This window comes from Pipistrellus hanaki (genome assembly GCF_964339955.1).
Source record: "Pipistrellus hanaki genome assembly, chromosome: 2".
NCBI lineage: Eukaryota > Metazoa > Chordata > Mammalia > Chiroptera > Vespertilionidae > Pipistrellus > Pipistrellus hanaki.
The window spans coordinates 74491893-74742615 of NC_140504.1; the positions used below are offsets into that span (position 1 = coordinate 74491893).

At 39.9% G+C, this 250723-nt stretch overlaps 4 protein-coding genes and 1 pseudogene across 15 annotated transcripts; 2 read left to right on the plus strand and 3 right to left on the minus strand.

Annotated features, from left to right (window-relative positions):
• Positions 1 to 6478: 6478 nt before the first annotated feature.
• IMPG2 (interphotoreceptor matrix proteoglycan 2) lies at positions 6479 to 66595 on the minus strand (the record flags this gene model as incomplete). The annotated part of the gene is made up of 19 exons (XM_084870601.1): positions 6479 to 10005; positions 11745 to 11824; positions 12338 to 12536; positions 14070 to 14258; positions 15566 to 15776; positions 19470 to 19689; positions 21636 to 22927; positions 23895 to 24198; positions 33883 to 33968; positions 36349 to 36593; positions 40712 to 40732; positions 42706 to 42764; positions 47121 to 47282; positions 54557 to 54639; positions 55567 to 55616; positions 60828 to 60851; positions 60957 to 60988; positions 64379 to 64545; positions 66229 to 66595. The coding sequence occupies 19 exons, from the start codon at positions 66593 to 66595 to the stop codon at positions 9993 to 9995; spliced, it is 3804 nt and encodes a 1267-aa protein (XP_084726727.1). The 3' UTR covers positions 6479 to 9992.
• An 11717-nt stretch (positions 66596 to 78312) lies between these two features.
• SENP7 (SUMO specific peptidase 7) lies at positions 78313 to 221690 on the minus strand. 9 transcript variants are annotated; one of them, XM_084875443.1, is made up of 24 exons: positions 221537 to 221651; positions 215308 to 215360; positions 197748 to 197846; positions 193898 to 193995; positions 168144 to 168341; positions 151976 to 152170; positions 126309 to 126382; positions 117342 to 117523; positions 115592 to 115934; positions 114627 to 114778; positions 111107 to 111244; positions 107626 to 107659; positions 100071 to 100250; positions 98751 to 99013; positions 96137 to 96270; positions 93749 to 93865; positions 90113 to 90235; positions 87827 to 87919; positions 86638 to 86759; positions 85365 to 85417; positions 82964 to 83007; positions 82804 to 82872; positions 82026 to 82176; positions 78313 to 80184 (listed from the first exon to the last, which is right to left on the minus strand). In XM_084875443.1, exons 1-24 carry the CDS (start codon positions 221574 to 221576, stop codon positions 80047 to 80049), a joined length of 3093 nt encoding a protein of 1030 aa, XP_084731569.1. In that variant the 5' UTR covers positions 221577 to 221651; the 3' UTR covers positions 78313 to 80046. The 9 variants fall into 9 exon arrangements, with proteins under 9 accessions (XP_084731569.1, XP_084731568.1, XP_084731574.1 ...); XM_084875442.1 differs by having other exon boundaries at positions 114621 to 114778; XM_084875448.1 differs by lacking the exon at positions 221537 to 221651 and adding an exon at positions 221028 to 221445 and having other exon boundaries at positions 114621 to 114778.
• On the minus strand, positions 129831 to 146541 carry LOC311617390 (ER membrane protein complex subunit 5-like; annotated as a pseudogene). The gene is made up of 2 exons: positions 146411 to 146541; positions 129831 to 130841 (listed from the first exon to the last, which is right to left on the minus strand). The product of its transcript is annotated as an ER membrane protein complex subunit 5-like (transcript).
• Positions 221691 to 221935: 245 nt separating the features above from the next.
• On the plus strand, positions 221936 to 234338 carry LOC311618167 (putative protein ARB2BP; the record flags this gene model as incomplete). 3 transcript variants are annotated; one of them, XR_014794250.1, is made up of 3 exons in its annotated part: positions 221936 to 222260; positions 224253 to 224315; positions 233438 to 233526. XR_014794250.1 is itself a non-coding variant. In XM_084875488.1 (3 exons), one exon carries the CDS (start codon positions 232853 to 232855, stop codon positions 233936 to 233938), a length of 1086 nt encoding a protein of 361 aa, XP_084731614.1. In that variant the 3' UTR covers positions 233939 to 234338. The 3 variants fall into 3 exon arrangements, 2 of the variants coding, with proteins under 2 accessions (XP_084731614.1, XP_084731615.1); XM_084875488.1 differs by having other exon boundaries at positions 232844 to 234338; XM_084875489.1 differs by lacking the exons at positions 221936 to 222260; positions 224253 to 224315 and adding an exon at positions 224576 to 224665 and having other exon boundaries at positions 232844 to 234338.
• Positions 234339 to 245934: 11596 nt separating this feature from the next.
• TRMT10C (tRNA methyltransferase 10C, mitochondrial RNase P subunit) lies at positions 245935 to 249727 on the plus strand. Its single transcript, XM_084872276.1, has 2 exons — positions 245935 to 246075; positions 248259 to 249727. The coding sequence occupies exon 2, from the start codon at positions 248271 to 248273 to the stop codon at positions 249528 to 249530; it is 1260 nt and encodes a 419-aa protein (XP_084728402.1). The 5' UTR covers positions 245935 to 246075; positions 248259 to 248270; the 3' UTR covers positions 249531 to 249727.
• The last annotated feature ends 996 nt before the right edge of the window (positions 249728 to 250723 follow it).

Sequence of the window (250723 nt, forward strand, 5' to 3'; positions counted from 1 at the left end):
AAATTGAACAGCATTGAGGACAACAAAAGACAATTAAGTAAAAACCCTGGGTCAACTCAATTGCAAATTATCATGTTTGTCTCTGCAGGTTAGGTGGCCAGGTAACCCTCATCCTTCCCCAGTGATTCCTGAAACAGAGAGCATCCCAAGCAGGGGTCGCTATGAGAAAGGCCCTGGCGTAAGCGTGTACAGAGTCGCAGTGGATCTCAGGGCAGGGACGAGAAGAAATGCCTACACGCTGTCAGTCAGCGTGACTCCCGCCGGGGCACTGAAGAAATACCCTCAGAGCCAGCGTTTCACGGTCACTCACATGAACAGAGTCCTACTCTCTCCAACTCCGTCTAATAAACTGAGGAGAATCGCCTGATTGTAGAGAACTTTCTAAACTATCAATTTTGTATTTTAAGTCAAAATGAATGTCAGACTGTCCTCAAAAGAGAGTCATGTCTAAACCTGTCCATTAATGGAAAAACCTATTTAAGCTTGCAGCTCTGCAATTCCAAGTCAAATTCTGACTTTGAGGCATCGCTAGCCAATCTGAAAGTAAAACAAGAAAAAGTGAAGCAATGGAAAATCTCCCCTGGCTCGCGGCGGCGAACAGAAGGTATTTCCAATCCCCAACATGTGTTTTAGAGCTTTCTTTCCGAGGAAGAGGTCAGTCCACTACTGTCATGGAGAGCACTTCGGAAGGAAAAGAAACGTCTCTAGAAATAAGTTATCTTGGCATTTACATTTCTAAAAGAAGCTGGCAGGATGTTAATGGCCAATTCCAACCTAGCAGTCTCCTCATGTAAATACTTTGAAGTATCATCTGCCTTGGAAATAGATCTGAAAATCCATTTTCCCAGTAGCAACTGCAACATGAATTATTGATTAGTTATTTCTTTCACGTGAAATTGTCACTAAATGTTAGGAAGAGATCTAGATGCTCGTTGCCTCTGTAGCTTTCCAAATCCAAATAGTATTTTAAAAGAAAAGGTAAAGAATCAGGTTTTCTTCATTTAGATCAACTTCCTGGGCTTTTGTAGTAAATAAGGTATTGATATATCAGAAGGCATAAATTATTTGAAGAAAAACAATTATTTCACAAAAGCTTTCTGTGTACATTTTTTTGTTGTTGTTGTTAATTCTCACCTGATGATATTTTCCCATTGGTTTTTAGAGACAGTGGAACGGAGGGAGAAAGAGAGAGAGAAATATAGATGTGAGAGAGACACATCCATCGGTTGCCCCCGGCACACACCCCGACCTGGGGCTGAGGATCAAGCCTGCACCTGAAGTGCATGCCCGTGGCCCGAATCAAACCCCGGACCCTTCAGCCTGCAGGCCAATGCTCTGTCCACGGAGCCAAACCAACCAGGGCTGTATTCAGTTTTTTAAAGTAGAAAAGTGGTGTTTGTGCTAAAATTAGAAAAACAGAGAGAGGAGCATCTTAAACAATCATTGCTAATAGAACATTAGAAATCAAACCAATATGTTGTCAACTAACAACAATTTTATTTTTCCTCTAACTTGGAAAATTTTCTCATCTGGGAAAGCAATTTAAAATCTAAGTCCGAAATGGGTTTCCGTCACTCGTCACAGCAGAGAACGTGTTTAACATTTGTTTCTTTACCACACACACCTCTGATGGGCCCGTGGCAGTGGCAGCAGTGCCACCCTCATGGCCTGCGAGTTACCTGACACCACCCAAAGCGGGTCCGTTCCCAGGAGCGCGGGACCAGTGACGCTTCCGCGCACGGGAGGCCTCCTTCACTGCCCTTCGCTTTCCCACAGGTGCTGCGTGTTCTTACAGATGGGAGGTGAGGCCCTCCCCCAGCTAAAGGTCACACGTCACTTCATGGAGAGACTAGTTTATTGCAGGGTCCTGAAACCAGCCCGCGGGGCCTCTGAGGTGTGCCTGTGCCCGCATCGCGGTGAGGGGGGTCCGTGCGGAGGGCACTGCCTGCGTCCCTCTGCGGGCCCTTCCTTGGCAGCACGGGGGCCCCGGCCACTCTGCTGGGACCGAGTGACAAACATGTGGGGACAAGGGGGACTCCCCTGCGTGCTAACCCTTGGGAACTGAGGGGATTACTGACATCGGTCTCTGCTATGCACAGGACAAACATAATAAAAAAGACTTTTAGAAAAGATAAAGACGGAAACTTAAGTAAAGCTGGCAGGTTTCACCAATTACTCATCCTTCTTTTGGGTAGTTGTTTCTTCTTCTTCTTTTTAAGAAATGTAAGAACTGGCCAAAACCGGTTTGGCTCAGTGGATAGAGCTTCGGCCTGAGGACTGAAAGATCCCAGGTTTGATTCCGGTCAAGGGCATGTACCTTGGTTGCGGGCATATCCCTGGTGGGGGGTGTGCAAGAGGCAGCTGGTCGATGTGTCTCTCTCATCGATGTTTCTGACTTTCTATCCCTCTCCCTTCCTCTCTGTAAAAAAAAAAAAAATCAATAAAATATATTTTTTTTAAAAAGAAATGTAAGAACTGTATACATTTATTTTATTCTGCCCTGCTCAATAAATTAACAAGGAATAAAGTCACTGTTTGAAAACTGCTTTTGTACACTTACACAATGCCTACTATTGCATCATACTCCCAGCCCGATCAACAGAAAGTCACATTTTTGTCCTACAAACCCGTACTGTTCATGTTCTCCTCGCCTTCCTCTGTGGTTAAGAAACTCAAGTTATTACATCTGGCTGTAGCAGTCCATACTTTCTGACAGGTGTTGGTAAAATGCTTTCTACTTTATAATTCATGAATTACTCAATGAAATAAGATAGATATAAATGGACCGGGCCTCTTGAAACACGCAGGGCTATTTTTAAATCTTTGTCAACCACTTCTTTCTCAGTTTGGAAACCACTCATAGTGAGACAGGAAAACTTAGGTAGAGAGAGGCGGGACCACTGGAGGAGGAGGTGAAACCTGGAACCCAGCCAAGCGGAGTTACTAAGACACAAGACACCCCAGCTGGGCGGGGAGGGAAGGGTGCCTATGACAGGCATGAACTTCAAAATGTATGGATATTGCCAAGGCAGGCAGCTTGCAGGTAACCAATCGGGAACGAACAAGCATCTATACAAAAGAGAACGCACTTCCTCTCTCTCCCTTCTCCCTCAGGGGCTGTGCAGTGCACAATGGATGCCTGACAGGGGAACACACACCCATTGGCCCGGTGTAGAAATCCCCAACCCTGACCCTCGTCTTCTCGTATAAATGAATTTATATGAGAGACATAGGCTTTAATTAGCTTTGATACTAAACTACTCCCGACTGGAACATGGAAAGGAAGCTCTGGGCACTGGGCTGCTCCCCAGTCCCTGCTGCACCTTTGCCAGGACTGGCTTCTCCCAATAAACTTCGATTCCATTCATCACTTTTGTCCAGGATGTCATTCTTTGATTTTCACAAGACAAAGAACTGGAAGGCAAAACACCCACATTTTGTATTTCAATAGGTCCACCTAATTTCTTCCTGGATACAAAACAATCATTTGCTGAATTGTCATAAAATGAATATCTACATATGTTCCATTTTCTCAAGCCAATTGAGAAGCGACCATTATGACGGGTCGACCAAACGACCAGTCGACTGGTCGCAGTGACACTCTCTGAGCACCAGGAGGCAGACACTCAATGTAGGAGCTGTCCTCTGGTGGTCATTATGCTCCCACAGCCAACTCCCACCCAGCCAACCTCCCTCGGTCCCTGCCCCAATCAGGACTGGGCAAAATGGCCCCATTTGGCCCAGATCACCAGCCAGGCCAAGACACCCAACTCATGCACAAATTCGTGCACCAGGCCTCTAGTTAATAATAATTGTAGACAAATTCTGCATCAAGCATTCTTTAGTTTTATTATAGGCACCTCTCACCAACACCAGAGAGGTGTAACCAGACAGGACAGCCCCTGAGACAATGTAGAGGGCTGTCCCCAGCCTTGATCCTTGTCTTCTCATATAAATGAATTAATATGAGAGGTTTTGGTTTCGTTTCAAAAAGCAATTAAAGCATGCACCTTTATTGAAAAAGCAAAGCGAGCAACCCTATACATCTGGTGTTTGAAGCACAGACGGGCTCTCAGCTAATCTGAAGAGCGAGTTGGGTGGGGTCTGAGGTGTTATATACGCTCCTGTCTATAAGTCTCAAAATCCCCCTGCTAAATATTTTGGTGCAGATTAATTCTCAAGGTCCCTTTTTATTTTCATTTGTTGTGGCCTTCCCAGAATTCATGAGAAGCACCTGGCAACTTTATCTTGCCAGGCCTTGAGCTGCTGGCTTCTCTGCTTAGGGAGTAAAGCTGCCCTTTTTTTCCTTTCCCCTTTCCCCTCCCTCTCTGCATTCCCTCTTTAGGAGTTTTTTTAACCATTTTCTCTCTGGTCGTTGGCTGGGGAAGATAATGGTTTGTTAGTGACAAGCTGGTTGCAGATTGCCAACAATGTTTGGTCTTGTTTTAACCTCCCTGTCTCAGTTCCCCTCTTCCTTCTGCCCTGGAATCCTGTAATAGTTTCATGAATAAAGATGAGCAAGACATGGCCCCCAACATCAAAGAACTCAATTTAGTGGAAAGTAAGCGACATAAATAAGAAATTACATAAATGGTGAATAATGGAATGGAAGCATGTACATGATACAGAAAAAGCCATAAAAGAAGCAGTTTTTATGGGTTTCATGAGGTTCCTTCAAAGAACCACCTGCCAAAAATATGTATATTCTTCCCCAAAGCAGCCATGGTATATGCAATATTAACAATGAGAGCTATTCATTTGGAAAAATAAATTATTTTCAGAAATCCCACACACCATATTGGTGATACTTAGAAAAAAAATGTAATTTCTTAACAACTATTACTATATCAGCACAGTTTTATTTGTACTTTAAAAAATGGGACACAAAATATGTATATTTTGATGAGAAGATAATTTAAAAGTTAGTTCATGGGACACAGCCCATCAGGGACCAGCTGAGATGGGACATATGCAGAGGCAGCTTGCCAGGAGATCAGCATGGGGAGGGCATGAGCTAAGAGTGAGTGGGGCTTGTCCTGAACAAAATTATTCAAAACAGTGTTATTACTCACTATTTCTCCTAAACCTAGGTCACTAATTAATCAATCAACAGGTACTTATTAGACACATTTCTCCCACCTTGTGTTTTTATAATACAGTCTTGGAGACAAATCAAGACCACCCTCCTCTTTACTGATTCAGAATTTTCATACCCCCTGTTGCCAGCAAGACATCATACAAGTGCAGGAAGGGGAAAAAGTGAAAGCTGAAGTTCCTGGTGTTGATGCTCAGGTGGCAGCTGATTTTCCTTCTGCCCTCCCCAAGCAGGATTGCTTTAGGCTGCTCTGAGCATATTTGTCTCCTCTGTTCTCTCTGAACAGCTCACCACTTCCTTCTCTCATTCCAGGGCAGATGGTGCCCACTACCCCCTCATGTTCCTTTAATGAACTCCATCAGCTTTCTTTCCATCCCTGCCTTAAGCGAATGAGGGGGGAAATGGAAGTTTCTAAGAGTTTAAAAGAGTAAAGTTCAAGAGAGGCTAAATGATGACTGAATCATTAAATATCAACAAAATTCAAGGCAACAAGTGGGCTCTAGATTTGTCTCCAGTTCCCCTGCATCCTCACTACACAAAAAATAAGCAAAGCCAGATGGGAGGGGTTAGGTGAGAAAGGTGACGGGATTAGGAAGAATCACCAGTTATAAAAAGTCATGGGTTGGTTAAGTACAGCATAAGGAGCAGAGTCAATAATCCTATATAATAAAAGGCTAATATACAAATAGATCGAATGGCAGAATGACCAGTTGCTATGATACACACTGACCATCAGGGGGCAGACGCTCAACACAGGAGATGCCCTCTGGTGGTGAGTGTGCTCCACAGGGGGAGCATCGCTCAGCCAGAAGCTGGGCTCACAGCTGGCAAGCACAGCGACAGTGGCAGGAGCCTCTCCTACCTCCGAGGTAGTGCTAAGGACCCCTCAGGGGATGTCCACCTGCCAGCTTAGGCCCACACCCCAGGTGTCCATGTGGGGGAAGAGGGGAGCGGGTTTAAGCCAGCTGGCAGACATCCCCCAAGGGATCCTGGACTGCAAGAGGGCACAAGCCTGGCTGAAGGATTCCCCCCTGCCCCATGCATGAATTTTGTGCACCAGGCCTCTAGTATTGTAATAACTATTTATAGACCAGGTGGGTACTAGACTTATCAGAGTGATCACTTTATAAGTAACATGTCTAATCACTGTATTATACATTTGAAATTAATGTAATATTATATGTCAACTGTAATTTAATTTTTTATTTTTTAAAAGATTAATCAAAGAATGATTTTCATTTTTATACCATGCTCACATTGTATCTTTGAGTGGTGATTGCAACTCAACTGTTGCTACAATCTACAATTTTTTTTTCTAATTAACCAAAAAATGTAGGTGAGGTTCTTGAAAGAAAAGTTTATTAATAATGAAAATGGCACAATTATATACATGAGAAGGAAAGATCTTTTTACATACATAAAGACTTCTACATTTTTATTTATAATTAGCTAGCATTAAGACTAAAGCATTTCCAAACAACAGTACAGTAGCATGAACTTATCTGATCCATAGTTTAGATAAAATGTCATTATAAACAAGACAAAAGAGAAAGATCTTTCATTATATCCCATATTGAACATGATCACTTCGGAAACATCACACAGTCCTGATACATAAATAATTATACCTTTATTCTTTGATGTCATAGTTATTTTTTTCCTAATTATGCCCTTAATCTCTGAAAAAGTAATTAAATATTGCGGAGGGGAGAAAGCCAAGAAAAGGAATCATTGAGTCTAGTCTGTAGGGGTACACTGCGTGAGTGAGGGGAGCCACTTAACCTGTGTCTCATTAGCCACAGGAGTACTCTAAGGTGGAATAAAATGCACGCGGCCGAGGACCTTTCCAGGCAGATTCTCTACATCATCTATCACTCTGGGCTCCCTTCCTCCTCCCCACCTCCAGCCAGGACCCGCTGTGGAAAACAAAGCATTTAAATGATATGAGAATTGTGACCTTCACGTCTTTTTTCTGCATTTATTGTACAATTGGGAATAGAGTGAGCCAGGATCCTTGACTCTTGCAGCTGGATTGTAAATGAGGAAGGCTGGCCCCACCCATTCCTTCTGGTGATTGTTAAAAACATTTTTTTTTTATTTGACCCATATTTTTCTTGGCTAAAATGTCTCAATTTAATAAAGATGGGTTGTTCTCCTAAGTCAGTGATTTCCTTATGAAATAACTATGTTGCCTTCACTTCTCATATCAAAATGAAAACTCAACTCACAGGCTGATAGATGTCAAACTGTCCATTATAGAAAACATGAGAATGACAGCACGATACAGTACCAGCTGCTGAAAAATCATGAAGTAGAAGGCAAACTTATCAAACAAGCATCTAAATAATTCGATTAGGTATCGTATTTGAGCCAACATAGTTTTAGAGACTACAAAGAATATTTGCGCAATTTCCATCTTTTTTCAGAAGTAATATTAAGTTTGGATTGTTTAACTACATTACAATTCACCATGTGGTTTAAAAGGAGGTGAGGGAGTGGGAAGCTGCCAACACATAGTGACTAGACTGCAGAAGAAAGAAAGAAGAGGTGGAAATAAAATCGGGTAAAGTAAATGGAACTTTAGGACACATAAATGTGAACAAATACCCTTAAAACATCGCCATGATGGATATGGAATCCTATTTATCAAATAACTTCCCCTTTTCCCAGAGCCATGAAAATAAGAATCATGTATAGACCCTCAATTATAAAGGCTCTATGGGTTACAAGACTCCAAAGCACCTTATAAATTTCCTAAAAGTTTGAGTTACATACCATGCACTGTTAGTGCCAACTGCAATTTACTGTTTTCTAATAAGGTGATGGTCTTACTGAATATTTTATTGCTAGGTCAATGAGAATGTTCTAATAATCAGAACATTGTATTCCTCGATCACACAGCCTAAAAAGAGAGTTTAGCCTAATACTTTTAAGTGACTTTGTGCCATTAAATTACCTTGGGAGTTGCTGTTTTAAAAAGAAGCTCTCTTTCTATGAATCTGGGTTTTCAAATTTTGTTTGTTCATTTGTGGGATTTTTTTTTTTTTTTTTTAGACTCTACATATACGTGAAACCATATATCTGTCTTTCTTTGTCTGGATCATATCACTGAGCATAATACCTGCTGAAGGGGAATGCAGTAGATAACCTTGTGATAGGTTTACACGGTGACAGATGATGACCAGAATTAAAAATGTCGAATCACTGTATCGTAGACCTAAAACTAGTGTGACTAATGTAACCTCGTATATCAACTACACTTAAAGAGAAGCTCTTCCTGGGCAGTCTGGCCTGTCGGACGGAGAGCTCCTCTAGCCCTTCGCTTTGAGCATCAGTGGGCCTCCAGCGGGAAAACCGCTTCTCCCACCTGCCCGCCTGTGGTTCGGCTGCAGCCAGGGTGGGGCACCAGGCTTCTTCCCGGACTGTGTGGCCTCCGGTCTCTCCCTGGGAGGCTGGGACTTCCTTTATTCATCCATGTCATCCATGTGGCACAGCTATGCATGCAGAGCTGAGTCCTTTGCTCTCACATGGAAAGGGCAGACAAAAGAAAGTCAGAGACAGAGGCCTGGCAGAATTCTCAGAGGCCCACTTCCCGCCTGGCCTGTGGGACAGAATCCTCCGCTCGGGCTGCTCCCAGGACTCTACCAGCAAGCTGGCATTCCAGAGATACGTTTAAGGGGAAACTTTTTATAGCTAAACAGAAACCTTCGGAAGTTTTACAAATAAAATTAAGCATTTAAGACAAATGTCATTAACATGTATCAACAACCTTTCACATGGAGCCAGCAAAAAATGCCCCAGCAATGGCTTGTACCTACGCTGAAGTCACAGAGAATTCATTATGTAGATAGGGAATGAAAAGAAATGCTGAGATAAGGGAGCTGCTTTCACACACGTGCACACACACAGACACACACCCTGTTATCATGCGTCCTTTGCAAAATGCCTGGATATCTTCAAAGCTGTCAGCAGCTTTGCTGTGGCATGGACTCATGGGCGGTTAAAGGTGGCAGCGGAGTAAGTGGAAGCTCACAGACACACTCCCAGGACCAAACTGGAAAAAAATACCAGAAACTGGGGGAGATCCAGGACTTGGCTAGGACACCTTAAGATAACATAAGCAGGTCAGAGAGCCCATCAGTTCTGATTCTGTCCACCCATCCATCAGCACAGCCTACATTCTCAGTGCTGTGGCCTTGACCCAACCCTCATTCCCTCCCTGTCCCCAATTCATCTTTAGTCTAAGGGAGCCCTCTAAACTTTACACATATGTATTGTATTTGGCAGCTGAGGATACTGAGATACTTAACACAACAATAATGTGATCTTGGTTAATACGCTCAGGAAATTCAAAACTGGCAGAATAAAGTACAAGCCTCACTCTATACTGGAGCAAAAAGGTTGCTTTTTCTTCAGCAGTTCGGTTCCCCCCTCCCCCAACACTTTATATTTTATTTAGACAAATGTCTGGCTATAAACTATATTGAAACTACTTCAAAGGCTTCTCCTTCTGACAATCACAAGCATGCTACAAAATATTTGTTCAAAGCCCGCCTTCTCCTGGAATGGCCTCACCCTGCCCGCCTCCCGGGCCTCCTGAGCCACAGTGATTGACAGCTGCTCTGCCATGCACACCCAGGTCCAGCTGCTCTCTTCCAGATGCTTTCCAACTCACACGGTTTGAATTTCCTTAAATGCAGCTTACGTGTAAAAACTGTCGCATCTCTTACTCTATTCTAACATTTTAAAATGGGGATTTTGTGCCCAAATTGAATGTTTCTTAATAAAATACTCTTCTTCCAACAGAGTTCAAAATGCAGGTTAACTTTATGATACAGGTAGCAAGCGATCTCTCTCTTCTCTAGGCTTCTAATCCGTTCCACGATAGGAGTCCTGATTAAAGCTCTTCCCTGCCATGAAAAACAAAAGAAAAAGCACAATTAATTGAAAAGGCAAGAATGTGCATAGAAATGCATTTCCTAAAATCACCAATACTTTGTATTTTCTTTCTTTGCAGGAAAGTTATCCTGTACTTTGCTGTTTAAAAAATAATCCTTCTCCACAAAGACCATGTAATGCTTTTACTAAATCCTAAATCGAGTGCATTAACATTTTCTTGAACTACTGGTAGGAAAAAATGCTGAGATTAAGTGAAACTGAAAGTGCTGTATGGGTTATGTACCTCATACTTTTCCAATGTCATCTTCTCATCCCTCTTGGGATAAAAGTGTCTGTGTGAACTTCCTTTTGTTTCACTGTGGTCTTTTTTAAATCTTCTGTTACATGGATTTTTATATGTTGGTGCCAGACAGTTTACCAGCAGAGATTGAAACAATGTAGCCAATCTGTATCCCCTGAATCCTTTCTCCCTGTGTCTCAGCCTAGATAAGATGCATTTGTAATGTGTTCAGGAAGCACATTCGGACAGGTGGCTGCAGGGGGCTCATGAGAAGTCTTAGGGTGACAAAAACTTTAGTCATGTTCTTTCCGTTAGCTTCCCCTGGGAGGGAGCCAGGGCCATCTGCTGGCTGGAGATGCCAGGATGAGTGGGTGTGTGAGCTTCAAGGGCAGATCCGGGTAACATTGTTCTAACGGCACTCAGCAAGGTTGGCGGCAGCACCTTCCAGGGGTCAAGGCAGGTGCCCTGAGATTTTTTTTTTAATTCTCCATCAGGCACATGCAATTAGAAAAGTATCTCCCTCAATTTCCTTAAGTGTCAATGTGCCCCTTCCTGCCAGAGAGGAATCATGAGTGAGGGGCTTCCTGTCAGAAAAAAGGGGATTTGGAGCAAAGGGACAGAGGCCCCCGGTCAGGACACGGGGCCATCCAGACCCTTTGTGGATTTCTCCTACAAACTTGCACAAATTGCTCTGGTTTTTCTCTTTTCAAAGCCACGTGAAGATACCTGGCCTGGGGGGAACCCACCCATGAAGAAGCACCTTTGTGAGGGCAGCATTAGGAGCAAAAATAAAAGCCAAATTATAATTTCACCCACTACACTCAATTAATGTCCACAATAGTCTCTTTATAAGGTGGTTTATTTTAATAACCTAATTCTGGTTATGGATCCTGGGAAACAGAAGGAAAAAAAACTACAGATCCCTGCCCAAAATACATGCTGAGAAAAGCAAATGGAAAGACAGAATGAAATGTAAGGTAAACTTGATAGAAGCAAGAGATACCCTTTAATGAGATTTGTGTCATTGAAAGCATAGTGAAAAGTATCTACAGAGATACTTAAGTGTAAGGATTTATGGCTTCTCAAATGCTTTTCATAGAAACTATCTATGGAAAGTATTTTAGATCGTTAACTCTTGGGTGATACCTGTGGTAATAAGAGAGAAAATATGACAGCCCAGGAAGCTCTAGGCCAGAACCCACAGTGTCTTTGTTTTAAATTTTCTCTGCCGTTTGCTGTTACTATGATCTTGAGTAAGTCACTTTACCTCGCTTTTCCTCATTTATAAAACTTAAATAAAGACACATTCAGCCTACAAAGCCATCATGAGAAATAAACGAGGAAATGTGTGTGGGGACGTGTTAGCTCTGAGGAGCTCAGCGAACATTGGTTATCACAGGAGCAGGAACTGTGCGCTCCCGCTGGAGGCGCCACCCGAAGGCTGACAGAGGCGCTGTCGCTGATGCTTACATTTGATGTTCTCTCACAAAAGCTGCAAACTCAGGATCGTTGGCGTACAGTTCCAAAATCCTCATTCTTTCTTGAATTTCCTTTTTGAAAAGAAAAATAGGCCATGCGTGGCATTAGAAAAGCTTACACCATCTTTTAAAAGGAGTCCTAATTTTTTAAGGAAATGTGGCTGTCTGGGCTATCCAGGGGAGAGCGATAGGAAAGAACGGCCTTTTGAGAGAAGGGAAGGTTTGGATAGTACACGAGCTGCTCAGAGTAACTCTGGCATATTTCTAAGGCAGCGGGGAGGAGGGAGAGAGCAATGGCTAATGATGAAGAAAGAAACCGCTGGGTGGAGAAGAAGGTACAGCTCAGATTCGTATACCCTCTGCATACTACATCAACTGGGGGATATCATGAGGTAGGAACTAATCAGGAAATACTTCCCCGATTTTCTTGAAGCTTGTGTACACACACACACACACACACACACACACATACGCGCACATGCACATGCACACGCACACACACACACACGCACGCGCGCGCACACACACACACACACACACACACACACGAAGCAGCAGAGCCACAACAGGAAAGCAGTTTCCTACCTCTCTGGAAAGCCCACTGTTCTCATATATGTGTCTGATTTCTTCCCTGCTCAGACCACCAATCACCTCTCCTCGTGCTGCGCTGTGGAAGGGACCCTGAGGATAGGGTCCCCTGTGCTGTCCCATTCCCACCCCGTGGCGTTCATACATGGGGTTGTACTTTACGGCATCTTCAATGGACGAAAGGCTGGCAGGCTGTCTGCTGGAGCCACACAAAGAGAAGTGGGATTCATTCAGATTCAGATATATAACTTCTTGGAAGGCTATTGCCTGTAGTAAGATTTCTCTTGGAGAAGAAAAGGAAGTGAACTGATACAAATAGGGGAAGGTGACTGTGAAAAATACCCAGATCCATCTCAAAATTATTTATCAGGTGTTGTCATCACTATCTCCTCAACTACATGGCAAGTGCCCCGGGGAATTGTTCCATGTCTCATTCACAGGGCCTGGCACTCAATAAACACTGAGGGGAACCAAGCCTGCCAATAGATAGAATGTCATGAAATGCATATGGCACCATCATTCCCAGAGTAGACAAATAAAAAATCAATGTGTGGCACATAGAGAATCTGATAAAAAATATAAATATGGGAGTATTGGACCTCAGATTCAATTCAGGTCTATACATATTTACTGAACATTGGTTATGTGCCTAAGACAGTTCCAGATAGTAACAATATAAAGAATTGGTTGGAATCCCTCTCCAGAATAAGATTACCGTCTAATGAAAAGTCAGACTCAATAAAAAGCATATGAACAATGATGGAAGTATGTCCTGGGTGCTCTAAGAACCAGGAGAGGTGTCTCCTTAGCAAGCTGAGGGTGAGGGAAGGTAACCTAGACCTAAACCAGTGACTCTTATAGACTATGGAAACACAAAAGCAAAGTATTGATACAACCACTGACTATAATCACACTAGAGGCCCGGTGCATGAAATTAATGCAGGAGTAGGTGCCTAGTGGCTTCCGGCTACCAGTGGGCCTCCCTTCCCCCAGCCACCTGCCCCCTGGTCAAATGCCCGGTCAAACTCCAGGTTGAAGGGACAATTTGCATATTAGGCTTTTATTATATAGGATAACAACCCTAAGGGTCCTTGGATTGCTAGTCTAGCAAGTAAAACAGATTATATTTTCTTCATTAATGGAGCTACATTTTACTAAAAGAAAATCAGATATCATTTCTTGTCAGAGTCTTATCTACTAGCTTTAGAACCACAATGAGCCAAAGGGTAACAAACTAACTGATCTGGTCTTCAGACAAGGATCTCACCTTATCTCCATCACCCTTCCAACCCCTCCCCAACCATGAAACAGGCATCTGGGCCATCCTCAATGATGCCATTCCTTCAGTGTTCCTTGAGATTCATTCATGCAGTCCTAACTTTGCTCATGCTCATTCAACTAGCTAGAAAGTGTCCCACCCCACCCACAGTAGATCTCTACTCTTCTGTCCAGCTAACTATCATAACCATCTTTAAAACTTCCAATGCTCTCTCCCCCAGGCAAAACGAATTCATCCCTCCCCCAGCCCCCTTCACATCTTACTCATTCTGCTGCTTCCGTTTGCTTCCAATTGGACACCCTTCGAGGACAGGGCCCATGTTTTCATTCAGCTTTCTAGCTTTCGCCCCTTCACCCCAGATCCCTAGCCAATATTTGTCACATGGTCAGTACTAAATGAATAAATAAAAGGAACATTTTATTTCACCCAAGAGCAATGTTCTTTATTTACCTAAAGGGCCTCTCTCTTTCTCTCCTGGCATGCTGAGCTTGAAGAGTCTTGATTAGGAAGATGACGACAGCAGAAGAGACGAGGAGAAGGCCAGCCACGGCGGCGACGGTGATACCTATGACCAAGGGCTCGGACACAAACTCCTCGCAGTGCTCGCCTCGGTACCACCAGTTCTCACCCACCCGGCACCTGTAACGAGAAGAGACCGAGTCTCCAAGTGGAGTCACTTTGCTGAAAGTAATAATGAACAGCAGGAGCTTCAGCGGGACCTGGGAAAGGTAAAGAAATAAATACTGGCTACAGGAAGCTTCCGTAAAGAGGTAAATATGCAGGTTCAATGATCGTATGATTTAAGTCTGTGTGATGCAGGCACAGACCCCGGAGGTCCTCAATGACTATATTTAACTGATGGGATAAAAAAATCGGCAAGGCTTAAAGGAAGTGTTCTATTCAGGTTCCTTGGTCATGGATAACAAAACAGGCCAGAAGGAAAGTGACTGGTGTGAGGTCACACGCTAAGTCAGCAACAGAGCTGGGTCTGGAACCAGGTCCCCAGACTCCTCCTGTCCTTTCCCCACCCGGCAGTGGTCCTCCAAGCCCCGAGGCCACAGACCTGTGCAGAAAGGTCAAATCCCACAGCAACAAGGAAATCACCGCTTTTCCATAATTTTAATTTCTCTGGATATCAAGGGACTACCTTTCCCCTTAGTTTCCTAGCTAAACATTACACTTTTCCACAGAGAAGAATCTGAGTCATTTCTACCTAGTTCTTCTGTTTGTGGCATTATGCCAACATTTGACCGTTTTCACGTACACAAATTGTCCTCTCATTTATTCTCAGCATTCTCTCCTTTTACACCATGTGACCGTGGTGGGTGGTGGGAGGTTGATTTGCTCTGCTTTGTTTTAGGGGAATGGGCGGGATACCTGTATCTGCCCATCTGTCTGCTGCATTTTCATTGGTTCTACCTCTAAAAAATGGATCTCAGCTACGTAAATAAAATATATTTGTCATGACTTCAAAGACTTTAAATATTTGCTTTTCTTTTTCTCTGAATACTTGGTAAGACCAAGAGCAGCCCAAAGCCATTCAAAACATAATCCAAATAGAATAAAACTCCTTTGTTTTCACTCTCAGGTACAGGATGAAGTGTTGCCCTTATGCTGAAACCTAATTTAAGTGCCAATTGCTTTACCATCCCCCTCCAATAACCACAACACAGACTCCAACTACTCCCAGGACTCTCAGTGGGACACTAGACAATGTCTTTCTCACAGCTTCCTAAAAGGATAAAATTAAATAATCATTTGAACTATAATTCAGGCCTTTTAACTGACTTAGTCTTCACATGAACACTAAATGGTACCAATCTATTGTTTAGATATAACTTCCATAACAAATATTGCTGTGATTACCCTAAAATCATAGATGTAGATGCTTTCTCCTCAGAAGTATCCACAACCTCGTAAAGTCAAAATTCCTAACTACACCATACCTACAAATGGCCCCATGTCCGGGCATAATGTCACACTTCCCATCATTGAAGCAGAAGTCTGGCTGAAGGTCACAGAGACTCTGGCAAGGCAGCTCTTCCACACTCAGGTACCCAGGGTAGCATCTGCACTCTGCTTCTCCACTCCAGGGGTTGACCAAGCACTCAGAAAACTCATTGCATGCCTGAAACTTGCAAGGGTTGGCTTCATCACCTAAAAACATAAAACAAACCAAAAAATAAAGCTAGGAAAGTCAAAACACAGGAGTTGGAGTACATGAAGCTCCTCCACTAAGTCTCACTGTTCCAAAGTACCACGGGACAACCCCTTTCCTGAAGCATTAAACTACACCATCACCACCAACGCCACACAAAAATTCAGATTCATCCTAAACCCTTCAGAGGGAGCATGGCCCTGAAACACCTTAGTTAAATTTCTATCTTTCAGAACTATGAGAGAATGAATCTGGTTTTGTAAGCCATCCCATTTGTGTTCTTTTGTTACGGCATCATTAGGAAACTCATACAGGGGTGCTCATATAGCAAGGAAAGCATACAAAAGTTAGTAGATGGGCAGTTTCTACAAGGGGCCTACGCAGCCGGATTCCACTGTGTATTTCTTAAGTCTTCACAATCTTATTCTAGTATATTGGTACATATTGTGACTTTGTACTCAGAAAACAATATAATTCTGGCCTAACAGTGTATTTAGAGAATGAGGAGGATAATATTGCATGACTCCCTATGTTGATGGAAGTTGAAGACTAATACTATAATCATGTAAATAAAAGACTGTAGCTTTAGTCTTTTTCCAGTCCTCTGTGTAGGTTAAAGGTGGATGCCAGAATACATGGCCCTCTGCTTAAGAGTACCTTAATGACTTTATGGGAAAACAGATAGATCTGGAGCTTAATTTGGGATAAGAGACAAGGATCTAAATTATAAATGAATTATGTCTAGGGACAGGCTAAGAAAGGAATTGATGGGTCTAGAAAAATAAGAATGAAGAAAATATGGAAATGTTATAGAAAGACAACCAGAATAGCATGATAGTTGGCTTGGTCCAAAAAGTTGGCCAATAAGAAATGGTTTTGAAAGGATTGTTGAGAAAGTTTAGAATATTTATGCCCAACAATATTTTAAACCACCTGTGGTGGTATAACAAAGCCTTCTCTGTCACCCTCATAACATAAGAAAATAGCTGATAGAATCAACTACTTTGTAGAGGTGCCTAGGAAAAGTAAAAAATGGGACTGTGATCTGTATTGGGTTTTCAGAAAGAACAACTACAAGGATTGGGAATTCAGCAGAAGGAACTCAGAGCTGGAGGTGATTAAAAGATATTTAAGTTCCCTGTTCATTCCTAGAGATATTGGGGATGGGAGGGACTTGGATGCAGGTTTTACACTGCACATGGGAGGGGCTAATGCCAGTTCCTTTGAATATTAAAGAAAAAGGTGACCCAATAAACATGAAAGACTCAGCATGCAGCTCACATTGGTGAGTGACATAAAATATTGATGTAAATGCACTTATTTATTATACTTCCCTTTTTCAAAAAAGTGGGTTGACTTGTGCAAAAAGTTTTATAAATTATATCTGATTTTATGCATTTGTATGGTTAGTCAAATATAAATATAGGTTATTTGTTTAATACTTATACTAGCCCCATAAAATACATAGACCAGGTAATATTATCCCCATTTTAAATATTTTTTAAGTTTTCAATTAGAGTTGACATATAATATTATATTAGTTTCCTGTGTATAACATAATAATTAGACATTTATATAACTTATTTAGTAATCACCCCAAACATTATCCCCATTTAATATATGAGGGACTAAAGCTCAGAGATAATATGGATCATCTCTGGTCACACAAATGATAAATGGCAGAACAGAGGCAAAAAATCAGGCCTTCCAGCCCTGGTCGGTTTTCTCAGTGGTTAGAGCATTGGCCCGCACACCAAAGGGTCGCAGGTTCAATTCCTGCTCAAGAGCATGTACATTGGTTACAGGTCAATTATAGCCCCAGTTGGGGAGGCAGCCAGTTGATGTGTCTCTCTTACATCAATGTTTTTTCTCTCTCCTTTCTCTCTCTCTCTCTCTCTCTCTCTCTCTCTCTCTCTCTCTCTCTCTCTCTCTCTCTCTCTCTCTCTCTCCCCCACTCTTTTTCTTCCACTCCCTCTCTCTAAAGATTAATGGGAAAAAATATTCTCAGGTGAGGGTTTAAAAACAAAAGAAAAGATAAAGAAGTCAGGCCTTCCAAATTATAATTACTTGCTTTTTCCACTACACCTACATGGCAAAGAATGTGCAACTGGCCTTAGGGAATTCAAATGACAAGAAGTTTAAATATTGGAGGATTAACCAAATCATTTTCCTCACATTCAATGAATAAGGATTTCAAAGGAAAGAATGTGACTTTCTCAGTTAAAAAATAGAGTTGACTTTCAAACCAGTTTGAGAGTAACAGGCACTGGGGAAACATGAATTCAGGTATTCCCCCTTACACCTACCCAAAACCACTGTCCTCTGGTATGTAGAAGACGAAAAAGAACAAAGTCTGAGGATTCAAGAGTATTCACTGAATCCAAATCTTCCAAAGAAAAGCCATGATTCTTTTCACTCATTCACAGTATATTTTAGTATCTTTTATATGCAAGACACTATGGCTAATAAAACAGATAAAATATCATTTCTTGTGGATAGCTCAACTGAGAATAATGCCCATTAAGCAACTATGTGCATAAATAAGCATTATTACAATATTTATAAGCTCTATAGCAGGAAAAGAACATGATGTTGCAAGAAAAACTAACAGAAGAGACCCAATCTAGATTATGGATGAGTCAGTGAAAGTCTTGAGGAGGAGACATTTGAACTGAAGCATAAAGGGGGAGCAGAAGTCAGCCAAGAGGGAAAAGCATTCCAAGCAAAGGAGACAGTATGTGCAAAGGCTGTAAGGCAAGAAAAGTTGTTTGAATCTGAGGAACTAAAAACCAGCTAGTTTGACTTGGTAAACAAAGAAGTTAGTTTCATTTCATCAGGGAAGAAAATTGGGTCCTGGCCTTGTAGCTATTGAACCAGGCAGTCACTGAAGTAAAATAATCTGATTGATGTTTTTACAAAGAGCTGCTACCCAGGCTGCTATTGCAGAATGGAGAGGGGAAGGAACAAGAGAGGTAGTGAGGAAACTAGTTCAAATGAGAGATGACAATGGTTTGGCCTAGAGTAGTGGCAATGGTGGTAATAGAAACTGAGGTATCAGAATGACTTCCAAGTTTCTGGCTTAAGTAGCTGATTGGACACAGCTTCCATTTATCAGGATGGTGAAGCTGAGCAGAATAGATATAACTGAAATGTGGAGAGATGAAGAAAACAATATCTCACTCTTACACATCTCAAATTTGATATACATAGAATACATCCAAGTTGAGATCAAGTACATAGTTAGATACTGATTCTAGAGCTCAGAAGACAATCTAATCTGTATATAAAAATGTGGAGAGAAATTATATCTTTATTACACTTATAATAATGGCAATGGATAAAACAACATGGGAAAAATTATATAGAAGGAAGGGAGTCCAAATCTACCTGATTTGACAAATAGAGATGTACCAAAACCATATCCAGTGGAAAGGTAAAAGAGAGAGCCAGATAGAGTAGAAAAGGAAACGGGAGGTAAATAAGATAACATATTCGGACAACCCTTTTGAAAAGAGATTGATACTGATGTTTTTGGAAGAGATATACTAATTATCAAGATGTGGAAAATTTGCCTGACATGATACTCTTTTATCTACAAGTGTTGAATTCACCTTGACTTGGTATAGAAAAAAATACATAAGAATAATTACTGGATTCCACTAAGAAAGCAGCAGAGTAATCAATATCATTACCTGATTCCACATCAAGGGAGTATTTATCAATAGCCAAGTTCATGGTTTGGTAGGCAGTGGTGCAAAAGTCTTCCAGAATCATGTATACAGCATTGTTGACATTAGGAGGGACAGACTTGGAGAACTTCATTCTGCTGTTCACCACAATACTGCCATTTCTGAAGTTCAAGATTTCTAAATTCTGGAACCCTGTGAGATTTGACTGGAGATAGGGGACCAGCTGCAATACATGAAAAATGATCAGTTTATTGACAAGGTTTTACATTTTGTTAAACACATACCAAAAAAAAAAAAAAAAAAAAAAACTTAAACAAGGATGAACCCCTCCCCCTTTCCAAATTGCATGCTATTTACATTATTTAAACTGTTCATTAATTGTAACTACCAATCTATACTTCTCAATCCTTTCACCTTTTTCACCTAGTTTCCCCCTCCAATCCCTCTTGATAACCATCAGTATGCTCTCTGTATCTATGAGTCTGTTTCTGTTCTGTTTGTTCATTGATTTTGTTCTTTAGATTCGACTTATAAGTGAAATCATACATATAGTATTTCTCTTTCTCTGACTTATTTCACTTAGCATAATTCCCTCAAGGTCCACCCATGCCATTGCAAATGGTAATTAATAGTCATGGAGATGTAAAGTACAGCATAGGAAATCTATATACATAAAAGCCTAAGCAACTGTTATGACCAGACAACCAAGCAACTGTCTGGTAGCTATAATGTGCACTGACCACCAGGGGATAGATGCTCAATGCAGGAGCTGCCCCCTGGTGGTCAATGTGCTCCCACAGCCAATCTCCTATGGCTGACCAACCTCCCATGTTTCCTCCCCCCAGCTGGCCAGCCCGATTGGGACTGGGCAAGATGGCCCCAATGGGCCCTGATTGCCAGCCAGGCCTAGGGACATCACCCATGCAGAATTCATGCACTGGGTGTGTGTGTGTGTGTGTGTGTGTGTGTGTGTGTGTGTGTGTGTGTGTATATATATATATATATATATATATATATATATATATATATGCCTAATATGCAAAATCAAAATGTCCCCTCAGGAGTTCGACCAGGAGACCAGGAGTTCTATCACTAGCTATGACATGTGCTGATAACCAGGGGCCAGCGCAAGACAAAGGGAGGCCCTGGCAGGCAGCCTGCAGCCAAGGAAGGGAGGCCTGGCTGCCAGCCTGAAGGCCCTGATTGGCCCCAATCACTGAGGCCTAGAGACCCTACTTGTGCAGAAAATTCATGCACCCGGCCTTTAATATAGTCAATAATATTGTAATAAATATGTATGGTTCTAGTTGTGTACTGAAAATATTAGGGGCAATACTTTTAGAGTATATGATTATCTAGCCATTATGCTGTACACTTGAAGCTAATACAAAATAATATGAATATAAACTGTAAATGAAAAACAATTTTAAGAAAAAAGAATGTCAATTGTGAATATTTGAGAGTCATGAGATTTCAATAGTGTTATTTTGGAACCACATGGAACTTACAGACAGTTTTAGATACCAAAAGTTTATTTTCTGTTACTAAAATATCCCAACAGTGAAGGTGTCATAGATACCCACAAAACATTGGTCTCACAATAAACTGTGTAAAAAATCTTAAACTTGTTTTAGTCCCAGAATTCGTGAATACAATTTTCAGTATCTAAACTATCACATCACCTTCGTGCCACAATCTTTAGTATCTAAGTTACCACATCACCCTCATGTGATATCACATTTATATCCACCTGTCTTATTACTTTCCTAACAACTCTAGTCCATGACATTATCTGTAGTTGATATATATAAAAAATAAAAAAATAATAAAAAAGAGTGTCTACAGCAGACCACACTCTCCTTGGCTCAGATCTTATGTGTTGAGGCAGTGGTCAGCAAACTCATTAGTCAACAGAGCCAAATATCAACAGTACAACGATTGAAATTTATTTTGAGAGCTGAAAACCGACTTCTACGCATGGGCCCAAAGTTTCAATCGCACCATAAGTGCGCGCCCACACGTGGTTTTTTGTGGAAGAGCCACACTCAAGGGGCCAAAGAGCCACATGTGACTCGCTAGTTACAGTTTGCCGACCACTGTGTTGAGGAGAAAGAGGTGGGTTCATACATGACTGCTAACTAATGCCCATGGTTCACTTTTTATGCTTACCAATTCTAAGAACCTTTGCTCCAGGGCTTTATACTCCAACGAGTTTTTGTTAAACAGATCTTCTGAAAACATCATGTTAGTCACTCGAAGGCTGAAGAAAACCAGCAATGCTCCTGTGGCCTGGGTGTGATTCGAGTCACCTCTTTTTGTGGGGCGGGCCACAGTAGCCATCTTTGTCGAGCGAACCTTGGTAGACATTTCCACATAACTGTCAGCCTTGCCATTTTCTTCTGGGATTAGCTCAGGCTGATAGTAATCTGTGCCTATCCGGTCCAGTTCTAATGAAATATCCTGTACACCCATAATGACCTCATCCTCCAGCAGGGTGGGGCTTGTGGTTGGAGGCAATTCGGTAGACTGTGTCATGGAAGCTTTCAACCAGAACTTGTCAATACTCTCTGGTGCACTTGCCAATGTGTCTCCAGACAGTTTTCCTAGGGAAGAAGTTTTTGCCCAAACTACATCTGATTCTGGCAGTATGGTCCACAAAGATTGCATATCTGGCTTCTGTGTTGAAATCTTGCTATCAAACTGTTCATGATGAAATGGCTCTGTAGTTTGTTCCATATCATCCTTTAGAAATGGTTCTACTTGATCTGGTTTACGAGTAGAATCAGAGATTGCTGTAGATGTCAGTAGAGGAGGTGTGTTGGTAATTGAGTAATAATCAATGTCAGTTACCTCTGATGTGTGCTTGGAGAGAATTAGAGGTGCGGACTGAGTTGTGGTCTCTGCAGAGGTGGGCACAGTAGGTCCGTCAAGGGGCTCTTCCTCTGCTAAGTGTGTGGATCTATCAAAATGCCCATATTGTGAGTGCTCAATACTTCGCTCTGTGGAATCTATTTTGTCACCTACAACTAGTTTCTCGTCTACACTCTCAATTGGCAAAAGCAAATCCTCATCTCCCAGCCATGATTTGGTCAGTGGTTCAGTGCTCTTTTCTAATGAGGTATCGCTCCATGGCCAAGTAATCCCACTCACCTTTTCCCCAGACCCTGAACCTAAGCCACTCTCAAACATGAACCCTTTTTCCATGGATGTGTCTGGCATCAAAGTGCTCACTTCTAATTGGCCTCTAACTTTGGAGGCCAAAGGGTCCAAGCCAGAAGGTGTAGTTACTTCCTGACCAATATCTAATGTGACAGAGGAGATCAGATATGGTGAGGATGTCAAAGACACTGCAGAATCTTCCTCCGATGGTATTGTTTCTTCTGGTATAGGATGAGTTAATGTACTTGAGGGCAAACGATCACCTGAAAAAGAATCTTCTGACCCCTCAACTTTGGTTAATCCTGAAAACAAAGTTTTCCGTTAATTAATCTACAGTGTTACTAAGATATATTCCCAGTCCTCCAAATAAAACCAGCTTCCTGTTTCTTCCCATTAGATTGGTAAGGACAGTTGCTTACTTTTACTTTGCTAGATCCAGCAAATAACAGGACAGTATGATTATGTTTTGTGGTGTGGTACAATCACTCATGAATATACCTTTCCTTGAGAGCAACAAGATATAGGCTATTGAAATAATTCATCTTTAAGCACTTGATTTTGTTTTTACTCCATGAAAATAAAAAACTGCTGATAACCATGTTGACAATAAATACTGAATCTAGTGAAAACTTAGGGAGAGAATTTGCTAGGAAATGTTATCTTTCCATTTCCATTTCCATTTCCTTGTTATGTTTATTGTCCATCATCTTTCAGGTTCACTTAATGTTCAAAATCCTGGACTCATTGTTTATATCTTTGTTCATCTTCCTTTGTCTCAAGTATACTTCAGGCCTGAGTCACATTGATTTCTCCTTTCCTTCACAACATCTAAATCATCTACTTGATCTCATTCCTTAATCTCTCTATAATTTCCTTAGTTCAGTTTTTCCCTCCCAAATGAAACCTAATGCAAGCTAAAAATCTCTACAATTAGTCCTATTAAAAGCTACTGGGATAATCTTCTTTGCTGCTCTTTGTTTACCACCCCAATATTCAAATAAGTAAAGTAGTTATCTAATAGTAATTTAATTGTGTATTTTAATGGGACTTTCAAAATATCTATTAATTGATCCCTACCCCAGTCTACCAAGTTCATTTCCATTCCAACCAATTGAATCTGATTGTTCCCTTTTGTCACACAATTTTCCCAAGACATTTCCTCCTAATCCACACATGCTTTTCTATGAACCCCAGTCTCTTCCTCTCCTCAAAACCCTGTCATCTACACAATAAAGTCAAGAAATATGAACAGGAAATAGAAGTCCTTACCATCTTCTAATGAGTAAGATCCAGAAGTCCCTTCCTCAGAAGCCACAGGCAAGCCAGTGGGCAGCACTGCTGGGGTGACAGAATGAAGAGTCAAACTGCTAACCTCTAAACCCTCTGGGGAAGAATGGAGGCCCACCTCTGAGGGAAACTCTAATTTGGGTGTAGACACTAAATCACCCAAAGGTCTTGCCGACCAGAGTTCCCTGCCAGTGGCTGAGGGAGAACCAGAGCTGAAATCAGGCAGTGAGATACTGCTGGCGGTGGAGTCATCAGCTGAGGGCCATGCAGCTTGAAGGGTATTATCCTAAGGGGGAGAAAAAGGCTAAATCACATCATAGGTAAAAGGAAACACATAAAAATGATTCTAAATGCCACATATCTATCCGAACTCCCAGGCTTTCTAGGGATAAGAAGGCAATGTAACATTGGGGGGAAGGGAGACAAACAGGTCTGTAATCAAATCCCAATTCACCACTTACTAGTTGCAAAATCTAGAGAAAAACCATGTGTCTCTTGAATCTCACCTGAAAAGTGGGGATAGATAAGATAACATATTTAAAAGATCCCAAACAAAGTGTGTTTGTGTAAGAAAATACTATTTTTCCTGCTTTAGATAAGTCCTTTTCCTCTATGATAGCTTAAATACTTTAAATTCATAGAAGTTACTACTATCTGTAATTTGTTGACAAACACCTAACACATTTCCTACGGCAGAAAAGGACAATTAGCAATGTTATTCCTCATTCTGAGATATTTAATTAATTGTCTTTGTTTTGATGAGAAATGCCACCACATCAACATGAGATCAGGTTACTTCAAACAAATGGTAACATCTGTGACATGGGATCACAGTTAGAAAATATAATTTTTCTCTTCCCGGTGACTTTTTACTAATGTAATACTAATCTTATACTCAAATTCAGTTCCAGGAATAGAAAAGTGGACAGAAACACAATCCCTGTTTAATCAAGCAAACACACCCCAAGGGAATCCTCACCCTGATCTGGGACACCCTTCAGGGCAAACCAGCTGGCCCCCAACCATGCACCAGGCCTCTACCCTATCTAATAAAAGAGTAATATGCAGATTGACCATCACTCCAACACACAATATGGCTGCCCCCATGTGGTCAAAGATGGCTGCCCAACTGTGGATACAAGATGGCCAGCAGGGGAGGGCAGGTGGGAGGGACCAGGCCTGCAAGGGTGGGCAGTTAGGGGTGACCAGGCCAGCAGAGGAGGGAAGTTGGGGGCAAACAGGCTGGCAGGGGAACAGTTACACATCAATCTGGCATGGGAGTGGTTAGGGGGTGATCAGGAAGGCAGGCAGACGAGCAGTTGGGAGCCAGCAGTCCTGGATTATAAGAGGGATGTCCGACTGCCTGTTTATGCCCGATCCCACTGGGGTCCCAGATTGGAGAGGGTGCAGGCTGGGCTAAGGGACATCTCCCTCCCCCGCCCCTAGCCCCTGTGCACGAATTTTGTGCACCGGGCCTCTAATATTTCAATAATCAAACATGGTTCATGTATGTATACATGTTTGATTGTATATTATGTATAAGGCCAATGGAATCTGTAGCTAATTGTTCACTTGGTTCTTTAAAAAAATTCAAACATACAAAATTAACCTCTCTTTAAATACACAAATAGACCACATAAAATGCTCCCTGTTACGTAGATGCAAAAATAATATTAACTCCAGCGACATCATATGCAACTTTAGAAGGCATTTTTTATGATTATGACTCTGCCCTTGAAGTATCTGAATCTCCCCCCAATAGAATATACAATTCAAATGCATAGGATACAATGATTTCTTTAGGATTTAAAAGAAGTTTTCATTTTAAGGACAGAAATAAATAACATCCTAGAAGCCACAGCTAAGTTTTTTGTTTGTTTGCTTGTTTGTTTTTGTTTTTTGGTGGTTTTTTTTATTGATTATGGTCTCACATAATTGTCCTTATTCCCCCATTCCCATCCCAAACCCCTCCCTAGATATGCGTCCCCAACCCCCGTTGTCCATGGCCACTGGCTAGGCCCATATGTATGCACACAAGTCCTTTGGTTGATCTCTTCCCCTTACCCCCATCCTCCCTTACTTTCCCTCTGGAGTTTGAGAGTCTGATCCCTGGTTCTCTTTCTCTGGGTCTGTTTATGTTGTTCACTATTTCCTCTAGATGTGTGAGACAGCTAAGTTTTTAAGGGAGTTGTGGAAAGATAATGGGGGGGGGGGGGAAATACACAGGATATGTACTCAATATAAAGCTATTTGAAAATAATCATGTACGCTGAAACCGATTTGGCTCAGTGGATAGAGCGTTGGCCTGCAGACTGAGGGGTCCCGGATTCAATTCCGGTCAAAGTCATGTACTGTGGTTGTGGGCACGTCCCCGGTGGGGGGTATGCAGGAGGCAGCTGGTCGATGTTTCTCTCTCATCGATGTTTCTGACTGTCTATCCCTCCCTCTTCCTCTCTGTAAAAAATCAATAAGATATATATATATTTTTTAAATAATCATGTAAAAGCAATTACTTTCCATAAAAGTTGTATTTTTCTAATTACACTTCTGGCAAACATTTGCCACTGTGAAAAACATTTATTTTTATTCTTTATTTAAATTATAATGTATTTTTTCCTAAATAGCTATTAAGCTTTTTGGAAATTTTAATCTATTTAAACTACTTTAATAAATAAGAATTTTCTCTTTTGACCCTTCTAAACTGCCAAAAATATTCATTCTTAAGTGCACATGGAACATTTCTAGGATAGAACATATGTTAGGTCATAGCAAATTTTAAAGTCTAAGCAAATTTTAAAAAGTTGAAATCACACCAAGTATCTTCTCCAACTGCAATGGCATGAAACTAGAAATTAGTAACAGGAGGAAAACAGGAAAATTCACAAATATGTAGGAATTAAACAACACATTCTTGAACAACCAAGGAAGCAAAAAAGAAATCAAAGGGAATTTTAAACGTCCTGAAACAAACAGGAAAAAATAGAAACACAAGATAGTAAAACTTATAAGATGCATCAAAAGCAATTCTAGGAGAGAAGTATATTAATAAATGCCTACTAGAAGAAAAAAGGAAGATCTCAAATAAATAATTAACTTTATACCTTCAGGAACTAGAAAAAGAAGAACAAACTAAGCCCAAAGTTAGCAGAAAAATATAGATCAGAGCAAAAAAGTAACAGAAACAAACAGCCAGGTTTTTTTTTATAAATAAATAAAATAATTGAAAGATCTTAACTAGGCTCAAAAAGAAAAGAATCAAATTAATAAAATCAAAAATGGAAAAGGAGACATTACTACTGATAACCACAGTTATGCAGAGGATCATAACAGACTACTATAAACAAACATATGCCAATAAATTGGTGAACCCTTAAGAAACATAAATTTCTAGACACAAACAACCTATCAAGACTGAATTATAAAAAATTAGAAAATACAGCCCTAGCTGGTTTTGGCTTAGTGGATGGAGCATTGGCCTGCAGACTGAAGGGTTCCAGATTCTATAATATTCCAGGCAAGGGCACATACCTGGGTTGTGTGCTCGATCCCCAGTAGGGGTCCTGCAGGAGGCAACTAATCATTGATTCTTTCTCATCATTGATGTTTGTCTCTCTCTCACTCCCTCTATAAAATCAATATATATATATATATATATATATATATATATATATATATATATATATATATATTTAAAATTTTAATAAGTAAATAAGCAATTGGGCTCGTTTACTGCTGCAGGCAGGTCCTATATATATTTACAAAGGATATTATATTAGATTAGAAATTATTAACAGACCAACTACTAGTAAAGAGTTTAAATCAATGACAAAAACCCTCCAAGCAAAGGAAAGCCCAGAACCAGATGTTTCAGCAGTGAACTCTACCAAATATTTAAAGAAGAATTAATGTCAATCCTTCTTAAACTCTCACAAAAAAAAAAAAAAAAAAAAAAAAAAATGAACAGGAAACGATACTCCCAAACTCATTTTACAAAGTCAGCATTACCCTGATAAGAAAACCATACAAAGACACTACAAGAAAAGAAAACTATATGCCAATATACATAGAACAACAAAAATGTGTTAATCATGTATACTATCTATAATAATAAAAGCGTAATATGTTAGTTAGACCAGACAAAGCCATGGCTGCAGGGCCAAGGCAGGGGTGATCAGGCAGGCAGGCCAGCAGTTAGGGGCATCAGGCAGGCAGAGTGGATAGGGGTGTAGGGCAATCAGGCAGGCAGGCAGGTGAGTGGTTAGGAGCCAGCGGTCCGGGAGTGCAAGAGGGATGGGGGGGACATCCCCTGAGGAGTCTCAGATTGCGAGAGGGTGCAGGTTGTGCTGAGGGATCCTCCCCTCCCTCCCCCAACCTCATCCGGCACATATTTTGTGCCCCGGGCCTCTAGTACATTATAATAAAAGCTAGAGGCCCGGTGCACAAAACTCGTGCCCAGGGTGGGAGGGGGCGGTGGTGTCCCTCAGCCCAGTCTGCACTCTCTCCAATCTGGGACCCCCGAGGGATGTCCGACTGCCCAGGCAGTTGAACATCTCTCTCACAATCCAGGACGGCTGACTCCAAACTGCTCACCTGCCTGCCTTCCTGATTGCCCCTAACCGCTTCTGGCTGTTAGCCTGATCACCCCTAACCACTCCCATGCCATCCTGATTGATGTGTAACTGCTCCCTTGCCAGCCTGTTTGCCCACAACTTCCCTCCTCTGCTGGCCTGGTCACCCCTAATTGCCCTCCCTTGCAGGGTTGATCACCCCCAACTGCACTCCCTGGCAGGCCTGGTGCCTCCCAACTGCCCTCCCTTGCAGGCCTGGTGCCTCCCAACTGCCTTCCCCTGCTGGCCAACTTGTGGTGGCCATTTTGTGTCCACATAGGGGCAGGATCTTTGACCACATGGGGGCAGCCATATTGTGTGTTGGAGTGATGGTCAATCTGCATATTACTCTTTTATTAGATAGGGTAGAGGCCTGGTACATGGGTGGGCACCAGCTGGTTTGCCCTGAAGGGTGTCCCGGATCAGGGTGGGGTTCCCTTGGGGCATGGGGCAGCCTGTGGTGGTTTGCAGGTCAGCCACGCCCCCCAGAGACCCAAGGGGAGGCCCTGGTATCTGGAATTTATATGATGGAGGGGTAAACTAACCCTATTGTGGTAAGCATTTCACAATAAACATCATATCTTCACATTGTACACCTTAAATTTATACAATATCATGTATTGATTATATCTCAATAAAGCTGGTGGGTAGGAGGATGACCAGTTGGAGAGAGTAAGAATTCAATTTCTGATAAATAAAAAGACAACAAATTTAAGTTCACAATGTGGAAGAAAACAAAATACAATAGGTCCTTGGGTTGTGTTGGAGATTTGTTCCTATGGCACTACGTAATGTGATTTTCACCATAAGTCAGAATCCACCTACGTAAGCACCTACGTCACTCACAAGAAGCACATACACAGCAGTAATGAAGTGAAACAGTAAATAATTTAAAAGAAAGATAATAATTCCTGACCTTTACTTGAGGTAAATAAATAATAAAAAACATAAAACACATATGTACATACATCAAAATGACAGAACTTTATTTTTATAAATAAATGGGAGATGGCGATGTAACCACAAAATGATGTTTGTGGAGTCCGATGCAACCCGAGGACTGCCTGTAAGCAGCAATACCAGCTTTTCTCTGGCCAGAGGCTCAGGTACTTTATACTCTAGTAAGGCCATCCTTTGGTTTATAAACACCTTACTAGTGCGTTGGAAAAGGGGCCTGAGCATGTGCATATGCATGAACATAAAGTACCAAGTTTTATACCAGGAGGACTCTTAAGAATTACACACAGGCAGTCCTCGGTTACCTCCGACTCGACGTACATTGTTTTGTGGTTATGTTGCCATCTCCCATTTATTTATTAAAAAAAAAAAAAAAGGGTTCCATCATTTCGACGTATGTATGTATGTGCTTTATGTGTGTTTTTATTATTATTATTATTTACCACAAGTAAAGGTCAGGAATTGTTATATTTCTGTTATATTTTTTTACTGTTTCACTTCCTTACTGCTGTGTATGTGCTCCATGTCAGTGAGTAGGTGCTTACGTAGGTGGGTTCTGACTTGCAGCGAAAATCGAGTTACCTGTGCCATTGGAACGGATCTCCAATGTAACCCGAGGGCCTACGGTAGTCCATTCTTGCCTATTAAAGATAAGGAACTGAGCTTCACAAAAGTGAAACGCCTATAGTCACAAAAAATAGAGAAAAAAATCAGAACTAGACTGGCAGTTTCTAGAGGTCTCAACCCAATGCTTTGCTCACTGTTTCTGACCATTCACAGAGAGATATATACAAGTGCATCCACCCAGATGGCAAAAGGATTCCCAGAGGAGGAACTAGAACCAGCGGGCTGGGCAGTTCACTCTCATTTCAGCTGGCACATGCTGTGTAAGACACAGGTGACCACCGAGTGCGGAGAGACCATTTTTAATATTTAATTGTCTGCTATGTTGCACATGAAGACTGTTCATATAAAAGAAAAGTTTTTTCCTCCCCATTTCTTCTTCTGGGATCTAAAGCCATATATGCATTCAGGGAAAAGTAAAAAGGCCATTTGTTCAATACCAAGTTCTGTTTCTCAAAAAAAGTAGTTAAGATGATGAGAGTCATACCATACCAGGGAATTCACTTTTTCTCCTCTTAATCATCTAAAATCATATCTAGAGATGTGTTAAAGTCACTCATGCTTCCAGCAGAGTTAGGTATATTTAGATCTTTGCATATTCTAAATCTGCATTTTCAAAATTTCGAGTAAGATAAGCCCTTTAACCTGAACTCAAGAAAGTGAGTTTCATCAAACAGAGCCTATGACTGACACATGTTAGGAGAGCAGCTGAATTATCAATGAAAAATAAATCCTAAAGCAATATATAGATTCCTATAAGCAAAATGGCTTTTCATCTCATAAAAATTAAAAGTAAAACAATACATAACATCTTTAATAAAAAGCTGTCACAAGTAATAAAATGTGGAAGTAAACAACTCAACCTTTTAAATAAAGAAGAATGGCTATCTATTCCAAATAAGCACCCTTTCCCAAAAAAACAACAACATGGCATGGCAATTACTCTCTCATACATTTTGAAAGGTGAACACGTCCATGCCAGGAATAGCACTTCATTTATTTTTATGTGGATGAATGCCCCCGTAGTCACAAATTCAACTCATGAATTTGTCTTTTACTTCAATGTAGTATATTAACAACTTTAATATTATATTGGCCAGTCTCACTCCTGCTAATGCCAATTGAAAAGCCCGCTACTGCTATGGAAAGCATACTGTGCAGTGATTTTCCAGTTCAGGCTGCCAAACATATCAAATTCAATATCCCAACACTCTTACCTTTAAAATAATTTCTAAAAGTCAAATTTGGTAAAAATAAATAAATAAATAAATAAATAAATAAATAAATAAATGATTAAATTTAAAATTTCATTGACAGTTTGCCAGAGAAAACCAGAAAAAAAAAAAGAAGCAATAACCAGACATTTCTAATTAATTTTTTTCATGTTTTATTATCATCTATTAATACTTTTTCCTCAAATTGTTAATGAATAACCTACAATTATCACTATTCAAAAAACTAAGGGTTGCTGAAACCTTTGGCTCAGCGGATAGAGCGTCGGCCTGTGGACTGAAAGGTCCTGGGGTTCGATTCCGATCAAGGGCATGTACCTTGGTTGTGGGCACATCTCCAGTGAGCGGTGTGCAAGAGGCAGCTGATGGATGATTCTCTCTCATCAATGTTTCTAACTCTCTATCCCTCTCTCTTCCTCTCTGTAAAAAATCAATAAAATATATATTTTTTAAAAATATTAAGGGTTGATGTAAATGCAAACTGAGCCATATGCCAGGTAACCCAAATAAGCCCGGTAGTCAGTGCTGCCATCATTAAAGGGGCAGTCCCTTCCAGTCAACCTCTAGCCACTTTCTACTACAAGGAAATATGAAATTAACAATACCAGATATTCCTGGCCTTTAAAAAAAAAAAAAGTTAGACATCTGCATTTCTATGCAAAAATCTCCTGATTTTCTTAAATTTTGGGTGTGTGGTTTGCTTTTTAGTCTGTTTGTTTGTTTGTTTTGTCCCAAAGTGCATGCCTATATCTGAATCAAGCAGCTGGTCTCTGATTTGCAACCCCTGGCTTATATAGAAGTTCTTGTGTTTATACTATCCTATATAATAAAACCCTACTAATATGTAAATCGACTGAACGGTGGAACAACCCGTCGCTATGAAGCACACTGATCACCAGAGGGCAGATGCTCACCGCAGGAGCTGCCCCCTAGTGGTCAGTGTGCTCCCACAGCGGGGAGTGCCCCTCAGCCCGAAGCCAGGCTCACTGCTGGGGAGCACAGTGGCGTTAGTGGAAGCCTCTCCTGCCTCTGGGGCAGGTGAGTGGTAAGGAGCGAGGGGTCCCGGGCTGTGAGAGGGATCCCAGCAGGCGGACATCCTCTGAGGGTCCCGGACTACAAGAGGGTGCAGGCTGGGCTGAGGACCCCACCCCCCAGTACACGAATTTCATGCACCAGGCCTCTAGTCTGAAATATCACTGCAAATCTTCTGTGTTTAGAGAAGCTCAAGATGGATGTGATTAGCAGAAACAAAGGCTCATGTACCATGCTCACAGTGACTCACCACTCCCTGCCACTGCACCTGGAGGGACTTCCAGGATAACGTCACTTTATTTGTGTAGAAATCTCTCTACCTCTGCCAGACTGGAAACTTCCTGTAGGCAAGGCCACACCTTATTCATCTCAGTTTTCTCAGCACTTGGCACATTAAAAGCACAAAATAAACAAATTTGAAAGAATGAACAAATGAATAAATAAGCACCAAGTGAATGTAACATCTGATGCCAATGCCCAGGAAAGGGTGTCTCCCTCCTGTGTCTGTGTGATAACAGAAGATCATGACCTTACTCTGGCTGGTATGCCCAGTAGTTAGAGAGTCAGCCCATGCACCGAAGGGTGTTGGGTTCAAATCCGGGTCAAGGGCATGTGCCTGGGTTGAAGGTTTGATCTGGTCCCAGACAACCAATCAATGTATCTCTCTCACATCTATGTCCCCTCCCCCCTTCCTCTCTCTCTCCTCCTCCTTCCCTCCCTTCCACTCTAAAAATCCGTGAAAAAAATATCTGTGGATGAGGATTAACCAAAAGAGAAAAGACCCTGTGTTCATTTTAGACAGGTGAGTCCCTAGAGCGGTTGTGATTGGGCTGTTGTCATGGTTGTTTCCATTGCATCTGAGAAAGCCATTGCTTTTCTCCTGGATGCCTCCCTGTAAGTGGCAAGGGGAGCTTAGAGAGGGTAGAGGCATGCCCAGGGGCATTAAGTGGTAAGAACAAAAAGACACGTTCATTAGGTGCTATTTCTGCACAAATCCTGCTGCTGTTAGCCCACGTTAAAAGGAGGCCTGATTGAGAGTCCCTGTCACTTGTCAACTGGCCAATATTTTTACTCTTCCTTCTCTCCTTTCCATGCACATATTGCTCTATATGTTGTGGAGTCTAAACTATTTCTTCAATTCAACCCTTGGAACAAAATATCGATACTCTGTACCCATGTACATCACTTTATAGTCTTGACTATAAAAACTATTTCTGTGTAACTTTTAGAGAGCAACTCAGTGGGCATTAGAGCTTAATTATAGCCAAACAATATGAACCATAAGTAAGTTTTCATCCCAATGCCAAAGGTGTGGGTTTCACTTAAGCGCTGCAGAAAGTCTACATTCTCTAACCTAATACTTGGGACCCAGGAGCTGACAACTAAGAATAATGTCCCAGGGATGATGTAAGAGAATACTTGGGAAATCCGTGATGCCAAAGCAAGCAGGGGAGTGTGCAAAGGAGAGAGGAAGCTTGAGGGCCTGGTTCTAGGCCTATAATGCAGGAACACACTTACCAGGATGGACGGTGGGGTTGCCGGGAGACTTGCACTTTGGGGGTTCCACACCAGGTCTTCGGTGGGGGGGAGAAAGACTCCTCTCACTGGAGAAAAGCAATGGTCAAGAACATTTTTTATTTATTTCAGGGACAAAAATTTTAGAGACACTAATATACTTGAGGTTTAGGGACAACTGAACACCAAGTTCTTCCTTTCTACAGTTTAGATTTGGGCAGAACAGATAAGGGAGACTTTCTTAGAAAATGCTTGCTTCTTTATTCAGATATTTTACTTACATTAGCATCATCTGTCTGAATTATGAGACTCCAGCATAAAATAAATGTTCTTCCCATTATTACATTTAGGACACTCTTATATTATTTCCTTTTCTTTCTGAAGCATTTTTTACTCTTTTCAAAATTCCTATGTAGCAGTTGTTTTTAAAATTGATTTTTTTTCCCCCATTTTAATAAGAAAGTTGAACTGAAGCTCCAACTCATTAGATTGATGCTAGCAAAGAAGAAAATTATGCAAAACATTTCCTTTCTGGCAGAAAGTACCTTTGAAAAATGGACTAGGACACCAGACAGTTTATCACTATACCAATATTAAAGAGAGTAGATTGAATAATTTAATTCAACAAAAATTTACTGAATCCTTACTAGTTATTACAGACTTTGATGAAGTGAAGGCTATAAATATTAATAAAGCTAAGTTTCTCCTGTGGAAGTATTTTATATGTCAGGGATAAGTACATGAGGGACACACACACACACACACACACACACACACACACACACATGGCCTAGGTGGTAGCTGCCTAAAAATATAGAGGCTTCTTTTCCCCTCAGGTTATGTAGCAGTTGGAGAGGCTATAAGCATGCATCATCGTTAGTATGGCCATTCACTTGTGGATTTTCCTCCTTAGCAGGGGGTACTTCTCCTATGGGGTCGCCTCAGTAAAATATACTCTGGACATTTTAAAAGTTCAATGACCAAGTGAAGAAACTGTGGAGAAGTAAAATGAAGTAGCAAGTAAGTTAACAGGACACTGCATCCCTGATGAGTTAAACTCTGGACTCAGCAAGCTCTAGTCCTGGGTTGACTTGGTCACTCCTGAACTAGGTCACTCAAACTCAGAGTAGTCCACCCTAGCCAGTTTTTCAGAGGTCAGAGCACCAGCCCACAGACTGAAGGGTGACAGGTTCAATTCCAGTCATACCACGGCTGCAGACTTGATCCCTTGCCCAGACAGGGCATGTGTGGGAGGCAACCAATTGATGTCTCTCTCACATAGATGTTTCTCTCTCTGTCTCTCCCCCTTCCTTCCACTCTCTCTAAAAATCAATAGGGGAAAAAATATCCTCCAGGGAGGATTAAATCTACACTAATAAAAGAGTAATGTGCTAATTGACTGTAACTTCGCAATGCCCACCAGCCAATCAGAAGTGAGTATGCAAATTAACCTAACAAAGCTGGAGGGTTAATTTTATTTTCAGGCATTCCACACTACCCCAGCCACTCCAGGCCTCTGGGCAGCATGGGAAGGCGGAAAGGTGACTCTGGCCAGAGTGAAAGTGGTGCCAGCAGCCAGAGGAAGGAAGGCCCATTCTTGCAAGAATCTTCGTGCATCAGGCCTCTAGTAAATAAATAAACAAACAAACTCACAGTAGTCAGGCCCTTCTGGCTGACCCCAGATCCACCTGTTAATTTGGGGTCATAACTGGAGGTATACAGCCACCTGAACCCAAACTTAGTATTGGATTCTCTGGGATCCTGCCCAGCACCCAGTCTCGGTTCTTCTTTCCCAAGGTCTTCCAGCAGCTTCCCTGAGCTGCTTCTTCTATTCTGCTCTCTGGCTTTTAAGCCTTTCCAGCTGACCTGCCTCTGGAAAGTTGATGTCTTGGGTTGCCAGAGAAGCACTACAGCCTATTTCAATTCACACATCCAGGTACTTCTTGACTTTTTCTTGATAGTTTCTTCCATATCTCTAAACCATTTCTAAAAATCATCCTGTTGCCGAAACCGGTTTGTCTCAATGGATAGAGTGTCGGCTTGGAGACTGAAGGGTCCCGGGTTCCATTCCGGTCAAGGGCATGTACCTTGGTTGCGGGCATATCCCCAGTAGGGGGTGTGCAAGAGGCACCTGATCAATGACTCTCTCCCATCGATGTTTCTAACTATCTCTCTCCCTTCCTCTCTGTACAAAATCAATAAAATATTTTTTTAAATAAATAAATAAATAAAAATCATGCTGTTCTCCACAAAGAGTGGCTTTCCCATCTGCAAATACTCCACAGAGCCCTTGATTAATCTATCCCAAGTAGTGCATGGCTAACATTCCAATCAGCCCAGGATGGCTTCTGTCTCATTCAGTCTAGAGAATGCTCAGAACAATGTATACTTAGGGAAATTCATTTCACCAGAGCATACTAGAAAAGAAACTGAAACTATAGAGGACTTCATGATTGATAGCAAACTCACCATTGATAAGCTGAAGGGAGCCAGGATCCGGATTCAAAGAGGAGTTTCCCAGCAAAAAATTGTGATGCAGTGTCTCAGCAATATAATCCCTGAAGTTACTGATTGTATAAACAGCAGTGGGCTTATCATCCAATTCCACAAGACCATGGTTTTCCACCTTGTTGGAGTGAAGGCTGATTAGGTCCCAGGTGGTATTGCTGATGGCCTCTCCGCTGAAAGTAACTGCATAGCGAACATCTGTGCCACTATGAATGAAAAGAGAGAACAGATGAGGCCCTGCTAAGGAAGCACAAAGGAAAGACGATGAACCCGGGAGAATAAGCATTAGGCGAGAGGGAGAGTCTCAAGAAGCACGGTTTCCATCCCCAATCTGTAGGAGCAAAATGACTCCCAAATCAAAGCACAAAAATAAATTAAGTCCTTCCTCTTAACTTACTTATATATCCTTATATGTTCCTTGATTATAGCCTTTGTTGTTCTGTATAAAGATTTTGTTTACAGTGACTGCCTTTCAGTCTCTTCTTGAGTTTCTATCCCCAATGTTCAGCTTGGTGCCTAGGAAAGAGGGATACCCAGGGCCTACTAAATGAGCAGAAATCTATACTCAACCTATATAATAAAAGGCTAATATGCAAATAGACCGAACGGCGGAACGACCGATCACTATGATGCACACTGACCATCAGGGGACAGATGCTCAACACAGGAGCTTCCCCCTAGTGGTCACTGCACTCCCACAGGGGGAGCGCCACTCAACCAGAAGCCGGGCTCACAGCTGGCGAGAACAGTGGTGGTGGCAGTGGTGGGAGCCTCTCCCTCCTCCACTGCAGACAGGCGGTAAGGAGCAAGGGGTCCCAAACTGCAAGACCCCTGGACTGTGAGAGGGCATAGGCCAGGCTGAGGGACACCCCGCCCCCCCGTGCCAAAATCTCGTGCACTGGGCCTCTAGTCTGCATATAAAAAGAGAACTGCGTCCTAATCGAGGTATTCACATATCTAAAGAGAAAGTATCAACATAATGACAATGGTCTCATGAAGTCTAGGAAAAAGGGAATTAGTCAATTAACTTGTGTTACTATTGAGTGGAATTCTTCTCACCAGTGTATTGTGTCTTCCTCAGAAGACAGATCCCTCAGCTGCAGACAGCTACACGAGGCTGGCATGGCTTGATGATACTGGCCACTAAAATCACCAACTTCCTCTTTCTGATTACAAGTTTGCAAGGAAAACTTTTTATTATAACTGCCTGCATATGTTCCTTTAGGAAAAGAATGCATGAGCCAGCCAATGCAATAATAGGTCAATTGGCAGATATGTTCCTCACTTTCAATACATCCGCTGGCATCCTAGAGAACACAGTGTGTTTTGTGGTTAGGGAAGCATGAATTTTGGTCTTAAGGGACCTCTCCTTTGGAGCCCGGGCAGTGCAGGACCTGTCTTGGGCCCACTTACTGCAGATCACATCCTGGGTCTGCAGGAGATGCCATGATGGTGACATCCTTCCCTGCCATTCAAGCAGCCAGGCCTCTTTGAACTTCCTGTCTCACTCAGAGTAACTTCAGTGAGGCTTCCTCCCAATAAGCTGCCACTTCCAATGAGGTGGTTTGGGCACTTTAACATGGTAACCGAACACTTCAACACCTGATGCTCTAAGTGGTGAGACATCTGCCTGTCATCAGCGTCCCTAAACCACTTAATTCTCCCCATGTCAGAATATGTTGATTCAAGGGTAATTCCTGACCTTTTCTGTGAAGAAATAAATTCAGTAAAATATATTAAAATAACCAAAGGATGGCTCCAGGGTGGAATAAAACAGTAAGAGGGACACCTACTGGTCAGAACTCACTACACCATATATGTCCCAAGCATCTAGCACAATGCCTGGCTCGTAGTAATTCAATAAATATATTTGAAAGTAATGAAAAAACAAATGGTCAATTGTATTCACTAATATACTAGCAAGCAAATAAGTGACAGTATGTGGCACTCCTGAGTTAATCCAAAGGATTTTTGTCTCTAAATAGGATTAATTATTTACCCTAAAGAACATATGTATTATCTTCATACAAGTGAGTCTTGTCAGTAATCACCTGGGGGCACTGCTCACAGCCAGAGCACAGCACTGTGAGAATGTGCACGCTCTCCCCAGCTCAGTGGAATGGAGCATGCCCATATCTCCAGAAAGGTGAGCTTCTCTTTGGGGTCTTTGCACACATATTAACATGTTAACATGGCTCTAAGACAGGAAACAGTGATGAGGGGAAATGGAGAAGATAGAAAAGGCTGAACCAGTTAGCACTGGAGTTGGTTTCTGGGCTATAAGAAAATCGGAGAAGGAGAGGCAAGCCTTTAATAGGGGCCTACGATGTGCCTTGCATGACTTACAAATATCATATTGGAAATCTACGCAAATCAGGCAGTCTGGGTTACATTACTAGCCTAACTGTGTATTGGCAAAATAAAACTTGTTTCCCCAATGTTTCCTTTGAACATCTAAAGAGAACATTTCTATTATAATCTAGCATGTGAGGATAAATTCATTAAAGAAGATAAAATCCTCAGAGAGATGCTACCATTTATTTGCATGTTCTTATCCAGGAAAGAGAACTCAAAGAGAGCCTTGAGCTATCAGGAAACCATCTATTCTCAGAGCCGAGAACTTTCCTATGACCCAGCGCAGACTGAGTCCCGGCCCGGCAAAGGGAGCACAGAGCTTCCCCGTGGTGAGGGGAGGAAGGAAAGGGAGCCCAGGACAGGATCTGACGGAGAAAGCTTCGCTGGCTCTCTGCGCTAACAGCTCCAAGGAACCAACCACCATCATCCTTCATCTTCCAAACTAGCGGAAACAGCTGCTTCCAAGAGAACGTTTCTCTGTCTGACAGCTATTTCTAGAGATTTGAATCATATGGAGGTGAAATTTTCCCTTTATCATTCTCTCACCTCAAATGCCCTTGTTGGCTCTTAGCCATGTGCAAATTTTAAATAGAAAAAAAATAATGCAATCACATCTCATTAAGGTGACCAAAATAAAGATTTTTCAGAGAACCCCAGATATCCTTTCCTTTATAAAACTTCTATTAGGAAGAAGACGCACCCTTACGAAGTCTGGAGCTGAATGTTTAAAATGTGTACACCAGGCAAATATGGTGTTGATTCACTTCAAATGATTCCTACAAACTTAAAATAATGTGTGCATCTTGAAAGGGGTACAAAGCAAATAGAAATTTCATGTGCATATAAATGTTTATGTTTATATTTTGTTATGTTATATTTATAACATGTAACATTTATACATGTTTATAAAGAGAGATTATATATCATATAAATAGACTACTTCTGCACCACACTTTTGCTCATGCACTACTCAGAATAAAAGTATACTGAACAGTTACAAATAAATGTCATTAATTACCTAACACTTAACAAATTTGGGAGCTGTACTTAAGTTAACAATTTTGTCACAAAATCTAATGGCTTCATTTTGAATTGTTGTCTGTATCCCTAGAGAACTTAGCACTCAGCAACCATTCTTTTGATCATAGGGTAACATCTAAGTTTTGCATTCTAATCACCCATAATCAGGCATTTGGTTGAGTATAGACTATCAACAAATGTGCCTATAACAAGAGTAGTTTACACATACGAGGTACTCAGTACAGAAACCCACATTCTGATTACCTTAGTCAAAATATCAGACATATAGGCACGTAACACATGGCAAATCAATTTGTCTCCCTAAGACATCATTTGGTTGCCTCCCATTTGCACCCCTCCTGGGGCAGGGGAACCTGCAACCAGGAATCAAACCCAAGACCCTTCAGTTTGAGGCCAACACTCTAACCACTGAGCAACCCAGCTAGTGCTTCCCTCTATTTAAAAGTACTTGTCAGAATTCAGTCTAAAACAGAGGTCCGTAAACTACTGCCTGCAAGCTGAATTCAGCCTACTGTCACTGAATTAACGGATTTTATGTTTTTTAATGGTTGAATAAAATCAGAAGACCAATATTTTGTGACAAGTGAAAATTATATGAAATTTATATTTCAGTGTCCATAAATTAGGATATATTAAAACACAGCCACACTTATTTATTTTCAACTTATCACCTATATCTACTTTCATCTGATAGTATCAGAGATGAGTAGCTGCCAATGGAGACCATATGGCCTTAAAAAAGTTTAAAATATTTACTATCTAAGCCTTCACAGAACATTTTGTCAACCCCTGAGCTGTTCAGAGATGGACACTGATATTGGAAGTCATAAAAGAATTGAGCTACGTTCCCTTAAACCTAGCTCTACTACATTTTATAAACTAACTCCTCATTCATTTGAAAGTACAAAAGTACTAAAAAGTACCCTACCTGCCATTTTCCTTCGGGGGCCTGGAAAAGAAAAAAAAAGTGTTAAGCAGAATTTGAAATTATATCTATCATATCATTCATCAAAGTACAACTTCTTAATATATTTCCTCTGAAATGTTTCTTTAAATGAAAATGCTTGCATAGTATCAGAAGCTGACAAATTCCTGTGGATTGAAGGAAGTGAGCAAAGGTGGAGGAAGTGTTCTCTTAAAACTCTTTACTATCTTGAAACTTTATTTTAAAACTTTTAAAAGAACTCATGTAAGGTTATCTCTTTATAAATAAGCTTTTTCAGTAGATCAGCAGGGGACTCCAGTAGTTGGCATTAACAGAACTAGGAACACTTTTGGGGATGCAATGTGCTATGTAGTATTGAAATCAATGAAAACCAAATCAGGCAATATACAGTAAGATGCTAAGAGGTTAGGGAAGGTCAGTACTGACTGACTTATAGGATATTGCCTTTCATATCTATTGATTTTTATATAACAGACAGTATTAAGTTCTATTAAGAATTTCCCATGTGCCAGGAACTATGCTAAGCATTTTGCAAAGGTTAATCAATTAATCTTCATTAAGATTTATTAAGGATCATCAGTATCCCCATTTTACAGGTCAAGAAGCTGAAGGACAAAAACGCTAAATCATTTAAAATATTTCAAAAGTGTTCTTTAATAAAGCAGGATTAATACGTACGTTGTCTTTTTTTTATATATATAAATGAGAAGTTAAGGCTTGGTAATTTACCAAAACCATCCGCCAGATGTGCCAGAGGCAGGGCTGGAACCTAGGAGAGTTGACCCCCAAGGCTACGTTTGCCTTCCCTGTGCTGCCGAGTGAGGCGGTCCCCAAAGCCTCACATGCTCGGGTCCTCAGGGGAGCTTTAGTCACCGCTGGAGGTGGTATTCTGTGACCAAGCGCCAAGGTGGAAGTGCAGACACTGGCTGTGGTGTGAGGGTAGGTGGAGGGTCCGTTTATCATGCTTGCTCTCTGCCCTGCACCAATAACTAGCTGAGTGTCCTAAGGTAAACCATTTCAATTCCCTGGGCTCTGTGTTACATAGCAGAAACAAGGGGGATAATAACTATCTCACAGCATGGCTGTTGGGGTTAAATGGATTAATATAGATACAGTGCCTGCTACACTGTAAATGCTACGATTGCTGTAATTTCTGGTAAACCCAGAAGCTGTGACAAGAGTATGCCACAGTGAAGATGGTGACGCTGTTAATGATGCTGTGAGCTGACTCGGTGCCCCTGCTCGGAGCCCACAGCACCCACTGCGGGGCACAGCACCCCCCAGGCGCTCCGACCTCCCAAGGGCTGGATCTGGAATGGGGGTTCAACAGACACTTTGCTTCAGGTTTACAAGTTCATTCACAGGTTCTCTGACTCTGGGCTGAGACTTCATCCCATTAAGCCTGTTTGCTGCTCTGTGAAATGAGTATCCATAATAATATTAATTCTGAGGGGAGTGGAGATTAAGTGGGCTCAGGAGATGAAGTGCCTAATACTAAGTACTCACTCAGTAAACGTCACAGGCATCAGGCAGTGGGCCTGCGCAGGGAAGAGCTGTCTTACGTGCTCACAGCTGCTATGTGTGAAAAGCAGGTGAGTGCAGAGTGGCCTCCCACCAGGACACCACTCACCTCACTGAAACATGGACAAGCTTTCGTCGGACCTGTGGGTCACATCTAGCCTGACTTCAGCCTCCCCTCGGCGCCAAATAAAAGCAGCGCAACATGTCAGCAGCAAGCGGGGGCATGGCTTACCCTGGCCCCACTACCAATCTAGTATGTCCCTTGAGTACATGAATTTGCCTTTTTGTAACTCAGTTTCCTCACCTGAAATGCTAACAATAGAAATATAAATTTGCTAGAAATATCACTGAATTGTAGCATTTGAATCATCTTAAGTTATTGTTGTGTAAATAACATACACAAAAGGATATTCCACTTAAAATAAAAAGTGCTTTTTTAGAGTAAGTCTATTTACCTGAAGTCAAGTACACGGATGTCCTTATAGCCGGGTAACCCAGTAAATGCATTTTCAATCTGTTAAAAATAAAATATATAAATAGGTAGAAATGTGAAAAAGGATGCAGAAAATAATGCTTTTAGGAGTAGAATGTAATGTGCACCCTCTACTATTAGAAGCTTGATACCCATGGATCAGAAAGTTACTAAGAAAATAATAGTTACAATGTTAGAAAGTAGTATTTACCACAACACTGATAGATGTTTTTTTTTCATTTTGTGTTTTAAGGTTCTAACGTGCTTTAATATTAATTTTTGTTCAAATTTTAAAGAGCTTACTTCTTATTGGCAAGCATTGTTCTTTCCCCTATGTCAGTGGTCGGCAAACTCATTAGTCAACAGAGCCAAATATCAATAGTACGACGGTTGAAATTTCTTTTGAGAGCCAAATTTTTTAAACTTCAACTTCTTCTAATGCCACTTCTTCAACATAGACTCGCCCAGGCCCTGGTATTTTGCAGAAAAGCCACACTCAAGGGGCCAAAGAGCCACATGTGGCTCGTGAGCCGCAGTTTGCCCACCATGGGCCTATGTGATGAAACATGAAAAAGAACATTAGTTGCCCAAGAAGCTGTACCAGGATTTCTAAATGTCGCGTTTGGATTGGGAGTCTGGCTACAGCACAGAGTGACAGTCAGGCGTTGGTTTCCAAGAGTGTCTGGTGGTGTCTGCTTCTTGTTCCTACAACCCAAGGGAACTGTGGACACAGTCAACATTAGGAAGAAATCTGTAAGTCTGGGCTGACCCTCCAGAAGGGAGGCCTCGTTCGGTTGCCACAGAGATGATGGAGCAGTGACCAGTAAGTTAACTGGACCGAAGATCAACTTATGAGCGTCACATTTGTGGGAACCAGTTTTATTACTACATCATGTAATACCTGCTTAGTGACTGAAGCAGGAAAAAGAATTCTATACTGGACTAAATAGCTAAAAATAATCAAGTTATACACAAATACCAACTATTCAACAAAATTTAACATTGAACCCACCCCATTTCAGAAGATGAAATCTGACCAGGTACAGTAAGTCACTGTGGGGCTCACACCAGAGGAAGAGAAGGAAGTTGTCAGTGAACTTGGGAACTGTTAGTGGATCTTTAGGCATCTGATTTTAAAACCAAGTCTTCGTATAATCAGGAGAGTGAAAATTTTTTTTAAAGTTTTGGTTCAAAACAAAACATACAAACTCATAGGTACGGAGAACAAACAGATGGTCGCCAGATGAGAGAGGGGTTGGGTGGCTAGGTGAAAAAATGTGAAGGGATTTAGAACCTGAGTTCAAGTTCAACTTGGTAGTTACAGAATAATCACAGGGCAGACAGCATAGGGAATATAGTCAATAATACTGCAATAACTATATATGGTTACTAGACTCATCAAGTAATCACTTTGTAAGTTATATAAATGTCTAACCATTATGCTGAAATTAATATAACATTGAATGCCAACTGTAGTTGAAAGAAACGAACAAACAAACAAACAAATCTTGGTTCACTGAAGATGCTCATGCCTTAAGAATTCAGAATCCAAATACATGATAATAATAATTTGTCTTGTTTTATTCTCTGAGAAGAAAGAGAAGGGCTATAATTCTTAGAGGATGGGGTGTGGATGGGGAACCTTAGACTGGGGGGTAAGTCTCAGCTGCTCTAGCTGGCAAAGTGGCCATGCGTGTCTATTTTATAGAATTAACACTGCCCTGCTCACCAACCACATCGGTTTCTGTAAGATTAAAAGGAATGTAGCTGAAAGTACTCTATTAACTTCAAAATGCTATTTAATTGCATATTTTTATGATTACCAAACCCACCTTTGGGGGGCTTTGCCATCTCTTGAGTATAAACACATACAGATATTTTAATTCATCATATCCAGTTAGTTACTGTACAGGTGTTCAGGGGTAAGAAGTCATTTTACTTGACTAACATCAGATTAATAATAGGTACAATGTATTGAGTGACTGCGATATGCCTGATTTTGCAATATTACTTCTAATTCTTGCAACCAGCCAAAGAGATATTGTACATATTTTCCCAGTTGTATAGATGAGAACACTGAGACGGGGTCATGCATTTGGTGAGTGACTGAATCAGAACGTATTCAGCCCCACATCTCTCCAACACCAAATCCCATGTTCTTCCCGTTGAATTGCATGCCTCTTCCTCTTTCCCCTGACTCAGAATAAATACAGTTTAGAACCAGGACCGGGACTTGGGAAACTGGGCAGCTCCCCGCAAGGCCTTACCTGAATTAAAATGAGGGGACTCTGTGTGCGTAAGGGGAGGAGCACTTTGACAGGAAGGAGACCTGATTTCCCCTTCTACTCCAGGGGCTGAAATGACCAGGAACCAGATACTAGTCCTCCTGGGCCTCATCTAGAGATGGATGCTGTTACCCACATGGCTTCTGTGAGCAACCAGACATCCTGTGGCCTACAGGACTCAGAGTGGTGTGCAAGGACCCCGGGTTGATACTGTATCTGTCTTCATGCCTGACCTTTCCCGCCAATGTCACATTTGGCATTGTCCCAAGCTTATCTTACTCTTACCCTTCTCATGAAAAAAATAATATACTTTTTCCCTCAATCCCCCAAGCAGGCTTTGTTTTTCCCATGTGTCTTCCCATTCTGCCCAAGCAGTCATAGCGAAGGAGCAATCGCGTGGCTGTGCCTGCAGGAGAGCGATGAGGGCCCCCTTCAGCTTGTAGTAAACATGGTGACAAGACCTTTCAGAGCCTCGCCCCAGACCCCGCCTCCCCACACTCAGATGGCCCGTCGGTAGGTGTTTTGTTCCAAGTGAAGGGACAGGAATGCAGAGACGGGCCAGAGAAGGAACTGCTTCACGGCCCTTCATTACCTTCCAACCACCTCAAGCCAACAGCTCCCTGCCTCGTCAAGTCCCTGCGGGAGATGGTTTTCAGAGTGTTTATTAGACTGTCCCAAATGCGCAGCCATTCAGAATATTTGTTTACCCAAACACTGGGGCTTATTCAAGACTCTTTGACCCAAGGGCAGAGAGAACTAGACGGTTGATCCAAGACACAATCTGACATGAGGTGGCCACTGGCCTGGCTGACATTTCTTCCACATACCGTCCAGCCTCCCAACTTGGCCGCACGGCCAGGAAAATGAGCTGTCTGGCCCGCACTCCCCACGTCTGATGGCTGCAATGATGCTGTTTGGCTGAGAGGTGCATATTTTTATTTCTCATCTAGACACTGTGTCTAGGGAAGGAAATTAGTCCGAGGTAATGGAATTGGAAACCGTGGCCAAGAAGAACCCCATCGAGAAGGAATGGAAAAGAAATAAACAGGAAGGAATGGTGTGCCCGGTTACTGGGGAGAGAGGGAGGATGGGCACTCGGTGCCTGCCTACGCGAGAACAAAGGCATGCAGGGGACAGGTTGGGTCCTTTTTTGACTGTGAGAATCTTGAGTTCAAGTTCTATATAGAATTCTTCCAGAAAGGAGAATTGTGAGATGACCTGCTGCCTATGTTTTTAAAGAAACCCTTTATTTAAAATGCCTGCCCCCACCAAAACCATTTGGTTCAGTGGATAGAGTATCGGTCTGCGAATTGAAAGGTCCCAGGTTCGATTCTGGTCAAGGGCATGTACATTGGTTGTGGGCACATCCCCGATGGGGGGTGTGCAAGAGGCAGCTAGTCAATGTATCTCTCTCATCGATATTTCTAACTCTCTATCCCTCTCCCTTCCTCTCTGTGAAAAAAAACAAAAAAACAAAACAAAACAAAACAAAACAAACAAACAAACAAACAAACAAACAAAAAAATATATATATATATATACACACACACACACACACACACACACACACACACACACACTTTTTTTATGCCTGCCCCCAAGGAACAGAGATAGGAGGGACATGTCCTTGTCACTGGGTGCCGTGTTGTCCTTTGAACTCGGCACCATGTCTTGCCACGTTTGAACAGTGTGAACCGTTCAAAATTTTTCAATTTAAAAAAAGTAGAACTGAGTATGAAAACTAAAGAAATTAAATATAATGCTTCGCAAAGAAAGACAATGCATTGTATGTAGTTTCTCAAAGATGCTCATTTTTCACAGGACACATTCTTCCTTGGCTTTGTGGCAAATGTTGGAAATAGCATTTATTTGTTAGATGGCAAATGTGTGAAGACTTTGCTTCCATGAAATAACCCATCTGTCTTTCAGTGAACTTTTCACAGAGGTTTCTGAAGAAATTGCTAAAGCCATTACCCCTGAACAAAGCTGACAGAGAGCTTGAATCCAAAAGCTACCTCTAAGCATTGCTGTGAATATGGGAAATTTACCCCAGAAAACTGTCTTGGTTATTTTTTTTTTTTTTAATGAATAAAAACAAACAAAAATCACTCACTTCTGCAATAAACTCTTCCACGAGGCTCTGGTGGCGGAAGCTAGAGGGATCCCGCAGTTCTTCCCTGTACTGCTCCCCAGAGAGGTGGATACTGAATTCTGCAACCTGCTCAGCTGCTGGTCTTGTGGGTTCTTCGGTCACAGTCTCAATTTCATTGCTAATCTGAATTTTTAGGAAAAGAACAATAAATGTCAACGTCTACTCACTCAATCAACAAAAATGTATTGATTGTCTACTATATGCCAGATACTGTGTCAAAGGCAATTTCTAATGATGCTCTTCTATATAGTGTTTGGTTTTGGAACTAATCGGGTGGCCTTTCAGACATAGGTTAATATTAAAATTGCTGTGCATCTGTACATTCCTTTGAACACACAATGATTAGTTCAGGGAAAGATGGAACATATTTCAAAGATAACCACCAAATTTGACCATTTGTGAGTTAAAACAGAGTTCACTGTGCTAAAATTATCATCTAGAAATAGCTTAGAAGCTTGATTCTCAGCATTGTTTATATTTTTACAAATTCTTTCATGTTTGGCTTAATGATGACAGCTGGATTCTCAAATCTGTTTCTGCACTAATCAGCTCCAATATTTTGTTTTAGTTTAAGCATGTGGAGAAAATCTAGCCATAAAGATAAGTATTGCAGAAGGAAGGAATATATTAACAGCTTTTCAGGTAATTGTGGATTTCTTTCTAGATACTACACCAAGGTCAAGAGGTGGCAGTTTCTTTTCTTTCTTTCTTTTTTTTTTAATATATATATTTTTTTCTTTTTCAGAGAGAAGAAGGGAGAGAAAAAGACAGATATAGAAACATCAATGATGAGAGAGAATCATTGATTGGCTGCTTCTTGCACATCCCTTCTGGGGATCGAGCCCGCAACCCGGCCATGTGCCCTTACCAGGAATCAAACCGTAACCTCCTGGTTCATAGGTTGGCACTCAACCACAGAGCCACACCAGCAGGGAAGAGGTGGTAATTTCTTAAATGTTAATTGCTATGTGGAATCTGAAACCATATCACCAAACTTTCTATACTATGTATCATTAGAATCCAGGTTTTCTAATGGCCAAGGCTTAGATAATTAGCATGACAAAATGAATACTAAATCATAATCCAAATAATAAGATAATTTGGATTATAATGAGTCTAGCCCTAGCTTGTTTGGCTCAGTGGATAGAGTGTTGGACACACACACACACACACACACACACACACCCCAGACTAAAGGGTCCTGGGTTCAGTTCTGGTCAAGGGCACATGCCCAGGTTGCAGGCTCAATCCCCAGTGCGGGGCATGCAGGAGGTGGCCAATCAATGATTTTCATCACTGATGTTTCTACCTCTCCCCTTCTCTCTTCATCTCCGAAATAAAAATATTTTTTTTAATTCATGAGTCCACGCTAATGTGATTTAATAAATAACTCTGAGAGAAATGACAATAGTTTCTTAAGAATTCCAATTAACAAATGCAGAAGGAATGAGGGAACCAGAAATCACTACTAGAACATACGGTAATAACTGCTTGAGCTTATCTAATCCAAGTCCCTCCATTTGATACACAAGAAAACCAGGTATTGGGATGGAAGATTGGCTAGCCTGCGGGCTCATAGTCAATGGCAGAGTCGGGAAGAGAACACAAGGACTTTATCACTGTGCCATTTTCACCTCTGATGGGTCACGTAATCAGCAACTTTTGAAACTTTAGAAGATCCCACCATGCCTTCTGATGCTTGAATTCTCTCCACACTATCCCTGACAACAGGCTGCTCATATTCAATTTAAATGGCTCTGATGAGAAAGAGTCGTGATCTTCAAAGGCAGACCATTGTATTTCCAAAGGAAGCTCTCCTGGTTGTAAAGTTTTCAATGTTAAACCAAATTTATTTCCATGTAAGTTAATCATTGATCCCAGCTCTGTAACCTGGGACACCTACAAACTCTGTGGTCACCAGAGAGCCCTTCAAATAAGTGCAGGCAGCCGTCATGCCTTTCTGACTGCTCCCTGCAGACACTTCTCAGGCTTGTGATGTCTTCCTCAGAGTGTGGCTCACACCAGTGAGGTCCAATCGACTACAATATGGTAGGATGACCACTTCCCTTGTGATAGATTCTATATCTGTATTATGCAACCCAAAATCACACTAGCTTTTACTAGATGATTCTCCCCCCCTTCCCCCCCGTAACTGCATCATACTGCTGATTCATACTGACAGTAACACCAGCACAAACTCTTAGCCTTAAATAGAACTTTGTACAAGATTTTGCATTTTTCCATGTTAAATTTTACCTCACTGGATTTGGGCAGAAACTTCCATTTCCAGTATTATTTTATAAAAGAAATATGCTTAGTTACCTTACTGCTACAGAATGCCTAAAATGCTGAATAAATACTTTTAATGTTTTGAAAGCGTAGCTCATTTGCAAGAAAGAAATTCCCAATGGGTCAAGAAAGGTTAGAAGGATCCAGAAAGGTGACTGAGTGTGGTTGGTGTACATGGTGTATCTACTGATGCCTTGAGGCCTCGGCTTTAGTTTTACCTTTCATCACAAAGTGGAAGGTCTGTACATGTTCAAAATCATACCAAAAACTCTCACATAAAGTAAGGATTCTAAAAACTCTATATACAGTTTGAAACAAATTAGACTAAGTTGAAGGAGAATTGATGAACTGAAAGACATATTTGGAAGCAAAACAGAAAGATAAAAAAATTAAAATTTTTAGAGAAATAAACATGAGAAATAAAATGAGGTCAGACATATCTAATCATAAGGGATTTACTGATTTTACTAGTAAGCTGAGAATTTCTTTTATAACCATTTTTGTGAAACTGAAGGATCCCTAATACTGTATAGTATTTTACATATATATAGTATATGGGATATGCAATAGTAGGAATTTTGCTGTTTTACAAAAATGGATATAGATGTGTATTTATGTTTATTTATTTTTCTTTGGATTTGTTATATTTCATTACTGTGAGGCTTTATGACTATCATACATTCTGAGAAATTCTAGTTGTTATCTCCTGTAAGGTAGATATATATATTAGAGACCCGATGCTTGAAATTCATGCAAGGGGCTCAAAGTCCCTGCTTCATCCAGAAGGTTGTTCAGCTGTCCGGTTTAATTAGAATATTACACTTTTATTACACACACACACACACACACACACACACACTCTAGAGGCCCAGTGCACAAATTCGTGCATGGGTAGGGTCCGGCTGGCCCTGCCCCAATCGGGGTGGATCAGGGCTGGGCCTGTCAGGAGAAGGAGATGGCGGGAGGTTGGCCTGATGGCCCGCCCCAATCAGGGCTTGATCAGGGCTGGGCCAGCTCGGGGAAGGGGTCTCAGGCGATTGGTCGGTGGGCCCTGCCCCCAATTGGAATTGGGAGGCCCATTGTGAGTGAGGCAGGCCATGCGGAGGGGTTGTGGGCAGTGGGCCAGCTGGGCCCACCCCCAAAAGGAGTGGGAGGGTGCCCATCAGGGGCCAACAGCCTGGGGGAGGGACATGGGTGGTTGGCCAGCCGGCCCTGCCCCTGATAGGGTGGGGAGGCCAATCTTGGGTGGGGCCGGGTGGGGGGAGGGGCTGCAGGAGGTTGGTAGGCTGGCCCCACCCCCTATTGGTGTTGGGGGTGCAATCAGGGGAGGGCTGGCTGGGAGAAGGGGCTGTAGGTCTATTGTGCTTGGGCAGACTGATAGGGGCAGGGCTGGCGGGGTGGGGGGTGGGGGGTGTTTGGACAGCAGCCAGCTCTTTTTTTAAAAAAAATATATATTTTACTGATTTTTTTTACAGAGAGGAAGGGAGAGGGATAGAGAGTTAGAAACATCGATGAGAGAGAAACATCTATCAGCTGCCTCTTGCACACCTCCTACTGGGGATGTGGCCACAACCAACGTACATGTCCTTGACCAGAATCGAACCTGGGACCTTTCAGTCCGCTGGCCGATGCTCTATCCACTGAGCCAAACAGGTTACTGCTAGCAGCCAGCTCTTGATCAGGGTGGGAAAGTCTGATCAGGGGCAAGCTGGCAGCAGGGAGGGGCTGCGAGGTTGGCTGGCAGCCCCACCCCGATTGGCCAGTTCACTGGCCACATGGGTGTCATAGCGACCAATCATTATGTTCATTATGGCCATTATTATGGCTACTGGCGATATATATATATATATATATATATATATATATATATATATATATAGAGAGAGAGAGAGAGAGAGAGAGAGAGAGAGAGAGAGAGAGGGAAGACAAGGACTACTTTTAAAGGGGGAGCTCCTTTCAAAGGGATCACAATGTCCTGAAGCAAGAGAATCCCTCATGCAGTTAAATTTACTATTTGTGGTTCATTGACATATATTTACACTTAAGTTTACTGCATCATGAACTACATATAGTTCCTTCCAATAACGCATACTTTGCTTTTTAAAACAATCCTGTCTGTTGTCTTCCTGGCTCTCCAGTTAAAGAAGCCCTGGGGGGAGAACAGGAGTTGTGTTTGCTTGCATGTGCCTCTACGAAGCCTGGCGCCTGCCTGGTGGCTCAGTGTCTGAGCACTGACCTCGGAACCAGGAATTCAGGGTTTGATTTCAGGTCAGGGCACATGCCCAGGTTGTGGACTTGATCTCAGTAGGGGGCATGCAGGAGGCAGCAGATCAATGGTTTCCTCTCATCTTTGATGTTTTCTATCTCTCCCTTTCCCTTCTCTGAAATCAATATTTTAAAAAGTAAAGTCTGGAATAATTCACAAGAATATAACAAAAGTAATTGCCTGATAGGATGTGGGGAAGGGGTAGAGTAGAGTGGAAACTGGGAAGATGACAGGGTAAATATGTGACCAATTATCTCTTATATTTGTAATTCTTAGACCCATGTGAATGTAATGTCCTTGAAAAAAAATAAGCAAAAGAAAAAACAATAAAAGAACTTCCAAAAAAAGTAGACAAAATAACCAGAATAACAACTGAACTGACAGTTAAGTTCCCAGTTGTAACAATAAAAGTTAGAAAATAGTTAAATAAATTTTGACCTCAAAAAAAAAAAACAAAAAAAAACACCTCAATCTATAATTTAATACAGATTTAAAATGTTTTTCTAAAATAAGGGAATAATAAAGATATTTTCAGTTGATCAGAAATTGAGATTGAACCAGTGAGAAACTCTCACTAAAGTAATATCAGGAGCATATATTTCAGAAGAAAAATTAGCCTCAAATAGATGTCTAAAATGCAACATGCAAAAAAATAGTTTTAAGAAAAAATTGATAAACATCAGTTATCAGTGTATACAAATGTAAAACAAACTTTACTGTATAAAACATAGTACAGTCTAATTTATAGGTATAAAAAGAGAAATTAAAATAGAGGGGGGGGGAAGAACAAAAATACTGAAAATAGAATATAAATCAGTAGGGTGGTCATTTGAAGTACAGTGTTCTAATTTTCCCATATTGCTCAGAATAAGGACAAAGATTTTTAAAGATTTAAATTCTGATAGAATAAATTTACATTATAACTTATAGTATAACTACAAACAAAATAGAAAAAGTATATGATTGCTAAAATGGTAGATGGGAAAATATATTAGGAAAAACTGAAATGCAAAATTGTACCTTGGGTTTTATTTTGAACTAATTCTTGTTAGGTATTTCTATAGTGTTTTGTTTTATAAATTGGCTTCAAATTACCCTTTCTATTTGGGATATTAATGTTCTAATTGATTATATCCAACTCCTTCATTTCTACTCTAGTAAATTTTATCTCATTCTATAAAACTTTCCAGACCTAAATTATAATTATTCTGACTCAAGTTCAGAACTACAGTATCACTTTTTACTCATTCTTTCACAAATATTTCTCAAGTGGTGATACGTTTAGCACCATCAACTTGGAACACAGTGGTCCCAAAGGTAAAAGTTCTTATTTGAGCATCAACTCAGGCCTCCCAACCTGCTACCAGCCTTGCCCGGTTACAGGGAGACTGGTGGGGCAGAGTGGGTGATTTATTTGATTTTATAAGTTAAAATGTTGAAGTTTAGGAAGAGAAAGTGCAAGGTAACTAAACTGTGCCTTTCTACAGGATATGTTCAAACTTTGCTATATATTACAAAATCAAGGATTTATGAATCCTAAAATTTAAAAATACATATTTAACAACATTTCTAATAAAACATTTCTACCTTCCTGGACATGTGTACTTTTTAAAGAATCTGAATGTGGTAAGAAAAGAAAAAAAATCAACTTAATGTTGTACAGTGTCCAGGTTATGTATGTGAAAAGAATGGTGCTTCCAGATTTTTTTTAAGTATATTTTTATTGATTTCAGAAAGAAAGGGAGAGGGAGAGAGAAATAGAAACATCAATGATAAAAGAGAATCATTGATTAGCTGCCTCCTGTACACCACACAATGGGATCAAGCTCACAACCTAGGCATGTGCCCCTGACTAGAATCGAACCTGGGAACCTTCCGTCCACAGGCTAATACTCTATCCCCAGAGCCAAACCAGCCAGGGCTGTTTCTAGATTTTTTAATGACATAAAGTCTCTATCCTTTCTCCCTGAAGAAGAGGAAGCTAAGTCCTGGTTGATTTACAGATAGAAGAGTACAGGCAGAAATCCCCAAAGTAAGTGATGCCCTGTAGCTCACAAGAGACGGTGAATGGGCTTACCACAAGGACACTTCCCCAGAACCCGAATCATCTCATTTACAATTTGAAGCCCCCTCTCACCAAACGCTGTTTTACCGTGTTTCCCCAAAAATAAGACATCCTCCGAAAATAAGGCCTACTTACAGGTTTCCTTCTGCATGAAATATAAGGCATTCCCCCCAAAAATAAGGCCCCCCCTATGCTAAACATGAGAGATTTGGTCCACTGATTCTGAAAGAAATGGAGTCACAAGAAATTCACCAGGAAATTCAGGAATTGGATTGTTATGATGATGTTCCAGAAGATGATGACATGATTGTCATTGAATAAATGAGTAAACTCTTGATACTATAGGATTCACAGTTTGTCTGGTTTATGTTGACAACTACCGTACTACCGTACCGTATACAGGTAATAAATCTCCTTTATTTTCATTTAACAATAAATGTGTACCGTATTCTTCTTCATGGGAAAATAAGACATCCCCTGAAAATAAGACCTAGCGCATCTTTGGGAGCAAAAATTAATATAAGACACTGTCTTATTTTCGGGGAAACAGGGACTTGACTCTCCAACAAATCTTTTTAATGCACTGGTTTTAGAATCCAAAACATTTCCATCAAGGGAACCACAGGAAGTCCTCGTACTCTGACAATGGCATTATAACCCCTCATTTAACCCCTGTTTTGTTTGGGATATTAATGTTCCAATGATTATTCACAATTCCTTCATTTCTACTGCTGTGTCCTCCGTGTTAGAAACTAAATAAAACAGAGCGTCACTCACACTCTCCTCTGGTCTCCCCAAGCTGCTCTCTGCGATGCCTGCCGAGGAGGTCGCCCCTGGATATGGAACTCTGAGGGCAGCACCTGACAGAAAAAGAAAAACATGTGCATGAGTCCAGTCCCCGGCCACGTCAGCATCCATATCAGGAAACAAGGAACGGACTACTAAGCCATTTCCATAAGTCATTTGCTTTTTCACTCTGGAAATTCTGTGCATTCTAACCTTAAGACACATTTGGATAGACTCTTCCCAGGACAGAGATTATTATGATTCATTCATTCAACAAGCATTTACTGAACACCTGGTACATGTCGGGCTCCGTGCAGGATGCTAGGGATCCAGACGAAGCCCCTGTCCTTGAAGAGCCCTCGAGGAAAGGGGACAGACACTGCAGGAAGTGGCACTGCCACAGGGGGAGGTGGGTGAAGGTGGGAGACCAGGCATGACTTGACCACTGTTGAAACTGGGCCTTGTGCTATTCTAATCTTTGTGTGTGTTTGAAATTTCCAATATAGAGAAGGAAAATTAGCCTCGAATAGATGTCAATTCTTTTTTAAAGAATTAATAAAGGAAGCAACTGCCGATTTTCAGGAAACAGAGAGGTCAGAGGAATATGTTAAAGCCCACGGCAGAATGCAGCCAGAAAACTCCCAACTCTGGGAAACTCTATAAGACAATGACAAATGCTGGGCCTCGGAAGGTCCTCCCTGTGGGCATGAGCAGTGGTTACAGAGTGTTTGCCTTACAATAACTCCTTAGGTCGTACATTTGTTTTAAGCAGTTTTCTGAGTTGTACCATACTCAGTAACTAAAGGTTTTTAAGTACCCACAGCATAATGCCATAAAATACATTTTTAATTACTTTTTCTTGAGGCTCTTGAACAACACATATATAGAGAGAAACACAGTATTTTTTTAACTACAATGTGAGCTGAAAAATGTTTGCTTGCCAGGTTGTGTTAAAACATAAACAATTTTGAAAGGAAAGTAAGTAAAGGCAAAAGGCATACCTTCCAATGTTGAGGTGTCACCAACCGGAACTGGAGATGACAACTCAGGGCTGGGGGGGAAATGTTTGGGGTTAATAAAATGATAGAAATGTGAGGGCGTACATGGTGCTTTCTTCTCCCAAGAAGGAATTAGCTAGATTTCCTTCCTTTTAATTTTTAATTGATTTTTAGAGAGAGAAGTATCAATTGACTGCCTTCTGCACGTGTCTGCACACACCTCACACTGCCCCCACTGGGGATCCAGCCCCTACTGGGGGACTGAGCCCTCAACCCAGGGATGTCAAACCGGCAGCCACACTGGGCAGGGCAAGAATTCATTAGATTTTCAAACAAGGATTCCAAATCAAAGTACTGAATAACAAGTTTTTTAAAAATAGTCTTCATTATTTATTTTCGATTTATTGATTCCTGCTCAATTAGAATCTTGCTATACAAAGTACTCACCCACTTATTATATAATCCCTCCTCCATTTTATTTTTTCTCAGTTTTTATCACTATGTGAAATTATTTTGTTCATTTATTATCTACTAGAGGCCTGGTGCATGATTTCATGCACTGGTGGGGTTCAGCCAGCCCGCCCTGAGGGGGGCAACTGGGGGTGGGCTGGCTGGGGGGAGGGGCTGCAGGAGGTTTGCCAGCTGGCCCCACCCGCTCAGGGGCACAGGGCCCGTTTTGGAGCAAGGCCGGCAGGGGCAAGAGGCCAGGGACGGGGCAGTGTATTCCTGGTTCATGGGTTGACGCTCAATCACTGAATGACACTGGCAGGGCAAAAGGCTTTTTGCACACAGGCTGGTGTGGTTCAGTTGGTTAGGTGTCATCCTGTGTATTGAAAGGTTGCAGGTTTGATTCCCAGTCAGGGTACTTGCCAGGTTGTGGGCTCAATCTCCAGTAGGGGACGTGCAGGAGGCAGCCAATTGATGTTTCACTCTAACATTGATGTTTCTCTCTCTCCCTTTTCCTTCTTCTCTCTCTAAAAATCAATAAAACATTTTTTTAAAAGGTTACAGGAGGTAGAGCTAAAAAATAAAAATAAAAAATAAGATTCAGATGCATTTGAAACAGACATTAACATAAACTGTCCACAAGGCAGAACCCCTCCCAAGCCCTCACGTGACAGATGAAAAAATGAGGCCCACAGGGGTAAAGCCACTTTCCCAGGGTCACCCCATAGTGCAATATAACCAAGGCCATGCCTAAATTTCTAACTGCATCCACTTCCCTTTTCAATAATAAGAACAGCAAGAATGATTACAGCTCAATTTCTAACCCCTCATTACATGTCAGGCTCTGTGCTAAGTAGTTTATCTTAGTGAACTCGCAACAATCCTAAGAGGAAGATATTAGTATCCCCACTCATACAGGTGAGGAAACTACAGCTGGACGTGGTTAAAAATTTGCTCAGGTGACACAGCTGGCCAGGGGAAGAGCCATAATGTAAAACAGGCCCCTTTGATCCCAGAAACCTCCCTCTTACCACCTTCATTCCTTACCCCATGGCCTTCGCGTGGCCCATAGTCTCTAGAAGGGCAACCAAGATGATGATAGAAATATCTTAACGTTAGTGGCCTACCTGAACTAAACAGCCTAAAAGCCAAAGTGCACCCGGTGCCAGAGAAAGGAAGGGAAGCCCAGTGAGAGCGGAAGAGCCATCAGCCACCAGGTAGAAAGAACAAAGAGGTCAAAGGAAGGCAAAGCAACCAAAGCACAACACAGTAACTGGAACAGGAAGCTAGGATGACACAGAGAAGCTAGACCTCCCCTGGGGTTGATCAAATCGCCCCCCACATCAATGTCAGATTCATGCTCCTTCTCTACGTGAGCAATCAGACGGAGAAGTGTGCTTGCTTCAGAAAAATTACTGAATTCAAAATAACATGGTTTTAATGATGGTAAGTAGGCAACTTGCCATAATTGAAAGTACTTGCCTAACACTCCCACACTTAATCCCTCCCCTTCCCCCTGTTTTCGAAAGACAGTAAAGAACACTTAACAACAAGAACCTTTTCACAGTTTCTCATCAGGTAGGCCTCCTGCAGGGATCCGCTGAGGTGTCACACAACAGAACTAGAACACGGAGTCATGTTGAGTTTGGAGACAGAAATGCTTCTTCATTTCCAAGCCAAACCACAAATTTGAAGTTGTTCAGCGAAGACCTTTAGTTTAATACTAACAGCAAACAACCCCCTGTGGTCTCATTTCCTCAGCTCGTCCGTCACATCATTTATTCCTCACTGCTGCTGCCTAACGCTGTCTGTGGAATTCAGGTGGGATTGTGTCAGAAAATATCACAGCCACATGGAACAGAAGAGTAAAAATGTAGTGAAACAAGCCAAGCATAACCTCCTGTCTAGAAGACTACTCTCCTTGACAGTTTTCTATATTTTGCTTTGCTCTTAAATCTGTTCATTGTAATCAGCATGTGACAACAGAACTCAAGCACTGAGCCAGGAATCCTGGGTACTGGTACCAGATGTACAATTAACTTTGTGTATGACTTGGAAAAAATACCTCAGCTGCTCTGGGACTCATCTCCAAAACAGAACCACCTCCCTGCCCTATCTATTTCACAAAGGCATTGATGAAAACTAAACAAATATCATGTGCAGAGCAGTACGAAAAGTACTAAATGCTAAACAAATACAGGAGAAAACAGGGGTTACTGAAGCAGTGACATGTGTCATCCCACACAGAATAAAACATTTAACAAATGTATATTTGTCTTTGTGATCTATGATAGGCCCTCTCAACTAAAAATGTAAGTAAGTACCCCCCCACCCTCTGCAAAAAAAAACAAAAAACAAAAAACAGTCCTTACACTGAAACTATCACCAGAGGTCTGATAATGAACTTGGGTGATTGGGTAGAAATTCAGTAATTCATTTAACAAATATTTAATGAGCACATATCTTAAACTGAGCTTTATACTGGTTATTGAGGATATGTAAGACCCCATAGCAGGGGGTTAAGCAGCAACTGGAACCACATGGAGCTGCCTTCAAGATGTCTAATTGAAAGAACTTACATGCATATATGCATAACCCATGGACACAAACAATAGGGTGGTGAAGGCCTGGGGGAGCGGAGCAGGCTGAAGGTGGTCAAAGAGGGGGGGGGGGGGGAGTGGACATAATGTAATACTTTCAACAATAAAGACTTTAAAAAAAAAAAAGATATCTGGTTGTAATGAAGACAAGAGCTGGAGGGAAGGCCATTTGTAAAATGGGTCATGTGGCAGAGACTTGAGCATGTTTAAATACTGATGGGAATCTTATATAATAAAGAGGTAATATGCAAATTGACCATCATGCCCTCACAAGACGGCTGTGAGGGCATGATATATGAACTTGGGTGACTGGCAGAGGGGTTAGTGAGGGATGACCAAATGACTGAACAGCAGGCTGTGTGGGACAGCCAGCCCGGCAGGGGGGGCATGAGGGATGACCAGGCCAGGGGGGGGGGGGCAGTTAGGGGTGATTAGGCCAGCATGGAGAGGCAGTGAGGGGCAATTAGGCTGGCAGGAGTAGGCAATTAGGGGTGCCAGGCAGGCAGGCAGGTAAGCAATTAGCAGCCAGCAGTCCAGGATTATAAGAGAGATATCCAACTATCTTAGGATCGGGCCTAAACCGGTAGTCGGACATCACCTGAGGGGTACCAAATTGGAGAGGGTGCGAGCTGGGCTGAGGGGAACTCCCACGCCCTTGCACGAATTTTATGGGTAAGGTGGGAAATGCTTTTTTTTTTTTTTCTTTTTTAAAGATACTTGGCAGGTGACAGTAGAGAAAGCTTAAAACAACACATAGCAGCCCAGCTTAGTGGTTGAGGGTCGACCTCTGAACCAGGAGGTCATGGTTCAATTCTGACCACAGGGAAGTGCAAAAGGCAAAAGGCAGCCATCAATGATTCGCTCTCATCACTGATGTTTCTATCTCTCCATCTCCCTTCCTCTCTATCATTTTTATCAGTTACAAACCATGAAGATTACTGGCACTGACAGGACTCACCAGACAGCCCACCACCTGTGGGTAGCAATCACAAGAAGAGCATCACAAAGAGCATCACAAGAAGCTCTGCCTCTCAGCGGTGAAGAGGCCACACTCAGGAAACAATATGGTCCACATCTAAGTAGGTGCTCAGTCTCAGGCCCCAGCATAGACTCAGTGGTAACATTAGATGTATGAATACGTGGGACCACAAAGGGTACTATTTCCCTCATATTTACTCATGTTTGATTTGAAATGTACGTGTACCACACTACCACCCACATGTACACCACAGCTTTGCTTTCTCCAGGACTCTGCTGTCAAGATTGGATCTCTGGACACTGACTCACCTATGTGGTTTTTCCAATGCCCTTCCCTTTCATTGGAGGCAAACTTCTGGACTCTGACCTGGATTGCATGCCCTAGCGGTGCTTTTCTAAATAATCACTCATATCCTGGCATAATCTAGATATTCTGAGTATAGATAGAAGTGGAAATCTTTAATACCTGTAGGCTCAAAATCTCTCATGTTTCATGACCTATACACTGAATGGCCAGATTATTATGATCTCTGAACACATAATAATCTGGTCACTCAGTGTATATCCTATATAATAAAAGGCTAATATGTAAATTGTCCCCTTGGCCAGGAGTTCAACCAGCAGGCAGGTCTACCAACCGCCCATGTCCCCTGCCCCTGGCCAGGCTGGCTGGACCCCACCCATGCACAAATTCATGCACCAGGCCTCTAATATATATATATATATATATATATATATATATATATATATATATATACACACATACATATATATATACACACACACTGAGTGGCCAGACTATTATGCGTCCAGAGTTCATAATAATCTGGCCACTCAGTGTATTTTTCCTGCTACTACTCAGGAGCCAGGAATGACCTTCTCTCTAAACCTAAAGACCAATGAAGCCAAGATTCATAACACTGGAGGAGTTATCAAGGTTGGGCTATTCCGATACTTCAAAATCATTATCATTCCTCCATAAAATGATCCACACTACCACCCATCCTTTAATAAACTATCCTCCACTAAGGTGCGCCATTTCAAAGCAATTTTATCATTAGCCTGAAAGGCTCAACAACAGTAGGTCATTCCATATTTCATTTCCAGACATCTATTTTCTCACCCAAGAGACGGCAACAAGCCTGCCTCCTGGTAAGGTCAGACAGCAAATCTGTGGCTGTGGTGGTGGTCTGGGAAGGGGAGTGGTCTCAAGGTGAGGAAAAAGCATTTGGGACTTACCCACAGGCCTGGTCATTGCAGGAGCTGGCAAAAGATAGAAAGCAGCCATTAAATTTGGAGTGAGTCTTGGAATAAGTATGATACACCTCTGTTGCAAAACATGAACTTAAGGAGGAAAAAGACACTTACCGGCTAACAGTTTCCTTTGTGTATGCCAGTTTCTAAGAAAAACAAAGATGAAAAAGAAAAGCTTATGTAAGTTAATGACTGTTAATAAGCTGTAAATAAAACTTTTGGCATAGAGAGCCAAATGCCTTAACATTATAGAATCTATGTTATTATTCTCATTGGTTAGACAAATAGGTAAAGCGAGGTACTAATGAGGCCAAATTTGTTTGTGACTGAGAACACCCCTATGTGCAGTCTCTGTTTATGTTCCCAAAAGTACTTGTGCTCTCTTTTAATGGGCAGAGATTAACGGACTTTCCCTGCTCCTCACTCCAAGATTGTCTATAAATCAGAGATTGGTAGAGCGTTACCTTAACCTTCGTGGTCTTAGAATCAAAGAATTTTGTGATCTAACATATTTATAGAAACTCTCATCCCAGAACAATATGAACATGTATTGTAGATAAAATAACTGACAAATCTTCTTCTCCAGAATTCAGACAAAAAAGACAAATTCTATAAATTATAGAATTATGTCTCTGTCTCATTCCAAAGCAAATTGTCTCCAAATTTCCTCTAAATTAGTGGTTTTCTTTTGAGATCAATATGATTAAAAAAAAAAAAAAAAAAAAAAAAAGGACACTAGTAACTAGAAGTCAGAAAACCTAGTTTCAAGTCCCATAGAAGCAAATTCTCAGTTTCCTCACCTGCAAAATGGGAAGACCATTACTCTAAATAACTCTGATACTTATAAATTATTCACTGCTCTTCTTACTCTACAGATTCTCCTAGGATAATCTCAGCCACTCTCATGGTTTTAATTACCACCTCAAAGCTGGTGATCCTTCTAGCTACATTTATAACCCTGAGCACTCTCCATATCTTCATACTTACATATCAAGTTAATTCATATTTCACACATGGCTCGGATCAACACATTTGAGAGTGGACTCATTCTCCCTCCACCCACCCTCTACAAAGTTGCTTCCCTGCCTAAGTTATCATTCAATCACCCGAGCTAGAAACTGGGAGGCTTCTTAGACCCGCCTTCATCCTGTCCCTCTCTCATCAGCCCATGACTTTAATCCAAACAAAACTAGACATGACTAGTCTTGTTTCCCACATATCTCTTGTGCACCCTTTATCTCAAGATCGAGTTAGGACCCACATCCCCTTGGGCCTGGTGCACTGAAGCAGCATCCAACCTGGTCTCTGCTCTAGTCTTGTCTCCTCAATTCCATCCTACAGTATATAGAAACTATAGTGGCCTTTTTAAAGTGGAAAGCTGTCAAGTCAGCCCCTGTGACCCACCTACTTAAAACCTTTCAATGGTTTCCTATGATCTAGCCTAGATATCTTCAGATTCTAGAGAGTTAAACACAAACTTATAAGTTACCCATGTTTCCAGTCGGATTTCCTGTCACTTCTAATATAATTGGCCCAAGTCCTTCTCTACAAACACTTGGTCCACGTTGTCCTCTCTGCCTAGAATGTCCATTCCAAACTCCTCATTTAGCTAATCTGTGCTTGTTATTGAAGATGCCATCCAGGGAACACATTATCCCCCTTGGTCTTTGTGTTCTACTAAATAATTATTGAAAGTATATCTTTATAAAGTATATCCTATATCTTTAAAACTAAACTTACAAAAATTTCCACTTATAAGAGACACTTTCCAGCCAAAACCGGTTTGGCTCAATGGATAGAGCGTCGGTCTACGGACTGGAAGGTCCCAGGTTAGATTCCGGTCAAGGGCATGTACATTGGTTGAGGGCACATCCCTGGTGGGGGTGTGCAGGAGGCAACTGGTCGATGTATCTCTCTCATTGACGTTTCTAGCTCTCGATCCCTCTCCCTCTCTATGGAAAATCAATAAAAAAGAAAAAAAATTTTTTTTTTAAAGAGACGCTTTCCAATTGTGGACCCTGAAAAATAAGATAGCAACTAAAAAGGGCTTCTGGTGGCTAACAGGACTCAAATTTTAAAATATAGACTATATAGACAGAGAGCCTAGCAGCCACTTTTACACAGGGCCTCTCCTGCAAACTGCACTTCAGGCAGAAGCCTGCACTCAACTGCTTGCCTGCCTTCGCTGTGTATCTGCTATCAGAGCCCGCCTTTATAAAGGAGTTCCTCAGCTCCTATTTCAATCAGTAGGACTGAGGCTTTCCCCATCCAATCAGAGCTCTGCAGCTATATTACCCACCCACCAACATCCCCCCCCCCTCAGATTCTTTGCCAACCAATCATAGGGGCTCCATTCTAACCAATCAGGACAGTGCCTTTTGGGCCCATGAAGCTGCAAGGATTTGCATGAAGACAGACCAATCAGGGACCAAGGACCAGGGGTGGGAACTTCTGTCTATGTTAGTCAGCTCCCCTCTGGCTCTGGGAGCACACTTTCCCTTTCCACTGAAGAGTGCATTTCCCAGGCTGAGTGGAAACACTGAAGCTCTCTTGCCGGAGCAGACTAGGGAGGAGCAGAGCAGAGCTGTCTAGTCAGAGAGGGGCCCAACCTCAGGCCCACCTGGCCCCAAAGCAGCCTCACAGCCATGCTGATTTCACAGCCTGCTGTATCACAGTTGAAATGTTTTACAGTAAATAAAGTTTCTTTCTTCACTGAACCCCAAATTTTGGATCTCTATTGGCACTGAATTGACACCAACGTGACGTCACAAGAGGCTTTTGTTATGGTAATGATAACTCTACATCCTAAATATTTGTTGCCTATCAGTTGGTCTTATCAGGAACACAATGAGATGGACAATGCTGATATAAATGTGTGTTATTGAACAGCCATTCCATATTAGCCACTAAAATGTGTAAAATGACTGAAAGGAGGGCCCAATGGTTTAAGGCAGTGGTCGGCAAACTGCAGCTCGCAAGACACATGCGGCTCTTTGGACCCTTGAGTCTGGCTCTTCCACAACATACCACGTGCGGGCGGGCACGTACAGTGCGATTGAAACTTCATGGCCCATGCGCAGAAGTCAGTTTTCGGCTCTCAAAAGAAATTTCAATCGTTGTACTGTTGATATTTGGCTCTGTTGACTAATGAGTTTGCCGACCACTGGTTTAAGGAAAAGAACATGAATTTCGGAAGAGAATTGGATCTGGATTTCAGCTCCAGCCATCTGGCTTTATGATATAGGCTAAGGAATTTAACAACTCTCAGAGATTTATGCTCTTAGCCTAAATCTTTTCCAAGTACTATTTTAAATATTTACATTTATAAACATTGCTGAGACTCATACTGAATTAACAGTTTATTATAATGGCCGGAGCTAGGGCTACAAAGACTAGGCCATGCCCCATGGCAGCTCACTAAAATAGCCTAATGCAACAAATCAGAGTAGATGCAGGGATTTGACACTTGTTCTTTTCCTTCAGTCCCTAGCTATATATCTAACCCCTACAATTCCTTCCCTTTTTATTATACTTACCTTCATAATTAAGCTTCTGTGTTCCATAGACTGACTAAAATTTGTGCTCAATTCAAATATAGTTGTGATTCCATCCTCACATAAATTCATCCAGTAACGATATTCCTCACGCCCAGGAAATCGATCCCAAAAAGTTCTAAAGGCTTCCCAGACAGCTTCTTGACACACTGGAAAACAGACGGACAGGTGTTTCACAGAAAGGCTGATGCGCTTTGGGGTTCTCACGAGGATCATGGGCCTGTGTGTTCACTTGCCCACAGTGTTCTTTTTGGTAGGACATGGGAATGACTCCCAGTCAAAGCTCTACTCTTTCTGCATGTCCGGCTTTACCTTTTCAGCTCTGCAGAGAATGTTCATTCCCCACACTTCTCCCTTGCAAAGAGGGTTTATTCACCTTCAAATATGCAGGGTGTGTGTTTTCCCATCTCTTTAAAAAAAATCAATTTTTATGTTTTACAAAAGTGGAGCTGATATTGGGCATACCTCAATAAGTAAATGGATAAACAAATTGTGGTACATCCATATGATGAAATATTATTCAGCAATTAAAAGAAATTAGCTTTCAAGCCATGAAAAGACATGAAGACTTAACTACTTATTGCTAAGTGAAAGAAGCCAATCTGAATGTATGATTCCAACTGGATGACATTCTGGGAAAGGTAAAACTATGGAAATTATAAATAGATCAGTAGTTGCCAGGGTTTAGGATTAAGGAGAGATGACTAGATAGAGGGCAGAGGGATTTTTAGGGCAGTAAAACAATTTTGTATAATGATGTAATAGTGAATACATATCATTAGACCTATGTCAAAACCCACATAATGTATAACACAAAGAGTGAACCCTACTGAAAATTACACACTTAAGAATAATATGACAACATGGAAGCTATAAAGCATGTAAGGAAGAAATAAAGAACATCCTAGGAACAAATAAAAATGAATACACAAAAACCCAAAATCTATGTGGCACAGAGAAATCAATCCTGAGAGGGAAGTTCATAGCATTACACGCCTACCTCAAAAGCAAGAAAATCGTTTAATAAGCCATCTAACCCTACAACTTAAAGAATTAGAAAGAGAACAATAAGAAAAGTCCAGAGTAAGTAGAAGGAAGGAAATAATAATGATCGGAGTTGAAATAAATGACATAGAGACTTAAAAAATAATACATAAGCTCAATAAAACCTCCAAGACCTGGCTCTTTGAAAAATAGACAAGATTGATGAACCTCTAGACAGACTTATCAACAAAAAAGAGAGAGTACCCAAATAAACAAAATCAGAAATGTGAAGTCTGAATTATTTTTATTTATTTAAATTTTTTTTTTTTTTTTTTTAGAGCAAAAGTCTATGATTTTTAATTAAAACTAAAAAACTGTCAGGGACAGGAATGACAGAGGACCTGTCCTAAATTTTGACTTCAGGTTAAAGACATTAATACATTATTAAAATGTTTTTTGAGTGTTTTTCCCGAAGGCAGTGGTTGCAAACTCATTAGTCAAGAGCGTGGCAAACCACGGCGGGGAGCCACATGTGGGACCCAGGTGGATGGGATCCTGGGGTGGGGATCATTGTTGACACAGTTGTCAGAATTCAAATGGGGTCTGTGGATTGAACCTTAATACTATTTGAATGGAGATCTCCTCAGGTGGTTGGATGGAGAATTGTTATGTAGGAGTATCTGCTTTTGAGAAATACTCAGGGGAATATCTGGCCATCCTGTCATGTGTAGAGCATGCTCGCAAACAGCTCAGAAAAAGACTGGGGAAATGGGCATATATGAGCGTAAATGCACACACACACCGTCTAACCTTGCTATTTTCGACTCCACCTTTGTGCACCTGCCTACTTGCTAAGATATATAACTCAAGAATCAAGGCTTGCAGTGCTTCCTCAACCATTGGGCCATGACCAGGGTGCAGAAACCCTGCAGACAGACCCATAGGCACTGTCCCAGCTGAGGACCAACAGGTGCCACTGTTTTCTTGTTTCCCCTCCAGTATGTGAACTGGGGTCTGTTTTGCAATGGGTCCCCTTTGAGGCTTTGGCATTTCTGTGCTTCCTGTGAAGTCTGGCTGTGGGACGGCCACGCTGGCGCTCCAGTGGATGCCAGTTCCCTGAGCCCAAGAAGACTGCAGTAAAATACGGAGAAAAGGTCGTGTGGTAAGCAAGTTCAGGCTGCCCTGTTTCAACCTTATGGAATCAACAGTACCCATCACATCCGGTGTCCTTTCCATAGAAACACAGAGAGCACTGCCCCGAGCATGCACAGTGCCGGCTCACGGGGCCCACAGACCACAGCGATGGCCACTTGAGGGTGACATCGTGAAGTCGTGACGCTGAGATGACACCGGGGGTGAGTCCGACTGCCAACGCCACGTCCTGGCCACATCCTGGCCCACGCCCCACGGTGAAGCCTGCAATTGGCACCGACAGGCAGCTCAAGGAACTGACATACCCATGTTGATACTGCCACAGTTTCTCTATGCATGTTTAAACCATCCACGTTCTTCTGGAAAGAAGGGATTTTTATCCCACTCTGACAGCCATGCTCTCCCCACCCCCAACCCCATCCCAACCCCAGCAGCACCCAGGACCTGGGGCCTTCCTGGCACCCCAGCCTCGCTGACCCCAAGGGCCACCGCCCTAACAGCTCCATATCTCTGCGGCCCTCCACGCAGCCCACCAGTGCCATCCAGCGCAGTCCGTCCATCTGCACGGCCCCCCAAGGCCACCCGGCCACAAGCACTTGGGCCGCTCCTGCCCGGACTCCACTTTCCCATGCCTGGTGGTGGACTCAGTGCATCGGCGCAGAGCTGCGTCTCGGTGACTGCACTTCCAGAAGCTGCCCTTTCTTTGTCTTTAAAAGACTACACCATACACACCTGGTCCCCAGTGCTGCTCAAGCCTGGGTGAGCAGCTGCCAATGGTTTACAGGCCGGCAGCGCCCCCAGTCGTGGTGGGGATCCCCTCTGGGGCGTTGGGCCAGCCTGGGCTAGAGGCCACCGGTGGTTTGAAGGTCAGCTATGCCCCCTATCCAAGAGGGGTCCCCTCATGGTGATCAGTTGTCCGTCTGGTCATGACAACCCTAGGCTATTATTAGTATAGATAGTACTGGATAGAAGTCCTAGCCATAGCAATCAGACAAGAAAAAAAAACATAAAAGGCATCCAAATTTTAAAGGAGGAAGTAAAACTGTCATTATTTGCAGATGACATGATATTGTGCATAGAAAACTGCTGGGGCTGACTGATAGACCAGACCATGAGTGACTGCCAGAGGAATGAATATTTTGGCATATGTTTCTGTGAAAGAGAGAGCAAAGGGACTAAGTGGCTAAAGGAATCTGAGAGCCCCATTTGCCTGTCTTCTTAGGCTTTTATTTTAGCAATAGTACCGGTAAGAACTAAAATTAACTATTAGCTACTATTAGCAGGATCAGTATCCTTGAGAAAGCACATGCATTTGTAGTGTCTTTTAAATAAGGATGTTTAAAGAATAAACATAAAGATTCCAGCAAAACATTCAGAGGCTCAGACTTGTTTGAAAAAGTCAAGGCAGGGTCTACTGCCTTTGGCAAGGTCCCCCTAGAGGCCTCCGATATTTTGGAGAATTTTCCTTACAGATTTTCTAACTAAGTCTCATGCTTCCCCACAGAAAACCCTAAAGACTTTGCAAAAAAAAAAAAAAAAAAAACTATTATATTTAATAAATGAATTCAGCAAGGTATCAAGATACAAAATTAATGCCCGGAAATCAATGTGTTTTTTTTATATACCAATAAAGAACTCTCAGAAAAAGAAACCAAAAAAAGAACAACCCCATTTATAATCCCATTGCAATAAAAAAAACAAAAAAAACTTAAAGGTATTTAGGAATAAATTAAACAAAGGAGGTAAAAGACCTTTTTATTCAGAAAACTAGAGGACACTGAAAAAAAGAGATAGAGGTCGATATAAACAAGTGAAAGAATATACCGTGTTCATGGACTGGTAGAATCAACATCATTAAAATGTCAATACTACCCAAAGCAATATATAGATTCAATGCAATCCACACTCAAAGCATATTTCACGGATCTAGAGCAAACACTACAAAAATGTCTATAGATCCAAAAAAGACCCAAATAGCCACAGAAACCTTGAGAAAGAACAAAGTTGGAGGAATCACAAAACCAGATATCAAGTTATACTACAAAGCCACGGTAATCAAAACAGCCTGGTACAGACACAAGAACAGACATATAGACCAATGGAACAGAAGAGAAAACCCAGAAATCTACCCAAGCCATTATGCTCAATTAAATTTGACAAAGAAGGCAAGGGCTACAATGGAGTCAAGACAGTGTCTTCAATAAATGATGTTGGGAAAACTGGACTCCAAAAAATGAAACTAGATCACCAACTAACATCATACATAATAATAAATTCAAAATGGATAAAAGACTTAAATGAAAGTCGAGAAACCATAAAAATCTTAGAAGAAGCCATAGGCAGCAAAATCTCACACATGTCTTGTAGCAATATGTTTACAGATACATCTCCTAGGGCAAAGGAAACTAAGGAGAAAATAAACAAATGGGGCTACATCAAAATTAAAAGCTTCTGCATAGCAAAAGAAACCATCAACAAAATGAAAAGAGTCCCCAGTACATGGGAGAACTTATTTGCCAATGATACATCTGATAAGAGGTTACTATCTAAAATTTATAGGGAACTCCTACAACTTAACAAAAGGAAGACAAATAATGCAATTTAAAAATGGACAGTTCTTCAAAGTGGACATACATAAGGCTAAGAGACATATGGAAAAATGCTCAAAATCACTAATCATCCATGAGATGCAAATTATAACAACAGAGAAACCAAGATGGCAACATAGGTAAACACCTGAACTTGCTGCCTCGCACAACCACTTCAAAACTACAACTAAAAGACTAAACAGGTATACAGAACTACGGGAAGGCTGGCTGAGTGGAAATTCTACAACTAGAAGGAAAGAGAAAAGCACACTGAGGAGCAGAGGTACAGAAGTGAAGTACAGAGGTACGAAAGCACGCGGAAAGGGCTGGCAACTGAGTACGCTGTTGTCTTTCTCAATCGGGAAGGAGACACTAACTCCTGACCGCTCTGAACTCCAATTCCAGGTGGGACTCTGGGGATCCAGACTCATACAGGAGAGAAACTGGACTGTCTGTCATCAGGCAGAACTCGAGGGCGGCTTTCTCACAGAGGGTATATTTTCTTCTGTTTTCAACCCCAGGAATCAAATAATACAATAAAGAATAAAATGAGTGCAGAGGGCTCAGCATTGTATTTCCAGGGCCTTTGGTCCCACACAAATCGCAGAGCTCAGTTATCCTGAGATGAAAGAGAAACGTGAAAGGTTTCCCAGCTCAGTCACAGAGACATCACATACTAAGGACAGGACATTAACCTAGGGGTGGAAAGGACACAAAAGAAATAGAAGATGGAGCCATTTCCGTTCAGATTCAAAACAAGTTGACGAGGCAGAAGAAACACTGGGCGCCATGGAAGAATAGGATGAAATGGCTGGTAGGGAGTGTCACAGACCTCGCAGGGACAGCACCTGGGGCTCCGGACGTGACAGGAGGAGGGAGGGGGCTGGGTGAGAGGAAGTGCATGGAAAGGCCTGGGAGTAGGATCAAGAGGGTGATATGCAGAAGGTGGGCCCCACAGGGTGATGACAGGGGGCTAGCCTGCGGAGGTGGCCAAGTGCCCCACCTCTGCTGAAGGGTGCATGCGTCTGTCCTGGGAGCTGCGGCTGATGGAGAGGGAGGCTATGGCTCTATGTGGATGAGTTGCCAATGAGAGCCTCCCTGCAGCCACAGTGCTCAGTGTTCTCAACACGGCGGGAGCACAGGATCATGTACACAATGTCACTGAATGAAAGCATCCTATTCCCAACTTATTCAAAGACTTCTATTTCTGGTATCTATATTCCCAATGTGTCCACAAGTACATTTGGAAAAAGAAAAAAGATTTCTACGTGATATGACTGCATCTTTAGAAAACCCAAGTGATCACAAGCAGAGCACTTTTAACACCTAATGAGCCAAATACACTGATGAACAAAAATAGACCCAGAGACACAGACTCATGAACATACCGTGGAACCTCAGAGGGAAGGCAGGGGAGGGTGAGTGGGTGGGAAGAGATCAATCAATGGCCTTGTGTACATATATGCATCACCGCTGGACACAGACAATGGGGTAGTGAGGGCCTGGGCGGGGGGGAGGGGTAGTAGGCTGGAAAAGGTTAATGGAGGAAAAGGGGACCTATGTAAACCTTTCAACAATAAAGATTTACTAAAAAGAGTAAAAAGTAAAAGAAAAGAAAGAAAAAGAAAAGACAAAGAAAAGCCAAGAATAACTGCCCTGGCCGGGTGGCTCCATTGAGTGGAGCTTTGTCCTGTACATTGAAAGGTTGTGGGTTTGAACCCGGGTCGGGGTGTGCAGGAGGTCACTGAGCAAGTGGTGCCTGGAGGAGGAAGGCTCCTCAGACCTAAACACAGTCCAGGCCTTGCCCATGATCCGAGGACCGTCCTTTGCTGAGTGAGACCGGACCTCCCAACTTCCTGTCTAATCCCTGGTCTTTAAATCATAGAGCCACTTTCCCATGTTTCCCAGAATTCACTGCTCAGTAACCAGCTATACCGATAAAAGGATAATATGCTAATTAGACCGGACGACCCTCCAGGCAAAGCCATGGTGGCAGGGCTGAGGCAGAGGTGGTTAGGGGGATCAGGTCGGCAGGGGAGAGTGATTAGGGGAGACCAGGCAGACAGGTAGAGTGAGTAGGGGTGACCAGGCAGGCAGGTAGAGTGGTTAGGGGTGATCAGGCAGGCTGGCAGGTGAGCAGTTAGAAACCAGCAGTCCTAGATTGGGAGAGGAATGTCGGACTGCTGGTTTAGGCCTGATCCCTGAGGGGTCCCAGATTGGAAAGGGTGCAGGCCATGCTGAGGGACTCCCCCACCCCCTCATGCAAATTTCATGCACTGGGCCTCTAGTTGATTAGTAATGTTTGATAGATCCCAAATATAATCAAGAGATATATTCTCAAAAAAAAAAAAGGTGCTAACACATTATGCCCCTTTAACAAACAAAAAAACAAATATATAAATATATGTAATATCTATTATTATTTTTTTATTTTTAAGACACTTGCTTTAGTGAGGGAGGACAAGTGGAAGGACAAATTGGAGGAAAATAAGAAGATAAAGTAGCAGCTCAGAGTGAAAAAAATGCTAAATAAACATTTATTGAATATTTAAACATGAATGAACAAGCCTGTTTTCACCATCATTTCTCATCTTTCTCCACTTTAATTTACTAGCATCACATCTATCTTATGGCTTTTTGTTGGTTCTTGAGGGACAAAAGGCAGAGTTTGGGAACCCTCCAAATATCTAAGGCAGTGTTTCCCAACCTTCTCTCATGATGAGAATCACCTGGTGGAGTTGTTAAAACAGATTCCTGAATCCCAACTAAGAAGTGCTAAACTAGAATTTTTGAGAACATATAGGTAAAATTGCATACCTAACTTAGTGCTCTGTATATAACATCTGTCTTAGAGCACTAGTTAAGTATACAATTTTACCTATATGTTCTCAAAAATTCTAGTTTAGCACTTCTTAGTTGGGATTCAGGAATCTGTGTTTTAACAACTCCACCAGGTGATTCTCATCATGAGAGAAGGTTGGGAAACACTGATCTAAGGGATATATAATGGCCAATCAAGCAATTTTGATTAGTAAACAGAGGAAACAGAGAATGACTTTAAATAATAAAAAGATATGAAATCAAGGATAACACTGTTTAGCTAAAAGTAAAATAAAATCCTACTTTTGCTACAATAAGGTCTATTATGAGTAGTGCCATCATTTTAGATGTCAAATTTTTATGTGTACCAACCAAATAACCAGCACGAGTCTGTAGAATGTCTACACTATAAAATATTGAAATTGATATTTTATGTATATAAAGTAACTAGTCAAATGAGTAAGTATAGCTTCATAAATATATTTTGTAGGTATATTTAGGCAAATTACTGTAATGAAGAAGTAAAAATTATAATTCATTTATCCCATAACATAAACTGATATTTTTAAAGTGCTTAAAGAGAAGTAAATCACCCTGACTGGTTTGGCTCAGTGGATAGAACGTTGGCCTGCGGACTGAAGGGTCTCAGATTCCATTCTGATCAAGGGCATGTATCTTGGTTGCGGTACATCCCCAGTAGGAGATGTGCAGGAGGCGGTTGATTGATGTTTCTCTCTCATCGATGTTTCTAACTCTCTATCCCTCTCCCTTCTTCTCTGTAAAAAAATCAAAAATATATATATTTTTAAAAGAGTTAAATCATTTCCTCTCTTTTAAAAAAAATGTCAACTTTCCTATAAAGGTGTACAAATACTATATTCTTAGCAAGTCCCTTTTCCATAGCTAGTAGAAAGATGTTTAGCTCAGTCCCTACCTAAATGATCACAAATTGTGAAATAATATGAGATACAACAAATGTGATAGTCATGTTTATATGCCATTACAGAGCCCAAGGATTCTGATGTTTGCTTACCTCTGACTTGAAAATATCTCACATGCTTTGCCACGGCCTCTGTGACACTCTCATCAGGGCAGACCTTTACTCCATTAGGAAACAGAGTGGATCGCCTTCTTCTTAGCAACCAGTGCCTCTCAGCTTCTCCGTGGTCCCGAGGCCCTTTGTTTCCACTGGACAGGGGAGAGTCTGCGGGTTCTGATTCAGCCGGGAGAAAAGAAATTGCACTCGTGGGTTCTTGGGTTTCTTCTAAAGATAAGTTGGTTTGTGCTACAGAGTGAAGCATAAACAAGGCTTCTGATGATAAATGAAGATACAGTACGAAAGGTAACAAAGAAAAACTGAAAGGTACCAAAAAAAACCTGACATTTGTGCCACATTAGGATTTTTCAAATCAATTTCAGATGATAGACATGTGTGCCTAAGGAGGAAAGGAGTATTCAATCTTCTCTCCATTTAACTCCTACTCCTTCGTTTCAAGATTGTTAGTTTTTGAAGTCAAGTATACATCCAATTTCAATACAAGAATTAAAAGGAAGTAAGGTTTGAACCAGGAAATACTAACGAAGAGGAAAACCAAAATTATTGGAGAGCTTTTATAATAGTTTAAATGAATCAATATCAAAGATTAATAGAGTAGTATTTGATTCAATTTTTTATAGCAGTCACATCAAATATTATTTTTAGAGAGAATACATTACAGATAAGAAAAAAAATAAAAATGTCGATTTTAAAGTACCTGTAAAAGATGAAAGGTTTTCTTCTATCAGGACAAATATCAAAATACCCAAAGAAATCTTCCCCGAATGAGGAAACATAATCATTTGGCCAAAACCAAAGAGATGAGGAGAGGCCAAAATTCTTAACTGAGCACCAAAGCCTTGAAGCTTCCAATAAAAAATTGTTACAGGAAAGATCTAACATACAAAAAAATTATGTTTGAGAATTGGCAAACATCCCAAAACCATTAGAAATGAGCGTAAATAAAAACGGTATCCTTTCAAAGCACCCCTCACTCTTCTCTCTTCAGCATGCTATGGAAGCAGGAGAGATAAGCTAATTAGAACAGATGGGGAGAGACAATTTCTTCATTCTAATCTAGCCTCTAAGCTCTTTACTAACACTCTCCCTGCCTTTAATAAGCAGTTTGTTTAAAAATAATGTTTCATTTTTTTTTCACTTTTACAATTTTTATGTCTATTAGTCGAATCTTATCAATTCAAATGTTCTCTGGGTTCTTCTAGAACCAACAATTTATAAGCATAAAATGTCCAAATTGACTATACCTGCCTATTTCATAAGTATAGATCTATACCCAAAATTAGTTTTCTTAGAGCTGTTTCTCTTTGTAACAAATCTACTGTACTGTCCTTAAATTTCCTTCGTTGATAAAAAATTTGAAGATCTTTCACTATAATCACTTACTCTGTCTTCTTCCTTATCTAGAAAAATGGGATAGTAATAGTAAAGCTACTACTATGATAGAACTATTGTGAAGATTTAATTAGGTAATATACAGAAAATGCTTAGAATAGTACTTGGTCGTTCCACACACACAATATAAGTGATAGCTATGTGATAACTTTATTGCTTACTTTGGTAAAGCCTAGGGTGTTATCCCTCATTCCAGAGGACCAGACAAAATTATTTGTATTAGGACAGTTGTTTTTTGTTTGTTTTTTTGTTTTTTATCAAATAAACCTAGTAGAAAACAATTTCATTATAATCCTTGTGGAAGCTAAAATTTACTATCAAATAGCATTGAATTTATCTTATGTCATATACCTCAGGAGTTCTCTTTAAAAAAAAAAAAATTTTTTTTCTAACAATCTAAAGCACATTTTCTCTGAAGAATCCTAAACTAATTGTGTTAAATCATCCTTTGTTTTATGCTTTAGGAAAATCTCAAGTGTATTTTTTAATAGATCATACAAACCACATTTTCAGCCTTTATTTAAGCTCACAAATCTCAATGACCATTAAATAAATACATGTGCATAGAAGCATTTGCAATATATTGATAAGAATTTTATTTGCCAAACTATTGCTAAATAGGAAGAAAAAGCTGAAAATTTTACTAGTAAGTGAAATTAGAAAGTTCAAAGAAAAGTTTCATGTTGATAATTCAGATCAAGGACAGCCATGCCAAAAGCTCATTGAAGAACTTTAAGGTAACAAAAGGCATGAATGAGTGTGTGTGTGTGTGTGTGTGTGTGTGTGTGTGTGTGTGTGTATGGGGGGTGTGGTGGAAGGGGTAGGGATGGCGTGGGGGAGGGGTAATGACAGGTTATGAAAAAAAATTTTAATATTGTAATAAAAAACAAAAATGAAAAAGCTACTTCAAAATTTTTGATGGCCTACTCCAAGCCAGGAGATCTGAGATTCACAGTATTCTGGAAACATTTCTGTACTTTAGAATGAGAAAAACCCTGAGCAACCCTGAGTTCAAATCCTGTTTTTACCACTTAATATTGGATTTTGATGAACCTAAACTCCTTGAACTGATTTACTCACTAAAGAAATTAGGTATGATAATCTCTTATCTATATTACAGGGTTGCTGGGGAAAATAGAAAATATGCAAATTCTTTGTAAATTAATATATACTATTTATCTTTCATTACAAGAGTTCTTAAAGTTTTAAGAGGTTTCAAACTTTGGAATTCTATTTTGTTTAAACTGAAGAATGGAATAAATTTTCCCAAATTTAAATTATATTACAAGTATTTACTTAAAAACTTTAACAATGGTTATTCTATAAAGAATAGTTTGTAAGATCTCAGAAATCTGTGCTTAAAAAAAAATAGTATAAAAACTTCAGCTGGCTTCATTTGCTTCTAAATACATTTACCATTTTATTAATTCATTTTAACTTCACATTTAGTGTACTTTTTAACTGCAGCGTTCTTAGAATAATTGCATCTATAACTCAAGGCAGAACGTGATGACTAATGTAAGGTTGTGCCGTGTGTTATAAAGGTCTTAATTTTTTATGCTCTACTGAGTTATTTTATTTCTTCTCTTGAACAAATCTGGCTAAAGCAGTAAGACACTTATGACATTACTATGAGATATATTAACTTTAGAAAAAGACTTGGAGTTTTGGGACTTCATGAAGTTTATATTGATTTAGGTAAAAACAATGGAGTACTTGGAAGCAGAGTAATTTTTTTTTTTTTTTTAGATTAGTATACTGTATTTCATCTCATCAGATTTTAAAAGGTTCTTTAAGAATCATTAAAAAAGATTAATTCCAACTGGGAAGCTAAAGGGAGTTTATCAGAGAAGATAACATGTCAGCCAGGCCTTGAATGGCCTGGTGCAGTGGCATTGCAGTGGGCAGAAGTGGAGAGGGTTAGTGGGCGGAGATGGGAGTTAGGAAAAAAACCTGGGCATGATCAGTAAGGTAGAAAAATACGCAATCTGTACAGAAAATAGGAAGATATTTGCTAAAGCAGGAACAGGAGCCTCGGGAAAATAGGCTGGAAATGAAGGAGATTGATTATGAAATACCTTGAAAGTCTAACCAAGAATTTTGTGGGCGTTTTTTTTCTATAGATGAAAAGATTATCTACTTTTAATTACTCAGAAAAAAATATTCCTTGAGTTTTCACTGAGAATATTTTTAGGAAATATTTCAAAACCTCATCTGATGGTCCTTATGCTCCAAGAAATATGCCCCCAATTATAAGCTGGTAAGAAATTAAACAAACATTGTGCTTAGAAATAACAAGTACCAGGTTCTTTCATCCATTCTTTAATTCCAAATGAGTTGACAAATCATTTTATTGACTCAGCAAAAGTTTGCAGGTGTTCACTACATGCTACTAACATACTAAATACATCAAATGCAAAATGTTGGTCCATTAGGAGCATGTCTATAGGTGAAAACATGTATACAAACAATGACATAAAACTGATGAAATATAAACAAGTCATTACGGGGGAACAGGAAAGGTAATGAATTATTCTGTTTGAGCAAATGTGGGGTGATGACATTTGACCCAGATTTGGGGGGGCAAATATAAAGTTGACAGGAAGCAGTGAAAGCGTGTTCTAGAAAGAAGGACTGGCATGTGCAGGCCTGAGGTGTGGAGATGCAATGTTGCAACATCTATTACAAACCACCACCGATGATCCTGGGTTCCAAGTGACACACTCACAGGACAACAGTCCATAATCTAGCTCATTCCATTCGTATTTGATACACAGCCCAGAAACCAGTGCATCACATAAAGCATATCTTCTGTAGGAGTCCTGACCCCGATGTCTCCAGCCCCCAGAAGGGATGTGAGAGAGGAGAGCACCTCATGCAGACCACACCGGACCCGCATAAGGAAGCCTCATCCACCCAGGACCATGTCTTTTAACAGACCACGGGCACTTCCCAAACTTCCACACCCAGTTACCATGGACTGCGGAGGGAAGCAGGTTTCACAGAATCTGCTCCAGCAGGCCTTCCAAGCACGCATGTCCCACTCAGTTCTCCAGCCACACACAGCTAACCGTTAAAGGTCTTTTCACCATTAAAAAAAAAATGTTGACTACATACAACAGTTCACATTTAAGAAACCATATTGAAAAGAAAAAAAAAACAAGGTAATTTCCTATGAATAAATGGCTTAAGCTTTGTGTTAAGCTAAAAGTATTATAATTAAAGTATAAATTAATAATTTTATATGACTGAAAAGTAGATCAGAGTGGAAAGATGAGGATAAAGATAGAAACCAGTTTAGAAAGGGCTCTGTATGATGAGTCTAGGTGGTTGAAAATGACTCTTTTTAAAAAGCTATCCTTTGCCTAGCAGGTGTGACTCAGCGGTTGAATGTTGACCCAGGAACCAAGAGGTCACTAGTTTGATACCAAGTCAGGGAACAAGCCCAGTTTGCAGGCTTGATCCCCAGCAGGGGGTGTGCAGGAGGCAGCTGATCAATGATGTTCCTCTCTATCCCTCTCTCTTCCTCTCTCTCTAAAACTCAATAAAAACATATTTTTGAAAATCTACCATTTTACTTTTAACCCCAAGTGTTGTGAATTAAAAATAGTAATATTTTCTTTAGGGAAGTTTTCCCTGTCCACCAACAACTCTCTTACTACCTCTCCACTTTTCCCTAGCACACAGGGGTACACACACACACACACACACACACACACACACACACGGATGAACTCCCTCTTGTGCGCCCAAAGAAACTTATGATTGCTTTTACCAGGGAATATTAAGATTGTTCATATGTTCACTTCTCCCATTATATTGTACCTAGAAAATTCCCAAATGTTTCCTGAACCAACAACCAAATTAGCATTATGCTTACTAAAACAGAAAGGAAAATTAATCTAAGCATCAGCCACATGATATGTACTGGCCACTGTAAAACTCAAATTTATTTCTAAGACTGTCACACATTTCTTTAAAAAATTATAGTTCAATCTAATGAATTGTAAATATGTTTAATATAAAATGTTGATATTCTCAAACCATTTCCACATGAATTTAGGAAAATGAATTTTAAACATCTTCAAAACATGATAAGAGACAGTGGTATCTTTGAAAAACACACAAACAAAAATGTTAAGAAGTCACAAGAAAATGTATTATATATTTACTTTACCAAAATTTGATGTATGAAACCATTAATAGTCACCTAAAAAAGTCCCCTCCTACACACACATAAATTGGGAATGAAACATGTAATTATAAGATTCTTTATAGGAAACTTCCAAAAGACAAATACCTTTAACAATATAAAGATGGTGACAAGATTAACAAAAGCTTAAAAACACTGAGGTTTAACTGATAAATATCAATTCACATGATTTTGAAATAAAATGTTCCTACTTTTAGCTTTATCTGAAATTTCCTTTGTTTCACTGCTTTATATACAGTTACAATGTAAATCCAAGAGATGCTTAAAACAGAAGATTAAAATATTCCTTAAAAAAAATTTTCCTTATCTGAGAAAATACATTATAATTGTCCCCTCAAAGTATTCTTGATAACATTAGAGGGTTGTGAAGTATTTCTATAATACCACCCTCAGTACATGAATTTATAACTGTTACCTGAACATTTAATAAAAAAAAAAAAAAAAAAAAAGTAAGCTCCATGGGAATTACAGGTTTCTAAAATGTCCAATTTAAAAATATAAAAGCAATGATAGCAATCTGGCTTTACAGATGAATACTGGGTAACAGAGTTATAAAATTATGTATTTAGTTCTAATAATAAATAAGACTTTGAGGGTATTTTTTAATTAAAATTATAAGGACACCAATTTTATCTTCTATACTTATATAAATTGTGTACATATATTCTGGGGTAATGTAGCAGTCAGTATATAGCTATACTTCAAATTGAGTTGACATATATAATTTTTAAAACATTTTTTGTTACAAATTTCACCCTGAAAGAATGAACTAAATTCTCAGTTCCCCACATACGAAATAAAAAAAAGAGAGGGAAAATTACAGCAGAGTAATGGTTCCATTGAGCAGATGAGAAAAATAAGCTGCGCTTTGAAAGACTGGATTTTTATCATCTTGCTAACATTATGTCTTCTTTTACACGTACAGAAGGGATGCCATAAAAGGCACTTTCTGAAGCCTTGATACTAAATTCGTTAAAAAAAAATACACAGTATTCATACTGCATGCTTGAGCTGCAAAGAATAGAATTACAATATTATGTGACTTGTCAAAGAATGTGACAAGCGCTGGGGCTGTTAGTAGGGAGGACCGAGCTCCCTTCAACTCCCGTTATGTGGAAGTACAGATCACATAGTTTTATTATCTACAAAAACATTCCCACATTACATATGCTATTGCATAATCCAAGCATATTAAATCAGAAAAATATCAAATATTTATGAAATTTCCATTTCTAGCTAATAAGTGTATTTATCTCACCCCCATCTCTTCTCCATCTATAAGATCCCAACAATCTAATAAGACACCTTATGTATTTTAAATAAAGGCCAATGACTTATAAAACTACTACAAGTTATTTTCTTCTCTGTGAGCTGGCTAACACAAATGCTGGTAAGCAGCTTTCCTGTAATCGTGTAGAGCATCTGTCATCTTTGTCCAGATTAACTAGCTACTGCTGGCCTTCTGCTGCTGCAAGTGAAGTTTCAAAATGAGCTCGCGAATATCCTCCCGCTTGGTCTTTATTACATGGCGAGGAAACCATTTCTCCAAATGAATTGGGAGTTCAAAGTTAACAATAGGGTCCTAGAGGAAAGAAAGAATACAATCATTCTAAGTGGTATGATTCAGACTTGTTTGAATTTGATTTTTACAAGAAATGAGAAATTGCCAACTTTATCTAAATAACAACTTTGCTAAGATACCATTCACATACCATAAAATTCACCTAAGATGCAATTTAATGGTTTTCAGTTTATTCACAAAGTTGTGCAACCATCACCACCATCGTTTTAGAACATTTTCATTAAATTGCTAACTTTTGAACAACAAAAATAAATCCTGTTTGTTCTGTTACAATGGTGCTTAACTGATTAGTGCAAAACAGATTAGTAGCAGAGAATGATACAGTTCAATGCAGAAGTCAGGTTAATTTAAACACAATTTTCTTCAACATGTTAATATTTTGAAATTATTAAAACAAAGAGAAAGTCTTAGCAGTAAATGAAGAATCTCAAATTAAAAAAAAAAAAAAAAAAACACATCAAATCCTGAAGAAGTGCCTTCTTTTAGTGCAAAAACAGCCAATTTATTGGCTTCAAGAACAGTTGTTCTTTCCATTATTTTAAGCTTATAAGGAAGTTGCAAGTTTTTTTAAAAAAAAAAATAACTGCTGAAGAAGGCTCCCTCTAGATCAGGTTTATAAATTTGATGAAACTATTAGAAGCCAGATATAAGAAGGATTTACAGCTTGAAGAAGAAATTAGGAGTCCCAGGGTATAATGCTAAAAAAAAATGGACTATGATGCTCAGAGCAAATGTCAGTGGTGATTTAACTATGCGAGTATTTTTATTAGAATTAATATTTTGTTAGGGCTTAGTGACATGTTCCACGGTTGTGAGTGATCCATCCCAGACCTATTTTTTTCCACAAATTTATGCACAAATTTGTAAAACACATGGTTTAGTGTTTTTTTTTTTTAGTTTCTCCCCCACACCCCTCCCCCACACCCCAGAAATCTTACAACCTTTATTAGAAGCATATTCTACTGACTGAGGCTATTAAAGTAGAATTATGTATCAAACTCAAAATGTGTAATAAGGAACTTAGAATATTATAAAAATAAAACCAAATCTCTTTGGAAAGAGTATAAGAAGACTAGAATTGACTCCCTTTAATGAACTTCCAATGTGAAAAAAATATTAACATATTTCAGTGACTTTCATAACATGAAAGTACCATATTCCTCTCCAATTATACCAAAAGTTTTAACTGCACCTTATAATCCTTACTTTGAAAGTACTGTAACCTTTAAAGGATTTTCCAAGCAAGTATAAATAACCTGCTAAATATACTAGGAACACTGGTAATGACTGAAGTAGTAAGCTGACAGTTCAAAAAGCAAAGAGTAATTCCTTGCTATTTAAAATTTCTCCTTTAATATTGCTGCAGCTTCAATGGAGTCCCTGGTGAGCTAGAAAATAACACCCAGGCTTGTCATTGCACTTACCTAGTTCGTGGTTTTCTGAACTACTTGATTACATGAATCTAGTTCTGAACATTCTTCTTCAAATTTCTATCTGCCTTACTACTCTCTACATGCACCCCCACTCCCACCAGTAATCATTCTGGAACTCCAATTATATGTAAATTAGACTTTTTGACTGTATCACACTTATCTCTTATGCTCTGTTCTTTATATTCTTTTTCTTCTCCAAGCAAATTGGATACTTTGTAATGTCTTTTTCTTTTTTGAAGTTCACTAATACTATCTTCCTTCCTTCCTTCCTTCCTCCCTCCCTCCCTCCTTCCTTCTTTCCTTCCTTCCTTCCATGATTACCTATAACATTTTCTGCTTCTTTGCTTGCCCAGTAATTTGTGATTGTATACTGGTAACTGTGAATAAGAAATTTATATTTTTACATACCTTAAAGAAGCTTTCCACATATTGCAGTAAATATACTCCACAATCACTGCTATTATCTTGTTTAGGAACTTTAGGGCATAGGTCCACCATGTTTGTTTTGCTGAATTCACGGTGAGTTTTTCGTTTAACTTCCCACTCTACCTCTAAATACCTTAAATCATTAAAAAGTAGATTGACTTGAATAGAAATCTCTTTATTGTTATGTAACACTTTCACAAAAAAACATTTGTTGGCTCAAGCCTAATTTCCAAAGACTGAACTTTAACAGTAAAAATTATATGTGAGGCTTCAAAAGTCCTACTTCTAACTAAATGCTGGATCTTTTCTAACAACTCAACTTTAACAAATCAAAAATATAAAGTTACTTATATCAAAAAGTAGATTAATAAATTATTTTAAAATTTTAGCTGCTAGTTTTTTTCCAGATCTTTAGAGTAAATTACAAAATTACACATACGTGTACACACACACACACACACACATACACATACACACACGTAATAAGAATTTAAGGTTTATTTCCTAAAGTATTACTTTTGATAACTACTAACATTTGCACTGTTCCTTTGTAAAGTTGTGCTTTTGTTCAATTATGAATACAAATTCTGAATTTACTTTTGACATAGTCCTTGAGAAATATTAATACTTAAACTTATAGGCCTCATCTAAATACATAATAAAATATAATTATCATAGCATTTTCAGTAATTCTTAAAATATCTTCAAAATTATTGAGATTTTTAGGTAACAAACTAAAGAACAAACTGTCATTACTTACTCTCGTAAATTCTGAACTGTGTTTTGTATAGAAGCAGCTTTCAAGGAGTCTAGTATGAGAATGCATGGCCTATTAAGAGCAAAGGAAGAAATCAAGATGTACATATTTGTATATGAAGTGAACCTAAATATTTGAAAATATCATTATAGCATGTACCTACCTTTTACACACTTTCTTTGGTATTGACATACTTGTCTCGGTACTCTGAAATAACATAAATTTTTATGACTTTACAATTAAAACTAGTTTGAATAAATTAATAGTTACTTTCTAAAATGTTTCAAATAACTTTGAAGTTAAAATTTCAAATAAGAGTTATTTTCATTATCAAAAGTGAGCTAATGCACTTTTCAAAATGCACTGATTTATTTCCTTACTAAAAGCTCAATGCACGAAGATTCGGGCTAGGCCAGGCCTTCCTTCCCCTGGCTGCTGGCACCGCCTTTCCACTCCGGCCCTGTCTTCCCATGCTGCCTAGAGGCCCTGAGAGACTGAGGGAGGGTGGAACGCCTGTATTGTCGCCATGGTGACAACACAGGCATCTATGCAGGTCACTCAGCACCTGTGTATGCAAATTAACTGCCATCTTTGATGGGTTAATTTGCATACTCACTCTGATTGGCTGGTGGCATAGCGGAGGTAAGGTCAATTTACATGTTTGTCTATTATTAGGTAAGGTACTGGTGAAACAGTAGTTTACACAGTTTTACATGTGGCCTGAAGAAGTTATGAACCTTTAATATGTCCTAAAAAATAATCTGGAACTTTAATTAATTACTTCTATTCAGAGTTATCATCTTCAGCAAAGATAAGCAAATTAATTTAATCTATGCTTACATATATTCTCTACCTCAATAAGTAATGTCGGTAGAGACACATTTCTTTCCTCTGAAGCACAAAAAGCAAAATATTAATGTATATTAAGCAAAAAGGATGGATACCGTATTTTTCGGACCATAAGACGCACTTTTTTTCCCCCAGAAGTGGGGGGAAAAAGTCCCTGCGTCTTATGGTCCAAATATAGCCTACACATATACTGTAAAAAAAAAGTTTTTTTACTTGCCCGGCTCTGTGTGGTCTCTGTGTGCTTGCCCAGCTCTAAAATGGTTCTAAATGCTGCTGTTTACTTTACAGGGTTGATTACATGTGTTTATGACTGTGATGTTGGGTTTTAATGCACATAAAATATTTTAGGACACTATTTGTTTCAGAATCTTTTTTTCTTCATTTCCCTTCTCTAAAAACTGGTGCGTCTTATGGTCCGGTGCATCTTATGGTCCGAAAAATACATATTTTTGTTGATAAATTTGAGAAACAATAGGTCAAACAAACATTTCTTTAAAGCAGAACGTCTCAGTATCTTTATTATCTATATAACAAAAGCCTAAACGACAGTTATGGTGGAATGACCAGAACAACCAGTCGCTATGATGCGCACTGACCATCAGGGGGCAGATGCCCAACACAGAAGCTGCCCCCTGGTGGTCAGTGCGCTCCCACAGGAGTGCCTTTCAGCCAGAAGTGCCTTTCAGCCAGAAGTGCCTTTCAGCCAGAAGCCAGGCTCACAGCTGGCGAGTGCAGTGGTGGGAGTCTCTCCCACCTCAGCAGCAGCACTAAGGAGCAGTGAGCCCAGCAGCCAGGAGCAGAGAGCAGGCGGGCGGTAAGGAACAAGGGCTTCTGGACTGTGCACAGGGTGTCGGCTTGCTGGCTGAGGGACTCCCCACCCCCGCCAGTGCATGAATTTTGTGTAACAGTGGATCTCTGAAACAGAAATAGCATCCAGGGTTTATCCAAATTAACTGACCTTAGAATCCCTTTTTATCATAAACTGCATTTTAGAACAAGTATTCCAAGAAACCCAATTTGGGAAACCTGGCTTAAAAGCAAGAAAGAACTCCCTATCCTGCCACTGCACCAATAGAGGAGGAAACACCTTCCTTCCACCGTCCCAATACCAGTGACAGCGAAGACACAGGCCTGTGCCAGGGAGGCTGCTGCTATCTGTGCTCACCAAAAATTCATTTGGTGGCTCCCTTAATCGATTAAGACACCAACTATAGACCTTGCATACAAGTTTTAAGGCCCTTATATAGAAAAGTTAACTATCTTAGTCTCAGAAGCCATGTGGGTTGGCCTTGATTCTATTTTGAATAATTTTTATCAATTCACAATAGAAAGTAGAATATAAAAATATGCTTGTAGAATATAAGAAAGTAGAATATAAAAATTAGTTTATTAATTATGCTAAGTTCAAAAAATTGCTAACATAAGGAAGAATAAAAGTAAATCTGACTCACATAAATGAGAAAAGTAGTCAACTAAGATGACCAGATAAACTATTACAAAACTAAACAAACCAAAGGAGTCAAAGAAAGATAAACAGATACAAAAAGAATGTTAATATCTCATGTTCTCTTTTCTACTCCCACAAAATCCATCAAAGAATCATAGGTAGCAAAAATTTAATTATGGGCCACCAAGGTCCCACAGCCACCTAGCTATGCAGAATTTTACAGGTTCATGAGTTTCCCTTCCTTCAAATCTATAAAGAACACACTTACTTGGGAATCCACTGTACCCAAGGATAGTACTGAAGTAGTACGTAGATCTTTATCTAGTTAGAAATAACAAAGCAGTTATGAGTCTTTATGTCTAATACAAAGTATTTAGATAAGCATAAATTCTAATTTGTGTGTATATAGTATTTAAAGGGGAAAAAATACCTGGAATCTATTTAAACTTTTTCATGGTTGAAGTTATAAACAAAATTCAATCAACAGGTAAAACTGACTATAATCAGCTATTATCAGACAATACATAAACCCCAGAGCCAAACCTGAGATACCAGTTAGCTGGGTCTGTTTCTTATAAAAAGACAATCTTCAAAAATGGATCACTAATTAAAATATCTGCTGTTTCTATTTATTTTTTAATATATATTTTTATTGATTTCAGAGAGAGGAAGGGAGAGGGAAAGAGAGATAGAAACATCAATGATAAGAGAGAATCACTGATCAAATGCCTTCTGCATACGCCAACTGAGGATTAAGCTCACAACCAGAGCATGTGCCATGACTGGGAATCGAACCATGACATCTTAGTTCATAAGTCAACACTCAACCACTGAGACACACCAGCTAGGCAAAATGTCTGCTGTTTATAATGTGGAGGAGCATTAATTTGTCTAGTAATGGTTCTTATAACCTATGATCATAGAGTGTTTCATAAGTATACTTTTTAAGAAGATGATGATTAGAGAAAATTGAAAATAATCAGTTGCTTTATCAGATACACACAGCCCCTCCAAACCCCCCCCCCCCCCCCAGATTTTGTTCAGTGTTAATGATAATGACTATTATTAATTCTGCTTGCTGCTTGGGCTACAGCTATAGAACATATAATTTTGATTTTTCTTCTTCAAAGAAAGTAGGCTTATTTGCTTGCGTAACTGGGTTGTAATGTAAGAAAAATCAAGGCAGAATTGTTAAGAGACCCATATTACCTAGCCAAATTACTGTGTCAACAAAAACTGCGTTACTTTATATTAAGAAAAAATGGGGAATTTCAAGCTTGATTGAAGATCCACAGCATAGTTCCTTAGTCATGACGGCAAGATTATGGTATAAAAAGTGCCATGATGAAACTCAATATAAAAGTATACAAAAAATTATATACTATCTATATAGGAGGCTGGCATATATCATGAAATGTTCAGCTTTCTTATTCTTCTAGTAAGTTTAATAAGTAACTATGTATCTTTTAACGTAATAATGTTCCCTCTAATCATTCCATTGTTGTTGCCATTAAAAACACCATTTACATTATGTTTATCACCTATTGTTTTGTTGTGCTGGGATTGCTGAGCCTGGGATTGCTGGGATATGGTTTGTGGAAAATCTTCATACACAGCTTCTTCCAACCACGGAAAACAAATGACTGCAAGGTACCAGTGAGACCTGTCAAAAAAGAAATACAATCTTAATAACACAAAACCTAAACAATGCCTAAGAATACATCCTAGAACTACAGCTAAGAAAGGGGGTGTGACAAACTGAATTTAAAAGAAGTCAATTAAAATATCTGATATAATATAGAACACACATTCCAAAACTAATTATAAGTACGAAGTAAGACTACTTAGGATAAAATCTGAGTAATTCAAACTAATTTACTTTCTTATAGTCAGTGTTTTCTGTCGAGGAATTGCTTTAATAAATAGACTCGAAGCATAGTAATTTTTCTATTAGTTCTTAAAGAGCTTACTCTCAAATACTTGAAGATTCATGCTAACATCTTTTGATCTTTTCTTGAGTTGAAAAAAACATTCAATGCCTTAGTCATTACAGTTTTGTGCTCATTTGTCATTTTATTTTTTTTCACTATTATTTACAATATAACCACTGTCAAAACAAAATCCAAGATATATAACTCATTGTTTTAGTTAATGAGTTGATTTAAAAACTGTGGTACATCTACACAATGGAATACTATGCTGCTGTAAAAAAGGAACTCCTACCATTTGCAGCAGCATGGATGGACCTGGAGAGCATTATTCTAAGTAAAATAAGTCAATTGAGAAATATAAATACGTATTACATGATCTCCCTCACTTATGGAATATAATGAACAACATAAACTGATGAACAAAAACAGATCCAGAGACAGAGAAGCATCAATCAGACTGTCAAATCTCAGAGGGAAGGCAGGGGAGGGTGGAGCTAAGGGGGAGAGATCAACCAAAGGACTTGTATGCATGCATATAAGCCTAACCAATGAACACAGACACTAGGAGGGTGAGGGCATGAGGGAAGGAGGGGTGGAGGGGAGAGACACACATTGGGGGATAAGGACACATATGTAATACCTTAATCAATAAAGAAAAAGTAAAAATAAAATAAATAATAATTACACCTGGGGTTAATATATAACACACACACTTTTTACTGATTATCTATCTAAATACACCCCAAATACTTTTCTGCACCCTCTCCAATTTTCTTTTGAAATAATCCGAAATACTCACGACTCATTTACAGGCACAAAGATGTAATCTTTATTAAAGATGTTTATGTTGCGAGTCCATGTTCTTACCCTTCTATGTCTTCTTTGTGCCATTCTGGGAATATGAAAAATAGATATATTTGATATATAAATAATTAAAAATTTAAGATAAGGATTTCAAGAGTCATTTTTATAACTGAAAACTGCTAGGTTTAGTTTACCCAACCATCCTTTTCAAGATATATAACACACTAGAAAATTATCTCCTTTTATTAACTCCTGGGTATCCTTAAACTTGATCCCTGTTTATAAATAATGTACTAGAAGGCAACAATTTATAAAATGTTATGTAGATTTTACAAGTGGCATAAGTGAATATATACAACTATACCTATTTATTCTGTTTAGTTCCATCTTCACATGGTATAAAACACTTATTAAACCTTAACAAAATTGTCTAAATATTATATCTGTGAATAGGGAGGTGTTTTAAAACATAATGAAAGAGGAAGGAGGCAGATATTCTGAGATTTTTAAAGCTGACACTTGACTCCCTTCATTTGTTATATAAAGAAACTATAAGACAATGAGTTAAGTATATCCATCTTTCATTTCATTTCTCTTTTTTTAATATATTTTATTGAGTTTTTACAGAGAGGAAGAGAGAGGGATAGAGAGTTAGAAACATGCCCTTGACCAGAATCGAACCTGGGACCTTTCAGTCCGCAAGCTGACGCTCTATCCACTGGGCCAAACCGGTTTTGGCTCATTTCATTACTTCAACAAATATTTATTAGGTTCCTAAGAACAATCATAACATCGCCCACACTGATCTAAATGAATTTATTTTAAAATGAGGTGCAGAAAAAAGCACAACAAATAATTAAAATATAAATTTCATAAAGAATGACATTACAGCATCTAGGAAAGCCACCTATAAAAGGGGTGAGACACACACAAAAAACAAATACGAAATAGTTTATTCCTTTACATCGGGGTGGGAAAGTCCATGGGCCCAGTAAGGCTTGAGAAATCATTTGGTCTGGCCCTGCCAAGGCAAACGCAGGTAGGACTCGAAATTCCATAAATCTAGGAGCTTTTTTTTATAGCAACATAAATTTATATTAAGTGAATTATATTAAGTGAATGCTGTTATAAATATCTAAATGGCTCTTGGCAGAAAAAAGGTTCCCCACCCCTGCTTTACTAAATCCACCAGGGAAGATATCAAACCAAGTTTGGATATCAAAAAATAATTTTAGAAGGGGGTGACAATTAACAGTGGCAAAAAGGAGGTGGTATGTGACTTCTGGATCAGGGAATCCATCTCTTGAAGAACCTCTTTTTATGCAGGAAATTAAATAAATCATTAAGTTCTTAAAGATTTACATATCAAGTAATAGAGGAAATAGACATCTTTGCCCAATACCTGTTCATCTGACTAATCAAACTTGCAAGGGCAGAGTTGGGAAATAAGATGGGATCCAGAAAGGGCTAAAAGACGTGACAGGAATGAACATTGTATGTAGAAGACTAACTTCATAAAATAAGATGGAGTCACATGTTCACTGATTTTTTTTATTTCAGAATGGCCCAACCATTACAAGAATATAAACAACTGCTTTCCTCTAGTGTATAGTCTATTAATTTCTCCATTTGAAAATCACAAGGATGCCAAGTTTTCTGTGTTATGTTGGTGTTTTGTATATTTCCTGATTATGTTAACTTTATTTGATTGGGAATATATTACACATGGAATAGGGCAAGGAGTATAGGAATACGGGAACCACAAATTAATCTTATCCTCAGTTCCTAACTGTGTAGAAAATCCTCAATTAAATATCTAACAGTTCTCTCCCCATTAAATGATACACATTATTATTTATCATTTTCTTTGAGTTCTTAGCATGTACCAAGAACTGAGTAAAAGGCACTAGGGATAGTAGAAAATAAGGCAGATAAAGTCCCTGACCTCATGGAGCTTATACTTTAGGGTGACAAAGTGCCAGAATCACTGCCCAAGGTGGAAGGTAAAGAAATCACCTAGTTCCTTCCTTCCTTCCTTTCCAGCTCCCAGTGTCCCCCAAAGGAAGTGCAAATGGAAATGCAGCCTGCAAGAGTCCGCCTCCCTTTGAGAGGGAGCAGTACCATGGAGGGTGAGAAATATCTCACAGAACAACAGACCCAGCACCTACACAAGTGAAAATATTACTCACTCAACGGAACACTCTACGAGGTTATTTCATTAGAAACATCAAAATGGTATATTTGCCTCTCAAAACGTAAGTACAATGGAAGATAGACTTACGAAAGATCTGGATTATCTTCTGTTACGTTCTTTTCCTTTCTCGTCAAGCATTTATAGAAAAAGCTACTAAAAATGTGACTTCGTTCACCAAGTTCATTTGATGCCTTTTCCAATATAAGATACCTGGTAAAGTAGCAACACCACAAAATTAAATTATTTTTAGATTTTACCTGGTTTTCCCCCAATTATCTTATGTGTTCTGGGAATTTCATTTTTATATCCAATTAGATTCAAAGCAATCTTGCAATTTGCTCTAATTTCAGTTCTTTTTGTTTTTTAGTTACTTCAAAGACCTGCACCAAGACTGTTTAAAGCAGAAATTGCCCACTTATTCATTTATTCATTTAACAAATATTTATCAAATACCTAACATGTGTTGAGTACCATATTTATACTACAGACAAAAAAGAAAAGAAAAAAATCTTAATAATTCTGAGTCATGACAAATCTCTAAATTCTTAGTCCATTTCTATACTAAAAGTTCTTCAACATAAGATTATAATTCAAACATTGAATAATTAAACCTTTCATGATTAGAGAATTCAACTATTCCTTTTTTTGTTTGTTGTCAAACCTCACCTGAGGGTATTTTTCCCATTGGGTTTTAAGAAAATGGGAGGGAGGGAAAAAAGGAGAGAGAGAGAGAGAGAGAGAGAGAGAGAGAGAGAGAGAGAGAGAGAGAGAGAGAGATCAGTGTAAGAGAGACACACTAATTGGTTGCCTCCTGCTCTGTCCCAAACAGGGCTGGGAATCAATCCCAGGACCCTTAGGTACCTGTGCCTGTGCTTCAACCACTGGGCAACACAGGCTACGGCAGAATTCTACTATTTTTAATATTTATGCAGGTTTGAAAATCACCCTATAATTACTTTTTAAAAAACATAACAGACTAAGAAAATGTGATGTTTTTCTATAATGTGGTTATGGGAAAGATATACTACAGGGAAGGAGACACAAAGAATGCTTGATCTGAATGATGATTAAGATGGGTGAATATATATGTGAACATCAGCTTTTTACTGTATTACTTGAAAGTTATTCATCAATTTAAGAAATAGAAAGTAGCTTTAAAAATAAAGTTAGAATCCCCTCTAAAAATAAAGAACAGAGATATGGGTAGTCCCAATCTTCCTTTTCCCGTAAAAAGGAAGTATAGTAAAATACTATTAAGTCTGCATTAAAAATAAAATTTTATTAATTAATTCAAAAAACATATTAAAATACCCAAAAAACATATTGAAATATCCAAAAAATAACCCATTTTTTACCTAATTCAAAAAACATATTTAAATACCCAAAAAATGACCCAAAATATAAATGTGATACTATTATAAGATACAAAAATAAAATTCAAAGTGCTTAACCTTTAGAAGGAGAATGATTATAAAACTACCAAATAACTTTAAAATAAGGCAAAATAGTGTAAGTACCATAAAAGAGATGCAAATGAAGTTTTATGGGAGTTAATAATATTTGTTTAGAAGATCAGGAAAAGTTTCACAAAGGTACCACTTGAAAGGAACCTTGAAAGGGAATAAAATTTCATCAAGTTTAAATAAGAGGTGAGAATTCCAAGAAGCAGGAAAAACAGCATTAATACAGAAGTGTGAATAGGGATTGGGCTTTGTTTAGCAAACTGTTTATAATTCCATTTTGCTGGACTACGTAGTACATATATGTAGATGGCTGAAAAGATAAACTGGTGTCATATTATCAAGATCCACAAATGCCAGACTGTGTCTGAACTCATTTTAACAGGTAAAGTTCCTAAGAATTGCTTTCTTAGAGCAGTTTAAGAAAAAGTTTTAAAAAAAAAAAAAAACAGAGACAAAAGATACAGGGAGACTACTTAAAAAGGCAGAATGATAATTTAGGTGAGATAAGGAGTACTAGAAAGATCATGACAACAAAAGAAAGAGATTAAATGAACTTGAGAGACAGAATCTGTTAAAATTGGCAACTCAAAATGTAGAAAGCGAATGGGGGGAGGGGGATAAAGAGCCCATGATAATAGGAAACTTTCACTTCCAGTCTAGATTGAAATATGGACCAAATTTACCCTTCTGCTTGAAAAAAATAAATAAAAATAAAATAAAAATTAAGCAAAATATTTTAAAAAATCATTTAGATATTTTTTAAAACCCTGGACATCAGGCAACAAAGAACAGTGATCTTTGAGAAACGTGAAAGGTAAGCTTCACTAATGCCCTCAGCATGGCCTTGACAGTTTCCAGGCTGCAGCACAAGGAGCAACCCATTGAGGCCTGACAGACTCCCCGAGTTGAAGAGATGGATGTGATTCAGAAGAGACCAAGCAGCCAGGTCTGAATATTGGAAAGAAAAGAACTATCTACATAGAGAACTTCAAACATCTTCAGAAAGTCCTCCTCAAGTAGTCAGCAGCACACTGATCATTGTACGGGTGTAAGGAAAATACCCACGGCTGGTGGGAAACTGCCTAAAGATGAGACAGACGGTACCCAGCATTTCCACAGGCCATGGGAATGACGGCTTTTCCTACCAGGCAGGCTGGAAAACCTCATGATTCATGAGGAAAAGGGTAGAATACTTTGAAAGGTCTTTCCTCAGAGGCGGAGATTAATTTGTTGGTCTTGGCTAACAAATTACAAAAAGCATGACCCTTAAAAGCATCAAACTGTTTCCAAAAAATCTGTGTTCTATCATAATAGAGTTCAATTAATATATATAGGAATACAAAAATGCCCAGCATGCCCCCCCCCAAAAAAAAATCACCAGACATGCAAAGAAGCAAAACAAAACAAAAAACACTCACAATGAAAAAGAAAAACTGACACAGATGTTAGAATATGTAGAAAAGGACACTGAAACAGTTATAATAACTATATTACAAACAGTTACTATAACTAAATAGATACATGGAAGCTATAAAAAAAAAAAAGGACCAAATCAAACTTCTAGAAATTAAATCTACAATGTTAAGGATAAATAGTAAATGCTAGTGTGAGTTTTGGGACCTGAGTGACTAGACTAAGTACTGGATTATCAGTAAAATAGGGCTTAGGTAAAATAAGAATAAATTTAGTTTGAGAGGGGTCAATGAGATAATTAAAGACATCTAAAAGAAGTGAAGGGATACAGTACTAAATAAAGGCTAGAAACAAATTACCTTTGCATGAAAATTGATAAACCTTCCCTATCTATTCCTTCAGCCTGGTTATACCAAAATTTGAAGGTTTTTTTTTTTAAATAGTATATGGATTTTTAAAATAACTGTTAACTCTTAAATGTGTTTAAAGACCCAATAGATAACTACACAGAGTTTCTTCTTTTCGATTAGTTCCCAAAGTGATTTGTAAATATGTAAGTAGTTCCTTCATCACAATAATAGTCAAAGAAGAATAAATCAAAAACAAACAAAAACTAAAACAAACTAAAAACAGTACCTCTTCTGAAGTACATAGTATCTATTGGAAATAAGGGAATACAACTGAGACAGTCAATTCTAGAAAAAGTTTGGAGACAAATTTTTAAATCTAGTATCTTGGCAGGTTACTTTTATCTAGAGTTAAATACTTTAGATATAAAAACATTTACTTTAAGATTCACATCAAAACCTGTAAAGCAAATGAGAAGATCAGTTAGCATTGTACTTACTTAAGATAGAAATCAATAATTACATCATTAAGAAACTCCCCTTCTTCTAAGCACTCCAGATCTTCACTAGTTACTCCTAATCCCCCCTTGGTAGGTGGTGGAGGATACACAATCAACCTTAAAAGTAAAAAATAGAGATAAAATATATTGGTATTAAAAATTCTAGGATCAAAAAGATTTGTCATACGGTACAATAGCAGGGCAGTAGAATTCAATAACTAAAATACATAGAGCAAAAAATATTTGACAAGTATGTTTTCCTCCCTTTATTTTCATATGCAACTTATAATAGTCTCATTGAGCATCTTTTCCTTTCTAATTCTTCTCATGTAGGCTGGTCTCAATATCTGTTAAATCAATAGGTTATATCTCACAATCAATCACAATACCGCTGAGGATGTCTATCTTCTGCATAATTTTTAACTTTCAACAAACTGAAATAATAAAACCATGGATGATTTTCCTATGGTATACTTTCCAACTCTAAGTGAATCCCTATTCAGATTCCTAGTTCCTTTCTATTCAGAAGAGCCAGCAATTAAAACTATGCTCTACTGGTTGCTAGTCTAAGCCAGCAGCTGGGTAATGGGAATAATAGGTAGCTTAGGGAGGCAAGTTCCCTATGATAAAGTGCTTATAATGTAAAACATAAGAGAATATAAGGGAAAGAAATAATTAGAATACAACCCAAAAGTAGTAGAAAATAGATGACAACTAATTAGGCATCTTTCTTCTAGCACCCTCTCTTGAAGTTCAGAAATAAGACCAGTAGCAGCAGTGAATTCTTGACTATAATCTTGGCATAGACAGGTGCACATATCTATATTAATAAAAGGGTAATATGCAAATGGTTGTGATGCCCCCATGCTATATTGACCAATCAGCAAGAGGCTGCGTGCACAGCAGGCAGGGGTGGGTGGGGCTACATGCGCAGCGAGGCTAGGACATGAGGCTGCGTCCCCTGCCTGGCGCCGGCCGGGGACATATTGTTTATTTACTAATGAATGTATTTATTATTTTCATATACATTTTACTAATTTTGTTTCATCTCTGACACTTCTATTATAGAGAAATGGCAAATAGCAATATTAAAATATTTCCTCTAATTAATTCTCTTTTAATGTGCACAAATTTCATGCACCGGGCCACTAGTATAGTAAATAATAAAGGTATAATATGTACTTCTTGAACCAGAAAGACTTAAGAAGACAAAAATCATCCGCAATTGACTTAATCTTGAAAAGCATGACACCTAAACCAAAAAAGACTGAAAATTTTATTTTATTTTTTTTAATATATTTTATTGATTTTTCACAGAGAGAAAAGGAGAGGGATAGAGAGCTAGAAACATTGGTGAGAAACACATCGACCAGCTGCCTCCTGCACACACCCCACCAGGCATGTGCCCGCAACCAATGTACATGCCCTTAACCAGAATCGAACCCAGGACCCTTGAGTCCGCAGACTCAATCCACTGAGCCAAACCAATTTTGGCAAGACTGAAAATTTTAAATGCTAATATTATAGTTTCTATTTATCAGCTATTTTCCTATCCTGTGCTTTTGTGTGGTGTTTTTTTTCCTAAAACACAGAAAAGGAATACATAGAGGAATAAAACCACTCTCAAATGCATAGACTCCCGATTCTGCCTTCCCACCATGAGAAGATGTATAAAAGATGAAATATAAACAAAAACAAAAACACAATTTCTAAAAGGGAAGTTCTGACAAATTCTAAAATACCTTAAGTTGAGGCGCACTTTCATAAATAATTTAATTTTCCTATTATATATTCAGATATAAAATATATAATCTTAAAAATCATACATTGCTATTTAAATATTTTCAATAAATACTTTAATCTTACAAAATTTGATAGCTTGGCTACTATTTCTATCTTATTAACATAAAACTAAGTGAAATGGCACAATTGTTTTCTTAATAAAATTTTTTAACTTTTCATAAATTTAGAAAAAATATTATTTTCATTATTAGCCATTTAGTGTGAAAGTAAAACTCAAAACATTTTTAACAAATAGACTACTTAAAATCAGCTACATGAGCTGAAACCGGTTGGGCTCAGTGGATAAAGCGTCTGCCTGCGGACTGAAAGTTCCCAGGTTCGATTCCGGTCAAGGGCATATACCTTGGTTGCGGGCACATCCCCAGTAGGGGGTGTGCAAGAGGCAGCTGATCGATGATTCTTTCTCATCGATGTTTCTCTCTATCCCTCTCTCTTCCTCTCTGTAAAACATCAATAAAATATATTTTTTTTAAACATTCAAAGAATGTCCTCAAACTATTCAAAAAAAAAAAAAAAAATCAGCCACATGAGTAAAAACAACTAGCGTGCCCACCTATTACAAATGGGACATGACACGGTACATACTTCTGAACAGGTCCAGTGTGCCTGACTTCTCGCCATTCTTCATCTGGGTTAGTTGTGATAGAAAGTGAGTAGCAGCCGCTACTTTGCTTCTGCAGGAAGGTGTAATTAGGTTTGGCTGCATCTACATTTGAGGGCTGACAGGAAACGGGAAGAAAAGGCTCCTTATAGATATATAAATACATATTAACTCTGAAAAGAACAGTCAAAACCTAGACTTGTAAGAGAAAATATGACTAAAAGAAATTCAAATCATGGAATTATATTTTTAGAATTTCTGCAAAGATATTAGCATCAAAATAATACTATTGATCAAAATATATTGTACATAATCAAAGTTTCAGTAGAAGTGTTACTTATAAATCTGAGCTTTATAATTAAGAGAAAGAATCTGTACAGCTCAAAATGAACACAAGAGGTGATAATAGAAAAAAAATTTTAAAGAGGGACTAAAAGAGTTTATAATAATATAAATTGATATTCCATTATTAAATGGAAAAATAGAATGTATATTTGTATATACAATATAGTTACCATGCAAAATTGTTACAATCCTATCTAATAAAAGAGTAATATACAATTGACTATCACTCCAACACACAAGATGGCTGCCCCCATGTGGTCAAAGATGGTTGCCCCCATGTGGACGCAAAATGGCCAGCAGGCGAGGGGAGTCAGGAGGGGCCAGGCCTGCAAGGAAGGAAGTTGGGGGTGATCAACCCTGCAGGGGAGAGCAGTTGGGGAGAACCAGGCCTGCAGGGGAGGGCAGTTAGGGGCAAACAGGCTGGCAGAGGAGCAGTTACGCATCAGTCAGGCTAGTGGGGGGTGGGGTGATCAGGCTGGCAGGCAGAAACAATTAGGGGCAATCAGGAAGGTAAGCAGGCAAGCAGTTGGGAGCCAGCAGTCCTGGATTGTGAGATTGGGCCTTACGGGGCAGTCGGACATCCCTCGAGGGTCCCAGATTGGAGAGGGTGTAAGCTGGGCTGAGGGACACCCCCGGGCATGAATTTCGTGCACTGGGCCTCTAATGTATACATAAAGAACGAAAATCTCACACCTTGACTTTCTAATGTGGCTTCCTATAAGCCTTCTAAATAACAGATTAGCCCCTGACCAAACAGACTGCCCTGTGTGTAGGTAGACATGCACATGCATGCTCCACAACAAACTTAATAAACACTTTTCTCTCTAGAGGTTTTTTCGTTTTGTGTTTTGTTTTTTTTTAAAGAGCATATTTATACTTACTATGAATTGTTTCAGGGTAATTTTAGACTTACAGAAGAGTTGCAGAATACAAGCCTCTCCCAGATTCCAGTAATATTAACATCTTATATAACCACTAGTAGCCCTGCGTACAAATCCATGCGCCAGTAGCTCTCCATACGATGCCCCGCCTCCTATAGCTCCCCCATCGCCCTCCCCTCAGCTCCTCTCATAGCTGCTGCCCTGCCCCCTCCTGTTGCTCGCTGCTGCCCACTTGTAGCTCGCTGCCCCACCCTCCTGCTGATAAGTGATCTGGTCATTACATGGTCAGTCATTACACTTCACGGCGTAACAACCATTTGCATATTACATCTTTATTACATAGGATAGTACAATTATCAAAACTAAAACATTAACCCTGGTATAATATTATACAGTAAACTACAGACTTTATTCTGATTTCAACAAGTTTTTCCACTATTATCTTATTCCTGTTTCAGGACCTTACAATGCTTCAATCTTCCTTTATCTTTCATAACCTTAGTATTTTTAAAGTGTATCAATCATTTATTTTGCAACCAGGTTTCTCTGGGTTTTTTTCTCATGATTGGATTGAAATTATACAATATTGGAAGAATACCACAGAAGTGGTATACCCTTCTCGGTGGATGATGTGACAGCTGTTACGTCAGAATGTCTTATTACTGGTGGTGTTAACTCGGATCACTTGCCAGTATTCTCTACTGTTACTAAAACATATTGGGGAAGAGATTTTGAGATTAAGCACATATCCTGTTTCTCCTTAAATTTTCACCCATTAACTTTAGCACCCAATCAAACTATGATTTTTCTAATGGTAGTTTTATACTTCTCTCATTCTTTATATTTATTAATTGGAATACTTTTCTAAGAAAGATGTGTCCCTTATCCATCATTTATTATTTATGTTAGGGGTGTCGAACTCAATCAGAGAAGGGGCCAAAATCTAAAATCTAGCCTAAATCGCGGGCCGAATGGTTTACTAAACAGTCATAAACTGACAATGTCATAAACTGACAGCGGAGTGCAGTGATGACAGCGCAGTGCGGGCCACATTGCAAGACCTGGCGGGCTGGATTTGGCCCGCGGGCCTTGTGTTTGACATATGTGATTTATGTATTCATTCATTAATTCAGTTATTTATTTATACCAATATAGATTTTTTGGTATTCATGTTATTCTTTAGTTATAATGACACACTATCATTATTGAGTTTGCTGATCAAACTGTTCTAGCTTTGGCACTGGGAATTCTTCAGGTTGGCTATTATGCCCTTTAGGCAAAACAGCATTTTGAAGACGGCCTAATTTCAATAAAAGAATTTTCACCAAACCTTCTCCCACCCCCTCACCAATTATATTAAACATATGCTAACCTGAGATACGGATTGCATCTTTATTTCTTCAGCAGCAGCAGCAAAAAAGGAACAAGTTGAAGCACAGTAATAATGAATAAAAGAACTTTCTTTCGAAGAAAGGTTCTGAAATAAAGGAAATGCCTGAACCCAAGACAATGGATAAGAAAGCTCTACTTCTCCAGTGGTTGTACTTATTTCTGTCATAATATCTTTCAATTTCAATTCTTCTCTTTGTGAAATAGGATTGTGTAGCTCAAGGAAAATGAATTCACTGGATTTTGCTATTAAAAAAAAACAACAATTTTTATCAATAGCGTTATTTTTCAAGGGTATTATAATTAAAATAACTTGACTATTATTAACAGTAAGGTTGGTATATAGCCACTAGCAAAATAATCCAAGCAAATTAAATCCCAAAAATAGGCCATTAGTAACTAGAACCAAAATTGACAATTTTAGACTCCTTACTGCATTAGAATGTAAACTCCAAAGGATACTGACCTCTGTATTTCCAGGACCTGGTGTTTAGGAGGTCTAGTAAATATTTGTTACTGGATGTATAAATAAGTGAATGAATGGTAACAAAGCAATTAATTATTTTTCTCTACCCTCCTCCATATGTCAAATTTATTAATTTTTAAAATGTTCCAATCAAACACTTCCTTCGATATCATTTTCTTTTCTTTTTCTTTTTTTCAATATCATTTTCTTTAATTATTTCAACAGTGGTCTCAAATGACATTCTCTTCCCCAATAATGATTATAAATGGCTAATTATATTTCTCCAACTTCTCTGCTATGCAATCATAAATCTTTCCAATTAATTTGAAATTAGGATAGCAAAATAACTAATTTTAAATATATTTATATATGTATATAAGTATAATGGGAGCATACAGAAAAGTACTCAATCCAGTCTTAGAGGAAGGAAATATAAGTAACTGAGTTTCTCTTTAGAAACTAAAGAAAATGTTGAAGTTAAATACTTTTGTATTTTATGTAACTTTGTCACTTATTAGCTCAGTCATAGTTCATTTTGAAATCAGGGCAAGAAACTCATAAGAAGGGTAGCCAAGATGGTAACTAACTAAAAGATAAGGTATTCCTTTTATTTCAGAAAATAATGTCATTTGATTGAGTGAAAAAAGTATCCATCAGGAGAAATTATGTGAATAAATAAAATAATTTATCTTACATACTAAAGCATAAATTTTTTAATTCAATGAACTTAATTTCAAATAAGTGAAATTACATCTTATTAAATTATTTTAGAAGAAAACTAGTTATTTACAAGACTTATCAGGTTATCCTGACATTCAGAAATAATTTTATACTCACATTGCTGGCTTAACATAGAGTTTTCTAATTGGGTCTGAATGTCCTGAAGATAATGTGATGAGACCCAGAGGAAAAGGATAGCAAGACTCCTTTTACTGTGATCATCATCCTTACTTTTCCATAAGCCAAACCTCTTTAAATGTGTGGTATCCACTAGCAATAAAACCTCATTCAAGGACACTAAAACAAATAAAATATAACAAATTAATAAGTTAATTTATTTAGGAATACAACACTTATACACTATATAAAAAACCTAACTGACCAAATGACCAAACAACCAAGGACTGGTTGAATGGTCACTATGATCAGTCCTGACCACCAGGAGGCAGACATTCAACGTCGGAGCTGCCCCTATTGGTCAGTGCACTCCCATAGCGGGAGCACACTCAGCTGACTGATGAGCGCCAGAAGCAGGGCTCACGGCTGGCCACTGCAGCCCCGAGACTACAGCGAGCAGCAGCAAGCCTACCAAGCGGCGGTGAGGTGACGGCGGCAGGCCAGGGGGCTGGGATAAGCAGGAGCGGCAGGCGGCATTGGACTGAAGGATTTGGCCGATACCCACAGGATACCCTGAGGGGCCCCACCGGTGCACACCGGGCCTCTAGTATACTATATTTTCAAAAATAATTATTTTTCAAAAGCATAATTTACAGTGCACTGCACTGGACTTAGCTGAAATTCCCCAAACAATATTATTACATTAACAAATACCACATTACAATTATAAAAGATCAAATAATTAAATGTAGCAATTTAGTCTCTCACACTACATGATCTCAGTTATATCCAGGAATGTAAAATATTAAATTTCCATAGCATAAAAAAAAACTTGCCCAGAGAGATTTCTTACTAAGAATTCCAATAGCACTAGCAAAATGGGAAGAAGAAAAGGAAAAAAAAAAAAAAAAAGACTATCTTAGTAATGCAGAAAAGTAAGCATACTATAACTTAGAAAATTATGTATTTCTATCTTGGTTAATACTATCAACCAGGCCTCCAAATGCTATCATAAGCCAATTTATGCCTCTCTTTCTTCTCCCAAAACATCTGCAGTCTAATTCTATTATACAGATTAGCCACTATGAAAAGATTCTCAAGAAGAGTATATAAGAGCTTCTGAATGGTCTAAGATGATATTTCCTTATAAGTTCTTAAAGGTTTTACTTCTCAAAACTTCTAGATAATCACTCTGAATTATCAATCTTCCTCCCTCTTGCTGTCCTAAAAAAAAAAAATCCCTTCTGAGGACCCTTTTTGTAAATTCAAAGAAAATATATAAATTGGTATAAAGAAGTCCCAAAGGTCATCTGATACAACTTTAAGAAAACAAGCAGCTAAACTAGGAATATAAGTATCAGCTAAGTAAGTATAAACACAGGATGGGTACTGACTTGAAATAAATTTCTTAGCACTCCTCCCCTCATCATCTTTTAGAACCTTCCCACTCTGATGTAGTCCTTGGCCTCTGACATTGACATCACCTGAGAGCCTGTAGAAATACAGAAAATCAGGCCCCGTCCTAGATCTACTGAATCAGAATTGTCAGTTTAACAAAAAAACCCAGGTGATTCATATGAACATGAAAGTTTGAAAGCATCTTATCTAATAAAAGAGTAATATGCAAATTGACCATACCTCCACTATACCCACAAGCCACACCCACCAACCAGAGCAAGTATGCAAATTAACCCCAACAAAGATGGCTGCAGCCACAGAGAGCAGAAGGAAGGCTTGGGTTTCCCAGGCAATGGAGGAAGCCAAGCTTTCCGCCTGCCATTACCAGCCTAAGCCTCCACTCCAAGCTACAAAGTTTCAATGACAGAAGGTAAGCAAATCCAAACAGAAATGGTGGCAGCCATGGAGCAAGCAGAAGGCTTGGCTCCACTTAAGGCTACAAAGTATCAATTGTAGAAGATACACAAATCCCAGATACCAGGGCCTCCACTTGGGTAGCCAGGGGGCGTGGCTGGCCTGCAAACCACCACAGGCCCTTCGCCCAGGCTGCCCCATGCCCCCAGGGAACCTCCGCCCTGATCCAGGAAACCCTTCAAGGCAAACCAGCTAGCCCCCACCCATGTACCAGGCCTCTATCCTATGTAATAAAAGAGTAATATGCAGATTGACCATCACTCCAACACACAAGATGGCTGCCCCCATGTGGTCAAAGATGGTTGCCCCCATGTGGAAACAAGATGGCCACCACAAAAAGGCCAGCAGGGAGGGCAGTTGGGAGGCACCAGGCCTGCAAGGGAGGCCAGTTGAAGGCTATCAACCCTGTAGAGGAGGGCAGTTAGGGGTGACCAGGCCAGCAGAGGAGGGCAGTTAGGGGCAAACAGGCTGGCAGGGGAGCAGTTAGACATAAATCAGGCTGGCATGGGAGTGGTGAGGAGGTGATCAGGCTAATATGCAGAAGCAGTTAGGGGCAATCAGGAAGGAAGGCAGGTGAGCAGTTGGGAGCCAGCAGTCCTGGATTGTAAGAGGGATGTCCGACTGCCTGTTTAGGCCCGATCCCTCGAGGGGTCCCAGATTGAAGAGGGTGCAGGCTGGGTTGAGGGACACCACCGCGCCCTCTCACCTGTACATGAATTTCGTGCACCGGGCCTCAAGTTTTACAATAAGCATTCAAATACGTATTAACTAGTTATCTTAATGCTCCCTTGCCAGCCATTCTTTTTACTTTTTCTTCTAAGTTAACCCATTTTAAACATCTCTTTATTTCATATTTCCTCCTTCTTTCTTTCATTCTTTCCTTCCCTTATTCCATTTCTCCATGGATTTTTCTTGTTCCTTTCCTGCATTTCTATTTACCCCTGGGCCTGTCTGCATGCATACCAGCCTACCTTTTCTCTCCTCCTATCCTGTCCCATCCTACCCTATCTCCCCTCTTCCCTTTATTATTTACTGGCTCCTTTCCATAGACTATCAATTACCTATCTATGGCTCTCTATATTTTATATTCCTACCTACCTAACCTTTGTATCTATCATCCATCCATCTTATATTTTACTGTAATATTTTAACTGACTTTTTAGATTTCTTTCCCCACTGTCCAAAATTGCACTTAATTTTCTCACTAATTCCTCCTTTTCAAAGCCTGTCTCTCATGCTCACATTTTCTTTCACTTCTTTTATATTTTACTCTTCCCTACTGACTCATCGCTCTATTTAAACTTCTTTCCTCTCATGTCCTCCCTTTGTATCTTCCCCTTCCTACTTTTATAGCCTTTTTCAATCTTTCCTCACTCCATTTTGTTCCCCATCTTTTTCTTTCTCTATTCCTAGCCTGCCTGCCTTTTCTTCCCTGTTTCCTTCCTGATTTCATTCCTTCTTCCCTCTTTTCCTTCACTCTGTAGCTCTCCCTCTCTCCCTTCTTCTTTCCCTCTCCCATTCCTTTCTCCCACCCTCCTTCTTTATCTTTCTTCCTTTTTTTTTTTTTTTTTTTTTTTTACTGGTTCTTATTTTTTTTTTAATTGTTATTTTCATCTCTTTCCCTTTTGTTCTCTTCCTAATTACTTTGTATAGTCTTTCATATTGGCTTACACCTTTTAAAGTCCTCTCACTCTCTCTCTCCCTCTCTCTCTAGCTATCCTTCTTTACTGTATTTTTTAATACTGACTCAAATTTTTTTCCAGCTTATCCTTTGTAATAAAAGATCAGCCACCATAAGCATAATGACCAGAATAACCAGAGTCCAGAACCACTATGGCCCTTCTCTGGGCCCTGCCCCCAAGCAAGTGGTTAGGGGTGATCGGCAGGCAAGTGGTTAGGGGTGATCAAGTTGACTCCACCCCAAGCAAGCAGTTAGGGGCAATTAGGCAGGCAGGCAGAATGGTTAGGGGTGATCAGGTAGGCAGATTAGTGGTTAGGGGCAAACAGGTAGGCAGATGGCCCCTCACAGGGCTGCCCGCCCCCCCACCCCCATCAAAGAAAGAGGGAGACCTAGGCCAGCCAAGCCATTGCATACCAGCCTATCACCTGCAGAGGAAGGCCACCGGTGGCAGGGGAGGGGCAGGGCAGGCCTGCACAGATAGCAAGCAGTGGCAGCAGCGGGGGTAGGGCCAGTTGTCTGCACCTGGGGGAATGAAAGCCCCGATATGCCCTGACCTCAGGCAAGGCCTAGGGACCCTACCCGAGGGGTCCTGAATAGTGAGAGAGTGCAGGCCAGGCTGAGAGACCTCCCAAGTGCACGAATTTTCGTGCACCAGGCCTCTAGTTAAGATATAATTGACATATAACACTATGAGTTTAGGTATAAAACATGTTGATTTGATACTTATTTACTGCATTGCAATTACCACCCTAATGTTAGCTAACTCCACCATTACATCACATAATTACCACTTAATTTTTGTGCTGAGAGCATGTAAGATCTAATCTCTTAGCTACTTTCAAGTATATATACAGTATTATTAGCTAAAATAACCAATCTGTATATTAGACCTCCATGACTTATTCATCTTTGAATTGAGTTTTTACTCTAACCAACATTTCCCATTTCTCCCAATCACCATCCCAGCCTCTGTCCTGGTAACCACCATTCTAATCTCTGTTTCTGTGAAGTCAGCTTTATTAGATATAGAAGCAATATCATGCACTATTTAGTTTCTCTCGCTTATCATAATACCTTCAAGGTCCATCCATGTTGCCCTTGTTTCTCATGGCTGAATATTTGTGTGTGTGTGTGTGTGTGTGTGTGTGTGTACTCAATACATCTTTACCTATCCGCTGATAGACACTTTGATTTTCCTATACTTTGCTACTGTGAATAATACTCCAATAAACATGGGGTTTACATATCTCTTTAAATATTGTTTGCATTTTCCTTGGATGTTTACCCAGAAGGATTATTGGATCATATGATAAAGTGCAGAGGTACAGAGGTGTGCGTGTGGAGAAGGCTGGCAACTAAGTACATAGCTGGCTTTTTCAATCCACAGGGAAACACAAGCTCCCAAATGCTCTGAACTCCAGTTCCAGGTCAGACTCTGGGGACCTAGACTCATATGAGAAGAAAATGGACTGTCTGGCAGCTGGTGAAACTAAAGGACAGCTTTCTCTCAGTGTTATTTGCAGCAATTACAGAGGGACATTGAGACCTGGGGGCCTCTTAGGGCAGAGTTGATGGGAAGCATTGCTGTTTGCTCCGCCCTGAGACTCTGCCCTATCCAAGCTGTGCGCAGAGGCTTTTGCATATGAATGGCCTGGTCCTTTGAAATCTAAACTAAGGTGACCAGATCGTCCTGCTTTTGGCAGAAAGTCCCGATTTCTAACAATTTTTCCTGTGCCCCCGAGGCGTTTTTTAAAAAAATCCCAATTTTTGGAAAGATTGGAAAGATTCTTTCCAAAAATTGGGACTTTTTTTAAAACACCGCGGGACGTGGGAAAATTTGTTAAGAATCGGGACTGTCCCGCCAAAAGTGGGACGATCTGGCACCTTAATCTAAACTTACCTAACAAACTGCAGCTGGGTCAGGGAGACCCAGAACATCCAAAAGAAGACCCAAGGCCCCTTCAGCAGCTTCCATTGCTTCACAGCTAGGCCTCATCGGGGCACCTCGAAAACCCAAACAAAGAAGAGGAATCTGCAGATCTCCCCATAGCTCCTGCTGGGAGGCCTCAAGCAGAGGCTAAATTAGCAACTCCTTGGAGCTCCAAGAGCCACTGTACCCAGGGGTCAGAGTAGAACCATCCAGATTACAACTCCTCAGATCCATAAGGAACAAACTCAGGGGGCAGACTCAGTGAGCACTAAAGCCCCACTGAAGCAAGTCTTGCCTCATAAGGGTGTCTCCAGCACAGAAGTTCTCCCATCATAGACACAGCTGATCCTCACAGCTAATTAGCCTGGAGGTCAATTCCTCCCAGTGATACCTAGAACAATAAGGCTTAACTACAAGACTGTGCAGACAGCCCACAAAGGGGTGCACCAAGAGTGTCCACCTCAGGTAACTGGGGAGGCTGAACCACTGGGCCCTATAAGACACCTAGCACACAAAGCCACTCTATCAACTCAGGGAAGCAGCCAAAATGCAGAGACAAATAAACAGGTCACAAATGAAAGAAATGGAGAAAAGCAAAATACTGGATATAGAGTTCAAAACCACAGTTATAAGTTTTTTCAAGAATTTTCTATAAAAAGTCGATAAATTTAGTGAGACCCTTGAGGATATGAAAAAGGACCAACTATAAATTAAGCATACACTGACTGAAATAAAAATAATATACAGAGTTCCAACAAGAGACTAGAGGATCCCAAGAATCAAGTCAAAGATTTGAAATACAAAGAAGCAAAAAATACCCAACTGGAAAAGCAAAAAGAAAAAATAATCCAAAAATATGAAGATAGTGTAAGGAGCCTCTGGTACCAACATTCGAATTATGGGGGTGCCAGAAGAAGAGAGATAGCAAGATACGGAAAACCTATTTGAAAAAATAATGACCGAAAACTTCCCCCACCTGGTGAAAAAAAACAGACTTACAAATCCAGGAAGCACAGAGAACCCCAAACAAAAGAAATCCAAAGAGAACCACACAAAGACACATCACAATTAAAATGCCAAGAGAAAAGACAAAAAAAAAATATTAAAAGCAGCAAGAGAAAAAGTTAATTACCTACAAGGGAGCAATATGATTGTCAGCTGATTTCTCAACAGAAACTATGCAGGCCAGAAGGGAGTGGCAAGAAATATTCGAAGTGATGAATAGCGAGAACCTACAACCAAGATTACTCTACCCAGCAAAAGCTATCGTTCAGAATTGAAGGTCAGGTAAAGAGCTTCACAGATAAGAAAAAGCTAAAGGAGTTCATCACTGCCAAACCAGTATTATATGAAATGCTGGAAGGTATTCTTTAAGAAGAGGAAGAAGAAGAAAAAGGTAAAGATAAAAATATTGAACAAATACATATCTATCAACAAATGAATCTAAATCAAGTGAATGAAAAATCTGATGAACGGAATAATCTGGTGAATATAATAGAATCAGGGGCATAGAAAAGGAGTGGGCTGACAATCTTTGGGTGGAAAGGAGAGTGGGGGGTGTGGGAAGAGACTGAACAAAAATCATTACACCTATGGATGAGGATCGTGGAAGGGAGGTAAATATAAGAGGTGGGGTGAGAATCGGGTGGAGGAGAGCTATGGGGGTAAAAAAGAGGAACAACTGTAATAATCTGAACAATAAAGATTTAATTTAAAAAAGAAAAAATAAATAAATAAAAGCTAAAACAGAACAAAACAAAAAAAATCATCTCTGTTAAGCCTAAGAAATTATCATGAGTCCCTTAATATTACTTGAGTTGAAGTCATTAAAACAATAGTATACTATTTTCAGTATTTTAAAAACATTTTAACTCCTTTTGAAGCTGCTAAAAAAAAAAAAATAAAAAATAAAGTGTTATGTTGAAAAACATTATTAACCTTGGTTGTATTTAAATTCTATACCAGGGAAAAAATGGAAAACTTGTTGCAGAAAGATTTCAGAATTTTTGCTGACCAATTATTTTATACTACAAATTACATTGAAAAGTGGTCACAAGACAATGATAGCTTACCTTGAAATGGGATCTTAACATACTTCGGCGTGAACTACAGGAAAAATACAAAAACTGTGTTACACTTAAAATGTTGCTGTTATTCAAATTTTCAAATTTTATTTTCAAAATTCAAACTCTATTCTAAAAAAAGTAATCCAGCCTTTTTATCAATAAACCAAGAATACGTTTCACTGTAAATACTTAGTTTTATGAAAGTTTAAGAATCCTGAACAAGCATTATTTATAACTAGAGGCCTGATGCACAAAATTCATGCACGGGACTCAGCCCTTGCAGCCCTGGCTTCTTCCAGAAGGTCATCCAGAGGACTATAGTTCTGTTTGATCAAATTAGCATATTAGCTCTTCATTATATAGGATAGCCCAGATTTGGAAGCATCCCAAGTATCAAACAGCAGATGAGTGGATAAAGAGCTCTGGTACATTTACACAATGGAATACTACTCAGCAATTAAAAAAAAAAAAAAAAAAAAAAAAAGGAAGGAAATTCACCTTTTGCAACAACATGGATGGACCTGGAGAGTATTATGCTAAGTGAAATAAGCCAGTCAGAGAAAGACAAGTACCATATGATTTCACTTACTAGTATATGTAGAATCTAATCAACAAAAATAACTAACAAACAAAACAAAACAAAAAAAAAAAAAAACAGACTCATAGATACAGAGAAAAGAATGACAGCAGAAAGAGAAGAGGGGGTAGAGGACTTGGTAGAGGACTAAGTAAAAAAGGTGAAGGGATTAAACAAACAAATAAATACCTCACAGACAGATAACAGAGGAAAAGGGGGACGGGAGGGGAAAGGCAGGAGAGGTTAAAGGGAAATAAATGGTAATGGAAGACTTGACTTGGGTAAACACACAATATAGGGGATTATATTGTATTTAAAAATGGCTCTCATTTATGTAATAGTTTACCATTATAGGCATTTTCTAGCTCAGCTAAAATGTAACTATCATGAAAGTGAGAACAATATCTCCAGTGTCTGCAACAATATATACCCATTAAACATTTGGAAAATGACTGAATTTAATTCTCTAATATATTTACACCCTCCAAATAAATTATTTAATTTCTAAGTTACAGAGCATTGTGAACTTTGTCTAAAAAAGAACATATTATTAAATGTGTTTTGAGAACTCAAAGCTAAGACTTTTTAAATTTTTAACTTAATTATATTTTTGTAATTTTTAATTGTTTATGTTCTCTCCATTATAACATAGCTGTTTTGTTTTTTAATTATTTTCAGTCTTTGCTCACATGTATATATTTTACCTGTATATATTTGCTTTGATTTACTAAACCATTTTCTTATCATCAGACATTTAAGTTGTTTACTTTAATTATAAGTGTTCCAACAAAGAGATTTTTAAGACATATTTTATGACATTTATTGAATATTTACAGTCCCCTACTATTTGAAATAATAAAAAACTGGGAGACCTGAAATGTCTAACAGTCAAGAATTAAGGACAAGGGAATTCAAGTATCCTAAAACAGGTATATTAATTAAATTAGTTTAAGTATAATGAGTTACAAAACAGAATGTATGTTTTAAACATATATATCTAATATGAAGAATATAGAATGATATACAATTTAGAATCAGGGGCAGTTGTCTCTAGATAAACAAGATCATAGGTGTTTTTTTAATTATTCCTTTATTAATTTCTAGTTTTTTGGTTGGTTTTATTTTTTACCCATAACAAGCCCACCTGACTGTATAATAACAATTAAAACATTAATTAATAACAACCCACTGTTGAATATTTATATTTGATTTCCCTCTCCAGCATATCAATTATCATATATTGAAGTTATCCAATTTTTTGCCATTACAAAGAACTCAACAAACAAATTGGTTAAACCTGAATTTAAAATAAAGAAGTAAAATGCTGTGGAAGCAATAAAAAGTGGAGGGGAAAATGCCTTGAAGAAGAATTATAAAATCACCCCAAGTGTGTCCAAAACATTAATATCTGAAAACTAGTGACCAGGGAACACTGCTCTTGAGCTTTCAATCAAGGCGATTTTTAACTATATCACAAGCTATGATTATTTATAGTTCACAGGATATGTTGCATTTGTACAGAATGTTTACTCTATTGGGATTAGGTTTTACCCCACACTGTCACCAAGTAAACATCTACTTTATGTCTTAAAGCATGCACTGTCTTCTCTGTGAAGCAGCCCCTGATTCCTCCAGACAGATTCAGGTACTCATTCCCATATATAGCCTTTTTGTACATATTTTCATTGTACAATTTGCCATAATCTAAGTCTCTATTTATGTGTCTGTTGCTTCCATCCTATAGAATAAAAGAGTAATATGCAAATTGACCCTAATGGCAGAATGACCGGGAACGACACATACCGTATGCGCTATGATGCATACTAATCACCAGGGGGCAGACGCTCAACACAGAAGCTGCCCTCGTGTGGTCAATGCGCTCCCACAGGGGGAGCTCTGCTCAACCACAAGCCAGGCTGACAGCAGCAACAGCAGTGGCAGAAGCCTCTCCCGCCTCCTTGGCAGCACTAATGATGTCCGATTGCAACTTAAGGTCCACTCTCTGGAAGTCGGACATCCCCCAAGGGCTCCCTGGCTGCTTGAGAGATGTCTGACTGCCAACTTAGGCCCAATCCCCCAGGAGTCCCGGACTATGAGGGCACAGGCTAGGCTGAGGAACCTCCCATCCCCCAAGTGCACAAATTTTCATGCACCAGGCCTCTAGTTATACTATAAATTCCTTGAAAGCAGAAGCCATGTCTTACCATTTTTATATTCCCTGCCCTATTCCTAACACAGTGAAACATCAATAAAACTTGTAGGAAAATACCTGAGTTATAATCTGATGTAGTCAATTCATCTTAACTAAAGTTTATAGGGCCTATTTAGATTTTAGCCATTTATGGAAGGATAAAAAATAAAAATAAAAGCATGGCTCTTTACCACAAGAAGCTTAAAGTCTAATTGAGCAGTTCAGGCAAGAATATAAGCAATTATAAACACATAGAATAAATATTACAATAGCTATACAAACAAAGTGCTATAAGTACACAGTAAAGGTAGAAGTTAATTCTGATTAGAAAGGAGAAGTCACAAAAGGACTCATGGAAGAGGAAGTATTTCATATAAGCCTTAATGATATTCCTTATTTGCGCTCCCAACAACCTGAATAAAAATATAATTTATCACTAATTTTATAGCTCAGAAAATATCAATATGTAGCTTCTATACACGATTTTCATTAGAGTAGTCAAATCATAAATATAATTTTTGGACATTGCCTTGTGATTATAGGACTCCTCCTCCAATTAAAGACATGTCTCAAAGTATGTATGACAAATTTAAATTGTCCCATGTCAAATTATTCTCAGTTCTATTTTTACTTGCACTAAAAAAAGAGAAGATAATATAAAACTTTGTCTAAGATCCAAAACTAAAAAAACAAAACAAAAAAAATCTAGATATACTTACTGTAACACAACCTTTAGAAGCTCCTTTTATTTTACCAATATAAACAGAAGTAAATATAAAATCCAGTTGTAGATCCATCTCATTACTAGGCATAATACAGGAAATGTTTTCCTTGGCAGGACATAATTCAGATGAAGCCTAACAAGGAATAAATTATAAAATTCTTATAACCTTAAGTATCATATAAATGTTGACAATGCTTTTCCAAAGTCAGATACTTCTTTAAATTACTATTAATGGAACTGGAAATTTTTTTACTGATCTTACTGTGAGGAAATATTACCTGGATTACTTTTCTTAAAAACTTCATGATTTACTTTGAGAAAATTATCCCAAATAGTCGAATCCTAAATTAATTCCAGGTCTAAGTTCTAAAAATTAGAACTGTATCAATCTTCCTCTATATCAAAGGCATGATTTCAAACTCAATATTCCCTTTATTCATAGTTAACTCAGTAGAAGTAAATTAAGATTTATATAGCGATTTTAAAATGAATTTTTTAAATATACACTCTCGCCAAACCGGTTTGGCTCAGTGGATAGAGCATCGGCCTGCGGACTGAAAGTTCCCAGGTTCGATTCTGGTCAAGGGCATGTACCTTGGCTGCGGACACATCCCCAGTGGAGGGTGTGCAAGAGGCAGCTGATCAATGATTCTTTCTCATCGATGTTTCTAACTCTCTATCCCTCTCTCTTCCTCTCTGTAAAAAAAAAAAAAAATCAAAAAAATATATTTTTAAAATAAATAAATAAATATACACTCTCTTTCATCCCCACAACCACTCCATAAATTAGTTCTCTCTTTTTTTTTTCACTTAAGTTAATAGCTGTTTGGGTTGGTTAAGTGACTTGCCCAAGGTAATGCAGTTAGTAAAAAGCCGAGTTAAGAAAAATTCAAGTCTCTATCTCCAAGTCAAGGGTTATTTCAACCACATAAAATTGCTTCCAAAAATAAGTTGATACTCTTAGCTACAGAGAGTTTAGTGAGCAATAAAGGGATATAAGTACCTAAAAACACCATCAGTTTCATGAAATCTATGTTTCACTATATGATCTATGTGTAAGGATAGCCAACCAGTTGCTTAAAACTTCAAAAGTCATACCACGTCCACACAAAGAACAGAACTCTGCTTTTAAATGACAGTAGATGACAAAGCAGTATCAGCAGTATTCACAACCTCTCCTGAATTCTACACTGGGCCTAAACGACTTTTTCAACTCCATGTTTGCCTTGACTTTGCACATTATCTTGCTTTAAGCCTAACATTACAAGTAACCAAATAAATTATCACTAGAGCAATTATGCATGTGTATTAACTCTCTACCTACCTACAGAATATATGATTAGTCCTCATCTAAAACTTACACAGTACTCAGTATTTTGTTAATACATTTTTATTGATTTTTTACAGAGAGGAAGGGAGAGAGGTAGAGAGTTAAAAACATCAATTAAAGGGAAACATGGATCAGCTGCCTCCTGCACACCCCATTGGAGATGTGCCCACAACCAAGGTACATGCCCTTGACCGGAACTGAACCTGGGACCCTTCAGTCCGCAGGCCGATGCTCTATCCACTGAGCCAAACCGGTGAGGGCATTACTCATTATTTTTAACCCAGTTCATAATGACTGCTTAATGGAATGTTTTGTCATTCTTGTCCTTTATTGTTTACTATACTATTCTTATCCCCTCAGTAAAAAAGGGAATCAGTTGTATAAGACAGAATAGAAATAATTTACTATTGGGCATCACAGTCTGTAAAGACTAACTGCCTCCCAAAAATGAGCAATCCGTGTTTCTCATAACTTCACTTGAAACTGGAAACAAGAATGTGGAGATGTTATGATTCTGCCTTACAGATGTTAGTAGGTCTCCACATTCTTTGCTATTTGACTGTGATCATATTCTGTCAGTTCTACATGAGATGTTATTTTATTTTAATTTTTATTTATTGATTGGTGAGAGAGAGAGAGAAAGATAGAGAGAAGAGAGGTTTGTTGTTCCACCTGTTTATGTATTAGTTGCTTGCTTCTTGTATGTGCCCTGACCAGGGATTGAACCCACAACCTTGGCTTATTAGGACGACACTCTAACCAACTGAGCTACCCAGCCAGGGCCTGTTATTTTCCTATAATATGATCTTTCATACTGCATTGTAAACTTATATGCTGCCACTGGAACTATAATTCATCTAGAAAAGGGATGGGGAACCATTTTTCTGCCAAGGGCCATTTGGATATTTATAACATAATTTGTAAGCCAAAATTAGCAACTTAAAAATTAGCCTGCTATATTTGGTCAAACCCCTAATGCCTTGGCAGGGACAGACCAAATGATTTTGCTGGCCTTACCCAGATGTTCTCTTCCCGATTCTAGAAGTTTGGACTCATTATCAGCAATGACACTGTTTTAATTACAAATACAACTCATCAAGTATGCTATTGCCCAATGGGCAAGAATGGTTATATTTTAACAAAAATTTAGAACACAGTTGTTGAGGTGATCTCTGTATAGAATTCTTAATGCAATAGAAATACTGGTGAAACTAATCACACCATCAGACTGTTTTTATAAAACTGACCAAATTCTTTATCACTCTCTACAGAAAAACAGCCTCTGACATTATTTTAAAAACAAACCAACAGAAGTTTACCATAATTCTGTACTTGTGGCCACTGATAATCATTTCTTAAAAAACAACATAATCAGAGGTTCATAATATGGACAAACACTGACAATAAATGACTTGAACCTTACTTTAGAACTAGACTCTTCAAAGTGCTATGTCAAAAACACAAGTGGCTGCCGAAACCGGTTTGGCTCAATGGATAGAGCATCAGCTTGGGGACTGAAAGGTCCCGGGTTCGATTCCAGTCAAGGGCATGTACCTTGGTTGCGGGCACATCCTCAGTGGGGGGTGTGCAGGAGGCAGCTGATCGATGACTCTCTCATTGATGTTTCTAAACTCTCTATCTCTCTCCCTTCCTCTCTGTACAAAATCAATAAAATATATTTTTTTTAAAAAAGTGGCTGACAGTAAACCATCAGAGACTATTATTTATTATGTTCTGTAAGAAGGAAGATAAAAAAGAACTTAACAAACTGATGGCAGAGGCAGGATTTGAACACAAGTTTGTATATCTCCAGAAGCCATGCTTCCTCCTCTAAAATAATAGAACGTGAGGGAAAGGAATAAGTCCAAGTGGTTATAGTATTGCAAGACCAGATAAATATTGGAAACTTTTACCCTAGAAAGTGTCAATCAAGTTCTTAAATGTCTAATGAGAACCATTAAAAATATGTATATTAAAGTAATAGAATAATATAAATGGCCAGAAAAAAACGGTATAATCCTTTCACTTCAAAATAAAGATAAATACATATTTCTCTGAAATTAACCTCAAAAATAAAAAATAACTTTTATTACAATATTTTCCTTGATGAAACAAAAAATAGTTTTAGCCAAAAGTGAGTATTTCACTATTTATCTACCAGAAGGCAGAAATAAATTACCTGTACCGATTCACAAGTAATCGATGGTAGTTCTGACAATGCTGATTCAGAAATACTCTCATTCTCCTTAGTGACATTATGGTCTTGCTTAGATTGTAACTTGAGAATTTCTGAATTTTTATGTTCAATGGGTCCTTCTTCATCACTGGAAACAACAACTAAAAAGGAAAAAGGAAAAAATAAAAATAAAAAGGAAAAATTGTTTTTTTAAATGTGTCTCAATAATCACTTATCAGAAAGAGAACTTCTAACTAATGCTATATACCTTTGGTAATCCCATTAAATTAAATCATCCAATTTTATTCTAAATTTTGAAATTGGCCTATCACTCATTCATTATCTGATTTATACTAGTTATGTGCAATAATTCCAAATTAGTACTATTATTTAGCAGTTACCTGCAGATATAAAGCCATGAGGAGAACTTAGGAACAAGTTCTAGTCCTGATAATGTATTGTACCATCACTCTAATTTGTACTTTAAATCCTATCACACTAGTTGCTTTCAGGAGAGGTAAATGGATGACTAGGGAAAGATGTGGAAGACTATTCATTGTATATCCTTTAGAACCTTTTATGTACCATGTGACAACATCAAATACTCAAAAATTAAATAAAAATTAATGACTATAATTAAATAGCACCTAAACTCTGTGTACTTTGGCTTCATCAACCAAATGCAATAATAATGATTCTTAAAGAATCTTTTAAAATTAGATGAACTACAGTATACTAATCTAAAAAAAAAAAAAATTATTCTGCTTCCAATTACTCCATTGTTTTTATCTAAATCAATATGTATTATAAACTTCATTAAGTCCCAAAACCCCAAGTCTTTTTCTAAAGGTAATATATCTCACAGTAATGCCATAAAGGTCTTATTGTTTTAGCCAAATTTGTTCAAAAGAAGAAATAAAATAACTAAGTAGAGCAGAAAAATGTAAGACCTTTATAATCCTCCTGTTACTTACTTGGTTCAGCTGAGATCAGTGATTGGTTGCCTTCACTGTGTTCACTTAAAACAGGCTTTTCTATTGTGTTCAACTTGTTCTCATCCTTCTCAACCTGGGTAGTATTCCCCAATGTATCAGTGGAAACAGAGTTCTCAACAACAGTTTCAGTAACTGAACAGTCAGAAGTGCTTTTGGGAGCAGCACTCAAAGCCAATTCCTGACTATCAAGTGAAGATAGTTCAGTAAAGTCACTTTCCATAGGTTCAAGTGTAATTTCCTTAAGCAGTTTTGGATTTTGATCATGATTTTCACTTAGCTTTTCAAACTCAGATGATACTGTTGAGTCGTTTTCTTGTTCTTTCTGAACATAAATAAATGCATACAAAAATTAGCATTTTTCAAAATAGGCTAGCATAATGAACTTTTTTAAGTTTAAATTCCTAAAGGAGAATATAAAAGTAAAAATATAATATCATTTTTATAATAAAGGTATAGGAAAGTATACAATTATACTACATTACTCTTATAGTTGTTTCCCAAGCATAAAGATATACTGTCTAATCAGATGCCTGAACAGTTTTTAAAAGGATAGGATGGTGAGGCTCCCATATTTACAAGGACTTCAGATGGTCTTCCATGATCTAAGTCAATTTTAGAATGAGAGAATTTCTTTATAAGTTTTATTTTATAAAAGTAAAGAGCCATATGACATTATGTTTATATATCTTCAGGAGCCATGCTCTCTCCTCTATATTGTAGAGAAGTAGCTAGTAACAAGAGCAAAAAATTAAAAACTTAATCAGATAACAATATAAAAATTATGAAAATCAATCACTGCCTTTACATCTGTTACTGTATAAATCTAAATCATGTTTATAATTATAACTCAAAATTACTGAAAGTCCTGAAATGCCTTGTGAATCAAAGGAATCAAAAGCTGTCTTCTTATATTTTTACTAGAGGCCTGGTGCATGAAATTCATGCACTCAGGGAAGCCCTAAACCCAGCCTGCGCTCTCTCACAGTCTAGAAGCCCATGGGGACATCCTTAGTGCCTCTGTGGAGACAGGAGAGGGTCCCACCACTGCCACTGTGCTCACCAACCATGAGCCCAGCTTCTGACTGAGCAGTGCTTCCCCTGTGGGAATGCACTGACCATCAAGGAACAGCTCCTGCATTAAGCATCTGCCCTCTGGTGGTCAGTGCGCATTATAGCGTCTGGTCGTTCTGCCATTCAGTCTGTTTGCATATTAGCCTTTTATTATATAGGTCTATTACCCAATACTAAGTCTTTGAAAATAGGTACTATATGCACTAAATATGATAATTCTTTACTTACAAAGTCTAGATAAGAGAAGCTTAAAGAAGTTAGCAAATAAATTTTTACTGATAAAATAAATCTGATAATTTTATAGACCAAGGGAAAAAGCAATTAAATGGACAGCACAAATAGTATTTGGCTAAAATAAAGAAAAATAACATAAAACATGTCTGAAAAAAATGTATACCAATGTACTAAGTAACAAGTGAAATCAAAGGAGGAACAAACTTAAACTTTTAAACTCATTCATAATATTTAAAATTTATTTCAATAACTGTATTAAATGCAAAAAAACATTTCATTTAAATCCTTTTTTAATTAAAAAAAAAATAGAAAAAGAAATCTTATGATAAAAGAATAAAGCTAGAAAAACATCATTTGGCTATGGGAAATTCATTTTTATCATAGCACAAATTACTTCATGTCCCATCCAAATACCTCTACTTACTGTCAGTTCTGCTGGTTTATACAAAGAAGTAGAATTATGAGAATCAGGTGAATTACTCCTAAGCCTTTTCTTTCTCTTCCTGGAAATCAGAGTGGGTTCCATTTTTGAATCAGAACATGTACCATTCTTGTTTCTGCTCCCCTCTTCAAGATGATCACAACCTCTACTTTCACTGTTAAGATCTTAAAAAACAAGAGTCATAAACATAAACAAAAAGTACTGAAAGAATTTCTTTTAGAAGAGCTTCAGAAACATCATCAAAATTGTTATACTATTTTCAAAACTAATGTAAAAAAGAAGTCCACTGTAAAATTCTCATACTGACATGAATGAGTATGATGAGATCTCTATTTCAAATTGCATACACAAAGTGAATATTCTTTGTACAACAAATATGAGGAGCTCTCTTCCACCATGCTATCGGCGTGAGTGGGACAGAGCCCATGCTAGCATGGAAGAGGCTCTTTTGTTTATTGCATCAGACTCGGCTCCCTGGTGGTCCTTGGGGATCAGGAAGTCCGGGCGTAACCTATGGGCGCTTGTCCGGGATCCCCAGGACCATGAGGGCCTCCAATCCGGGGAGGTGACTGGCCGCTGTGTGTGTGTGTCTGGGTCCTTGTATGAGCGCTCTGGAGGGACACGGGAACCCCTCGTGTCATTGGTGCCCAAATACGTCTGGCAGACACGCCATTAAGACCATGGGCCGGAGGATTCGGAAGACGTTCCGACCTCCTGGGAGGGCCCCTCACAGGCAGGAGAGATGTGGAATCCTCTCCTAGAGGGCCCCTCACATGCGGGAGAGGGATGGAAACCTCTCCCACGACGAGGCAAGCAGTGTGAGCCCATGCCTCACATGCGGGAAAGTGACAGGAGACTTTCCCAGGTCTGATTTTGGTGTCGGCGGGCGGCCAGGCGCCCCAGGATGGAGCCGGCAAAGTGTGGCCGGTGTGGTGGTGCGGGGACCCTGGCAGCGTTGGGTCAGAGGGGGGCTTCCGCGGGGCTCGGTCTGCACGTCAGAGCGCAGCTGGGTAGCGAGGGCCTCGCTCGGGGGCCAGGCACCTGGGTTAATTTTGCTGGCTGCCTGGAGAAGGGGTGACCCGGGCTCCCTCCCTGCCTCCTCGGGGGGCCGCCAGAGCAGCGTGGCTGGGGCGGCGGCGGCGGCAGCAGCCTAGCTCTGGGGGCCTGGGCCGGCGTGGCGGCATCGGGTCTGGGAGAAGAGGCCTCATGGGCAAATTTCTGTGCTCTTGAGAGAAGTGGACCTCTCCCAAGTCTGGTTTTAAGTTGAAATGTTGATGTTGGGTGCCCTCTTGTTGGTTGTTGTGATTTTCTGTGTTATGGAGGTTCGGAATGGTCAATGGCAGACTTGTTCTAGTGGGTGGCCAGCTTTCAATGTTGGAGGGCCACCAGTCGGCATGAGGCTGTTTGGTTTTGATTCCACAGTTGAAAGACTGTTCCCAGGAACCCTCTGTCTGTTTCTGTGTTGTTTGTATAACTAAAGGTTTCAGTTTGCTCTTGTTTGTAAATTTGCTACTCTCTCCCCCCAGAGCAGGTAGGAGGTGGGGGAGGAGAAACGCTTGGAGATTTAATGTGAAAACCACTCCCCAAGAAAGTTTTTATGCATCTCGAATTTCTGTGCTCATGTAAAGCGAAAAGGCCGGTTCAAAACGAGTGCGCATAGTTTTGGGCTGTGCTTAACCTCTTTTCTGTGTACAGAATGAGCTTTAAAAATGGTTGAGGTCGAGACCGGTTTGGCTCAATGGATAGAGCGTCAGCTTGGGGACTGAAGGTTCTTGAGTTCAATTCCGGTCAAGGGCATGTACCTTGGTTGCGGGCATATCCCCAATTGGGGGGTGTGCAAGAGGCAGCTGATCAATGACTCTCTCTCATCGATGTTTCTAACTCTCTCTCTCTCTCCCTTCCTTTCTGTACTAAATCAATAAAATATATATTTTTTAAAAATGGTTGAGATAAACTGGTTTCCCAAGGCATTGTAAGCAGCTTTTGAAATTTCACACCCTGCCGAAACTGGTGTGGCTCAGCAGTAGAGTTTCGGTCTGTGAACTGAAAGATCCCAGTTTCAATTCCAGGCATGTACATTGGTTGCAGGCACATCCCCTGTGGGGGGGGTGCAAGAGGCAGCTGGTCGATGTTTCTCTCTCATGGACGTTTCTAGCTCTCTATCTCTCTCCCTTCCTCTATAAAAAATCAATAAAATATATTATTTTTTTTAAAAGAAATTTCATGCCCTGAGGCAGGTAGTGGTAACAAGTTTACATATGAATGGCTGGGAGTCTTCAGCTAAAGAATGTGTTCATTCGCATTTGAATGGCTACACCCAAATTTCCCTGGCTAGTGATTCCACCGGGAGTAATTGCAGCTTCCTGGTGAAGCTGCCCAGATGGCCATGCTTACAATGTGTAGTCTTCCTTTGCTTCTTTCCTATTATTAATAACTAGCTAGTGACATTGGTATCAGCTAGGCAGAGCCATATAGCTACTTAAGTCCAATGGATTGTGATGGACCTATGAACAAAATTCAGTTTTTCTTTCCCTGACATTGTCATAAATGTGGTTTCTTATTCAAATTAAAATCGTAGTAAACTGCCTCTGGTGCAGAGAGGTCTAGGGGTGGCCACAGAGGGCAAGACTATTTGCTCTCCTGCAAAGAGATTATTCAGTGCTTTGTTTGAACTTCAGGAAAAAAAAAATTGAGATCTGAAAAAATGTGTGACCAGATCTGTTGCTGAAACTTCTCCCTAAGCAAGCAGGATGGAAGAGAAGGAAGAGACATAGGAAAGTAAAGTTTTAATTCGCCTCATAGAATTGATGGCAGGCTGAACTGTATTACATGTGTTAAAAATAAGCAGTAATGATAAACAAAAACAAAAAAAAATTTAAATAAATATGAGGAAAATACATAAAAAGGTAATATTCATTAGCAACCAAAGCAAAACAACACCACCATGTTTTTACCTTTTGCTATAACTGCATTCAACTGTACAACCAAAAAGGATGAAGGGGGGGAGGGGGTCCTTAATAAAATGTGGAAAATTCATGCCTCATTGTAATTTTAGAAATTAGTTGTCTTTTTAAAATATAAGATATACTGTATGTAGATAGACATAGACTAGCAGCTCTGCACACAAATCTGTGTGCCCGTAGCTCTGTTCCCGCTGCCCAGAGGCTCTCCACGGACCAGAGGCCCATCTGCAGCCAGGCATGGAATGTTTGCCTGGTCGCCACGGCAACAAAGCAAGCATTCCACCAGGCTTCTCAGCTCACCCCCCCTCAATGGCTGTCCCCCCACCTCCACCCCGGGGCTGGGAGGCTCCGGAGGGTTGAGAGGACTGGGTGCCGCCATCTTGTGGCTATTGGCACCACCATCTTTGTGACAAAGTGATGGTTAATTTGCATATCACCCTTTTATTAGATAGGGTATATAAATAGATACATAGATATTGAAAAGGGACAATAATTTGAAAGAGAACCGATCACTGTTCTTTTAAAAGGAGCCAAAATACCTTTCTTCAGCATCTGGCTGTGATACATAATCATTCCCAACAATATCAATTTGCTTTACAGTTAATTTCTTCTTTTAAAAAATCAAGACCCTGCCATTTGAAATCTCCAATAAATCTACTACCCTCCAGAGAAAGAAGTGCTCCCTTTTTCCAGTCAAGAAGGCATTCTTTTGAAACCCATGGCAATTATTTTTTTAAAGGCTTAATATTTCAATTATCAAATATATGTATTGTACAAAAATACCTTCCAATAGATTCTAACTAACTGAAGGTTATCCTGAATTGTTTTGCTTTCTGGATCTATATCAAACTCAAATACAAACTCAGTTTATGCACAGCAAATCCCAAGCAGCTTCCTTGAATTCATAACAGACTTCATGTCACACCAACTAGCCTGACCTCTCCATTCATTCAAAGTTCCATCAATACTACAAGTTATTCTTGCTCCTATCTAGCTTCATAGACACCTAATGACTAACAGTCATAATACCTTTGTTGTTGCTTAAAACACAGGCTCTGGAACAGGATTGAGGGCAAAAACTACAAGACAGTCAATAATCTTCTAATTTTCAAAAAAAAAAAATGCTCTTTGCTCCCTTCCCCAGGAAAACAAAACCCCCCCCACCACCAAATCATCAACACAGTATTTTGAAAAGCACATTAACTTTGTAAACTATAAAAGTAGTTTACACAGGAATTTTCCTTTAACAACCTTACTATTTGCACATCTCCCGAAACTATCTCATGGAAAACAGAAATAAATGTATTAAATTGAGACACATTTTGTAAAAATAGGATGCTACTTGCATAATAAATACAACTTAACTTGCAAATATTACTAGCATATAAAGTCAAAGAGATGAAAAATTCCTGTAAACAAAAAATATTTAATAGTTTATTGTATTATTTTCTTAAAAATAATTTCCACAAGAAAAACTTAATTTGCTACAAAAGAATGGTAAACGTGGGCTATAATTCAAAATTTCCATTAATTCATGGCCTTCTTTAAACAACTGGTATGAGACACGGTAATCAATAGTTATCAAAATATGGTAATTTTTAATAACAATTCAATACCTAATTTTCTTTCTTTAAATAGTTTTTATTCACTTCAGAGAGGAAGGGAGAGGGAGAGAGAGAGAAATATCAATGAGAGAGAATCATTAATCAGCTGCCTCTTGCACTCCCCCTACCAGGGTATAGACCCCACAACCCAGGCATATACCCTGTCCAGGAATTGAACCGTGATCTCCTGGTTCATAGGTTGACCCTCAACAACTGAGCTACATTGGACAGGCAATACCTAATTTTCTTAAAATCACTTTACCTATGAGGAGAACCTTTAGGAATACTAAGAAAGTATAAAGCATTTCTTTTATCATTCATTGTTTTCCTTGCTGTAAATGTAAATTTTCACTGTGACTTTGGAGTATGTAGGGCACCAATCAGAAAGCAAAATTCAACGTCCTATTCTACCTAGAAAAGCAGGGGAATGTGAGAGCTTAATGGTGTCTTGATAATATCTAAACTGAGCCCATTTGTACAAATACTGATATTTGATAACAAAGGTAATTATTGCTGGGAAAGCACAATTCATAAGAAATGTCTTTTATTATATGCAGACAGTTAGTGACTAATTCAAAGATTATAAATATAGAGTCACATGTTTTCTATATAGACTGCCCTCATAAGAGTTGCAGCTGGTGTCTTGTATACATCAAAGTTATTAATGTAGTGTCCTTTTAATTTTGTCTCTTTTATGAAAAAGCTAATTAAAAATGTGTAAACAGCTGTGTTTTAAAGGAACTATAAAGAAATTTTGTGGTGTCATTACAAGACCATCTTTTCTTGTGAATAACTTAAAAATAATCCTATATAATAAAAGCCTACATGGCATCCCGCAATGCCCTTGCACAGTCATCACAAGATGGCCACCACGACATCACAGGATAGCTGCCACAGGATGGCTGCCACAAATGACCACCACAAGATGACTGGCATGGAAGGGCAGTTGGGGGCAACCAGGCCTGCAGGGGAGGGCAGCTGAGGGCGATCGGGCCAGCAGGAGAGGGCAGTTAAGGGAGATAGGCCAGCAGAGCAATTGGGGGCAATCAGGCGGGAGAAGAGCAGTTAGGAATCAATCAGGCCAGCAGGGGAGCGGTTAGGGGGCAATCAGGCAGGAAGACAGGCAGGTGAGTGGTTAGGAGCCAGCAGTCCCAGATTGTGAGAGGGATGTCCGACTGCCAGCTTAGGACTGGGCCTGGGACTTAAACAGGCAGTCAGACATCTCCCAAGGGGTCCTAGATTAGAGAGGGTGCAGGCCGGGCTGAGGGACACCCAACCCTGTGCATGAATTTTGTACACCAGGCCTCTAATTTAGAAAATAAGATACCTCAGAGAAACTAAGATGGCGGCATAGGGTAGACACCCGAATGCAGCCTACCACAACAAATTTGAATTTAGAACTGGAAAACAGAGGAGGCATTTCCCTGCAGCACCGGACGGCTAGCTGAGAGGAGGCTCTGCCATCTGGGAAGGAGAGAGAAGGCACGCTGACCCTCAGAAACTGTGAAGGTACGGAGAACTGTGCACGCGAAAAGGCGCTGGCTTAATCCCGGTGCGCAGAGAGGGCGGGCCGGGCTGAGTTTGCTACTGGCGACTCCCGGTGCGCTGAGAGAGCGGACATATAACACACGGCTGGCTTTCTTGTTCGAGAGGAAAACAGAATCACCCTATTACTCTGATAGACGGCCCCAGTCGTGAGAGGCCAGACTATTATGCAGCGGGCAGAGATTTCTCAGAAGTGTGTGAAGCCAGGGGCCATTACTGCGGGACTTGGGGAGGAGCCAACTGGAAAACAAAGCTTGTCTGCACCAACCCGAGACTCTGCCCCATCCAAGCTGAGCACAGAAGCTATCCCAGAGGCTGGCTTTCTCTAAGGAGGGACTGGCCAGAATCCAAAGCTTGTCTGGCCTTTACCAAAGAGGTGCATGCACCTGCAACCAATCTTGCGAGACTCACAGCGAACAGGACTTTTCTAAGGCGAGACTGACAGGGAACCAAAGATTGTCTGCACCACCCCAAGACTCCACCCCATCCAAGCGGAGTACAGAAGCCCTCCTAGCTGAGACATTGCTGATCCTCACAGCCAATTGGCTTGGAGATCAACGCTTCCCAGTGATACCAACAATAAGCAAGGCTTAACAACAAGACTGCACACACAGCCCACAAAGGGCTACACCAAGACTGTCCACCGCAGGTAACTGGGAAAGCTGTGCTAGTGGGCTCTACCAGAACACCTAGCACACAAAACTATTCCATCAAATCAGGAAAACAACTAAAATGCAGACAAGAGGCAGGACACAAAGGAAGGAGATGGAAGAAAAGAAAAGAATGGACATTGAGTTCAAAACTACAGTTATAAGGCTTTTCAAGAATATCCTAAAAAAGGCCGATAAAATAAATGAGACCTATGAGGATATGAAAAGGGATCAACTAGAAATAAAAAGGGATCAACTAGAAATAAAGAAAACATTGTCTGAAATAAAAAATATTACACAGAGTCCTAAAAACAGACTGGAAGATCGCAAGAATCAAGACAAAGATTTAGAACACAAAGAGCCAGAGGACACTCCCCTGCAGAAGCAAGAAGATAAGAGAATCCAGAAAGTTGAAGATAGTGTAAGAAACCTCTGGGACAATTTCAAGTGAACCAACATCAGAATTATGGGGATCCCAGAAGAAGAGAGAGAGAGCAAGATACCAAAAGAATACTGGAAGAAATAGTGACAGAAAACTTCCCCCACCTGGGGAAAGAATTAGACTTACAAGTCCAGGAAGCCCGCAGAACCCCAAACAAAAGGAATCCAAAGAGGACCACACCAAGACACACCACAATTAAAATTCCAAGAGCAAAAGACAGAGAATATTAAAAGCAGCAAGAGAAAAGCAGGTAGTTACCTATAAAGGAGCACCCATACGATTGTCAGCTGATTTCTCAACAGAAACCATGCAGGCCAGACGGGAGTGGCAAGAAATATTCAAGGTGATGAATAGCAAGAACCTACAGCCAAAAATATTCTACCCACAAAGCTATCACTCAGAATCGAAGGCCAGATAAAGAGCTTCACAACTAAAAAAAGAGCTAAAGGAGTTCATCACCGCCAAACCAGAATTATATGAATTGCTGAAGGGGGTTATTTAGGAAGAGGAAGAAGATAAAAATAGAAATTATGAACAACAAATACGTAACTATCAACAAGTGAAACTAAAAACCAAGGGAATTAAAAAATCTGATGAACAATATTAACTAGTGAACATAATAGAATTAGAGGTATGGAAGGGGAGTGAAATGACGATTCTCGGGGACAAGGGGAGTGAGCGCGGGAAGAGACTGAACAAAAACTGTGCTCCTGTGAATGAGGACAATGGGGGATGGGGAAAGGACAGAGAGTAGGGTGGGAGCCTGGTGGAAGGGAGCAATTGAGGGAGAGGGGGGAAGAGGAACACATTTGTAATAATCTGAACAATAAAGATTTATTTAAATAAAAAAAAAGATACCTCACTAATTTGAGCTAGCAATAATCCAAGAGATCCATGAAGATGTTAGTTTCACATCTGACTAATGTAGTAAATTACTCTTGTGAAAATTTTTGAAAATTATTTTAAATTCTTAAAAGAGAGACAAAAAATTAGTTAATTTATTAACCCTACATATCAAGAGGCCTACAAAGTATTTTCAATAGTCTGGAATGTATTTACCTTTGAAAATGCTAATAATGGCTTGTATTGGCATCTTCCTAACATTGAGAGAAATTCTAATGAATAAAATATATATTTCATAGGAGAATAAATATTAATAATGTGAAGCTAATAATAATAATAATAATAATAATAATATAGTTAGCAGTAGTAACAATCCCAAATATATCCATGAAAACAACACTCAGAAATAGCCAGACTAACATTATAAATTTATAGGCATATGCCCAGCCCCAACAACAACATAATCAAATTAACTTTTGGATTTAATAAATAGATCAAGAAATATGTACTACAGGATACAAATTGTAAATTTAGCTATTTTCTTTGGGTTGCTAAAATAATCTCCCTTTACTTTCACATATCCTTCAAACATAAAATTGAATAAAGTTATCCATAAATTTTAAAATTATTACAAATGCACCCTGGCTATTGTGGCTCATTTGGTCGGAGCGTCATCCTGAAAGTGGTGGGCTCAATTCCCAGTCAGTCTCACATATGGGAGGCAACTCATAAATGTTTCTCTCTCACAGTGATATCACAGTCTCGCTCTTGCTCCCTCTTAAAGTCAATTTTTAAAAATTATTACAAATGCAGTACACAAAAATTTAGATAACAACAGTTTTTAAAGTTAAACAAACCTTTAGACTGAGTATCAGACACTACAAGAGAAATGCCATCATTACCTTTTCTCTTTTCTTTGATCTGTGTAGCCCGCCTTGAACAATTCTTATCTACTGTCTTATTTGGTTGAGAACCCCTGAAAAACAAAATAATAATATACTCAATTCTTTCCAACCCAAATAAATTTTGAAGCTAGCTGGCATATATTCACGACAAAAGACATTTATAAATGTGATTTATAAATACAGTCCCACATAGAAGAGTACATGATCTGAATAGTAAAAAAATAATGAACTAAAATTTGAGAAATTAATTCTCATCCCTGTTCTACGTTTAAATTCTCCATGTTTCTTGGGGGAACAGAACACAAGACACCCACACCATAGAATTCTGCATATGCAAAATGAGCAACAGAATAATATAGGCATTAAATACATTAAATTGATTTAAAAAGTAAAAATTTCATGAACACAAGATACTGATAACCACATCTATGTGTATTTTAAAAACTTATAAGTTGAAGGTAATGTAATTGTTAATATGTTTCAAGCATGGATCATACATCAAAGTACAAAATAAAGTTTGGAGTGTAGTAACAAATTTTACCTATTAAGGAAATAATTTAAATACAAGGTACCAGTTAAATACATAAAATATAAAATTTTTGAAAAACAAGTTTTGGAGGTATTTGAAATATCATACCTCAATATCACATTTTCAATAATGGATAAATTAACCAAACAAAAATCTAACACAGAAACATTGGAATAGAAACATACTTCAGATCAAATGGAACAGACATGCATTTGAACATACCTTCCACCAGCACGAAAATATACTCTTTTCAAGTGCATATGAAACATCCACCAGAATAAATCATAGACATGCCACAAACAATCTTAGCAAATTTAAGAAAACTGAAATCAAACCAACTACCTATTCCAATCACAATATGATAAATCAAGAAATCAATAATGGAGGAAAGCTGAAAATTTCAAATATATGGAGATACTAGAGGCCAGGTGCACAAATTCATATCTGGGTTGGTGCCTTGGCCTGGCCGGCAATCGAGGTCTATCGGGGTCCAGTCAGGGGGAGGGACTATGGAAGGTTGGCCAGCCAGCCTCCCAGTCAGGGCCATCAATCAGAGAGACCAGCCAGCCGGGGGGAGGAACCATGGGAGGCTGGCCTGCTGGCCCTCCCATCAGGGCTAGGGGGAGGGACTGTGGGAGGTTGGCCCATCCCAATCGGGACCAATGGGGGGGCCAGCAATGGTGAGAGGCCACAGGAGGCCAGCTGGGGGGAAGGGCAGTGGGAGGTTGGCCAGCCGAGGTGGGAGAAGCCCCAGAAGGTTGGCAGGCCAGCCCTCCCCAATGGGGCCAATTGGGGGGGGCCAGCCAGCAATGGGGAAGGGCCAGCCAGCAATGGGGAGGGGCCAGCCAGCAATGGGGAGGGGCCGAGGGGGGTTGCTTGTGGGAGCACACTGACCACCAAGGCAGCGGTCATAATGGTAACTTAGGCATACACACACACACTAGAGGCCTGGTGCACAAAATGTGTGTATGGGGGAGGGTCCACGCCCAGCCTTCACCCTCTCAAATCCAGGACTCCTCAAGGGACATCCCTCTAACGATCCTGGACTTCTGGTTCCTAACCTCTAGCCTGCCTGCCTGCCTGATCACCCTTACTGCCCCCCTACTGCCCTGCTAGCCCCCAACTACCCCCCCTGCCAGCCTGGTCTCCCCACACATCCTGCTGCTCAGACATTTGATCACCCTTCACTAATCCCCTTCTGGCCAAGTCACCCACATAGTCTGCTTCTTGGTCATTTGGTCATTGCTCACTAACCCCGTCAGCTGGGTCAACCCACGCTGCTTGCTGCTCAGTCGTTTGGTCGTCCCTCACTAACCCCTTGCCGGACTGGTCACCCCATGCAGCCAGTTCAGATTGCAATGGTTGCTTAGATTTTTATATAGATAGGTCAGTGGCCCATGCACACACAATTCATGCATGGGAAGCGGGAGAGTTCCCTCAGCCCAGCCCACACCCTCTCCCTTTGGGGATGTCCAACCGTCGGCAGTCGGACATCCCTCTAGCAATCTCTGACTGCTAGCTTCTAACCGCTCATCTGCCTGCCTGCCTGATCGCCCCTCCCTAACTGCCTCAACCTGCCTGCCTGATTGCCCCTAACCCCTCTGCCTGCCTGCCTGATCACCCCTAACTGATCGCCCTTACTGGCCTGATCTTGTCCCCAACTGCCCTCCCCTGCTGGTGTGATTGCCTCCAACTGCCCTCCTCTGCCAGCCTGATCTTACCCTCAACTGCCCTCCCCTGCTGGCCTGATCTCACCCCCAACTAGCCTACCCTGCTGGAAGAGATTAACCAAAGAAGATACTAGTATATGCATATATGTATAACCCATGGACCCAGCAATAATGTGGTAAAGGCCTTGGGGGTGAGAGAGGCTGAGTGGAGGAGGAAAACAGGGGACAAATGGAAATGGGTATATCTGTAATAGTGTCAACAATTAAAAAATAAATAGATCCACATATATATGGTCACTTAACTCCTATATCCCCCCTCCATCCCTCCCTTCCATTCATCTCTGAAAAACAATGGAAAAAACATCCTCAGGTGAAGATTAACAAAAACAAAAACTATCAGCAATGTACCTACCAAAAAGAGAAATTAAGAAAACAATCTCATTTATAATTACATCAAAAGGAATAAAATCCTAGAAATAAATCTAACCAAGACTGAAAAAGACCTGTACAATGAAAACTATAAGACATTTATAAAATAAATTGAACACAATACAAATAAACAGAAAGGCATTCTGTACTCATGGATTAAAAGACAATATTGTTAAAATGTCCAAAGCAACCTACAGATTCAATTCAATCTTTTTCAACATTACAATGTCCTTTTTCTTTTTCTTTTCTTTTTATTTTTCCTTTAATGAGAAGTTTATTTTTACTAATTCACTAGTGTAGTATGCAATAAAATAACAGAATTTGAATAAAATAAACTGGCTAATGACAAATAATCAGTTTTCCTCAGTGATTCTTCTTCTACATAAACAGGATAATTAAATCCCAAAGGGTCTTTTTGGTGTATCTTCAACATTCTTACACAACATAACCAATTAGGGACATTTTTTACAGATAAACAAAGAGAATACAAGTAGCTTTACAGCAAGTTGAGTCTATTAAGTACATTTGTTATAACAAAGAATTTCTGACACAAAAATTGCTCACTGCACACAGAATTCCAGAAAAGTGATACCATGAGCCGAAACCAGTTTGGCTCAATGGATAGAGCATTGGCTTGGGGACTGAAGGGTCTCGGGTTCGATTCCAGTCAAGGACATGTACGTTGGTTGCGGGCACATCCCCAGTAGGGGGTGTGCAAGAGGCAGCTGATCAATGACTCTCTCTCATCTATGTTTCTAACTCTGTATCTCTCTCCCTTCTTCTCTGTACAAAATCAATAAAATATATATATATATATATATATATATATATATATATATATATATATATATTTTTTTTTTTTTTTTTTTTTTTTTTTTTAAAAGAAGAAGAGTGATACCATGAGATGGCTGATGTTAGAAGGTATATGGGAGTCTGGTGGGATGAGAAGTGAGGGATAAATTAAAATCTGGCAAGTAACTCCTGAAGCAGAGCCCCTTTTTAGAGGGCCTACGAAAAACTGATGTCACCTTTTTAAATCTCTGCCGAGAAGTCCACTTGTTAAGAACTGAAGACCATTTTATTATCATTCATGTAGCAAAATGCAGCAGTCACACTGTTTCCAAAAGGATCCTAAAAACTGTAGTGCAAAGGAAACGAAATCTGAGAAAACAATTACAAACACATCAACACTTTTTTTTCAAAGAAATGTGTTCAAAACAGTGACTTTTACAAAAGATGCCTATTTGTTTTAAATGGGGAAAAAAGAACTCTATGAAAGATCAAAGATTCATTTCACAGCTATTTTATACTGCATCAATGATTTAACAGTATAAAAACCAGGGGCATCAACTTTTTAAAAATTAGGTCTGAAAGATCAGAAGTATCGATGCGGGAGGTGTTTTATAGACACCAAATGCCAATATTCCAGCTCTGTGTCCTGTCCTGTTGTTACGATTTGTAAAAACCTCAACGATGCAGTGATTCAAGTTTTTGTTACTTCAAGGATGTATTAGAAGACAATGCATCTTGGTTTGAAGAATTTGTTGCATCCGAAGGCTGGAACAGTACTCTACCACGATGACTGAAGACATAAAATGATGGGTGATTCTTTAATGTGTCGAATGTCTTATTTTTTAGTTCTGACATAGCATCTATGTCTTTAAACTCCCCTGCAATATGAACTATGCCGTAACAGGTAACTGCGAAAACCAGAAGTATCTGAAGAACTATATCTATGGGCAGGGATTCATCCTCCTTTTCTGTTAATCGCATGTAAGAGCGATGCTGGCAACGAAAAAGGCTGCGTGGGCTGGAGCAAAAAGACCAGTGCCCGCCAGCCCCTTCCACAGCGAGGGCACCTTGGTTCTGGATGAGCAGCAGCCCAGCAAAAGCAGCGAAGGCCTTTATTGTATTAAATGACACTGGCTTAATTGAAGAGGCTAAGCTATTTGCTCTGCAGTCCGTCCTATCCTTTGCTTTAGATTTTTCCTCTTGGTGTCATTTCCCCCCCGCCCCCTTTCAATCCTGTAGTTCCTGTTTTATGATGTTGAAGTTAAAGATTTTTGGAAACAATACTCACAGATGGATGCTGGAGACACAAAAAAGTCACAGCCCACGTTCAGTGGTGGTAAGATTCATCAAGGATAAGATGGGAGAGGGCACATTTTTCCACTGTCATTATATTTTCCCCCTGATGACCAGCAAGTAATTCACCAACCGGCAGCGTCAGAATTTGAACCCAGCACCGCACTTCCGTCAGGGAAGGGAGCCCGAGCCGTTCAAAGGGACTTCTCCAGGAGCAAAGGGTCCCTGGTGGAGACCAGCGCCCGCCACGACGGCCGAACAGAGCCCACGCGACCTGACCTGACTCCCTACAATGTCCTTTTTCACAGAAAATGAACAATCCTAAAATTTATATGGAACCATACAACACCCCAAGTAGCCAGAGCATCTTGAGAAAGCAGAATGAAGACAAAGGAATCAAAATTCCTTATTTGAAACTATATTACAAAGCTACAGTAATAAAAAATAGTATGGTATTGGTAGAAAAACAGATACAGAACAGAAAAATAAATTCACACAAAACTGCTGTTTGACCCAGTGATCCCAATTCTGGGAATATATCCTAAGAATCCCAAAATATCAATCAGAAAGAATATATGCACTCCCATGTTCCTACCAGAATTATTTACAATAGCCAAGATCTGGAAACCATGATGAACTATCACCTCACACCTGGTAGAATGGCTATTATCAAAAAGAATAAGAAATAACAAGTGCTGGTGAGGATGTAGAGGAAAGGGAATCCTTGGGCACTATTTGGTAGAAATTAAATTGTTGCAGCCTCTACAAAAAAATAGTATGGAGATTCCTCAAAATATTAAAAATAAAACAACTATATTAGGCAGCAGTTCAATTACTAGATATTTATTCTTAAGAAATGAAATCACTATCTCAAAAAGATATTTATGTCCCCACTCACAGCAGCATTATTTACAAGACACACACAAAAACCATAACTGTTCATCAATAGATAAATGGATAAATAAAGTGTGATATATATGCACAATGGAATATTATCCATGGTTGGACCTTGAGGGCATTATACTAAGTGAAATAAGTCTGACACAGAAAGACAAATACTATCTGATCTCACACATATGTGGAATCTAAAAGAAACAAAAAACACCTAGATATAGACAACAGATTAGTGGTTGCCAGAGCTAGAAGGGATGTGGGGGGAGAGGGGGTGCAAAATAGCTAAAGATGGTAAAAAGGCACAAGTTTCCATAAGTGTAAAGTGTATTCGAAAGTTACTAAGACAGATCTTAAAAGTTCTCATAACACACACAAAATATAGCTGTGTATAAGTGATGGATGTTATCTTAAGTTAATCATTTCTCAGTTATTACATACTAGAGGCCCGATGCACGGAATTCATGCACTAGAGGGGAGTATTCCTCAGCCCAGCCCGCACCTCTCTAATCTGGGATCCCTTAGGGGATGTCTGACTGCCAGGTTAGGCCCGATCCTAAACCAGCAATCAGACATCTCTCTCACAATCCAGGACTACTGGCTCCCAACTGCTCGCCTGCCTGCCTGCCTGCCTGCCTGCCTGCCTGATTGCCCAACTGCTTCTGCCTGCCAGCCTGATCACCCCTTAACCACTTCCCTGACAGACTGATCGATGCCTAAATGCTCTCATGCCGGCCCTCCCCTGCTGGCCTGGTCACCCCTAACTGTCCTCCTCTGCAGGCCTGGTCATCCCTCACTGCCCTCCTGTACAGGTCCATTCACCCCCAACTGCCCTCCCCTGCTGGCTTAGTCACCCCCAATTGCTCTCGCCTGCTGACCTGGTCGCCCCCAACTTCCCTCCCCTGCCGGCCTAATCACCCCTAACTGCCCTCCCCTGCAGGCCTGGTTGCCCCTAACTGTCCTTCCCTGCTGGCCTGGTTGCCCATAACTGCCCTCACCTGGAGACCTGGTTGCCCCCAACTGCCCTCCCTCCCCTGCAGGCCCAGTCACCCCAACTGCCCTCCCCTGCCAGCCATATTGTGGCAGCCATCTTTGACCACATGGGGGCAGCCATCTTGTGCGAGGGAATTAGGGTTAATTTGCATATTACCTCTCTATTATATAGAATAATAAATTTTGTTGTATATCTAAAGCTAATACAATATTATCTATCAGTAATCTACCAATTAAATTCACTAATTAACTTTTTAAAATAAATTGATATAAACCATCGGGAAATCATTATATTGCTATTTCAAATAAACAAAGAATGATTAAATCTTTACACATCATACTTTCTCCCATGATAATTACTTATGAAAAAACTAATTATCATATTACTTAAGTGGGTAAAATTTTTGAAATAAGAAACTACATAAAATTATTAACATAAAACATTCCTCTATAATAAGACATATAGTAATTACTACATTTTCAAAACTGTTTCAACCTAGAAATTTTTACAATACCATTTATAAAAGCATTAAAAAATCAGATACCAAAAGTTAATCAAAATTTTTGTACAGTAAATTATAAAACACATACCAAGTACCTCCGGAAAATTATGGATAAGGAAGCATCTATCATTCCCATCTAGACAACATTTGCACTGGCAAAATTCGTCTGATGTAACTATTTTGGAACTCTAGAGTCTATTAAAGGCTTGCAACTTCTAGTCAAAAGTTTTGACAAAAATTTCAGTTAATTTTGGTCAACTTCAGGTCTTAAATTGGTAGTAGCTAACCAATCTTCCCACACCCTGAGCTCCAAGGCAATCAGTTATAACCAAGCTCCTAGAACATTTTGCATGGGCTTGCAAATAGGACAGTAAGCAGTTTTGACAAGGTCCTCCAAAAACTGCAAATCTGTACTCTGATCATTGACAGAGCAAATAGACAGCAATTATTGCAAAATCCACCTCTCTTGTTGCAACACTCTCCATCCAACTAAAATGACTTCCAGAAGATTTAAAGGGCTAGCACCTATTCTCACTCTTCCACCCTAACCCCTTCATTTTTTTTTTTTTTTTTTGGAAACTAAATGCATAAGGACTAGAACAAAAAAAAAAAAAAAAAAAGCAATCACAGCTGAAACCGGTTTGGCTCCGTGGATAGAGCATCGGTCTGCGGACTGGAAGGTCCTGGGTTCGATTCCAGTCAAGGGCATGTACCTTGGTTGCGGGCACATCCCAGTCGGGGGTGTGCAAGAGGCACCTGATCTATGATTCTCTCTCATTGATGTTTCTAACTCTCTATCCCTCTCTCTTCCTCTCTGTGAAAAATCAATATATTAAAAAAAAAAAAAAGCAACCACAAATACAAGATAATTCAGAAAGTCATGACCAAGTAAAGACGCAGACTTAGAAATGACCTAAAAAAAAAAAAAGAAATGACCTGGGACCTTATGTTTACACACAACAGAGACATGTTACAACAACAAAAACACAGAGAGCCCAGTCACTGTTGCTCAATGGTTGAGCTTTGATCTATGAACCAGGAGGTCATGGTTCAAATCCCAGTCAAGGCACACGCCCAGGTTGCAGCTCCATCCCTAGTAGGGGGTAGCAGGAGGCAGCCAATCAATGACTTTGTCTCCTCATTGATATTTATATCTCTCCCTCTCCCTTCCTCTCTAAAACCAACAAAAATATATTTTTTAATAAAGAAAAAATTTAAAAAAAAAATAATAATAAAAACAGCAAGTCCTGGGGAAGGGGGAGAATCTTACCATATTATAAGATTTAAATGTCAAGTGTTCACTTGGGGGTCAACAGAGGTGGGGCACAGACCCTTACCAACCCCCCCTGAAACATGGAAGGTGCCTGAACCTTCCCCCATTCTGAGGGAGGTCTCCTGCCCCCTTGGCTGCTTCGCTTCCCATGCACAGCTCAAAGTGGGACCCAGGTAACGGACAGAGACTTGGCTGACAGCAGCTGCCCTGTCACTGCAACAAGACTTATTTGAGAGGTCTCATACCCATGGTGTGGGCAAGTGGGTTTTTAATATCCAAGTCCAGCCTAGCAGCAGGAATGCTCAGGCCCTTCTCAAGGAGGAAAATAATCAATTCCACTAATACACACATGGTAAATGAGATTGATGCTAGAGTGTTGAGTATGACAGATAAATGGTAGCCAGTTTCTCAGAGTAAAGTAATGTGGCTAATGGAAATAAATGAATATTCTTAAAAAAAAACACACACAAACTGATTGTACTGTTCAAAAAGCTGTTCCTAATGGGTTAACAAAAATTCTTATTGGCAGAGCGGCCATGGTAAAGGTAAAATTGCACAACATGTTATGAATCTAAAGTAGACATAGTGTAGTGCAAATAACTTAAAATGTAAAAGCTATCAAGACTACAGTATAAAATTTCCAAAAGTTTCCTATTATTTAAAGTAAAAAAGGGGGTGACACTGGAAGAATATCATGTAAGGAAATATACCCTGAGAATAATTTACATCTAAAAAATTTGTGCTTTAAAAAATTAACCTTCATTCGAAACGCTAATAGCAAGATACCCATGAAAATACACACATGGTGACAAAACAAGCCAGGGGAAAATCATTTGGGCGGAAAAAATGGAAAAGAATCCCAAATAAAATTTAAAGAAAATATCCCTTTATTAACTTTTGGTCGAGAATATGTTTGTATATTTTCAGAAAACAACTCCGAGACCATCTGGAATTCTGTAACAGAGAGCAATAGACAGAAGCACTCCAGCCATGAAGACAGAAGAGACACAATTCAGAGATGGAAGATGCTGACAACACCTCGCCATACCAGCAGACAGCAGCTGCGTGTTGCTGAAGGATGCTCAGGACCAAACCAGAGACAGGCGGACCTGCATTACCACCATTTGTCCACCAACCAGATCTGAAATATCATGGCTGGCATGTACACATAAGGAACTATCTGGCATTGAAATTGGGACGCAAAAGAACTGTTGGCCCAGAAAGGAACTCACTACAGACTGATTCATTTGCTGCTCAGCATAACCATTATGGCCTGTTGCAGTTTAGGTTCTTACAAGAGTATTTCTTGGATCACATGATCTCACACATCTAGAGGAAATAATGAACAACACAAACAGACCCAGAGAAAGAGAACCAGCGATCAGACTCTCAAACCTCAGAGGGAAAGTAAGGGAGGATGGGAATAAGGGGAAGAGATCAACCAAAGGACTTGTGTACATACATATGGGCCTAGCCAGTGGCCATGGACAACAGGGGGGTGGGGGTGGGGCATATCTAGGGAAGGGTTTGGGATGGGAATGGGAGAATAAGGACAATTATGTGAGACCATAATCAATAAAAAAATAAAATAAAATAAAAAATAAATCCTAAAAAAAATAATAATAAAATAAATAAATAAATAAATAAATGTCAAGTGTTCAACAGAAAAATGCCCAGGCATACAAAAAAAGGTAAAGTATGGCAAAACAAAGAAAAAATATAAATCAACAGAACCTGTCCCTGAAAAAATCCAGATGACAAACTCAACAGACTAAAACAACTATCTTAAAAATATTCAAGGAGCTGAAATAAGTCTTGAAAACAGTAAAAAATGTTTTTTATAAAAAAATGAAAATATTCATAAAGAGATAAAATATATAAATGAGCCAAAAAGAAATTCTGGAGCTAAAAAGTACACTTAACTAAAATAAAAATTTTATTAGAGGGATTTGAAAAACAGATTTGGACAGAAAAACTGATCAGTGAACTTGGAGACATGATCATGGAAATTATCAAATCTGAGGAATTAAAAGAAAAACAGTATGAAAAATAAACAGAGCCTAAGGAATCTGGTACACCAACAAGTACTAATATGCAAATTATAGGGTTTCAGAAGGATAAGGAAGAAAGGGGCAGAGAGACTCTTTGAGTAAATAATCATCAAAAAAATATTCCAAATCTGATGAAAGACATGATTATAAACATCCAAGATCCCCCAGGAACTATTGATAGAACAAAGTCAATGAGGCTTACACCAAGAAACATTATAGTCAAACTATTTAAAGACAAAGGCAAAAAGAGAATCCAAGCACCGACAAAAATTGACTTGTCACATACAAAGAATCCTCAATAAGATCTTAACCAGATTTCTCATCAAAAAGCATGCAGCTAGAAGGCACTGGGTTGGTTATTCGAAGTACTGAAGGAAAAAAACTCAACCAGAAACCCTACATCTAACAAAGCTGTCCAGAAATAAGGACAAACTTAAAACATTCCAAAATAAAAACTGAGGGAGTTCATTACCAAAGACGTGCTAATGGGAATACTTCATGTTGAAATGATAGGACATTAGATAGTAACTGAAAGCCACATGAAAAAATATATATTAATGATAAAGTAAATACATGGACAACTATAAAAACTAGTATTGCCCTAGCTGAGTGGATCTATTGGTTGGAGTATCATCCCATACACCAAAAGGTTGCAGGTTGAATTCCCAGTGAGGGCACATACCTAGGTTGCAGGTTAGATCCCTGGTCAGGAAATCTATAGTAGGCAATTGATCAATGTCTCCCTGAAATATCTCTCTCTCTCTCTCTCTCCCTCCCTCCCTCCCTCCCTCCCTCCCTCTCTTCTCTCTCAAATCAAGAAGAAAAAAAAAATCCAGAAATGAGGAGACAAGATGGCAACAGATCAGACTGACTTGTTCTGAGCCTAGTCCCAGAACAGATAGAATCAGCTTCTAAGAGTGGCACAGGGAGTACAGAATAGCAAGCTAAGGGGTAGCAAAACTCTAAAAGAAGGTAAGGGTCCTTTGGACAGGACTTCATGACCAAGCAGCCGGCACTGTGGCGGTGGAGACCTCTCCCGGAGCTACGGGCTCAGAGAGAAGGCTGCGCCATCTTACCAAGAAAGGAGAACCTTCTCTGAGACCTGGAAAACCCACAACAGAGGAGACCATCGAGCAGCTGTGATGCCCCAATCGGCGCAAACACGTGGATTCAAGGGAGTTCTTCAATCACCCACAGAAAGATCAGAGTTTGCGGGGAAAACGTGAGGGTTCTGGGCCACCGCTGCACAGGCAGCGACTGTACCCGCGGCGCGCCCCAGCGGCCCGAGCCCCCCAGACCCCGAGCCCCCCCGAGGCCCCGAGCCCCAGAGGCCTCGCGTGGCCCCGCTTCCCAGCGGTCCCACGCCGCCACCAGAGGCCCCACGCCCAGAGCTGCACCAAAAGAGACAGGGGCTGCAGAGAGAATCGCACACTGCAAGACCCAGTGCTGGGTTTGGTGTGATCTTTCCTAAAATCGGGTCTTTTGTAAAAAAAAAAAAAACAGCAAGGGACTCGGGACAAATTGTTAAGAATCGGGACCATCCCGCCAAAAGCGGAACATCTGGACACCTTGGTGCAGACCCAGCCTGCGCCTAATCCCTCTCACCCTCTTGCTTCTGAGTACTAGGGAAGGATTGCCCAGTTTGGCATATCCTGGGAGACTGCAGGGGGAAATTGCCTTCCTGGAAACGGGGGATCAGAGCGAGAAGAAACAATCTGGGAAAGGAGTCAGTCTGGGAGCCGGCACCCAAGCAGCTTTCCTGACAAAACATAGAGCCATAGAGATAGAAGGCTAGAGCAGCCAAAAAGATTGGGAAGTCAAACTAGAAACACTGCCACCTAGGGGCTGAAATACAAACTGATTCCCCCCCTTTTTTTATTTTTTTTTTATTACTTTTAATTAATCAAAAGTAAATGGACACAAAGAACTAAGAAATAGCCTACTTAAAATTAAGGACTAGCTTACAAAACTGAGGTGCAGTGGAACGCAGGGATCTGCAATACTGTCTGAACCAAGAAATAAGTGTGCCAAATATAATAACAGAGGAAGTGAATGACCACTACTGCACATTTTTATGCTAATTTTTCTATTTTGTATTTTATTTTCATCTTTTACATCTTTTAGTTTATTTTCATTTTTTACATCTTTTAATTAAGAAATGAATTTTTTTCTTTTTTCCTCACTTGATTTTACCTTTGTAATTATTACATTTTTCAATTTCAATCATCATTATTACTACTGCTATTTTGCATTTTTTGTTTCCGTTTTGTTTTGTTTTTTTGTGTGTTTTTTTCTTACCATTTTAATTTCTTTTTATTTTACATTTGGATTAGTCTTCATTCTATTTTAATCTCTACTATAGCATCATTCAACCCTACCTCAACTTGACCTTTATGCCATCATTCTCTTTTACTTTTACTTTTACTCTTTTCATCTCCTGTTTATCTTATCCCTTTCTGGATTTAGTTTTTCCCTATTCTTTCTGTATATTCCCTGCTAAAAAAAAAATATCCAAGGGTGAGGATTAAAAAATAATCCTATCTAATAAAAGAATAATATGCAAATTAACCATCTCCCCACTCAAGCCACGCCCACCAGCCAAGCAGAGTATGCAAATTAACCCCAACCAAGATGGCTGCAGCGACAGAGAGCAGTTGAGAGGCTTGGGTTTCCCTGGCAATGGAAGCCAAGCTTTCCACCCTGGCCTCAAGGCTACAAAGTTTCAATTATAGAAGATAAATCCCAAGAAAAATGGCGAAAGCCACGGAGCTGGAGAGAGCAGGCTAGGGTAGCCCCGGCAATGGAGGAAGCAAAGCTTTCCACCTGCCCTGGCCGGCCTAGGCCTCCACTCAAGGCTATAAAGTTTCATTTACACAAGATACTTAAAACCAAACAGAAATGGTGGCAGCCATGGAACGAGCAGGAGGCTTGGCTCTGCTCCAGGCTACAAAGTTTCAATTGTAGAAGGTAAATAAATTCCAGATACCTGGGCCTCTGCTTGGGTCGCCAGGGGGCGTGGCTGGCCTGGGAACCACCACAGGCTCTTCGCCCAGGCCGCTCCACATCCCAAGGGAACCCCCACCCTGATCCAGGACACCCTTATTGTGACCAAGCCAGCAGAGGAGGGAAGTTGGGGGTAACCAGGCCTGCAGTGGAGACCAGTTGGGGGGGACCAGGCCTGCAGGGGAGGACAGTTAGGGGTGACCAGGCCTGAGGTGGAGGGCAGTTATGGGCAAACAGGCTGCCAGGGGAGCAGTTAGGCATCAATCAGGCTGGTAGAGGAGTGCTTAGGGGCTGGCAGACAGAAGCAGTTAGGGGCAATCAGGAAGGAAGGCAAGCGAGCAGTTGGGAACCAGCAGTCCTGGATTATGAGAGGGATGTCCGACTGCCCATTTAGGCCCGATCCCACCAGTCGGACATCCCTCGAGGGGTCCCATATTGGAGAGGGTGCAGACTGGGCTGAGGGACACCCACTTCCCATGCACGAATTTCGTACACCGAGCCTCTAGTCATCATAATGAAAGACTAATATGCAAATGGTCATCACACCATGACACCATAATGCCGTGATGCCTTAAGGACCAATTAGCAGGGACCTGAGGCTGCGTGGCACCAGGCTGGGGCTGAGGGAACTGAGGTCACGCCCTCCACCCTGGTGCCAGGGGACCTGAGGCTGCGCCCCCCTGACACCACGCTCCCTGAGGCTGTACCGCCCACCCGGGCACTGGGACAAGTGGCAGTATCCCCGCCCAGCAGGGCTTGATGGGGGTAGGGCCAGCCGGGTCTTGGTGTCATCCAATGTGATCGAGCTCACAACCCAGGCATGTGCTCTGACCAGGAATAGAACTGTGACTTCCGGTTAATAAGTCAACACTCAAACACTGGGCTACACCAGCCTGCCAGACCAATGCATTTTTAAAAACTATTAAGACTGATTTTAAACACACAATGCATAAAAATATGATTTTGTGACGTCAATAATTGAAAGGAGGCAAGAACAGAGCTGTAAAGAGCAATTTTGAATGCAATTAACATTAGGCTGCTATTAATTCAAATTAGTGTGTTGTAACTTTAGAATGTTAAGTGTAAAAACCCATTAAACTACAAAGAAATCATCTATAGAATAAAGACAAAAGGAAATAGAAAGGAAATCAAAAAGTTTCATTACAGAAAAACAAGGAAATATAGAAAAAGAGTTAATCAGAAAATAAGGGGGGGGGGAAACACTATAAGACATACAGAAAACAAATATCAAAACAACAGAAAAAGTCACTTTTATCGGCTGCTTTAAATGTAATTAAATTCTCCAAACAAAAGACAAAGATTAGCAGAATGGATTTTAAAATATATGATATCCAACTATAGGTTGTCTACAGAAACTCACTTTAGATGCAAAGATACAAATAAGTTAAAAGTGAAGAATGGGAAGAATGTATTTTATGTAAATACTAGCCAAAAGAGAGTAGGCATAGCTATACTAATATCAGGCAATATAGACTTTAAGTCAAAAAACTTAGCCCTAGCCAGTTTGGCTTACTGGATAGAATATTGGCCTGTGGACTGAAGGGTCCTGGATTCAGTTCCAGTCAAAGGTATGTACCTCGGTTGCAGGCTCCTCCAAAGCCCAAGTCTTGGTAGGGACACATGCAGGAGGCAACCAATCAATGTGTTTCTCTCACATCGATATTTCTCTCTGCCTTTCTCTTTCTTCTATTCTCTCTGAAAATCAATGGAAAAATATCCTTGGGTGAGGACTAAAAAAAAAAAAAGTTTATAAGAGACCAATGACATTATATATTACTACAAAGTTCAGTAAAACAAGATTATTTACGGATAACAGTTCACCCTTGAACACCATGGGATTTATAGTGCCAACCCATATGCAGTTAAAAATCAACATGTAGGGGCCGGTTTGGCTCAGTGGATAGAGCGTCGGCCTGCGGACTGAAGGGTCCCGGGTTCGATTCCGGTCAAGGGCATGTACCTTGGTTGCGGGCATATCCCCAGTGGGGGGTGTGCAGGAGGCAGCTGATCGATGACTCTCTCTCATCGATGTTTCTGACTCTCTATCTCTCTTCCTTCCTCTCTGTACAAAATCAATAAAATATATATTTTAAAAAAAAAAAAATCAACATGTAATTTTTCACCCCCCAAAAAATATTAACTACAATCATCCCTCAGTATGAACAAGGATTGACCCAGGACTCACCATGAACGCCAAAATCCGTGAATGTTCAAGTGCCTTATGAGAAACTAGATGCCCAGCACATAAAATTCACAGTCTGAGACCCCTCTCACAGCCTGGGACCCCTCACTCCTTACCACCCACCTGCTCACTGCTCCTTAACACTCGGCTCACTGCTTGAGATTCCTGCTGCCGCCACTGCTCTCACCAGCCGTGAGCCTGGCTTCTGGCTGAGCAGCACTCCCCTTGTGGGAGCGCAATGACCACCAGGGGGCAAATACTGCATTGCTTGTCTGCCCCTTGGTGGTCAGTGCACATCATAGGAAGCAGTAATTTTGGTCATTCTAACAATTACACTAGTGGCTCAGTGCGTGAAATCACGTAGCCCCACTCATCTGCACGCCCGCCCACCACCTGGCCTTGACACCCTAACCTCTCCAACCAGAGCTCGAACACATCTTGCCCCACCCCTGACCTCTCTGGCCTTCTCTGGCCGCTTTAAGCTCCACCCTCCGTCCCATGAGTTGCCTCGGGCTCGTCCAGCCTCCTCAGGCATCTCCCCACTTCCACCCCATCTCTGGAGCAACGCGGCAACTCTGCCCTGTCATGGCGCCGGAGGAGAGCGTGGATGCCTCCCGCCTGCTGTGGGGTTTCGAGAGTCGCTTCCTGGCGGCATGCATGTTGCGTTCCTTCCCCTGGCAGGTATGTGGTGAGCACAATCAGTGCAAACAGTGGGTGACAAAGGACTGGTGAGAGAGGTGCTATGGGATCTCACCCCCAACGTCCCTGCCATGGGATGGTCCCACCTCCTCAGGGCACCTCCCCACTTCTGCCCACTCCAAAGCAATACAGCGGCTCCACCCAATGCACACGCAGCCTCCTGCTGAACAGTCATTATGGCGTGAGGACATCATGACCATTAGCATATTAGCTCTTCACTATATAGGACACTAGAGGCCCAGTGTATGAATATTCATGCACTTGGGGGGAGGGGGGTGTCCCTCAGCCTAGCCTGCACTCTCTCACAGTCTGGGACTCCCTCAGGGATGTCTGCCTGCTAGCTTAGGCCCACTCCCCACGGGAACAGGCCTAAGGTGGCAGTCAGATATCCCTCTGGCAGCCCAGGAGCCCATGGGGGATGTCGGACTGACGGCATAGGTCCACTCCCCAATGGGAGTGGGCCAAACCTGCAGTCAGACATCCTTAGCACTGCCGAGGAGGTGGGAGAGGCTCCCGCCACTGCTGCTGCACTTGCAACTGTCAGCCCAGCTTATGGCTAAGCGGAGCTCCCCCTGTGGGAGCACACTGACCACAAGGGAGCAGGTCCTGTGTTGAATGTGTGCCCCCTGGTGGTCAGTGTGCATCATTGCAACCAGTCATTACCAGTCATTCTGCCATTAGGATCAATTTGCATATTACCATTTTATTATATACGATAGTGTAGAACAATGCATACAGTTAGTCCTCTGAATCTGCAGATCCCCAGAGATAGAAAAAAAAACAAAACTGTTTTTTATCTACTGTTCATTGAATCTGTAGATACTAAACCCAGGGGTACCAAGGACCAACTATATACATTTATTGGGGTGGAGGAGGACAAATATAGAGCACTCCACTCTAGCCAACACCACCAGAATACATATTCTTCTCAAGTGCAGATTGGACATTCTCCAGGAAAGACAATACTGTAGACAACAAATTAAGTCTCAATATGTTTAGAAAAATAAGTAACATACAAAACATCTCTGACCACATAGGAAGAAATCAATAATGCAAGGAAAAATAAAAAATTCTCACTTGTGGAAACAACACACTTATCTTAAACAACCAATGAATCTATAAATAAATCCCAAGTAAAAGGGAAAAATGAAAATAAAAACAGGGAGCATTATCTCAATGCAATGAGATTTTGCTTCCCAGCAATTGTCAACTATTTGGCTCAAATAAACTCACAAAAATTCTTTAAGAAAAAAAAATATCCAAACATTTGTGATGCAGCAAAAGCAATGCTAAGGGAGAAGTAAATAGCTGTAGATTTCCCATTAAAAAATAAGAAATAACTCAAATCAGCAACCTAGCTTATAATTTAAAAAACTAAAAAAAGAAGAACAAGGGATAAGACAAGAATGCCCAATTTCTAGTCAACACAGTACTGAAAGTTTTAGCCAGAGCAATTATGCAAGAAAAAGTAATAAAAAGTAATAAAAAGCATTAAAATTGAAAGGAAAGAAATAAAACAATCTGTATTCACAAATAATATATGTAAAAATAAAAAAAAACTCTAAAAGTATCAGACAAAAAACTGTTAGTTATAAAGTTTAAAAAAAAAAACTTACAACAGCCTCAATAAGAATTAAAAACTTAGCAATTAACTTACCCAAGAAGGAAAAAGAATAAAAACTACAAAGCATGACTGAAAAAAATTAAAATGGAAATTAATACATGGAAACACATCCCATGTTCATGTATTAGAAGACTTAAGATGTCAATACTAATCAAAGAGATCTGGAGATCAATGCATTCTTATCAAAACAGCAATGATGTTTTTTGTAAAAAGACAAACCAAGAGATGGTGGAGTTCAGAAACTCTCTTCCTGCCTCCTCTCGTGAACACAGCAAAAAACTACAGAACCATTTATTGAGAACCACCTGAAGACTAGCTGAACAGAATTTCTGTAAATAAGGATATAAAGAAGCAGACACATGGAGACTGGTAAGAGAGGAGGAGATGCAAAACAGGCTAATCTCACAACCACAGGTTGTGGTCAATAATCAAAAGCGATATCTTGGTTATACCAGGCATACCGGTTAATAAAACGAATTTTTTTCAATACATGGAGTTACACATATGTTGATATACCGTATATGCGATTTGATATGCATGCTATTTTGTTGTATTGACAAGCTTCAAAGTTTCATATGTCAAATTTGCTGAAGGTGTTAACATCATAGATATTTTTACCCTTAAAAATGTCAAATTTCGTGCCAAAAAAAGAGCATTTGTGGGAAGTTTTAATTCATGACTCTTAAAGAAAAGTGCTGCTGAAAGTTATTGTATACTTCGGGAAGCTTATGGTGAACATGCTCCATCTAAGATACTTGTGAACGCTGGTTTGACAGCTTTAAAAGTGATGATTTCTATATGAAAGACAAAGAATGTTCAGGTAAACTGAAAAAGTTTGAAGACCAATAATGACAAGCATTAGTGGATGAAGATGCGTGTCAAACTCAAAAACAACTTGCAGAAAGATTAAACGTTGCTCAGAAAACAATTTCCGATTATTTACAAGCAATAGGAAAGATTTTAAAGGGAGGAAAATGGATGCCACATCAACTGAATGAAAGACAAATGGAAAACCGAAAAGTCATCAGTAAAATGTTGCTTCAATAACAGGAAAGAAAATCTTTTTTGCACTGAATTGTGACTGGTGATGAAAAGTGGATATATTTTGAGAATCCCAAATGCACAAAATCATGGATTGACCCAGGTCAACCATCAATATTGACTGAAAGGCCAAATCGCTTCAGAAAGAAGACAATCTGTGTTTGGTGGGATCAGGAAGGTGTGTTGTATTATGAGCTTCTAAAATCAGGTGAAATAGTTAATACTAATCACTACCGACAAGTAATCAATTTGAACCATGCTTTGATGGTGAAATGACCAGAATAGACCAGAAGAAACAGCAAAGTAATTTTGCTTTATGATGACGTACCATCACACATTTCAAAACCAGTTAAAGACACATTAAAAGATCCTGCCTGGGCCGAAGCCAGTTTGGCTCAGTGTTAGAGCATCGGTCTGTGGACTGAAAGGTCCCAGGTTCAATTCCGGTCAAGGGCATGTACCTTGGTTGCAGGCACATCCCCGGTAGGGGGTGTGCAAGAGGCAGCTGGTGGATGTTTCTCTCTCATCGACATTTCTAGCTCTCTATCTCTCTCCCTTCCTCTCTGTAAAAAAAAATCAATAAAATATATTTTTTTAAAAAGATCCTGCCTGGGAAGTATCAACCCACCCGCTGTATTCACCAGACCTTGCTCCTTCACATTACCACTTGTTTCAATCAATCAATAGCACACACATTTTCTGAGCAGCATTTCAAAACATACAAAGAAGTGGAAAACTGGGTCTCTGAATAGCTTGCCTCAAAACAAGAAAAGTACTATTGGGATGGTATCCACCGATTACCTGAAAGATGGGGGAAATGTGTAGCTAGCGATGGACATTACTTTGAATAAAGCACTTTTGATGCTTCTCTTGAAATTACTGTGTTTTCTTTTATTACAAAATCCGCATTATTAATCAGTACAACTGGTAGAGGTCTCCCTTGAAGAGCGAGGAATCCCAACTCCATACCAGGCTCCCCAGCCCACGGTTCCAAAGCTGGGAACAGGAGTCCCAGTAACATGTGCCTGTGCAAAGGAGTGAGGGTTGTCCTAGGTGTTCCTCTTAGAGTCTACACATGGACTTACTAGTTGAAAGATTCCCTCACTCTGAGCTCCAGGACTGCGGCAGCAGCTCAAAAAGCACCAGGGGCACACGGGTAAGAACAAAATTGTATGGCTTCAGGGCAAGGACTGGAGGAACAGCTCCATCCTGAAGAAAAGTGCTGACAGGCGTCATTGTTCCTTTGTTGAGCCCTCCTCTCACCTAACCTGAGATGTGTGCTAGTCCACATCTGAGTCTCCATCTATCTGGATAACAAAGCTCACTCCACCATTGTAAATCCCTGAGACCCTTCCTCACCCAACTTGCAGAACCCCACAAGCAGTTTCCAGTGGCTTTCCCATACAAACACCAAGTCTCTGCTCGCACTACAAATTTCCCTAAATCTCTCAAGGTTCGCAAACACCAAACAATCAGCATCTAACCTTGACATGCCTTATACCACTTGCTAAGTGACTCCAAGCCTGGCACTAAGGGCAGCCTGGCTACGTTCGCAGCGTGGCCTCTCTCAGACACCTCCAAACCCAGCACAATAAGATACCAACCAAAGATCACTTTTTAGCACATATACTGATGGCAATACATGTGGTTTACATAATAACATCAGAGAAAAAGTCAATAAATTAATGTTTAGAAAATTAAAGTGTATTTTTAAAGCTCTAAACTTTTTAAATTGGGATTCAAACCAAATGTACTATATAACCCTCTCTTAAACCAAAATGTAACACTAGTATGGCTACTACAAATGCCCTTCACAGCACTGGTATTAGCAACAGAGGTAACAATAATCTCAGGAAAAGAGCCCTGGCCAGGTAGCGTGGTTAGTTGGAACATTATCCTGTCCACTAAAAGATTGCAGGTTTGATTCCCAGTCAGGGCACATACATAGGTTACAGATTTGATCCTGATCAATGTTCTCTCTCTCTCTCTTCCTCTCTCCCTCAAATCAATAAAAGGGTATTCTTGGGTGAGATTTTTAAAAAGAAAGAAAAATCTCAAGATAAGACACTAGTATCCCCAACATAGAAAATTTAAGCATCATCGACTACAACAACCTTTAATGGAGTATTTGATATAAACAGCAATAAGATACAGAAAAATAATGACTGCCATGCAGGCATGGCTCACTGGTTGAGCATCAAGTTATGAACCAGGAGGTCATGGTTTGATTCCTAGTCATGGAACACGCTCAGGCTGCAAGCTTGATCCCCAATTCAGGGCATGTACAATAGGAGATAGCCAATCAATGATTATCTCTCATCATTTATGTTTCTATCTCTCCCTCTCCCTTCCTCTCTAAAATCAATAAAAATATTTTTAAAAGAAAAATAATAACTAACATTTATTAATCACAAATAATGACTACCATTTATTAGTCACATAATGACTATCATTTATTAACCACATACTAATATAGCTTATCTCCTTAAATCTGCATAATCCTACATAATAAATAGGTAATATGCAAATTGACCATCACAAGATGGCGCCTGCCACCAGAGTCCCTTTTGCCCTACCAGGGTCCTCAGGTCCTCCTGCACTCCCCACTGACTAACAACTCGCCCAGGCTCCTCCAACAAGCTGCCCATCCCTCTCTTCCTCCCTCCCCCGAAGCTGAAGGCTGACTGTGGTATCCAACAAATTAGAAATTATAACTCATTCGTTGAGAGTATTCTCCATTCCTCAGCTGGGCTGGCCGCTCCACATGCCTGCCATCGGAGTCCCCTCAGCCCTGCCGGGGGCCTCAGGTCCTCCTGCATCCTCCTCTCCCCCACTGACTGAGGCTCAGGCAAACCACAGATGGCGGCAGCTGCTGCCCAGAGCTGGCCCAAGGCACAGGCAAGCTGCTAATGGCAGCTGCCCAGCTGCCCAGGGCCGCCCGAGGCTCAGGTAACCAGGGCCGCCCGAGGCTTGTGCTGTGGCAGTGGCAGCAGCAGAGGTGTGATGGGGGTGTTGCCCCCCCCCCCCCCATTGCTGGGCGGGTCGCCTCCTGCTCCTGAGGGCTCCTGAATCGTGAGAGGGGGCAGGCTGGGCTGAGGGACGCCCCCTCCAGTGCATGAATTTTCATGCATTGGGCCTCTAGTAATATAAGAATGCATTACTCCTGTTATAAAGAAAGAATAAATAAACTTGCCCAAGATAAGCCAGATTGTTAGGAATACTGCTAAGATCTGAATCCAGGTATCTGTCTTCAAAGTCTATACCAGGGATGGGGAAACCTATTTTCTGCCAAGGGTCATTTGTATATTTATAACATCACTGGAGGGCCATTTAAATTATCAACTTAAAAATTAGCCTGCTATATTTGGTCAAACATTTAACTAATTCATGACTTACGCCTTGGCAGGGTTAGATCAAATAATTTTGCAGATCATATATGGCCCACAGACCAGATATTCCCCACCTCTGGTATCCCATTCCAAATGCAAGAACCAAAGAAAATTACCACCCACAGAATAAATTTTCAAGGCCCACATCAAATACCACCTGGAAACTTCATAAAATGAATTTCAAGAAGAATATACCTCCAAGAAGGACCCCTCATGGTTAACTGGTAACAAATTCATAACTAGAATCTAACAGCCATTAGCAACAGAAGCCTCTAATACACACATTTAGGAAAAAGCAACAGGCTGAACCTTCGGTTTCTTGCACTTGCCCCTGCCATAGAATCAACGCTCATAAATGAGTTCATGGTATCATCTTGCAATCAACGGTCTGAGAACTGCCCCTCCCAATCAGAACCATGCAACTATCTCCTCATTTGCATCTATACTAACCAATCAGAACTGCTCCATCATAATGACCAATCTGACCTATCTAGACCATGGACCAATCAGAACTTTGCTATTTAGATTCCTCTTCTGAACCAATTAGGAACTAGGGGCATGCTTTATAAAAGACAGCTTCCCCTTTGTCTGGTGGAGGCTGCCTTTCCCAAGTTTGCAAATTGTTCCCTTGAATAAAGTTTCTCCTCTTTCCATATCCCATATTGGGGACTCCTTTGTCATTAGCTTGGTGGCAACAAACTTTTGTTGATCACAACTATTTAGAAAAAACTTGAGAAGAGCTAGAGTTCTTATTTTATAGGTTTCAGGAACAGCCAGAATTTTTTGACATTATTATTAAACCTTAACCTCAAGTTGGTATAAAGCTTGAAAAGTACATTTAATATGATAATTTCATAGAACGCTCACAATTAGCATGAATGTGTATTGATGTCATTTGAATTTCATAACAGTACATCATAAATAATCACTATGATTAAATCACCCCTAATGCTTTGGTAGAGTCAGAGCAAATGATTTTAATAACTATGACTACTTATGATTACATATCTAGGTACTTATGATGAACAATTACCATGAAATTCAAATGACATAAGTCTTACATAAGCCTTCAGTTATAACAACACTAGAAGCCCACTGCATGAAAAGTCATGCACTGGAGGGGGGTGTCTCTCAGCCCGGCCTGCCCCCTCTCACAGTCCGGGAGCCCTCAGGGGCGGGAGGCAACCCGGCAATCAGGGGAAGGCGATGCCCCATCACACCTCTGCTGCTGCCACTTCCAGCAGCGCAAGCCTTGGCTGACCCTGGTTACCTGAGCCTCGAGCAGCCCTGGGTGGCTGGGCAGCTGCCATCTGAGGCTTGCCCGTGCCTGGGGCCAACCCTGGGCGGCTGGGGGGCTGAGGAGACTGGGAGACTCCAGAGGCAGGCATGCAAAGTGGCCCGACCCACCTGGGGGAAGTCCCAGCCTTGCTGCATGCCTACCACTACCACCCTGGTGGGGCTGAGGGGATTGGGTACCACCATCTTGTGGCTGTGGGCACTGCCATCTTTGAGGGTGTGGCAGTCAAATAGCATATTCCCTCCTTACTGGCTGTGGGCACTGCCATTTTTGCAATGGCATGTAGGTCAATTAGCATATTCCCTCTTTATTAGATAGGATATATGTATATACATATACATATACTAGAGCCCTGCACACGAATCCATGAGCAAGTAGCTCACTGCCACTTGTCTCAGCTGGCCACCCCACCCACTGCCACTGGTGCTCGTGGCTTGCTATCCTGTCCTCCTGTAACTCTCTACCCATTGCCCCATCCTCCTGTAGATCTCTGCCTGTTGCCCAACCCTCCTTCAGCTCTCCCTGCTCATAGGTCACTGCCCCACCTCCTGTAGCTCTCTGCAGCTAATACATTGGTTCTGACATTATGGCATCCTGGCTAATTTGTATATGATTCTCACATATGAAATTTAAAAGAGATAATAAACAATCTTGTGAGGTAAAAAAGTCATTCAAAATTATTTGTTTTTACAACTCAGGAAACCAAAGCTCAAGGTTAAATGGCATAAACATTAACCCAAGTGCACAAAATTAAAATGTATTGAGCTAACCACTGGGTATAAGTGCAAATAAGACATGGTATCTATCCTTAAGGAGCTTATGGTCCAGTAGAGAAGGCAGAAATAAACATCTACAGTATAAAATGATAAATGTACTTCTAATAATCTCTAATTATACATCAAATTTATTAATAACTAGATAATACCACTGAAACTCATTTTTCTTTTTCAGCAAGTTCAGAAAGAGATCTACTAGAGTAAAAAAGTTAAAATTGTCATTGATAATTCACTAAGTAGATCCTCAGTGAAAATATAAAATATCTTCTTAAAGGAGAAAAATGCATAAAATTTTTAAGTTCATAAGAAATAAAGTGAGTTTATAAAATGTGTTAGAAATGTAAGAAATTTGTTATAGATCTTTAATGAGGCAACTATAAATATTCTTTAATGTAATAAGGCTTACAAGAGAAATACAAACCAGAAGGTACCTCTGAGTTGTTCAGGGGTGGAGGGGGAAGGGGGGAAGTAAGACTGGATGATAACTATTTATTGTATTGGCTGAAAGCAGAAAAGTAAAAAGAGAAGTTCATGATAAAAGTAAAAGTTTAAAGATCTATTACTATCTGCTAACTGACATCCCCTAGCTTTTTCCCATACTTTTTTTCTTATTTACAATCCCCACTCTTCTAGAACTTAAAAAAGAAAAAAAGCAACTTCAATTTCCATTTCTCTTATTGGCATAATAAGCCACTTTTATTAATGGAATCAGCTATCTCAAATCATTTTTGTGAGAAATGCACTCAGCCATTCATTCAGCAGATACTTACTAAGAACTAAGTGCCAGGTCCAGTTCTAGAATCTGGATACAAAAGCAGTAAATATGGCAATATGGAGGGATGGAAGAACAGGATAACAGATGGATGAATAGGACAGGGAAGGAGGAGAAATATATAGATGTCAGGGGAATGGATTTCAATTGCACCAGAAAAATTAACTGAAATACTCAAATAGTTAACTAAATTTTCATTAAGAGTCTGTATCCATTTTCCCAAAATACAAGTGGAATAATTGATAGTTTTTTAAACTGGTTATTAGCCATGCATGGAGTGTTGGTTCCAACACCCGTTGCAGCCACCATGAGAAAAACATCATACTAGCCATCAGAGCACATTTGCCTCACATTTAGTAATAGCATATCTGTTGGGGAAGAATAGAGGAGGGCTCAAGAGAATATTTATGTTGAGTAAAGTTATCACTAAACATACCTTTCATTTAAAAAGAAGCTCTTGTGAGGATTTAGATTTTGACAAGATTCTAGGCTGTCACCAGATGATGAAGAAAGCTGCTCTGATTGCAAGTTGTCTGTATCACCCAAAGTGGCCTCAGTTACAGGAGAGGTCTTTATGTATTTTCTTCCTAAATCCGTTCCCAGGACATTCGTCAATATAACTCTGGGTATCCTGTCACACAAAATAACAAACACTGTTCTGTACTGAAGTCTGCAGTAACAAATATATTCTAAGAGGTTGAATTTTCAAACATTTTCATCTTAATACAAGTGAGCTATAAGAACTATACCACCCTAGAAATCAACCTGTAAATATTCAAAATTTTGGATATTTTGGATACTCTTTTTTGTTTGTTTATTTCTAAAAGTACTTGTGTCTTATTAATTTGCATAGATTACCCTACTACTACAATGGCTTTAACTGTGATATTGGCTGCTATTGGGGTGCTTAAAATTTTAAACAATTTTTCTCAAAAAATGCTTTCTTTCTCTTTTACAGTCATTATTAAAAATACAGGCCCTCACTGGTGTGGCTCAGTTGTTTGAGTGTTGTCTCATGCACCGAAAGTTCGCCAATTCTATTCCCTATCAGAACATGTGCCCAGGTTGTGGGTTGATCCCTGGTTGGGGTGTGTGCAAGAGGCAACAGATCAATGTTTCTCTCTCTCTCCTTCTCCCTTCCTCTCTCCTCTAAAACCAACTAAAAAATCTTAGCTTTTAAAAAAAAACACATTACTACAAACCAGTTCAAGAAATCATTATTCTCGCCAAAACCAGTTTGGCTCAGTGGTAGAGCGTTGGTCTGCAGACTGAAAAGTCCCAGGTTCGATTCCAGTGAGGGGCATGTACGTTGGTTGCGGGCACATCCCCGGTATGGGGTGTGCAAGAGGCAGCTGGTTGATGTTTCTCTCTCATCGATGTTTCTAGCTCTCTATATCTCTCCCTTCCTCTCTGTAAAAAATCAATAAAATATATTTTTTTAAAAGAAATCATTATTCTTTTCATTAAACATAAAGGTCCTTGATAAGAAATTATATACTTGTAATTGGCAAATGACAAATGCTAAATCCAACAAGAAAGGCACCATTCAGATTGCAACTATGATAATGAGAGATGCCATAAGTAAAACAGCACATATACTGGTGGTAATATATATATTTTTATATAATAGCATCAAGGAAATAGTTGGTATACATTTAGAAAATTAAAGTGTATTTTTAAAGCTTAAAAAGATTTTAATTGGAGGGTTCATATTGAATGTACTATGTAACCTTAGTATCTTCTTAAACAGAAGAATATAATCTTCTGGTTAGCCAGTTTTATTATGAACAACTGATGTACTTTGCTACACTACACTGATGCCCTCAAGGCTACTATATGGCCCTCAATTGATTGGCCCAAGCAAAATTATTATAGTTTTTTAATTTCTATTACTGTATTTTTTAAGTTTTCATGTCACTGTTATCAATATGTCATTAGCAGCGCTTTAATGATTCTTTATGAGAAACAACAGATTAATACTTGGAAAGGTCAAAGTACTTTTAAGTTAAAAATGTGACCTGCCTTATACTTTATTATATTTACTGTAGTACTTAGAGAAATACTCTATTTTTACTACCGTGTTTCCCAGAAAATAAGGCATCCTCCAAAAATAAGACCTAGCTCATGGAAAGATAAGACATCCCCTGAAAATAAGACCTAGCGCAACTTTGGGAGAAAAAATTAATATAAGACACTGTCTTATTTTTGGGGAAACAGGGTACATAGGGACACTATGTTCTTTTCACAATGTTCAAAACAGCATAGAATTTCAGATCTCAGGAGAACTTTAAAATAATTTGGTTGCCGAAACCGGTTTGGCTCAGTGGATAGAGCATCAGCCTGAGGACTCCGGTCAAGGGCATGTACAGCTGGTTGATGTTTCTCATCGATACTTCTAACTCTCTATATCTCTCCCTTCCTCTCTGTGAAAAATCAGTAAAATACCCAAAACCAGTTTGGCTCAGTGGGCAGACTGAAAGGTCCCAGGTTCGATTTCGGTCAAGGGCATGTACCTTGGTTGCAGCCACATCCCCAGTGGGGTGTGTGCAGAAGGCAGCTGATCCATGTTTCTCTCCCATCGATGTTTCTAATTCTCTATCCCTCTCCCTTCCTCTCTGTAAAAAATCAATAAAATATATTTTTAAAATAAAAATAAATAATTTTGTTTTCTCTTAACTTCAAACATGAAGAACTGAAAGTCAGAAAATTTAAGTACTTGCCATGTATAAGTAACTCTTCCTAGTAGAAGAATCTGAACCTATTTTTTTTTGGTTTTTTATTTTACTCGATTACACAGTCTGTATCCACGATACTAACATGCCAAAGGGTTCAGATAACTAAGCTTTTCTATCAATAAATACTTCAAGAAACCTTTTAAAATATCCATTTTTATTAAAACCACCACAAAAAGTATTATAATAATTATTATATTGTATTTATGATCTAAAAACAGAAATAGTAAATAGTACAACACCTGAACTCAGAGTTTAAGTGAAGAAAGAAGGGAAAGGAACTCTGTCACCTAATACAACACTTACTGTGAGGAGGGGAGGGAGAGACATTCTCCTACCTCCTTGCATGATTAAATCTCTAAGGATCCCATTTATTATTGTCTGGTTTGTATATCTGATGCCTGATAGAACCCTCCTTAAACAAATGGATTTGAAATGGGAATAGGGACAATAAAGGACCAGTAATGAGTCTCAAGATTTCTTTTACCTGACCTCACACTAGAAATCGCTATAAAATTAATTGTTAAAGAAAACTTGCCTCGCTGGTTTGTTTCAGTAGATAAACATCAGCATGAGAACTGAAGAGTCCTGGGTTCAATTCCGGTTAAGAGGACATGTTGGGTTGCAGACATGTGCAGGAGGCAGCTGACCAATGATTCTCTCTCATTATTGATGTTTCTCTCTCTTTCTCCCTCCTGCCTTCCCTCCCTCTCCCTTCCTCTCTGAAATCAATAAAAATGTATTTAAAAAATAAAACTCAACTGTGGTTCTCAATACTTTAGAAAAAATACAAGGATATTAGTAGAGAAAATTTTATTCAGTTTAGAACTATCCTTTTCTAGATAAATATTACAGTGTAAATAAAACTGTACTTTAATAAATAAGAGAATCTAAAATGCAACACACTGATGTACTGAGGGGGGAGATTAAACAATGAACTTATAGGCATTCTAGAGACCCAGTGCACGAATTCATGCACAAGTGGGATCCAGCAGGCCCGCCCCAATCAGGGCTGATTGGGCTGGGCCGGCCGGGGGGAGGGGCTGTGGACAGTTGGCCAGCCAGTCCCACCCCCTGGTCCAATTCCTTATTAAACTCCTGGTCAAGGGAACAATTTGCATATTAGCCTTTTATTATATAGGATATGCATAGCCCTATATAGTTTGGGAAAGACCTGCGGAGGGGAAATAAAAGACTGTATAATTACAAAAGACTTTTACTACAGAAGAAATAAAAGATAAAATATAATTAACATTTAAAAAAAGAAACGAGAGAAACTGATATACTAAATTGGTTATTCATTTTAAGAACTATATTTAAAAATTTGTGCACAGAGAGTGGGTTCTCTCAGCCCAGCCTACCTCCTCTCCAACTGGGCACGCTGTGGGATCAGGCCTAAACTGGCAGTCAGACATTCCCTCTCTTAATCTGGGACCACTGGCTAACCAGTAACTTGCCTGCCTGCCTGCCTGCCTGATCACCCCTAATGGCCTTTGCCTGCCTGATTGCCCCTAACCCCTCTTCCTGCCTGCTTGATTGCCCTTAACCTCTCTGCCTATCTGCCTGATGCCCCCAACTGCCCACCCCTGGTGGCCTGATCACCCTAACTACCCTTCCCTGCTAACCTGATCTCACCCCCAACTGCCCTCACCTGCAGGCCTGATCTCACTGCCAACTGTCCTCCCCTGATGGCCAATTTAGTTCTGATTGGTCAGTTTCTATGCCAGTCAGCATCAAAAGCTCTGCCTCCTAGGCAGCCATTGGCTCCTCACAGTTCACCCAGATTTGGTTCTGATTGGTTGCTTTCTATGCCAGTCAGTGTCTTTGGACCTACCTCCAGGCCTGATCAGAGAGGCAGGGCTGATCAGCAGCCCCCGAGGAGGACTGGAGAGAAATGGAGGTGCGGCTGCTGGCAAAGTCCAGAGAGAAAGAGAAAGGCAACAGCTGATCAACAGCTGCCACAGAGGCTGCAGATCAGACCCTGCCTCTCTCTCCAAGCCTCTCTCTGGGCCTGATCCGCAGCCCACTCAACAGTCAGTGCTACTTCATTGAGCCCACACAGGTGGCAGTCAGTGCTGATTTCCGGTGTTCGGTCAAGCCTTCAGTCAGTCATTACAGACCCTGTGTTTTTATATATTAGGATGATCCCCTATCATACCAAATTCTAAAATATGACTCACAATAAAAATATTCAGAAATTATAATATTTAAGTAAAGGGAACATTTGGGATATATAAAGAAACACATCAAAGAAATGTCAGCTATCATTTAGTATCCCTTTTAAATGTCTGACTATAGTATGTTTAAATTTGTTTTAAACTATTAAGTCCCTAAAAAAGCTGTCTCTTTAAATAGGAAAGCTATTGTCCATAAAGATTAGTCCTATACAAAGTGTTAAATATAATCTACAACAATAACAAAAAGTACAAATATGAGCAAGGAAAGGTTGAATTTTTAAAGATTATGATTCTCTTCTGAATAATAAGTCATCCTATTCTTATAAGGTTTGTTTTTTAACCGGACAACCAAGGGGTCTGGGCTACCTGTCACTACTTGTGTCAATTAAGCAGAAACAGGGCTGAATCATATATAAGTGTTTATTCCAATAATGCAGGCAGTATGGAAAAGCTGCAGGTCATCCACAAAAATCTGCTCTGTACCCCACCATAGCCAGCTGCTTATATTGGGTAGAAGTACAAAGATTAAGTAGGAAAGTAGCAATTACAAATATGGGCACAGGATAATCATTAACAGTTACAAATCATGTGGGCTGGGGAGAGTAGTGTCACAGGAGGATTGGTGCCTCCGGGCACCATGGGACCACATTACAGATAATAGGAGATGGCAGTTGTAAAGAATAGGTGCCCCTGGACTAAATGGTTTCTGCCACAAGGTTGTATATCTCTCCATAATGATAGGCAGTTCTCAGAAATAGGATGGACTGCATTACTATGTTAATTCCCATTCATAGGGCATACAACTCTCAGCAATGTTAAAATGTCCTTTCTCTAATTAGAATAGAACCATCATGATTAAAAGAGCATGATTAATATTTCTTATAACTGTAGCTTGTCCCCAATATTCAATTTATGCCCCTAACAGTTTGATTGCTAGATTTTTAAAGAAAGTAACAGTAGTCAGCCAGTGTGGGTGGTTGAGCATCAACCCATAAATCGGAAGGTCACTATCAGAGCACATGCCTGGGTTATGGGCTTGATCCCCAGTAGTGGGTGTACAGGAGGCAGCCAATCGATGCATCATCGATGTTTCTATCCCTCTCTCCCTCTCCCTTCCTCTCTCTGAAATAAATTTTACAAAAAGAAGGGAGGGAGGGAGGGAGGAAGGGAACCAAAGAGATATGAAAAAATAACTCTGTCAGAGAAATAAGACCTTTTAAGATGAACAAATAGCTCAAAGCCTTTCCTAGGAGAAAAATTTTTCAAAATTTACCCAAAAATCATTTGAAAAGATTATATACCAAACTGTAGTAGAATCTGCATCTTTAAAGCACAAGAGCCCTAGAGGGCCTCTGAAGCTATCAGAAGGTTCAAGGAACTATCTCAGTATGTCTACCACAGTATGCCTTTCAATTAAAAAAATCACTCAATTAGAACAAATTCCACAAGGAAAAAATGTAAAGTAAAATACCTAAAGGGTTAATGAAGTAGACATCATATAAATATATTTATGACAAAGTCTAAATCTTACTTTACTTATAAAAAAGAAATTAAAGTGAAAAGCAGGATAGCAAAAGAATTAAGAGTAAGCGTGTATTTTTTTTTTTAATCTTTATTGTTGAGATTATTACAGATGTTCATCTTCCCCTTCCCAGCCCATGGTTTCCACCACACCCCAGACCCACGCCACCCTATTGTCTGTGTCCATAGATCACATGTGTCAAACACAAGGCCCGCAGGCCAAATCCAGCCCGCCAGGCCTTGCAATGTGGCCCGCACCGCGCTGTCATCACTGCACTCCGCTGTCAGTTTACGACATTGTCAGTTTATGACTGTTCAGTAAACCATTCGGCCCGCGATTTAGGCTGGATTTTAGATTTTGGCCCCTTCTCTGATTGAGTTCACACCCCTACCATAGATAATGAATAGATGAATATAAGATCTTTGTTTAATCTCTTTCCGTACCCGCTCACCCCCTTCACTCTGAGAATCGTCAGTTTGTTCCATTTTCATGCCCCTGATTCTATTTCATTCACCAGTTTATTCTGTTTATCAGATTTTTTTATTCACTTGATTTTTAGATTCCCTTGTTGATAGATATGTATGTGTTGTCACTTTGTTGTTCATATTTTTTATCTTTATCTTTTTTTTCTTCCTCCTCCTCTTAAAGAATACTCTTCAGCATTTCATATAATCCTGGTTTGGTGGTGATGAACTCCTTTAGCTTTTTCTTGCCTGTGAAGCTCTTTATCTGACCTTCAATTCTAAATTACAGCTTTGCTGAGTAGAGTAATCTTGTTTGTAGGTTCTTGCTATTCATCACTTTGAATATTTCTTGCCACTCCCTCTGGCCTGCATAGTTTCTGTTGAGAAATCAGCTGACAGTCGTATGGGCACTCCCTTGTAGGTAACTAATTGTTTTTCTCTTGCTGCTTTTAAGATTCTTTGTCTTTCGCTTTTGGCATTTTAATTATGATGGGAGTTGGTGTGGTCCTCTTTGGATTCCTCTTGCTTGGGGTTCTCTGTCCTTCCTGGACTTGTAAGTCTATTTCTTTCACCATGTAGGGGAAGTTTTCTGTCATTATTTCTTCAAATAGGTTTTCAATATCTTGCTCTCTCTCTTCTGGCACCTCCATAATTTGGATGTTGTTATGCTTGAAGTTGTCCTAGACGCTAATTATACTATCTTCATACTTTTTGATTCTTTTTTCTTTTTGCTCTTCTGGTTGGGTGTTTTTTACTTCCCCATATTTAAAATCACTGATTTGATTCTTGAGATCCTCTAGTCCAGCAGTTGCCAACCTTTCAGACCTCACAGACCACCAGTAGTCTGCGGACCAACGGTTGGCAACCACTACTCTAGTCAACTGTTGAATCCCTGTATATTATTCTTTATTTCAGTCAGTGTATGCTTAATTTCTGACTCGTACTTTTCCTCTTTTCTTTTTGGCATTCTCACTAAGATACTTGAAAATCTCACTAAGTTCCTTGGAGGTTTCTAGAAAATTATTGAGTACCCTTATAACTGTGGTTTTGAACTCTGTCACCAGTAGTTTGCTTTCTTCCATTTATTTCATTCGTTACTTCTTTGTCTCCACATTTTGGCTGCTTCCCTGTATTTGTTTCTATGCATTGGGTAGCTGTTAAATCTCCTTGAGTTGATAGAGTGGCCCTGTGTAGTAGGTGCCCTATAGAGCCCAGTGGCTCAGACTCACTTTTGGTGCACCCCTTTGTGGCAGTGAGCAGTTTTGTTGTAATTGAGTCTTAACTGCTGTTGGTGTCACTGGGAAGAATTGATCTCCAGGCCAATTGGCTATGGGGACCAACTACAACTACAGTGGGAGAGCTGCTATGCAGGAGACACCCTTATGTAGCAGAACTTGTTTCAGTGTGGGTTTGGTGCGCACAGATTCTGCCCCTTGAGTGTGGCGCTCATGGATGTGAAGGGTTATAATCCAGAACGGTATCACACTGACCACTGGGTACACTGGCTCTTGGGTCTCCAGGGAGGTGCAAAGTCAGCCACTGCCTGGCACCACCCAGCAGAAGCTACAGAGAGATCTGCAGATCCTCCTCTTTGTATCAGGTTTGGAAATGCCCAGACAAGGCCCAGCTGTGAAGCAAGGCAGGCTGATGCTGGTGCCAGGTCTTGGACCTTTTATTGATAGCTTTGAAGCTTCCTGACCCAGCTTTAACTTGTTTGACAGATTTTAGGCTAAGAAAAGACAGACTATACATATGCATACCACTGCGCACAAATTGGCCTGGAGGTCAATTCTTCCCAGTGACACCATCAGCAGTTAAAGACTCAATTACAACAAAACTGTGCTCACTGCCACAAAGGGGTACACCAAAAGCTTCCACCTCTGGTGATTGGTGAGTCTGAGCCATTGGTTGTAAATTGGGTGGGGTGAGGTCCTAGGGAATCACCAGGGCAGAGCAAACAGAAATGGCTGCCAGTCAGCCCTGTACTGGGGAGGTCTCAGCATGGGAACAATGACTGTTGCAAGCACCTCCATCTGGAAGAAAGCTGCTCCCGAGTTCCTGCCCTGACGCCAGACAGTCCAGTTTCTCCCTGTGTGTGTCTGGGTCCCCTAGAGCCTCGCCCAGCAGTGGAGCTCAGAGGAAATAGGAGTTTGTAAATGCAGTTTGTGGTGCCAGCCTTTTAAGGGGATCAGCTAGGTTTCCAGCAGCCTCTGTGCCAGCCCAATCCACACTGGTTTTTACAGTCCTTAGTTCTTACTGCCCATAGGGACCTCTTTCCCTAGCTCTGGAACCCTGGGCTAGGGGCTGGGACTCTTTGCTCCTCCAAGTGACCTCCGCAGAGGTGATCTCCCTCCTGATTAAAAAGCGACACAGCCAAAACCAGTTTGGCTCAGTGGATAGAACGTCAGCCTGCAGACAGAAAGGTCCGGTCAAGAGCACGTACCTTGGTTGTGGGGGATGTGCAGGAGGCAGATGATTGATGTTTCTCTCTCATCAATGTTTCTCTCTATCTCCCTTCCTCGCTGTAAAAGAATCAATAAAATATATAATAATTAATTAATTAATTAATTAATTAATTAAAAGTGGCACAGCTGAGTTACAGACCAGCCTGTTCCGTGCCTCTGCAGCTCTTACCAGTCTCAGTATGCTTTCTTCTTTACTTCTCTTATTGTAGTACTTCCACTCAGCCAACTTTCCGATGGTTCTGGATGATGGTTGTTCTGTATTTTAGTTGTAATTTTGATGTGGTTGTGGGAGGCAGCAAGTACAGGTGTTTACCTATGCCACTATCTTGGTTCTCCCTTTAGCATTTCTTGCAGTGCTGGTTTGGTGGTGATGAACTCCTTTAGCTCCTTTTTTTTGGTGGGTAGGGGGATCTGGGGAGCTCTTTATTTCTCCACCTATTTTTAATGATTGCCTTACTGAATATAGTAACCTTAGTTTCAGATCCTTGCTTTTCTTTGCCTTGAATACTTGATGCCATTCTCTTCTGGCCTGTAGAGTTTCTGATGAGAAATCAGCTGACAGCCTTATTGGAGCTCCTTTATAGGTAACAAATTGCTTTTCTCTTGCTGCCTTTAAGATTCTCTCTTTGTCTTTAATTTTTGGCATTTTAATTTTGACACATCTGGCCATATACCTGTTTGGGTTCTTCTTGCTTGGGACTCTCTTGACTTCTGGACTTGTGTGACTTTTTTCTTTCCCCAGGTTAGTGAAGTTTTCTGCTATTATTTCTTCAAACACGTTCTCTATCCCTTGCTCATTTTCATCCCCTTCTGGCATCCTGTTATGCAAACATTGTTATTTTTCATGTTGTCCCTCAGCTCCCTTAAGCTGTCCTTCTGTTTTATAATTGTTTTTCCCTGAGACTCTTTTGAAAAGCATAATGATAATTCTATCAGTCCCCTCATTTAACCTGTCCTTTTTCAGATAAACTGCAATGTTTCATCTAGTAAAAAGAATAGTTTTTTCTCACCAGGAAGTGTTAGTAGCTAGATTATGTGTTCATGAAATTTAAATATAAAGAAAGAGTCCCAATAAGATTCTAATTTGTTTTTTACTCTGTGTGTCTGCTCTTTTGTATAAACTACCAGCCAATAGAGAACTTTTTATCAGAGCTCTAGGTTTTGTAAATTTAACTTGTTCAATGTGAACGAATCACTTTGTTTTCAGACTTGTTCCTATATCTTCTTCCTGTCTGAGTATATGACTCCTCTGTACACTGTTGTTCAAATTAGGACTTTGTTATTGTCCTGATTCTAATTTCTTCTTTACCCTTCATATCCAGTCATTAATCATGTCTAGTTAATTTTACCTTCTATGTCTCAAAATTATCTCCTTTTCATGTTTATTTTCACTGTCTCAGTTCAAACCCTAATGACTTTGTGTCTTTATTAATACCATAGTTAACTGGGTAGGGCTTTCTGTACAAAGTCTTTTTCTTCTTAGTTATTTCCCTATATTGTTGCCTATATTGTATTCATTTTAAAAGCAAATATAAATTGCCCTACCTATCAAGTTTGGTGCAGTAGATAGAATATTGGCCTGTGGTTATATTGGTCCTGGGTTCGATTCCAATCAAGAGTAAATGCATGGGTTGCACACTCAATAGCTAGTAGGTGGCATGTAGGAGGCAGCCAATCAATGATTCTCTTATCACTGATGTTTCTATTTCTCTCACCCTCTCCCTTCCATTCTGAAGTCAATAAAAACATAATTTATAAATAAGTAAATAAATAAATGACGCATTGGATCAGATGGATTTAACTGACATTTATATAATATTTCACCCCAAAGCTACAGAATATACATTTCTCTCAAGTGCACATGGGTCATTCTCAAACATACATAACATGTTAAGACACAAAACAAGTGTCTCTACAAGTTCAAGAAGATTGAAATTATATTAAGCATCTTCTCGATCACAGTTTAATGAAAATAGCTATCAACTACAGTAAAAACAACCAAAGCATTCAAACAGATAGAGGCTAAATAGCACGTTATTAAACAATGAATGGGTTACCAAAGAGAACAAAGAAGAAATTTAAAAACATTCAGGAAACAGATTAAAATAAAATACAACACTTCAAAATCTATGGGACATAGTGAAAGCTGTCCTGAGAGGGAAGTTCATAGTACTACGGGCCTAACCCAAAAAACAAGAAAATTTTGGAAATAAATTATCTAACCCTACAACTTAAAGAACTACAAAGAGAGCAACAAGTAAAGCCCAGAGTAAGCAGAATGAAAGAAATAATAAAGATCAGAGTGGAAATAAATAACATAAAGACCAAATAAATACAAGAGATTGTTCTGTAAAAGGATAAACAAGATTGATGAACCTCTAGCCAGGCTCACCAAGAAGCAAAACAAGAGGTCATAAATAAACAAAATCAGAAATGAAAGAGGAAAAATAACAACAGACCCCACAGAAATACAAAGGATTGTTAAAAAATACTATGAACAACTCTATTCCAACAAACTGGACAACCTGGAGGAAATAGACATCCTCCTACAAAAATACAACCTTCCAAAACTCAATCAGGAAGAATCTAAACATCTCAATAGGCCAATAACTATGGAAGAAATTGAAGCAGTCATCAAAAATCTTCCAGCAAACAAAAGCTCAGGGACAAATGGCTTCACATGGGGAGTTTTACCAAATATTCAGGGAAGAACTAAAACCTATCCTCCTCAGACTATTCCAAAAAATTCAAGAGGAAGGAATGCTTCCAAGCTCCTTCTATGAAGCCAGCATCACCCTAATACCAAAACCAGAAAAAGACAATACAATGAAAGAGAATTACAGGCCAATATCCCTCATAAACACAGATGCCAAAATTCTAGCAAATCAGATCCAGCAGTACATCAGAAAGATCATATACCATGACCAAGTAGGATTTATCCCAGGGATGCAAGGATGATACAGCATCCACAAACCAATAAACATGATACATTACATAAACAAATTGAGAGATAAAAATCACATAGTCATATCAATTGATGCAGAAAAAGCAATTAACAAAATCCAACACCCGCCGAAACCAGTTTGGCTCAATGGATAGAGTGTCGGCCTGTGAACTGAAAGGTCCCGGGTTCGATTCCAGTCAAGGGTATGTACCTTGGTTGCGGGCACATCCCCAGTAGGGGGTGTGCAAGAGGCAGCTGATCGATGATTCTCTGTCATCGATGTTTCTAACTCTCTATCTCTCTCTCTCTTCCTCTCTGTAAAAAAATCAATAAAATATATATATTTTTTTAAATCCAACACCCTTTCTTGATAAAAACTCTCAGCAAGGTGGGAATAAAAGGATCATAACTCAATATAATAAAATCCATCTATATTAAACCCACAGCCAACATCATATTTAATGAGCAAAAACTAAAATCATTTCCCCTAAGAACAGGACTAAGACAGGGATGCCCACTCTCACCACTCCTGTTCAACATAGCACTGGAAGTATTAGCCATTGCAATTAGACGAGGAGAAGAAATAAAAGGCATCCAAATTGGAAAAGTAGAAGTAAAGCTGTCCTTATCTGCAGATGACATGATATTCTACATACAAAACCTGAAAGACTTCATCAAAAACTATTAAACTTAATAAATGAATTTGGCAATGTAGCAGGATACAAAATTAACACCAAGAAATCTATGGTATTTCTATACAATAATAGTGAACTTACAGAAAGAGAGACTAAAAAATCAATCCCATTTACCATCGCACCAAAAAAATTAAGATACCTAGGAACAAACTTAACCAAGGAGGTAAAAGACCTATATGCGGAAAACTATAGGTTCCATATGGAGATAGTGGGGTATTAAAGTCTCCTACTATGATTGTATTGTATTTTTTTTTTTCCTGAAAAAGAGACAGAGGAAAATATAAACAGATGGAAGAATATACCATGTTCATGGATGGTAGAATCAACATCATTAAAATATCCATACTACCCAAAGCAATCTGTAGAGTTAATGCACTCCCCATTAAAATAACAAAGGCATATTTCACAGACTTAGAAAGAATTCTCCAAAAATTCATCTGCAATAAAAAAAGACCCTGAATAGCCACAGCAATCCTAAGAAAGAAGAACAAAGTAGGTGGGATCTCAATACCAGATTTCAAGCTGTATTACAAGGCCATTGTTCTCAAAACAGCCTGGTACTGGCACAAGAACAGACATATAGACCAATGGAATAGAATAAAGAACCCAGAAATTGACCCAAACCACTATGCTCAATTAATATTTGACAAAGGAGGCATGAACATACAATGGAGTAAAAACAGTCTCTTCAATAAAAGGTGTTGGAAAAATTGGACAGATACATGCAAAAAAATGAAACTAGATCATCAACTTGCACCATATACTAAAATAAACTCAAATTGGATAAAGGACTTAAATATAAGATGGGAAACCATAAAAATACTAGAAAAGTCCATAGGCAGAGAAATCTCAGACATATGCTGAAGCAATTTCTTCACTGATACCACTCCTAGGGCAATAGAAGCTAAAGAGAAAATAAACAAATGGAACTACATCAAAATAAAAAGCTTCTTTACAGCAAAAGAAACCATAAAACAAAACAACAATGAAGTCCACTGAAAATAGAAACACCAATCAGAATGGATGACATATTTGCAAATGTTATCACTGATAAAGGTTTAATCTCCAACATCTACAGGGAATTTATACAACTTAATAAAAGGAAGATAAATAATCCAATTTAAAAATGGGCAATGGACCTAAATAGAATATTTTCGAAAGAAGACAGAAGGAAGTCCAAGAGACATATGAAAACATGCTCAAAGTCACTAATTATCCAAGAGATACAAATCAAAACGACAATGTGGTATTACCTCACACGTCAGAATGACAATCATCACAAATCAACAAACAAGTGCTGGCGAGGATGCTGAGAAAAAGGAAAACTCTTGCACTGTTCGTGGGAATGCAGACTGGTGCGGCCACTGTGGAGAACAGTATGGAGTTTCCACAAAAAACTAAAAATGGAACTCCCATTTGACCCAGTAATCCCATTTCTAGGAATATATTCCAAGAAAATATAAACACCAATCAGAATGGATATATGCACCCCTATATTCATAGCAGCACAATTCACCATAGCTAAGATCTGGAAACAGCCTAAGTGTCCATCAGCAGATGAGTGGAATACTACACAACGGAATACTACCCTACTATAAAAAAGGAACTCTTGCCACTTGCATACCATGGATGGACCTGGATAGCATTATGTTAAGTGAAATAAGCCAGGCAATGAAAGAAAAATACCATATGAACTCACTCACTTGTGGAAAATAAAGAATATTATGACCTGATGAACGAAAAGATAGATACAGGGGCAGTAAAGTACCATACAGAGAGGGTCGGACCTGCATTGCTACCATTTTCTATCATCTAGATATCATTGCTGACATGTATACATGGAGAATTGTTGGACATTGACTTTGGGACTCAAATATTTTATTCTTATGTTTATTTCTAAAATCTGCAGATTTTTTAAATAAAAGAAATGGGGGAGATGCCGGAAGCCAATCATTGCTTTAATAATAGAGAGCTGTGGATGGAATTCAGAGGGTTGGTTAACCTTAATTGCTATAAAGGGTCAGAGCTAATTACTAGATATTGGTAGTTGATTAATCCCCCAACTGTTAGTCCTAAATTCACTGATTGGCTTTTATTGGAGTTTATTGCCCAGGGGATAAGGGTGTATCCTATAATTTTAATCTTAATAAAAGGGTTGGAAAAGCCAGAGCAAGTAGTAGTTCTCCCACTAGACTTGGACTACCTCCTGGCCCCCATTTCCCTAATTAAATCTTTCTAAAGTCTCTTTTCATTTGTGTGCGCCTTCTCCAGAACCCAAACCCTGAACTGGACCCTAAAACACGCAGGACGTGAAAGGGGCTTCCACATTCACCCAAACTACTTAGTATGAATCCTTGCTGAAACCGGTTTGGCTCAGTGGATGGAGCGTCTGAAGGGTCCCGGGTTCAATTCCAGTCAAGGGCATGTACCTTGGTTGCAGGCACATCCCCAGTAGGGGGCGTGCAGGAGGCAGCTGATCGATGTTTCTCTCTCATCGATGTTTCTGACTCTCTATCCCTCTCCCTTCCTCTCTGTAAAAAATCAATAAAATATATATTTTTTTTTAAATACTAGAATCCAGAAGAATGAGAAGAAACTGCTTCATAAGTTACTAAAGATAAGCTGTCTAAGATTTAGTGTGCTTTAGAAAGTTAGATTCATATCAGGTATGACCTAATAAGGAAATTCTTGTTACTTGTTTTTTTATATTTTTCGCCTTTTCTAAATTAATGTAAATATTATGTTCAGGTGTTATAACAAAGTTCCTTTATTTTTAAAATAACTGTGGTGAAAGTGGTTTTTATTTGGATCTTGACTTAAAACTCTTATAAACTGTCATTCAATTACAGACCATATAACCTAAGCACTAAGTAGCTAATGATAGATAGATACATGCAAGCAAAGTACCTCCCCCAAAAACTATTCACTTAAGGGTTAAAACTGTATATGGAAACATATTAAAAATATTATGTTACAGACACAAATTCCCAGAACTAATTCCTAATGTTCGGCCCCAAACTCCATACATTATTCTTTTAAAAATAAAAAACAAATCTGGTCTTGTTAGTTTTCAAAATTAAACTTCATGTTTATATTAAAAACCTGGTGGTAATATTTCAATATCATCTTTTTTTTTTTTTTTTCAAAAAACAGCATATAAAATAAAAGAAAGTTCAACAAAATTAAGTGGTAAGTACTCAGATTAAATAATATCTAAAAGGTATGTTAAAGATGCAGAAAATAGAAAAGATATGTTATTATATCTTTTAAACATTATTTAATCTAGATCATTATCTATTTATATACATATCTTCATTTTATATCATATATGAATCTTAAAACATGTATATGTTCATCATATTATAAAGTAAGTTAAATGCATTGATACTTGTTTTTAAAAATAGTTCTATCAATCTATTTAATCAAGTATGGAACTATCAATAAGTTTGTGAATTAAGATTGTCAGCTTTAAGATTTGCTACAAATTGGGTGCACCTGCATATGAAGATTTTCTTAAAGATCATTTCCAACAATCTTATTTTTAAGACTATTGGAATTATTTCTAAATGTGGAAAGCTGGGCAAAATCAATACTGAACAACATACCTTTCAGATAATTTAAGGCTTTGGTGGAGAGGCTCTAATTTTTGACATGTCTCTAGGCTGTCAACAGATGTCGAAGGCAATGAGTCTGATTGCACCTTGTTGGCATCACATAAATTAGCATCGTTTCTAGGTAGAATCTTTCTGAATTTTCGTCCTAATTCCGTCCATAGGACATTCGTCAACATAACTTTGAGTTGCCTGTTACACACATAAATAATTAACACTAAACATTGTATAATACATGAATGCATCACAAATAATAACAAATGAAAACCTCCAGGAATTCTAAATTTCAGTTCTTGAAGCAATTAAATTGAATAGTAAACATCACAAGTAAAAAGTTTGCCTATCCACTCTCAAATATACATTAAAAAGTAAAGCCTATTTCACTTAAATTGGGATTGTCTTCAGAATTCTGTCTGTTATACTACAACTGTAGTCACACACCTTGTACAGCTGTTGGATTCCTGATAACCCATCTGTGTCTGTTCTCACTGTTAGTGGAACAACAATATACATCTGCACACATATCATCACAGGGGCAACACTAAAATTTTTTTCTTTTAGCATTTGTTGATTTGGAAAACATTGCTAAAACTAAGGGTGCAATGGTAGATCATCTACAGTCTTAAGCCTATATAATGTTAAAATACAGATTTAATTTTACTTTATTTAAAATAGGTCAATTTAAAACATTTACTTTTATTGTACCTATAACAATTTCAAAAGTAAAACTGCACCTTAGCTGGTTTCTCAATGGTTAAGAGCGCCAGCCTGCGGACTGAAGGTTCCCGGGTTCAATTCTGACCAAGGGCACTTGCCATGGTTGCATGCAGTTCCAGCCTTTTGCCTCATTACATTTTGCCCATTAATCATTCAATAATCATTGAGCTGATAATACTAGAACCATGAAATATAGTTTTTACAGTAGTGTAAACAGGCTACCAGTAGACTTGAAACAATATCAAATGAGGAATGGCTGAAAGATTTGGAAAGATTTAATCTGCCTGGCACCAGTTTTAGGCACCAGTTTGTTTGTTTAACAAGCATGAATATTAAGAAATGGAAAGCAGCCAAAACCGGTTTGGCTCAGTGGTATAGCGTTGGTCTGCGGACTGAAAGGTCCCAGGTTCGATTCCTGTCAAGGGCATGTACATTGGTTGCAGGCACATCCCTGGTAGGGGTTGTGCAAGAGGCAGCTGGTCGATGTTTCTCTCTCATCGACATTTGTAGCTCTCTATCCCTCTCTCCTCCTCTCTGTAAAAAATCAATAAAATATATTAAAAAAAAAAAAAAGAAAGAAAGAAATGGAAAGCAAAATGCTCATATATTTGTGTTGTTGTTGTTGCTGTTAATCCTCACTCAAGGACATTTTTCCATTGATTTTTAGAGAGTGAACGGAAGACAGAAAGGGAGAGAGGGGGAGAGAGGGGGGAAGAGGGGGAGAGAGGGGGGGGAGAGGAGGAGAGAGGGGGGGGGAGAGGGGGAGAGAGGGGAAGAGAGGGGGAGAGAGAGAGAGAGAGAAAAGAGAAGAGAGATCAACTGGCTGCCTCCCACACATATCCTGATTGGGGCCAGAAATTGAACCTTCAACCCAGGTTTGCGCCCCTGACTGGGAATCAAATCCCAGATCCTTCAGTGCATGGGCAGACGCTCTAACCACTGAGAACACTGGCCAGGGCAAGTGCTCATCTATATAAAACCCTAAGCGATCAGTTGACTGTTCAACTGGTCAACCATGTGACTGGTCGCTATGATGCGCACTGACCACCAGGGGGCAGACGCTCAACACATGAACTACCCCCTGGTGGTCAGTGCGCTCCCACAGCAGGAGCACTGCTCAGCTGACCCTGGGGCTTCAGACACTGGGCACGCGGCTGGCAAGTGAGTGCAGCTGCAGTGGCACGAGCCTCTCCTGTGCAAGCAGGGCTGGGATAAGTGGGAGCAGCACAGCACCCAGCCCAGCTTGGGGTCTTCCCCAGCCACCTGCCGCGTGGTGCAATACTACCTCCCTTGGGGGATGTTGGGCTGCCGGTTTCGGCCATATCCCCACGGCAGTCCGACATCCCCAAGGGCCTGCAGGGATCAGGCAGAAACTGGCAGTTCAACATCCCCTGTGGCGTCCCAGATTGTGTGAGGATGCAGGCCAGGCTGAGAGAACCCACCAGTGCACAAATCCATATATCAGGCCTCTAGTATATTTTAAAGACAAAACAGATCTCAATAAATCACTTGTTTGCAGCAGCCACTTGGGTCTATATAGTCAGAGCATCTGGAAAGAGGGGTTTATCAGTCTTCAGGGGACCTCCATGAATGCACTGAAACTCCAAACATTTTAAAATTTAAAAATATTAATCTTTAGAATTCTTATTAAGGAATAAAGAGATTAGGGTGCATTTCTCTGAATGAATAAAAAGCATTCTTCTTTCAACAAAGACTTACTAAAGACCTGCTAGCAGAACAACTCTAGAATCTGGGATTCAGCAATGAACAAGATGGTTATAGTTCTGTCTTAAGAGAGCTTACATTCCAGAGAACAATTACCCAAGTAATTACTTAATTACAATTGTAATGAGTGATATGAAGAAAAAATACAGATGGCTGCCCTTGATCTGAACCAAGTCAGGAAAGATTTTACTGAGAATATAGCTTTGAAGCTGAAACCTCAAAGAAGAGGAGGTACTACCCGAAAGAAGAAGGTGGAAAATGGAGAGTTCTCTGAAAGGAGGAACGAAATGCAAGTGGCTCTCTGAGATGAGTAATGTTTGCTTTAAGGAAATTACAGGACTTACCTGGTTCAGGTGCTTAGAGTGAAAAGGTACACAAGATAAGGACGGACAGTTAGGTGGGACCTGGTGAATTATATTACGGATTTGAGGCTACATCAACAACAGTAGAAACTTATTAGCTTTAACAAAAAAAAAAATGAGATCATAAATGCATTTTCAAAAGAACACTTTGATCTTCTATGAAGAAAGGAAATGAGGGCACTAAAGTCTAGGGAAATAAGAATGGATTTATATATAACTAGTGGCCCGATCCATGAAATTCATGCACATTAAAAGGGAATTAGAGAAAATATTTCAATAGTGCTATTTGCCCTTTCTCTATAATAGAAGTGTCAGAGATGAAAGAAAATTAGTAAAATGTATATGAAAATCTCCCTCTTGTCAGAGTCATGGGCGCACCACAGGACCCAGAGCCAAGTCTCCACCTACCTGGGTGTGCCTCAAAATCACGTGAGACCCAGACCCAGCTGGCCCCACCCCTGTCAAGCCCTGCAGGGCAGGGGGCTCAGCCTCAGGTCCCTCTTTAAGGCCCACCGGGCTGGGGGTGCAGCTTCAGGTCCCCCGGCCCTGGAGTGAGGAGGCAATGGCATGACGACTATTTGTATATTAGTTCTTTATTATATGGGATGGTGACTTTATCAGGGTTAGGTTAATCGAGTGGTGGGATCAGAACACAATGGGATAAGTAAAAGAAGAGGAAGGAAGGAATACAAAAAAATATAGCAGTTGACATATGGCTGTGAATAGAGATACAGGACCAAAGCTGAAGATAGATGTGATGTTCAGGAAAGATTTCTTAGTAATTGGTTGATTAGTTAGTTAGCTTAAGATAGAACATATCTGCGTAAGTGCTTATGGGAAGAGGTGAACAGAGTGGGACAGGTTGAAGATATAGGAAACAAAATAATTAACAAAGTTCCCTAAGAAATTACATAAGAGCTAATATTTGCATGGCTGGGTGGCTCATTTGATTGGAGCATCATCCCGTACACCAGGGGATTGTGCATTCAATTCCCACCCAAGGATGCCTGGGTTTCAGGTTCGATCCCCAATCAGGGTGTGTATGGGAGATGGCCAATCGATGTTTCTCTCTTACATCGATAATTCTATTTCCCTTCCTTTCTCTCTCTAAGTCAGTAAACATATCCTCGAAAAGGATTTTTTTAATAAAAGAAAAGAAGAGCTAATATTTATTGAGCATGCACTATATAGCAGGCACTATGCTGAGCATTTACAATAACTTACTTAATAATTTAATCCTCACAACTACTCTATGAGGTATAATAGTAACTTCTTCTGTAATTGAGAATACCAAATAGAATGATTAATACCTAAATGGGTGAGTAGGCAAAGTGGGATCCAGACCACACACTCTCAACTCTACTGCGAGCACTTTAACTGTTCCACCATTCTGATTTGTGATGGGAGAAGGGGCATGAAGGAAAAGGAATCAAAATCTTCTTTCCAAAGTGATATGAGAGCTAAAGGAAAACTGGCTTGAAAAAAAGAAAAGGTTTCAAATCATCATTGTTGGGGAGAGGTCCCTGAACACAAGCTGGCTAGAGAAACACAAAAAGATTATCTTGCAGTTTAGGAACCTAGTGATATCAACAATCATGAGTTTATAATGCCACAAATGTACTATTTTGTAAGTTCTTTTCAACAGTGCTCAGCCACCTTGCTGTCAGCACAATGCAAACAGATAATTAGGTTCGCAGGTGATTATTAATTACAAAGGAGAAAGGCACCTTTGCAATGGAAAGAGATACAACAGCTACCATATTTCATTCCTGGATGAAATACAGGACCACCAATAGCAAGACAAGCAGACATTATGTACCCTGATATGATGCAATAAGCTATGAAGTACTCTGGCAAAAATGTAACATGAGAGGGAATGAGTGGTGTATGTGCAGGCACATGGCCGGCCTGGAAAACTAGGGTGGGATGGGGAGAAATTAGAGGGGAAAATGCAACATGAAACTAATTAGTAGGACAATCCCAGCTAAATCATAAAAATCTAGAATGTAGGACATTCTAAAAGACAATTAGCCAGAACTCTTCAAAAAGGTCAGTCATGGTTTTAAAAAACAGGAGAGGGAAAGGGGAGGGAAGAAAGGAGGAAGAGAGAGAGATGGGGGAGGCTGTTCTAAGATTAAGAGAATAAAGCATAATAAGCAAAAAATATAATGGAAGAATGTTAATTTGATCCTAGGTTTCAAAAATAAAACAAAAGGCATTTGGAGGTCATTCATGGAATTCTGATTCTAGAATCAATATAAGATGATAATATGAAATCATTAATTTCTTCACAATTTATTGTGGCAATTATGTAAGAGAATACCTGTTTGTTACAAAATGCAGGCTGAAGTATTTAGAGGTAGGGTGTCATGATGTCTGTAACTTACTTTCAAATGGTTCAAAAAAATGTGTAATATATGTGTACTAGAGGCTCAATGCATGAAAATTCATGCACTAGAGGGGGGTGTCCCTCAGTCCAGCCTGCGCCATCTCACAGTCTGGCCCTTGTTCCTTACCGCCCGCCTGCTCGCTGCTCCTTACTGCTCAGCACGCTGGTCCTTAGCACTGCCTTGGACCACCGCCTCTGCACTTACCCAGTTTCTGGCTGAGTGGCACTCCCCCTGGAGGAGTGCACTGACCACCAGCGGCAGTTCCTGTATTGATTGTCTGTCCCCTGGTCGTCAGTGCACATCCTATCAACCAGTCGTTCCATCATTTAGTCAGTTAATATATTACCCTTTTATTATATAGAATACCTGATATGAACTTACATAAATGTATGAAGAAACTAAGAGAAGGCAAATGTAGAAAAATATTAACAACTGGAGGAACTAGATTAAGGATATAATATGAGTATTTGTTATATTCTTGTCAAAATAATCCCATGTCTGAAATCTGTACCATGAAAAGTATGAAATACTAGAGGCCCAGTGCCCAAAACTCATGAATGGAGAAGGTGGGTTCCTTCAGCTAAGCCTGCACCCTCTCCAATCTGGGACCCCTCGAGGGATGTCCGACTGCCCGTTTAGGCCCAATCCTACCTGAATCGAGCCTAAACGGACAGCCGGACAGCCCTCTCACAATCCAGGACTGCTGGTTACCAACTGTTCGCCTGCCTGCCTTCCTGATTGCCCCTAACTGCTTCTGCCTGCCAGCCTGATCACCCCCTAACCACTCCCCCGCCAGCCTGATTGATGCCTAACTGTTCCCATGCCAGCCTAACTGCTCCTAACTGCCCTCCCCTGCCATCCTGCTCACCCCTAACTGCCCTCCTCTGCAGGTCTGGTCACCCCCAACTGCCCTCTCCTGCAGGCCTGCTTGCCTCCCCTCAACTGCCCTCCCTTGCTGGCCTGATAGCCCACAACTGCCCTCCCTTGCAGTCCCGGTCCCTCACAACTGCCCTCCCCTGCTGGCTATCTTGTGGCAGCCATCTTGTGTGTTGAAGTGATGGTCAATTTGCATATTATTCTTTTATTAGATAGGATAGAGGCCTGGTACACAGGTGGAGGCAGGCTGGTTTGCCCTGAAAGGTGTCCCGGATCAGGATGGGAGTTCCCTTGGGACGTGGGGTGGCCTGGACAGGGGGCCTATGGTGGTGTGCAGGTTGGCCACACACCCCCAGTGACCCAAGTAGAGGTCCTAGTATCTGGGATTTGTTTATTTCCTATAATTCAAACTTTGTAGCCTTAAGTGGAGGCCAGGGCGGGCAGTAAGTTTGGCTTTCTCCATCGCTGGAGGCAACCCAAGCCTCCTGCTCTCTCCAGCTCCATGGCTGCCACCGTTTTTGTTGGGATTTATCTTCTATAAGTGATTTGTAGCCTTGAGCGGAGGCCAGGGCCGGCCAGCACAGGCGGGAAGCCTGGCTTCCTCCATCGCTGGGAGCAACCCAAGCCTCCTGCTTGCTCCAGCTCTGTGGCCACTGCCATCTTGGTTGGGTTAATTTGCATACTCACTCCTAATTGGCTTGTGAGCATAGCGGAGGTATGGTCAATTTGCATGTTTCTCTTTTATTAGATAGGAGAGAGTTATACACAAAAACATATATTATGGTATTATTTATAAAGGCAATGGGCTAAAGCAACCATAAATGGCCAGCAATAGCAGAATGATTAAGTTAACCATGGAATATTAATTAGTCACTTAAAATCTTCTACTTTAAATTTTAAGGATAGCTGATTATCTCTGTATTTTCTACTTGCCTTTATTCCTATTTTCTATATTAAGCAAGCACTATTTATAGAAAGGCAAATGTCAACTAATTATTTTTTTTAAAGACTGGTAAATATTTCAGGTTTACTTAACCAAAACCTATCAATCAACAAGTGAAATGAATATGTATTCTTGGCATTCAGTATATTAAGACTATTCTATTTTTCTTTAATCTTTAGTATTGAAAGTAATACATATGTCCCCTTTTACCCCCATTGACCTCAGCCAGCCAGCCCCTGACCCCCACAAAGCTTCACCGCCCTATTGTCTGTGTCCATGGATTATGCATACATTCATACAAGTTCTTCAGTTGATCTCATCCCTGCTACCCATCCTTCCTGCCTTCCCTCTGAGGTTCAATAGTCAATTCTGTGCTTTTCTGACTCTGAATCTATTTTGCTCAGCAATTCATTTTGTTCATTAGATTCCACATATGAATGAGATTATGTGACACTTTTCCTTCTCTAACTGGCTTATTTCGCTTGACATATGCTCTTCAGATCCATACATGCTGTTGCAAATGGTAAAAGTTATTTCCTTTTTACAGCTACATAATATTTCATGTGTAAATGTACCTCGGGTTTTTATTCACTCATCTGTTAATGGGCACTTGAGCTGTTTCCAATTCTTAACTATTGTAAATTAGAAACCCAGTACACAAAATTCGTGCACAGGGGGGTCCCCTCAGCCCAGCCTGAACCCTCTCCAAGGGACCCCTCGGAGGGGTATCCAAATCCAGATCCCAAGGATTGAGCCGAAGACATCCCTCTCACAATCCTGGACACTGGCTCCTAATCGCTCACCTGCCTGCCTGCCTGGTCACCCGTAACTGATCCCCCTGCCAGTCTGATCGCCCCTCACTGCCTCTGCGTGCTGGCCTGATTGCCCCTAACTTCCTCCTCCCTACTGGCATGGTTGCTCCTAACTGACCCCTCCCCTGCCAGCCTGGTCACCCTTACTGCCCCTCTGCTGGCCTGGTCGCCCCCAACTGTTCCCGCCCCCCCCCCCCCCCCCCCCCGCGGCCTGGTCACCCCACGCAGCCTGCTTTTTCAGTTGTTTGGTTGTCCCTCACTAACCCCTCTTCTGGCCTGGTCATAAGCAGCCATCTTGTGAGGGTGTGAGGGTTAATTTGCATATCACCTCTTTATTATATAGGATTATAAAGGATTGTGCTGCTATGAACATAGGGGTACATATATCCTTTCTGACTGGTATTTCTGATTTCTTGGGATACATCCCTAAAAGTTTAATCACTAGGTCAAAATGGGAGTTCCGTTTTTAATTTTTTGAGAAAACTCAATACTACTTCCACAGTGCCAACATCAGTCTACATTCTGACCAGCAGTGTACTGGGGTTCCTTTTCTCCACATCTTCATTAGCACTTGTCATTTGTTGATTCCTTGATGATAGCCATTCTGACAGGTGTGAAGTGATACTTCATTGTCATTTGTATTTGCATCTCAGATGATTAGTGAATTTGAGCATGTTTTCATATGGCTTTTTGGCCTCTTGCACGTACACTTCCAGAATGATGTTGAACAAGAGTGGTGAAACTAAGCATCGCTGTCTTGTTCCTGTTCTTGGGGAAGAGGTTTTAGTTTTTGCCCATTGAGTGTGATGTTGGCTGTAGGTTTGTCATTTATGGCTTTTATTATGTTGAGGTATGATCCCTCTATTCCCACTTTGCTGAGAGTTTTTATGAAAAATGGGTGTTAGGTTTTGTCAAATGTTTTTTCTGCATCAATTGATATGGTCATGTGATTTTTTTTTTTTTTTTTTTTTTGTCTTTCACCTTATTTATATGACTTATCACATTTTTTAATACATTTTTCTTGATTTCAGAGAGCTAGGGAGAAGTTGAGATAGGAACATCAATGCTGAGGATCACTGATTGGCTGTCTCCTGCACACCCCCTACTGGGGATCAAGCCTGCAATCCGAGTATGTGTCCTTGACTGGAATTGAACCCTGGACCCTTCAATCCAAAGGCCAATGTTCCATCTGAGCCAAATGGGCTAGGACTATAATATTTATTGATTTGCAAATATGGTACCAGCTGTGCATTCATGGAATAAATCCCCCTTGGTCATGGTGTGTGATCTTTTTAATGTACAGCTGAATACAATTTGCTAATATTTTATTGAATATTTTAGTGCCTTTGTTCACCTGGGGTATCAGCCTGTAATTTTCTCTCTTTGTAGTGCCTTTACCCAGTTCTGGACTTAAGGTAATGCTGATCTCATAAAAAGAGCCTGGAAGTGTTCCTTCCTCTTGAATTTTTTGGAGTAGTTTGAGGAAAATGTGTATTAGTTCTTCTTTGAATGTTTGGTAAAACTCCTCTGTGAAGCCATCCAAACTATGGCTTTTGTTTGCTGGGAGTTTTTTTGTTTTGTTTTGGTTTTGTTTGTTGGGATTTTTTGTTTGTTTGTTTGTTTTTTATTAATGCTTCTATTCATCAGTTATTATTGGACTATTCTTATTTTCTGATTCTTCCTTACTGAGTTTTAGAAGACTGTATTTTCCCCAGAATATTTCCAATTCATCCAGGTTGTCCAGTTTGTTAAAATATAGTCATTCGTAGTATTTTTTTAATATATTTTATTGATGTTTTTACAGAAAGAGAAAGGGAGAGGGATAGAGAGACAGAAACATCTATGAGAAATATCAATCAGCTGGCTTCTGAACATCCCCTACTGGGGATGTGCCCACAACCAAGGTACATGCCCTTGACCAGAATCAAACCTGGGACCCTTCAGTCCACTAAGCCAAACAGTCAGGGCTCATAGAAACATAGGGTTTCTTGCTGTCCTCAGTGGGGCTATTGGCACCATCTTTGTACCTTACGAACTGGATCAAGTCCTTTGGAATGTTCATTAGGTTCCTTAACACCTTCACCGGTTCATGGGAAGCAGGGGTGACATAAGAAACTGGACTAGGTGATTACACAGGAAGTTCAGATCCAGGTTTTCTCCAAAGAGATAACCTTTAGGGTTGTGTGTAGGAGAGGGGAGGTGTCAAACTTCTCACCTCCCATGAAAAAGTTTGCCTGAAAGTTGATGTCCTCCACGCCCACAATGAGTTGGCTCAGGATGGAGCCCATGGTACACAGCAGGCCAGGCTGTGCCAGGCCAGCCAGGACCAAATGAAACAGGGGCAGCAGCAGCAGCATCTTCACACACCCATGGTCTGGACCAGGCCACACGGACAACAGCCCATGGCCACTTAATATTATTTCAATCTTTTTGAACTTGTAGAGACTTCATTTTGGTCCTAACATGTGATCTATCTTTGAAAATGTCCCATGTGCACTTGAGAAGAACGTATATTATGTAGCTTTGGGTTGAAATGTCTGTTCAAGTCAATTAATTCCATCTGATCTAGTGTGTCATGTTTTCCTTGTTGAATTTTTTGTCTAAAAGATCTATCCAGGGATGTCGGTGGTGTGTTAAAGTCTCCTACTATGATTGTATTACTGTATAATTCTCCCTTAAAATCTTCCATAAGTTTGTTTTAAATATTTTGTATGCTTCTGTATTGTATGCATATATGCTTACCAGTTATATCCTCTTGCTGTATTAATCCCTTTAGTATTTTGTGCCCTGACCAGGAATCGAACCTGCAACCTTTCTTGTGTACAGGACAATGTTCCAACCAACTGAGTCATTAGGACAAGGCTAGTCAATATAACTACTGTGTTTCCCCGAAAATAAGACATCCTCCGAAAATAAGACCTAGCGCATGGAAAGATAAGACATCCCCTGAAAATAAGACCTAGCGCAACTTTGGGAGAAAAAATTAATATAAGACACTGTCTTATTTTCGGGGAAACAGGGTATGTATGATGTCAGATGGGGGTAAAAGATTTTTATTGAGATGATCACTTAGTAAGTTATATAATGTCTACTTACTGGGGTGTATACTGAAACAAATGTAACATTATAGGTCAACTGCAATCTTACCTAATAACAGACAAACATGTAAATTGACCGTACCTCTGCTAAGCCACCAGCCAATCAGGAGTGATATGCAAATTAACCCAACAAAGATGGCAGTTGATTTTCATACTCAGCCGCCGAGTAATGGGGGAGGGAAGCTTGCTTCATTGCCATGGCGACAATGCAGGTGTTCTGCCCCACTCCTGGTTCTTAGGTCCTCTGGCAGTGAGGGAAGAAGGGGCCAGAGCAGAAAGAGGTGGCTCCCCAAAGCAAAAAGAGGTGGCTCCAGGGCCTGAGTGGAAAGGGGCTGGGCTAGAGTGGAAAGACAATGCCAGCAGCCAGGGAAAGGAAAGCCCATTATAGCACAAATGTTCGTGCATCAGGCTTCTAGTTAAAAATAAAAAGTGAGTTAAAAAATAAATTACAAGATGAAGACTTGAGCTTACCAGCCACCAGTTAAACCTAATTTGTTGAACTTGCTTCTACTCTACTTTATGTCTAAGCCACTCTCGCCACCCATTTTCAAGGTAGCAGCAAGGACCAACCAACCATTTCAGTGACTTCAGTAAATTCTTATTTGCTCTTTGTCTGATAATGTCATTACTTTGTTTACTGTTTTCTAGATAGTTTAATAAACTCTCAATAAACCATCTTCCTATAACACTACAATGTTCTCATTCCTTTTTAAAGATTGAATTTGCAATAACCCATATTCCATCAAATATAAGAATAAATCATCTGTAATTATGTTATGAAGATGTACTTTATGTAGCTCCAAAGAGAAAAAAGCAGAATTACTTATAAAGTTATAAGAAAACATATTTTGTTTTAATATGAGATTTTTTTTTTTAATTAGAATCCACTAATTTAATTGTTAGTAGCTTTAACAAAAAAATATCAAATCTTCTCTTATTGGATCTATTTAACAGTAGAACTAGATGACCTCTTGGAGATGTCACAGAAAGTTTTTAGCAATATATTTTATAAGATAACCTTAAAGCTTTAATCCAAATACAGTTGCTTATTTTAACATAATGTTTATATATACAGTAGGCATTCATACATATATTTTCAAAAATATACTAAATATTAATTTATAAATACATCTTACATACATTTGAGTATAATATATGTAAAATGTATACTAAGTACAATGAAAAAAATAAACTGTGATATAAACTTTTTTAAAAATAAAAATAAGTACCACTATTCCTTATAAGGACTGATGCAAAAATCCTCAGCAAAATACTACCGTGTTTCCCCGAAAATAAGATCTACTTACAGGTTTCCTTCTGAGTGAAATATAAGGCATCCCCCAAAAATAAGGGCCCCCCCCCCAGGCTAAACATGAGAGATTTGGTCCACTGATTCTGAAAGAAATGGAGTCACAAGAAATTCACCAGGAAATTCAGGAATTGGATTATGATAATGTTCCAGAAGATGATGACATGATTATCACTGAATAAATGAGTAAATTCTTGATACTGTAGGATTCACAGTTTGTCTGGTTTGTGTTGACAACTACCGTACTACCGAACCATATAAAGGTAATAAATTTCCTTTATTTTCATTTAACGATAAATGTGTACTGTATTCTTCTTCATGGAAAAATAAGACATCCCCTGAAAATAAGACCTAGCACATCTTGTCTTATTTTCGGGGAAACAGGCTATCAAACCAAATTTGATATCACAGTAAAAATAGTATATACCATGGCCAGGTAGGATGTATTCCTAGAATGCGAGAATTGTTCAATACACAAAAATCAATGTAATAAATTATCTACATATAAAAAAGGATAAGTGTCTGCCCTAACCAGTTTGGCTCACTGGATAGAGCATCGGCCTGTGGACTGAAGGGACCCAGGTTCGATTCCAATCAATGGCAGGTATCTTGGTTGTGGGCACATCCCAGTAGGGAGTGTGCAGGAGGTAGCTGATTGATGTTTCTCTCTCATCAATGTTTCTAACTCTCTATCCCTCTTCCTTCCTCTATGTAAAAATCAGTAATTTTTTTTTTTTTTTAAAGGATAAGTATCCATCTGTCCAACCAGTAGCAAACATGCACTGACCACCAGAGGGCAGATGCTCAATGCAGAAACTGCCATGACCCACACTGGCCATTTAAAACTAATAACACCATGAACCTGGCACCAACAAACCAACACTTGGCTTTCCCATGGGACACAGGCCCCGCCACCACTCTGGAGCAACACTGCACCAATTTATAGCCAATGCTGCCAAGCCCTAATGACGTAAAATATGGCCCACAACCCAGTCCAGAAACGTTGTGGGCACTCGGTAATGACATCGCGTAGCAAGGCCCAGCTTCCTCTCCCTAGTGGCTAGCATCCTTAAAGTTTCTTCAGCCAGGAACCCAACTTGCTTTATAGCCACTTGTAAACAATTTCTTGCTGGTGCCAATTGCACACATGTGTTTTGATCAGTCATTGTTGGTCATGAATTTGGTTGACACTTCTATTATAGAGAAAGGACGAATAGCATTATTAAAATATTTCTTCTAATTTCCTTTCAATGTGCATAAATCCATGCACTGGGACACTGGTGTTAACATATTGAGGTGGGGGAAAACACATATTCATCCCAACTAATACAAATAAAGCATTTGACAAAGTTCAATATCCTTTCATGGCAAAAAGACTCAACAGCCTAGCCAACATGGCTCAGAGGTTGAGTGTTGACCTATGAACCAGAAGGTCACAGTTCAATCCCCAGTCAGAGCACATGACTAGGTTGTGGGCTCAATCCCCAGTTGTGGAGCGTGCAGGAAGCAGCCAATCAATGATTCTCTCTCATCATTGCCGTTTCTATCTCTCTCTCCCTTTCCCTTCCTCACTGAAATATGTTCCTCAATAAAAATATATTTTTTAGAATACTTACCGGACAACCAAGATGGCAGCATAGGTAAACACCTAAACTTGCTGCCGTGAACAACCACATCAAAACTACAACTAAAAGACAAAATGAGAATCATCCAGAACCACGGGAAGGCTGGCTGAGTGGAAATTTTACAACTAAAAAGAAAGAGAAAAGTGCATTGAGTCCGGTAGGAGGGGCGGAGGTGTGGAAGTATGGAGGTAAGAAGGCGCATGTGAAAGGGGCTGGCAACTGGGTACACTGTTGTCTTTTTCAATTGGGAGGGAGACAAGCTCCCAACTCTCTGAACTCCAGTTCCAGGTGAGACTCTGGGGACCCAGACTTAAACAGAGAGAAACTGGACTGTCTGGTATCAGGGCGGAAGGCAAGGGCGGCTTTCTCTCAGAGGTGCTTCCAGGGATCATTGTTTCTGAACGGTGCCATGGGACACAGAGACATGAGGGCCTCTTCGGGGCAAGGCTGACAGGCAGCCATTGCTGTTTGCTCCACCCTGGTGATTCCCTGAGACCCCACCCCACCCAATTTACAACCCCATCCAAGCTGTGTGCAGAGGCACTTGCATATGAATGGCCTGGCCTTTTGCAAATCTAACAAACTACAACTGGGTCAGAGAGCCTCAGAGCTTCCAAAGAAGACCCAAGGCTCCACCATCAGCTTACACTGCTTCACAGCTGGGCTTCATCTGGGCACCTCCAAAACCCAAACAAAGAAGAGGAATCTGCAGATTTCTCTATAGCTCTTGCTGGGTGGCTTTAGGTAGTGGCTGACCTTGCACCTCCTTAGAGATCCAAGAGCCAGTGTACCCAGTGGTCAGAGCGAGACCATCCAGATTACAACTCTTCACATCCATAAGAGATACACTCAGGGTGCAGAATCAGTGAGCGCCAAAGCCCCACTGAATCAAGTCTTGCCCCATAAGGGTGTCTCCAGCACAGAAGTTCTCCCATAATAGACACAAATGATCCTCACAGACAATTGGCCTGGAGGTCAATTCCTCTCAGTGATACCAACAACAATCAAGGCTTAAGTACAACCAGACTGTGCACACAGCCCATAAAGGGCATACACCAAAAGTGTCCATCTCAGGTAAATTAGTGAGCTGAGCCACTGCCCCATATAGGACACTTAACATATAAAGCCACTCTATCAACTCAGGGAAGCAGCAAAAATGCAGAGACAAAGAAACAGGTCACAAATGAAAGAAATGGATGAAAGCAAACTACTAGATATATAGAGTTCAAAACCATGGTTATAAGGTTACTCAATAATCTTCTAGAAACCTCTGAGAAATATAGTGAGACCCTCAAGGATTTGAAAAATGACCAATCAGAAATTAAGCATACACTGACTAAAATAAAAATAATATACAGAGATCCAACAGCAGACTAGAGGATCCCAAGAATCAAGTCAAAGATTTGAAATACGAAGAAGCAAAAAACACCAACTGGAAAAGAAAAAAGAAAAAAGAGCCGAAACTGGTTTGCTCAGTGGATAGAGCATCGGCCTACGGACTGAAAGGTCCCAGGTTCGATTCCAATCAAGGGCATGTACCTTGATTGCAGGCACATCCCCAGTAGGGGGTGTATAAGAGGCAGCTGATCGATGATTCTCTGTCATCGATGTTTCTAACTCTCTATCCCTCTCTCTTCCTCTCTGTAAAAAAATCAATAAAATATATTTTTTTAAAAAGAAAAAAGAATCCAAAAATATGAAGATAGTGCAAGGAACCTCTGGGACAACTGCAAGCATATCAGCATCCGAATTATGGGGTGCCAGAAAAAGAGAGAGAGCAAGATGTTGAAAACCTATTTGAAGAAATAATGACAGAAAACTTCCCCTACGTGGTGAAAGAAATAGACTTACAAGTCCAGAAAGCACAGAGAACCCCAAACAAGAGAAATCCAAAGACGACCACACCAAGACACATCATAATTAAAATGCCAAAGGCAAAAGACAAAGAGAGAATATTGAAAGCAGCAAGAGAAAAACAGTTAGTTACCTACAAGGAAGTAACCATATGACTGTCAGGTGATTTCTCAACAGAAAATTTTCAAGCCAGAAGGGAGTGGCAAGAAATATTCAAAGTAATGAATAGCAAGAATCTACAACCAAAATTACCCAACAAAGCTGTAATTTAGAATTGAAGGTCAGATAAAAAGCTTCACAGATAAGAAAAAGCTAAAGGAGTTCATCACCACCAAACCAATATTATATGAAATGCTGAAGAGTATTCTTTAAGAAGAGAAAGAAGAAAAAAAAGGAAAGGATAAAAATTATGAACAACAAAGTGACAACAAAAACATATCAACAAGTGAATCTAAAAATCAAGTGAATAGCCGAAACCGGTTTGGCTCAGTGGATAGAGCATTGGCCTGCGGACTCAAGGGTCTTGGGTTCGATTCCAGTCAAGGGCATGTACCTTGGTTGCAGGCACATCCCCAGCAGGGGGTGTGCAAGAGGCAGCTGATTGATGATTCTCTCTCATCGATGTTTCTAACTCTCTATCCCTCTCTCTTCCTCTCTATAAAAAATCAATAAAATATATTAAAAAATAAAAATAAAATATTTTAAAAAAATAAAAATAAAGTGAATAAAAAATCTGATGAACAGAATAAACTGGTGAATATAACAGAATCAGAGGCATAGAAAGGGAGTAGACTGACAATTCTCAGGGGAAGGTGCAGGAAGAGACTGGACAAGGACAGTGGAGGAGGTAAGGGCAGGGGAGGAACGGGATGTAAGGAAACTATGGGGGGGGGAGAGGAACAACTGTAATAATCTGAACAATAAAGATTTATTTAAAAACATTTTTAAGTTAAAAAAAAAACACAACAAACTAAGAACAGAAGGAAACTACTTAAACATAATGAAAGCTAGTAAGTATGAAAAACTCAGTGAACATCATACTTAATAGTGAAAGACTGAAATCTTCTTCTAAAATCAAAAATATGAAACAGCCTGGCCAATTTGACTCAGTGAAGGGAGCAATGGCCCGTGGACTAAAGGGTCCCAGGTTCAATTCCGGTCAAGGGCAGGTGCTCAGGTTGCGGGCTTGATCCCCGGTTGGGGGCATGCAGGAGGCAGCCAACCGGTGATTCTCTCTCATCATTGATGTTTCTATCACTTTCCCTCTCCCTTCCTCTCTGAAAACCATAACAATATTTTTAAAAAATATATGAAACAATGCCCACTTTTATCATTTTTATTCAACATAATACCTCAGGATGTTACTTTATTTGGAAATGTTGACTTTACAGAAGTAATCATGTTAAAATCACATCAACAGTTTGGGCCCTAATACATTATGACTAGTGTTCTTATAAAAACGACAGATTCACCTGGCCAGCGTGGCTCGGTGATTGAGTGTCAACCTATGAATGAACCCAGAGGTCATGGTTCAATTCCCAGTCAGGGCACATGCTGGGTTGCACAATCCCCAGTGTGGTGCATGCAGGAGGCAGCCAACCAGTAATTCTCTCTCATCATTGATGTTTCTATCTATCTCTTTTCCTCCCCCTTCTTCTCTGAAATCAATAAAAATATATTTTAAAATAATAAATAAATAAATAAATAAATAAATAAACAAACAAACAAACAAACAGCAAATTGAATACAGAAATAGGCTTACACAGAGGGAAGATGATGTGAAAACACACAGGAGAACATGTAAGCATGGAAGATTGCAGTGACACATCAAAAAACCAAGTATTGTCTGAAGAAGATAGGAAAAAGACATGGAGCAACCCTTCCCTAATGCCTTGAGGAAGCATGGCCCAGAAGGCACTTGATTTACAGAAAATGTGAACAGATTAAACAATCAAACCAAAAAGCAGAGATTGTCAGAACAGATGAAAAATCAAGATCTGCTATGTTCTAAAAATTTGTTTTATCCTCCTCCCACAAAAAAAAATTCTCTATGTTAAAATCCTACCTTCCAAAGTGGTCACATTAGGAAGTGGGGCTTTTGGGAGGTAATAAGATCATGAGCCCTCAAGAATGGGGTTAGTGCTCTTATATAAGAGGCTCCAAAGAAACCCCTTCCACCTTGTGAGGAAAGACACAGAGAAAAGATAGCCATCTATAAATCAGGAAGCCCTCAGGAGACACTGAATCTGTCAGTACCATGATCCTGGATTTCCCAGCCTCCGGGTTATAAAAGACAAGAGGTCTGGTACATGAAATTTGTGTACTCGGGGCAGGGGTTGGGGGGCCCTCAACCAAGAGTACAAGAGGGTGTAGGCCAGCCCAAGGGGGACCCCATTGGTGCACAATCAGGGCCGAGGAAGGATGCAGGAGGATGGCCACCCAGAGAGGGACCGCAGGAGGGTTCCAGGACATGTCCAGCCTGTCTCACTCAGTCCTAATCAGCAGGACCCCAGCAGCAAGCTAATCTACCAGTCAGAGAATCTGCCCCCTGGTGGTCAATGCACATCCTAGCAATCAGATGAGTGGCCTTAGCATATTAACATATTACATTTTGATTGGTTGGCCAACCAAACACTTAGCATATTAGGGTTTATTATGTACTAGAGGACTGGTGCATGAAAATTCATACACTGAGCAGGTGGTCCCTCAGCCTGGCCCGCCCCCTCTCACAGTCCGGAGCCCTCAGGGATGGAAGGCAACCCAGTGATCAGGGCAAGGCAACACCCCCATCACACCTCTGCTGCTGCCACTGCCGACAGCACAAGCCTTGGCAGTGGTTACCTGAGGTTACCTAAGCCTAAGATGGCCCTGAGAGGCTGGTCAGTCGCCATCCAAGGCTTGCCTGCATCTCGGGTGTCGGCTTGCCTATACCTCAGGCCAGCACTGGGCTGCTAAAAAATTGAGGGGTGTGGGGGACTCTGAAGGCAGTCAATTAGCATATTCCTTCCTTATTGGCTGTGGGCACCACCATCTTTTAGGGTGGGACAATCAGTTAGCATATTCCCTCCTTATTCGCTGTGGGCACCGCCATCTTTGTGATGGCGTGAGTCAATTAGCATATTCCCTCCTTATTAGATAGGAATTGTGTCTATGGTATCTTGCTATAGCAGCCCAAACAGATGAGGACAAGATCTAACTATATGCTCTCAACAAGAGACACACTTGTGCCCTAACTGGTTTGGCTTATTGGTTCAGTGTCAGCCCACAGACTAAAGGATCACGGGTTCAATTCCAATCAATGGCACATGTGGAGGGTCAATCTCCAGCCCCAGTCTGAGCACATTCAGGAGGCAAGCAATCAATGTGTCTCTCTCATATAAATGTTACTCTCTCTCTCTAAAAAAGAAACTCAATGAGAAAATATCCTAGGATGAGGATTAACAAAAAGAGCGAGACAGGAAAAGATTTGGGATTCAAAGAAATGCATAGGTTCAAAAAAAAAAAAAAATGAAAAAATATATACCAGGCAAATGGCAACACAGTAGCTGTATAAATATCAGACAAATAGGCTTAAGAGTCCTGCCAGGTGGCTCAGTTGATTACAGCTCTGTCCCAATATGCCAAGATTGCAGGTTTGATTTATGGTCATGGTACATACTAGACACAACCAATGAATGCATAAATAAGTGGGACACAAATGTATTTCCCTTCCTCCCCCCCACTCTCTCTCTCTCTCTCTCTAAAAATAACTAATTAATTTTTAAATAGGCTTTAGAAGGAAAAAATGCTAGCAGAGACAATAAGGGAAAATCCCTGAAAAAAGGCTTACTTCATCAGGAAGCTATACTAATTACAAATACGCATATACCTAATACAGGAACATAAAATACATTAAGCAAAAACTGACAAAACAGAGGGGAAAAGATGATAATTCAACAATGATAGTTCAATGCTTCAAAACCCCAGTCTCATAATGCATAAAACAACTAAAAGAAAATCAGCAAGAATACAGAATGTTTGAATAATACTATCTATCAACTCAGCCTAATGGACATTTACCTCCACCAAAACAACAGAATATACATTCTTCTCAAATATATGAAATATTCTCCAAGAAAGTCCATACACTAGGCCTTAAAATAAACCTCAATAAACTTACAAAGATGAAATTATATAAAAACTGACAAAGATTTTTAAATAAAACTCTCTGTAGCCTGAAAATTATCATGGAAGGAAATAAAGAGAAGTTTCCTTCAAAAGCCGTAAAGATTGTAATTGAAAGTCAATATATTTGGCCTCTTGAAACTAAAGTAAATAATTTGTGTGTTTGCCTCCCTGACAAAGTTTATATAAAGTTACAAAAAGAAATTAACAGCCAGTTTGAAATTGAATTGCCAGGGCCCAGAGCAAAGAATATCCTTACATGATATTATCCTACAATGTCATTATAATTTTTGATCCTTTACAATAGCATATTATTATCAAAAAAAAAACAAAACAAAACAAAAAAAAAAACTTACAAACTAATTCTCTGAATGTTTGGCAGCAATTTAAAAAAGGGCATGAAAATCAGGACAACAGTGCGGTGCCATCTCACACCTGTCAGAATGGCCAACATCGGCAAATCAACAAACGACAAGTGTTGGCGAGGTTGCGGAGAAGGGGGAGCCCTCGTGCACTGCTGGTGGGAATGCAGACTGGTGCAGCCACTGTGGAGAACAGTGTGGAGTTTCCTCAAAAAACTGAAAATGGAACTCCCATTTGACCCAGTGATCCCACTTCTAGGAATATATCCCAGGAAACTAGAAACACCAATCAGAAAGGATATATGCACCCCTATGTTCATAGCAGCACAGTCTACAATGGCCAGAATTTGGAAACAGCCTGGGTGCCCGTCAGCAGATGATTGGATCCAAAAACTATGGTACATCTACACAATGGAATACTATGCTGCCATAAAGAAGAGGGAATTCTCATCATTTGCAGCGGCCTGGGTGGAATTGGAGAACATCATGCTGAGTGAAATAAGCCAATCAACGAAAGAGAAACACCACATGACCTCACACATCGGTGGATGATAAAGATCTTTATAAACTGATGAACCAAGAGACAGATATGGAGAGGGTGGGGCAACAGGCAGACTGTCAAATTACAATGGGGAGGGTGGGGATATCGGGGGGAGATGGTGGATCAACCGAAGGACTTGTATAAATGCATATAAGTACAACCAATGGACATAAAACTATGGGGAGGGAGGGGATGTGTGGGAGGGAGGGAGGGGGGCAATAAAAAAAAATCAAGAAAATATGTAAAAAATAAATAAATTAAAAAAAAAAAAAAAAAAAAAAAAAAAAAAAATTTGAAGAGAGGCCATGCAAAGAAAAAAAAAAAAAATAAAAAAAAATAAAAAAAAATAAAAAAGGGCATGAAAGTCAGATAAAGAGCTTCACAGACAAGAAAAAGCTAAAGGAGTTCATAATCACCAAACCAGGATTATATGAAATGCTGAAGGGTATTATTTAAGAAGAGGAAGAAGAAAAAGGTAAAGATAAAAAGCATGAACAACAAAGGGTCAACAAATATGTATCTATCAACAAGTGAATCTAAAAATCAAGTGAATAAAAAATCTGAAGAACAGAATGGACTGATGAATATAACAGAATCAGGGACATAGGAAGAAAATGGACTGACAATTTCAGGGAGAAGGGGGTGTTAGAGGTGCAGGAAGAGATTGAATAAAAATCTTATACCAATGATGAAGACAGTGGCAGGGGGTAAGGACATAGGGTGGGGTGGAGAATCAAGTGAAGGGGAGCTATGGGGAGAAAAAAAGAGGAACACCTGAACAATAAAGATTTATTTAAAAAATAGTAATAATAAAAAATTAAAAAAGAAGGATCTCTTACCCATTGAGAAAGCATGGGGGGACCTGGAGAGTACTATGCTAAGTGAAATAAGCCAGTCAGAGAAAGACAAGTATCACATGATCTCAGACTTAGGTGGAATATAATTAACAAAATAAACTGATGAACAGGGTGGATCCAGAGATATGGAAGCATGGAACAAAGTGCAGAATCTCTGAGGGAAGGTGGGGGAGGGTGTGTAAGTGGGAGGTAATCAACCGAAGACCTTGTATGCATATATGCATGCCCCATGGACACAGACAATAGGGTGCTGAAGGCCTGCAGTGGGGTGAGGGGGCAGGACGGAGGGAGTCAATGTGGGGAAAAGGAGGACATATGTAATACTTTCAACAATAAAAATTTTTTTTAATAAATTTTTAAAAACACTTCTTTTTATTTTAAAAACATGGTGATATGGTCTCTGCTGTGCCTTTAGGTCAATATCTACTGCTATTAAATTTTTTTTAAAAAAGGGGAGAATCCAAGATGGCTGCACAGGTAAACACCTAGCCACAGACGCACACAACAATTTCAATAAAATACAACTAAAATATAAAATGGACATTACCCAGAACTACAGGAAAGTCAACTGACTGTAAATTCTACAACGAAAAGCAAGGAAAAAACCAGAAGGAAGAGCGGAGGAGCTGTAAAAGCCTAAGGTATAGAGACATGCAGCGTGCGCGGAGGACAGAGCCGGAGAGGAAGGGCGGGGCGGCTGAGTGCCTGGCTGGCGTTCCCTAGCGGGAAGGAGATAAAAGCTTCGACTGTGCTGGGCCCCCTTCCGACTGCTCTGAACCCCAGTTCTAGGCCAGACCCCGGGGACCCATGCTCATCCATAGGGAGCTGGGCTGTAAGGCGGAACCCCGGGGGAGAGCGAAAGGAGGTCCGGAGGAGCGCACATTGCGCGCAGAGAAGGGACGGTTGGCTGTGCTGCAGGATTGCCCTGGCAGGAAGCTCCAGACTGCTCTGAACGCCACCTCCAACTCCACTTCCAACTGAACTGAACCCCAATACCGGGCTCATTGGGGGAGAGGCTAGACCACATGTGTCAAACACAAGGCCCACGGGCCAAATCCAGCCCGCCAGGCCTTGCAATGTGGCCTGCACCGCGCTGTCATCACTGCACTCCGCTGTCAGTTTATGACACTGTCAGTTTATGACTGTTCAGTAAACCATTTGGCCCGCGATTTAGGCTGGATTTTAGATTTTGGCCCCTTCTCTGATTGAGTTCGACACCCGTAGACTAGACTGTTTGGTAGCAGGCGAAAATCGAGGGCACCTTTCTCTCAGAGGTGCTTGCAACGAGTACTGAAGAACCCTGGGGATTACTGAGACTCAGGAACCGCATAGGGCGGGGCTGACAGAAGCCAGGGCTGTAGGCTCCACCCTCAAACCCCACCCCATCAGGGAAGCTGCCGAGACAACGAAATAGATCACAAATGAGAGAAATGGACAAAAAGCGAATGGATATAGAGTTCAAATCTATGCTTATAAGGTTTTTCAAGAATCCTAGAAAAGGTCGATAAGACCTATGAGGATATGAAAAGGGATCAACTAGAATTAATAAGGAATCAACAAGAAATGATAAGGGATCAACAAGAAATAAAGAATACATTGACTGAAATAAAAAAATATTATACAGAGTCCTAAAAACAGAATGGAAGATCGCAAGAATCAAGTCAAAGATTTGGAACATAAAGAGCCAGAAGACACTCCTCCGCAGAAGCTAGAAGGCAAGAGAATCCAGAAATTTGAAGATAATGTAAGAAACCTCTAGGACAACTTCAAGCGAACCAACATCAGAATTATGGGGGTCCCAGAAGATGAAAGAGAGCAAGATATCCAAAACATACTGAAAGAAATAGTGACAGAAAACTTCCCCCACCTGGTGAAAGAAATAGACTTACAAGTCCAGGAAGCACACAGAATTCCAAACAAAAGGAATCCAAAGAGGACCACACCAAGACACATCATAATTAAAATCCCAAGAGCAAAAGACAAAGAGAGAATATTAAAAGCATCAAGAGCAAAGCAGGTAGTTACCTATAAAGGAGCACACATACGATTGTCAGCTGATTTCTCAACAGAAACCATGCAGGCCAGATGGGAATGGAAAGAAATATTCAAGGTGATGAATAGTAAGAACTCACAGCCAAAGATAATCTACCCAGCAAAATTATCACTCAGAATCAAAGGCCAGATAAAGAGCTTCACTAATAAAAAAAAAAGCTAAAGGAGTTCATCAACACCAAACCAGAATTATATGAATTGCTGATGGGGTTCTTTCGGAAGAGAAAGTAAATAAAGATAAAAATTATGAACAACAAATATGTAACTATCAACAAGTGAATCTAAAAACCAAGGAAATTTTTTTTAAAAATCTGATGAACAATATTAACTGTTGAATATAATAGAATCAGAGGTATGGAAGGGGAGTGAACTGACGATTCTTGGGGAAAAGGGGAGAGGGGGATGTGGGAAGAGACTGAACATAAACTGTGCACCTATGGATGAGGACAATGGGAGGTGGGGAAACGGCAGAGGGTGGGATGGGAACCTGGTGGAAGAGAGCAATCGGGGGGGGGGGGGGAGGAACATTTGTAATAATATGAACAATAAAAATTCATGTAAAAAAAATTTTTTTTTAATTTTTTATCTTCTAACAATGTCATTAATGGACATGATAGTAGTAACACAGATAACAGCCTGAAAATCAGTAACTTTGAAATATAAATCACATGTGGTAAATTCTATAAGAAAAGCCAAACAATTACCACTTTAAGCTGAGATGATAATTTGGGAAAGAACAGAAAATATGAGATATACTGCCAGAAAATAAAAGACAATATTAAAGAAATAATAGACTGATATGCTCAAAGAACCTGCTTCCACCACTTAAAAAGCATTCATATAGAAAAATAAGACTTGAATTATATAAACTTTGAAGTATGCAAAGTTTTTAGAATATTTCTCCCATAAAGCAAAGCAACCTGGTTTGTGCAAACTCTCAGAAAATGCTGGTTAATTTCATTAAAAAATGATTCCTCTACTTCTAATATTCCATCTCTCAAATTAAATACGACTTTTGACATGTTCATAATAATCTTTGGAGAAAGTGAGTCTATAAATTGAGTTAATAGTTATTCTGAGGCTCAAAGCATAATCACTGCATATTTGTCATGACAATTTATCCCTTGTATGGTAAAGGGTTAGGAGGTATATAAACTTCTATGGAGTCACCAATGTATTTTTATATTTCCTAAAGATAGGGGAGAATAAGACCATGTACTCTGACATAAATGTAAGAATTCCAATTATCCTTCTAATTTGTGTGGTCATTGCCGAAACCGGTTTGGTTCAGTGGATAGAGCGTCGGTCTGCGGACTGAAAGGTCTCGGGTTCGATTCCGGTCAAGGGCATGTACCTTGGTTGCGGGCACATCCCCAGGAGGGGGTGTGCAAGAGGCAGCTGATTGATGATTCTCTCTCATCGATGTTTCTAGCTCTCTGTCCCTCTCTCTTCCTCTCTGTAGAAAATCAATAAAATATATTTAAAATAATAATAATAATAATAATAATAATTTGTGTGGTCTCCCAATAATTGTAAATTTTACCTTGCTGTTATCATTTTTTATTCATTTGCTATTCTAAAAAAGAAAACTCAATACCCTTTTGTCAAACAACAACTTTCTAATCATTTACTGATGTCCAACCCTCATATGTTCTAACTTCCTTCTGATAATAATCACAATCAGAATCCCCCATATATATAAGTCCAGTATATTCACATTTCATTAATACTATGACTATAGAACCCCAATTGATTAATGGAGCATCTTTTTCACTACAGATGACAAATGATAAATCAAGCATTATAATAAGTCTATATGTAACGCATGCACTATCAGCTAAAGCTTATCAAGATGTTCCAAATGCACGAATACAAGGAGTTAAGGTAACTTATAATTACAGAAAGATAGAGCTTGTAAGGAAGCTTGGAGGCCATTGAATCTAATCCTTGTATTTTAAAGTTTGTTTTAATTGAGATCCAAAGGGAACAAATCCACCACCCATTATCACACTATTTACACATAGTATAAGCCCATCCCAGACACATACACATGTATCTTACCTTTCTGATGATGTCTTAGAAGTGACAGGACGCCCACGAACACCTTTTTTACTTTTACAGTCTAGAGAAAGGACGTTGTTTCTTCGGCTTCTTTCCCACTATGGAAAAAAAAATGGAGTTTAGTAATAAACATAGCAATCCTATATAATAAAACCCTAAAATGCACATCGACCCAACAGCTGAACAACCAGTTGCTATGATGTACACTGACCACCATGGCGCAGATGCTCAATGCAGGAGCTGCCCCCTGGTGGTCAGTGTGCTCCCACAGGGGGAGTGCTGCTCAGCCAGAAGCTGGGCTCATGGCTGGCAAGTGCAGCGGCTGTGGCAGGAGACTCTCCAGCCTATCCTGCAGGCAGACAGTAAGGATTGAGGGGCACTGAAACCGGTTTGGCTCACTGGTAGAGCATTGGTCTGTGGACTGAAGGATCCCAGGTTCGATTCCGATCAAGGTATGTACATTGGTTGCGGGCACATCCCCAATGGGGGATGTGCAGGAGGCAGCTGGTGGATGTTTCTCTCTCATCGACGTTTCTAGCTCTCTATCCCTTTCTCCTCCTCTCTGTAAAAAATCAACAAAATATATTTTTTTAAAGGATTGAGGGGTCCCAGACTGCAAGGGGGCACAGGGTGGGCTGAGTGACCCTCCTCCTCCAGTGCATAAATTCATGGACTGGGCCTCTAGTATGATAATAAAAAGTCATTTAAATGTTAGTTTTATTTAGAAGTTCAAAATAAACAGTCAAATTCATAGCTGTTCACAAAGAGATGAAAATGCAATCTATAAAACAATTGGCTCTTTTGCTAGTAGAGAAATATAAATCCACCAAAAAGTAGTAGAAATAAATGTTAACAAGTTCAAAGTAGCTTTAGTTAGAAAATCAACATTTTGAAATTCTAGAGCTTATATAACTATGAAAATTTCTGCCTTTGTCTAAAGGAAATAATAAAATTATTACATGGGAAGTTAAATAGTGCCTATGATTCTGAATTACCTGAGATTATAACATTTGGAAGGGATTAAAATTGTTTTCCTATGAATTGCTGCATGGAAATTTTTAAGGAAGAATCTATATCTTATTGACAGAAGTAGGGTGTTTTTTTTTTAAGAGAATTACTTTATTTTAATTTTTTAATTGACTTCATAGATGAAGGGAGAGGAAGAGATAGAAACATCAATGATGAGAATCAATGATCGGCTGACTCTTGCATTACCCACACTGGGGATCAAGCCTGCAACCCACGCATGGAATTGAACTGCAACCTCCAGGTTCAAAGGCTGATGCTCAACTACAGAGCTACTCTGACTTGGCCTGAGTTTAGATTTAATCTTACCATAAATAGCCGGGACCGGTTTGGCTCAATGGATAGAGCGTCGGCTTGGGGACTGAAAGGTCCCGGGTTCGATTCCGGTCAAGGGCATGTACCTTGGTTGCGGGCATATCCCCAGTAGGGGGTGTGCAAGAGGCAGCTGATCGATGACTCTCTCTCATCGATGTTTCTGACTCTCTATCTCTCTCCCTTCCTCTCTGTACAAAATCAATAAAATATATAAAATAATCTTACCATAAATAAAAGTTGAAAATGATTTATTTAAGCTGAAACCGGTTTGGCTCAGTGGATAGAGCATTGGTCTGTGGACTGAAAGGTCCTAGGTTTGATTCTGGTCAAGGGCATGTACCTTGGTTGCGGGCACATCCCTGGTGGGGGGTGTGCAAGAGGCAGCTGGTCGATGTTTCTCTCTAATTGATGTTTCTAGTTTTCCATCCCTCTCCCTTCCTCTCTGTGGAAAATCAATAAAATATATTTTTTTAATTATTTATTTAATATACAGTGTGAATCTAGACAAATTATTTATCTTATTTCTATGCATTAGTCTCCTGTTTGAAAGCAAATGTAATAGTAGCTTATCTCAAAATGATGCAAAATGATTATATATATAGTAAATTTAAAACACTCTCTTCCCTGAAGAGATATTTGTACAGCCATATTCATAACAGCATTGTTCACAACAGCTAAAAGGTGGAAGCAAATCAACTATGTCCCATCAATAGATGAATTGATAATCAAAATGTAGTCTACACATACAATGAAATATTATTTGCCATTGAAAAGAAAGGAAATTCTGACGTTACAACATGGATGAAACTTGATGACTATAAAATAATAGAAAAAAAAACATTTTGGTCTCTGCCCCCAGCTCTTGGCATAGAGCTTCTAAAGACCCTTGAAAATTGCCTAAGCAATAAGAGAACAAAGTGCATAGTGCACGTCAGCAACAACAAAACTTTTTTTATTTTCCAAAAATACAATATATATACACTTGTATTCCACAATAAATTCAATATACTACAACATAAAATAAAATATATAGCCGAAACCGGTTTGGGTCAGCGGTAGAGCATCGGTCTGCGGACTGAAAGGTCCCAGGTTCGATTCCGGCCAAGGGCATGTACGTTGGTTGCGGGCACATCCCCAATAGGGGGTATGCAAGAGACAACTGATCGATGTTTCTCTCTCATTGACGTTTCTAGCTCTATCTCTCTCCCTTCCTCTCTGTGAAAAATCAATAAAATATATTAAAGATAATAATAAAAAATAATAAAATAAAATATATAAATGCAGAGAGACAAAATTTTCTTAAAATAATAGTTTTTGCCCAGTTGAAGTGGCTCAATTTGTTTAGCGTAGTCCTTCACACCAAAAGGTTGCAGTTCAATTCCAAATCAGGGCATATACCTGGGTTGCAGGTTCAATCCCCAGTCAGGGCACGTACAGAGGCAACCAATCAATGTTTCTCTCTCACATTGATGTTTCTGTTTCTCTCTCTCTCTCTCTCTCTCTCTCTCTCTCTCTCTCTCTCTCTCTCTCTCTCTTCCTCTCTCTTCCCCTTTCTAAGTATGTCCTAGGGTAGGAATTTAAAGGATAATAATAATTTTTATCTTCCTATTAAATTGACAACAATCTTACTGTATGTTAACACCCCGTGCTAGTCAGTTTGTAGAAAATAGGAACTCTCATTGGTGGCAATATAAATTAGTGTAAATTGTCTGTGTGACAATTTTACAATTTATTAAAGTTTAATATAAAAATTCCTTAGATCCAGTAATCCCACTTAAAAATGGTTCCCTATATATGAAAAATGATGATCACTGCAACATTGTCTTTATTAATAAAACTGGAAAGAAAAAAAAACATCAAGTGGGGAGGGTGCAGGAGGCAGCCAATCCATGTCTTTCTCTCATCGATGTTTCTATCTATCCCTCTTCCTCTCTCTCTAAAATCAATTTTTAAAAAACATATTTAAAAAATTTGTTCCACTCTCCAGCTCTCCCAACAAAAGGACTTTTTTAAAACTGAAAATAATTTGTGTGAGGCAAGAGCAAAAATAATACATAAAAAGGTATATCTCATTATGAGAATCTGCAATAATGCTTAATACTGATAAAATTAAAGTTCCAATTTATAATCAAAATATCTTTTGGAAAAACAACTGTGTTACCGTTTAAGATAAACCCTCTCAAATCTATAAAATGAGAATAAAAGAGCGTCTGATTCTAATAAGCTGAATGTTCTCATATATTTAAAATAATTTCTTTTACAATGATATTTGCATCTGATGAAGAAAAATAATGCATAATAAGGTGTATTTATATTTAAACGAAAGACCTTAACCTCAAAGCATCAGTTCAACATATACCTGAAATAAACTAATTTAAAACCTACAAATAAATAACAAAACAAAAAAAATACAAAAGGACATATAAGAAAATAAAAAATTCAGTTTCCCTAAAATGTTTTAAAGACACCAATAACACTATATACTTAGAAGAACTAAGTTTTTATTTACCCCCTGCAAAGGGAGATCCCACCGTTCTGAGCTTCTGAGTTTGGACAGTGGTGATTTCACACGAACATCTTCTGGTTTTGCATCTAATATCTTTGTTATCTGAAACCAGAATGAGAAAATAATCAATTTAATTAAAATATAAATAAAAGCCGGATTAGCCGGGACCTGTTTGGCTCAATGGATAAGCGTCGGCTTGGGGACTGAAGGGTCCCGGGTTCGATTCCGGTCAAGGGCATGTACCTTGGTTGCGGGCATATCCCCAGTAGGGGGTGTGCAAGAGGCGGCTGGTCGATGACTCTCTCTCATGGATGTTTCTAACTCTCTATCTCTCTCCCTTCCTCTCTGTACAAAACCAATAAAATATATTAAAAAAAAAAAAAAAAAAAAGCTGGATTAGCTAACAGAACCATTATCCTGCATTAATATTTTGCTATTAGTTGTAAAGAGTTTTAAACTAGTCCTTAATTTATATGCAGTTAAATATAATTTTATTTTTAAAAACCTCTCATTCAATATAAATGAAGTATCATAATAGCTCCATAAATATTCTCTTACCTATAGTCTCTTCCCCTTCTAATCTTCCAAAGGTTATCCTCATAGTTCTCTAATACACCAATCCAAGAATGGCTACAATACTTAAAACTATAATAATGAAACCCGTTACTTATAAATAAAATTCTTAACAATCTAGGCTTTCACATCACTCACACATAAACACAACCATCTTCAAGCATATCTCAAGAACTTTGTATGAACTACTTCCTCAATCTAGAATTGGGAAGAGACTGAACATAAACTGTGCACCTATGGATGAGGACAATGGGGGGTGGGGAAAGGGCAGAGGGTGGGGTGGGAACCTGGTGGAGGAGAGCAAGGGGGGGGGGGGGGGAGGAACATTTGTAATAATATGAACAATAAAAATTTATTTTAAAAAAAAATTATGATCAACAAATGCACATATATCAACAAGTGAATTTAAAAATCAAGTGAATTAAAAATCTGAGAAACAGAATAAACTGGTGAATATAATAGAATCAGAGGCAAAAAAGAGGAATGGATTTATAATTATCAGGGGGAAAAGGGTGTGGGGGTGCAGGAAGAGACTGGACTAAAATCGTATACCTATGGATGAGGACAATGCAGGGGTGGGGGGGGTAAAGGGCAGAGGGTGGGGTGGGAACCAGGTGGAAGGGAGCTATGGGGGGGGAAAGGAGAAACAACTGTAATAATCTGAGCAATAAAGATTTATTAAATTTAAAATAATAATAAAATTTTAAAAAATAAAATATATCATTGGAATTTACATAAACTAAATCATGTATCTTGTGACTACACTGTAGTCCATTTGAGTATGGTTACCCTTAACAGTGACTTGTATCCTTTTAACCACTTCTCAAATGTCTTATTATATTTTCTATTTTAGAGGCTAAGCCACATTCTCTTCTCCTAAAAATTAACTGGAATGCTATTTGATTGTGGGCTGTCTCGTCTAAATATCAGAATGATTCATAATTTGACCCTAATCAAAGATTAGTCATGTCCAAAGATTTAAAAGCTATTATAGTAGGAGCACCTAAATATATTTTTTTTAAAAAGCTCCTGGAGATTTTTAAGGGAGAGATGGACAAGCAATACAGTCATAGTAGGGGACTTGACCACTCCACTGACATCATTAGATACATCTTCCAGACAAAAAAAAATTCAACAAGGAAACAGCTACTTTACATGGCATACTAGATCAGATGGATTTCATTAACATTTATAGAACATTTACCACAAAGCTACACAATATGCATTCTTCTCAAGTGCATACTATACATTCTCAAAGACAGACCACATGTTAGGACACAAAATAAGTCTCCACAAGTTCAAGAAGACTGAACTTATATCAAGCATCTTCTTGGATCACAATGGCATAAAACTAGAAATCAGCAATAAAAGCACTGAAAAACATTAAACATGGGGAAGCTAAACAACATGTTACTAAACAATGAATGTGTTAACAATGAAATCAAGGAAGAAATCAAAGATAACTTTAAAAACATGAAAATGACCACCGTCCTCAGTCCACACATCCAGCGAGAAATGAGGCAGACATAAGTTGAAGTACATCCATGACCTGGAGTGAGACCAAACATGAGTTTTGAAGACTGGGCCTTGTGAAATTATCAGCTAGGACACGGCTAACTTCTGACACTGCTGCAGCCAAGAGATCATGGACACCTGCCAGCCAAGGTTACAAGCCCTACACTCACTCAAGGAACACCACCTCTAGAGAGCATTGCCACCTCCTCCTGTGACCAGGCCTCATGGTCCCTCTGACAGAGAGCAAGGATCTCTCGGCTCTAAATCAGTGGTTCTCAACCTTTCTAATACCTCGACCCTTTAATAGAGTTCCTCATGTTGTGACCCCCAATCATAAAATTATTTTCGTTGCTACTTCATAACTGTAATTTTCCTACTGTTAATGAATGCTAATGTAAATATCTGTGTTTTCCGATGGTCTTAGGCGATCCTGCTAGCAGTTCCCAACCTTTGGGTAACGACCACTGCTGTAAAGCCATATGTAAAAACATATGTAAGAATTTTTTTCATAAAAACTACGTAACTTAATTTTCACAATATCCTGTTATACATAATCCTATATAATAAAAGCCTCGCATGCTAAGTGTCCAACAGTTCGTTCGACCATTCAATAAGTCGCTATGACGCTCACAAACCGGTAGGTTAGCTTGCTGTTGGGGTCTGGCTAAACAGGATTAGGCAAGACAGGCCGGACATCCCCTGGAGCCCTCCCGTGGTACCTCCCTGGCCTAATTGTGCACCAGTGGGGTCCCCTGGCCTGGCCTGCACCTTCTCACAATCTGGGATCCCTCAGGGGATGTCAGAGAGCCAGTTTCGGCCCGATCCTACAAGTCATGATTGTGAGGAATTTCCAAGCACCAGGTTTCTACTTATTTTTTCTTAATATATTTTATTGATATTTTACAGAGAGGAGGAAGGGAGAGAGATAGTGTCAGAAACGTCGATGAGAGAGAAACATCAACCAGCCGCCTCTTGCACACCCCCTACCGGGGATGTGCCCGCAACCAATGCACATGCCCTTGACCGGAATCGAACCTGGGACCTTTCAGTCCGCAGACTGACACTCTACCACTGAGCCAAACCGGTTTCAGCCAGGTTCCTACTTATTAATAATGAACTACAACATTCGATAATGACAGATTACTATAATCATGTTGCATTCATTTCCCTTATGCACCTTACATGCAAGCATACCATTTCTCTTCACTAATACTAGCAGTGAATATTTTAGTAGCTGAGTGCCACATCATTAGTCTTGTACTGACCTGTTTGGTATGTGCAAGAGGAAACATTTCGTTTTCGGAGAACAAGAAAAATAGATTCACATTATACTTATTAATTTGTGCAGTTATTCAGTGTCTGGTAAGAAAATATATTAATTTTTATTAAAATGTTCTATTATTTTATGTTAACGACTACTCACCTATTTCAACCCTTTGTATCCAGCATGTCTCTATCAAAATAAACCTTCGTTTCTATGAAAATTGAAGCTTTTCTTTTGTGGCCCACATAAACTCAAACCTTGCTTATTTGGCCAGTGTTAGCCTCTAAGTTTGACTTGCTTGCTCTAAAGGTTACCGCAGTAGTTCCCCATGGCAAATGTCTTACTCTTACTGAGTATTCTAGTTATTGTCTTTCAGTATCTAATAACTACAATATTAATTGTTCTGATAACGTCACCTTCCCTTATAGTAATAGACATACTAAGCTGCTGGCTGGTTGGTTTATGTCACATAAACTATTTATCCCTGCTAACAGCACCAGGGGCCCTGTTCCTTAGGATGACTGACTGTCTTTATGCCTCAGAAACATCACAGGGTCTGAACAAAAAGAGACTTTCTCAAGGCCATGGCACCGGACTGCAATGACGATCTCCACCTGTGGAGCTCCTGCTGACTATACTGCTTTGTTAACCTGGCATTGCTAGGCTCCCTTAATGTAGAAGTGAGCGGCTGGCTTGTAGGTGGTAAAAGCCCTTCATGCCACATCCAGGACCATACATGGGATAAGTCAAGAGCTGAGCCAGGTCAGAGGCTATTCTAGAAAATCAGGCAGCAACAGATTATTTGCTGCTGCAGCATAACCACAATTGTGAGGAATTTAAAGGAATGTGCTGTTTTAATATTTCTGACAATTCTCAGTTGATAGAAAACATATCTAAGATCCTGCACTTGGTGAATTCCAACCCTGGGAACTGCTTTCAAGGCAGAAGCAGATGTAGCCCAGCAGGATGAGACTTTTCATCTGCAAATAATTTTATAGATATAAGTTGATAGAAATAGCAGTGTGGGAATGTTAGGGGCAAAAACAGAATATTGGGGACAAGCTATGATTATAAGAAATATTAATCATGCTCTGTTAACCATGATTGCCTTATGTTGGTTAAAGAAAGGGCATTCTGACCTGGCTGACACTTGTAAGCCCCCACGATTTGGGAGTCAATCTTGGAACCATTCTCATTCAAGAACTGCCTACTATGAAAACACTAGAGGCCCAATGCACAAAATTCGTGCAAAAATAGGCCTTCCTTCCCCAGCTCTGGCACCGGCTTCCCTCTGGCACCCAGGACCCAGATTTTCCTTGCAGCCGCGGCTTCGTCCAGAAGATCATCTGGAAGGACGTCTGGAAAGACATCCAGTCTAATTAGCCTATTATGCTTTTATTATGAAAATATTAACCATCTTGTTGCCCAAACAATGGAGTCCTACCCCATTCTACTTCCCCATGCCTGTAATCCCTACTTCTCCATGTTATCCTTGTCCTACCCTACATAAGTAGCTGACTTATGGAGGATTACAGAGCAAATTTTTTTAAAACTCGTTTTTATTGATTTCAAAGAGGAAGGGAAAGGGAGAAAAGGATAGAAACATCAATGATGAGAAAGAACCATTGATTGGCTGCCTCCTGCAATCTGGCATGTGCCCTTGACCAGAATTGAACCTGGGAACTATCAGTCTGCAGGCCTGCACTGTATCCACTCAGCCAAACAGGCTAGGGCTGCAGAGCAGATTTTTGTGGATGACCTGCTGCTCTCCCATACTGCTGGCAGTATTGGAATAAACACGCATGCATTTAAGATTTTTTTTAAAAATGAAAATGAGAAAACAAACCAAAATCTGTGGAACACAGGGTAAAAGCAGTCCTAAAACGGAAATTCATAGCATTCCAAGCCTATCTCAATAAACAAGAAAAAGCTCAAATGAACAGTCTAACTTTTCACTTATAGGAACCTGAAAAAGAACAACAAAGTTGTTCTGGGTTAAAAGCCCAGAGTTTAAGTAGAAAGAAGGAAATAATAAATATCAGAGCAGAAATAAATGAAGCAAAATCTAAAAGAAACAATCCAAAAGGTCAATGAAACCAAGAGTTGGTTCTTTGAAAAGATAAAAAATTGATAAACCATTAGCCAGACTCATCAAGAAACAAACAGAGAACCCACAAAGTAACAAGTGACATCACAGAAATACAAAGGATTGTAAGTAAATACTATGAACAACTATATGCCAACAAATTGGACAACCTTGATGAAATGCAAAAAAACCCACGTACAGAAAAAAAATATGGAAGAATATATACAAATATCTTTATTAGTGATTATCTCTGAAAGTTAAGAAGTGATTTTTATTTTCATTTTTTTGTTTTCTTAAGTTTCCAAATCCATCCAGTTATTAAAGGCAAAGAAAAGAAAAAACATTTAAAGCTCCAGAAAAATCTATCTTTCAGCTTCCTTGTCAATATAATTAAGTCTCTCACTCTAATACTGTATATGAATGACAAGTAGATTTTGGGTACAACTAACTACTGTCAATTTTTTCTATACTCAATTTTTTCTTAATCATTAGCCAGTCAAAAATATGTAAGCCTTTTTGCAAGAATCTAACCTTTTCTTAGACAAATTTTAATCATAGTCTCAACTGTGCACAATTAACAAAGATTCCAAGGTATTAATGATTCAACAAAGCATATTATACAATTCCATTACAAGAATCAAAATGAACTTCTAATATGTATTTTTTTTTAAATATATTTTATTGATTTTACAGAGAGGAATTGAGAGGGACAGAGAGTTAGAAACGTTGATGAGAGAGAAACATCAACCAGCTGCCTCTTGCACACCCCCCACTGGGGATGTGCCCGCAACCTAGGTACATGCCCTTGACCGGAATCGAACCCGGGACCTTTCAGTCCACAGGCCGACGCTCTATCCACTGAGCCAAACCGGTCCCGGCTAATATGTATTTTTAATAGTCTCATTATACTTTAAAGATTGAAATTTAATCTTCTAAGGCAAAATGGGTTCTAAATGCCTTTCCCTTCAAATATTATTTACATTGATAGAACTCTAATAACTTCCCAAAAACAAAGTTCAAGAACCTTTATTTTTATTTATTAATATTCAGATGTAAAACTACACAAGCCATTTAGCAAGTCAATGCATAGTTATTTTGAGGCTCATTTCAAACTTAATTCATTTTAATACATCCTCAAAAAGAGAATGCTCTCAAAAGCAGGTAACCCAGGAAAAAAATATATGCTGGATTATATTGAAACTAACACATTGTTAACACATACTTTTTTTTATTATTGATTTGAGAGATGAGAAACATCAATTTGTTGTCCCATTTACTTATACATTCATTCATGCTTTTTGTATGTGCCCTAACAAGAGATCCACCCCACTACCTTGGCGTTTTGTGACAACACTATAACCAACTGAACTCCTGGCCACTGGCTAACATATACTCTTCAAACTATTCAGGCTGAACTGGTCTTGGCCATGTTCTAAATATAGAACTTGAGAATCTTAATCACATAGTTGCTCAGATACTACATAAATATAAATCTATTCTTTGACGAAAATTGGAGGTCCGCCCACAGATACAGCTATGACTTACCAAGGAAAAATTTAAGTCTTGTTTTCAGTGTTCAAAATAAAATATCAAGGGGTGTAGGGGGATGGGTGGAGGTAGAAGACAGCATAGAGGGGATAAATGGTGATGGGGGAAAAAATTAAACTAAATTTGTTTTCAAAATGGAGCATCAAGTTTCTCGTGTACAAATCCAAAGACTACGGATTTCTCATTATCAGAATTTAAAGTATTCATACTCTTTTTTTTTTTTAATATATTTTACTGATTTTTTACAGAGAGGAAGGGAGAGAGATAGAGAGCTAGAAATGTCGATGAGAGAGAAACATCAACCAGCTGCCGCTTGCACACCCCCTACTGGGGATGTGCCCGCAACCAATGTACATGCCCTTGACCGGAATCGAACCTGGGACCCTTCAGTCCGCAGACCGACGCTCTACCACTGAGCCAAACTGGTTTTGGCTAAAGTATTCATACTCTTACTCCACATCTATCCAGAGATCACTTTTTTTTTTTTAAATATATCTTTATTGATTTTTTTACCGAGAGGAAGGGAGAGAGATAGAGAGCTAGAAACGTCGATGAGAGAGAAACATTGACCAGCTGCCTCTTGCACACCCCCTACCAGAGATGTGCCCGCAACCAACGTACATGCCCCTGACCGGAATCGAACCTGGGACCTTTCAGTCCACAGACCGACGCTCTACCACTGAGCCAAACCAGTTTCGGCTATCCAGAGATCACTCTTGAATCAATCTACATCCAGCTTCCATCTAAAGGCCAAAAATAATTTAGTAATGATATTCCAAAGATTTAGTGACAAGAATGATTGCATCACTATTTATAATTTTTTTTAATTTGAAAACATCTTAAATTTTAACAACAGGATATTGGTTAAATTAACTGTAATAGACTCATATAAGGGAATGTAAGGCAGTCATTAAAAATGTTTACAACTGTGCCTGAGGGGAAAATAGTCCTATATGTACATCCACATTTGGCTGTTACAGAGACATGCAGGTAAACACTGGTTTTCCCTCAAAGTTTGTTCAGATTCTACAAATTTCAAATTAAGATGAGAAATTGGTCCTCCACAGACAACAAGCCCACTATAGTAAGGCTCCCATTTATAACTAAGATGGCCCAGATGAGGAACCTTTGATATTTCTAAATTAATCTTTGCACACACAATTAGAAAGAAGAAAAAAATGGCTATAAAGTTAGGCAGAATGAGTGGGAATAAAAACTATTAGCCGGGACCGGTTTGGCTCAATGGATAGAGCGTCGGCTTGGGGACTGAAGGGTCCCGGGTTCGATTCCGGTCAAGGGCATGTACCTTGGTTGCGGGCATATCCCCAGTAGGGGGTGTGCAAGAGGCAGCTGATCGATGACTCTCTCTCATCGATGTTTCTAACTCTCTATCTCTCTCCCTTTCTCTCTGGATAAAAATCAATAAAATATATTAAATAAATAAATAAAAAAAATAATAATAAAAATTAAAAAAAAACTATTAGAGCCCAGTTGGTATGACTCAGTGGTTAAGAGTTGACTTATGAACCAGGAGGTAATAGTACCTTCCCAGTAGGGGCATGCCTAGGTGGGGGGCTTGATCCCAAATAGAGGGCGTACAGGAGGCAGCCGATCAATGATTCTCACTGATGTTTCTATCTTCCTCTCCCTCTCCCTCTCTTTGAAATCAATAAAAATATATTTTTAAAAAATAAGTCCATGTTAAATAATTGGCATTTGTGTCTATGAAAATGTTTCTAGCCCTGGCCTGTATGTTTCTAACTCTCTATCTCTCTCCCTTCCTCTCGGTACAAAAATCAATAAAATATATATATTTTTTTAAATGTCCAAGCTAAAGAATGCTGATTACATGATTACGTTTTAGTTTTTTCTTTAGACTTGGAGGTTTTAAGGGTTAAAATCTCATATATATACATACAAGCACATACACTGAGTGGCCAGATTACTGTGACCACCCCATCAGTACTTCGTTGGGCCACCTTTTGCCTTCAGTACTGTGGTGATTCTCCTTGGCATGGACTCCACAAGATGTTGAAAGGTGATGTGAGGAATCTGACACCATGCCTGGTGAATAGCACTGTCCAGTTGTGTGAGATTTGATGGTTGTGGAACCAGCTACTTGATGGCTTTTAACTTTGTCCCACAAATGCTCAATGGGATTGAGATCTGGCCATAAGCAAGGTAGTCTCCCTCACGTTGTTGAATACGAGCACCTGCACAATACGAGCACCGTGGCATGGCGCATTGGAAGAAGCCATCTCCACTGGGATACGCCATCAACATGATAGGATGAACTTGATCAGCAATGATACTTAGGTATGTTATACTATTCAGATGTTGTTCCACACGAATTAAAGGGCTCAAATCATGCCAGGAAAACATGCCCCAAACCATAACACTGCCCCCATCAGCTTGAAGGGTTGTACTCATGCATGTGGGGTGCATGCTTTCATACTGTTTTCACCAAACTCTCACTCTGCCATCTGTATGATGCAACTGAATACATGATTCATCATACCACATGACTTTTTTCCAATGATTGACTGTCCAATCCTTGTGTTCCTGTGCGAATTGCAGACGTTTTATCTTGGTAACTGCAGACAGCAAAGGTGTTCAAACAGGCTTCGGCTTCCATATCTCATTCAATGCAGTGTACGGCTAATTTGCCAACAAACGTCAGGTGATCATAATAATCTGGCCACTCAGTGTACACACACACACACACACACACATATATGGCCCGGTGTACAAAATTCATGCACAGGGAATGTGTCCCTCAGCCTGGCCTGCACCCTCTCCAATCTGGGACCCCTTGGAGGATGTCTGTCTGACTGCCAGTTTAGGCCCGATCCTACAACTGCCCACCCCCCTGCCGGCCTGCTCACCCCCAACTGCACTCCCCTCCTGGCCTGATTGCCCCCAACTTCACTCCCCTCCCTGCCCGATCACCCTAACTGCCTCTGCCTCAGCCGCACCACCATGGCTTTGTCTGGAAGGACATCCAGAAGGTTTCCTGGAAGGTGTCCCAGTCTAATTAGCATATTACCCTTTTATTAGTATAGATATATATAGAGAAAAACTTTTAGGATATGTTGCATGGGTAAACAATAGTTGCTAATTAAATGAATAGTAGAGGCTACAGGAAACCTAAGATAGCTTATTGGTTTCCCTGTTCTCTGGCTCCCCTTTTTTTTTTTTTTTTTTTTTTTTTTTTTTTTTTTGGTTTGTTTCTTGTATTCCTTCGTGAACCATAGTGCATTTAAGCTTACTAGCTGAAATGCACTTAGATGAAACTTACAAGCTGCCATTACTTAAAGGAGACATACTATTGCCAAAGTTTGTAGTCGTTTCAAGAAAATTCCACTGCCTTGCTGGTTTGGCTCAGTGGTTGAGTGTTGACCCATGAACCAAGAGTCCATGGGTTCGATTCCCAGTTAGGGTGCATGCCTGGTTTGCAGACTCGATCCCCAGTAGGAGGTGTGCGATGATTCACTCTCATCACTGATGTTTATCTCTCCCTCTCCCTCTCCCTTCCTTTCTCTGCAATCAATAGAAATATTTTTAAAAAGAAAATGCCAATTTGGTAACCACTTCCTTTCATAGCAAGATCATAGAGCAAAGACTTTAAAGATCACTGACTGCCGCCTAGAGATTTTTGTGGTTTTTGGAATTGACATCAAATAAAAGATACTCTCTAACCTCATTGAAAGGAAACTTATCAGGCACCTAACCACAAATGCACACCTACCTCTATCTATGGACGTCAGAGATTCCTCCAGGACCAGAGGCAACCAACACCAGAAATAGACAGTTATCCTATGACATCAACAAGGCCTATGCACCTATGGATTAATATTGAACTCAGAATTCATTTTGTTATTATTGTTTTTTAAATATGTTTTTATTGTCTTTTATAGAGAGAGGAAAAGAGAGGGATAGAGAGATAGGAACATTAATGAGAGAGAAACATCATCAATCGGCTGCCTCCTGCATACCTCCCACTGGGGATGGAGCCTAACAACCCAGGAATGTGCCCAGACCTGGAATCAAACCAGTATCCTCTTGGTTCCTGGGTCAAAGTTCAACAGCTGAACCACACCGGCCATGCCAGAATCCATTTTGTTTGATTGCCTTCCTCTGTCTGCTAATGCTATTAGTCATAATTGTTACACTTGTTCTTTGCGTTTCTCTATATAATCCAACTTTATGATTAATCAACATGTGTAAAATAACTGTTAATAATACTGTTTTATAGTCTATGTAAATGTTATACTAGACACCAAGTATGAAAAAATGGGACAGCCCAACCGGCTGTTGAGCATCGACCTATCAACCAGGAGGTCATGGTTTGATTCCCAAACAGGGCAGATGCCAGAGTTGTGGGCTTGATCCCCAGTGTGGGGCATGCAAGAGACAGCTAATCAATGATTCTCTTGCATCACTGATGTTTCTCTCTCTCTCTCCCTCTCCCTTCCTCTCTGAAATCAATACAAATATATTTTTTAAATGTTAAAAAAAGAAAAAAATGGGACAAAAGGCAAAACTCGGATCATGATAGTTGACAATAATCCAGAGTGGTTTTTTACACACATACAGTGAAAGCCATAAGCTGACTGACTTCCATTTACCTGCCCTTCCCATTTGGGGAAAATCTGGCCTCAACACAGATCCCATGGTTACAGTATTGTGCCATCTCCAATGGTAAACAAGATAACATCAATACTGAAACTTCCTAGGAATGAGCCTTCCTAGCATTGTGAGTTCACACTGTCTGACCAAAAGGTTGGTCATCAACGCATCCTTCAGATTTACAAGCAAAAAGGGGAACTGTGGATAAAAGTAACCTCACAGGGTGATCTGAATAAATTCCTAACTCAACAGGTCATGTAGGATACTCATGCCCTTAGCCTATAACTTCCTTAGATAAAGGTTTTAAGCAAATCCCATTCACATTCTTGTGCAACCAGGATAACAAACCTTTGAAATATCAAATACCCCTCGAAGAGGGTATTAACCCTCATAACAATTTTTTAAATTTTATTTATTAATTTTTTAATTGATTTTTTAAAGAAAGGAAACGGGGGAGAGGGGAGAGAGAGAGAGAGAGAAACATCAACTTGTTCCTTGTATGTGCCCTGACCAGAGATCGAACCCTCAACCTTGGCATATTGGGACAATGCTCTAACCAACTATTGCTCCGCCAGGGCAACACTCATAGCATTTTGAAAGCACATATTGAATAATCTTGTTAACTATCCTATAATTTATTCCTCAACCTTCCTTTCTCCAATCTTCCTTACGCCCGCTCCTTAATTTCAAATGCATAAAAGAAGCTGACAAACTGTTATTCTCTGGAGCATTTTAGCTCCCCAGATGTCAGTTTTGCTCAAATAAACAAATAAGCTCTTATTTTTTCTATGTTTACCACTGCTTCCCTGGTATACTTATGTGTGTCTAATACATGTTAAGTAGTCAATGCCTATCTAACAGAGCAATGCCTTAAATTTTATTTTAGAAAATAATATTCACAACATAGTTAAGTAGAAAAAGCAAATTATAAAACAGTATTTTGTGATTTTCTGTTCTTTTAACATATAGATGGGCAAATTAGAAGGCTATAAAACAAAGTATTAATTTTTGCTCAGTTGAATTTTCTAATTTATCTGCAACAAGCTAGTTTTGCTTTAGAAATATTTCTAAATTCTTTACACTCAAAATAGTATCAGTGTCTTGTCCTTATACCCATCAATGCTCTAATCCTTTCAGTAGTTTATTTCGAAAGCTGGCTTAAGAGAAAAGGCAATAATATGAACTACTAACATGAATTTAATATGCTGATTTCCTAAGAAATTCCACATTTTTAAAATGCAATAGTTCAGGCACTCTCCCTCCCAGGAGCACACCCGTGCCTTTCTCTTACCCCTCTTCTTCCCCCTCCCTCACAGGCATACATCTCCTAAGGCAGTGTTTTTCAACCTTTTTGGGGCAAAGGCACACTTGTTTCATGAAAAAATCACGAGGCACACCACCATTAGAAAATGTTAAAAAATTTAACTCTGTGCCTATATTGACTATATATAAAGTAATTCTCTTGAATAGGAATCAAATAAACACAAAGAAAGTATTTTATAATTACTTTATTATGAAATATTAAGTAAACAAAATAGTGAAAAATTATAAAATTCTTGTCTTGTCTGCACCTACGGCACACCAGGCAACAAGGGACCCACCAAGGCTTGTGGCCAGGGGAGCAATGGGCAGCAGCAGCTCATCCCTAACCACCCAAACCTATCCCCAAGATCCCCTTTTTTATTTCTTAGTGAGGCAAAGCAGCTGGTTTTAGGTTTATTTCCCCACGTATTCTCTTCCCTGTCGCTTCGTAGGCCCTTCATTGTTTCATTATCCTAGCTTTAATAAATATCCTCTAAAAATCACTAAATAAGTAAATAAATAAATAAAAATAAAATGCAGTAATCTAACTTTATATGTATATTTTTGAACAATATATTTGTAGATAATGAGAGACATTTTTTTAAGTTAAAAATAAGGAAGGGGGCCTGGCCCTTGTGGCTCAGTTGGTTGGATTGTTGTACTGTATACTAAGGGATTGTGGGTTCAATTCCCGGCCAGGCACGTACCTGGGTTGTGGGTTTGATCCCCCCCACTGGCTCCAGTAGGGAGGCAACCTATTGATGTGTCTTTCACATCAATGTTTCTCTCTCTCTCTGCCTCCCCCTTCTTCCCTTCCTTCCATTCCTCGGGGAAAAAAAAAAAAATCGGATAAGAGGAGAAACCAAGATGGCAGCATAGGTAAATGCCTAACTGCAGCCTCACACAACAATTTCAAAAAAAAAAAAAAAATACAACTGAAAAACAAAAATCAATGGAAAAAATATCCTCAGGTGAGGATTAAAAAAGAAGACAGGGCGTCAATGGGGGGAAAAAGGGCATGTGTAATACTTTCAACAATAAAGATAAATTTAAAAAGGACAGAAAGCATATTTGCATAGATTCAAACGCTCTCTCCCAAGGTATCTATTTATTACAAAGGGAAGGAGTAATTTTACAATGAAGTAACCATGCAAACACCATCTTTGTTTTTGTTTTTTTAAATATTTTATTGATTTTTGTTTACAGAGAGTTAGAAATATCGATCAGCTGCCTCCTGCACACCTCCTACTGGGGATGTGCCCACAACCAAGGTATATGCTCTTGACTGAAATCGAACCTGGGACCTTTCAATCCATAGGTCAATGCTCTATTCACTGAGCCAAACCAGTAAATAAACTACTAACATGAATTTAATATGCTGATTTCCTAAGAAATCCACATTTTTAAAATGCAAGAGTTCAGGCACTCTCCCTCCCAGGAGCACACCCGTGCCTTTCTCTTACCCCTCTTCTTCCCCCTCCCCCGACTCGCCAAGGCTTGTGACCACACCCTGGCTGATATGGCCCAATTGGTTGGGCGTCCTCTTGTGTACCAAAGTGTTGCCAGCTCAATTCCTCGTCAGGGCACACAGAACCAGGTTGTGGGCTTGAACCCCAGTAGGGGGTGCACAAGAGGCAGCCTATCAATATCTCACTCTCACATCAATGTTTCAATCTCTCTCTCTCTCTCCCTCTCTCTCTCTCTCTCTCTCTCTCTCTCTCTCTCTCTCCCCCCCCCTCTTTTCCCCTCTCTCTCTAAATAAAATTTTAAAAAAGAAACCTAATTCCAAAGATCTGAAGTAAGCCAAGGTAGAAATAAAGTATCTAAAGTCATGCTCTTGTGTGGTCTTAGAAGGTTCTCTTGATTCCCTCTGGTAGCCTTCCTTATTCCACAAAAATGTACCAAATTAAAGTTCTCTGTGCCAAAGAAAAGCCTTCTGTGTATAATTTGAAATGCTTCAGAGAAAAGCCTTTAATAAGTTATCCTAATATATAAAAATCCTGGGTCCGTAACGACTGCAGGCTGACCAGACGCCAGGCTAGGGAGCTGAGGGAGCTGGGGCTGTGATCCCCTGGCCGCCAGTGGTGGCTGGGAGGAGGGAGCTGTGGGCCCAAAGGACCAAAGGACCGGTGCGGCTCTCACAGTGTGACAGGGCGGGACGGCGGGGGCTGAGGAGCCTCGGGGGCAGAGGCAGTGGCAGTGAGCGTGGAGCTTCGCGGGGCAGTGAGATAGAGGAGAGGCATGGGGTGGGGGCGGGGAGCATGGAGCTTCGCGGGGCTGCTAAGGCAGAAGAGCGTCAGGAGCATGGGCAGCAGAGACAGAGGAGCCTTGCCGGGTGGGGGCTGTTAACCTGGAGCTTCATGGGGCAGGGGCCACGGAGGTGGAGGAGTGACACTGGACAGCAGACGTGACCCTGATTGTAGCTAGGCCTAGGGAATCGGCTCGATTTAATCATGTGCAGGGCTACTAGTTATAACATAAATCAGGGTTTCAACTACATTTAAATCACAAAATTCTAGAGGAGAAAAAGACTATCTTTCTAAAAATAAATACTTATATTTCTAAAGATAAATACTTCATTTTGCTTGTTTTGCTACTCTTGGCTGAAGGAAGGAAGGAAGGAAGGAAGGAAGGAAGGAAGGAAGGAAGGAAGGAAGGAAGGGAAAATGTTTAAAAAGACTTTACAGACAGCTAATCCTCACAGCCAATTGGCCTGGAGGTCAGTTCCTCCCAGTGATACCAACAACAATCAAGACTTAATTACAACAAGGCTGTACCCACAGCCCACAAAAGGGGGCACCAAAAGTGTCCACCTCAGGTAACTGGGAGACTGACCCACTGAACCATATAGGACACCTTAGCACTCAAAGCCACCCTACCAACTCAGGGAAGCTGTGAAAAAGCCGAGACAAGAAAACAGATCACAAACAAAAGAAATGGAGGACAAAAAGCGACTGGATATAGAATTCAAAACCACGCTTATAAGATTTTTCAAGAATCTCCTAGAAAAGGCCGATAAAATAAACGAGACCTATGAGGATATGAAAAGAGATCAAATAGAAATAAAGAATACATTGTCAGAAATTGCCGAAACCGGTTTGGCTCAGTGGATAGAGCATCGGCTTAGGGACTGAAAGGTCCCAGGTTCAATTCCGGTCAAGGGCATGTGCCTTGGTTGCGGGCATATCCCCATTGGGGGGTGTGCAAGAGACAGCTGATCGATGACTCTCTCTCATCGATGTTTCTAACTCTCTATCTCCCTTCCTCTCTGTACAAAATCAATAAAATATATTTAAATAAATAGATAAATAAATAATATTATACAGAGTCCTAAAAACAGAAATGGAAGATCGCAAGAATCAAGTCAAAGATTTGGAACATTAAAGAGCCAGAAGACACTCCTCCACAGAAGCAAGAAGACAAGAGAATCCAGAAAGTTGAAAATAATGTAAGAAACCTCTGGGACAACTTCAAGCGAACCAACATCAGAATTATGGGGGTCCCAGAAGATGACAGAGAACAAGATACCGAAAACATATTGAAAGAAATAGTGAAAGAAAACTCCCCCCTCCTGGTGAAAGAATTAGACTTACAAGTCCAGGAAGCGCACAGAACCCCAAACAAAAGGAATCCAAAGAGGACCACACCAAGACACATCATAATTAAAATTCCAAGAGCAAAAGACAAAGAGAGAATATTAAAAGCATCAAGAGCAAAGCAGGTAGTTACCTATAAAGGAGCACCCATACGATTGTCAGCTGATTTCTCAACAGAAACCATGCAGGCCAGACGGGAATGGCAAGAAATATTCAAGGTGATGAGTAGCAAAAACCTCCAGCCAAAAATCCTCTACCCAGCAAAGCTATCACTCAGAATCGAAGGCCAGATAAAGAGCTTCACTAATAAAAAAAAAAGCTAAAGGAGTGCATCACCGCCAAACCAGAATTATATGAATTGCTGAAGGGGGTTCTTTAGGAAGAGGAAGAAAATAAAGATAAAAAATTATGAACAACAAATACATAACTATCAACAAGTGAATCTAAAAACCAAGGGAATTAAAAAATCTGATGAATAATATTAACTGGTGAATATAATAGAATCAGAGGTATGGAAGGGGAGTGAACTGATGATTCTCGGAGTGGGGGGTATGCGGGAAGAGACTGAACATAAACTGTACACCTATGGATGAGGACAAAGAGGGGTGGGGAAAGGGCAGAGGGTGGGGTGGGAACCTGGTAGAGGGGAGCAATGGAGGGGGGGGAAAATGAGGAAGGAAAAAAAAAGGACATTACAAATAGAAATTTCAGTACATAACTTGAGTATAACTCTTAGACACTTACAGTATTAGAGTGAGTGAGGCACTCTAATACATTCAGTCATCAAAAAAATACTCTTTTATGTTTTACATAAAATCTATAATGAGGCCTGGAAAAAAATTACAATGATTTCAAACAAGGCTGGTCCCATAGAAGGTTTCCTGGCTAACCCTCTGTTAATTAGGATACACCATTCTCATAAAAACACTAATTAGTTACAGTTTTACATTATTTTCTTTAAATTTTTATTTAAAAGACAAATACCAAAATACTTTCAATATTAGTAACTCTAAAGATAATGAACAGGTTAAAAGGAAAACTCAGGCATACCTTATGTAACTCAGAAGATGAAGTCTTTTTCCTTTTTCCTTCTGTGACAATTTCTACAAAGACATGGTAAAAGTTATCATTTAATATCTAAATAAGACAAACAATATAATAAAAAATCCTTTCACAGCCATCCTTTGCTTTAAACTAACTTCTTGATAGATTTAGAATTTATATTTATACATTTTACAAAACCTGATGAACTAAAAACACAACGGTCAAAAAATAATAAAAAGAGTAGCAGATTCTCACAAAATGTCTCCATTAAACATTTTGTGAGAATCTGCCGAAACCGGTTTGGTTCAGTGGATGGAGCGTCAGTCTGCGGACTGAAGGGTCCCAGGTTTGATTCTGGACAAGGGCATGTACATTGGTTGCGGGCACATTCCTGGTGGGGGGTGTGCAGGAGGCAGCTGATCGATGTTCCTCTCTCATCGATGTTTCTAACTCTCTATCCCTCTCTGTTCCTCTCTGTAAAAAAATCAATAAAATATATTTTTTTAAATAAATAAATAAAATGGGGACTCAAAAGAACTGTTGATCCAAAAAGGAACTCACTACAGACTGATTCATTTGCCTCTCAGCATAACCATTATGGCTTGTCTCAGTTTCGGTCCTTCTAAGGGAATTCCTTATATCATACGATCTAACGCATCTAGGGGAAATAATGAACAACATAAATTGATGAACAGAAACAGACCTGGAGACAGAGAAGCAGCTATCAGACTGTCAAACCTCAGAGGGAAGGTAGGGGAGGGTGGGGGCAAAAGGGAGAGATCAACCAAAGGACTTGTGTGCATGCATATAAGCTTAACCAGAGGTCATGGACAACAGGGGGTGGGCATACATGGGGAAGGGTTTGGGATGGGAATGTGGGGATGAGGATAATTATGTCATACCATAATCAATAAAGAAATTAAAAAATAAATAAATTTAATACAATTTTTTTCAATATGTTTTTAAAAGGAATATCAATTGCTTGAATTACAATTTATAGATTATTATTCCAAGACTAATTCATTGAGTTAAAAGTGCTTCTATATTGTTTTGTGGCATGTTACCCTATTTCTTTAATTAATACTACTGTGACTTCCCAAAATTTTAGGTGTTTTTATAATAGAGTTGCTCCATCTTATATTAGGTTGGTTTTTGGATCATTTTAACAAATATATGATGTGCTTCTTGTAGTAAAGCACAGTGCTCAAGGGTACAGATTTTAAAGCCAGACAACCTAAAATTATATCTTGCTTACTAGCTGTCACTACTCTAAAACTCGGTTTCTCATCTTTAATACAGGGCAGGGTAGCCAGCTTTTTTTTTTTTTTTTTTTTTTTAAGAGAGAGAGAGAGGAAGGTAGAGAGAGAGAGATGTCAATCAGCTGCCTCCAACATGCACCCCACTTTTTGGTGTGCAGGACAACACTCCAATCAAGCTATATCAGCCAGCCTCCTAAATTAACGAGGACTCGCATTAATCTTACCCATCTGGGAGGCAGGTAAGACAACAAAGTGCCAGTCTAGATCTGGGGCTACTCAATCCTTCCCATAACCCAGTGGTCAGCAAACTCATTAGTCAACACAGCCAAATATCAACAGTACGATGACTGACATTTCTTTTGAGAGCCAAATTTTTTAAACTTAAACTTCTACCGCCACTTCTTCAAAATAGACTCGCCCAGGCCATGGTATTTTGTGGAAGAGCCACACTCAAGGGGCCAAAGAGCCGCATGTAGCTCGAGAGCTGCAGTTTGCCGACCCATTTCCTGTGTTACCCTAGCCACTGATTTACTTTTCAATCCTCTGCCTTCTATCATCAGGCCTAGGGATCACAGTATTCACCATCCCAGACACCAATCTCTACAGCCTTGCATCTCTTATGTATTCAACTCTACCCTTTCATCTACCTTCCTCTCTATCTCTTCTCTAACCCATTAAATTCCTTTCCAGAGTAATACAATTTCCTTAAATTCTGAATCTTCTTGAACATTTCCTCCACCTTAGTTTAACTGAAACCTAGATTTTTATTGACTAGAATATTTTTTTTAATATATTGATATTTTATTGTTTTTTTACAGAGAGGAAGGGAGAGAGTTAGAAACATCGATGAGAGAGAAACATCTATCAGCTGCCTCTTGCAAACCGCCAACTGGGGATGTGCCTGCAATCAAGGTACATGCCCTTGACCGGAATCAAACCCGGGACCCTTCAGACCGCAGGCTGATGCTTGGCTATCCACTGAGCCAAACCGGTTTAGACTATTTTTCAAGACACTCTCTCAAGAAGCTTTTTTCCCACTTACAAAATTATAAGTTAACAATTTACTCCCCCAATCTCCACTTCCAATAAATATTCTGTCTTTATTGCAATGATCCCCTTTTTTTATTCCCATAAATTAGATATAATTCTTTACCCATACTTGTGATCTCCATGTACTGAACCAAGACCAACACTCTAACATTCCAAGAATAGTCTGATCCTTGATTCATAATTTTCCTATCATTACAATCTACCATCATTCTGAATCTCTAGCACTTCTATCAATGAACTCAGTCAATACAAAGGACTGACCTTAATATACTCTAACAAACTTCCTCTACATGTCCCCATTTCAGAAACATACATTCATGAATGGATTTAAGGAATAGTGTTGTACCTTTCAAGTTCTCAAATGAGAACCTCTAATTCTACAACATAATGTCCTCTGCCCCTTCCATTTCCTCACTCACACTAAACCCATTTTTGCCCCCACATCTTGTCATACCCTTTAACCCTAATTAAAACTAAATTCACTGGGGACAGCTAGGGAGAGGTCAATGGGGGGGGGGCGGGGGGGGGGAAAGAAGACTTATGTAAAATAAGAAGACTTATGTAAAACAATGAAGAATTTTTTAAAAAAACTAAATTCACTTTTCTTCCAAATTCCTCTTCCTACCTAGACTACTTAGCACTGCTGAAGAAAGACACATAATTATAAGAACTGCAGCTATTACTATTACACATGCAAACTTGTTTTAACAAAGATGTTTAAGTTACTTAATAGTTCATATATTTACCCCTAATTGACCTCTTACTCTATTTTGAGCTCCCAATACTTGAAAGTCTCTTTCTCAAAAGATGATTTTGCTCCCTATTTCCCGAGGTCCTCAAGCATGTCAAACTCACGGCCAGCGGCATGCCCCATTTAAATAAGAGGTGTACATTCCCCTGGCCAGGAGTTTTGACATGCTTGCATGAAACTGGGGAAGGAGGGAAGTTTAAAAATCAAGCAAGTTTGAAAATCACTGCATGCTCAGTCATCTCTTGGAGAAGCACAATGTATATATAATAGCATAGCAAACACCCTGTGAAATCCTGAAATAAATCGTTTTCTTGTCAAACATAATTGTCCATGGAGTCTCCTTTTTCCCAGGTAGGCTCACTAATGTCCTGTGACAGTAGAAGAGGTTGAAATTATACATTTGAGGTCAGGAAGACCAGACTTTGATTCCTGGCTCTGCTTCTTACTGTTGCTTATAGGTTGCTTACCCTCCCTAAGTCCCAATCTGCTCATCTGTAAATTAGAATTAATAACTACCTTATAAGACGTTAGAAAGAATGAAAGTTTGTAAAATTTTTAATATACTGCTTAGTACCTAAGTCCAAAAAAATTTTTTTAATTTAAAAAAACCATATATAGCTCTGGCTAGGTATCTTAGTTGGTTAGAATGTCATCCCAATAAGTCAAGGTTGTGTGCTCCATATCTCAAGGCACATACAAGAAGCAACCAATGAATGCATAAATAAGTGGAACAACAAATCTATGTTTCTTTCTCTCTCTCCCCCCTAAAAAATAAAAATAAAAACATGTACACTTAATTCAAAAAAGAATGAACAAATGAAGAATGTTGTCTGAAGCAACAAGTTGAAAACCTGAAGTTTAAACTTTCCTGTTTTAATTCAAAAACCCATTTATGAATTTTTTTTTAAATATATATTTTATTGATATTTTACAGAGAGGAGGAAGGGAAAGAGAGAAAGAGAGCTAGAAACATGATAGAGAAACATCGACCAGCTGCCTCTTGCACAACCCCTATTGGGGATGTGCCCGCAACTAATGTACATGCCCTTGACCGGAATCGAACCTGGGACCTTTCAGTCCGCAGACCGACGCTCTACCACTGAGCCAAACCGGTTTCAGCTATGAATTGTTTTGTAACTCTAATATGTTTACATTTTTTTGTTGTTGTTAAATGGTCATTCTACCTTGAATGATCCATAAATTTAATTATTATTTCATTCAACTGTCAGGAAACCTGTCTCTGGTGTCAAATTTTTTTTTAATCTGTCCCCAACTAATTTACTGCTTTTGGTACACTGTGAACTTGGAAATAATAGAGTTTTTGCAATAATTCTTTTTTGTTTATGAATAATTTTAAAATACAGATTCAATGTACTCTGAAGAAAAGCTTGAGAAAATTCTCATGAGCGAATTTTAAACAAGGTAATAACTACCCCTCAAGTTGTGTTAGGAAGGACACAAATGACATCACATGAACAGTGTGCATTTTCCTAATGTATCCATTTTATTTGTAGGTTTTAGGGGAGGAAGAAAGTACTTTAAAAGAAATACTATGATCTATTGGAGGCATACACACTTTTCTCTATATCCATATATGTATTTTCATATGCAAAGAATATCTCTAAAATACACACACACACACACACACACACACACACAATACTGGTTGCTTATGAAAGGAATTTCAGATTTTCAACTGCTTCAGGCAATGTCCCAGCGATCTGGGTTCACTCTCCATTGCAGTTAAGAACAGAAAGAAAAAAAAAGTTTTGAGATTAAGATACACTGCCACCAGGGAATTCTTAAATACATTTGGAATCATTAAAGCCATCTCTGCAAAAATAAAAGGTAGAATAAAAAAAGAGAGAGAGAAAACAAAACAAAATAACTGATTCATCAGATGTTAGTTTGCGTTGTAGTACCCAAGACTGAAGATAGTCATTCACACCGTGAAGCATCATCCCAGGCCGGGTAGCTCAGTTCCTCAAACAGTCAAGATTGAGGGTTCAATACCCAGTCAGGTCGGGGCACATACAATAAACAACAAAAATCGCTTTCTCCTCTCTCAAAGATAAACAAACCGTAAAGCAACTTCAAAAACAAAGACATGCTGAGAATAAAAGCACACGACTTTTTCATCGCTTTTAGGAGCAAGAGGAGCCTGGAAAAGTAAGGCTACTTAAGCGGGCCAGTGCAGAAGAAGGACAACGTGTTGCAGCATTCATCTGACGAATTAAGAGTCAATGGCTACATATTTACAAGGCACCAACCCTTTCTCACCTTTAACACGAATTAAGCAAATCAATGAAAAGCATATCAAGATCCTCCCACACCCCCCCCCCAAAAAAAAAAAACTGTAGTATAAATAGATACTTCAGTTCAGTCCAATTATTGAAAGTTTGGCCTGGGAAGAGTAAAATAGTCCAGATCGTTCTTACAATATAGAAACTGTAAACATTCCATAGCTGCCTTTAGGATTGGTGTATTGTGCAAAAGTTATTATTACTGGGTACAGAAATCGAATTGGCAAGAACAAACTATATGAAACTCTGTAAGAAGCTGCTATACTTCTGGGATACCAAAGCAAAAGAGGGATATTCTACTGAGATAAAAATGTCATGCTAATCTTTCTGATGTGTGCATTAACTTTATTTAAAAAAGAATACCTGAGGTATCAAGCTAAAAAAAGAAAAAGTCCATGGCCAGCCCCGCCGCTCCACTCCCGCAGCCGCCGCTGCTGCCCACACGGAAGGAAGAAGCAGAAGAAAGACCCGAGGAACCGAGGGAAGCGGCGCGCGGCGAAACGAAACTGGAACCCGGGAGGAAGGACGGGGAAGGCGTGGCAGGACCGCGGCCAGCCGACGGGGATCTGCGGGCGCTGAGGCTGCAGCAGGGAGCTCCCGACCGGAGGCAGGAATGAAAGGGCGTCAGGGGGAAGCTCGGTGACAGCTCGGGGCCGGTGTAGGACCGGCCGGGGCGCGGGCGACCTCGGGGTCTTCCATTGTGCGCGCCCCTCCGCTCCCTCCGCTCCCTCCTGTCCCCTCCCCTCTCTCCCTCCCTCCCCGCCCCCGCCGAGCGGGAGCCCTCCGGGCTCCGGGCCGCAGCCCCACGGCCGGGCCTCCCCGCCGCCCCGGGAGGCGATAATCCGCTCAGCCCTCCCCCAGCCCGTCCTCACCCGGAGAAGATCGGCGCCGCCCGGCCTTCCTCCTGTCCATCTTCTCCGCCCGCGGCTGTAGTCGCAGTTGCAGCGGCTGTCACCTCAAGACCCCTCCGCTGGGGGAGGGGGGAAGGGGAGGGGGGGGGACAGGAAAGTGTCCACCGCGCTTGCGCAAGAGTCGGCGTGTGCCCTCAGACCGGAAGTCATCCGTGCCTCCCACCTCCACCCGGAAGTTACTTCCCGGACTGTTTTCTCTGCGCGTTTTGTGTTGTTTGTTTTTTGTTTTGTTTTGTTTTTTGGTGGGGGTTCGGGCAGGGGAGTTGTTTTTTGATGTAATATTTTAGTGGCGTTTTTTTTTTTTCAGGTGTCTGCCCTAGCGATAAAGTAAGGATGAGAAGTGGTTTTTTTAATATATTTTATTGGGGTTTTTTTTTTTTACAGAGAGGAAGGGAGAGGGATAGAGAGCTAGAAACTTCGATGAGAGAGAAACATCCATCAGCTGTCTCCTGCACAACCCCCACTGGGAATGTGCCTGCAACCAAGGTACATGCCCTTGACCGGAATCTAACCTGGGACCTTTCAGTCTGCAGGTTGATGCTCTATCCACTGAGCCAAACAGGTTTCAGCAAGGTGTGAAGTTTTAACCCGAGATCTTCAAAAGGCTTTGCCAACTGGGAAATTACCATGACTGAAAAACCGGAGAGGAACATTTGAGTTCCTGTTCCCTGGCCAGCACCCTGGTGTATGTAAGGCTCAAATAAAGGCTTATAAAAATTCTTACAAAAGCTGTGGCTGGCTTGGCTCAGTGGATAGAGCGTTGGGCTGGGGACTGAAGGGTCCAGGTTCAATTCCAATCAAGGGCACATGCCTGGGTTGCACGCTCGATCCCCAGTAGGGGGCGTGCAGGTGACAGCTAATCGATTCTCAATTTCCTTCTCTGAAATCACTAAAAACTTTTTTAAAAATAATTTCCACACGAAGTAAAAAAAGAAAAAAGTGGGAAACTAGGAATTCTACTGGTTCACGAGATCCCGTGAGGTGGTGAAAAAAAAGTTAATCCTTTTGCAGTTTTACTTTCCTCTGGATCTCGCCTATGTCTTGGTCCTCACTGTGCTTCCTCAAACAAAAAGATCTAGCAACTAATTTAGCAGTTTGAGTGGAAATAAAGGACACTGATTGAGTGGGGGGGGGAAGTCAGTGGATCTCTTTAAAATTCAAGCTTCTTATTTTTTTAATATATTTTATTGATTTTTTACTGAGAGAGAGAGAGAGAATTAGAAACATCGATCAGTTGCCTCCTGCATCTACAACCAAGGTACATGCCCTTGACCAGAATTGAACCTGAGACCCTTGAGTCCACAGGCTGACGCTCTATCTACTGAGCCAAACCGGTTTTGGCTCAAGCTCCTTATTTTTATTTTATTTTTTTATTTTTTATTTTTATTAATTTCTTTATTGATTAAGATATCACATATTTGTCCTCAACCAATCCTCCCCCACTCATGCCCCCATCCCCTTATTGTCCTTGACCACTGGTTAGGCTCATATGTGTGCACATAAGTCCTTTGGTTGATCTCTCCCTTTTATCCCCACCCTCCCTTTGAGGTCCAACAGTCTGACCCATGGCTCCTTATCTCTGGGTCTGTTCGTGTTCAACAGTCTATGTTGTTCACCATTTCCCCTAGATGAATGAGATCATGTCCTACTGGAAATATACTTATAAGAATCAAAAATGAGACAGGTAATAATCGTTATGCTGAAAGGCATATGAATCAGTCTGTAGTGAGCTTCTTTCTGGGCCACCAGTTCTTTTGAGACCCAATTTCAATGTCAAACAGTTCCTTATGTGTACATGTCAGCAATGATATTTCAGTTCTGGATGGTGGGCAAAATGCAGGTCCAACCCTCTCTGGTTTGTTCCTGGGCAACCTGCAGTGATACACAGCTGCTGACTGCTATTATGGTAAAGCATCATCAGCGACTTCCATCTCTGGACTGCTTCTCTTCTGTCTTCATGGTTGGAGTAGTCCTATCAATTCCTCTCTGTTGCCAGAATCCACATGGTCTTGGAGTTGTTTTCTGAAAATATATAAACATATTCTCGACCAAAAGTTAATAAAGGAATATTTTCTATAAATTTGACTTGGGGTCCTTTTTCATTTTTTGCCCAAATGAGTTTCCTCTGGCTTGTTTTGACACCATGTAAGTTTTTCATGGGTGTCTTGCTGATAGCATTACAATTAATTTTCTAAAGTACAAATTTTCTAGATGTAATTTACTTTAAGGATATTTAAAGGATATTTCCCCATACCATGTTTACAAGAAGCTCCTTATTTTTAAAGGGGGGAGGGAGGGGTAGTACTGAACATCAATTTTTTAAAACATAAAGTGCTGAAATGATAGAAAGTGGGTGGATGTAAACGAATTCGTTCAATAACTTTCATTACTGTACTGAAAGGCATAGCCTTGTCCTCAATAAACTCAACTTACAGACTGATTATTTTTTATCCTTTCAAAGAACCCATCAGTTTAGATTATTGACCTATTTGGCTGTAATGTACATATTTGAATAATGGTTTTTTTATGTATAAGTTTTAATAGCAATAACTTTATCAAAATTCAGCAAAGCACTCTACTCAGCGGCAAAGTAACTATATTTGCACTGCTCCCAGCTAGAAGGAACCCTGGAGATACTTGAGTTTAATGGCAGCTTCTCTCTCCCCATTGTTCCCAGCTCACCACTGGAGCCCAGTCTCCGGCTTCTTGAGTCTGCGCGGGAGGAGAGCTAAGCCTCCAGGTGAGAGGCCTATTGGGCTGGGGGCAGTGCCTTACTGAGCTGGAATGACTGAAAAGCAGCAGTACTTAAGGGGTGTCTGAGGTTGAAATTCACTACAGGGTTTCATTCAGAGGCCCTCGGTTTGTTTAACAAATAACTTGGCTTACTGAAAAATATCTGAGTTTTAAGTTTACTCATGAACCAACCTTTTTGGATAATTTAACGCAAGAACTAAACCGGCTTAATTAGCCAGTTTTATAGGCAACAAGTTAACTGCAAAGATGGAAATAGAGCAGAGAGATGGAAACATAAAAAAGGAAAGTGTAAGTATGCCTAATCCGTTTCCCCCAAAACTAGCAGCTTCCATGAACAGTGGTTTTAAACTTTAGCAGTAAGAAGTAAACTTATGAGAAATGGAATTATAAGTTAATAAAATTATTCAGCTAGCAAATATATTCAAATTTGTCACTTCTGCTAAAAAAAAGACTTAGTGAGCCAGTTTGTTTCTTTGAATTGGAGCTTATTTTGAATGACTTATTTGAGGATAAATGACCTTTAAGCTCAAGAATTTCAAAGAATAAGAGGAAAAGACAATAACACCTCTTTTAACCAATATTTTTGTTTTAGCTTTACCAATCTACTGCATAATTGACTGTATTGCAAACAACTAAATTGCCAAAAAGCTCAGTTTCTACTTTTGAAGGAGTCATTTAACAACCTCATTTTGCCTTTTATGGAAGATTAATTAAAGAATTTTTTACAGTGTTTTATGATGTTCAGTGGAAAGCTTCCTAATTTAAAAATATGAACAAAGACCCCCAAAAGTGATGCTTTTCCTTAGTGTATTTGGGGGTGATGTCATTTCTTTTATGTACACTTGACTCACACCGTATAGAGCCTTCTTTTTAAAAATGTATTGCTTTTTTTAGAAAAGGAGCGAAACATCGAGTCGTTCCACTTATTTATGCATTCATTAGCTGCTTCTTGACTAGAGATTGAACCCACAAACTTGGAGTGTTGGGACAACACTCTACCCAGACAGAGCTAGAGCCTTGCCAATTAAAATATTTTGTTTTGTTGGTTTTATTTTGTTGGTTTTTTTAATCCTTACCCAAGGATATTTTTCTTTTGATTTTTAGAGAGAGTGGAAGAGAGAGGGAAAGATAGAAATATCAATATGAGAGAAATACGTCAATTGGTTGCCTCCTGCTTGCACCCTGACCAGGGCCCCAGTTGTGCCGGGCCAGGGAGGAGAAGAGGAGCCTGCAACCGGGGTCCACTTCTGCCCTTGACCAGAATCAAACCCGGGACCCTTTGGTCTGCAGGCTGATCAGAGCTCTGTCCAATGTGCCAACTGGCTAGGGCTAAATTAAAATAATTTGAGAATAGAAGTTTATCAGTCCAACATTTATAAGAGAAAAGACGACAACTGGTTTTATCATAATGGGTATGGTTCTTTATTGAGTGTTATAAGTGTGTATTAAGTATTTAAATTAGCTGTTCATTATATTTTTTAAAAGCAGTGGGTATAGTCTTAATAGTTTCAAGACCTAGGGGCAATGTGAAATTAATCAACCCTTTATTTTACCCCTTGATTAACAGTTTCTTTGAAGAGAAATTAATGAAATCTACAAAAGCCCCTTTCTTATCACAAGTGAATTAACTTTAATCCTTACTGGAGGATATGTTTTCATTGATCTTTGAGAGAGAGCCAGAGAGAGGAAGAGAGAGAGAGAGAGTCTTGGAGTAATGTTTCATGATGCTATTCACCTCATCTGCACTAGTAATTGATTCTTATCTTTAAAATATTGAGAATTTTTATGTGAAGGAAGTTTTTCTTCCACAGATAAAGTAATGTGATTAAAGATAAAGATTGGTTGTTTAGTTTTTCAAGTTACCTTCATTTTTATTAAATTTATTGGGGTGGTATTGGTTAATAGATCATATAGGTTTCAAGTATACATTCTATGATACGTGATCTGTATTTGACTTTGGGTGGTGGGAACACAACTTTCCTTTTAAGGCAATCAATAATTGCAACTTAAATGGAATAGCCTGTCTCCAGGAGTTATGAAAACCTGCAGTAACTCAGGATATTTGAGCAGCAGGTGGGTAATCCTTTGTCCGGGAAGCTAAGGGAGGAATAGTGTATGTGTCTGCAGTGGTTGGGGTGTGTCTGGCTGAAGATAGCCCCTGGACAGACAGTCCTCTGCACCGCTCCTCCCTTCCTGTCTTGCTTGTAGGAATGAATTCAAAGGAGATAGCAAATAGCAGCAAAAGAAGGCGAGGATTTATTTTTAGGAAAGAAATACATTCAGAACCTAAGTGGGCAAATTAACCTGCTGAAACTAAACCAAGTGCTATGCTTAGGTGAGGTTCGGGATACTTATACCCTTAGACTGGAGGATCCCTCAGTAAGTCTCCCCTTCCTTTATTTCTAAAAAAAAAAAAAAAAAAAAAAAAATTTAAATAAGCTATAAGGCTCCTTCACACAGATGGTATTCCACTGGTTAGACCACATTCTGTAGGAGTTCTAAATCTTTCCTCTTCACCTAGGGATCTGCCGCCTGCATTGTCTATTTTTGGCTTGTCATGGTTCACATATTCCCTCAGGCCCCAAGTGCCTTTCCCAGCCCCTGTCTTTCTAACTGCCTACTGTAACATATGCATAAAGGTCTCTAAATTTTCATTTGGCCTGAGGACTGAGCCCAAGGTATTCTGTATATATACCACTAACTTCTTTGAAATGTTCCTTCTTAAAAAGTGTTTTTTGTTGGTTTTTTTTTTTTTTTTTTTTTTTTAGCATTTCTACTACTTAATACATTTGGTTTATTTTAATAGAAAAATTCATGTTATAATTTAGTAAATTTGGGACTTTAGGTGGTCTCATCTTCCTTATCATTTAACTTTGGTAATCACTTAACTCTGAATAATTCAAATCAAGGCCCGTAGGATCTAGGATTGGACTGAGTCAGTAAATCCAAAATGTAGCTCTCAGAATTACTTTGGAGCTTTTTTTTTTAATTACCTATTTCCAAGTCTCACCTCAGACATTTTGAATCAGAATCTCCTAAAAGTGGAGGCTAATAATCTGTATGTTTAAAAGGTTTCACAAGAAGAGGCATTGGGTTGTTGTTGTTTTAAGTATAAAACTAAACTATAGGTCTCGGGCTGCATACTCGGGAGGTAAAATCATAAAGAAACACAAAGCAGTGGTTAGTTTTGAAGCAAGGGCGCTTGAGGACACATTGGGGATGAATGAACGGTAAAGCCAGCCTAGGATAGTTACAAGGGTGTTTCTCTCTTTTTTATTCTTAATGGGGGGGGAAAAATGAATCACCTAACAAATATGCAAGGAAATATAAGACTCCTCTCACTCCAGGAATCTCCTGTCCCAGTTCCCAGTTTCTATATCCAAAGGCAACCCCTGTTAATGGTTTCTTGTGTATCTTTTCAAAAGTGAGACATTCTCTGTCCACACAAACATATGTATGGATATGTGGTCCCCTATTTTTTTATTTATTTATTTATTTTTTGCTCAGTGACAGCTGTGTGATGTTTCTCTTTATAATAGTTCACTAAACTATTAATTTTGAAAACTTTCCTTGGGATTCTGTTGCATACTCAAACTTGGAAACCCGAAGATTTCATGACATATTTTTTTCTTTCTGCCCCATTATCCTGTTTTCTATAGGTCTTTGCCTTGGGTGGATTAAATTCAGCTTCTTTTGCCTTTCCTAGGGAGATGTAGGCAGGGGAAAGGATACTATTTAGTTTGCTCTTTTTTGAACACCTGCATATATAATTTCATAAGCTCTATCATTTTTTACTACTTTCTTTTTTTTATGTATGTTTATTGATTTCAAAGATGAAAGAGAGAGAGATAGAAACATCAATGATGAGAGAATCATAGATTAACTGCTTCCTGCACACCCCCTACTGGACATCAAGCCCACAACCTGGGCATGCACCCTTGACCAGAATTGAACCCTCAGTCCGAAGGCCAACATTCTGCCCACTGAGCCAAACCAGCTAGGGCTCTACTATTTTATATATCAACTAACTCATAGTTGCATTCTGTATTGGAAAATAAAAATAGTGATTTTGGCCCAGTCAATGTGGCTCCATGATTGAGCATCAACCCAGGAACCAATAATTCACTGGTTTGATTCCTGGTCAGGGCACATGCCCAGGATGCATGCTCAACTACCGGTAGGGGGCTCTCTATCCCTCTCTCTTCCTCTCTAAAAATCAATAAAGACATTTAAAATAGTAATAACTACACCTACAACAAAACATAGCTGTGTCACCACCTAATCCAGATTACTAGAAGGACCAAATTTGAAATTCTCATTATTATATACTATTCTTTTTTCTTATCTCCTTAAATGTAAAATAACTAGACTACTCAATATAGGAAACCAAGTGTCATACAAATTCCCTCACTAAATTTTTGGTGAATCAAAAATATGCATTTTTAAGATCAATGGGCTCTGGCTGGTTTCCATAGTGGTTAGTGCATTGGCCTGCAGACTGAGTGTTGCAGGTTTGATTCTGGTCAAGGGCACATACCTTGATTGCAGGCTCCATCCTGGTCAGGTTGTGTGTACTTAGTTTTCTAAAGAATGGACTGGAGCTGAAACCAGTTTGGCTCAGTGGATAGAGCATCCGCCTGCGGACTGAAAGGTCCCAGGTTCGATTACGGTCAAGGGCATGTACATGTCTCTCTCCCTCCCTTCCATTCTCTCTAAAAATCGGTGGAAAAAATATCCTCAGGTAAGGATTTAAAAAAAAAAAAAATCAATGGTAAAAATTAATTTTCTCCAAATCTCATAGACCTTCTTTGAGCATGTCATTTTACCTTTATAGCCTCTATAAAATAAAATTCTCTATAAAATAAATATATTACAATAGCTAAAAATATTAATTGCATCCTTTGGCAATCTCATTCTTTTCTTTTTTAAATATATTTTATTTATGTTTTTTATCTTTTTTTTTTTTTTTTTTTTTTTACAGAGAGGAAGGGAGAGGGATAGAGAGTTGGAAACATTGATGAGCTCTGGCCAGTTTGGCTCTGTGGATAGAGCATGAGCCTGAGGACTAAAGCGTTCGGGAATCAATTTCAGTCAAGGGCAAATGCCCATGTTGCAAGCTTGATCCCCAGTGTGGGGTGTGCAGGAGGCAGCTGGTTGATGGTTCTCTCTCATTATTGATGTTTCTATCTCTCTCTCCCTCTCCCTTCCTCTCTGAAATCAATTTAAAAATATATTAAAAAGAAAGAAAGAAAGAAAGAAAGAAAGAAAGAAAGAAAGAAAGAAAGAAACATTGACGAGACAGAAACACCTATCAGTTGCCTCCTGAACACCCCCTACTGGAGATGTGCCTACAACCAAAATACATACCCTTGACCAGAATTGAACCTGGAACCCATCAGTCCACAGACTGACACTCTATTCACTGAGCCAAACCTGTCAGAGCTGACAATCTTATTCTTCAAGCTAAGCTATCTTATTCCAATTTTTTAATATATATTTTATCAATATTTTACAGAGAGGAAGGGGGAGGGAGAGAGAGTTAGAAACATTCATGAGAGAGAAACATTGATCAGCTACCTCCTGTATACCCCCTACTGGGGATGTGCCCGCAACCAAGGTGCATGCCCTTGACCGGAATCGAACCTGGGACCTTTCAGTCCGTAGGCCGATGCTCTATCCACTGAGCCAAACCGGTTTCGGCTCCAGTCCATTCTTTAGAAAACTAAGTACATAAGACAACTTCATTCTCTCATTTATTTTAATAGTCCATCTTGATTTGCAAAGGAGAAAACAAATATGTTTAGATATGTAGGATATTCTGTAAAAATAATTCATAAATTTACTTTTTAACAATTTATATATTTTAGAGAGAGGGAGGAAGAGAGAGAAACATCAACTTGTTCCACTTACTTATGCAATTATTGGTTGATGCTTGTGTGCCCTGACTGGGGATCGAACCTGGAACCTTGGCATAACAGGATGATGTTCCAGCCAACTGAGATGTTCGGCCAGAACATAAATTGATATTTATTAACTTTAGAAATATTTTTAAAAGGCTCCATAATTGTTTAAAACTATGGATGCATCGTTCTTCAGCTATAGGACTTTTGCTATTCCTTATGTCCTTAGCAAAAACCTAAAATCCTAACAATATTTAATTGCCTACTACTCAACAAGCACTATTCCAAGAACCAGAGCTACAGTAGTGAACAAAACTAAGTCCTTGTACCTGCTCTCATGGAACTTACATTCTAATGGGGGGAAACAGACAATAAGCAAGTATATGTCACTTGGTAATAAGTGCTAAAAGAAAAAAAAAAGAGAGAGAAATGGAAGAGGAGAGAGAAAAAAAAGAATCATAGATAAGGAGTGAGGAAAACTAGATGTGAATGCCCTTGTACAATAGATAGAATGCTCAGAGGAAGTTTCTCTGATCAGAGGAAAGGTGTGCAGAAATAAGAAAATGATGCCCTATTGATATCTTGGGAAAGAGTGATCCAAGTTGTAAGCATAGCAAGGGGGAATGCCGTTGAACAGGAGCTTGCTCCACAAGTTGGAGGCAAAGAGCCCAGGTGAGGCTGGAGTGAAGTAAGCAAGCGAATGATTGATTGTAAATGACACCTAAGGAAGAGCTAAGAACCAGGTCATGTAACTAGAGGAGTAAGCAAGTGAGAGAATGGAAAGAAATGACACTGGAGAGCTAAGGGGGATGTGGGACCTTGTAGGCTGTGGTAAAGACAGGCTTTTATTCTGAGTGAGAGGGGAAACCATTGAGAATTTTGAACAAGGGTGTGAGATCCAGTTTAGATGTTTTGAGAACATCTAAATTGGATTTACTCTGTGGAAAACAGAGAGCAGGGAGATAAGAGCTTATGCTACTTGTTAGAAGTGGGTTGTAGACTGCCAGTGTCAGTGTTAAGAAATTAAGGAAACTATTTTTTTAAATTTCTTTATTGATTAAGGTATTACATATGTGTCCTTATTCCCCCATTACTCACCCCCACCTCTCATTCATGCCCACACTCCCCTGTTGTCTGTGTCCATTGATTAGGCTTATATGCATGCATATAAGTCCTTTGGTTGATCAAGGAGAGCGACTATTAATATATTTGTTAAGAACATGAATTTTAGCCCTAGCCAGTTTGACTCAGTGGGTAGAGTGTTGGCCTGCAGATTGAAAGGTACTGTGTTCAATTCTGATCAAAGGCACACCAGGTATGCCCAGGTTGTGGGCTCAATTCCCAGTAGAGGCCATGCAGGAGGCAGCTGATCAATGATTATCTCTCATCATTGATGTTTCTATCTCTCTCCCCCTCTCCCTTCCTCTCTGAAATCAATAAAAATATATTTTTAAAAAGAAAGAGCTTCAACTGTCAAATTATAGCGGGGAGGCTGGGGAGATCTGGGGGAGATAAGAGATCAACTGAAGGACTTGTATAAATGCATATAAGTACAACCAATGGACACAAAACTCTGGGGAGGGAGGGTATGTACGGGGGGGGGCATTGGTATATGTACAAAAATAATAACTTAATAAAAAAATATATATTAAAAAAAAAGAAAGAAAGAGCTTCAGCCTGTGGATTGAATGGTCACAGGTTGAATTCGGCCAAGGACACATACATCAGTTGCAGGTTCCTGGACCCTGGTCAGGGTGCTTACAGGAGGCAATCAATTGTAACAGGAGTTACTGTTTAGCTTCCTGGTCACTAGAGATAGCAGCCTGACTTCCTACAAATCTGACTTACAGCAGACTAGCTTTCTGAGCTGTTAATTATAGATAAAAAGTTGTTTTCCTAGGCAAGTTGTTGCAGATTGTGGGTCAAAATTCTCTCTTTATATATGGCCTATCTATTGTTCCTTAGTATGTTCAGTCTCATTACTTTGCATAACTCAAAATTATCTTGAATTAGCTCTAACCGGTTTGGCTCAGTGGATAGAGCATCAGCCTGTGGACTCAAGGGTCCCAGGTTTGATTCCGGTCAGGGGCATGTTCCTTGGTTGTGGGCATATCTCCAATAGGTAGTGTGCAGGAGGCAGCTGATAGATGTTTCTCTCTCATCGATGTTTCTAACTCTCTATCCCTTTCTGTAAAAAATCAATAAAATATATTTTTAAAAAGAAAACTTGAAAATTGAAAAAATTTGTTTTGAGTTAACACATTGCAGACGAATGACGAGAATTCTCACTTTATATTACACAGTGTTTTATGAAGATATTAGCTTGTAAGAAAATGTAATAAATAACATCAAAATGCAATGGGCATTTCATTTTAAAGCATGCCTTTAACATTTATGTATAACGTTTTTGGACTCATTCAATAGAAACTTATCTGGCCACTGGGTAAAGCTAGCAATAAAACTACTGGTCCGCAATGTGTTAAAGTCATTTCCATAGGCTAAAAGGTTAATGTCTTTGTGAAGTGCTTAATTTAGCATGATTCCCCAGCAGAAGGATTTAGCAAGCTGAAATTTTTATTTTTTTCTGGCACTAACATATTATTTTCACTTTCAGTGGTTACCAATGACACAGGAACTGAGCTTTCAAAAGTTTATTGAACAATCTGACTTACTAGAAGAACTCCAGTATGACTTCAATGAAAAAACTGAGTTGAGACACATCGAGACACAAAGGCCTTTTGTCTTTAATTATTATAAAAATGTCCCTGAGAGAAACAGAAAGCGTTACCAGGCCCTTGGCCATTTGCTTGAAAAATACATGTATGAGCTTTTGGAGAAAGTGTGCAAATTACAAAAAGTATACATCACCCCAGAGGCTGATAAGGAATCAAGAAGCTTCTTTTTTATGAGTGAGAGAGCATTAACAAATCATCACTCTGCTCTTCTCGTCCTTCTTCAAGACCAGGGGGTCCTTCGAGCTGGTCAGTGGAGTCAGCAGGCAATAATATATCATGGCCTAGAACATGGGAGTCAGATACCATGTATTCAAATGGCATTGCAGGCACATTATGATGTAATTGTGTTAAACCCCAATGACAATTTTGTGGACCTAAGAATGGCAAAGGAGTGGAAAAGCCTTTTACCACAAAATATGGAGTCCTCTTCTCTAAAAATGGTTCAAACTGAGAGCTTTTTCTCTCTCCAACAGCCTCTCGGATGTATTCCAAAAAGATGCAGCAACACCCCTGAAGAACACATGACTTATATTTGGGATTGCTTCATTTCAAAGATTGAAGACAAGAATGTTGCCTTCATTGTGCATGGTTATGGAGGCTTGGTTTTCATGGACTTGCTTGTTCGTAGGAAGTGGGAAGTAATGGACAAAGTATATGCTGTTGCACTTATTGACTCTCAGCATCACGCGGGACACCAGCTGGGGAGTGACGCACAGTTATCAGCATGGATAAAGCACCACTGCCAGGAATGGGTGACAAGTCCTAAGCCTTTGAATAGACCTGCAGCTACTGTTCTGAAAAAAGAATTTCCTATGGTTTCTGCAGGCACTGAAAAACATGACTTAGCCATTTCCTCTAGCCTTCAGTCAATTTTTAGATACTTTAAAAAAGCTCTGAAAGCCAAAACAACTATTAATTTCTCTTATGGGCCAATGGCAACTAGAAGCACCACAAAAATAAGTGAAAGTGCTTAATTTACTTTTTTGTCATGTATGATTTTTTTTTTTTTTTTTTTTTTTTTTGTCCCACTAAAACTTTGCTGATGTAGATACTAGAAGAAAAGGAATACTTCTAGCTCAAACACAGTATTACATTCTGGATTAATGTGTGATTTGTTAATTTTTCTAAAGGAAAAATGTTTTTTGTTGCCTATTATGAACCAGGATGTCAGTCCATACCATCGTTAATATTTTACAATATTAGTCAAGTTAGAGGACCTTTCTTTTGAAAAGCATCTTTCTTATTGCTTAATAGAATGGCACCAAAACTGTAGTCAATAGAAATTAAATATTAAGTCAGTCTTTGATTTCTACAGTATTAATGCCATATTACAATTATAAGTGAACATAAAAATTAAATATCACAAACAAATCCTATTATTTGTATGTTTGTGTGCTTTTGTTTAAAATTTTTGGTTATGTATGTGTTCATTCATACCTTCAGCTAATATTTGAGTGTCTCCTGTGTGCCAGTCAATACTAGGTATTGGAGACACTGGCAAACAAGGCCAACATTGCCTTTATCCTTATGTAGTTTACAGTGAAAAGCAAATTGCAAGCCTGGCCAGCGCGGATCAGTAGTTGAGTGTTGACCTGTGAACTGGGAGGTTCAATTCCGGTCAGGGCACATACCAGGTTGCAGGCTCAATCCCCAGAAGACAAACCAGTTAGGGCAGAGAAGGGGGTGTGCAGGAGGCAGCTGATCAGTGATTCTCATCATTGACATTTCTATCTCTCCCTCTCTTCTCCTCTCCTCACCTCTCCTCTCTGAAATCAATAAAAATATTTTTTTAATTGCAAGTGTGAAATAAAGGGTTCTGTGGAACATCTAGCAAAGAGCTAATAAGCCTCACCCTGTCTGGTTTGGCTCAGTGGATAGAGTTTTGATCTGCGGACTGAAAGGTCCCAGGTTCGATTCCAGTCAGGGGCATGTGCCTTGGTGGTGGGCACGTCCCCAGTAGGGGGTGTGCAAAAGGCAGCTGATAGGTGTTTCATCATTTCTCTTGCATCAATGTTTCTAACTCTCTATCCCTCTGCTTTCCTCTGTGTAAAAAATCAATAAATATACTTTTTTAAAAAAGAGCTGACAAGCCTTGAGGTTCAAAGGTTTCCCTAATAAAATAAACACAAATAAAGCAAAAAACAAAGTACTTCCCTGAGAAGAAGGTGCTTAGTTTAAAGAACAGTAGTAGTTAGTAGTGTTATCCAAGAAAACAATCCTAGGCAAAGGAACAGTGCATACAGAGATCTGTAGGCAGGAGGGAAAACTCCGGTTCAGCTAAAGCTAAAAACTTACAAGGGACTAGAGTTAAAACATTATTGTCCAGCTGGTGCAGCTTAGCTGTTGATCATCAACCCAGTAACCAACAAGTCACCGCTCTGATTCCCAGTCGGGGCACATGCGCAGTTAAAGGCTGTGTCTACAGTAGAGGTGCACGCAGGAGGCAGCGGATTGATGATGTTTCTCTCATCAGTGTTTCTTTTAAAAAAAAAAAATTATATATATATATATATATATATATATATATATATATAATTATTTATTTTTTATAGAAAGGAAGGGAGAGGGACAGAGAGCCAGAAACATCAATGAGAGATAAACATCAACCAGCCGCCTCCTGCACACCACCCACTGGGGATGTGCCCACAACCAATGTACATGCCCTTGACCGGAATCGAACCCGGGACCTTTCAGTCTGCAGACCAATGCTCTTCCACTGAGCCAAACCGGTTTTGGCATCTCATCAGTGTTTCTATCCCTCTCCCTTTTTCGCTAAGAATCAACAGAAACTTTTTTTTTTTTTTTAAAGAAAACATTATTCATTTACATTTGTTAAAGACAATAAGAAAGACCATATTCAAGAGGCATTACTGCAAAGAGGGTTTTGCAGCCCGGGTTAGAGATTAGGATCAACCCCCAAATACTAGGAAGAGTCAGGGGATTTTGTAGCCAAGAAGCAGGGTAAAGGTCAATGATGGAAAATTACTAAGTGATAATATCAGGGGGCATGGGAGATTCTTGCTAGACAGATTTAATGGGATTCTTGCTGAAGGAAAGTGATATGATGTTGAGAGTGGAGGATCAGGAATTTTATCAGATATAAATAATGATCCAATAACAAGGGTGGGAGATTTTCACTAAACTGACTCAGCAGAATACTTGCTACAACTGTACTAAGCCAACTAAGGGCAGAGCCCAACAGTGGAGCTTAGTTGAAAGGAGGGCTCAAAGGAGAGAGGTTTATCAGTAGCTGGAAAGTTAGAGACGTAAGCAGAGGCAGGCAGCTTATACAAGGCTGCATTGTCCATGGTTAAGATTTATGACTTGATTCTAATGACAATGAAAGCCATTGGATAGTTTTAAATAAAAGAATATTATCAGATTTACATTTTTTAAAGAATATCCTAATTGCCGAAACCGGTTTGGCTCAGCGGTAGAGTGTCAGTCTGCGGACTGAAAGGTCCCAGGTTCGATTCCGGTCAAGGGCATGTACCTTGGTTGCGGGCACATCCCCAACGGGTGGTGTGCAGAAGGCGGCTGGTTGATGTTTCTCTCTCATCGACGTTTCTAGCTCTCTATCTCTCTCCCTTCCTCTCTGTAAAAAAAATCAATAAAATATATTTAAAAAAAAAAAAAAAAAGAATATCCTAATGATTAGAAGGACAGGCTTGGAATCAGGGAGACCAAATTAATTTTGGCAGTAGTTTGAAAAGTACTTAATTTTCCTAATGAACAACATGTTATTACTGATTAGAGGTCAGAAATGAGGAAAAGAGCCAAGACCGGTTTGGCTCAGTGGATAGAGCGTAGGCCTGCGGACTGAAAGGTCCCGGGTTCGATTCCGGTCAAGGGCATATACCTTGGTTGCAGGCACATCCCCAGTAGGGGGTGTGCAAGAGGCAGCTGATAGATGTTTCTAACTCTCTATCCCTCTCTCTTCCTCTCTGTAAAAAAATCAATAAAATATATATTTTTTTTTTTTAAATGAGAAGGAAATGACATAGATCACTCCCAGATTTTTGGCTTGAGTGACTAGATGTATAGAAATTCTGTTTGCTGGTACAGGGACTTACGGGTGAAATTTTTATTTTGGTTGTTCAGAAAGTTTTAAAAGAGAAAAAGCAATAGCTCACAAATTATTTTTTAGCTCTGCCCATAGATGAATAAAAGAGGAGACATTGCATTTAAAAAATTGACTCTCAGTCCTAGCCAGTTTGGCTCAGTGGATAGAGCATCAGCCTACAGACTGAAGGGTCCCAGGTTCAATTCTGGTCAAGGGCACATGCCTGGGTTTTGGACTCTATCCCTAATGGGGGGTGTGCAGGAGGCAGCTGATCAATGATTCTAAGTTATTATTGATGTATTTATCTTTCTCCCCTCTCCGAAATCACTAAAATTATATATATATATATATATATATATATATATATACACACACATATATATATACATATATATATATATATTTTTTTTAATTGGCTCTCTCTGACCTAGTTGATTTGGCTTAGTGGATAGAGCACTGGCCTGAGGACTGAAGGGTCCCAGGTTTGATTCCAGTCAAGGGCACATACCTTGGTTGCAGGCTTGATCCCCAGCCCTAGTCATGGTGTGTGTGGAAGGCAACCAGTCCATGTCTCTCTGACATTGATGTTTCTCTGTGTGTCTTTCCCCATCCCTTCCACTCTCTCTTAAAAAAAAAAAAAAAAAAAAAAAATTTGACTCTCTGCCATATCTACTAGGATGTAGGGAGTGGTTATAGGGTTAAGCCTCAGACTGACCTGCTGGCAAAGTCGCAAACAAGTCCCTACTTGGAGGGCACAGCCCTCTAAGCATAATTAGGCTTGATCCTGTGACTGCTTCCTGGATCTTTCCTGGGTAGCTAATGGGAATGTGGGAGGGGCAGCAAGTGCTGCCAAAACAAGTGAAACTTACAAGAGCATTATAAATTACCTTGTTTGCCCCTGACTATAAATAAAGCATCAGCTTTGCAGTCTGGATCTGTTCTGTGGCCTCAGCCAGGCACAGTAGATCCACCTACACCCAGTTTATTCTCTTGTCTTTTTTTCATCCTTCACCTGCCCTCCCTTAGGCTAACCGAACCCTTGGCTGTGCTGGGGTGGCACACTAGGACATACAGATGTTTCTGTACATAACTGTATCTAGCACCCACTGTTTTAACCTAGGGTATACTCTATTTCTGTTATGGGCTGAATGTTTGTACACTCCTGAAATTCATGTTGAAATCTTAATCTCCAATGAGATAGTATTAGAACATAGGGCTTTGGGGAGGTGATTAGATCACCAGGGTGGAGCCCTCGTGAGTGAAATCAGTGCTCTTATGAAAGAGGCTCCGGAGGACTCGCTTTTGTGGTGTGAGCACACACCTGGGAACCAGTAAGAGGACTTCACCACACACTGAATCTCCTGGTGCTTTGATCATGAACTTCCCAACTTCTAGAACTGTGACAAATATTTGTTGTTTAAGGCTCCCAGTCTATGATATTCTGTTATACCAAACTGAAAAAACTAAGACTATTCCTTATCAGCAAAGACATATTTCAATGCCTCTTTTTTTTTTTTTTTTTTTTTTTAAATCAATCTTTATTGTTCATATTATTACAAAGGTTCCTCATTTCTTCCCCCTCCACCAGGTTCCCACCCCACCCTCTGCCCCCTCCCCATCCCCCATTGTCCTCATCCATAGGTGCACAGTTTATGTTCAGTCTCTTCCTCCCTCCCTTTCCCCGATAGTAAATCCCTTTTCAGATAGTAAATCTGTTACTTAGCATTTTCTCATATCAATAATACCTCCACATGCCCAATGATACACTTCACACAAAAGACATTTTCAAATAGGTCAACCAGCCTCATCCAGGCCCCACCCAAGGCACTCACAGATCAACACCCCAGCGCTATACTAACTCAACACATCCAGATCTAAGCCTTCATCACTTGTTTCAGCAGACCCTCAAGTTCCTGCAAAAGTTTCCAGCCATGTCTGAGAGGCAGCCGTGGGCAGATACAGGCGAGGAGCGAGCTGTTTCGGGCCTGGCTGCTCCGGGCCTGGCCTCTGTTGCTCTGGTTCGTTCCACAACCAGCTGCTCCGGGTCTGGTCACTGCTGCTCCCGACCTAGTTGCTCTGGACTTGGCTGTTGCTGCTACAGGCCTGGCCGCACCCGACCCGGCTGCTCTGGGCCCGGTTGCTCCGGTCCCGGCCGCTCCGGGCCTGGCCGCTCCGGGCCTGGCCGCTCCCAGCCTGTCAGCCGCTGCTCCGGGCCTGGCCGCACCAGACCCGGCTGCTCCGGGCCTGGCCGCTCCCAGCCTGGCAGCCGCTGCTCCGGGCCTGGCCGCACCCAACCTGGCTGCTCCGGGCCTGGTCGCTCCCAGCCCGGCAGCTGCTGCTCCGGGCCTGGCTGCTCCCAGCCTGGCAGCCACTGCTCCGGGCCTGGCCGCACCAGACCCGGCTGCTCCGGGCCTGGCCACTCCCAGCCTGGCAGCCGCTGCTCCGGGCCTGGCCACACCAGACCCGGCTGCTCCGGGCCTGGCCGCTCCCAGCCTGGCAGCCACTGCTCCGGGCCTGGCCGCACCAGACCCGGCTGCTCCGGGCCTGGCCGCTCCCAGCCTGGCAGCCGCTGCTTCGGGCCTGGCTGCTCCCAGCCTGGCAGCCGCTGCTCCTGGCCTGGCCGCACCAGACCCGGCTGCTCCGGGCCTGGCCGCTCCCAGCCTGGCAGCCGCTGCTCCTGGCCTGGCCACACCAGACCCGGCTGCTCCGGGCCTGGCCGCTCCCAGCCTGGCAGTCGCTGCTCTGGGCCTGGCCGCACCCGACCCGGCTGCTCCGGGCCTGGCCGCTCCCAGCCTGTCAATGCCTCTTTTTTATACCTCTGAGAAGCATAACCACCTTTAAGACAGTACATAACATTGTTAATTATCCTGTAATCCAATCATAGATATTTCCCTTGCTTTCTCCCACATCCATGGTTCATGTAATCTTGCTTACTTTCCCTCCTTAATTCCAAATATTTAAAAGAAACTACAAAGCTGTCATTTCCTGCCCAGCCAGCATGGCTCAGTGGTTGAGCATTGAGCTATGAACCAAGAGATCATAAGCCAGAAGCTAATTCCAGCATGTCATAAATGCAAGAAGTTTCATCAAAAGGTTGATGGAATCTTGAGGCTTGCCTGCTGGAAGTGGCTGAGGGCATTTCCCCAAACCTGAAAAGGATGCATAAATTATTGCTTGCTGCCAGACAGCTGATAACATTTCAATCTACATGTTATTGCCTCCTACTAGCCAAACACTGTAAGCAGTTCTCCCAATCTGACAATGGATTAAGTATACTAAACCTTGGTCTTTGATGTGTATTTCTACCTTGCCTTAAGACAATTTGTGTTAAAAAAGGGCAAGGGGTTTGGAGATTCAGAAGGATTTGGTTCCTTTAGCTGTCTTCTCTGACTCCCCAAAATGCCTTCCAAAATTATGTTTCATCTCTGGACTCTTGATTAATTTACAGCAGCCCCTTTTCCAGATTCCTGAACTCTTCAAGATGCTGGATTAAAACCCCTGGCAGGCCCTAACCAGTTTGGCTCAGTGGATAGAGCATTGGCCTGCAGGCTGAAGGGTCCCAGGTTCGATTCCGGTCAAGGGCATGTACCTTGGTTGTGGGCACATCCCCATTGGGGGTCGGGGTGTGCAGGAGGCAGCTAATCCATGTTTCTCTCACATCAATGTTTCTGTCTATCCCTCTCCCTTCCTCTGTAAAAAATTAATAAAAATATATATTTTTAAAAATAATAATCTGGCCACTCAGTGTACTTCTTTTGATTACCTCATGTATTTGATATCAAAGATACTATAAATCGTGCACCTGATCCGTTTTCCCCTTTGCACTGGCTGATAGAAAGCTCAGGGCAAATAGGTGGTTGATCTCCAGCGAAAGTCTAGAATACTTTTGGTTCCCATTTGAGTTACAAATACACTGAGTGGCCAGATTATTATGCGTTCAGAGATCATAATAATCTGGCCTCTCAGTGTGTGTGAGTGTGTGTGTGTGTGTGTGTGTGTGTTTTAAGAAAGAAAAACTGTCATTTTCCAAAGTTTTTGAGATGTTGCTTCTTGGCATATTGGTTCAACTAAACTCTTATTTAAAAATCTCTACATGATCACCCCAGCGAGGCAGTTCAGTAGGGGCATTGTACCAATACACTAAAGTTATGCATTCAATCCCCTGTCAGGACATATACAAGAATCAACCAATGAATATATAAATAAGTAAAACAACAAGTCCATGTTTCTCCCTCTCTTTCTCTCCCTTCCTTTCTCTCTCTAAAAATCAAGAAATAAGTCATTTTAAAATACATATCTACAGGTTTTAATGTTTCATATTTGGACAATCCAAATAGTATAAAGGAACAAGCAGGAACTTTCACTGCCTTTTATGACCTACTCTCTGAAGTTGTACACCAGACCTTTTTTTTTTTTCTTCTATTTGCTAGAAGGGAGTCACTAAGTCTAGGGAAGGGGAATTAGACTCCACTCCTTGAAGATAATGTCAAAGACTCTGGGAACTATCTTAAACCATCACATCAGAAATGAACTAATTAAAGCAGTTCAATTCGGTCAGTTATCAGATTGTCTTTGCCCTAGCCGGTTTGGCTCAATGGATAGAGTGTTGCTCTGCAGACTAAAGGTTCCCGGGTTCGATTCTGGTGAAGGGCACATGCCCAGGTTGCCTGTTTGTTCCCCAATGTGGGGCTTGTAGGAGGCAACCAATCAATGATTCTCTCTCATCATTTTTGTTTCTATCTCTCTGCCCCTCTCTCTTCTTCTCTGAAATCAATAAAAATATATTTTTCAAATTGTCTTTGCTCTGGAAGCAGGTTAATCACATTGTTTTTACTTACTTTTCTCATTTTGATAAACAGCTCTGTGTATTTAGAAACTGGTTTTTTCCTTCTCTGCAAAACATCAGCCTTTTGGCCACAAATGCTAGTGTTGAAAACAAAGCTTACTTTAAATTTTTTCTCCCAAGGTCACCCTACTGTTATTTCCTTACTCCAACTTCAGATGTCAATCTATTTTTGCAGCTTGAAGTAAAAAAAAAAAAAGGGGGGGGGGTTATTATATAAAGATTTTTTGTTATATAAAGATTTTATTATTAAAATATTAAATTTCATTAAATCTTTATTATATAAATATTTTATCAATTTTTAAAGGTTTTTATTAATTTTTTGCAGCTTGCAGTAAAAAAGGGGGGGATATCTCCAGGTTTTTTTTGCTATAAGCTGGAGCCTAAAAATGTGTCCTGGTAGATAAAAGACAAATAAAAGAGGTCTTCAGGAAAATCTTAAGACCTTCTGACATTATCATTTGATGATTATTTTCCTTTCTTGTGGAAAATAGTTAATAGACTGTGATCATTGTTCATAAGCAAAGTACATTGCTTTTGTGCATCTAAGTTAATGCACCTTTGAAATGCCTCTTTTTAAGACCTCTGAGAAGTATTTCCCAATATTAAACACATCTCAACAACGAAGAAAAATATTGTTAGCAAATATGCTACGGAAAGTCTTTAACTGGAAATTCCTTCACTTGTTCTTCAACATGTTTTCAAAACCAAACTCTCTAACTTTAGAGTGCATTAGGGTAACCTGAAGGTCCTGTTAAGACAAAGATTGTGGGCATCACTGCCAGAGTTTCTAATTCAGGAGAGTTGGAAGGTGGGGCCCTAAAATTTGCATTTCTAACTAGTTCCCAAATGCTGCTGATGCTGCTGGTCTGGGGACCACACTCTGTCAAGCACTGTTGGAAAGTCTAGGGATGGTGAGGGTAGTAATAAAGTTAAATCTACCTCATGTGAGGTGTGATTTATTTATCTATAAGCAGTTTTTATTGATTGATTTTCTAGAAAGAGCAAGAGAAAAGAGAGAGAGAGAGAGAGATAGAGAGAGAGAGAGAGAGAGAGAGAGAGAGATGGATATGTTATTCCATTTATTTATGCTTTCATCCATTGATTCTTGCTTATGCCCTGACTGAAGATTGAAGATTGAACCCACAACCTTGGCATATCAGCACAATGCTCTAACTAACTGAGCTCTCCAGCCAAGGCATGAGGTATAATTGACAATAAATTATTATTTGGCCCATAGTTCCTCCCCTAAGGAAAGCAACTAAAGAGGTCTCTTTACTGAATCTATGTTTTATGACCCCAAACATTTATTCTCTCAAAGAAAAGGTGTTTCGGCTGAAAAAGAATCTTTTATTTTTGCTATTAGCTCCTTTTCCTGACCCTGCTTCCTATAAAGCATTCCTAGTAAGATGTCTCAGCTTTCCCTTAGGGAAAGTGACCTTGCCTGAAATAATCCACACTTTTAATTTCTTAGTCCCACCCTCTTTCTGCTTATAAAAATCATCCATTTTGGCCCTATGGCTCAGTGGAGAGAGCATCGGCCTGCAAACTGAAGGGTCCCAGGTTGGATTTTGGCCAAGGGCACATGCCCAGGTTGTGGGTTCAATCCCCAGTGGGGGTCATGTAGGAGACAGCCAATCAATGATTCTCTCTCATCATTGATGTCTCTGTCTTTCCCTCTTCCTTCCTCTCTGAAATCAATAAAAATATATTTTTTAAAAATCATCCATTTTGTATAACTTCTTAGAGCACCTTTTTAGCTGCTTGATGGGATGCTATCTCATTCATGAATCTGTTAATTAAAGCCAATTAGGTCTTCAAATTTACTGTTGAATTTTTTTTTGCTTGTTTTATAAATTTTATTTTCTCTTTAAAGATTTTTTATTAATTTTTATGGAGAGAAAGGGAGAGGGACAGAAGCATTGATGTGAGAGGGAAGCATCGATCAGCTGCCTCCCACACACACTCCACTGGGGATCAAGCATATTCACTGATTGAGAATTGAACTACCCTGTTTCCCCGAAAATAAGACAGTGTCTTATATTAATTTTTGCTCCCAAAGATGCGCTAGGTCTTATTTTCAGGGGATGTCTTATTTTTCCATGAAGAAGAATACGGTACACATTTATTGTTAAATTAAAATAAAGGAAATTTATTACCTGTATAAGGTACGGTAGTACGGTAGTTGTCAACACAAACCAGACAAACTGTGAATCCTACAGTATCAAGAATTTACTCATTTATTCAATGACAATCATGTCATTATCTTCTGGAACATCATCATAACAATCCAATTCCTGAATTTCCTGGTGAATTTCTTGTGACCCCATTTCTTTCAGAATCAGTGGACCAAATCTCTCATGTTTAGAAATAGCACTGTCTTTAAATGAGCTTCTTGTCAAGGTAGCCTGCTCGCGGTGCATTTGCAATGCAACTGTCAGTGATTTTCTCCCATGAATTCCAAACCTGTAGAAAAAAATTTAAGAGTTTATGAAAAGCAAAGGACATGCCTGGAAGCAAGATCTCAACAGACAGAGAAAAAAGCTTTTTCTCTTGTTGCCTGTGCTTTTGGAATGATAGCCAAGAAATCATTGCCAAATCCAATGTCATGACATTTCCCCCCTATGTTTCCTTCTAGAAATTTTATTGTTTTTATTATCACATTGAGCTCTTTGACCCATTTTGAGTTAATTTTTGTATATGGTTTTAGGTTATGGGTCTAACTATGTTTAATTTTCACCTGACTGTAACTTTTTCTTGATTTTTTATTTTTATGTTTTAATGTTTTTATTGATGAGAGAAAGGGAGAGAGAGAAATATCTATCATTTTAGTTGCCTCTCATACCAACTGGGACTGAACACTGCAACCTGGGCATATGCCCTGACCAGGAATCAAATCAGCAACCTTCTGGTGCACATAAAAACATTCAACCAACCCACATCAGCCAGGGCAGTTTTGTTGATTTCTTTTGATTTTTTTAGAGAGGAAGAGGGGAAGTAAGGGAGAGAGAGAGAGAGAGAGAGAGAGAGAGAGAGAGAGAGAGAGAGAGAGAGAGAGAGAGAGAGAGAGAGAGAGAGAGAGAGAGAGAGAGAGAGAGAGAGAGAGAGAGAGAGATTGGGGATTGAACCCACAACCTGGTATGTGCCCTGACCAGGATTTGAACTTGCAACCTTCTGGTGTACCAGAGTATGCCCCAATCAACTAAACCACCTGGCCAGAATGGATCTAATGATATTTAGCAACATTCACTGAAAAGAGTATCCTTTCCACAATAATGTTTGTGCCTTGTTTTGTAATAACAACTAAATCAAAACACTTTAATTTGTTTACTAAACAAAATATCTACAGACTTGATTTTGCCCCAAAGGTCAGTAATTTACAGTAGTGTCTTCACTTCATTTTCACATTAGATTTTCTAAATGAGCTAAAGCGAGTGAGAGATATCCAGTGATGCCTATCAGGAGCCAAGCAATGCACCAGGTGCTGGGGATCAATTGGTAAAAAAAAAAGTTAAAGTCCTAGCGTCGAAGAGTTTAAAGCTCAGTGAGACTTGAGAAAATATCGTTTTATTTTAGTATTATGGGAATAAATAGAAGGACTACCTAAGTGGAGAGTAAGTTATGAACAGAGGATTAGCCCTGGCAAGGTACCTCAGTTGGTTAGAGCAAAGATCACATACACCAAGGCTGTGGTTCATCCCTGGTCAGGGTACAGACAACAAACAACGAATGCATGAATGAATAAACGGAACAACAAATCAATATTTCTCTCTTTTCCCCTTCCTCTCTCTTTCTAAAGTCAATAAATAAAAAAAATAAAAATATTAGAAAGAACTTGAAATAATGAACGGGAGGGATAAAAGGGGGGGGGGGGGGATGGGGAAAAGGAGGTAAAAATGGGAGGAGAAAACAAAAAAAAGAACAGCTGACCAGCCCGCCTCCACTGAGGATTGTATGCCATGGCGAGGGGGGCAGCCAGCCTCTCCCACAGCGCGGCTTTCCAGGCCGGAAACCTTCACCTGCGTCTGACGTCATACGACTGCGCCCAGTGGACGGGGGGCGGGATTTCCGGCCGTGGGTCAAGGGTCAGTGGCGGTTCCTGCACGAACTGATACGCGAGCTGCGGGACCGGGGTGGTGTGTTCGGTGCGCGTGCTCTGCGGTCCCCGCGGCTTCTCCGGCGGAGCCACTGTCCCTGCAATTCTGGTATGGGCGTCTGTTGTCATCTGAGAGAGGGAGAGAGAGAGTCTGTGAGAGTGTGTGTATGTGTGTGAGAGTGAGTGTGTGTGAGTGTGTGTGTGTGAATGTGTGTGTGTCAGTGTGTGTGTGTGTATGGGGGGCAGGACGCGGGGGACCTTCAAAGATAATACTTAGCGAAGCATGTGCGCTCAGAGGGCCCACAGTTCAGAGGAAGCCCATATTGATGCATAATGTGTGACGTATTTTCATTTTGAATTTTTGGAAACTTTAGCTGTGCTATCAACTTTGGGGAGTGTCCAAGTGGAATCGTGCTGGATTGGCATTGTACAGAAGCTTACTGCCATATTGGTCTTGAAACGTTACATTTCTTTCATTTGTATAGGGGTAATGCGCTGTATTAAATATGTAAGGTCTAATCTACATGGGTTTGATTGCAGAAACTAAAAAAGTATTCTCTAAGTCATAATAAAAAAGGAAGCCTAGTGGTTTAAGAAAGTATAAATACTACAATATCTGGAACAAGAACAGTGTTTCTCAAAATAATACCCTTTTTCACTTTTTTATATTTTTGGTTTTCATTTCTATGCTATCCCAAAAATCTTTACTAATTACAGAGACAAAAATTCAAAAAACTTTTTTTCTGAAATCATTGTTTCTCATATTGAGGCGGAGGACTCCAGTTAAATATTCCAAGGAGCCTAAAATAATATTTTTTTCTTTAAAAGTTGTCTGAATCACCCTAGCCGGTTTGTCCCAATGGATAGAGCATCAGCCTTCAGTTCCAGTCAAGGGCAGTACTTTGGTTGCATGCCGGATCCCCAGCCCTAATTGGGTAGCATTGGGGAAGCAATCAACCCATGTGTGTCTCTCACATCGGTATTTCTCTGTCTCTCCCTCACCCCTTAAAAAAGAGAAAATAAAATGGGGTAGAAGAGAAGTGAATGGATTCAAGAAGTATTTAGAAAGTAAAATGAATGTAACTCGAATGGATATGATATGCTGTGTGTGAGAGGACAAGAAGGAATGACTCCAAGTTTCTGGCTTCAGCAAGTAAATGGATAGCAGTATCCCTCCTAGAAACAATGCCGAGGGAGCAGCAGATTGGGAAGGCAAAGTAGAGAGATTATTTCAATTTGTTGCATTTGAGGTGTCTTCTGATTCATGGTGATTGAAGCCATAGAGATAAATCCAACCCCTTAGAGAAAATGTTTAGATCGAAAAACAAGGCTAAGGACAGATCTCAGAGGCACATCCACCTTTATTTATTTATTTTTTTAATATATAGGTGTAATTTTTATTCATTCTCACCAGATGGCTATTGTTGCACATCCACCTTTAGAGGGGGCGAGAGGATGGGGCATCTGAGCATCAGTGCATAGGTCAGAGGAAGGAGACTCGGGAGCATACAGAGTCACTAAAGGAAGAAAAGTTTCTGTTCAAGTATTTTAGTTGCATTTTGTAAAAAGTTGAATTAATCCCCCACCACCACCACCCCTTCAAAACTGGCACTAGTTTCACATCTTTAAGGGTCTTCATTGTCTTGTGGACATCCAGACCTGTAGGATAAACTGTGGAGCTTATATACTTTTTCCTTCATTTTGGAAATTCTGTTTGGCAATAACATTATTTGCTGCAAAATAAAGTCTGAATTAGGGAAAGGTTTATTTTAAAATGAGTAGATGTTTTTATTTCTGTTTTGATAATGTTAGAGCCTTGGTACAGAAGCTCCCAAGTGCTTTTTTACCAGTTGTCATATTCTGTAACTTTTCAGCTTATGGTACATTGCTTATGTTACGGATCTTGTTTTGGGGTCTGTACAGGGTGGGTGTAGTATAGAATGGAGAAGAATACAACATCATGACCTTAGCCACATCAGTATATAACTGTTATGTAGTAGTATTGATTTTTCTGGGCCCTGAAGGAACTTCAAAGTATCCTTTTGCCTAAAGCAATAGTGAAATTCATGTCTAAAATAAGAACCCAAATGAGTTTTACACTTTTACCTAGTGAGTAATCATAGGTTCTAGGCCACAGGAGTCTCGGAAAAATTAATGGTGCAGCAAATAAAGTTGTACTCAGATTCCACTTTGTTTTTTCAGAAATTGATTGCATTTAAATGTCTCAAATTTATACTTGTAATTAGAGTTTTTTAATCTTTAACTTTTCATTACATTTTTCTTCTTTTATAGGGATTTTCTTATATGCCTGTTTTCCTCAAAATGAGTATTGGTATCACCTTCATAAGACCTTTTGCCAGAGTTTTGGTGCCATTTACCCTTAATAGGAAGAGAAGGGTTTTATATTCAACTATTCTACAGAGATACATGTCTTCCAAAATACCAGCTGAATCCTCTCCTGAAAAGGAAAACACATCACCTGAACAGCTGGAATTGGATGGGTGGAAAATTACAATGAAATCTAGTGTGCAAGAAGGTGTTTCAACAGTCTCAAGTGCCAAGGATGAAGAGCCTGTAGCTGCCACTAGGGAATTAATTGAGATGTGGAGATTGCTTGGCAGAGAAGTACCAGAACACATCAGTGAAGAAGAGCTCAAAACCATTATGGAATGTGATTCTAAATCATCGAAAAAAAAATATTTAAGATATTTATATGTTAAGGAGAAAAAGAAGAAAGCCAATCAAGTAAAAAAGGAAATGAAAGCAGCAGCAAGGGAAAAAGCAATACAAGACCAGTTGCTAGAAACCGCTAACCAAGATAAACAGCAGGACTTTCCGTTTCTACGGCTCTGGGATAGGAATATGGACATAGCAATGGGCTGGAAGGGTGCCCAGGCCATGCAGTTTGGACAACCTTTGGTGTTTGACATGGCTTATGATGAGTATATGAATCCAAAAGAACTGCGGTATGCTGTTTCTCAACTTCTAGAAAGTGAAGGATGCAACAGAAGAGATGTTGATCCTTTCCATATTTATTTCTGCAATCTTAAACCAGAGAGCCCTTTTCACAGAGAGTTAATTAAACGATATGGAGAAAAATGGAACAAATTGTTTCTAACAGCAACAGAAAAGTCTCACGTAGATTTATTTCCAAAGGACAATATTATATATTTAACTGCAGATTCTCCCAATATTATGACTTCTTTCAAACATGACAAAATTTATATAGTGGGATCTTTTGTTGATAAGAATATCCATCCAGGTGCATCCTTAGCCAAGGCAAAACGGCTAAAGCTGGCAACAGAATGCTTTCCATTAGATAAATACTTACACTGGGACACTGGTACAAAAAATCTCACCATAGATCAAGTAACACGTATTTTGTTATGTCTGAAAAACACCGGTAGTTGGGAAGAGGCTCTGAAGTTTGTTCCTAAGAGAAAACATTCTGGTTATCTGGATTTTTCTCAACACACTCAAGAATTTGTCAACAGAATGAAGAAGTCAAAGACTATTAATTCATTTCCAAAAGGCTCTCTAAATAGATACACACAGAAAAAGTGACTTGAAAGAGAAGTATTCGATAACTTAAGTAAATGGGTTGGAAATGTATTGTTTCTTCCTGAATGGAATTTACTTGCTCTTTAAAGAGTCGTCTTTACAAACTACCAAGTATTGTATCTTCCCCCAAATTATTAAATGTCTGCAAACTTTGGAAATATATTTTGTTTACATAAAAAAAGAGCTTTAGAAAGTAAGAAGAGTTGATTAAGTTTGTTAAGCCCAGTAAAATAGTTGTATCATTGGTGTGGCTTTTTTATGAATACATGCATCTCAGACTCCATTTTCCTTCTTAAAATGTTCTTTTAGCCATTAAAAGGGGAACCAGGGTGGTTGGTGGGAGGACCAAGCTGGCTGTCAGTCCCTTGGGATCCCCAGCTCAACCCTGGCTGCTCTGGGGCTCAGGCAGGCAGGAAAGGGGGTTCTTGCTACTTCACCTCCATGCACATGTGGCTGGTTGGGGGCTCAGGCCAGTGGGAAAGGGGCATTGGCGACTTCATCTCTATGGGCGTGGGCCGGGCCAGCTGCTGATGGAACACACTGCCCACTTGGGGCTGCTCGTGGGCATGCAGGGCTGACAAGCTGCGGGGCGTGCCTGCAGCCTGCCCACGCTGGTGGCGGAGGCGGCTTGGCCTGGGGACTGGTGAATGGCAGAAGATGGCCCTAATCACAGGCTAGGCATAGGGACCCTATCGTGATTTTGTATGCTGGGCCTCTATAAAATGTTGGATGGTAACAAGTGGTACTAGTTTCTCTTCACTCCTTCCCTCCCTCTAAATCAGGGGTCTTCAAACTACGGCCCGCGGGCCACATGAGGCCCGCAGAGGAGTCTGATCCGGCCCGCCAGGTTTTTTGGGCAGTAAGCGCAGCCGAGGTGTTACAGTAGGAATTAGTAGTTCATATAGTCCGGCCCTCCAGCTCTCTGAGGGACCGTGATCTGGCCCCCACTTTAAAAAGTTTGAGGACCCCTGCTCTAAATCAATAGGAACATATCCCTGAGAGGATTGGGGGGGGGGGGGGGAGGAATGCGGTATCTATAAATAAAAAAGTCTCATGTCTGTCTCTCTAAAAGGGAGTCTCAATGGGGAGATGAGGACAATTATGTGATACCATAATCAATAAAAAATAATAAAAATAAAAGAGTTCACATCTTTTAAAAGAAAATCACATCTGGGGAAGATAAAACAAACAAATTA

Excerpts from the sequence above, each read along its gene's own strand:
- SENP7 (XM_084875442.1), bottom strand. The coding sequence starts at position 221,576 with ATGGACAGGAGGAAGGCCGGGCGGCGCCGATCTTCTCCGG. Across the intron at positions 215,361-221,536 it reads GCGGCGCCGATCTTCTCCGG|AAATTGTCACAGAAGGAAAA; the intron begins GTGAGGACGGGC and ends ATGTCTTTGTAG. Across the intron at positions 117,524-126,308 it reads GATCAAAGAAAAGAGAAAAG|ATCTTAACAGTGAAAGTAGA; the intron begins GTAATGATGGCA and ends TTGTTTTTTAAG.
- TRMT10C (XM_084872276.1), top strand. The coding sequence starts at position 248,271 with ATGCCTGTTTTCCTCAAAATGAGTATTGGTATCACCTTCATAAGACCT.